This window comes from Diadema antillarum, unplaced genomic scaffold (assembly GCF_040938485.1).
Source record: "Diadema antillarum isolate AM-2024a unplaced genomic scaffold, OU_Dant_1.0 seq00001285_RagTag, whole genome shotgun sequence".
NCBI lineage: Eukaryota > Metazoa > Echinodermata > Echinoidea > Diadematoida > Diadematidae > Diadema > Diadema antillarum.
This window is the reverse complement of record NW_027272064.1, coordinates 132893-421250: the sequence shown is the minus strand read 5'-3', so window position 1 is coordinate 421250 and position 288358 is coordinate 132893. Positions and strand designations below refer to the sequence as shown.

General features: G+C 38.6%; 9 protein-coding genes across 11 annotated transcripts in view; 3 read left to right on the top strand and 6 right to left on the bottom strand.

The window, feature by feature from the left end:
* Nucleotides 1–8049: 8049 nt before the first annotated feature.
* LOC139707939 (5-aminolevulinate synthase, erythroid-specific, mitochondrial-like) lies at nt 8050–25566 on the top strand. The gene is given in 11 exon segments (XM_071619934.1): nt 8050–8476; nt 10896–11039; nt 15826–15936; nt 17061–17292; nt 17775–17959; nt 19972–20060; nt 20062–20152; nt 21290–21454; nt 22127–22266; nt 23003–23131; nt 23988–25566. Coding segments are annotated over 11 exon segments (1803 nt in total). The 5' UTR covers nt 8050–8307; the 3' UTR covers nt 24336–25566.
* A 9209-nt stretch (nt 25567–34775) lies between these two features.
* On the bottom strand, nt 34776–36602 carry LOC139707933 (mitochondrial potassium channel-like). The gene is made up of 2 exons (XM_071619928.1): nt 36281–36602; nt 34776–35582 (listed from the first exon to the last, which is right to left on the bottom strand). Exons 1-2 carry the CDS (start codon nt 36554–36556, stop codon nt 34776–34778), a joined length of 1083 nt encoding a protein of 360 aa, XP_071476029.1. The 5' UTR covers nt 36557–36602.
* A 287-nt stretch (nt 36603–36889) lies between these two features.
* LOC139707938 (copine-8-like) lies at nt 36890–82398 on the top strand. Its single transcript, XM_071619933.1, has 17 exons — nt 36890–37076; nt 40827–40867; nt 42184–42230; nt 45657–45760; nt 47844–47883; nt 49388–49464; nt 50866–50929; nt 51841–51944; nt 53327–53473; nt 64909–64975; nt 68485–68647; nt 70752–70933; nt 71889–72016; nt 73275–73377; nt 75130–75187; nt 75897–75970; nt 77166–82398. Exons 1-17 carry the CDS (start codon nt 37006–37008, stop codon nt 77367–77369), a joined length of 1674 nt encoding a protein of 557 aa, XP_071476034.1. The 5' UTR covers nt 36890–37005; the 3' UTR covers nt 77370–82398.
* Nucleotides 82399–83922: 1524 nt separating this feature from the next.
* Nucleotides 83923–88829, bottom strand: LOC139707932 (dol-P-Glc:Glc(2)Man(9)GlcNAc(2)-PP-Dol alpha-1,2-glucosyltransferase-like). The gene is made up of 3 exons (XM_071619927.1): nt 88634–88829; nt 87761–87958; nt 83923–86523 (listed from the first exon to the last, which is right to left on the bottom strand). Exons 1-3 carry the CDS (start codon nt 88796–88798, stop codon nt 85492–85494), a joined length of 1395 nt encoding a protein of 464 aa, XP_071476028.1. The 5' UTR covers nt 88799–88829; the 3' UTR covers nt 83923–85491.
* A 2088-nt stretch (nt 88830–90917) lies between these two features.
* LOC139707936 (uncharacterized) lies at nt 90918–109229 on the top strand. The gene is made up of 7 exons (XM_071619931.1): nt 90918–91394; nt 97317–97581; nt 98840–99044; nt 99701–100295; nt 105906–106146; nt 107282–107486; nt 108661–109229. Exons 2-7 carry the CDS (start codon nt 97396–97398, stop codon nt 109227–109229), a joined length of 2001 nt encoding a protein of 666 aa, XP_071476032.1. The 5' UTR covers nt 90918–91394; nt 97317–97395.
* A 30479-nt stretch (nt 109230–139708) lies between these two features.
* On the bottom strand, nt 139709–191821 carry LOC139707931 (uncharacterized). The gene is made up of 47 exons (XM_071619926.1): nt 191583–191821; nt 190836–190908; nt 190339–190449; nt 189799–189923; nt 188901–189087; nt 187609–187996; nt 186945–187057; nt 186636–186761; nt 184227–184309; nt 183451–183562; nt 182601–182746; nt 181746–182019; nt 181051–181148; nt 180009–180107; nt 178801–178938; nt 178244–178358; nt 177729–177845; nt 177010–177210; nt 175612–175809; nt 174904–175041; nt 173976–174122; nt 173025–173084; nt 171655–171903; nt 170406–170554; nt 169411–169579; nt 168657–168754; nt 168036–168239; nt 166425–166646; nt 165053–165176; nt 163132–163397; nt 162266–162355; nt 161677–161903; nt 160710–160869; nt 159552–159615; nt 158592–158816; nt 157863–158105; nt 156990–157089; nt 154801–154957; nt 154282–154382; nt 153586–153734; nt 152790–152960; nt 151685–151780; nt 150814–150927; nt 150091–150220; nt 147453–147482; nt 142757–142950; nt 139709–140985 (listed from the first exon to the last, which is right to left on the bottom strand). The coding sequence occupies exons 1-47, from the start codon at nt 191723–191725 to the stop codon at nt 140854–140856; spliced, it is 7056 nt and encodes a 2351-aa protein (XP_071476027.1). The 5' UTR covers nt 191726–191821; the 3' UTR covers nt 139709–140853.
* A 5357-nt stretch (nt 191822–197178) lies between these two features.
* On the bottom strand, nt 197179–224489 carry LOC139707930 (protein SSUH2 homolog). Of its 3 annotated transcripts, none has more exons than XM_071619923.1 (13): nt 224121–224489; nt 212251–212467; nt 210866–210982; nt 209445–209593; nt 208304–208433; nt 206964–207024; nt 205373–205497; nt 203855–203917; nt 202713–202834; nt 201660–201752; nt 200960–201062; nt 199634–199738; nt 197179–198896 (listed from the first exon to the last, which is right to left on the bottom strand). In XM_071619923.1, exons 1-13 carry the CDS (start codon nt 224150–224152, stop codon nt 198750–198752), a joined length of 1464 nt encoding a protein of 487 aa, XP_071476024.1. In that variant the 5' UTR covers nt 224153–224489; the 3' UTR covers nt 197179–198749. The 3 variants fall into 3 exon arrangements, with proteins under 3 accessions (XP_071476024.1, XP_071476026.1, XP_071476025.1); XM_071619925.1 differs by having other exon boundaries at nt 224291–224489; XM_071619924.1 differs by lacking the exon at nt 224121–224489 and adding an exon at nt 218397–218514.
* Nucleotides 224490–245548: 21059 nt separating this feature from the next.
* On the bottom strand, nt 245549–255247 carry LOC139707935 (protein SSUH2 homolog). Its single transcript, XM_071619930.1, has 11 exons — nt 254663–255247; nt 254006–254148; nt 253222–253351; nt 252582–252642; nt 251534–251658; nt 250847–250909; nt 249158–249279; nt 248377–248469; nt 247502–247604; nt 246595–246699; nt 245549–245695 (listed from the first exon to the last, which is right to left on the bottom strand). The coding sequence occupies exons 1-11, from the start codon at nt 255245–255247 to the stop codon at nt 245549–245551; spliced, it is 1677 nt and encodes a 558-aa protein (XP_071476031.1).
* A 19291-nt stretch (nt 255248–274538) lies between these two features.
* The window catches only part of LOC139707929 (protein SSUH2 homolog), a 14210-nt gene continuing 390 nt past the window's right edge, over nt 274539–288358 (bottom strand). Inside the window, exons 2-9 of the mRNA XM_071619921.1 lie at nt 287581–287641; nt 286711–286835; nt 284674–284736; nt 283745–283860; nt 281258–281350; nt 280262–280364; nt 278896–279000; nt 274539–274685 (exon numbers count right to left, since the gene is read on the bottom strand). Of these exons, the coding sequence (XP_071476022.1) occupies nt 274539–274685; nt 278896–279000; nt 280262–280364; nt 281258–281350; nt 283745–283860; nt 284674–284736; nt 286711–286835; nt 287581–287641 (813 nt within the window). The remainder of the gene's footprint in view (nt 274686–278895; nt 279001–280261; nt 280365–281257; nt 281351–283744; nt 283861–284673; nt 284737–286710; nt 286836–287580; nt 287642–288358) is intronic.

Below are 288358 nucleotides of genomic sequence, written 5' to 3'. Positions count from 1 at the left end.
TTTTAGTGCCGCAGTTGTCGGAACGAAACAAGCGAAAAAACCAGCTCACCCCATGGCCTAATAATCATGAACGTTTCTGTATATGTATTATAGATAGATAGATAGATAGATAGATAGATAGATAGATATAATGTACTACGTATGCTTTTCCTTCCGCCTGTAAATGACTAGTATGTTGTATATAATTATAGGCCTTCAAGGCCACTTGGGTAGTCGATGGTCAGTACGTACAATGCCGGAAAGGATGTTATCACCACAGTGTCCGACGTTTGTTCGTCATTCGTTCGCTCCCTCGCTCTCTTGTTTGTTCGTTTATAGCTGTTTGTTTGTTTGTTTGTTTGTTTGTTTGTTTGTTTGTTTGTTTGTTTGTTTTTTGTCTGTTACCAACTTTGTGCAAAATCATTCTGAATGAATTTGTACGAAATTTTTCGGGCGGATAGGAAAATTATCATTTTTAAGTGGCTAGCGGAATCATCGTCTGGGTTGCTTGTGTAGGACACTTTTGTACCGTAGCATTGCATCACTCGCACGGCATTCATATAGTTAGGGGCAATGAGGTACCTTTATAATGCAGCGGAGATCTTACTTCTCTTGACATAAACACATGAGTTAACCTGCAATTCCCACATCATCATTTTAAAGGTTAACATTCATTGATAGCGCGAAATCAGACGAAGAGGTAGGAGGTTCAACCTTTCCATCAAAATCGGACCTCATCTCTGTATATTAAGAAAGTACTGCCAAATTTTAAAGTTTGCTGTCTGGTGTGTTATACAATATAAGTGAGATTCGTAGCAACCATATTTTATACTCAAATTGGCAGCGGTGATCACATCACAAAGCTCTCATTGACACCCCCCCCCCCTCCTTCCCCGAATAGAAAATAATATCGTCACTAATTTTCATGATTTTTAAGAGAAATCGATGAGAATGAGATGTAGGCCTCTAACTTTTACAGTACAATATCAATCTTGTAATATACAATGCAGCGATTACTGGTAACAGGGAAAAGAGTTTGCCAGCAGTTTCTGAACCATTGACCAAAAACAAGATTTTCATCATCATGTTTTGTGTTCAAACTACTTCTGTGACTTAAGGAGTTCTTTACTTGATTACATTGTCCCATCTTCCAGTTTGTATTTTTGTGATGAAAACTTCTGAAATTTAGAATTTCGCATTTCTTCATTTTTTCATTTTAGTTGGATTTTGATGTAATTGAAAAGAGATATGAAAATAAAAAAGAATGGAGGCATCAAGGATCTATATAGGCTTACCTCCTTGGTATAGCTGCTATTTGTACACTGCTTCGTGAATTGTGACACTGTAAATTCTGGAACAACTTGAACGTATACAGTACATGTTTTGTTTTTGTTTTTTCCAAGCTTTTCTTTTTTTTCTTTTTTTTTTTGGATTAGGTATTTGATAGGAGGGGGAAAACGTTTAAGCAGACAGTTTCGGGAATCAGTAGCAAGGTTTACCTCAGAATTTAGTCAGATTTCGTCAACCCCCAAATCAGTAGACATGAGGGTGGAGAGAGAGGGAGGGAGAGAGAGAGAGAGAGATGCATGATGATACGGTCCAGGATACTAGTAATGGACCAGCGAGTATTACACTGATTACACGGGTTAGATAGAACTGGGACAATTTTGACGTAGTTTATTAGTCTTTGATAGAGAGTCCGTTGCTATATTTAGGTCTAGTGTCAGTGAAATCTGTTTTGTATTTGAGTTTGGGTGATATCTACTACTGTTTCTGCTCGACCTTTTGGGCTAAGGTAAACGTATATGCGTATATGCATACACATACTTGTACAGTGAATTCACTGACATTGAAATGAAAATTATGAAACTCATTTTTGGAAACTTCAGACTACTAATACTACTAGAGTACTAACGAAGTTAGTACTGTACTACTAGTAGTTCACAGCCCAATGACGTCATTGGCAAAGTTTTATAACTCTTGAGAGCACCTTTATATCACATACAAGTAGGACGAGAGTGTACGTTACGTGTTATGTGGGATACGATACGAACGCGTACGGCGCACGTACATGATTGAGTAGCATGCTCGTCTTTACGTTTTACTTTGGAAGTGCGTCTACTAGGCCTTACGCACTCACAGATAGAGGAATGCGTAGTCGCGATAGCAGCACCGCGCCGCGTCCAACATACGTCAGTGCAACTGCTACACATTGCAGATACACGTACATTGTATGTACACACACACACGATCCGCCAGAAAACTGCGTACAAGTTGTATAACGAACCATCAAGGCAATCGCAAGCAACGAGGTCATCAGGTCATGAATTTGGTTCGTGAAATGCGACATATTACACTCTAAACCTGCCATTTGCGAATGATCTGCAATGGGAAGATAACAGCATTTTTTTATCACTGAGCCATGATTACATTCGTCGTTCTCAGGGAAGGACACGAAGAACACTAATTCATGTAAAAACTGATGAGAGATTGAATGCACAGCACAAGTGGAACCAGTCTCTGGCACTACAGTACAGCTGCAGTTAGGTGAGTTTAATTCATGGACATTTTGCTGTTAAATTTGATATGATTGTACATTGTAGAATGTATAATAACGTTCTGAGAGTCTATTTAACTGAAAGAAGTTCTACCACTGGCACTGCTCTGCATTACATTAAGTTCTTTAATATTATATAGAGCTAGGCCTAGATTTACCGTAACTGGCGTAAGTTACCGGTCCATACTACCTAGACCGACTGTAACACGCAGCCGGCAGCCGCTGTCGATGTCGTGAAGCGACAGGCTAGACCGACTGTAGATCTAGGGCCTGCGCCTACTGACTGACTTTGTACCGACAATTTCTGATCATGATTTGACTGATAGCGAAAGACCATGAAGACCGGTCTGTATCTGTCGGGTCGGGGGGGGGGGGGGGGGGGGGGTTAAGCAGTGGAAATTGACCGAAGGCAAAAAAAGAAAAGAAAAAAAGATTGGTCTGTATCTGGTTGTCGAGGACTTGTTTAACAGAGACGGCGTCTGGTGTCACGAAGTCCCCATCATCCTACAATTTTACAGAAGAGAGCGGATTAAAAAGAGTAAAAAAATGATAAACGAAAAGACAGTATAAGGGTAAATTACAGTATACTGGCAGCCAATCACGGAGAGCGCAAATCGCTCTGAAAAGAGCGTAATTACGCTTGCTGATAGCAACCATCTGAAATATTAATCCAATCTGCAATACGGTCCGTGATTCGGCTGTCGACGATTACATTTGTTTATGTGTGTTTTCTTTGGTCTGTGCGGTATTTGGTCTGTATTCATACGTGGTTTTCGGGGGTTTCGGGGGTGTCCCCCGATACCGATAGCAATAATTAGATCCTGACGATGCTAGTCTAGACTAGCCATTAGAATTTACTCGAATTTACGATGTACAACTGTATACTCACATTTTAGGAGTCGAGGATAGTCCATATCCTAGAAATCGATAGCAATTTACACGTAGGTGCGACAAGAAAATTGCTGGTGCTAGCTTACAGTAGCTGCTTACGCACTGTGTTGGTGCGCTTGACAGCCCACCATGTTGACTCTATGCAGTCATACAATAACAGTACCCTACACATAACAGCTTATGATGCGTACGTGTGCAGTGGTAGCGCATATTGAGTCTGCAGAACGCGCGCATGTTTGCTAGTACAGTGTACAATATGTATAGCAGTTGAGTGCGCACATGTCTCTTGACAATACCCTGTACGCATATACATGTACGCGCTGCCTTGCCAAACTAGTGTGTAGTGTGATTGATCGTGAATGACTTGTGTCGAAAAGAGTGAAAGGAAGAAGAGCTGCTAGCTGTGATGACGTCATCACATTTAAAATAGTTCTGTCAAAATCGGCTCAATTTTCTTTATCGACGATTAACTCGAGTTATCTTGATTTAGAGCAGTTTTCTGTTGAAACCACTCAATTTTCATAAAAATTGTGTGGTCAACCTACTTTTTGACGGCTGTTCCGTTTCTGGCCTTTTGGGGGGCCCCAGACGATGGGAAAGACAAATTTCAGCCCTTCGGGCTGAAATTCATCTCTAAGGGAGAGCCGCCAGAGGTGGGGCCTTTGGCCCCGCCTCCACCGGCTCTTATACTCTTGTACGCACCAATGATATGACGCAAAACCGGTATTCTGTAATTTCCCCCAGTATAACGTTAAAGAGTCCTCCGAACACACACTTGACACAGACAGCGACAGATTTTTCTGTCTAGAAACTACTGTAACATAACAGGTTACTTGCAGGACAGTGGAAAGTGCCCCCTAACGTTACTGAGTATAAAGGGCCTTGAGTTGCTTTCCCGCCCCTGCTGCCACACAATCGCTGTAAAAACGCATAACGTATTGTTAGACGTCTAACTTAGTTCTACTACAATTGTACGTACAGTACTAACTACTAGGGCTGTACCAGGAAGGTCCAAAACACAAAATGAACATGTCAATTGCATTGAGAATATTCTTGACATCATTTTGTCACCTCAGATTCAGAAAGCCAGACTAGCGCACAACTTCCATCATTCAAATGTGGTAGATTAGTCTACATTGTATATTTTGAATTCTGCAATGATGAAGTCCGATGGTCAGGAATTGCGCTATAGAACATGTAGAAGAAAGTGGCATTTTATTTATTTATTTTTTTTGTTCCATGGACTTTGCATGAGTATATTTTTGGTGGAACATACAAATTTTCATTAGTTTTGTAGAACTTTGTGGTTTTCACTATGATGGCGAGGCCTCGTTTGTCTGACGCTGTGCTGCCGGCTGGCGCACGGTCGGGTTACTAACTTATTTAGAATGAATAGAAAGCACGTAACAAATTACATGTATTTGAATATCTACACTGCATTACCTATACAGAAAGCACATTCATAATTGTGTAGAGATCAGCAGATTTTATCTTGAAAGAAGGGCAACTGATAATTATGAAAGTAAAATATGAAGCACTATTCAGCAGATTGTGTGAATGAGGGTGGCAATGACAAGACAACAGTACATTTTCAATGGCGATCGTCATTGTTTGCAAAGCGATGAATGAACGATGCTCTGAGAGGACACGAAAAAGACAGCAAGTATATAATATTTTGTTAAGTGCGCTTGTAACAATTTTAAGCCGGATAGCAGTATTCGCGCCCCTGGCGAGGTGCGGGCCCCTCACTATACATGTAGAATCTAGTCTGAGCCATTTTTACTTCTCAAGTTTCACATTTTCCCTGCAGTGGGAGGTGGACAAGACACCCCCCCCCCCCCTTGGTCGCTTTGCTCCCTCACCTGAATTTAGCCCCTTTCTCATATCAAAATGGTGGCATTTTAAATATGACATGGTACACTGTAAGTGAGACTCCGTTTACAGTGCGAGGCTCGGCCCAGCCCACCTTCATTTCAGTGTAAACGCGCAAAAGGCCAAATGCGAGGCCAAAATTGGCCTCGCATTTGGCCAAGCTCTGGAGGTGGTCTCGGCCACGGCCGAGCCACGGCCGAGCCCGGCCTTTTCTCAGTGTAAACGCAAACTGGGCCAAATGCACAGCCAATTTTAGTCTGGCTTCCAAACCCTCTGCCCGTACTATTTCGCTATTCGGGATATCAACTCCCTCCATGTCGAAAACTAGTAAAGTTTAAGGTGGTATTGTCCTGCAAAGGATTTTTTCCTTCGGCAAAGACCTTTGCCCGAACGGCTACTTCGTCGCCACGGAATTTAGTTGGCAAAGAGTCTGAAAGCCAGACAATACCAAATTGCGTTTGTTTACAAGCAGAGCGCCACTACGACAAAATATTGAAGGGTTTGAATCAAAAGTGCGGCCGAGCCCGGCAGTGTAAACGGACAAAATTGCAGGGCTCGGCCTCGCAATTGAGGTTGGGCTCGGCCGCGGCTCGGTCCAGCCCCACACTGTAAACGGGGTCTACAGTTTATAGGTCTACATGTGGACTATGTATAATTGTCATCCAGCCATGTGCAGTGACAAGTTCTTCTGATCAAGTCACAGTTACTGTATACGCTATATATTTCGCGGGGGTTTTATTTTCGCGAATTTCGCGAGTCGGGAGCTATTCGCGAAATTAACAACACGCAAAAATATTACCTTCCAAAATGAATCCCTTGCCTTGATGATACGAACATTTCAGTACTAGAATACCATGTCACGGCTTACCGAACAGACCATACTGGCTAAGCTTGTTTACGCACGTCCACGTCTACTTACGAATACTGTAGAGAGCCAATCCATTATCGCAAGGGGACCACTCGTCAGAAATCTAGCGCGATGGACTTAACCACTTCAAAAATGTTGAATTCTACATGTAACTTACTAGTTCGCAGAGTTTGGCAAGTCTTTTTCATGCAGTGTATAACTAGTATCATTCTTATATGCTAGTAAGTTGAAAATTCACACTTTCTTTGCCACTTCATATTTTCTCTGGTCCCCCAATCGCGAATTTAACCACTCGCGAAAATGTGTGACATCGGCAATTCGCGAAAATTTATGTACACGAAAATTATAGCGTATACAGTATACATCTAGCTTTTTGTATTACGATACTGTAAATATACTGTAATTTCAAATTTACTAAAGTGTAAAAAGATGATTAATGAATTGTGTCTGGTGATATCAAATGGCATAGTGTACAGTATGAGGAAGTTACAGTGAAAACTGGACATACAATACCGAATATAACATTATGTATACTTACATGTACAGTACACTGTACATATTATACCGTATTCTCTATTACTGTAGATGTACATTAAAATGTGTGCAGCTTTTGTGCAATTAGATGAGGAAAGCTTTGCCCTAGGTCAAATTCAGGTACATGTATGTGACAGAAATTTTAAAAGGCGGAAGCAGGTGTCCTTGTTTGCTACCAATGCTATTACAAATGTACAATGATGTAGTGAGGTGACCTACAGGTGTACAACACAGAGGCTTTAATAGTTATTAAGTACAAGCAACTATCCCTTCATTGCAAGGTCAAGTCTGTTCCGGCAGATGTTTTGTTGGTGTGAACTCAATGATTTATTGTGAAAAAAAGCGAAGTCATGGACTCGCTGGCTCTACAGCATGGCCTTTTTTTTTTTTCTGTAGATGTCTCTCTCTCTTTCTCTCTTTGCCTTGTAACCCAGTGCTTCTAAACAGTCAATGAAAACGCAAAGGGCACTTCCTGACCTGATTTATTTTTTCTTTCACTAGAGTACAAAATTCAAGAGTACAGGATACTAGGCCTACAAATTGTACATGAAGGCAAGCAGGTGTGAATGAAATTTCAGTTTTCATGGTGAAGAAAATGAATTGTGCTATGCCTGTTACTATCTGTGCCAGGATCATTGATTCTCACATGTCCAGAATATGGTAGATTGCTCCATGTCATAATGAAACATAAATGTATAGAAGGAACATACAGTACACACTAGTGTAGCTTCTTTTTTTGCGTGTGTAAAAAATTGTTCCCTGTACAGCCACTACGTGTACAGTGTACTTTTGTACATTTACCATCAAAGCTGTAGGCCTGCAACTACATTTTGATTATTTAGCAGTTCTGAAGCAAACATTCTGCAAGATATTTGACTGCATTTAGAAGTCTGCCAAAATACTGTTATTTTTTTTTTTCAGGTAAAGAGTTCAGAATGCAGACAAACAAGGAAATAGCAGCAGTATGCCCATTTGGGCTTACCCATGCAGAACTTCCTCTTTGTCAGACAGTCTCAATAGGAATGCATGGCCTTTGTAGGCTTTGTGAATCTGAGTAACAAACATCCTGGATTATTGAAAAAGGCCAATGCTAAACTGATCTATTGTGTATGTAGTAAATTAAAAGTCCTTCCCACTTTGTGACGATGCATTTTTAGAGCCTGCTATCAGGGCTGCAAGTCACTGGACATACAAATTTTGTATGTTGTACATGTACAGGTTGTAACCCATACTTCTCTGACCATGGTAAAAAAAAAACAGTGTTTACAGTAGGCCTTACATGTATTGTAAACAGACCAGCAAAAACAGCTCAAATAGCACTGTGTTTAAATGATGATTTTCACAATATTTTATTCTCATGGAGTTCTTTCTATCCTACTCTGTTTGCAGGAATTTTTGATGTCTGCATGCCGAAAATACATTTGTAACACTGCCATCTCAGAACCACTGAACACAGCAGCCTTCTCAGGACCAAGACGTCATTCCTGTATCAGCATCATCACCCTCTCAACATTGCCACTCTTCCAACCTCTTGCCAAAGCGAGTGAGCTCTCTGTAAAGCCCTCTGCAACCCCCCCCCCTTCCCTCACTACTCTGACCAACAACGATGGCACACATTGCCCGACTCAGATGCCCCTTCCTGACGCACCTCCCCACGGGGTACGCCAAGCGTGCCGGCACCGCGCTCTTCTCCTACGCCGAGAAGTGTCCGGTCATGACTCAGCTGCTGTCTCGACACGCATCCACCAACCAGCAGGACTCGGAGAGCAGCAAAGGTAAGGAGGCCAAGAACTAGATGGTATTTTCAAGTGTTTCCTCTTGTAAATGCAGGCATCTATTAAAAGTGTCTAAAACAGGATAAGCATGAGGTTCTGCATGTTTGCACATGTGTACAGTGTATGTACATGTTAGGGGAAACATGAAAGTTCACATACAATGTACATGTACCAGGTACAGTGACAAATTGGATATCTGTATAAGAAAAAAAAAGTTTTCAAGTGATTTACACCAGGCACTCCACTGCAGACTTGTCTTTCATTCAGCTCAAACAGTTTTAAGTTTATGGACAAATTCTTAGTGGGTTTCTCAATCTTTGCTTTGGGCCAATATATTATAGTCTTTCTTGTGTCATAATCAGCAATGACAGAGTTTCCTCTTTTCTCTTTGTTTGATTAGGGATTATTTCCAAGTTTAACTCACTGAGAATACAAATGTAGTTCCAAAGTTATCTGGAATGATTAGATGCAGATGTTGTACACAGAAATAGCACAGCCAGGAAGAATGTACATTGTAGACTGATTTTGAGCTCAGTTTAAATACCAATGCCTTTCATCTTATCACTTACGTGTAGATATGTACAAATGCACACCAGGCAAATTACGTCACGCTGAAAAGCCTTTTCGTTGATACCCCAACTACTTTGGAATGTTTGCTCAAGATTCACATTTAGATACTTTTTTGTAGGTCACAAGTGTGCATTAGGGAGGATTGACCACAAAGTATAAAACTGAATAGGGGAATATTTGGTGCTTCTTTACGTGCATGTCAATAGCTATGGCAATTTGTCAATCAGTTGCCATAAATGGTAGGAGAGTTCATGAGGAAGTTCTACTTTTTGTTCTTCTCTCACTCCACATGGACTGTTAATAGTTGGTTTAAAAAAATGCTGAAACATCGTGAGAAAATCTTTTCACACTTGTATGAAAGATAACATTGATTTTTTTTTCAACACTAACTGAGGAAATGAGGTTGCACCTGTTTGCAAGTGAACTTGGGAGGTACAGTAGAAATCTGCCACAGGGAAACTACAGTAGACTTCCTCACAAAGATCAATAGTCATTCAGTCTCACACAGGACCACAGGGTGTGATGAATCAAGGCGTAGCCACCTGATTGGCCATTGGATTTGGGTGCCTCTGTACCAGGAAGCAAGTGCTGTGAAAATTGTCAATTCATTGTGTGATATTCAACGTTCTGTGCTTTGATGCCAGAAACACCCATTTTCCCAGAGACATAATGGCAAGCCATTGTGCATCAATTGTACAATGCACAAAATGTTTGGGGGTTTTTTTCTGTTTGCATAGTTGTACAAACATAAAATTTGCAGGTCTTTTTTTTTTTTTTTAGTGAGAGAGAGAGAGAGTTACAATTGTACACAAGAGTAGCAATAAAAATTTCGAAAGAGAGGCACTACACTGTATGTGCGTGAACAAATTTGCATTGTATTGTATACAGCAAGGCACTCTGCATAATAAAACAGTAGTTCTTAATGTTATAATAGCTTCTCCTTTCTGATGTTTGAAAAGAATAGATAACTGATTTATATTTCTGAGTTTCTCAAGGGGGTGATTTTTATGTCAACAACCACATGTAGAGTTAAGAGTCCTGCTAAAGTATCTACAACTGTACATGTATGATGTATTGATCACTGAAACCAAGTGTACAATGTATTATGATATGCACAAGCTTTATGTTGTAAAGTGTGTCATGTATATTTACGGTGTACACAATACCAGGCACATACAACATTTGATTGTCCCAAATGCAGTAAAAGTTTTCATTTGATCGTAAATTGTGCTACTGTGTCTGCATGTTTTGCATGTTTGGTGATACTTATCACACTTTTTACTATAGCAGTGTCACATACAATGTATACACAGGTACATGTACATGTACATTATGTGTGTTGTACACTTCTGTACACCATGTGTAATATCCCATTTCTCAAACACTTGTCAGGTTGCGTACAATTATACAATATGGCATCAAGGATCCTGTATTGTATGCAATTGCACATGTACAATTGTACAAATGATACATACAACTCACTGTACTTGCACAGCAAAATCTGTACTTTTGTTACATACATGTAAACACAGGGGAAAAAAATCATATTTCAAAGATGTATACTATCAAATACAGTATATCAAATGTACCAGTTACTTTTTCCCCACATTGAAAGTAAAGAGTATGATATCATAAAGTGCTGCGGAAATATTCAGTTCCCATACACGTAGATTGTGTCTAACTCTGCATGTACATGTAATACAAGTACAGTATTTGAACAAAGAGATGTACTGTATGCAAAAGTCAAAGTCCAGGAGGCATATGATATCAGGTGATGTGCACATGAGAAACTCACATTTACCGAGTACTGTTACATGTATTTCTATTCTTGTCAATGTAATTTGCATAGATGAAGGGGAGAAGCCAGCAGCAGCATCTGTTAGGAAGTGCCCCTTCCTAGCCCAGATGGAAAGCATGAAGAAGTTCTCTCCCGTCGTTGACACCGATATCATCAATGCGCGCTCTGAGTCTCCTCCCAAAGATCTCAGGAATGGTAAGCTCCTATGTACGTCTTGCAGAGAGAGTTGATTGTGATGTACAGAAATCATTTAAGCCCCTTTTCAAAGAAAGAATGCTAGAATTAAGGGGGGGGGGAACAAATCAATCATGTTTTGAAATGTTGATTTTTTTATATGATGTTACATTGAATTCATTGTAGATAGTAGAAGTTCTGGTATATCAGTGTGGAAATTATCAATGAGTCAGATTTTAGGAGGTCAGTACAAAAGCATTCAAAGAAGATATAAGGGTGCATTGCTCCTTGACCCTGCCAGGAACAGGTGTACATTGAAGACAGAGACCCCCTCCCAACCCCCAACCCCCAACCCCCCCCCCCCCACCTTAGCCTTTTCGAAAATACAAAAAGAGTACTCTGCAACCCTGGCTACATTTGTATATCAATAGGCCTACATAATAACATTGACAATGGGAGGACTTTTCAGGTGTTGTGATTATGCAGCCACTATTAAAGGGAAGGTAAACCCAAAGAGCAGTGTGGATTGAGTGAAAGCAGCAACATTACTAGAACACATCAGTGAAAGTTTGAGGAAAATCGGACAATCGATGCAAAAGTTATGAATTTTTAAAGTTTTGATGTTGGAACGGCTGGATGAGGAGACTACTAGAGGATATGACGTATGAGTGGACAACAATACAAAGAAAATATAAAGGAAATTCAACAAAAATTCACTTTTCTAGAATTATGAAAGAGCAATGGACCAACCACTTTCAGAAACCAGAGGGAATAATTGCTACCCTTAACATATGTCAAATCAAGTGGATGGAATTTGTAATTTTCATGAAAAATTGATTTTTGTAGAATTTTCTTTATATTTTCTTGGTATTGTTGTCCACTCATACGTCATAACCTCTAGTAGTCTCCTCATCCAGCGGTTCCAACATCAAAACTTTAAAAATTCATAACTTTTGCATCGATTGTCCGATTTTCTTCAAACTTTCACTGACGTGTTCTACTATTGTTGCTGCTTTCACTCAATCCACATTGCTCTGGGGTTTATCTTCCCTTTAAGGTGTGCAGGCCCTGCCAAATATTAGTGTTTGCTGTGATGTACATATACAAAGTATAGACCCCACAGTCCTTTTCTAATTTCTTCCATGTCCCCCACGTTATGAAGACATACAAATTGTAGTGTATGCCTCGGATGGAAAATAAGGCCAGGGTACAGTAGATATGATGAAGCCATGACATCATCGCTGTATTCTTCATCTTACTAAATAGGGTCATGTGTGTGCTCTACACATGTACAATGTATGCATTCCTGTGGGTGTGTGTGTCCTCTAAAATGATTGGCAAATACTATAAAGAACACCATGTACACCGACAAATATTTGCAGTGTATGTAGATCAGGATTTACAATAATTTCTTTTACTGTTGTTAGTACATTCCCTGTAAGTACATATTTGCCTGGTTTGAAGTACAGCTGTAGAAGGTTTGTGCCAAAATTTATTAAAGCTGCTGATGATAAAGGTTCCCTGCACTGTACGATACAGTCTGCAATGTCTGTAGGATAATGAAATTGCCTCGCACTGATTTCCATACCAGGGTCACTTATCAGGTTATCATTAGGCACATGAGCAAATCATCCAACACTCAATAACGTTGATAAGGAGGGAAAAGGTTTCTCACCTCAATCGGATCATTGGCTGAGGGACTGCATTATACACTAACTCTGAACTGATAAGGCAAGAAAGGTTTCTCACCATGTCATTTGCGGATCTTTACATTGGAACTAGAACTTCGATCATCCCCTGTTGAGGTTTAAATTGCTGAATAAACATGTCATTTACAATGTATGTGTGAATTGCAATACACTGTACAGTGCAGTCTGCAATGTACAATTTTGTACATGTAGCTGTAGACTAAACAAACCTCACACCAATTTCCATGGTGGGGCGACTGTTCAGGTTATCATCGGGCACATGAGCAAACGTTCTGACACTTTATAACTTTGACAAGGGTAGAAAAGATTATGATCTGCATACATACACTTATTGTTTCCAAAATTTCAATTCAGCGGGCTGTTTTGACATGGGGGAAGGGGGGCAGGTGCAATGTGCACAGAAATGGCATGTTTATTCTGTGATTTTAAAGCTTGACGCAGGATGCTGAAAGTTCTATTAATTTGCAATGTAATCAACAAATGACGGGGAGAGAAACTCTCTTTTTTTTCCCATCAGTTTAGAGTTATGCAGTCCCACAGTTGATAATCCTCTTGAGGTGGAAAATCTGCTATTCAGGAATTCCCACACAGCTTCTATGAATGGAAAGTACTTGAAGTGGATGCTGTTAGCAATTTTCAATCTGTTAACAAATTGTTCAAAGCCCTAACTTTCAAATTTGTAACCCATTGAGGACAAAGTGATTTTGCTACAGCACGCATTTCCCATAGACCCCTGCCCGAGTATACTTGGGACTCATCCTCAACGGGTTAAAAATTGTGAAAACGAAAAGGAATGCCATCTGTAAGCCGTAAGGTGCTTGCTACTTGAGCTGGTCATTTTCATTGTGAAAAAAAAAAACACCACCATATTACTGTACGCAGGTGTACACATCCCAAATTTAACCCTATTACACTGTGTACACAATATGTTCAAATGTTCTATTATACAGTGTACACATGTGCAGGTACTCTACCCATACACGTAATATCAAGAGTGTAACATTTATTGATATCATGTTGTATGAATATTCCACATAATTGCAGTTCTGCAGTATTACAGTATAATGCATTAGATTGTGAGTAGACATGCATGGAATATTACAGCATACAGATTACAATACACTGCATGTACACAGTAGTCAATTTTATGTACCTGGTACAGTATCCAAGTATAACACATAATGTAGTAAGGTGGAAATGCTTGGAGTGATGCGCCATGACCAACATGGTGCTATAAACTCCTACCGTGGTACCTGGTACTATAAATACAAGGCTGTTCGTACATGTACCTGGTACAACATGAATATTCTATGATATTATTACTAAATGTCCTAGGGAAGACTTTGCACCTCCCACACGCTGTATTTTCCTGAGAATTGTCGGTCATGTGCAAATAGCAGGTACTCATGTTACCAGACGCAGGTGCTTCTCTCTGACCCTGCAGTGTCAAATCATCCCCTGTGACCTTTTCCGCAATTTGTGTGCACAGTGTCAACTTCTAATGGTTGACAGTGTATGGCTTGCCATCCCAGTAATGAGTCCCAGTGCTCTCCTTTGGCCTTTAAAGGGATGGTATTATACAGAGTACATTAGTTGAGGTGATGATTCAGCTTTTAACATTTTGCGAGATATTTAAAAAACACTGTATGAAATTTTTGAAAAGAGCATACAATGCTATCATAAAAGGGAATTGAAAGTTTATTTGATGAAAATCGGTTTTGAAATGACACGGGATATCCAAAGACAAGGTAAAAAGGATCCTAATAAAAGTCATGGCCTGTCACATTTTATTTGGATATCTCAGCCTTATCAAGACCAATTTTCATCAAATAAACTGAATTCCTCTAAGAATTACACGTTCTTTCGTACATGTATGTACAATGTATTTCATAAGAGGTTGTCATCTCTCAAACACACTCACACACACACACACTCACACACACATACACACATAAAGTTGGAAACCTGCAGCCCCATCTAAAGCAAAACAGTACCATCCCTTTAAACAGACTCATTCTTGTGATTTAGAGTGTGGGTACAATAGTGGCAGGTTAGAGCTGTTCTACTTCAGTAACCTTGTTTGTGTAGTGTAGTCAAAGCAAGACAGGCTAAAAGCAAAACATACATGTAGTTTATACATTGTAGTTCTGCAACATAACTCTGAATGCTCGGCTTATTCACATACATTTAGCTGTTATTAAAATACACACTTGAGGGTACATGTATGCACATACACATTACATTATGAGACATTCTAATTATTTGCCTTGAATTAAATGTACCGTATGCATGGTACAAACCATTATGGCATTAATGGATGAGTTAATTACCATCAATCTTGTGACCAGTTTCCTGGCAATTATACTTCATATCAGAAATGACTGGAATCCAAAACCAGGTTGGGGTTACACTATACATGTAGGCCTATGTGTACATGTAGTACACTGCATCACAGTCATTATGTCAGTAATGGCTTCTTCACACAATATTTTCTTCATAAACATGTACATCATCTAGTGCCAAGTGGTACTTCCTTGGTAAACAGTGAAGGCCCATATTGACAATTATGTACATGCTTCTTTATAAATGTACATGCAGTGCTTTTTCCTTCAGCAAGCGTGGATCAATGACAGACATACACGATGTATGTACCTGATAAATGAAAAATGACCATGTGAATTACGTGCATTTAGTTTTTCTAAAAGGAGAACGGTGCTGTAGAATGTGCTGTTTCTCTTTTTATACAGTGTGGTAACTAGAGGAAATGATGCCAAGTGTCATACTTTTCCCTGTGAAGTCCATGGAGCCATTCAAGGATATTGTCATCCCAATACAATAATACGGAAGTGAGAAAAGAAAGGAAAATATGAAAGGCCACACGTTGTTGTTTTGGTCCACAGATTTCTCTTTCCTTTTGAATTTGTTATTTTGTCTCTCTCTTTTTCTTTTTCTTATGGGGGGGGGGGGGGTGAAAAGAGCCACAGGCTTGTAATGCTGCAGCCCCCATTACCCCTCCACCTTTAATTTGTCTTTCTTCAGTAAGGCAAGTTGATGTAAAAATGCTTATCTCTGCATAATATTTCATTTTTGGTGCACAGGCGTGGAAGAAGTGACAGCCTGCGTTAGCGATGCAGTGTTTGTCTCTCCAAAACAACAACCCCAGCCGGAGCCCAAGCCTAAGCCACTCAATAAAGAAGACTTTGTCACAGGTAGGGTGTATGTTGACAGGTGCATTGAAAGTAGAATTTATGTACTGTACAGTTGAATCATTTTGGGGACTAATGTCTGAGATTTATGATTACTGTCAAGCATTAAATCGGTGGGAATTTACCTAAAGCCCTCACTCAACCATATATTGGAAGTATTGAGGGTCAACCTCTTTGAGGTCATCTTGCTCTTGTAATGCACAGCGCACAGAGCATTACTGGATGAGATTAAGCATGTGAATAGACCTAAACTTCAACGCGTCTTTTCTCAGCTACAGTTTCCAAGAGGGTGTGCTTCCTACATGTATTTATTATTTAGATAGGCTCGGAGAGTCCATTTAGATTTAGTTTTAAGTCATTTAAAAGATTACAGTCTTTTTTTTTTTCAGAACCTGCTCATATATGTTATTGAGAATCATGTTTGGCGGTGTCAGTGGTTATTGTTATGTGATGCAGGGTCACATAATTACAAAGATTATATCCATAGCATGATATTTCTTGTGCTATCAATTGCACTTCTAGTAAAGATAGGCCATTGTTTTTGCATTTTCTCTTGTCATTATTGATTTGTTTGATCTGTTGAGTCCAATTAATATCAGGTGCAGTCCTACAAGTAAGGTGCATGCTTGCTTTCGTAATTCTTGCATCAGTTGGTGGAGTATGCACAATTTTCAGAAAATGTGGATGCAAATGTTGTTTGTACTTCTGCAGACCTAAAAAAGTAGGCGTCCACGGTTGACAAGCAGTCATAATAAATCATTTTAGGTTTACACTTGATAATGAGAATGAATTACTGCAGAATGCAAGTGATACTAGCAGTCAAGTGGAGGGCATTTCATCATGTGATTGTCGAGTGATTTTCACTACAGATTGGCTCTAGTGTGATCAAATGCAAGGATTTCAGTGGCTTCGAACAGTTGTCAGTGACTGATAAATTTCACGAAATACTGCCAAGATGTCAGATGGTGAGATTGTATGGAGTATGGATTGTCTCTTTAACCTTTTCATTGTCCATTTCAGTGGACAATGTACACAAGGCTATGAAGTTTTTTGTGCCAGTCGGCACTCAAAGCATGCAAAGGGTTAAAGGTGACATTGCATTTTCACGATGTACTTTGTGTCCACAGAGAAGGGACAATTCAACTACACCAAGTGCTTCAAGAGCCTTGTCAATGCCAAGAAGCAGGACCACACCTACCGCGTCTTCAAGCGCGTCAACCGCGAGGCGGAGAGCTTCCCCTATGCCTACGATTACTCCGGGGAGCGCTTCCTCCACAACGATGGTCACCACGTGGCTGTGTGGTGTAGCAACGACTACCTGGGCATGAGTCGGCACCCGAAAGTGAAGCAGGCCGTGGCGTAAGTTTCTTGTATTTGTTTATCCAGGTTTGCTGAGGATGACCTAAAAGTCTGGCTCAGTGATGACTTGTGCATCTTATTGTTGCATACAAGAAGCTCTTGCCAGAAAGGCTGATTCTGACAGTGTTGTTTAATTTCTTTTTATTATAGATGATATGTGGCAAGACATGATGGTTCATTTGACTCTTTTTTATAACAGTTTAAATATAGATGAATGCTGTTGTTCATCACAAAACGTAAGATGAATAACAGTCTGTTAATCTAGAGTACATGGACGACTATACAAATTTACATGTGGACAAGTTGGCATGCACTGTAATGCATAATGATGAGCTAGGACCGTTAAAAAACTATGAATTTATCAACACTTTATAGAGTCAGTGGAAAAATAACTGCCAGCAGATACTTAACTGAAGTGTAAGAATGCAAAATGTGTATAAGCTCTTAATGGATTGTCATGCCATTGATTTCTGTCCATGCAGGGACACGATGGAAAAACACGGAACAGGCGCTGGTGGCACCCGGAACATCTCGGGAAACACCACATTCCATGAGAACCTGGAGGCACGTCTGGCTAAACTCCACAATAAAGACTCCGGTCTTGTCTTCACCTCCTGCTATGTGGCTAATGACTCAACTCTCTTCACCCTTGCCAAGTCTTTGCCAGGTTAGTTATTTTTCTTTCTTTCTTTCTTTTTTTAAAGTCCAATTTGAATAATTTGTGTGCATTATGATTATTATATTTCCTTCTAGGCAGGCAATGAGCGAGGAAGCAATTTTATTAGTTGCACTGAATGATGGCAGAAATTATTGTTTGTTTCCTTACAAAGGTAGTTTCATATTTAAGGAGTACAGCTAGTATCAACAGTATAATTTTATAATTCTTTGAGGATTGCAGTTGACTTCCCTTGAGAGTGTGCTGATAAAATGTGATATTTTCTCGAGAATTTGCCACATCATGGCCAAGCACTTGGCATAGTAAGTGCTCTTCACTGAAATGAATAATAGAGGAACATTATTCCCTAAAATGCTGTTACACAATGTATGTGTTTACACATTCTCAAAGTCTTTACTGGTACATTCATGATAGATATCATGAGTTAAAGGAATGAAAATTGGCCTGTCATATTATCAGTATTCAATATTAGACCAGTCTGCCAAAATGAACAAATGCAAGTGCATAACAAGGGATACTGCAAGTTCTCACACAGACTGCAATTACTGCTAACACAATGTATTACCTCATATTCCTCCCAGTGCGAAAGAATTTCTCATCTATCACCACCCCCAGGTCAAATGTCTAGCTGGCAATAACTCTCCAGTTGCTGTTTGTGGCTTTTCCCTTTCTTTCTTCTCAACGCCCCCCCCCCCTCCTTTCTCTCTTTTGTTTTTCATCCCTCTGTCTTTTTATTACTTTGATTTATGGTTTCTCTAGATAAGAATTTCTCTTAAACATTCCTAGACACGATTCAGTTTATGTGCCTTGGCTATGTGTCCATGTTTCTCCCTCTCACAGTGTAATGGGTACAAGTGACATACGACCTGACCTGTCACGACTTCTAAACAATTCTTCCTTGGCACTCTATCATGTTTAGCTTGTTTATTTTGAGTGTGTGAGCTGTATTGAACTAGTTTTATGGAAAGGATAGCCCTAGCCCCCCCCCCCCCCCCCCAAGAAAAAGAAAAAGAAGACAAACAAATGAAAAACACACAACTAGGGGTGAAAGGTGATGGTATAGTGAGGAGCTGCTGGGTAAAAAGAATAACAAATAAAAGAACATTCAAAATAATAATGAAGTGTATTAGATCTCTTACACTCTACACAATACATTGCAGTTTTACCAAAGCCTTATAAAGGATAAGGCCACACAATATGTGGTCAAGAAATTATGAGTTTATCTCAAGTGTCATATACGGAGTTTAAAATTACGAGGAGATGTGATTTCATAGCATAGGAGTGAAACTGCACAGATGGAAATGTCATCCTCATTAAAGTAAACGAAACAGTGAATTCATATTTATAATGTCTATGTGGTAATTGTCCTTGATAAGATGCAAAGACTCATAACAAGCCATTGAAATTGAATGCGACTGTTTATAGGTAATATTGAACTTCTTAATGACCTTGTTAATCATTTATCTGTGATGGCGGTCGTTAAACTGTTCAGTCAAGTCTTAATTTGCCTCTATGCCATCCCATTCTCTGGCAAATGATTAATAATAATAAGGCTCTTTAAATCTCACCTACCCCCTCCCCCTTATACCTGTGGTTTATTCTTCCGTCTCATAATTCTTAGACATAGTCTAAAACTCACATGAAATTGCCTGAGTGCCACCTTTGTTTGAGTATGTTCTGCCTTTTGCATTGCTTAATGGTGCTAGTATGGTTAACAGGAGGAAATGATGTATTGCTTGCAATTTCCTGTGATATGATAATCTGTTTCAGTTCTTACGACATGCAGTTCTCTTGAAATGTTCGATGATTAGAAGTCCAAAATATTTGATAACTTTAGTTTCATACTTGGTTGCAACTTGCCCAGGGCAACTGATTGTCACTGTGAGGCAAGTAAAATGAATGGGCACTTGCTAGCTCCAGTAATAATCATTTTCATTGCGTACTTGAATTTCGTCGATAACCCTTTTATTTTTTGCATTGTCTTGTTCTGCTGGCCTCTTCAGGTTGTGAGATCTACTCGGACGAGGGGAATCATGCCTCCATGATCCAAGGTATACGAAACAGTCGCGTGCCCAAGTTTATATTTCGGCATCAACGACCCCGCGCACCTAGAGGAGCTCTTGAGCAAGTCGGACCCAACTGCACCCAAGATAGTTGCCTTTGAGACCGTCCATTCTATGACAGGTGAGCAAGTATTCATGTGTGTTAGATGACTTGATGTTAAGGGACCAGCAAATTTTGCGGGCTGTGGAATATGCACCTTATTGAAATGCATTTCTCTCATTCACTAATGTATGCATAGTTAAGGACATTTTGTTTTTGAATGACCTAGCGACACGCTGTTCCATCAATCTGTAATTGAATAATTTCAATACTTGGAATCCACTTTGCTACTGTTTCAGCTAAGCATCTGGCAAGCTTAACCAGTGATTTAATGTGTGCAAACACTTTGTCTTTATAAACTGGTCAATTGAGTTTTAATACTGCACTGAGATTTTTGTTGGAAAAAAAGAAAAGAAATGTGCAATCAGTGGCATGTTTGGGGTGTATAATGAAAGCATAGAAATGAAACTGAATTACTGCATTGTTGTTGCTATGATTGCTATATTTTGAATTTTTGCCCATGGGAACTAGATATGGCTGTCTCTTAAAATTTACACAAAGTACAGTACTCTCCGCATAATCGGGTAGGCTCGGGCAGAGCGTTTCTTACCCGATTTAGCGGAGTACCCGATTAACAGAAGAACACGTCTCATTCACAATTGACACACACAGTGTGTATGTACATGCATTGTACACTGCACCAAACACCTACACTGTATGCTTAACACTCGTGCTTGCACGGGCACATTATACATACCTTGCACTTACTCAGCCACGAGCAATAATTTACACTCTTTTTATCACTCCCCAAATGGTCCATCTTCTTTGCAAATTAAGCAGAGAAGGCGATCAGCCGTGTAAAATTTGACATTCATGATTTCTTAAAGTGTTATATCTGCTATAAAATGTGGGTAGAAAGTAGATAACAATGAAATTTTTTACCCATTTCTGCAAAGAGGCAACCCGATTATTAGGTAATTTTAATGTTCATTGGAACTGATTTTGACATTACTACCCAATTAAACGGAGTACCCGTTTTAAGCGATACCCGATTACACGGAGAGTACTGTACTGGAACTCGTTGGCACCAGTGTTGGCTTCAAAATTACAAGAGCAGCAGGAAGAAACATATTATACTGTGAAATTGGCATTTATATGATGTAATCCGGTTCTCAGTAACCCTCTCTTCCTCTCCCTTGACCTACTGTCACTCTGCAGGAGCTATATGTCCCCTCAAGGAGCTGTGCGATGTTGCCCACAAGTATGGCGCCATCACCTTCGTGGATGAAGTCCATGCAGTGGGCCTGTATGGTCGCCACGGCGCCGGTGTCGGGGAACGCGATGGCTGCATGGATGACATCGATATCATATCCGGGACCCTGGGTAAGACTATGATTTTGCACTAAAGTTTGAAAGGTCCAGTGAAGATAGCCACATATAGCCTAGTACAATAGTTTGCGTTGTGTCTCCTACATGCAGATTTTATAGGTAACGTATGTGCATGAAATATGCTTCCTTCAGATGCACATATTGCATTTCACTACTGTCTTACCATCTACCAATTAAAAAAAAAAATAGTGGTGACGGGAACAGTGATTCAAATATGATCAGAAAATGCATCACATCTGAGATATAAAAAGTTTTACACATCATGGTTGTGTCAAAGATATGCACATAGCTAGCTATTTGTTCTATCAATTAAATTTTCAGTTTGCCTTACAGCAATTCATTGGGTATCAAAATCATGTCTTTGATTTGTCTGTAACTTTAGTATTTAAAAAAAAAAATCGTAAGAAATGTAGGTGCTGCAATGAAAGAGGAAAAAATGGATTTGTCTTCTAGAAACCCAGCTTTTGATTATGTATGATTGCAATCGTGCATTTAAATCGGCTAATACACTTTGGGATCACACAAGAGCACATCAAAAAAAAAGAAAAGATGCAAGCGCATTCACACCTGCAGAAGATTGCAAACTTTTAAAGGAGAAAAAAAACACACCTTTCTGTCATGAGATTAATTGTTAACGCAAATACTATTTTCTTCTTGATATGACAGGCAAGGCTTATGGCATGATAGGAGGCTACATTGCCGGGGATAGAGACCTTGTGGACATGGTGCGCAGCTATGCCGCAGGATTTATATTTACGACCTCCCTGCCACCCATGGTCTTGGCTGGAGCTCTTGCATCCATTGACGTAAGTTTATCTTTTCAGTGCCTTTTTCTCTGGCTCAGATTATGCAAATACTGAATATTTCATATGAGCTTTATTTTCCCGAATTTAAACAACTCGCCAAAATATCACCCTCTGGGTGCTAAATAGGAGAGCAGTGTACATATATGCAACATTGGCAGGCACTGGTTGCACTCAGATGTCCAGCTGACATTTGTATGTGCACACTACATGTCTGTATTCTAAGTACACACAAGCAGTATGATATTCGCATTCTGCATCGCGAATTCAACCACCTGCTAAATTTTCATACAACTCCAGATGCGCAAAATGTTATGCCCACAAAATATTTGGCATCTGCAGTAGTTACAGATGTATTGAATACTCTGCTGTCAGTTGGAAAGTCATGTTTTTTTTCTCTGTGCAAAAAGCAATGAGGGTGATTGTCAAAGGCTTGTATAGGATATTTGATGTATTAAAACAAGAATTCACATCCCACACACTCTTTGGCTTATACATTGATGCCAAGAAGCACTTGTGAGATAGACGTCTCAATGGCCTCGCAGGATAAGGCCTTCCCAAATGAAAAGTCATTTGATTGATCTTGACTTGACTAATAAAAGGAGCCATTTGCAAAAATCACTAGCGTACCCACCTTCATTTCTTGCACACAAATGCCGATGATCCAGTTAAACACTCACTGAAGGATTCACCCCTCCTCCATTTGACTATCTCTTTGTCCCTTCCTGTCCTGTTCCAGGTTCTTGCCAGCAAGGAAGGCATGGATCTGCGTCAGCGACACCAGGACATGGTGTCCCTGCTGCGAGGAAAGCTGATAGCTGCCGGACTGCCAGTCGTTCACTGCCCAAGCCACATCATACCTATACATGTGAGCATCAAAAGTTTCTCTTAATCTTTAATGTCACTATATTCTTCCTCATATTTTGTTTCTTTGTTTTCTCTGCCTTCTCACCATGGATGTAGGGAAATGATTTGCAATTGCTGCTTTTCGTAATCTCTTTTCTCTTTTTGTTTTTCTTGCCTTCCTTTATTTGTTTTCTTTTGGCCCTTTCTCTTCTGGTTATGCTATTCTTTCTCCATTTCTTTTTTCTTCATCAAATTTCGTTCCCCTCATATATAGCCATGATTTGACAGCACAAGTACCAATATAGCATGAATGATATTTCAGAAGTACTTTTGTTGTCTGTCAAGTTGTTGTATGAGCACTGAAAAACCAGGACATTTGGGGCATGAAAAATTTTGTGAATTAGATTCGACAGCCTTTTTCGCAGCTTGAAACTTGTTGCAGGCATCCTTTGCATCGTGTAGAGAAAAACTTCTTTGTGCTTTTGATTCTCACAAATCTTCACTTTTCGCAAAATTTGTGAAAGTTTCATGCACGAAAAAATTTCTCGTTTTACAGTTTGTATCAGCCAGATGTAATGATCGTCTAATCCAGTGTGAGAGAGCTGTGCCTCTTCATGACCTTTGGAGGGCCATCATCGATATCCTATTTTTTGTATGACAGTAAAGAAGTCTTGATCATGAAGAGCCACTTCTTTCTTTCAAGCTGCATCCTATGATATGTGCAGTTTTTTCTTACAGTGGCTGCAGTCAGTGGTGTTCAGAGCAGACTATGAGAACTTAGATAAAGGGAGGCTTGAAAATATTTCCACCATTCCCAGCTTATGTCCCTCTGTCCCATCTACTCTTCATTATGATTTTTGCTTCCCCATCCCGTGCAGGTGGGTAATCCCCAAGCCAACACCCGTGTAGCCAACTCACTCTTGGAGGACCATCACATCTACGTCCAGGCCATCAACCCTCCGACTGTACCGGCTGGGGAGGAGAAGCTGCGCGTTGCCCCGACCCCGTTCCACACCCCGGAGATGATGGACAAGTTTGTGGCCTCGCTGTCCCAGGTGTGGGCAGAGAGTGGGCTTCGCTTCAACCAGCCTGTCTGCCCCAAGGAGTGCGAGTTCTGCAAGAACCCGCAGAAGTTTGAGGAGCTGTCCGCACGCGAGCGCTCCCTTGCAAAGCAGCTGAGCTGTGGCCTGCGCCTTAACCAGGGGTTGACATGTATGAAAGCTTGAGGCCATGGGGGGCAAGGTACAGTTGAGTGGGCAGGAGTGGTGTAAAGGAGGTGTTCATCAGCATGGTCTTGCACAACAGTCGTATGAATACTTGGAACGTATGCCCTCACAGATACTTAAAGAAGTTTGTTTGAAAGCTGAAGAAATGAAGAGATTATAAAGAATAGTTTGTTGCTAGGAATCCGTAAGTACGTTTCGCATGCAAACCCAGGCATTGCCTGCTCGCGTTACCTGAATCTTATTCCTTTCCCTTCATCTCATCAGCTTTCAACTCTCTGTGGGTATATGTTGCCATGTAATCACTAGCATTTCCTTTTATCTGTCGGGGTAAGTGATGAATATCTTGTCATGTGCCTGTGATAAGGACCCATGTGCACACATAATGGGTCTGTGATCTCTTGTGTTGTAGACACTTGACAGCCCTTTACACCATAAAAACACTCAACTGTACCATGTGTGAGAGAGGAAGGAGTACCTCCGAAGGTCACTGAAAGAAAGCCAGTTCTAGAATCATGCTCTATGAGTTAATCATAAACTATCCCTTATAAAACAGTAGGGAGAACATCTATCTTTTCAAAAGTTCCTTTTCGTCTCCTCTCTTTTATTATGCTCTAAGTTTTCCTACAATGGCATCAGAATTTAATGTTCATAATGAATTGTTTTGGAGGGAAAATGAGATGATTTAGGCATTTATCAAGAGGCATTCTTTTTTCAGACAGGTGGCTACAATGCATGAATATCTGTATTATTTCATACATTTTACTGTCCTAAAGGCTTTCATTAACCATCATCTTGACATGAAATTGAAAATGATTTGATGAAATTCATCTCTGCATCAATCATAGATATACTTACAAGATGACTACAAATCTTTTATATGATATTTTATATGATATTTAGCTTCTTTACGTGCCAGCCTGTCCCGTCTTTTAGTTTTGGCAAGAACGCCAGTCACATTTGCTGTTTTTGGAAGTCTATTACTATGCATTTGTTTTCCTCCCTCTTTCAAAATTGAAAATGTGTCTGAAATGTTGACTGTAAAGATGAAAATCAGGCCAAACTGGGCCAAAGAAAACACCTCATGGATCACATCTATTTGCGTATTTTAAGGTTCTGAGCGTGATTCTAGAACGGAACGGTCTTTTGAAAATGATGATTTGAAAAAGAAGATAATGGATAAAACAAACAAAACAAACATTGAAAAAAAAAATCCCATCTAAGAAAAGAAATAGAATCAGTTTATGTATTTCTTTTAAAGAGATTTAATAGTACTTAAGAATGTGAAAGATTTTATTGAAGCAGTTTACTGCAATGTTGACATCTCTTTTGTATATCATGAAGTGACGAGGCAGAGAAGTCTGTCATTGAATTGACTGGTACTACCCATGGATGATTGCTGAGCTTCAAAGTTTATCACCAGCAAGAAGCATTTCACATTTGTTGCTCTTCATATTGATACAGCAATTATCATCAAGAAATTCAACCAGCGTTGCTTGCCATTTAGTAACAGTCAAGCATGCAACTTTTGTACCTGTATTGTTTGGTAGCATTGGTGTTGAGATGTTGCAAAAAAAAAAGTTCCTAGTAGCTGGCTGAATTGTTACGCAGTATGATTTTAATTGCTCATGGATTAATATGCAATAGGGGTTTCATGGTTTTTGTGAATGGTGATTGACTGGTTCATGTTAAGTTTAACGCAGTATGATTTTAATTACTCATGGATTAATATTCAACAAATGTTTTATGGTTTTTGTTAGTGGTAATTGACTAGTTCGTGTTCAGTTTGACTTTAAAATGAAAAGATTGATTTAAGATTCTGAGTGAAAGTATAGTTGAGTAACTGACTAATTCAATTACCTGATAGATATATAGCATCATTTCCAATAAAGTGATAATGTAAGTCTTTTGTGTCTGTTTGCAATTTCTGTAGGCATAACTGTAATTTTTGTTAATTAAGAAATTTTAAAAAAAAGAATGAAGCAAACTTGGAAGTCTCTTGTCTTTGTCACCTTTTCCATGATAGGGGTTTTTATGTTATAGGCAGTATTAAAGTGTTGTGTTATTGATGGGCAGCTGTCAAGGTCTGACACATCTAACATGCTCTTGCATATTAGCGATATTCAATGTGTCTGTCTACATATGCGAGTAGGGAATGTATGGTTTTATTTACGCAAAGATATTCCTGTAGTGCTGCGTCTATCATTTTCATTTGTGTTGGTGTAAGCCTTCATTTGAAAACAACAGTTTTCAATCAGCACAAAGTCGGTGATGGCCTGTCATTTTTATGTTTCTAACATTTTTCTCCCTTAAATGATGTATTTGTCAAATGAAACAATGTTATTGTTAGATTTAAGACTAGAGTTCGGAAATAATTTGTGTATTGGTTAATGAAGTCCATGTATATGTTTATGTGTAGAACAAAAGAAGATGTAGTTTATAATTCCATGGCTAACTGTTGAATAAGAAAGGCTCGCAGATATATTGTAAGCTTTACTGCAGCCTAAACATTTTCTGCAGGAATTACTGGTATTGCTCTCAGAAATTGAAGAAGAAGCATTCTAATAAGTTAACACCAACAAATATCTGCTTATGCTATCACTGCATTGATTCCAAATACTTCTTTGCATTTCATCTGTTAGCTTCATTCTGTCATTATATCGATGTGAGCGTGCAGGAGTTTTGCAGTATTTGCAGATGCATATATGCTACACAGTTTGCCCATTTTTATGCATCAAGCATCATCCATTCAATATGCACACCTGAAAGCAGCTTGTACACACAAATGGGAAAGGGGGACCTTGGTACATGAATATTGTACTTGGTCTCATAAACTAAATGATGATGCATCCATTTGTTAACCGTTGTTCGTATCTAGAAGTCATTGATGTACTATCCATTGTAGGATGCGACTGTCAACACAAGATCTGCTGGCAACTATTAACCTCACTCTGTTGCTGTGATGATATATCAACAGAAATAGATATTTATTTTATTCAGAAAGAGAAACATATTATATGAAATACAGATTAATAGAATTAATGGAAACTATGCATGGCATCCATTTGTTCTCCTTTCTTTGGTAATTGTATGTATGTTGTGCTTCTTATGAAAAGTGAAGATGGTGTGATTCTAGTAGTTTCTGTGATGATTATTTTCATAGTTTAGGTCAAATTTCATGAGATATTCAGCCATAAAATTACATACAACTTATTGTAATATTTTGTACACACCAACACACACACATGCATGTGAATGGAGAAGTGAACTCTATGCCAACCACTGTGAAGGGATTTACCAGATTACCCTGAAACTTGACATATTCCTGGAGCACAGTCTATTCATTATTATGTCAAGCTACTGTAAAACAAGGAATTTTTGCGTGCACTTCAATTTCGCGAATTTCGCGAGCGCCAAGATTCGCGAAATTCCATGTTTGCATTATATGCATTGAACGCCAGTGGCACTTCGCGAAAATTTCATGCCACGAAAAAGGCTGTCGGCTCCAATTCGCGAAAAATTCATGCCGCGAATATTTCATGTTTTACAGTATCAATTCATACCACTGCTAGCAGTTTAGAGGTGTTACTGAAAGATGTTGATGTGCATTGATTGTGTGTCATGTGCAGAAAATAGGAGCAAATATTGATAGAGCAGCAGAACATCAGTCATATAAACACATTAAAAAGCAAATTGTCTCTTTATTTTGTGCTCCATAACTTCAAATTTAGATAAAATGAATACTCGTTTCAAAACTTACCAAAACTGAATATCAAAATTCTTGACCCCATATACATCTCTTCGGTTATTTTACTTCAAGTTTGACCCGTATGACTGTTTGGGAGTAATGTGATGCTAGATAGCATATGATTGTGCACACACACACACACATACACATACACACATACAGATGCACATCCACACTTAAACCACATGAAGATGAGGAGGAAGTGCTCATGAAAACATGGTATGTAGATCCCCCCCCCCCCCCCATTGACTTAGGAATAAGCGTGATTTCAAAGGTGAACTTCATCTTGTCAGAACACTTTCAAACAGAAAACGTGCCTTTGTCATATCATATCTAGTGTTCTGAAATCTGACTACACGCAAAACACTTCCTAAAGTTGTAGGGAGGCTGTCTTAAAGTGCAGTACAATATTAATCAATAGGACAATGTGATGAACATAAAATGTAATTGCATGAGAGTAGAACATGTCTTGTACACTCATGGGCAGAATATTTGTATTGTTCTCCCACGTAAGAATTTCTCTGTATCACTTTAGCAGAAAATTACTCAAAAATTAATGACAGTGAAACCAAACAAATCATATGTTTGGTGCAAACAACTACCAAAAAAAAGGTATCTGCAGGGCTAACAACCAGATGAGTAGTATTCTCTGCAAATTACAGAACTGTGCTTCAAGAAAGTCACTTGATACAATCGGGTAGTGCACATGCACAACATTAGTGGTGTGCTAGTAGTAAGGCACAAATGGGCTCAGCAGAGCTTTCAGAATAAGCTGGAAATAGCGCTCTTTGGGAAACCTTGACAGCCACATTGAGATGTTGGCTTTCATTCATTTGGAATAAATGTATACAAACTTCAGAAATTAAAATGCCATGGAATATGCACACACTTCAGAAATTGAAGTGCTATGGAATATACACAAACTTCAGAAATTGTAATGCTCCAAACAAGGATATTATACAGTCCACTGACTTCATCTCAAAACCTCTCCCTTACAGCATTTCAAACCCTTCAGATAGAATCTTCTGGAGGCCTATGTTTCCTTTCCCTTTGGACACCATCTATATCCAGCAGCACCACAGATACCTTTATAAAAGTAAAATGAATTGTGTTGACAAATATCATACACGACTGAACACATGAACTTTAAAGACAACAATGACAAGTTGCATTTTTTCCAAGTTTGAGCATTATCATGAACATCAAGTATCTCACTGAAATGGATGAGATCCATCAATTAAAGCATTTGGCCAAATAAACAGGCCAGCCTGCAGTGACTGAAGGTTTGTGTTTACAGTTTTCTCTTACTTTTTATGGTTCACAACCTTCAACATGGCCATTTGTCGGATAACCTGATCACATTTTCAAAAGCCATCCCAAACAGTCCTTTTTTCTCTCTTCAACACTTACCTTGCAGCGACAGAACATGTCTTGAATTTATGGGAGAGCCCAGGTTATCTAACAGGTGGCCATGTTGAAGGTTATGGACCATAAAAGGAAAGAGCAAACCCTCAACACAAACCTACAGTCATGCAGGGTGGCCTGTTTATTTGACCACTGTCATTGACAGATCTCATCTATACCTGTTAAACACTCATTGTTCCTTTATGATAAAACTCAGACTTGGAAAAAGTGCAACTTGTCATTGTTGCTTTTATCAAAGTAATGTGCTCAGTCATGCATGGTATTTGTCAGCACAATTAGGTATCAATGGAAAGAGGAAGAGTTCCCCTTTCCTCACAACCAACATTGCATTCTTCATAGTTGGCATTTATGAAACAGCAGCCCTCTAAAGTTGGATTACCTTTTTTTTTTCTTTCTTTCTTTTTTTTGTGGTAAATACTGTACAGTGGACTCCCATTATAACGAAGTCCTCTGGACCAGCAGTTTCCTTGAATTTCATTATATCGAAATTTTGTTTTAACCAAACAAATAAACTGTTCTCTCAATTCTGCTGTAGTCACTGAGCTTCTGCTTTGTGGCACAGCCTTAAATCAAAACAACTTCATGTTAGCAGAATATTTTGCTGTAAAATCATACCATTACTATTCAACCAATTTGGCATATTCCACTCACAAAAGAGCACATGGTCAGTGTTGAAAACAATGAGTCTGATACATTACCATCACCATGCCTCATGCACTTAAATAAAATGAACACACAATGGGCAGCATAAATTGCAATTTGATCAAAAACACAAGTTTGTGTCTTTATTATCCCGTTGAGGACGGGCTGATTTTGCTACAACACACATTTCCCATAGACTGCCAGAGTATCATATACTCGGGACTAGTCTTCAACGGGTTAAAGAAGTACATGCACCATGTACAACAGCCATGAATGGGCCATAATTTCACCCTGAATCACAGTCGGGATTAATCTGTAGTACTTCTAGTCCATCTGCCTGTTCACATGTTACAGTATTTGGTTGCCAACAGCTTGTTGCCAACAAATACTGGTAAAGATCAAATACTAGTAAAGATGTGATTAGTACATTCAGAACTAAAATATCCAGCATGAGGGCACACATATTCAGCTTTCTTTGGACTACATACCATAGGGGTGCGTTCGAGCGCTCTATATACAGTTGTAAAGCGTACCGTACCGTACTGTGCAAGATTTAAAGCGTTCAAGCGCTCTATTGAGGAAGTGTACCTCATGGGCTATTTTTAGAAGAGGTCAAACATTTTGTAGCAAAAGGGTCATTCACGTGGCGCACTTGAACTACTTACAGCTGTCCCAAACAAAGAGATTGATGTCTTTGCATTGTGACGTATGCGCATGATACGCGCATGCTTTATAGCGAATTTTTGGTACTCTTTTGGTACGCTTTTGGAGCACATGGGGAAGTGGTCCACTTTGGCTCGGTACAGTACAGACAGTAAACTTTATGAGCATTCAAGCACTCCTCTGGTGCGGTTACGGTATGGTACAGTTCACTTTAGGAGAACGCTCGAACACACCCACAGATGAAGGTTTGAATTGACAGGCTTAAACTCATTACTACCACATATAACCAAAAACAGAGCATCTCCTCGAGGACATCATGCAATAATGCACTTTCATTTATGAAAAAGTTTGCCAAATGTTGCATCCACATGATTGTGCCAGAGCACAACTGCTGCAGAGAAAGATTTCAGCCATTATGATTTTGTTATCAATTTCATGAGAGCTGTCATTATAAGGCAAAATTTTTCAGGCAGCAGGGGGTGTGGAATGGATGAAATGTTACTTATGAAAAGCCATCTATTTTAGAATACTCAGTGTTGTACAAAAGTACAACAACTTGTCAGATCAAAGCTTATGTCCAGTCCATTAATCTGAATCACTGTTTAGATTTTTCAAAATTAACTGTAGTATGTTAAAAACATTGATTAACATTCACATAGAGTTGTTATTGTACTGGCCTGAAAAGTTTCCATCATTTCAAGGACCATGTTCCATTCAATAAAAAAGAAAAAGAAAAAAGACAATGTAGGAACATGAAAATTACTATGGCAACAGGCGGAGTTCCTGGAGAACTCATCGGCTGTTGCTGCAGTAGTTTGTAACGATTATATACAGAGAAGCACTGTTGCGACAAGCTTGCTTGCAACGAGGTACCACTTTTAACGAGGTGAATTCAGCAGTCACAATTTTCAACTCCTGTATTTAGCTTGTCGCATTATCATGATTACAACTGCACCAATTACAACAAAGGAAAATCAGTGGTCGCGATGACCTAGTTATAACCAGTTTTCCCTGTATCTCACCAAGAATGTGTTGTGAGTCCTTGTCACTGGCCTTAGACAGTCCACCAACGTATCACATGCTCTGTCACAGTCCATATACAATGCAGTAGTTCATTGGCATACATTGAATTCTCCAGGATATGCACTGTTGTCTAATAGTGTGCTTTGCTGGAACTTGCCTGGAAGACTATTAGCATGTTTGAAAGTAAGAATGCTATTTTGTGGGTCACTCAGTGTAACAAAAATACATTGCAAATACTGTTGAGATTTAACAAAATCCATACTAGACTATCAAAGCAAGTAGCATTACTTGTCCTACATCATGATGGAAAGAAAGTCATATCATGCTAGTTGAGACAAGATTGTCCATGATAAGAATATGAACCCACACCTTCCATAGTCATACTAATTTGACCCTAACTAGCAGTAATTTGTACATCTGAAAGTTGACAATTCGAGCTCATATAAGCATACAATTTCTTTTTTCAGGTCCATAATGTATTGTGCAATTAGTGGCATGAAGAAAACACATGGAAAATGTCAGAATGGTAAAGACAGAAAATCATAAACAGAAATACAATAGCATGGGATTTCACCATATTTGCAAGAGAGAATGAAAATTACATGATCAGCAAAATTAAAAGCAAAATATTTTCAGCACTAGCAGGTCTGCATTTCAACACAATAATCATGAAACAGATAAAAATAAGACTTTATTTGCCTGAAACAATATGAAGAAATAACAAATATGTACTGTGCATAGTAAAATATCAAAAAAAGATAAATAACACTTCTGAAGTGGAAAATAATTTATTGTGGTACAGTGAAATTTGCATATATATGCTACATATAATTTGCTAAAAAATTGTGTCTATGACAAAGACCAGTAAAGTGAATACATAAGGTCTACCTTATGAACAGAGAAACATGTATGAATATATTGCATATCATACTGACTTAGTATAACAACCATATCACATACTTGTAGTTAGCAGATGTCCAAACAACAAAATCATATAAATGCGAACTAACACAAACTCACCTTCATTATCAAAGAAGAGAGCTAGAATAACTGAGATACATGTATGTAGAAAAACAGAAAAGGGGGGGGGGGGAGAGACCTGGGTACCATTGTAATGACATTCACGTCCAATCAAAAGACTAAAAAATTCAGCATCATTTCCTGTAGTCATCTATCTGACCCTTTTGCACTGTATGTACACAAATTCATCTAATTTGAAAGCATGTATCTGATGCATTACTAAACTTCAAGTAATCAGAAGGCATCAAGACAGACAACACCCTGACCCATGGGCAGCTAAATACAAGTTTGTAATGCCACAAACAATTTGCCATAATGGAATAAACAACAGACTTCCATGCATCTATGTATCACTCTGTGTCTACCATCAATTTCAAGTAGATTGCCTACAAGTAACAGCTCAAAGGGATCGTATAATTTTGGTTGAGACCTAATTTCAAGTTTCTAACATTTCTAGGTGAGATAATGAGAAACCTCTTATGAAATATCAAAGAGCATGTAATTCCATGAGGAATTCAACGTTTATTTGATGGAAAGTGGTTTTGAAATGGCTGAGATTCGTATCCAAAACAGAGCGATTCAATAAAGTGTGGAATCCACATTTCATTATGATCACTTTGCTTTACTTTGTTTTTGGATGTTTCAGTCATTCCAAACCTGATTTTCATCAAATAAACTTTGAATTCCTCGTAAAATGGTATGCTCGGTACTATTTCAAAAGTGTTTTCTTGGTATCTCACAAAAAGAGCCCAATTCTCATCTCCACCAATACTGTACTATCCCTTTAATGACTCACACATTTTACGAAGAGCTTGATCCTGGACACAGCATACTCCCACACCACGTCAGAATTTGTTAGTAACTTCCTGCTTTAATACGAAACACTTATAAATGTGCAGTATTTTATAATGCTAACCTGCTGATTTAAGATCTCATAGGACTGTTTCAAGCGACAACACTTCTCCTTATGGTACTTATCCATGCACAATTTTATTGAAATTCTGAACTTTGAATATCTTTTTTCCCCACAAAACAAGAAATATGTCAATACAACATAGTACATTGCAGCTATGTGCTTGACATCTCTGACACACTGACCAGGTCCCTCTTGTGGGAGAACTGTGAAGCTCTTGTAAAAAAGTGATTAAAAGGGAGATTGGCCGAGGGTTTGTCAATCCCAGCTTATCCAAGCTTATCCCTTAGATCCCTATTGGCATGCACTTCATTTGTATCTCTCCCCTAAAATCCAGAAGAGTGAATGGGTATTTCCATAGAGAAAAAAAAAGTTCACAAGTCTTGTGATTTCATGATTGTGAAAATGCTGTTTTCATCAGTTTTGATCTGAATTTCATTGAACATCAACACCAGGAAAACATAAGAAATCCTCATAAAAATACAATGAGCACTGGGACAAAAGATTCCATACAAAACTAGCAAAATATTCAGGCACACATACAATACAGAAACTTAATATTAAAAAAAAAAATGCTATGCATTTTGATCAGCCCAAAGAGCTCTTTGGTTAGCCAAATACTCTCACAATAAAGAGCTTTTGCCTGTGCATTACAGCAGTCACATAATAATAAGATGCATATATCTTTTCATTCTCGAAAATAAATGCATTTGTTTTGTCACAAATATATCCTTGATATTTCATCCTTTTGATTGAATACAGTAAAGCAATCACACATTTTAGAAATATGTTAATTCAGAGTCTACAAGTACTTTCATATTACTGTATGAATGGTTCATAATACATTAATTTAAAGAACTTTTCATTTCTGATGAGAACTTGTCCAAAAAGAGATACAAATCCTCTTTCTTCCACATGCAATGCAGTCTACCAAAATTACTACAGATCTATTGAAGTGAAGATGCCTCAGTAGCGGAGGAAAAGTAGAAGTGGCAAGATTTATTTGTTATCATTTAAATATACTGTAAAGAATAGGTAGTGTCAGGGCGAAAGCACCATAGATGAAAACCACCGTGGACAGCGTGCTCATCTTCATCTCCCACTCCAGCTTTTGTTCTGTGTCGCTTAGCAACTCCTCCAGGGTGCCGGTATCGGCTGTCATCCCAACATCCGACATCCGCCGCAGACCCCGGACCTGATCAGCCAGCCTGCTGTTCCTTTCACTGATGAGCTTCTCAATGGCCGCAAGTTGTTGCCCCAACACCTCATCATTCTTCTTCAGCGTATCATTTAAGACATTCTTGAGATTCTTATGGCGGGAGGCCTCCTCCTCCTCTTGTCCAAGCGACTTCTTTAACTGCTGCAGAATGGCAGCCAGTTCTTTGCGGCTGCTCTCTGACCCAAAGTCCCCTGTACTGAGTTCTGTGACCATCATCCGCAATTCACGCATGCGCCTGTGATTGGCAATGCTGGACCCAGCGATCCCTATGAGCGTGCCCACAATGGAGCCAATGATGGACCAGTACTTTGTGCGCTCTTCCTGCGCTCGCTGCTTTTCGTGGCTCTCGCGGACCACGGCTGATAACTGCGAGAATGTCTCCCTCTCCTTGGCCTCCACCGTGGAGAACCATTCCTTGAGGCGGGTCTCATTCTGCAGCATGCGGTGCTCCTCTGTGGCCAACTCCAGAAACTTGGGGTCATCTCGTGGAGTGCGGTCGAGCTTGCCACGGATTGTGTGCAACTCTGCCTGGAGTCCATTCACTTGTTTGCTTGCTTCTGCAACATTTCGCCGAGCTTCAAGAAACAGTTGTTCCACCTAGCACATTGAACAAAGAAAAAAACTGCACATCAACTTGACAATTGTTAGAGATTTTTTCAAACTGAATCCCCCCCCCCCCCAAAAAAAAGTGATATTAGATATGTGAGGATTAAAAATGATATACATCTTGAGCTTTACTTTCCATCTAAACTTCAAATAACTTATACTTATTATATATTTATGCTTTGTGTGATGATAAAAATAAGCAAGTAGAGAAATGCAAAGTTAATTTACCTTGCCACCATGCCGTAATTGTTATGTTATGATAACAAATTTATGTACCGGTACTACCAAGGTGGTAGTAAATTTGCAATAGATCTACAATCGATCAGAATACTAGAATAGGTAGGAATATTTATGAAAATTTACTGACCATTCGAGTCGAATAAAATTTTACAAGTTTACCCTTTGATTCCCAATGCAAATGTACTGAATTCTATAACAGTTAGTAGTGCGAATTCAATTTAAAAATGACCCATTTCATTTTTGTCTTCTTTCCTTATTTATTCTCTAACTGTTTTAAGTGTTAGACTCTAAATCATCAAACTCAAAGAAAGGGCAGGGCTGCCTATTTGCAGCGTGACTTGAGCTGAGAGCAGTTATCTGCGCATTCCTGCAATATTTGGAATTCGTTCATGCATTTGTTTCGTAGTAGATGCACTCAACAATAGCACTAAACGCTCTTGATGTTTTACCTCTGCGACTCGATTTTGGGCAGACTTGACCTCGCTAATGCCGATGAATTGCTCGTATGCCTTCATAAGGCCTTCAGCTCGGCCGTAAGTTCCGGCGTGCATTCGACGATCGGTCCGGTGAAGACAGCTGATCCTGATCAGCCCGGCACCCATGCATCCTCCATCCCTGCTACGTGGTGAGAAGCATGGAATTAGCCTAATGAATGTCAGTCTTTTGTTATACAATCGTCGGGACATTTTTGCTTCTTTTGTTTCTCGGCCTGTGAAAATTAGCATGGGCAAATGTAGTAATAATTACACTAAATGACATCGACTTCGTACAGGTAAGGTTACAGGCTCAGGTCACCAACGCACGAAGTCACAGACGTCATCATCGGCATGGATCGTCGTCTCCGACGATTTTGCTCCGGAATAAAAGACATCCTGATTGGAGAGAAATCGTCACCAGTGGATATTTTGTTCAATTAGAGCCCTTGTAATGAAAAGTGGGCGCGGCCAGCGCAATCTCGTGCACATCTATCTAGCAGTAGGTCCTACACACATCATTTACGTACGCATCATACATATTGCAACACTCAAGTTGTTTACACCATTGATTGGCAGACAAGGCAGATGAGTTTTGTGGTGACTGCGCCCTAAAGTAACATCTGATTATGCTATAACCATCAGCTACAGTTGCGACATCTGTTTCACCGAATTGAGAATAATAACTAACTGCCAGCAAAATGTCTAATACTTTCCAGCCAGGCACTGCGGCAGTGGCAGCAACGCAAGTGGAAATTTCGATTTCATGCAGGTAAAACACGTCGAGTGCAGTCCCATTAGCTTAAATTCGTGTTATGTAGTGAATATATTTAAATTAATACAATCAATACTCTATAGTCTACTAGACTAAATGTCAATACTCAATACTATAGTAATAAAATTCAATATAAGATCTCGAGCTAGGACCTCTAGATCTAATTTATGTTATGTATATTTATTATCATTTCCTGGCCTGTCTGTGCTATGTCAGTTCGGGAAACCCACTCACAAGGGGGGCCCCTCCTTATAAGTAACCCGTCCCCCTTATAAGTAACCCCGTCCCCCTTATAAGTAACCCCCGGGGCACCCCTTATAAGGAGTCTCCACGCTTTTTTGCAATGCAACGCGAAAATGAAAGGACTGCGGCAATTCGCTTGATTATGTCCATAAAGCTTCACAAGTTTCCTAGTTACTCACGAAATTTGAGCAAAATCGGTTCGAGGCATCATATCTAAAATCATGGATTTAAATGCGATGTCAAACGACCCATGCGAATGCTGAAATGCGCGGCAATGCTTGAATGCAGACGTGGCGACTGAGTACGTACTCAACGTGCGTGTGCGTGATGAAAGATCTTACAGTACGCCACATGGTTGCTCTAACGCCCTTCCCTGCTGCCTGTGCGGCGCGGCGTCATCGAGCACGAGTTGTGCATTGATTGGCACACAACTGGAACGCAACGAGTGGTAAACTTCCGTGCTTCAATCATGATTTTAAATAAATGAATTTTGCGTGATATATTAAGCAGGGTATCACTAGTCTAATTAAACCTATTGCGGAGGGCATATTTCCGCTGCGGCCTTGGCGGAATTATTCTGTAAAATAATGATTAAAAAAACACAAAATCTTATCTCGATTCATCAGTCTGTTAGTGTTTATTTCGTCTACACAGTCTACCAGACGCCGTGCGAAGTGTGTGTAGCTACCGATTTACAGGCAGCCACTACATGGACACACACACACACACACTAGCGCAAGCCTCACCCGCATGGTTGGTTTGCGCGATCAGCTAGCTCCGCAGAAGCGCCATGAGTGAGGCGGGCTTTTAGTGACCTTATCACTTGTCAAACGGTGTTCCATACAGCAAGAGAAGCTCGCCAGCTGCTCAGTGCGGAATGGTTTATGGGATATCACCTTAGCACACGGTGAATGAGGTACCGATAATATAGGGCCGTAAAGTGCACAATTGCCAATTAAGGATAGGTGCCTAGACTCTATTAAATTTGAATTTAAGGGCAAGTCCAAGATAACACGCGCGTTACGTATGGGACATTCAGAGACTTTTATGACCTGAAAAATAGTGTTAATGGCTTTTGACCATATTAAACTTTATCATGGTGATTGATATCTAGGAGAAGTATGATCATGCAAAAAATGGAGAAAAATGACTTTCACATTTATATTCTAGAAGAGAAAATATGTGCCGTTACGTATGGGACCAGAAAATTTTTGTTTTTTTGAACATTTTTTTCAACCTTAAAACTCTCTGAAAGTATTTCATTCTACAACTTGTAACTCACTGTGATGAAAGTCACAACACTCAAGATTATCACAGGTAAGTTTCGTGTCATGAGGTAAAAAGTTCTAATTACAGGTTCTAATTAAAGACAGACATGACGTGTTACGTATGGGACAGTTACGTATGGGACAGTTTGTCCCCCATTCATTTAGTGTGTGAAGAACCATGTTTATGGGTATTTTGCATAATTATTGAAGTAAAATCAGTTGAAACTACTCAAATACTGATCCAGATTGTCAAGGAAACAATATTTCCCAAATATTCACCATCCTAATCATATTCAATCATATTTTTATATTTTTATGACCAACCTGAGTATGCCTGCCCCTTGTCCCCCATTCGTTTAGTGTGTGGAGAGACATGTTTATGGGTATTTTGCAAAATAATTTTGCAAAATACCCATAAACAAATTTTTGCATAATTATTGAAATGGAATCAGTTGACACTACTCAAATACTGATCCAGATTGACAAGGGAACAATATTCCCCAAATATTTACCATCATAATCATATTTAATCATATTCTATATTTTTATGACCAACCTGAGTATGTATGCCCTATTTTTATCAGGATAGTTACTACTGAAAACTTGAATAGTTGAAGGTGTTTACTTCCATTGATGAAGGGCAGTTTGCCATTTCGTTTCAATAAAAAACAACTTGACACAAGAAATATTAATCTTTATAAATAAGCAATACCTGCTGCGTGGAACCCCAGTGATCGAGTAGATTACCCATGAATTTTGTCGTGGCTATTATTGAAACCTGAATAAGGACAATTTGTGTATCACTTGCAATAAAAAAAAAATCATTTTACTTTATATTCTGTTTAAATATTTATATCACAACCATTTCAACTTGGATCTCCATCACTAAACTTTGAATTCCTCTAGTCTTAGGATTGTATGCTCTTTAGTAATTCATATAATTAGTTTCCAATCATCTCATTAAATGTTGAAAACTGAATCCCCATTTCCACAAAAAATTATACCATCCCTTTAATGCTGATTTTTCATTGTGTATTTTGCCATTTTCCCCTCCCCCTTTCTGAAAATTGTTCAGTCAAGTACATGTATTGTTTAAAGTGTCTATAACTCAAAAAGTAGCTACAATGTTGGGATGCTTTCTTCAGGATGATTGACCATTTGTGTACTGAGAGACCTTCCCAGCTAGCTACATGCATTCACATGCATTATGTATGAGGATGTCCCATACGTAACGCATTTGTCCCATACGTAACATTATTTCAATGCCTAATAAAAAATATTCCTTTTACTGTTTTTTCTTTTTTCTATGGTATTTAATTTCTCTAAACAATAAATTAGAACTTTCCAAAAGGGCATTAATATAACCTTAGCAATTTCAGAAAAAACCTAAAAAAATGACCTCAATTTGTTACGTATGGGACATGTCATGATAGGACACGAGCTAATTTGCATAATCATTTGCATAATCCCTAAATTTTCATACCAAGTTAAACTATTTGATGAACTTCTTATGTCCACATATTAATCAAATATCATTTGCTTTCCTTTGAATTAATATGAATTTTTATAAATGTCCCATACGTAACGCTGTGTTTCACATTTATGCAAATGAAGCCCTTGAAATTTGCATAAATTTACGTAATATAATTTTTTCCTCCATGGAAATCAAAACTTCAACTCATAAGCTTCAAAATGATACCAAACATGTCAATATTGAGCAAAGATGAAATTTTGCCTTCTGAGGGGACCTTATCTTGGACTTGCCCTTAAATTTACTTAACTTTATCCAAGTGATGTAAATTATTACTTTTGCATTGTCATTTTGTCGTTAACGTTTAAACGATTTGTTCAGCTTATGATTAATGGCTCATGACCTTGTGAATTTTGAAAGAGAAATTTCTGGGTTTTTTGTTTGTTTGTTTGTTTGTTTGTTTGTTTGTTTGTTTGTTTGTTTGTTTTTAACAAAGAAGAACAACCACAATTAACATCATTGAAGATTTGATTATATTAATATTTATGTAAGATGTCCATATTAAAACATGACAAATCTTGTTTCTGCTATTACAGAGCAAATACTAAGTATTAGAAACCTGTATTGTTTCTGCTATTGTGTTTTGCTAATAACCTTTGTACAAATATACCGGTATTGTATTATCAAGTGTCAGTAGCACAAGATTAAGAAGGGCTACCGAGAAATCAACTGAATGGTTTATGTTACTTTGTTTTCCACTCACAGGAACCTTAAGGATAAGGATGTACTATCAAAGTCAGATCCATGTAAGTCTCATCTTACTCTGCCTAATGCAGCATACTATGTACAATGAATGTACCTTTTCTGAATACCGTACCTGAATGATGTGACATAATGAATTATAATAATTGTCCAGAGTTATAGAAACTACAGTGTACCAGTGGTTACAGTGACTACTGTAAAAGTGGTTTCTTTCGCGTACAGAAACTTTCGCGGTTTCCATCGGTGCGGACTTTTTCGCGTGTGTTTAAATTCGCGGTCGGTAATTATGGCGTTGTACGACCGACGAGTTCAAAACATTTTAGCGTGATGTTAAATTCGCGGTTCAACCTCAAAGCGCGAAAAGCGCGAAAATAAAACCACCGCGAAAGAAACCACTTATACAGTAATTGTGTCTAATCTGAAACAGTTACATCTTGTATTTTAAAAAGTCTGTGTCTGTTGGTTGTTATCTTTTAGTGCATACAATGTGTATGTAGTACAATGATATTTAATTATTTATTAAACTTGCCAAACAATGATAATTGAATTTGAAATCTTTCAGTTTTCATGACCCCATGCTCTACAATGAAATGTAATTTGTCTCACGTTATTTCAGAAAGCAAAAAACAAAAGCTATATCGGAAATAATGCTGTTTAAAGGGACATGCCAGAGATACCCAGTTTCAGTATAAAAAGAACAGATGTGATGTTAAGATTCAGTCAAGTGTAATGAGAGATTACTGATAAATTGTAAACACAATCAATCAATTTTACAGCATAGTATGCATCATGTAGAAACCAACATAAGTGTATTTTCCAATTGCAAAACAGTTTAAATTTGTATCAAACTCACGCTTTTTGCACAATCAGTTCTTAATACACTGTCTGTGTAGGTAGATCACTTTATTAGTTTTCTCATTGATTTATGTGATTTTATCCAGGTATCATGGTCATGGATCACATCGTTATTGTGACAAATTATAGATTTCCCCTTAAAAGAGTACATGGTCATATTTACAGTGTAGATTCATCAGAGCCCAGACACTAGGATGCTAATATTGTAAAAGCTATCTTGCTCTTCATCTTCTTTCGTGGCCAGATAGTGTTTAGTTTGAGCTGGCATTGAATTCTTCTAGAATTCTCCTTCAAGGGGTAAGGATAAATCATAGAGCCTAACAGTCTTATTGTTTATAAATACTTTTTCTAGTCACATGTGTTTAATGTAGAATGTGATAAGTAGAATTTGTCTTATGCCGATATTCTTGTTCTCATGCTGTTTTTCTTTTCTTCATTTCATGGACAACTTTCATGTTTGTACTGATCATTTCAAGTTTTCCTTATTTCTTTCTTTTTTCTTAAGTATGTGTAATATACACAACAACACTGGGATCCAAACAGTATCATGAGGTGAGCACCCATGTAGTCAGTGGGAACTTTTAGTTTGCACCTTTTTTTTCTTTCTAAAGTAATGTCATATTGGAACAAAAAGAAATACCATTCTTTTCTTTGACACTGAATAATATTAAATGTCAGAGAAGCTTGGAGTGAAATTATGCCATATTCCTATCATCTGTGAACATGAGATGCAAGTCATCATGTACATGTATGAGGCCGCATGTTTTTATCAGATATCAAGGCAAAAATATTTGGACAGATTTATTGCACCATAAAGTGAAGACTCTGTAAAGAAATCTTACATTTTCTGTTTATGTGTATACATACAGTACATGTGCATATTTTTTTGTTGTTTCTTTTTCTAATGGCTCACAATTCTCTTCCCCCTGGCAGTGTCTTTGTTTGTTTGTTTGTTTGTTTGTTTGTTTGTTTGTTTTTAATGATCTTGGCAAAATAAAAGTCATGGATGTGCAGTAGATGAAAAGTGACGAAATGCAGTGACAATTGTTCTTGATAGATGGTGTAGATAAAACCTGGGAGCATTCTTTTCATTATAAATAGTGAGGATTCCTAGCTTGCTGTTTGCTTGGTTAACTCAGGGAAGTGGGAAGAGAACCTCTCACTTTGGCTTGATACATACCAATGAGTATTTTGAAATCAGAGCAATACATTGAATTCATACTTTGTTTTTGTTTTTCAAGAAATGTGACAATGGCCCTTAGCCCTAGTTACAAGTCATCTGCTTGTTGCTTGTAGTAAAATTGGTGTAAAATGATTTGATTTAAAAGGTTTAGAATCTCCTTTCTTGAACATTTGTCAGAACTACTATGGAGCTGAGCCAAGTCTATCTTGTGTCGACCTTTAAAAAAAAAAATGAAACAGTCAAATTATACATGCAACCAGCACTTCATCTATATTACATCACACTTTTTGCTTGAAGCGCCTTTGCCTGGTCATTAGCAAAATGTCACTGTACATTGTTTTTGTATGCTGCAGCTATGTCAAATTATGCAAATGCTAGTGGTTAATTAGATCTACGTATGTGCATGATGGGTACTCGTAAAAGTTTGATGATGCACTGTGTGTAAAACGGAAGGCAATGAAGTGTGCAAATGTTATTTTCAAATCAACAAATTTATTCAGTAATGGTGAATTCATCACAAACTGGTATCCAGATACCCCATCATTCATTTGCTTTTCACTATAATTATCATAGTGCAATGCAATGGCATAGGTTTACAAGCTCCTAGATCATTCACACACGTGTGACTCATACATCCACTTCTTATGCGTGTGTACTCAAACACATGTACAATGTATGCAGTGCTTAATTGGCAATGCAGAGCTCAAGACTGAAACCAAAACCCGTAGAGAAATGTGGATTGAGTGAGAGTAGCAACATTAGTAGAGCACATTAGTGAAAATTTGAGGAAAATTGGACAATCGATGCAAAAGTTATGAATGTTAACAGTTTTGGTGTTGGAGCCACTGGATAAGGAGACTATTTGAGTTTATGACATCCTCACTGGACATCATGCGTGGACAACAATATGAAGGAAATATAAAGAAAATTCAACATGCTTTCACTTTTCTAGCGTAATGAAAAAGCACTTAATTAACTGCTTTTGCAAAGCAGGGGGAATAATTAAGTATCCATAACATTATGTCAGTATCAAGTTGACGAAATGTGTAATTTTCATGAAAATTAAATTTTTGTGGAATTTTCCTTATATTTTCTTTATATTGTTGTCCACAAATGATGTCATGAACTCTAGTAGTCTCCTTATCCAGTCATTACAACACCAAAACTTTAAAGTTAATGACTTTTGCATCGAGTGTCCAATTTTCCTCAAACTTTCATTGATTATGTTCTACTAATGCTGCTGCTTTCACTCAATCCACATTGCTGTTTGGGTTTTGGTTTCCTTTAATCAATGTACAAAACCTCTATATTATGTTCATGGTACACAAAACTAATTGATACAAAATCATTGCATGTTTTTTTCTTCATCCAAATTTGAAAAAGAAATGGATTTTCTTCAGAAAAAGATGAAAATTGATGTGACCTCAAAACAGAGAATTGTATCTATATATCCATATGAATACCTATACAGTTAAACTCGCCTAAGTCGACGTCGCATATGTCGAATAATCGCGCAAGTCGAAGATTTTAAAAAGTCCCGATTTTTCCCTATTGACTTACGTGTATTAATTCACTCACAAGTCGAATTTTTTAAGTCGAATACTCGCCTAAGTCGATGAAATTCCAAGAACACTTTCACGGAAAAACCATTGAATTCACTGTGCCTAAGTCGAATAAGATTTTATTGTGTAATAAATCACTGTCAAAATCACGAGACGCCAGTTTTTGTTTGTGCAGTATATACAAAAAGAAACTTTGCGTTAATAAACATTACATTTCATTAACGCAAGCGGTTTCACCTGAATCGTTATTACCGCAAAGTAACGATCGGGAAAATTATCGTTTGTAGTAACGATGAGTAACGATCCCAAGCGCAAATTAACGATGTTTCGTTGACATTAACGATAGGTAACGCAAGAACTCACGCGAGATTTTGGTTTCCGTTAACCAGACCTGGTGAAAGGACGACGTAGCCCCTGCCGAGTGTAGCGATCTATGCCTTATATACTTAGCGGAGTCTTTTCGCGAATCGAATCACGATTTCGCGAATGGTTAATATGCGACCGGGGTCACCAAAAACGCACGCCGGGCCACCAAAAAAAAAAGCCGGATGTTTGCCTTCAGTTTTGGAAATGAACAGCGGTAACAATCGGCTCCATAAGGTGCTAGAATAAATGTCAGATGTTTGCTCTTAATTTTGGAAATGAATAAAGGTAATATTCAATGTGGATAAAGTGTCTTGCTGAAGGGCAAATATCGGGCACACCGCTCCAGCTCTCGGCTCCAGAGTAGACAACATACATGTACACTATACATGTGTACGTGTGGTGTAACTGTAAGTCGATTTTTTTCGACTTACGCACAAGTCGAAACTCGCCTAAGTCAATGTGTTTTGCTCAGTCCCGAGAAGATCGACTTATGCGAGTTTAACTGTATAAAAAAGTTTCAGCAATTCTTACAGTGGCATTTTTATGATAGCATTATTGTTTCAAAATATGAATAATTTCTTGTCATATTTTTCCCTTTGAATAGAGAGGGTTAGTGCTCTGAATTAATTGTAATAATGGTCATCCAACATAGTTGCCCCAGGGAGTCAGGTACATACATGTATCTGGTTGGCTGTTTGATTTGTTTGTTTGTTTGTTTTTTGGTTTTTTTTTCTTCTTTTTTGTTGGGTGTTTTTATTTTTTTGGTTGGTTGGTTGTTGTTTTGTGTGTGTGTGTGTGTGATCTCACAGTACTGTCAATCTTGATATTTTGAGGGATAAATGCACATTTTCCTGATCTCTTTCCCAGTACCAAAGAACAGAGAGGATCGAAAACTCCCTCAACCCAGACTTTGTCACCAAGGTCAACCTCACCTATCTCTTTGAGGAGTGCCAGAGGCTGAAATTTGAATTGTAAGTAACTTCCCTCATTTAGGTCCACCTGACTTCACAAGTTCTCAGGGCTCGACACTAACATTCTTCTGTAGTAGCCCGTTCAGGCCACAAAAATCTTTGGATTTGACATTTTGGTGGCCCAAAAAAGAAATGTAGTTGCTGAAATGAAAGGAATTGTGAGATTTCATCTGATGTTTTAGCTACTTAATTGGGTCGCCAAAAGATAACCTTTTTCGAAATTTGATGGACTGACATCAATTTTTAGTTGCCCCAGGCTACCAGGCCAATGCCGATGTCAAGCCCTGGATCTGTTCTTATCTGTTTCCCAAATTGGTTACAATATGTTGATAGATATAAATCCTGTTGTTAATTCCTGTGAAATGTTTGATGTAGCTACATTATAGTTCCCTAAAATATACCCCCCACCCCCCCCCCCCCCTCCCTTAAAAATGTCACACCTGCCTTAGGGATTCTCTGAAATGCAATAATCAGTAACCTACTCTAATGTTATGAGTGAAAGCCCATATTTTATTTTTCACTTAAAGTTACTTCATTTGATATTTATCAACCCCTGGCCAGCTCTATTTCGGAGCCACTCCCAGTATTTAGGAAAAATAGAGTGACATTATATGGTTTCTCTGTTGATTTTAAATAGCCTAGCAGCTGCTGATACCTGCATTATGGACAACATGTAGCTTTCACTATATGGCATCCATATGACCCAAACTGACCTCACACCAGCATTACATACATGATGTAGGTTATCTCTCTTGGGTAGCCCATGTTAGCAGGCCCTCCCAACTGCCCCTCCCCTTGTGAATGTTACACATGCATATCACAAGAAGTTTGTACAGCTTGACTTGATTTGAGTGCAAGCTACACTACCAACAGGATGTACCGGTAGCAGTAAAAGGAACAGAATGTGAAAGATTTTGAGCAGGTTTATTTTCTCAGATAAGGTATCTTATGGTCTTTTTTGATGAATTACTGTAAAACCATAAACATTCGGGGCTTGAAACGCTGGAATCGCTGACCATGATGGTGTATAGCTTTATACTGGCATTCAATGCATTGTGTAGCAGACAAAGACTTTCATAGTTTAACAGTAATGAGATATTAATAAAATTGTGAATTTAACTGCACTGCATTGTGAATAATCTCACATGGAATGTGTGATGTATTAGGTTGGCAAAGTGTCATTACGTCAGGTCTGCAAACACAACCATTACTATGTGAAACCTTAAATTACTTGGTAATGACAGAGCTGCTTCCTTCCTGAGGGAAGCACAACTGATTTCTGCTTACCTTAATCACCAGTCAGCTTTGACAATTGCCTGTGGGCCAGCATTCTTGGTTTCTCACCCTATCTAATCATAAAATAATATGTTTACTGTATAAGCTCTTATTTTTGCATACAGTTATTTTAGTTAGTATCAAAGGAGGCCACAGACAATTTCGTGAGATGTTGTTTTCACGAACTGACACCGACGTTATCGCGAGTGCACTATTACCCTGGTTCACGCCAACATTTTACGTGTTGTTAAATTCGCGATCAAAAAGTGATTTGCGAAATTTGTGACTTAAAATTAAACCCTCACAAAAATAACAGCTTATTATATACCGTACTTATAGATTGCAAACTGAAGTGAAGCATCTACAAATATCATGTTTAATCAGATTCTGTTGAATTCCTTATATGCAATACAGACGAGTTCCATTCTCATTTGATATATTATTATTTTGTGCCTTTAATGTACAAAATAGCATTCATGTGCTCAACATGTGTGCCTGCCCCTTGATTTATGACTAAGTAAGCACCCAATGGGCTCATTTCATGTTTTAAGGGTGTTTTAGTTTGCAGTCTGTCACCCTATCATAATACAGTATCAGGCATAATCTTGTCTCATTATGAGAGAGACACACAATGTAACATCATGCATTCTAATCAACCCAGGAGTGACAGTGTGGAACTGCCGAATTGGGGAACTGGGTTTGATCCAATTCCCTGCGCTGAACAAGTGTGACTCACTCTGCTTCTTTATCTGCTGCTTGTTATCTGTACTTTTCTTTCTGCCTGTCTCTCTGTTTCCCCACTGTACAGATATGACATAGACTCAGCAAAGAGCCAGCTTGATGTACATGTAAGAGTCAACTTCCTTCTTGTTAATCCGGCAGTTTTAATTCTCCTGTATAGTAGAGGAAGAGGGGGAAGGGGGGGGGGGGGGGGGGGGGAGAGATGCTATCTAATGACAAATGTTTACAGGGATTCTGAAACCATTTTGAGCTATCATAAAATGAGGGCCAAATAGCCCTGTATTTAAACCAAGGATGTCCAATTTAGTCACACATCTCCCTCAGGCATGGTTTCGACCATGTAGTGTTGTGATACATGTACATTATTAGTGTGTTTTAATTGTACAGTATAGATGTAGCAAGCAGAGGAGAGAAAAAGACATGATTATCATAATCAGTGTGATCCGACATTGCACTGTGGGTTATTGGTTGTAAAGACTGTTGTTATGTTAGATTCATACATTCATACCGGTATTTCACACACTCTTTATTTACAGTCTACCAGTACCATGGTACTTTCCTTTAAATGCCTGGCAAGAACATGCTGTAGTTGAATGTAATTGTGTTGTGTTCATGTGTGTGTGTGACAATCTTGTTGATGTACTTCTGTTCATCACCCAAAGAGTTTAAAGCAAAGTTTTGAACAAATGGTGATGTTGTACATTTGTAGCTTCCACAGAGATGTAAAGGATTATGCACAGATTGTTAAATCCATGCATAGGCCTGATATATAAAGGAGACAGAAGGTGACTTACAGATGAAGCACAAATGATGTCAAATGAGCCAATTTATTTCACAATTCAGTTATCTCATAAAATGTTCTTCTCTTGATTTTGTTCCTTGTTGGTCTTAGTACTAAGCATCCTAAATTGTTTAAAGGAAAATTACCATTTGATGCATTCAGTTTAACAATGGAAGCTGTGAAACAAAACAAGAAAAAGAAATGCATCACTATGACCAAATCAAGTAGATATCAAAGAAGTTATGGCTGTTTGAACACCGGAAGTATAGCGTCATGGCAGTTTGATGGGTATCCCCCAAATTGCTGTGTTGATCATGTGACTTTGACATCACATGGTGTCGATGGTTTACTGATGGAACAATTCTTGCATGCGAAATGGAAAGAGCAGGACAGGAATTGGCAAGATAATTGAACCGATTTTTACACATGTTGCTCAATTAGCATGTTAAATTTCAAGAAGATAGGATTTAAGAGTACAGTGCCTTTAATTTTTACTGCTGGTTTTCACTCAGCTGCATTATACCTGCATAATTTGTTCATTTGTGTGTATCTCACACTTGAATACACATTGCTTTTCTGCATAGCTCAGATACTTCTGTACATTTCACTTTCATTCACAAGATCAAATAGGAATAGAGAACTCAGATTTAGAAAGTTATAAAGAGTAATTTTGGGGGAGTAAATCCTCATTGAAGCAGCATGATCTGCAGTCACATGTGTTGTTACATTGTACTTATATCATGAGACAATGACTGATTATGCCAAGAGGTAAATATCTGATGTGTAGTATGTGTGTTGTATTTTTACTCACTTCACATAAAATGTTGCAGGATTTTCTGGGTAAGCTTGAGACAACACTAGGGGCCATTCTGGGTTCCTCCAACAACAGACTGGAAAAGCCTCTGACGTAAGTGTTCCCTTGTTCATCCACTTTGAGGACGGGAAGATTTTGCTGCAACACGCAGTTCCCATAGACCCCTGCCTGAGTATACTCGGGACTCGTCCTCCACAGGTTAAGGTTGAATTTAATATTAAAGTGAAGTGAAATCGGACGTACAGAATACAGTACAGTGTATCTGCCCATATTGGAAGTGGCAATCATGTCACCTTACAACTGTCCCATTTGTCTGTGCACAAATGAATTTAAGCATTATGGTTTTGGTCTGGTGAAATTATTTAGCAGCTGCAACCCCTTTCCTTTGCTCCTAGAAAATATCATTGCTAGTTTATTGCAAAAGTACAAGAATTTGATGCAAAGGAAACATCTTATTCCCTTTGATTTCATGTTCAACAAAAAGAGGGTTCTGTTACAGGGTGATTTGAGTAGGGTTATAACATCACCTCTTCCAGTATGCACAATAACAGTTGCTATAAATAATATCACTGTTTTCTGAAAACATGTGAACTGTAGAAAAATTTTTGATGTATAGGTCACATTTTTGGTAAAATCCTTCTTTATACCCAATGTTCACAACTGACATTGCATGTTAATTAGTAGCTAAATAGCAATGTATCATGGAAAGCTTGATTAGGGATTTCTGTCCATCTGCAGCCATGCAAAAACACATCTATTTTACATCTGCCTCTGTTGGTGTGCCATAATCCATTCAGTGTGAGGACAGAGCACTGTTCAGAATTTTAGTGCAAGCAAATAATATCCAGTTATGCATGTTCAAGAATAAACACAGGCAAATGTGTTCTGCATTATGGAGTCCATACAAATTTTAGTGCATGCAAATGATATCCAAACACATGTTCAAGGATGCAAATAGACACAATGTCATGTGTTCTGCTTTGTGTGCAGATGGTACGGTACTGGTCATGTATTGTTAAAGAAGAGCTGTGGACAGTTCTCGTGAATAGATGATTTGGGTAATCGCATTGCCATTACAGTATGTGTGTCCCTTTTGCAACCCTGAAAATAAGTTTCCTTTTGTAAGCTGGTATTATGTGGAGGTAGGTAATGTAGACCTTTCCTCAGAATAGTAAAAGTGGAAAATTCTTCATGATGAAGGGAAAATAAATACTACAGATTTCCAGTAAATTTATTTGGGCCTCCCCCCCCCCCCCCAAAAAAAAAAAAAAAAAAGAAAATGAAAACAAAATAAATCTGTTATTCTCGGTACAAAAGGGGAATCTACTCTCCATTGATGTGGGATTACTTTTTTTTTCTAATAATTCCTAGCTGTATTTCAGTAGGACTTTATGCATGATGTTTGGAGATGTTATTCGTCAACCATGCGCAATTTTGTGACATTTGCGAAAGGGAAATAGAACCTCATGAAGTGTCTGGTGTGTATTTTCATAGGGATCATCATGGTAAACCATGTGGGACCATCATCCTACGAGCTGAAGAAGTTAGTGACTGCAAGGTGAGATCCAGAAATGGGATGCGTTTGAGATTCATTGCCCAGAATTCAGATCGGTAGTTTAAATTTAGATCATGTATTCCACACGTTTTGACTTCATAAGTGAGTGCAACATATTGTGTACATTAAACAGACATCCAGTAAAAACAGTGTGTAATGCTGTGCTGCCAAATGAAAGTGAAAGGTGTTCCTATTGCAAGCTTGGTCTTAGGCCATGGCCTGAATATAGAAAAAAAATGTATACATTCAATTTAAACTACCTTGTGAGAATTTGGGCCATAACATTCAGGAACAATGTACATGTAGACATATATTTAGATTGAATAATGATGAGAAATGTAAGGAATGTGTCAATTTCTCTGCTCTTTAGGGTTAGCAGCATACCACAACCATGTGAGCATGAATGCGACAGAAATGATGTATACATTCAATTTAAACTACCTTGTGAGAATTTGGGCCATAACATTCAGGAACAATGTACATGTAGACATATATTTAGATTGAATAATGATGAGAAATGTAAGGAATGTGTCAATTTCTCTGCTCTTTAGGGTTAGCAGCATACCACAACCATGTGAGCATGAATGTGACAGAAATGATAATGAGTGAATGCCTTTTCTTTTAATGTACAGTATGTTTTCACACTCCATACAGTTGTACATTTACTTTCATTTTTACCTCAATTTATTAAACTGAAGTGGCAGGTGGCCTTGTTTACAGGATTTCCAGTGGTCTTGGCTGATTTTTAGATGGAACTTTTTCTTTCATGTATTCATGAAGATATTTTCTTGTAAAGGATCTAGTGATATTAAAAAAAAAAATAAATGTAGAAGAACTTTTGCTTTATGATTAGATGTACAGGTACACTGTAAGATATGTGTTGTATAATATGATTCATGGTTCTTCCTTCATAGGATGAGGCAACCCTACATTTTCGTGGCAGGAAACTTGACAAAAAGGATTTCCTTGGAAAGTCAGACCCATACCTTGTTTTCCACCGGTGCAATGAAGACAACTCGTGAGTTTGTTGTTTCTTTTCACCCTTACTACAAAATTTTAATCACTAAATACTGACAAATTCAACAAAGTTTGGGTCCATCCCCCTGCCATCCATTCAATACAACCAGCAGTTTGGCATGATCACAATTGTTATCACAAGAAAATTCGATGGTCCCCTTACAGCTTGTGACTAGAACTCTCTGGAAAAGGCAAAAGCAAGCAATATCTAGGGGTTTGGTGTCCCATTAACACAATGAGTCCCCCAAATCACAATTCTGTAATTTTATGCTGTATCTTTTTACTGTACTTGTAATTGTCATGTTAATTGATAGTATTTCAAAGGATAGAATAAACACATTTGCTTTCTTGCAAACCCTATTTTACTCATATATCTTTTTTTAAAATAATAATATCACTTGCAGAGTTATCAAGAGTCTCTAAACCACTTAATTATCTGGAAACACATTAGAAGATATTTTCTCTCAAATTGGCACATTGTTGTTTTCTTAATTTGTGCAGATGAATTTCTTTGAATTTTGTTTCCTTTTTCAAAGTTATAGTTGCCAATGTAATGAGAACAAGATGACAATTTCTGCAGCAAAACCACTCCAGGAATATTTAGGTTAATGCCGACTATTTTATGACTTCAGGTTTCTCAATTCTCAGTTGACATAAATCACACATATTATTTTGATTGGTTGCAATGTTGCAGCCCATCCAGGGTTTGTTGGATAAATTCTTTAATATTCAGACACAAGAATGATTCCTACTTTGTGCTTATCATGAGTGAAAGTTAGTGAAAAATAGGAATAGATCACTTGAAGGGGATCGAGGGTTGGGTAAAAGAGAGTTTGAGATGTAACAGTAAAACTTGATTAGAAAAAGGATATTCCAATGTACTAACATAGTTTTCAAAAGGAAAAAGTGGTGTCTTCCTGCAACATTTTGTGCACTTTGTATCCAATATCAGCATGTGACATACTGTAACAAAGGATAATATTGTGCGAATAATTTTTCGCACTCAGGCAGGTAAGAAGAGTTTTGCATTTATTTAATTCTGTGGAATCACAATATCAACTACTGGAACATATGGCAAGTGCATATATTCATGTGCTTTTATTTTTGCGCCAGTTTCTGGTTGCATGAAATGCACGAAAAATTTGAACATCGTAAAAGTTTCCACTTTAACAGCAACAAATTATGATATCACATGATGTAATGTTTTGTTCTGCAAACTGGCAATGCAGTTAATGCACATTCAGAGTCTGTACCAAATGTAGAGAGATTTCACAAATTTGAACAAGAAGTTCCCTATCGTATCATAGTTTGTCCAAGATGATGCCTTCCAACAATCACAGACCAGTGGTATACTTTCCTCTCCCACGACTCGTCTGTAAACAGATTTACGATATGTCACAAGACAGAAGTGATAAAGAACACGCTGGATCCCGTGTGGCGGCCATTCAAGCTCTTGGTGCGGACCTTGTGCAACGGGGACTTGGACAGGACCATCAAGGTGGAGTGCTTCGATTGGGACAGTGATGGCGGGTGAGTCCAACCACGCCCTCGTGTAGTACCAAGTATTGGACTCCCTTTTAACTCTTTATGTGCCATGGTGTATCAAAAACCCTCTTTGTGCCACATTATTCTGAGACAGCAACGTAGTCATGCTTTCAGAAAAAAACTTTGTTTTTCAAATCTATGTAACTTTGTTTTATAGATTTTTTGTTACCCTTGACATTTAATGAGCAAAGTTGTGGAGAAAATGCCAAGCTTTGCTTCAATGTAAGTTGTGTGATGAGTCTATGATTGATTTTCTTTCAAATGATCTGTAGCGACATTATTGTAGATGCATGACTTTTGCACGCAAAACAGGGACAGAAATTTAGAATTTGTAAACCCGGTAGGGAGCACTGCTTGATATTCCATCACCACATAAATTGCAAGCTACCTGTGACAGGTATGGAATCACGAGAAACTCTCTTTCATTGCACAATTGCGTTTGGCAATTTATTGATTTGTTTGGGCGGGTTTGTGCATTTCAGCGAAATATGCCAACTTGGCACGCCTTTGACTGAGTCGGGCGTGCAAACGTGGCACATAAAGAGTTAAAGGCACAGTTTAACATCATCATGGCTCAATTTTAAAAACTTGTAGGACTTTGCTGACAGAGTTCTATAATTGCATTTAAGTGAATGAAAAATCCTTCAAGCACACAAACAATGTTATGCTGTCACTATCAAGATGTTAGATGAAATAGAATCTTGCTATTAAACCAGTTTCTAAAGCAGTTTGTGGGAATGATGATAGTTGTAAACCTTATCACTCACTGCACATATTTTCGTGTGATTTTTTTAAAGAATTGAGTGACCATTTTTAACAATTCAAACCATATCAAAGACACTGGTAGCATGTAAGTCCATGCAGCATTATAGATTTATTAAGCTGGAAACATTGTTGAACAATTTCCATAGATATCATTTGAACTCTAGGACCATCTGTGGCATTTTCACAGCAATAACAAGAAAGATGAGATGTTCAAATGACTGTATTATATGGCATTTGTTTGCTGGCTTTGAGGTTGGATAAATTTCAGTTTTAATATCTCAAAAGAGAAAAGAGGGAAAACACTGTGCTGTTTATACAGCTGTAGAGTTTATGTGATAATTAGTATTTCCTGGATAATATAGTTTCTTTTTTTGCATATTTTTTTTTGTTTCCATTTCAAAGCATACATGTAATAACATTTACAAAATTCAAATCTATTTGTCATAAATGGTGTGTAAAACATGCCCATAATTGTCCAAATGAATTATCCCACATTTTTTTTTCTTCCTCAATCTGAATTTTAGATTTCAGTATAATTAACAATAAAAGCTGTATTTTGTTGCGTAACCATTTGTCCTTCTAATAGTGCATGTTTATTGTTTTGCATTACAATTATCATAGTGCTGGTAATGCAGTTTGTAGCCTTGTTTCAAAGCCCTCATGCTGTATCAAAGTAGTCAGATGGTTAGTGGGTGAGGAGAGCTGAAGCCAAGGGCATCCTCACTAGGACATTTTAATACTGATCTGCAATAATCAAATGTAATCATTAATCATGAGCTGGTAAAAATCCTAATGTGAGCACTTCTCTTACTGATTGAGTCATGTAGTCATTTCAATCAATAGAATTGCAAGGTTCACCTATTGGCCGTCAGTGTGAAATGTGTTGCATGTTGAGCATTATATTGTGGAACAAAGCTCTGCTGATTGCTCGTGATTATTTACCACCAGTTAGATGCTGGCAGTAAAATTGTTCAGATACCACCTTGACACTTGCACATACTTGGATTTTGTGCATTGGCGTGCTGTGACCATTTAGTGCCGGTGCAGCAAACATTCGCAGCAACATGCTAGAGAATGCTGGCCAATGCAGTCAATATATGAAATGCTTGACAAAGTTTTCAACATATGTTCAAATTTTTTGCACAACTGTTATTTTGGGGCAACTTTCGTGAACCCTTTGTGAGCTATGCGGAATCCTTCGTGAACTATGTCATTCTAGCATGTGTCATATGTGGGGATGTATGGAAGTTGATGGACCAGTTAAAACAAGACTTGTGACCAACAAAGAGACAGAAAAAAAAGTAGCCACTGCAGGTATCATGTCATGGAGTGAATACCTCTGTGTGAATAATCATTGACACGTCAATATGTGTCCTGAAGATTACACATTTTGCAAACTATTCATGAATTTCACATGACCAAAATTGGACCTCTGCCACTATGTAAATAGTACAAACTGGCTCGCCATTCTGCCGGGCAGCACGGAAACCAAATTTGTGCAAGTGTCTGGACGTAATATTGCATGAGTTACAAAATTTGGAGGGGTCTCCAAAGGCCCTGTCACTGGGACTTGCATCTTGCTAGTGGCTTGACTCTGTCCTGCATGAAGACACTCTGCTTGCTTCTCCTACAATTAGAAGGCCTTTGGTAAAGCTTGCACAGTTTGTGACTGCATGTGTGTGCATGTGCCTGTGAATGTAATTCTTTCTTCTTCTTTTTTCAAAAAAGGAAAAAAAAATCCCCTTTCTTGTTTCCTGCTGAGCTTTCCTGGCTGCCTTGAAAGACCTGTTCATTAACATTTTTCATGAATTAACTTTTGTGGCTACTAGGTAAAATTTTATCTCTTAACCCATCAAGACTCAAAAACCATGGGTGGTGTTCTGAGGTGTTATCTAACTTCGAGGTTAACTTTGTAATCGAATCGGGATATTAACTGCACCTTACTAATGTACTTACGGAATACAGTAGTGTGTGATTAAGTCCTCTAAATACCTAAAACTGTAAACAGTTACACATGAATGTTGTCTAGAGTTAGATTCTCTTTCACATGAAAAGCTACATCTGTATGTACAATGTATAGAATGCATGGACTTTGTCCTGCAATGGGAAATTTTCACTCTTATTTAAGCGTTAAAAAAAAAAGACAACACACACCCAAGATTATGAGGCTTCCGTTTCTAGGGACATGATAAATGGGGATTCACCATAAGATAGAGGAAAATGAAGAATGTTCCATTATGCAAATCCTCTGTCTATGAGTCTGGTGGATAAGAGACAAGCTTGACAGATAGGGGGATTTGTTTGCAAGCTAGAAGATGTAATATTGTCTTTGTAGGGCTCAACCACAAATCAGAATATGACACTTTCTTGCTGATCTTTTTATTTCCCCAACTGATATTTTGCTCTGGTAAAGGCGGGTATTGTTTAAGAAAATTCCATTTCCTGTGAGGCTGTGGTGGTTCAGAGTGGGGACACAATATATAGTAAGACTTATATTTATAAGTTTGTATCAAGGCATGGAAAATGGTGCAACAATGTGCTTTCCAAGTCTGTCAAAATTCAGGGAAACTGAGGCTAATGTCAGGCTTTTAAGCTGTTTCAAATAGCAAGAATATTGCACCATAGAGGTACTTCCCACATACCTGATGCCTCCATATAAAGTAGTGCCATATCCAGGTGCGACACTGTTGTGGTTGGGTGGCTATTAAGATACAGTGTAATTGACCCTGAATCTCAAAGTACCATACCACGCCATGTGAGCATGTTCATGCTGATTTGAATTCAAAACCTGCAAATAGGTCAATATCACACAAGCAGAATGTTTGACAGTTCATCAATTTCAAACATAGAATAATACAGCTTGAAATGTTAAGTTTCACACTATATTTTCAGTGAAAACCATATGTATGCAATTAAGAGGTAAAAATATAATCGCATAATAATTTTCCATTTGATTTGTACTCATATTACAAAAATCATGTTTTTGTTGATTATATAGCAACTATATCCCTTTTCCACTTAAAGTCATTGTTGGTAACTTATACTGCACCTGTACAGTGATTTTATACAGCTCATTTGTATTGACATGATATCAACAAAGGGAATTTTGTGGAAGATTCATGTACGGGCCACTTGGACATTGCTATACTACAATTGTAGGTTTGCACATGTTCGCCACTAATGCCACTATATGTGAAACCATAACTGTCTTATTTTAGGTCCAGTTATAATAAAACCTTTGTTATTCAGTTTCTCAGATTTCAACTTGATTTATCAAAGCCAACTTAAGCATTGTGTCTAATATTCAATCGTAGGTTTCCCAGTTCTAGTCTGTAGGCAGCAGAAGTACTGTATACGCCATTATTTTGCGAGTATAAATTTTTGCGAATCAGGACTTCCCAACCATTTCATGAGTGGTTAAATTCGCAGTCGTGGAGTGCAGTAGGGCAAGTCCAAGATAAGGTCCCCTCAGAAGGCAGAATTTCATCTTTGCTCAATATTGACATGCTTGGTATCATTTTGAAGCTTATGAGTTGAAGTTTTGATTTCCGTGGAAGAAAAAATGATATTATGTAAATTTATGCAAATTTCAAGGGCTTCATTTACATAAATGTGAAACACAGTGTTACGTATGGGACATTTATAAAAATTCATATTAATTCAAAGGAAAGCAAATGATATTTGATTAATATGTGGACATAAGAAGTTCATCACATAGTTTAACTTGGTATGACAATTTAGGGATTATGCAAATAATTATGCAAATTAGCTCGTGTCCTATCATGAGATGTCCCATACGTAACAAAATGAGGTCATTTTTTTAGGTTTTCTCTGAAATTGCTAAGGTTATTTTAATGCCCTTTTGGAAAGTTCTAATTTATTGTTTAGAGAAATTAAATACCAGAGAAAAAAGAAAAAAAAGTAAAAGAAATATTTTTTATTAGGCATTGAAATAATGCTACGTATGGGACAAATGCGTTACGTATGGGACATCCTCATACATATTGCATGTGAATGCATGTAGCTAGCTGGGAAGGTCTTTCAGTACACAAATGGTCAATCATCCTGAAGAAAGCATCCCAACATTGTAGCTACTTTTGAGTTAGACACTTGAAACAATACATGTACTTGACTGAACAATTTTCAGAAAGGGGGAGGGGGAAATGGCATAATACACAATGAAAAATCAGCATCAAAGGGATGGTATAGTTTTTTGTAGAAATGAGGATTCAGTTTTCAACATTTAAAGAGATGATTGGAAACCAATTATTGAATTACTTAAAGACACCCAGTCGCGAGGATACATGGACATATTTCAGCCGCAGGCGGCAGCACGTAAACTCGCTTCCGAAGTTGCTACGAAGCGAAATGTGTGTGTGCGCAAGACATCCCTAAAGCAATGTATCGCGCTATAGTATCTCGATTGCTCGCGATCGCTTGCTGAGCGCGGGACGCGTTTTTTTTTTAAGACGGCACAGATTGGGGCATGGCGCGTGTTAAACCTATGGGAAAAACGTTGGGTTAGGGTTTTTGGTTATGGTTAGGGTTAGGGTTAGGGTTAGGGTTGGGGTTAGGGTTAGGGTTAGGGTTAGGGTTTGATGGTTAGGGTTAGGATTAGGATTAGGGTTAGGTTTTGGGATAGGGTCCCCGATAAATTTTTAGTTTCCCCAATCTGTGCCGTCTAAAAAAAACACACGCGCGGGACAGTACGTTTTGTGTAAATGTGAGTGATGTTCGCATGAGCTAGTAGCTAGCTGCGTATACTTCGTACGACTACGCATTCTCTTCATCGCATCGTCGATCGTCGTCACTCGTCAACTATACTGTAATCATCAGATCAGATCAGATTAGTGAGTGCAGACCACATTATAATAGATAGGGTGGCCATCATGGACGATGACACATCGTCATGGGTAGCGGATATTACCGCCGAGTTGTCTATTCTGAACGCGGACGATTGGGTCGGAGACCCTGCCTGTATCATGTACTTGCCCTGGCGTGTGTACATAAATTCAGGACGGGGAAGCGACTGTGCCCATGCAGGGCCAACGGCCAACGGCCACAGTTGCACTGCACATTTATGCAGTATTTTTGCACTCTTCATTGTTTTACTAACTAATATGAAGAAGGTGAGCGTTGTATCACCTGCCTGGAATATACTATATGTAAGAAGCAATGCCGAAACCCTTTCATTTGACTAGGTAAACTCACAGTTATAGTTCTGTCAGCTTAGCCTGGAGTGAATAATCTTTAAAAAAAAGACACACACACACACAAAGTGAACATTAAAACTCATAGATATTAAAGTACATGACAAATAAGATGTAATGCCTTCTTGAGACAGGAGCATAAAGAAATTATTGTCTATCTCCCTCTTACACAAACAAACAGAACACTATTGTCTCAACAATAGTGTGAAGGATAACCATTATAAATAAACCTATCACAGGTATCAGTATTTGAGGTTATGTGTGAAAAATGCCCTACAAATTAATGAAAATCGCGGACAGTAGACCTTTGTCCATAGTCAACTCAGTGTAACATCGCAAAGCCATTGTAATGGGTTAGCTTTCTACCAAACACTGATTAAAATACCAATCAGAGGCGTACCTTTGATCAACAAATAAGGGATGTGCCACGGATACCAATTAATCGTACTTGATGAAGCTCATACCTGTACATATTAGCATGATACAAACTGATAGGTTCATATTGCCCCTTGACCTATGACCAATATCTGTATTAGAATTAAAACAATGGATTCTTATGAACTGTTGTTCATCAACAACTTCCACACCAATCAACATCCCTATTAGACACTCCTATATGAAGATGTGAAGGTAAATAAAACTGTAACTTTCACGTACAAGGGTATTGTACGTACACTACTGTAACTCTGTAGTTACTACCACTGACCTGACACTGTCGGTGTAACCAAACTTTAACGAATTTCAACTGTAAAGGATCATTTTTTTTTTCTTCAGAATTTACATTTCAACATACTTGTAGAAATTCACATGAAAAGATGTACACTTCACTGGATCACTTGAATTTGGTTTCAAATTATTGGACCAAATGCATTGGAAGTTTGACTATAAATGCAACATAGATGCCTGAAACTTTTGCCAAGCTTATGAAAATTACAATCTTTATCAAAATTCCTTAACCAAACTTAAAATGTAGGGCCCCTAAATATGATGAAAGAGGAGACTTTGCTATACAGTTAAATCAATGGGGACAAACAGTATTTGAATCGCAGACATGAAATCTGGCTATGCAAATTTAACCTGGATTGTTGACGCTAGCTGCTCAGGAAAGTGACCTCTCTGTATCTATCTAGATTCTACATTTGCACATGAAATACTTTAAATTCTCAATACTGTGATGACAAAAAACTTACCACTACTTGCGATTCCCTGACTAATGACATTTGCTGCCTACTCGTGCTGGGTCAGTTTTTAAGAAGCGATAAACTGACCCAGCAAATGTCATTTCGATTACGGCGTTATCATAATTTGACATAAATGAGAACTTAGAGAAGTTTTTCGCGGAATTATGCGTAGAAAAATAGGCCTACTTGTCGATGAAACGCAAAGGCCCTAGCAGTTAAAGATAGATTAGAAAAAGTCATTCCACTTCAATCATTGATTCATGTAATAGACTTCTAACGTTACTTACACATCATCTGGATCTGGATTCCTTGAAGTTGTTGACTTGGTCAGCTGGGGTTGCTTGATTGGCGTAAGCCGTGGCATTACAATTCCACCGTGCATGCCGTAATACGAATTTGCACATTCTAAATTCCTGCAAAACTGTTCATGCAACTCCAGCAAGTGGAAAGCAAATTTTTCATCGGCACGCTGACGCTGAAGCTTCCCCCTCTGCCACTGGTCTCTTACTTGTCCTAAGCAGGGAGGTGAGAGGAAACCTCCCTGTCCTAAGCATGCTAAGAACACGTCTCTCTGCGTTCTCCACTCGTCGATAGCGTCAAACAAGTAGATACGTTTTACTCGAGTTGGACGGCTGTTTTGATCTCCATTGTGAGGTTTCATTACTAAACCAAAGCCAAGGCTAATCCGAAACAGTACACGCATACCACACACATTATTGATATTGACATACCGGTATCGACGACTTTATACCAACTTTGTTATGTTCCGATCCGGCCCAACATACTGTAACACAGCTGACGCAGCAGACAATTGCCAATGAGATCAAAACAACCCGCCATATGACCATGAGCATTGCAACTTGCTATACATGAAGTTTAGAGTTTTAATATTTCTTCATCAAAGCATATTTATAAATACCAAATATTAAACAAAGTAATATATGAATGATTTAAAATATTGTTATATAATATTTTCAGACATTTTAAAATATTATTGCTTGGATTGCTGAAATTGGCACCATAGTGCAAATAAACAGAGACTGCAGCCAGATACGTACGTACGTACACCACACAGCTCTACTGTTGTGTCGCGACGGGGACCCGTAGGAGAGATTTTCATGCACATGGCTGTTGTGCGGTTTTGTGCGTGCACCCATTCGGCCCCATTCGGTAGGTATTCGGGCGTCCATGTTGAAATTACAGTGGACGGCTCGCACGGCTCTCGTGCCCCATCTGGTTTTCGCTGGTGCGCTGCGTAGCGTCGTGTTCGGCATTCGGTACGTACGGGGGTACAATAACGGGAGGAGCAGCTTGTCGTGCTTTTCTACTGAGCTGCGAATCGCCTGCGACGACCGATTGCCTTTAAAAGCTTAAAATCCTAAGACTAGAGGAATTCAAAGTTTATGTGATGGAGATCCAATTTGAAATGGTTGTGATATAGTATAGAAAAAAAAAGTAAAATGATTTTTTTTTTAAATTGCAAGTGATACACAAATTTTCCGTATTCAGTTTTCAGTAGTAGCCACACAACAAACTTCATGGGTATACATATACTGAGGTGTGACTCGAATCAATGACCTGACTGCTAGACAGACATCATATATCCACTCGATCACTGGGGTTCCACGCAGCAGGTATTGCTTATTCATTAAACTAATAATATCTCTTGTGTCAAGTTGTTTTTTATTGAAACTAAATGGCAAACTGCCCTTCATCAATGGAAGTACAGTAAACACTTTAAACTATTCAATTAAACTATCCTGATAAAAATAGGGCATACATACTCAGGTTGGTCATAAAAAATATAGAATATGATTGAATGTGATTATGATGGTAAATATCTGGGGAATATTGTTCCCTTGTCAATCTGGATCAGTATTTAAGTAATTTCAACTGATTCCACCTCAATAATTATGCAAAAATTTGTTTATGGGTATTTTGCAAAATTGTTTTGCAAAATACCCATAAACATGGTTCTTCACACACTAAACGAATGGGGGACAAAGGGCATGCATACCCAGGTTGGTCATAAAAATATAAAAATATGATTGAATGTAATTATGATGGTGAATATTTGGGGAATATTGTTTCCTTGACAATTTGAATCAGTATTTGAGTAGTTTCTACTGATTTTACTTCAATAATTATGCAAAATACCCATAAACATGGTTCTTCACACACTAAATGAATGGGGGACAAACTGTCCCATACGTAACTGTCCCATACGTAACACGTCATGTCTGTCTTTAATTATACCCCCGCCAAACGAAGTTTGAAGGGGGTATATAGGAATCAGCGGACGGTCGGTCGGGCGGTCGGGCGGTCGGTCGGGCGGTCGGTCGGGCGGTCGGGCGGTCGGTCGGGCGGTCGGTCCGTTGCAAATCTTGCGTCGCGAACTACTTCCTCAGTTTTCAACCGATTCCCATAAAACTTGGCACAGATGTGTGCCTTGGGTTGTAGATGTGCAAGACATATTTTTTGACAGTACCCAAAAGTACGTTGCCATGGTAACGGCATATTATGGGCAAAAATGGGTACAAATCTTGCGTCGCGAACTCCTCCCACAGTTTTTGATCAATTTTTATGAAATTAGGTACAGATGTTCATCTGAATATGTTAATGTGCAAGACACATATTTCCGCAGTGGCAAAAAGTGCGTTGCCATGGTAACGGCATGTTATTGGTAAAATATAGGGCAAAATGCTTCATGGCAAAACTGCTTCATCAGTGTTCTTCCAATTCTCATGGAATTCATATTGAATGTTTGTCTTAGGATATAGGTCAGCATGACACATTTCTTGACAGTGACAAAAAGTATGTTGCCATGGTAACAGCTCACATATTATGAGCCAAAATGATGGAAAATTTTGTGTTGCAAACTACTTCCTCAGTTTTTGCCCAATTTCCATGAAACTTGGTACAGATGTGTGCCTTTGGTTGTAGATGTGCAAGATGCATTTTTCGACAGTACCCGAAAGTACGTTGCCATGGTAACGGCATATTAATGGCAGAAGATCAAGGAAAGATCTTGCGGATTTAACTACTTCCTCAGTTTTTTGACCAAAGCTTATGAAATGTTGTTTTGACCAAAGCTTATAAAATGTTGTTTGGTGGGGGTATAACCAGTCGCTGTAGCGACATTTCTAGTTAGAACCTGTAATTAGAGCTTTTTGCCTAATGACATGAAACTTACATGTGATAATCTTGAGTGTTGTGACTTTCATCACAGTGAGTTACAAGTTGTAGAATGATATACTTTCAGAGAGTTTTGAGGTTGAAAAAAATGTTCAAAAAAACAAAATTTTTCTGGTCCCATACGTAACAGCACATATTTTCTCTTCTAGAATATAATTGTCAAGGTCGTTTTTCTCAATTTTTTACATGATTATACTTCTTCTAGATATCAATCACCATGATGAAGTTCAATATGATCAAAGGCCATTAACACTATTTTTCAGGTCATAAAAGTCTCTGAATGTCCCATACGTAACGTGCGCGTTATCTTGGACTTGCCCAGTACTGAACAGAGAAATGTATTGTATTATGTGCACATGACATTCATATCGGGATCAGAGTCAATATTTTCTTGTGTCTTGAAATTTGCGAATCAAAAATAGCACCTAACTCGCAAAATTCATGAAAATAAAAACCTTGCCAAGTATTCTGCGTATAGAGTACATCATCTACATTACCTAGTTCTTCAGAGGGGACTGAAATCTTTTGGTGCCATGGCTGCATACTTATTAACCCTTTGAAGACTATTCCTGAGTATAATCAGGCAGGTGTCTATGGGAAATTCATGTTATAGAAAAATTAGCCCATCCTCAATGGGTTATAAACCATTGACCGTATACGTCATATATTTCACAAGTGTGACATTTTGCAAGTTAGGACTCAGACATTTCACGAGTGGTTGAATTCACGATCGAAAACCACAATGAAAGAACAAGGAGTAAGTATTGGATCCTTTCTTAGGAGAATTTAAGGAGAATTGTTAATTTCTCAAATATCAGTCAACTCACAAAATTTTCAAAGAGAAAAATGATGTGAAATATGTCACGTATGCATTTCTTGCTTCTTTCAAGGTCATGTGTTTGAAATCCCAATTCAACTCAAAACTGCATAGATTCCCTGCTGTGATGTTGGTTGCATGCTGTATGTCTTTAGTGCATAGTGCTTGCTTGGTGGTAACAGTCAGTTTCACTTCTGGCCCCCTTTTTTTTTTCTTTTTTGTTTATTCGTGGGCACACTTTTCTCATAGTAGCCACGATTTTATTGGAGAGGCGACGACGAACATGAGGCAGCTGAGTGAGGGGCGGGCAAACTTTGAGGTAAGTTGATATTAATGTGGACAAATTTGAATGTTTGCTCACTAAAATCTTGATGAAAATGTAGGATGACATTGTACAGCACCAAATGTTGCCAATTTCTGCCTCATAGCAATAGCCCGCACTCCACATATGTGTGTTGTTGTGTTGGTAAACTTTATACCCGATTAGGGGCATGCTAACTTGGACTCGGGGACAACTCGGTCTCGCTTTGACGGCGGAGTCGAGTTGTACCTCTGAATTGTACAGATGTACTGTTGGAGCGCTTCACGTTCTGGCTGGTTGCAGTTAGGGGCCAAGTTGATACAACGCGCACATCAAAGAGATTCTAGAAGAGAACCTCTTTGGCGCGCATACAAAATGAACGTAAATATGTCAATCACAAACTGCATGTAAATCGTCTGAAATACATAGGGCCGAGTTGTCCCCAAGTCCAAGCTAGCCTGGATCCTCCATGGAATAAAAGTCGGTATACCGACTTTTATTATTCTATACCCTACTTGTAATCTAAAAATACTCCAAAACTACTCATCATCCTGGCAAATCACTTCAGCCAGGTAAGTTTTGAATAGACCCCTACGATATATTGCAAGCAAATATGAAATGGTGCTAGACAAGTTCTCAAACCCTTACCAGAACTATGCTGTACCTTTGATTTTGCGAATCTTGGCTCTCACAAAATTTGCAAAATTAAAATGTATGCGAACATTTCTGGTTTTACAGTATTTACATTTATTTTACATACCAGAATATGTGATAGCCTGTACCATAAAAATTATGTGTTGAGGTCTTATACTCTTTTGCTTTCAATTGAATTATTTATGTCGTTTAGCCCTTTAAATCTGCAAGGAAAAGTGCTCATGGTTTCTTTTTTTTTTTTTAACCAGATTAACCAAAGTCCATTGTGTAAAGAAACTCTAGACTGCTGGATTGATTTTATAGACACCAAATCTCAACCTTGCTCACTATCACTCCTGGATGACAAAATCATAGTCTCTTTTATGTTTGTTCCCCCTCACAATAATTGTTTGAAGAAAGTTATAGTACACCATCTTTGCTTGTAAGTGATTTCTTTGCCTTATCTGTATTGGGACTTTGGACAGTGTGTACCATGATGTTGGGTTTTCTGCACCAATCAGCCCTCAAATAAGTCAAAGGGTTAAGATATGTGACCCTGCATCGCAAACCCGACAAAAAGTCGCCAAACATGAATTTTCAGTCAAGGGCAGATTCTGAAAGAGAAAACTTTAAACTTTAAAATGGTTTGTAACTCAATTTAAATAGACTCTCTTATTCTATTCAAATATTGGAAGAAAGCACATACACCTTTGTATTCTGGAAAAGTGTGCACTGAGAAAAGAGGGTCTGAAGTAAATGGTCTAGTCATTATCAAGCTGTGCTAGCTGTGCAATGAATGGGACAAAAGCAGGATGTGAAACACCACAGCAACAATGAAGAGATTGTCAGATTAAGCTGAAATTGAGCATGCTCTATCAAATTGTGCCATCTTAGACTGATACCAACTTTCAAAGCAGTAACATCCTCATCTTTTCAAATTTGATAAGAATTGCAAGTAAAGAGCATGTAAAAAGGATCATTTAAGAAATGAAAGGTGACTCTGAGACATATATCTAATAACACTATTCTACCCACAAAAAAAAAAAGTGTTCCAGAAAATCTGTTGAAAAAACAATTTCCAATTTGTTTTATGATCCCATACTTTACAATAATATAGAATGATTGCTCGTTAGAAAATATGAAAAATGTGAGATTGACTGGGTTGACCCATTTCACCTGTTTTGAGTCCTCACGTAAAATCAGGGAGTGCAACTTATTGTTGGTTTTGTGATGCATAGTCACATTTACACCCCTCTATCTTCAAGTACTTCAGTCCTCTTCATTCGACTAGTGTCTCACAAGTCTACAGTCACAAGTTTGAAAAGTTCGCTGTTAATATTGTTGAATAGATCTTAAACAATTTGGACTACTTATGGGCCAAATTCTCAAACATGGTTTTCATTTTGATAGACCACCGTAAGAGCATTTACAAAACGGCAGACTAAAAAGAAGCTGTGGTCTAAAACACAGACTATTAAAAAGTGAACTGATGGCAGCCAAAACCCACAAAAGTTGAACTGACTTGCGTCTAACCAGAGGATGTTGCAAGATTGCAGCAAATTATTCAGACAATGATAATCATACTAACAGTAAACCCATGGGTAAAACTGAACACAGCACTGAAGCATGTTAGCGTATCAAAACATATTTAATTCATGGTGCAATAGATGGCTACAGCCACTGCAGTGACCATGAAGTCTGTTTTAATTCTCTCTTTTCACAATCAGTAAAAGACCAGGAAGCACAGGCTTAAAGGGGAAAGACTACCCTATAAAGAAAATAAGTTTGACCAAATTCGGATGAAAAATAAGAAAATTGTGAAATTTGGAAGGTGTGACCAATCAAGCAGAAATTGACTGCTTTGTAATGTTGCATATGAATTTACCTTCTGTTTTTATTGTGCATGAAATGTTTCAAAGCCTCTCTTTTTTGTTTCTTATTGATGATAGATTTCTTCTTTTTTCAAACAGAGTTTGCATAGAAAAATATTCAGAGTGACTGTATTTGGGTGCATGCTACAATTGGAAATTTATGAAATGAAAATATTTTATAGTACAGAGCAAATAGGGGTGAGCTCATGTGTGACATCATAATATTGTCAATTTGTGTTTGATTTGCTGCATTGTGAAATGATTATAAACCCTTAAGTGTTGATCAGAATTTGCTCAAATTTTCACTGTCCTGTTTGTTTATTTTTGTGCTTCTATTCACACAAGCAAATTTTCAGGACGAACTTCCCCTTAATAATGGTTCCATCAGTTTTGTTTGCTTCAATGTATATGTGTGTACAATACAAAAGAAAAAGACAGCATTATGCTTTCCTATTTTGCCACAAGTTACAATATGTATTAAGTTCTACACTGCCTGACCTTTCTTTTTTTTTTTTCTTCTTCTTTTTTTTTTTTGGGGGGGGGGGGGGGCGGCTATTAAAACGAGGCAGTGGGGGAAACATTTCCTGGCAAGATTTGCTTGTCTTGGACCTGACATAACATTGCTCAGATGATACAGGGGGGCAGTACTGCTTGGAAGACCATGTTTGACTTAGGCGCAATGGACAGTCAATTGCTGGCAATCCAGAATGCGTCCGGCATGCACGCATTCTCTACTTCATTTCCGGATGCAGGCATTCTGCCTGCATTGAGAATGCCCTACTGTTAATCCCCTCAGTCTTGTGAATGGAGGTATAATATACTGTACTAGTATGAATGGATCCAGCCTCTTTGATGGCTAAGAGAGGCACCTCAGGGAAAGATTTCTTGACAAGATTTGCATGTTTTGTAACTGGCGCAAAATTTCAGGGACAGTCCTGTTAGGAAGATCATGCTTACAAATTTGGAAGAGTGAATGGGTCCAGTCTTGACTGAGCATTCCCCGCCTGTTGCTTCATCCCACAGCTCATTAACCCCAAGAAGAAGGCCAAGAAAAAGAGTTACAAGAATTCAGGAACCATCGAGCTGCTCAACTGTGTCATCCAGAAAAAGCACAGCTTCCTTGATTTTATCACCGGCGGCATGCAGCTGAACTTTACAGTAGCTGTTGACTTCACAGCTTCAAATGGTAAGCAGGAAAGATCTGTGATCAGTATTCTGAGACTTTTATCACTTAATAGATGAATAGAAAAGAAATGCATCCATTCTTGTTTTATACTCTTGTTTGTACAAATATGTGTGCATCACACTGTTTAACAACTTACAGGTTGTTTGGGGACACCACCCTTAACTTTCATGGAGAGCATCTCTGTAAAATTATGAATATTACGTGAAAATATGTCACAGAACAGGCAAGCTGTAGACAAATCATATCACAACAGTACTGGTTCATTGAATATTCAAGATGGTACTTGTTCATAAACATTGTAATACATGTACTAGGTGTTACAAAAAACATTTCCCACTTTCGATCCTTAATCGTTCAAAAACTATATATCAGATAAGAATGACATTGATATGAGCAATAGCTGAATAGTTTACAATTTTGTTGGAGGTAATTTAAAATTGATAGCATACTGTAAATCAGTTTCATTAAATTCAAGATTTATTTTTAAGTTAGGTTTCAGATTTTGCTCTGTTTTCCACCCTCTGTACAAATTTTAATTTTGCACAGGGGTCAATTGGTGTGTATGGGAGTGTGTGGTTAAAACCCTGACAATGGTCCTGAACAATGGCCAGGATTGGAATGCTCTATTACATATTCATGAGAAATTCCACTATCACAGCTAGTCTTCATTCATCCTGAAATGTAGTGTATACATGCAAGCACCTGAAAACATGTGCGTATCTTTTTTCATGTCTATTGTTCAGGGTCATTGTAAGCACACACTCACATACACATCATTGGTTCTTGTGTAAAGTTCAATTTTGTACAGAGGGTTCAAATTTAACCAAAATCTGGAACCTAACTTTAAAATTTATCATGGATTTAATTAAATTGATTCATGCTGTCATATTCAAATCACCTCCAACTAAACTGTACACTATTCAGCTATTACTCATATCAATGACTGTGTTATCTGATGTACAGTTTTTGAACTATTAAGGATCAAAAGTGGGAAATGTATTTTGTAACACCTATTGTTATGCAATATATTGTCCTACATATCGTCGCTGGGGTGACAAGACCTTGTATTTGACATTTTTGTGAAAGTTACGTTTTTAGATTAATGGTCAAATAATGGGTTAAGTGATGTCCAGGCCAAATCCCACCTGTCTTACTCCAAAAGTGAAGCCACCATGGCATGTCAAATGAAAGGCTATCCCATTCGCTATAGTGCTTTGGCTGCCATTGTTTTTGGCTCTCCTGAAAATTTGACATTTTTTAGATACGAGGTCTTGTCACCCCAGCGACGATATTAATGTTGGTAACTCTTCTTTTTCCAGTAGTGGTACATTGTCAGGTTAGGGTTAGCCATGTTTAAACTACCTGTACATCACTAAACATTATATGTGACCCTGCACCTCAAAACAAACAAAACGTCGCCAGACATGAATTTTTAGTTAAGACCATATTCTGAAAGAGCAGACTTTAAGCTTTAAAATGATGTATAACTCAAATCAAATGGACTCTCCTAACCTATCTAAATATTGGAAAGAAAGCACAAACTCAGGAAAAGTGTGAACTGAGAAAAGAGGCTCTGAAGTACAGTGTCTATTCAAGCGCTTAATCTTTACCAAACCGTGCTGGCTGTGCGATGAAAGGGACAAAAAACAGGAAGTAAACCACCAGAGTAACAACAATGAAGGGATTATCAGATTAAATTGAAATTAAGCATGCCTCATTAACACATTCTGTCCATAATTAATGCCAACTTTCAAAGCAGTAGCACTATCCTTTCAAAAGTTATTAGAGTTGAAAGTGAAGAGTGTGGACAAGGTTTTTCAGAAATGAAAAAGGGATTCTAAAGACACACCAAATCACACTATTCTACCAAAAATGTTTGAGATAAACTGCTAAAAAAACACACTTTCCTGCCGGTTTTATGATACCAAATTTTAGCATAATGTAAAAGAAGACCCACTCTTTCAGAAAATATGAAAAAGTCAAGTTCGGCTAGGTTGACCCATTTCACTTATTTTCAGTCCTCACGCAAAATCAGTGTGTGCGACTTTATGTTCGTTTTGAGGTGCACGGTCACATATTCATTAATTACACTCTGTGCTTTCAGGAAATCCTGGTCACACCAACTCGCTCCACTACATCAATCCCTACGCACCCAACCATTACGAGCAGGCCATCACAGCGGTCGGTGAGATCATCCAGGACTACGACTCTGACAAGCTCTTCCCCGTACTCGGCTTTGGGGCCAAAATCCCGCCAGCTGGACAGGTCTCTCACGAATTCCCGGTGGTACGTCCTCCCATCACTGAGAATGCTGCTGTTCATAGTTTATTGGCTCAGAAAATTTGTTGTTATTTTTTATTGTGCCATGAATGCATGATGATTGTCTTGGGGACATTATAATGTTCTTCTGTAAGATTAACATTACAAGTTGCCCCTTACGTCTTGTTTTCGAGAATTGTGATCCAGTCTTCAAAGGATATTGATGAAGTAAAAGGGAGGGGATTTTGCCTTGTGTTACATGTTGATTTGTGAGTCCAGATTTTGTGAGAGAAGGACACTGTAATTAACAAATATGTCGCCCCAACATAGCATGAAAAGGAACAAAGACATGGTCATAGTGCGAGTGTTTGCAGCATGACTACACTAAGGATCTTCTAAAAACTATTCTTCAAGATCGAAGAAAATGTACCACAGTATAAACTCCAAGTTAGACATAGCATGGATCTGCTTCCCTTTCAGCGTGTTTTTGACTATGTACATGTATGTAGGTATAGATAGAAAGAAAGAAAGAAAGAAAAAAGAAAGAAAGAAAGAAAGAAAGATAGATAGATAGATAGATAGATAGATAGATAGATAGATAGATAGATAGATAGATAGATGATAGATAGATAGATAGATAGATAGATAGATAGATAGATAGATAGATAGGTAGGTAGGTAGGTAGATAGGTAGATAGATAGATAGATAGATAGATAGATAGATAGATAGGTAGGTAGGTAGGTAGGTAGATAGGTAGATAGATAGATAGATAGATAGATGATAGATAGATAGATAGGTAGGTAGGTAGGTAGGTAGGTAGGTAGGTAGGTAGGTAGATAGATAGATAGATAGATAGATAGATAGATAGATAGAAAGAAAGTGAGAGAGATAGAGATAGTTAGATATAGAGATAAATATATATCTATTTACCTGATAGTATACTCCCCCATATGTTTTAATTTTGTGTTATTGATACTTTCAGAACTTCAATGCTCAGAATCCATTTTGCCTTGGGCTTACTGGAATCCTCCAAGCCTATAAGGCCTGCATCGCACAGGTCCAGCTCTACGGCCCCACCAACTTCTCACCAGTCATCAACCATGTGGCCAGGTGAGCGGTTCTCTTGGGAAGGCATCCATGCTGCTTCTCAGAAACATTCACGGCATGTGACTTTTAAGAATTGAAGCAGACAGAATTTTTCGCAGCGTGAAACTTTCTTGAATTGCCACTGGAATTAATGCATTGTGTAGAGAAACACTTTCACTTGTGTTTCACTTTTGCAAATCTTAGCTCCTTGCAAAATACACATACATTTTTATGAACACAAACATTTCTGGTTTTACAGTGGATATTAAGTCATGTCCAACTGAGGTTAAAGGGATGGTACAGTATTGGTGGAGATAAGAATTGGGCTTTTAACTTTTTGCGAGATACCAAGAAAATACTTATGATATATTACAGAACATACCATTTTAAGAGGAATTCAAAGTTTATTTGATGAAAATTGGGTTTGGAGTGACCGAAACATCCAAAAACAAAGTAAAACAAAGCGACAGTAATAAAGTGTGGGTCCCACACTTTATTAGAATCACTCTTTTTGAATATCTCAGCCATTTCAAAACCAATTTTCATCAAATAAACGTTGAATTCCTCATAGAATTACATGCTCTTTCATATTTCATAAGAGTTTTTCATTATCTCACCAAAAAATGTTAAAACCTGAAATTAGGTCTCAACCAAAACAATACGATCCCTTTAACGCCCTAAGCTGCCCTTTAAAGGTGGTAGCACTTCTGTTGCATGCCATTCAAATCTCCACCAAAGTTGGTCAGAAACTGCATGTGGTGTCAAGACAAGCTCACTCTAAATTTTGTGCCAGATTAGCAGCGCTTATCATTGCAGAGAGAAATGTGAAGATTCTGTGAATTCCTGTTTTTGCCTTGACATGTTGATAACTACATGTACACGTGTATTTGCTGTACGATGACGAGAGCCTGTTTGACAAGTTAATGTCAGAGTGAAGATATACAAACGTGGCCCTCTGTGTATTGACCTTCTGCCATATCAAAGTCACACATGTACATCTCAGACCAATTCACCTGATATGTCTGTCAACCCAAGAGATGTAGGTGCATTTTTTTTGGTGTGTGTGGGGAGGGGGGGGGGGGGGGGGGGTGGAGGGGGAGGGGGAGGGGAACACACTGAAAACTAGACAAGGGCTCAGGGATAAAGCCAACCATGACCATATCTGTTGATTGAGCCTGTGTGATGATACTGCTCAGTGCTACAATTGTACGTACTAGATATCAACATCGACTGTCATAAATGATACCACAATCAAATCACATATGCTTGCCTTGTCTCCCAGGTTTGCTCAGCAGTACCCGGACGGCTCCAACTACTTTGTCCTTCTGATCATCACAGACGGCGTCATTTCAGACATGGAGATGACCAAGATGGCCGTCATCAATGTGAGTAGGATGTGAAAATATTTATCATCGACCAGCCTCGACTGTATATCCGGAAAACTTAAATACCTGGACAAATTGACAACTAGACAGTCTTTTGGATAGTCTTTTGGCTACATGTATGCTATACAGACCTAACACACTGGTTATAATCTGTGCGTTTCTTGTCAGAGAAACATTCTGTAAACCAAGTTTAAAACGATTCAATTTGATAGTTTGTGTTTCTTTCCCATGTAGTGAATATTGCAGCACAGTGCTTATAGACACATATAATACAAACACAATAGCATGGACAGGTGGAATTATACTAAAATGAATGAGGATGAGACCTGAGTATACTTCGGGCAAGTGTCTCTGGGAAATGCGTGTTGTAGCAAAATTATCCCATCCGCAAGGGGTCAATGTGTTTTGTTTGCCAATTGGCACACATGCTGGAGTACCATCCTTACAGATTGGCATAGATGCTTTGAAACTAGTTGCCATTGAATAGAGATTACCTAATCCCTCGAATTTCTACCTTGTCACCATGGCTTTCCTGGTAGGCTGATGCCCATTGCTACACCAAGATTAGATGGATTATGGAAGGTTAATGAAAAGTCTTGGCAAGTTAGCCTTACAGGAACCAGTTATACCCAGTTCCCAAAATGTACAGGAGAGTGTCTGCTTTCATGACGTACTGTATATTCATGTTCCCACTTATTTGTATTTATACCGAGTTGAAAAATAACTTTTATCAAAAGATAGAGTTTGTGCTGTCAATATTTGTTCTTTTTCTGTCTTGAAATTTCATACATGTATTTGTGCATTACTTTTTCCAGTGTAGCAGTGTTCTTGTTTTGTTACAAAACTTGTATGAAGATGGCATAGCAATCAAGGCTGAGCTCACTAGATTTTCACTTTCTGTATCCTCGTTCAGGGTGCCCTTATAGTGTATAACAAAATATTTTGCAAGCCAAGCTCACGCCCCTTTTATATCTCACATCCAAACTATATTTTTCATAGTTCATTGGCACATGCCGTTGACCATGGAAATGAATAAATGTATCGCTTGACTGCTTTTGAACAAGTGGATTACCATCCTGTCCATTCTTTGTCAATGGGTGAAAAGAACGTCATTTGGGGCATTGAAGGTTCTCGGAGAATTACTGAAGGAACAGGTTAAGCTATTAATGTGCTAGTTCATGTTAAGGATTAAACAAAGGTTTTTAGCACTGCCGGCGCCACGTTTTCAAAAGTGGGGGCCCACATCTGGGTTTCATGAGCTAACAAGCTAAAAAAAAAAAGCCTTCAGCGCAACTTCTGGTGCCACTTCATGTTTCTTCAGCTGACAAGCAAAAAAAAAAAAAAAAAAAAATCTTCACTGCAAACACAAAGCCTTACCATGCTCACATTTCAAGGTTTCTATCTATTTCTAGTGCCTCTTACGCACTTCCGGGGTAAAAAAGTGGGGGGCCCAAAGTGGTGACACCTTATGTATTCCTTTGTATAGTGCACCTCCCCCCCACCATTCCACGAGCCATGTACAGTGTATAGCTGTGTTTGACATTAGACTCTTGTTCATTGTCCCACATTCATGCATGGGCATTGCATGATTCATTGTCCTGTAACTGTAATAAAGTTAAAGAGATTGTAATGTCATGTTTTTGTTTTGTACGTTAGCGTTTTTGTGCAGAGGTAAAAAGGTATATATTGTGCAGGAGGACACTTTTGGTACATTTTTTTATATGATTCCTCATCCATTTTCATCTTTTCTAGGCGAGCAAACTGCCCATGTCCATCATCATAGTCGGTGTAGGACCTGCTGAGTTTGATGGTGAGTGTGCCTCCCTTTTTACCCCAACTGCATGGCGGATGTGACATGAGACCACATCATGCATACACTCTGGCACATTTAGTCAAACCTCCGAAATAAACTAGAATTGTTCCCCTAAATCATGAAATTCAAAGGACCCATAATTTGATTGTTTTTGTTTGTTGTTGTTGGGTTTATTTGTTTTTTGTTTTTTGTTTTTTGTTTTTGTTTTTTTTAGGTGGGCCAGAAAAGCTACAAGACCTGTTTGTGCAAATGCAGCAGCTAGTTGTTTTGATATGTTAATGGAGCCTTAGACCAATTATGTGCATAACCAAAGTTGTATTCATTTGTTTTATATGGAAAAGAATACATACATCAGTAAGATTGATCACAAATATATTTTTTACCGTTTACAGCATATACAGAAAATGAAACTTACTATTTTGGTTATCAATTGATCTTATAGACAATTTCAAGATTGGATCCTCTTGGAGAGAGAGAGAGAGAGAGAGCAAGCAAAAAATAATAAGAATAAATGAATAGAAAGGAGTAAAAAAACATTCAGTTATTCATCAAGTGATTCATATGGTTGTATTGTGCAACTCTGCCACCTGAAATGTCACATCTCATCTTCTTTTTACAAAACTGAACAGAGTAATTGCATCTGCTGTGTTCAGTCAAAAGTTGCATGTCTAAAACATATCTGTTTCTCCTTAATTCCCCTGTGTAGCTATGGAAGAGTTGGATGCAGATAAGCAGGCACTGTCGTATAGAGGCAGCGTGGCACAGAGAGATATTGTACAGGTGAGTAAGGCTTATGCAGAGATGCCGAGCATTACTTTTGTACGGTGCTACAGTGGGATCCCATTATAATGAACATGGTTAAAACATTAATCTTGTTTCGAAGAAGTGAAAATTCAGGTTCCAAACTTATCTTAATGTGCTTTATTTGTCCAGCTATAATGAAATTCTGGTATAATAAAAGGAAACTGCAGGTCTTGAGGATTTTGTTATGATGGAAGTCACCTGCACTTTGTCTGTTTTTAGCCAAAACTACTGTTGGTTTCATGGAAAATGATTTTTTTCCCCCAAATTTTATTAGGACACACAGAAAAGGGAAAAACACTTTTTTTTTACCAAAGATGTGCCTTTTCTTCCTCATCTAACATTATACAGATAAAGTGATGAGTACCAGTAAAGAATTTAAGTAAAGAAGTGCTAAGCATTGCCTAGCAATATGTGCTAAAGGAGATTTCTTCCTTTCATTCTGGGCACACCTAAAATACTTGAAGGAAGCCCTATGTTACTTTGATATCAATATGCATCATTTTGATTTGTGTCTTTAGACTGTCTTTACCATACTGAGATAACATTTTCTGTGCATTTTCTGTACCCATGTTTGTTAAATGTTTTCCTTGTTTTGAGGTGTGAGTCACATGAGAAATGAATGTCAATAAACAGATTAATTATATATGCATCTGGAACTTTGCATGTGTACAGGTATTGCTGACCAACTAGCAAGAGAAATATGCATGATTTCAGTGAAATATTTCGTCTTGTGTTAATGAGATATCTGAATATCTCACATACATGTAACATTTTTACTGTACGTGAACTGTACAGTTACAAATTACAAATCCTACTGACATCAGTAAACTTCAAGACAATAATGTTTGACAAGGGGAAGAACTATCACATTATTTTAGTGGAAAATGCTGAGAAAATATTGTGTTTTAAAGTATCCCATTAATGTTCCTGACATATATATTCTAAGCATATTATTGTAAGGCATTTCCTCTTACTCCTTCCCCATGCCTGACTGTGTGTTCTATTCATGAAAGGTGTCGACTGTTAAGATCAGACAAATTGGCAGTAGTACATGAATGAAAATATTTGGAAAATGCAGCTATGTTTTAATAGTTGTCGGATCAATGCCCCCCTCCCTGCCCCCTTGAGAGCATTCTAAGTGTCAAATCAACTCTTCTACACCGTCCTCCAGTTTGTTCCATTCCGGGAATACATCACCTCGTCGGGCGGTAACACGGACATGAGCCAGGCAAGGCTTGCTAAGGACGTGCTAGCTGAAGTACCAGGTCAGGTGACTGGCTTCATGGAGAGCAAAGGGATTTCGCCCAGTACTAGCCCCGCCCCTCACCAGTCACTCAACACGGCCCTACCTTCAGCCCCACCACCTGCCGTGTAGAGCAGTCTCCAAAATCTGCCTGTGTTTTACACATTCGTGTTAACCAAAAACACAATGCTGATAGTACTATTCATGTATGAAATAATGTCTTTGTGTGTGTGTATTTTTTTTTTATAATGGCTTATACAATATGTGAATATCATCAGATATATTTAAGCACAGTAAGTCTGTTCTAAAACTCTCAGTATCAAAAACAACAAAAGAAAATAACAGAAAACTTTGACTGCTGCCCTGATTTGTAGTGAGCGTCTCACTTCACCGAGACTTAGACAGTTTTTTTCCTTTACTACATTCATCATACTGTACCTACCACAGCACTGACAAGAATGATCACAGTTTTATTTTGTAGCTTGTTTTCTAGTTGTCGCCATGCAGGTGTTAGTATGGTAAACTGCAATTGTGAATATTGTGTGTTATTCAGTGAGCCCCGTGAAAGCTATCACAGACATTCTTATATTATAGACCATTTTTATTAAAATAAAGTATTAGAATAAAGTGCAAAGCATTTTCTCCACTGTATCTTTGTACTAGAAGATGCTTTCCACTGATTTTTGTTTTTGTTTTTGTTAATTTTATTTTGGTAAATTTTCCTTGAAAAGAAAGAGACCATGTTAACTTATGTTGTATGTGACAATTTCTTGTCATTGTTTTGATATTTTACTGTTAATTCCATTGAAATACCATGTGCCTACCTCTCTTCAGCATTTCCAGAGATGCACTTCTGTAAAATGCCACTGCCTCCATAAAATAGATGGACAGATACTGTTGTGGAACCAAAAACTAAAAAAGAAATAAAAATGAAATGGTGCAGCTCTATGTATGTATATAATGTAATGTGATCATAGTGGATGAACATAACTGTTAAGATATTTGGCTTCAAGAGACAAGGTTTAGTGTTTATCAGAGATTTTCAGTCACTCTTCTTCTCCTTACAAAATTTTATGTCAGTTTTGGAATAGTTTTAGAAATCTTCCAGAGAATGCCATATGCATCACTGTTAATCATTGATTTGTAATTCTTATAATAGTGGCATGAATATACTTCATCCCTCCCCTCCGCCCTCACACACACACACACACACACGCACACACACTAGATACGTTGTAGATATATAGATGAATTTAAACATGACTTTCATAGTGATAAGTCTTTGCAGTGGTCATATTTTTGTTTACTCTTTCATACTACTAAGGAATATCAACATTTTGCAGTCAATCTACACATGTTCTATGCTTACGGAGTAAAGTTTGTGCACAGTCTTCATAGCTGTAATAAGTTTTTATGTCATTAATGAACATATTCATCACAGTACTGTACTAACTCTCATATTGTGTCAGAATGGCTGACATTGCCACATGGGTGCCTATCAGAGCCTGATGTGATGTCTGCAACAAATTTGCTCTTTAACCTGTTGAGGACAGACTGAATATGCTGCAACACGCATTTCCCATAGAATATAGTGAGTATGAGTATATATGACTATACTTGAGACTCATCCTCAACAGGTTAAACATTTCTCTCCTTTTACTATTTATTTTTTTCTGTCATAGTATACAAATAATGACTGCTATGAGGGGCACAGTTAAAATTGTGGGCTCAAGGTGATGTGAAAACCTTAACTATGCCCGAAGCGAAGCTGAGGGCATGGTTATGGTTTTCACATCACCGAGGGCCTACATAATTTTAACTGTGCCCCGAATATCAAGCAGTCATTATTTGTTTTATATACCGAAAATATAGATTCTGAAATATAGATACCGAAAATATAGATTCTAGTCTCTTTTACAGCACTCGTAATCAACGCTGATCGACAGCGCTGCGGTCGTATCGTGGGTGCGTACATTGAGTGATTATCTATGTGTACGTCCGTACCGTGTAACGTTACGGGATTGCGACCGTCTCCAAACCTATTTACAGAGCACAGTGACCGCTAGTCTCTTTTACAGCACGCTGATCGAATGCGCGGCGGTCGTATCATTGGTGTGTACATATGAGCGATCTATGTGTACGGGGTCGCGACTGTCTCCAAATCTATTTACTAACTGTGCCCCGGCCCCGGTCACAGTAACTCAAAAATGGGGCACAGCTATTTTCATGACTCCCATTTTAACCAATCAGATGAGAGGATTCTAGAAATGAGGTATATAATGTATCATACATCCTGTCCTCAAAAAAAAAAAAACAATAACAGTTTGTTTTCTGACACTACATTAGGTGATACTTCTTTGATACTTGTGTAACTTGTCAGGTGTGTTTTGAGTGGATGATTGTTATTTGATATAGATATTTCTATGATATAATATTGGATATGGAATGATAATCAATGTAAAGTTTGGAGACTCACAAATTTACATTTTACTCTGTTATAACAAGTTATGATCAAATCTCTGTGAAGACTTGTCAGTGTACTACTATCATGAGTCAAGATATCAGTGTATTAACGTAATGTCAATAAATAAGAATATTTATATACATGACTGAGAATATCAGGATTTATGATATTGAGTTATGATAATAATTGTAAAAATGTTAAGCATTATGTATGTGGATTGTATGGACACCAGTTATTATGTAAATGAAGTTTACATTGTACTGGATGTTGTCTTCTTGTATCAAAGAGCGTATGACCTGGTTTCAGCAAGCCCTCGAAGTTGTCAGATGTACCTCAAATAATCATGGAAACATTAATTGCACACACACGGTGTACCAAGTTGCTTCCTTTTTAATGACTTTTCCATCCCATGAATGATAGCCAGTATTTAGGCTCAGAGGAGGGTTTATATATAGTGTTAATTTGTACCTACAGGTGAAAATATTATTCTCACATGAAATTCCGTGTGTGATACAGGAAAAACCCCATTATGATAAGCTCATTTACAATGTGGTACTGCTTTTAAAGACTTAAATTGGGTGGTTTCGATTTTCTACTACTGTTTTTGTTGCTTGTCTCTTTCTTGGTATGTTTGCAATGATATACCGGTCATACATAAAGAGGTATTTGGTGGTTCCAGCAACCTCTTTATAATGGGGTATTCCCTGTGCCTAGTTTTGCTAGGGCACTTGATGGTGCTTGTCCACATGGAACAAATTGTTTAACACCAGCAAGTGCCTGTTTGGTGTTTGGTTTAGTTATGGAGCACTGCTTTGGTTCTGATCACACATACCTTCACAGTTTTTACATCTGTAGGCATTTCCAAAGTGTAGTTACAATTTCCACTCAAAATTTGCTTCAGACCAGTACTTGAATGACTTGACTGGTAATCCTTTCTGAGAGGTGTATATGTTTAAGTATGCCTGTCCCTTGAATGGGAAATGTGGCAACAATCCAGAGAAATTGTCACCATAGTATAATCACTGAATGGGCTTTCTTGATTCAGTCTAAAGGAAAAGGCATATAGCTTAAGATAACACTTTACAGTCATATGTGTTATATGCAAAATAATTCAGAGTAACACTACATATTATTATCACGGAGTATATCAGGTAGGGCAATTGATGCAAGTTCTTGGCATGAAGAGATGTGACAGCAAGTTTCAGTGGTACTAAATTGTCAAGCAAATCTATAATTGCATTGGGATGTCAGGAAGGCACTGTTGTGGCAGAAATATTGTGTGGTACAAAAGCCACTAATACATTTTTACTTAATGCTGAGATTGAGATGTAAAGTGCATATAATTTTGGTTTGTTTTGCTTTTACCTAAGAAAGATGTCATTTTAAAGGTATCACTGTCTTAGGTAAGTGACCTCAGTTGGATACTGTAATTGTTCTGTAAAGCTTTACAACACCATTTTCCAATCTGCCTTGCCAAAATATATTGGTACTCATATTTTGTATCGTATATGATATGCCATTGTGGTACTATATTGCCAAGCATAATATACCTCCTTCAGTATGTTACCCTTTAAGCTGTAATGACACATGTCCTGTGTTATGTATGTCTTTGAAAAGTAGATGTTGTGCTGTTATTATAGGAGCAAAGTTGGAACTTTGAACTCTTTATAATAAGGGGGGGGGGGGAATGTCTTCTTAACTAATAACATGACAGCTGTGAGAGGGCAAGTACTGATGATCAAGTCCTTTGAATCCTACATCCAGAAAGCTGGAAGAGTTTGCAAAGATCTCAAATGAAGACTTGGTTATGTTGATTAGAGGGGAAACTCACATAACAGGGTATGGAGTTAGAAACCTTGAGGATATTATTCCTTGATAGAATGGAAGTTTCGAATGTGAGCATAAAATCCCACGTTTGTTCAATTTGTCGTGGTTTAATTTGATCATGAATTAGATTTACAATGTATAGAGTGGAAGCTATTGTTTGTTGTGTTCAGAGAGAAGCTGCACATAATTGAGATGAATTTGATGGCCAGTTGACCTTGTTATGAGGTTCCCATTTAAAATGATATGCATGTATTTTCAAACTTCATCTGGTGACATGATGTTAGAATACCTAGAAGTTTACATATACCTTCAACCACTTTATGAATGCAGGTTGAATGAGCATTGTAGTAGAATATAGACAAGTATTTATCATGACGCAAACAATTTTTTTTTCTTTTTCCACTAATAAGTATTTATCATGCTACACAAATAGTGCAGTAGAATCATAGTCATTTAACGATATTGAGCTTTTAAAAAAACAAAAAATCTAAAAACAAAAAAAAATCCCCAACCGAGCATCCCAGAAAAATGGTATTTTTAAAACAGATGGTTAGCATACTTGACAACTATTGTAAATTCTATCATGTACATGTATATCCTTTTGCCTTTACTTTTCTATGCTTAGGGCTTTCACTGTGTAACAAACATTCAAACATGTTAAAATAAGCTGTTAGGGCTATAAAGTGTAGAATTACTATCACTACACATGAACTTTCATTTAACTTTTCATTACAGGTTCTGTGGGTTTTTGCGTTATTTTTCTACGACAGATTCACTTTTTTACTCAATATTATTTTGTGTAACAGTAATGCAATGTATTTATGATGCAAATGTAGCAATTTAAAAATACGCTGAAAACACTAGACCGGTGTGTGTGTGTATTAAAAAGTAAGTAAACCTAATTGTGAATGTCTCTCATTAGATGAATCCATTGCTTGCCTTTTTTGTGTTTGTGTTTCCTATTTTTAATGAAAAGAGAATCAAATCTTACTTGTAGTGGCTTTGTAGCATTGTGTCACTTACCCTCATAGTAATGTGTATTGGGCAGGAAAACAAGTCGGGAAACCATATTTGACTTTAAGTCATTTTCAAATTAGTAATGATTATGCATTGGTCTCTACTCATCAACTAATAATCATTGATCGAGTCAATTTTTTAGAGATCTTTGAAAAGGTGTTTGTATACAATCTACATCTACAAGTAGAGGGTAACCTTGACAGGACTTTTGACTGCTCAAATACTTTTCAGATTTACGGACTTCAGCAAAGTTATAGCATAAGAAAAAAATGTGATAGAGGACACTACATAATGATGATGATAATGGTAACAGTGATGGTGGTGGTATGAAGAACAAGAAGATGGAAAGAATAGTATTATCAATAATTCTGTCATTATGATCATTATCACAATCCTTGTCCTCATTGTACACAAAATGTTAAAGGTCCAGTTTACCTTTGGGAGCAGTGAGTTCAAAAATGTTCAAAATACAGTGTATCACATTTGATGCATATGTGTAGGTCTGTTGTATCACTAAACATCCTACCATATAGAATTTTCGCAATTAAGCCTAAAATATAAGGAGATATCAGTGTTTTTCTCAATAAACCGTAACTGTAGACAGTTTAGTCTGGAAACATTTTATTGTAACTATTGTTCACATTTTGTGTATTTAACAACACTTGACATCGATCATACGGATTCAAATTTTTACAGTGGTTGTTCCTATCCCTAACTCACATTTTAGAACTATTTTAAAGCACTAATGCTGGGTTTTTGTTTCATCTGCAAATGGTAAATTATGCCTTTAACATACTAGTACCCAACAGAACACACACATAACTATCTATTAAACCTCTTGTGGCCTCTGGTGAGCCAAAATCAGCCCTTGCCAATATGCAAAACTACTCCAAGTATTGTTGCTCAAGCTTGTGTGGCATTGATCAAGTTTGGCTTTTATGGCTTGGGTTGGATTTGGGGTTGTAGAATACAAGTATGTATACATGTTGTAGTCAATCCCAGCATGAAACCCAAATCCTGCGAATCGAGACAGAGGAGTCCCGTTCCAACAAGGTCAGATAAACAAGAATCTGATCCCAACACGAATATGACATGCACGCATACATTTCTCCGTTCAGTACTGTACATGTACTCCACAATAACAAAAAATCAAACACTAAAAAAAGTTGTTGGGAAGTCCAGATTTGCCACAAAAAAAAAAAAGTACAGCTGCTAAATACACAATGTATACAGTATTTACACAGTGTACATTTCAACAACAAAAAAAGTTCAAACCCTCTCTCACACCAGACAATCTTTCATTTCACCCCAGACATATGGGTACAGCAATAAGCAAGAAGTACTCAGCATGAGGACATAGTTTAATATTTACTCCTTTTTATTTGGTGAATTATGATCATGTTCATTTTTTTTTTTTTTTTGGTAAGTCATGATTTACATGAAACAATCAAGTCCCAACAGATCTGTTCTCTACATTGGATTTTTTTTCTAAAAATTGTTTTAAAACTGATATGCAGAAAGCACAATTCAGTCCACTCTCATCATGACTTGACTGGGAGACTGCTTTTTGATAGTTAGAAATAAGACTAATGGTTTCTTGTCTAGATGTGAGGAAATGATTTTACTACACAATCATTTTTCTCTATCGTCTGTATAAAAAAAAAAGGAAGGGCAAGAATAAAAATGGAATGTAAACTTCATTTAACCTTTTGAGTCTTTAGATATTTTGTCACTGTGACATGCTCAGCTCAAAATGCTTTGCATCATATTGTGGTACATGAACTGTACGAACACAATTATCGCTATTACACTTGTATGTCTTGTTTAAGGAAGGCATGTGAGGCAATCATAAGCAACGACTGACATCAAACAACACAGAAACTTTACCAATGTGTCACTGTGCTGCATACTTCCTGCTCTTTTGACTCACTGCATCTCATATATTTCTTAGTGGAGCGAGCACAATTTTAAAACATAAAACCGCGTAGTACGTGGAAGTGTAAGTATATGACATATAACGAGTGGATCGCCTTATTAGAATGGGAAGAAACATACTCCTTGATTTAACCCTGTTGCAGTGAAAAATGCAAGACTAACGTGTGCAAAAGACATTGGAATTGTGAGATGCTAGATATTACAGGGTCAAGTATACATAACGATCAATTCACTCCACAAACAAACAGACAGACTACATAACAAATCTTCAATGGTAGGAAAACAGAAACCAAAGCCAAAATATGAATGTGGATTGAGTGAAAGCAGTAATGTCAGTAGATACATCAGTGAAAGTTTGAGGAAAAAAGAACAATTGATTACAAAATTATGAATTTCCAAAGTTTTGGTGCCGTCATTTTTGGATAAGATGACTACTGTTCTACATTTTTCAAGAAAAGTGCACATGTATTCCATTTACTTCTTCTTGACATGTTATGGCAATTTTTATTTGAATGTTAACAACATAGCCAGAATTTCCTGTAATTTGGACATCATCCAGCAATGACTGCAGTGAAAATCTATTACAGTCTTTTAATTGATTGCCTGATTTTCCTCCAACTTTTACAATGTGTTCTGCTAATACTGCTTTTATCCAATCCTCATAAATGGGTTTTGGTTTCCTTTAAACATTACACATCTTGTAGTACATGATACGGTCTAGTAAAGACAAATTGCACGCATTGATTTTTCTGACAGACATGAAAACAGGTCTCATTGCAATCAAAGCCTTATTTTTTGTAGCATTTCTAGCTGCCTGCAAGTGTCACTGCTACGTAATCCATCCCATAATATGTTTTCATACACTTTCAATTCTGAAAATCTCTAAAATTGAGAATCCATAACATAGATTCAGCAAATATTTATGTTCCACCTTTTCCCTACACAACCTTTGGAAGGATTTGTAGTCACACAGTACATAAACTGCAAGTAAGGATCGAATAATCTTTTAAATCACCACAAAAATCTCTGTTCATCCGGATTGTTTGGCCAATAAAACGGTTTATGCAGGAAAAGATACAATGTTCCCATGTTAACAACACTGTACAATACAAATTCCAAGACAATCTGGAAGTAGGACTGGATATTTGTGTTGATTCTGAACAGCAGGTAGGGAATGATGAAATAGCGGAACTCGAGAAGCTGTTGGGGCATGGTGGCTGCAAGGAGGCAAACAAAATAGACAAGCTGCCACAGCTCACCTTTGTGAGACAAAGAATCACGGATTGTCCAGCCGGCAAAGAGGTAGCCCGGGATGAGGGCAAATTTGACATACTCATGTCGCATGAAGACGCGATGCCAAATGTAGAAGACAATGTGTCGGTTGTCTGCAAGAAGGAATGGATGCACGAACGTAAAACGGTGGATGAAGACAACCATCATCCCAACAATGACAATGTACGTCAAGGGATGCTGAAAGAGACTTTTGACGAAGCGGACAAGTTTGCCGATGGACACGGTGAAAGGAAAGGCCAGGCCCGCTGTGAAGGCAGCAAAGTAAAACAGCTGCGGGGCATTGAAAGCCGCTTGATGGTTGTCTCGATCTCCAACCACAATCCCTTTGTTGACAAACACAAATACCATGAATCCAAGGGTAACAAGAGCATACGGCCAGAGTTGCGCGGCGGCTTTGAAGATGTTGGTCAGTGAGCTGATGAACTCTACTCCCCGGCTCACTGAAGATGTTATGGCCCCCAAGACTGTCTCACTTGTCTGTGGCTTGTGCTTTGCTGTTAGATCAATCAGCCTTGCCAATGTGATGCCCGCCATGAAGATTACCCAGACGACATTGGTCTGGCGGAAGATGATGGCATCAGCTGCAAGGATGCTGGCCATAAGATGGTTACCACGGAGACAGAAGAGGTGTGCCAGCAGGATGAAAAAGGTGGAGCCAACATCAGTGTAGTACAGGAACACAAAGAAGTAGAGCAGAGGGAACGATGCAAGAGACACCGACGTCAGGATTATCTTTATCTCTTCAGTCTTCTGTGAGAGACATACATTAAAAAAAGATAAGACATAGTGAATGTGCTAAATTAAGCATAGGTAATGTTCGCAGTCCTCAATGACTCTGATTGTAATTTGTGCTTAAATCTGAGGACATAAGGCATCCACATTGTATTTCCATTACTTCTTTAAACAACACACAGAGCCTTGCAATACATGTACCTGCAGACATTAGGGTGAATTACAGCTGTAGTATTGGCTCAGTTTAACAAATATCTTTTAGCATAGAGTAAGAAAAACAAACAAACGACATTTCCAAAATTATATGTACTACATGTACTTTTAAATTCATATGCATTTGTACCTAGCAAATATAGTACCTACATTGTATAAAACTTCACTGCTTATGCACAAGACATGACTAAATCATGGCTGGCGGAACTGTGGGGGCCATGGGGGCTCGGGCCCCCACACTTTATGTGCACCATACAAAGGAATACATAAGGTGTCATCACTTTGGGCCCCCACACTTTTTTTAACCCATAAGTACATTGTAAGTGGCACTGAATAGAAATACATTGTAGATAGAGATCTTGAAGTGTGAGCACATTAAAGTTATGTTTTTCCACTTAAGAAGACCTTTCTTTTTTTTTTTTTTTTTTTTTTTGCTTGTCAGCTGAAGAAACCCGGAAATGGAAGGGGAGAGATAAGCTGAGGACCTCTTCTTCTTTTTTTTTTTTTTTTTTTTTTTTTTCTTTTTTTGCTTGTCAGCTGAAGAAACCATTTTGGAAGGGGAGAGATGAGCTGAGGACCTTTTTTTTGTTTCCTTTTTTTTTTTTTTTTTGCTTGTTAGCTCATGAAACCCGGAAGTGGGCCCCCACACTTTTGAAAACGCTCCACCAGCCCTGTAAATACCAGGTAGATGGAGGGGGTTCGAAAAAAGGGGGGAGATGTATGTATATTGTGACAGCTTCAAATCATTGGAACCAATAAATATCCAAATTAGAATAATGCCAAAAGTCATATTAAGGTATTAAGCTGTGTGCTTTACATTAAAAGAAAATGTACATTTATTATGTGACAGAAGATAAAAGAACAGGCCAATACAGTAAAGAGAATAATTCAAGTTTTCTGATAGCTTGTCTACCCCCTCCTCGCCTCCCACCCCCTTCTATCCCCTTACCACAATCTTCATCCCTTCTCACAGATCAGGTGTTGGAAAGAGAAATCAGAAAGTATGTTGTAAATGTAATCTTGGTGAATTTTGAATTCTCACAGTATTAGGACAGTGGATGACACAGAGGGTATGGTAGATGATGAAGAGGCATCCCACAGCAAAGAGAATGTTGATGGAGCGGAGAGTGGTCACTGAGCACATGTCGACAAGGTCAGCCTCCAGTAGAAGGGCAAGTGGCTTGAGCAGTCCGACAGAAGACAGGTAAAGTCCAGGTAGAGTTGTTATCTTAGGGTTCCACTGTAACAGACAAAAAGCAAAGCATTTGTAAGCATCACTTTTGTGTCAAGTCAAATATGTATCATTCACCAGCACTTTGAGAATCTCATTATATAATATAATATTATAGGGTCAATGAACTTTGGAGTTTAAGCTGCACATTTTAGGTTATCATATGCGCACTAAAGTGCATGCTCTAGTTTCTGCTGGGGCGAGGCGGGCAGCCGGGGCAGCTATACACAGCCGAGGGTTTATGATGTAAGAAAAACATCTAGGCCTATATTGGGAACTCAGGCGATTTTTCAGCATGCATGCATATGGATGGAAATCATCGATCTCCATGGAGGAGCAATATCATTGGTGGAAAAGTAGCTGCTTGGCAGAGCCAGAGGACTGCGCTCTTAGAGTGCTTTTCTACTTCTATCTAGTTTCTACTACTGTGATGATTCTGACAGAAGAAACTTAATTATGCAATGGAAAATAAAAATGTTGTGGTCATACAAAACAGCAATCTTTTATAAAAGTCAGTACCACGTCGTACTAAAATCTACATCAAGTCTTTATTTCACTGCCCTCCTCCATCGCCTATCGAGTACTCTAACCATCAGGTTTATAATATAAACATTAAACAGTGATAAATTCACTAGGATTCTCAACCACGCGAAATACAATACGAGGGACTATCATAAAGTATACCTCGGTGAAAGATCCGTTGCAGTACAACTGGGCTTGTGGAATGTGGAATATTTCGTCCATATATGGTGAGGGCTGCGTCTTATCAACCTCCATGAATATCATCAATGTGACAGCAACATGAACAGAGGCGACGAAGAACACAAACACATCACTGAATTGTGCCATTTTGTATGTTGGCTGAACACACCTTCACAACTTCACCGTCAACGTGTACAATCGAATGGATCGATCATCCAACCACAGATCACCCAACCGCGATCAACAGTAAACCCATAGTCTTTACCCTCTTCGCGTTCATCAATATTTTCTAAATTAATGTGTAGAATATTACTCAAATTTCTAATTCTCAATGTAACAACATCGTCATTTCAGTTTACATTGTATGACCTTAACTTGACTCTCTTTAAAAGTTGCTAATGTCCTCAGTTTCATTTTACAAGTGGTTCAATTTCCGAAATAATTCCACACTTTATACTGTAATGTGTCCTTTGGGATTAGAAAATTACGCAATAGCCTTAACACACGTGGGGACCTGAGAATGCGTACATTGATTCGAGCGGCCATGAACACTGGACTGTACTCAGGTCGCGTGGAACACTGTACTTCATATTCATCAAGGCCTCTTCCAGCTGAAGTACGCATGTAGCCTACTACTGCGGGATTTCGTATATGCCAACCCAACGTGGGCGTAAGTAGAACCAATTGAAGGTGTGTAGCATGGTATCTAGCGAGATGACAACATTTTAGGCGTGCATTTCTATATAATAGAGCCATCACAATAAGCATTAGCCTATAGGATATTTGACCCGGATCTACCACCCGGTATGGCATATAAATCATCTCTTTGCCGTCATATTCTCTCCATCAACCAGGCACATCATCTGTAACCTTGTGCAGCCATCCGGTTTCAACAACCAGGGAGGTGAGACAAAACTGAACGCCGTATGATACTCCATCACCTCTCACCCGGCATTATACTACCCTTTGACAGCATTGATCCCGCGGTAAATTATATTTCCATGTGTTCGTTGTTGGCTAGTGATAGGAACATGATGTAATTTGTTATGTCGATTTCGTTTTGTTTGTTTTTTCTTCTTTTTCTATTTATATTTATGCCCATGTGTTTGTGCATCATGATCGGCAGTGGGATATGGACGAATTTAAATGTGATTCAAAACTTATGACTTCAACTTGGATTGTCGCCTGTGATAAGCTATAGGTTCGTCGGGTTTCTATAGACCCTACTTTTTCATTAAATATTCTGCTGATTATCAGGTCGTGCATGGAAGATGTGAAACTAGGTGTATGGCGGAGAACCTTACTAACTTTACACACTTTTCTACTTCACACAGCTGTTTGGCAAATAATATATATATATATATATATATATATATATATATATATATCAGAAGGATTCGCCAAGACATTGTTCCAACAGAAGGATGTGGGGAGGGGGATCAAAAGCAGTTGGCCCTGACACCCCACACGGTCCCACACCTATACATCGCGTAATAAAAACATTCCTGCGGGCCCGCCGCTGATATCTATTTTGAGGAAAGAATATAGGCCTATACATACGAGCCTATATTTCATTTGATACAGCCATCATCACGAGAAAACCACCGAACTTAAAAAAAAAGATAAGTAAAGCAAATCAGGTACGCTAGTGACTATTGATAAAATTGATAGTTCCGATATATTCGTTAATGTCACTTACCTGATTGTTTCTGCAACTTTATGAATGAGGCCTAATTGTTACCATTGTTTCGCAGAAAATACGAAGCATAGTTGAAATCAACTGTTTTGATATTTACGCCATCTATATTTTATGGTTTTCATATATCAACCAAAATGTATTCGTTGTTCACCGAATCAGGTCAATTTTGCTCTGCCTCTAAATCTAAGCATGGGGGCCAAAATTGACAGTGCACGACCTCTTCGATAGGCATAACAAGGTTAAATTCTACAATTAAAAAGAATAATAACCACAATGCAAGTTCAGAATGTCAATTAAACAAAATAAAACGGGTGTACTGTTGCCGAACAATGCATCTCCCTGTGGCCTGAATAGAGGAGCGTGAAAACAGGAAATACGAGGAAACCTTTCGTTTGCATTCCAGGACATGGATTTGATATTCCTACACTGTGATCGCATGAGGAGATCGCTACAATGGGTCGAGATATGATGTTTTGTAAATCCCTTTGTTCACGTCGCTGTAGATAACCTGAAGCATCACAAAGTTCGATTTCAGGTACACTATTGCAAGCCCGCCAGGGTTTGGTATTACAAGTATAGGCTTCGTGTTTCTATGAGGTATGACTCCGCATATATTTGCTAAGCATACTTGGGCGGTCAATTTGTTCTACTAGCTGTATAGCATCGTACTTCGTGCTGAGAAGATGTATTAGTCCTGGTTCCTGCAGATACAAGAGCCCGGTGGGACGACACGGATGAGTCAAATCTGCATTGACTGGGTTTTTATTTGTACGTGGAATACGTTATCTAAGCTTCTGGGAGGGCTCTTTACGAATTATCTTCTTTCGTCGCGAGGACTACAGCACGCCATAAGAAAATCTACCGAGAACGGAGATAAAGTCTGTGTAGATACGCAAAAACAAAGTTGAGTAACATTCTTCTCAAATAGACTGTTACATAGACATTTCCACTGTGTAATCGTATGTAAGTCTAACGGCATAAAGGTATCACGAGGTCCAGGATACGATTCCAAGAGCTCAGAGGTTATATACTCCTAAACAAGAGGTGAGCATATTTCCTTAACTATATTAGCTTGTCCTAACCTGGTGGGTGGCAGATCTTTGGAATTCGTGCATGTCAAGAACAGCGTACGGCACATTGTATACTATTAGTATTAATATTTTGTAGAAGATAGCCGCACATGTGACACTGTACGTAGTCAAAGCAGTAATTTCATATCGGTTCATCAAATGCTCATATTTCGCAATCGACTGGTTGTTGATGCTGATATTGATTTTTGCTACTTTATTTGTATCTTGGTTGTTTGTCAGACGAGTGTAAAAAAAAAATAATAATAAAAAGTTAGTCTCGTTCCCGTAAACCAAGATTTATCTTAGCCTATTTATTACCATTCTTTCCTTGACCTCGTTGAATTATTCATCTCACAATATCATGTCATTTTTTCCCTTCAATTTGTAGTCAGAGGATGATAAAAAGCAGTTTAAAGGCTTGATGGACATAATGTTTTACGCCAGTGTAGATAAAAGCGAGTTCTATAGGCCTACGACATCCAACAGAGTTAGTTTCCCTTTATCATCTCAGTCAAGTCATCATTCTTTTTTACATAAGTCCTCCTAAGTATGTCCCTGTCTGTGTTCTAAATATAACGATGTGTTTTTCTCTTTCTCCTGCATTCTTACCAACATAACTACGTATAAAAAATGTTTTGCATTACATTCAATCCAGCTTGTATTTTATCACTTATTTTACATTAGGGTCAATCCACGTCAAATCAACCAATGGTGTTAACCCAACCCCCTTCAATTTTCTTTAAACTCGCACCAAATGTGCCCCCAAGTGTCTGACGGAAGATTCTAAAATATTTTGCCCCAAGGTCAAACGGTTGCTAAGATATGGCCTCCCATAGCAACCAATGCGTGGCCAAACAACCGAGTTTAAATAAAATTTGCTATTTTTGATTGACTGCTGCAGTCAAGTTATATAAGATACATTGCTCATTTTCTGTAAACTTGAAGAACTTTATGATGCTAACATGCACAATATGTTACGGCACGGATCTGACATTCGGTTAGTGCGCAAGAGGTCACCGAAAATGGCGTTAAGCGTCAACGTTAATGTTTTTGGGTGCATGTTTGGAAGCTGATAACTTCAAAATTCAATTATCTTAGAACCCAATATTATGCATATATAGAGACTCTCACTTGCTCTACACACCTACCAAAAATCGGCCAAAAAGTATGCTCCGTTTTCTTGAAGAGCGCCCTCAAAGTTGGCTTTTTTCAAAAAGTTGCCAAGTTCAAGGTCACAAATCACCACTCGTCCCATCGAGGAGTGACACCAATTTTTGTGTATTGATAGACAGTTACCTATATTTTCATGGGTTATCAAAAAACTTTTGTAACCGGAATGTTTAATAGCTTTTTTATGCATTCGAAAATAGTCGTAAACACCCAAAAATCGACGTAAATTGACATATAGGGTTTTCAGCATATTTCAAATGGTGATAAATCAGAGATGAAGTGCCAAGACACAATGGTATCTTCTGTGATGATAGTCTGTAACTAGTACCAAAAGGACATACATCACAAATTGTTTTGTCTTATTGGCAATGACCTTGAGAGCAGCTGAAAATCACAAAAAAACAGTAAATTGCTCAATTTTCCGTGACCATAATGGTGCTAAAGTGTGTTTACATCAATTTTTAGTTGTGTGCCATTTCAGTACTCATGGTGACTTTAAGCTGAAAACTGCTAATCATGTTTCATTTCTATTCTATTTCAAGCTACAAATAATATTTGAAGTCATCTCCAGATATTTTGACCTTGACATTGTTCTGAACACAGCTGTAAATTCCTTAATATTAGCATTATTCCCAACACACAAGTGATTTACAACTTTGCACACCATTTCAAACTTGAATTTCTCTCAGACAGACTGCCTGATCATATTTATATTTACAGTACTGGTAGTCTGTAATGAGCATTTAGAGGATGTAGTATCAACTTATTTGTCTCAAATGACATTGACCTTGAAAATACAGCTGAAAATCATAAAAATCAATAATCGTTCAAAATATTTTGCAATACACATTATTAGAGCCTGGTGTTTACAGTGACTCTGAATTGTGTATGATTTTTATATTGATGATGAGTTACAGCTGATAATTGCAAATTATTTCTTCCTTTTGTTCCATTTTGAGCCAAAAATAATATCAAAAATCATATGACCTTGACATTATTCTAAAAACTGTCATAAATGCCTTTGAGCATAAGAATATATTCACAACACCTTAAGATACTGCTCTACAACATTATTTCGAAATTGATTTTCTCATCGACAGAATGCCTAGTGTATGAAATTCAGAACCAGAAATTCGAAGTCAGTGACATTATTAGGATGGAAGTAGTCTTGAAATTTGTTCTTTTGATCATTCTATTTTTATGGCTAAAATGTTAATGGTGATTATGCATCCATTTTCTATAGGCATACAACTTGGATAAATTGGACACTACTGTAAGTGTGTGCACTGAGCATTATAAATCCTCAAAGTACCCATTACAGACTACCTTTATGCAAATATCAACATGACTAGGCATTCTGTCTATGAGAAAATCAATTTTGAAATGTGCTGTAGTGCTCAATGTGTGGTGAATATGCTCATTTTGAGGCATTATGGCTATTCTAAAATAAGGTCAAGGTCAAATGATATGTACATATGACTTCTGATATTATTTGCAGCTCAAGTGGAACAAAAGGGAAAATAATTAGCAGTTATAGGCTGTAACACATCATTGATATATAACAATTACACACAATTCAAAATCGCTGTAAACACCATTTTTAATTAAAGTGTGTATTGCAAATTTGAACGAATATTGATTTTATGATTTTAAGCTGTATTTTCAAGGTCAATGTCTTTGAGACAAATAAGTTGATACTACATCCTCTAAATGCTCATTACAGACTACCAGTACTGTAAATATAAATATGATCAGGCAGTCTGTCTGAGAGAAATTCAAGTTTGAAATGGTGTGCAAAGTTGTAAATCACTTGTGTGTTGGGAATAATGCTAATATTAAGGAATTTACAGCTGTGTTCAGAACAATGTCAAGGTCAAAATATCTGGAGACGACTTCAAATATTATTTGTAGCTTGAAATAGAATAGAAATGGAACATGATTAGCAGTTTTCAGCTTAAAGTCACCATGAGTACTGAAATGACACACAACTAAAAATTGATGTAAACACACTTTAGCACCATTATGGTCACGGAAAATTGAGCAATTTACTGTTTTTTGTGATTTTCAGCTGCATTTTCAAGGTCATTGCCAATAAGACAAAACAATTTGTTATGTATGTCCTTTTGGTACTAGTTACAGACTATCATCACAGAAGATACCATTGTGTCTTGGCACTTCATCTCTGATTTATCACCATTTGAAATATGCTGAAAACCCTATATGTCAATTTACGTCGATTTTTGGGTGTTTACGACCATTTTCAAATGCATAAAAAAGCTGTTAAACATTCCGGTTACAAAAGTTTTTTGGTAACCCATGAAAATATAGGTAAATGTCTATCAATACACAAAAATTGGTGTCACTCCTCGATGGGACGAGTGGTGATTTGTGACCTTGAACTTGGCAACTTTTTGAAAAAAGCCAACTTTGAGGGCGCTCTTCAAGAAAACGGAGCACTACTTTTTGGCCGAATTTTGGTAGGTGTGTAGAGCAAGTGAGAGTCTCTATATATGCATAATATTGGGTTCTAAGCTAATTGAATTTTGAAGTTATCAGCTTCCAAACATGCACCCAAAAACATTAACGTTGACGCTTAACGCCATTTTCGGTGACCTCTTGCGCAATAACCGAATGTCAGATTCGTGCCGTAACATATTGTGCATGTTAGTATCATGATGTTCTTCAAGTTTACAGAAAATGAGCAATGTATCTCATCTAACTTGGCTGCAGCAGTCAATCAAAAATAGCAAATTTTATTTAAACTCGGTTATTTGGCCACGCATTGGTTGCTATGGGAGGCCGTATCTTAGCAACCGTTTGACCTTGGGGCAAAATATTGTAGAATCTTCCGTCAGACACTTGGGGGCACATTTGGTGCGAGTTTAAAGAAAATTGAAGGGGGTCGGGTTACAAATTGTCTGAAAATTGGTTGATTTGACGTGGATTGACCCATTATGAAATCTAGATTGCTTGCGTCCACGATGGCACATGCTGATAGTTCCCTCTTTTTTTCTCCCTTTTTTTTTCTCTTTTTTTTCCTCTTTTTTTTTCTTTTCTCTCTTTTTCTCTTCCCAATCATCTTGATGTCAGTTGACATCGGTTCGTTTATTGTGTTTTATATTGATGTTTTGTGTATTTTCTGAGGGTCCCATATCGTACAAGCTTTGCTTCTTAGTGGGACCCTCCACTTCCATCCTCATCCTTAGTTGACTAAATTGTATTATACGCTTTTTGTATTTAACAAAGATGTAATCGCATCTACTTCTCATTTTCATAATTGTTTTATGTACCTTTTCAAATTTTGTTCTGTATTACAAATATCCCGTGCATATGCAATGTACATAATTTCTTTGTTCATTTTGATGGAGGTGAAAATAAAGTTGAATCTTGAATCTACGTGTGTCTTATATTTGTAAGTATATGCATGTTAACTTACATTACACATCTGTGTGAAATACTAACGACAGTATTTTAAACAGATGGGCCTTTGTTGTTGTTGTTGTTGTTGTAGTTGTTGTTGTTGTTGTTGTTGTTGTTGTTGTTGTTGTTGTTGTGTTGATATGTTTTGACAAAATGATATGCGCTGGGGGGAGCTCCACGTCCTATCATATCGACCTCTGAGCTCTGCATTCATGTATGGTCACTGATGGGTCACCTCGATTTAAATGAGCTAAGCGCATGCTCATCTACAAGGTTATTAGATTTTTGTGGAAATGCAGTGCTTAATGCCACTATTGTAATTCCCGAAAGCTTCAAGCTCATCGACTAATGATATTGTGCGATTGAGGGACAAACCCTAACCTTGCCTGATTCATGACCTATAATAGCAAGGGCTTGTGACCCCGCTTGTGACAATGGAAACTATACAAGCTTAGAGCTTTGCAATCGTAGCTGTAATCAAAATTACGAGTTCGTGGGGGTTTTTTTAAGCAGAAAGGGGAATTGTACGATGTAAGTGTGCGTTTACTGTGAAACTGTGCACGGTACCGTGTCATGTACAGGTAGGTTCCTATGTTCGTATGTGTTTTGTTCGTGTTTCGTTTCACTTGTTTTCAGAAATGTGTTCGAGAAGTGTTATATAGGGTGGGTATAGGTATCTATATAGCACAATGAATAAATTTGATCTAAGTTAACTGTTTGTAGAAGTTACAGCAATCTCAACTTTCAATTATATTACATGTAAAATAGTAGTAGCCACTACAGCCGATCAACTGTTGAGGGATTTTTATAATGGCCTTTGTAAACTGACGTAAGGAGGGTCGATCTTCCCATCTGATTTCAAATGGGAAAGGATCGGGAAAGACGTAACATCAATAACAAGCTCAAGCACGTCTACAAGAAGCCCCCGTTGTAATCTTCATAATGTTATTATTTACTTCATAGCTTTGGCAAATCACAAGAGGACGAGATAAAAATGGATCGAGTGCAGTTCCATGCCTCGATCTTGACCCCCATCGTGCAATCGTCGATCGTGTCTGCCCGTATTGGAATTGCAGTTTGATTACAAGAGTCAACAGATAATGTGTTACGAATAGTTATAGTCACATTTAATTCAAAGTCCAAAAATGTTCATACTGCTTCGTTTGTTTTTTTTTTTCCTTTAACGTTTTACCATTCACGCCCACGCAACAACCATGACAACAAATTGAAAAAAAAAATCTCAAAACTCTTGCCGTTTTCATAACAAGTCATTTTAAGTCGTTTATCCTTTGAATGACCACTGCAGGTAAACATCGCAATCAGTGGCAATACTTTCGACGAAACAGACCATCAACATCCACTTTAAGGTGTGTCCATTGGTCACCATGGTAACCCGTGTCGCAAAATGTCTCTGGCTTCTCCTGGCTCTGTCTTCAATCCTCAGCGGCGCTTTGGCTCAGCACGTCGCCCTGACTCTTGGCGTGGAGACGGAAGTGTACGAAGTGCCTTGCAACCAGTACAAGTATTTCACAGTGGAAGCCACCGAGCCCTGTGAAGATCTACGTGTAAGAGTAAGTGAAATAACCAAAATATGACTCGACATATTTTACTCCAGCTTAATTCTGATGTAAATACATGTATAGCCATTGCCGGTCATCCGCTGCTGTTAGATGTTTGTTCTGTAAATTACCTTTTTTTTTCAAAATAAAGTATACAATTCTTTTATTAAGTTAATAGTCATCACGTAAGTGCGAAAACATTTAAGTATGGCAAGTCCCCTCTGGAGATGAAGATCGTCGAACTTTTCAAGTTGTTGCAGAAAAACGTGACTTTACACAGCTACGGTTAGAGTCAACACTCTCGGTGCGTTATGTTGATCATCCCTTATTGTCATCTCAGAAAGGTCCATCGTGATTTCTATTTGACTTCTATTCGAGTGTACTTCTATGTCATGCTTCACCCCCAGTCGACAAACTCTGTCTGTTCTTTGAGCCCGATTTTCCGATCGCTGTCCTCGTTTACAAACATGTTTTTGTTCAATGTGTCAGTCGCATCAATTGTGTCTCAAGCGTCATGCAGATATTTATATCAAGTATAATCCATTAGAGATAAGGGAAAACATAGCTCACAGACGCTCCGTGGAAAACAAATATTTTAGGCAAACGACATGAAAGGAATTGATTAATTCAAATAAGTCCCTCTCTTGTGGGACAATGTGTCTGAAAGCGAGAGAAAAGATAACCTTTCTTAACCCAGAAACTTTTTTTTACTTTTCTTCCATTTTCAATGTTATCATTCGTGTTATTATTCTATACAATAATTCCAAACATTTATGTAGAATTACGATGATAAATATATCTATATAGTAATAATCACGATTATACTTTGATAAACTTATGAAGCGATGACTGTAATCGGGAGTCTTTATCAGTTCAAACATTAACTTCAAGCATTTGAGATATAAGGTGGAAACAAACTTCGTTGTATGTTTCCTTTTCTCTGTCTATGATGAAACAATGCGTGTTAATCCCCATCTTCATTTGCCCTTGTCTTTCAATAGACATATCCCCCTTCTTATTATTTTGGCTTCGTTTCTCTAGATGAACCCAAATACTTAAGATAGATATTTCCTACTAGTATACATGATAGTTTTTTGCCTTAATTTTTCTTGGGACCTGAAGAATAAGCTCTACAATCAAAGGGTCCACCACCATCAATCGCAAGATTCCAGTTTATGTTGTGTTTTCTAGTATTTGATGCTGCTGATTGGTAGAGAAAGATTTTACTCATTTGACCGGGTGATACACTCGCACCCGTTGTCCTCCTCAGGTGAACCACGTGGCCGGCGAGCCCGACCTTTACATCTCGCGTGGGCCCCAGGAGACGCCCGTGTTCACCAGCCTGGCTTGGTCCTCCTACGCTTGGGGTTCCGAGTCACTGACCATCTCCAGCTGGGATCCCGAGTACCAGCTCGGCACCTACTACATCGGGGTCCTGTCCTATTGTGGCTCTGACGTGGGAACCGGAAGCACTCGTAAGCGAGCAGGGGATATACATCCAAATGTTTGTTTTGTATTTAATGATATTAATGATAATGATGATAACAATAATTGCATTCATATGGCGCTCTATACGGGTGTTTCTAAGGGCGCTGGTGGTGTTTGTATAAGAAAACTAGTACACACAATAATTTAAGGACAATTAATGCAAAACCAAAATAACAGTACCGAAATATGTATATTCATATATATGGTATATATATACAAATACATATACAGTGTATGACTGTCCAAAATGTCATGTAACTGTGTCAGCATAGAATAAGCAGTATATAGCACAATTACGATAGTACGAGAGGACTTAAGATGATAGGAAAAGCACCTCACGGATAATAACCTCATCTAACAACGATGAAAAAGATAACAAAAAGATAAAATATTCGACTTCTTTGTCCATTACATCAAACTCTTGACACACTTGCCATATCAGTATAGGTCTACACGGTGACTTTAGATTGCTCTCGAGAGTGGTTGGCCGTGCTTTTTCTTTTTTCTTTTCTTTTTGCTGCATATTCGTATAGGCCTATTTCTTTTTGATGAGCAACAAGCAAACTTGCCCATCCAGCATTGATGAGGGAATATCCCTATAACACTCGATTTATGTAGTTTTTTTTTTCTCCTTTCCACTCAGCTGCCCAGTTCTCCGTGATCGCAGAGCACGTCCAATCAGTGCATCCACACGACGAGATTCCGATCGACGGGTCTGTAGCAGGCAACATTAAGGCCGATGGTTACCAGTACTACCGTTTCTGTCTTCCCTCCAGTTGCGTCAATGTCAACGTCGGTCTCACCAACTGCCTGGATCCAAGCACGTGCCCGACGTCCTATTCGTACCCAGAGCTGCTCGTCTCTCGCTCCATTCAGCAGCCCACAATCAACAGCCACGCGTGGAAGTTGGCGTCTATCGAAGTGCGCAGCGTGGCGCTGCAACACGATGACCCCGACTTTTACCCGGGCCACTATTTCGTCGGTGTCTACGGGTGGTGCACGCCCGACCCACTCTGCTCCGACTTTACGACGTGCGGACCATGTTCGTACGCCAACAACACCGAGTACGTTCTCTCGCTGAACGTCGAGGAGGTGACGGAAGGCTGCACACCGAAGGCCCCGCTGGAGCTGTGTACGGGGGCGGCGGTCGCCATGGCTCCCCTGTCTATCACAGTTCTCACCCTTTCCTTCCTCATCGCCGCGTTCGTCTCAGACGAGTTCTCGGCGTTCCTTTGCTAGTAGATGCAGGACGAACTCCACATCAAGAATTGCACTCAGAGTTCTCAGAACATGTTCCGTGGCATGTCAGCAACTCACTGTGAAGTGGCGACAAGATAAGGACATTCTTGTAGAGACTTTTAGCTAATGAAAACCAAGCAAAGAAAGTTCTGACAAAATGGACGTAAATTATGAAGTTGACATTAGATTTCTGCTCTGACACCAGATTGGTAAGTTTGGCATGTCACTTGTGCTGGGATTACTTGGCAATTGCGACAAGTATTTGGTAGCCTATTATTCATCGTAGGCCTACAATTATTATTATTTTTTTTTACAAAAATCGTTCGCTTGAAAATATCTGATCTATGTAGCTACGTATGTACAAGAACATTACGCAATACACATCATGTACCAGAGTAATAAAGAACAGACAGACTCATTTTCGAGAATAAGTTGTGCAAAAGAGAGAGAGAGAGAGAGGACAATTTGAAAATGCATTGCCACAAACTGTAATGTCAAAGAAAGGTCGTCCGAACTCCCGCCGATTCAGATAGTTTGTAATAGATGGTATTAAGAGTTTCATCACCTATCATAAACCACAGTCAACTGACAATAATCTATGAATATAGCAGTATGAATTGTGGGAAATGAGTCTAAAAAGGGGTAATCGATTTATTCTAGAGGACCATTGAAGACCCGAATTATTTCAGCTCTGCCAATAGCTATCTATATATGCCGATTGTTGAATTTATGGTTACAATGGTAACGCTACATATGTGTTTGACGTGACAGTTTCCTTAGACGTAAAGGCTCTTTCCCCCATTTGATGTCTACTATTGCAAGGTATTCGTTTTAGAGTAGAAAAGCTCCAAACACGTTACGAAGTGTACATAGAGTGTTCTTACTGACGAATGATATATCTCAATGTAATGTTAATTGAATCAACTTGTATTTGAGTAATGATTGTAACATGTTTGAAATGCCTCGCATTTATAATAGTATCAGACAAGATAACTGCAAGTGAAATTTACAAAATGGGCAAATTGCAATTCAGACTGTTTTCATTTCGACATTGGCTGCGTTTATGAACTTTCCCCTGTTTAAACGACTTTCAAAACCCTTTAGAAACGGCTTCCAAAATAGTTGTGTTTATCAACTCTTCGCGAACACGATAACTGGCCTGTCACTGCACAGCTGCATTGCGCAATTCGACCCGAGGAGAAGAGGTCAAAAAGGCGTGCATTGTTCGTAACTGCAGTACAATACTACAAAGAAGTTTCAAAACAGCTTTGCGTTTATCAACTTCAAAAGGCTTTTACAATCAGGTTTCTGAAAACCTGTTTAGGAAACCTGTTTCGAAAGCCACAAAATTGCGGCTTTCGGAAAGGCTTTCGGAAAGGGCTTTCCAAAACAGCTTTGCGTTAATCAAATCGTAAAAATTTCTTGAAAGCTGTTTGGAAAACCTGTTTCTGCCGAGAAAAAGGGTTGATAAAGGCACCTATTGTTATTTTCATTTTCATCACCTGAAGGAGATGTGAAGATATTGACATACGTAGTGTTTAATGTACTTTGATATACATTACCAGGAACGAAACGGGATTGCAATTCTTAAAATCATAGAATCACTCAACCAACTGCGATATTGATATTTGTGGTAGTTAACTTTAGTAGGTTTCTCATCCCCGCGGCAAATGCGAATCAAGTGACAACGAAAAGTGTGTGTATTCAGCGTATTCGTGTTCGAGTTTAGTTGTACAATGTATACATGTATCATTTCTTTCATCTTGCTTGTATATTTGGTGTAACATAGAGCCGCACTTCTCAACCTTTTTTTTTTCAAACCGCGACCTACTTTGCCTCCTACGTACTGTCTCGTGGCCCAGATGGATCAAAATTAATATGAACCCTTTTTATTTTATTTTTGCCCGACATCGCTGCCCACCGGTTGAAAAGCACGGAAATAGAGTATATACGCAAATCATCAATGCAAACACACATCATATCAGCTTCTTATGGAAGTGCACCATGCAGGAGTGATATACTGTATACCAGGAACGTTTATAGGGCATATATATATATATATATATATATATACTAGTATATATATATATATACTAGTATATATATATATATATATATATATATATATATATACTAGTATATATATAAATCTTATACTAGTATATATATATATATATATATCGTCTGAGATTTCTATCTTTGGCTATATAACTTATATCCAAAGCGGAGGGCTTGCAAAGTGTATGAAATATTTGGCGACAAAAATGACAACGTGGGGAATTGCTCGAACGTAAAACGGCATTCAAACTCATAGAAAATAACCAGCAAAGCTACTGTAACGCAAGATTTTATGTGGAGTTACTTCCCCAGAATCCCCGGGGTCCCTACCATTGCCCCCCCCCCCCCATACACACACATTATAGTGTAGGATAAAATGAAATAAAAATCTTCAAACTCTGCAAAAGGACAAAGAATAGACTTCGAAACTAAACTTGTTTATCTTGAGCGAAAAGTTTGTTGACACGAGAGGTCAGTTCTTACATAAGTTTCAGTCTTTAAAGTCTCACACATTAAAGTAATTGCATGCTGTGGTTTACCTTTGTTCTTGTTCTTTTATCTTTCTCGAATTTTGCGCCAGTGATAAGTAGGTATGTGAGCTTTCTTTGAATCCATGTGAGTAATAGGGTCTGTAAATGCCATGGTAGAATATTGTGTGACACTGAGCAATAATCTACCCTCGTTGATCTTTCGTGAAAAGATAAGATGCAATAGTCTCATTTCTACGGCAATGTTCTTTCCTGGATTGCTTGTCTTGCTTCCAATAAATGATAATTCTTATCCTGCATGTATCGATGCTGCTCTCTAGGCAGTTTGCTCACTTTCTTAACCTTAATTGTCAGTAATTAAAACGCCCATCCTAGCCTGCGTGCCAAGTTTTTGATTTGGGTTTTGTTCTGGATGTGTATGTGTGAGTGTGTGTGTGTGTGTGTGTGTGTGTGTGTGCGGGCGCGTGCGTGCGTGCGTCTTTAATTGTGTTTAGGTAAAGCCGATATACTATGACAGTTTCTTATTGAACGTTATTATTTGGTTGAGTTAAAGGATATAGAATGGAGGGGTGTTTTCTCGAGCTCACAAAGCAGTTCAAATAGAAGTAAGTGTGTGAATGCCTTGATAACTTTGACGAAATTTGTAATATTTCGGTCAAGAGTAATAAATATCCCATCCTAGAAGGAAAAGATACAGTAATTGTTTTGGATTCTCTGGAGGAGGAAAAGAAATTTGCGATAAGAGCAGGCAAGTTTGGGTTTTACTTGCAAAAATGGGAACATTTGGAGATTTGGAGAGATGGGTTAGTTCTATAGTCTATCCCCGTGGTTGGTAGGGATAGATGTACAGATTGATGGTGTAAACAATGTACTACAGTATTTTTTTTTTATTGTTTTAAATCTTTTTCCCCTCGTCGGACGTACGATGAGTTTTGGTTTTTGGTGTAAGTCTAGGAATGTTGTGCCAGGTTGATGGAAAGACCTTGTCGAAGGAAAAATCTGTTGACATGATCGAGGCATGCCGACACGCTGTTCATGCGCGAAGGAAAACAAAAGTGAGATAATTCTGAACAATAGTCTGTGCATCCCAGCAAGACGACCACATATGCATAATTAATATGGGGGTTATGCTTGTGCGTTTTCCTTATCCCAATTTTTTTATACTGAATTCCCATTTTGCGTTACAATCAGACATAATAGTAAGGGCGTGTCTTTGATTGCACCACATCATTAGAACAAGTGACAGCTAGACAAGTCGTCGCTTACAGTCTTCTCTCCATGTGCATGCCTTGTACGGCATCGGTTATTCGTCGTTTGACACTTGGAATAGTCCTCTACCTTTCCGGTTCCCAAGAACTCGCTGGTATGTTTTCTTATATTGTGCATCTTTCTCATTTCACCATAACTGTAAGGCCATTTTTTTTTGTCGTATGGCAATGAAGGTGCTGCCTAACTCTTTACAGTCTCGTTCGCCATAAATGGCCCCCGCGCTGTCAACCGTCAACTGGATGTGTACTAGTTGTATATAAATTTTATGAACGTTCAGGTTTTCATGCGCGTCATGTACAAAGCACATATCGTTACAAGTCAAAGGTTTTTCATCCTGTCAGTTAGAAATGAATACTTAGATGAACACATGCATATAAGACGTTTTATATAGACATGAAAGTCGTGTGTAATTATGTCCACTTTATTGTTGACATCATAGTCAGCCAATGATCGGCATCTTGTATTCAAAATTACTTTAAAAAGCCATAGAAGTACCTATCTACTCTTTTCCTTTTCAAGAGAAGATTACCTATTATCTCCACACTACTCGAGTTTATTGATCATTATATCAGAGGAATATCTTCAGGTCTATATACGTATATATATATATATATATATATATATATATATATATACATATGTATATATAAATTCATTAGGAAGAGAAATGTAATGCATGCATATTATATATTTTTAATCTTCTAGCAGAGAATCATTAAGCTTAGAATGACTGACAGTTTCCAGGGCAAGGTGTTATGAGAGTTGTCAGCCTTGACTCAGTCATCAGCCTCTGACAATTACCATAGTAACAGTCGGTGAACAGGGCGTCTGATCTTAGCCAATCAAAACCAATTATTTTACAGAAATTGTCAGACACTGACAACTTGTCGGGGCTGACAACTTTCATGAAACGATGCACAGGAGGCTATTACAGTGTGCACAGGGTGTACAAAGAACACAGCGTGGGTCATGGTTTGTCAGTGTTCCTCACTTGTGCCTTGTTTGCTCCATTATAATATGTCAACCTGCCGGAATCAACACCAACACTGATAATAATGGCAATGATAACAAAAGTTGTATTTATTTTGCAGTGCCATACTATCACACACCGCACTCTCTTCCAGCCGTACAGTTGAAATTAATCAAGCACAAGTTCCAGGTCACGAGAATGTATTTTTGTTTACTCTGTTACGCGTTTCATTTTCTTTAGTTTCTTTTGTTTTCTTTTTAAGTGATTTAACCAAGCGCAAGAAGAAAAATGTCAGCCTACACGAGCACTGTTGTAATTATCCGTAGGTGCAAGGTCATGTGAATTTGAGCATGGACGTGACAACCATGAATAATGAAAAGTCAATCTCAATTTGTAAGAGGTTTGTGCTCGTTGGTATTGTTGTTGTTGTTAATGTTGTAGCCCTTGTTGCCTTATAGGCAGATTCACCTCCCCCTCTTTTTTTTGGGGGGGGGGGGGGACTGACGCGGGCAAGACTGTGAACAAAAGCAATCAAAACCAAATCAAAGTTAAGCAACTCAAGTATTACAAAATAAATACAACGAAACTTAGGCATAGGCACAACAAAACACATTTGTGTGTGTGGAGGGGTGGCATGTACTTATTTAGGCGAAGATGATTTATTATGCATCCTGACCATGCATAACACGCCCTTCTCTTGTCACAACCAGTTGAGCAATGTTGAAGGTGTGAACCCAGGAGAAAACACGAAAGCCTTTTTATACTAAAAAAATACTGTATTGTCTACCCCCTTCTTCTTTTTTTTTTCTTTTGGCACCTCTAAGTTTTGCCAAGCCTGCAGTCTTCATTCCTCCAGTCCAACGATCGATTACCATGTCCAGACGCGCCATCGACATCCACATCGCCCTGGTGGCTCTTTTGATGCTAGCCAACGTCATTAAAGGCGAAGGCGAACACATCGAGTTAACCCTCGGGACAACGTCGGCCGAACACTCGGTGCCTTGTGAAGAGTACCTGTACTTCAAAGTTGAGGCCACCCAAGTATGCAGGGACCTTCGTATAACGGTCAGTGCTTTTGTTCTTTTTATTTCTTTCTTCTCGCGTGGCTGTTGTCGCTGATGATACCGATGATTTTGTTATGCTGATGTAAATTGTCGGTTTCGCTAAGTCTTGAAACCAGTCAATTCTAGCTACTGCTGTTTCCCAGCAGATTTGTGTGGCATTTTCCAATGCAGTAAACAGGTCTGAAATGCATACGGATAGCAAAGGGCCTATGTATCTTTCTCACCCTCCCCCCCCCCCCCTCTCTCTCTCTCTCTCTCTCACCCTCCCTTTTATCTATATGTCTATCTTTCTGTCTATAATATACACTATTTTCTTTCTTCCTTTCTTTATTTCTCTCTTTCTATCTATTTATCCATCTATCTTTCGTTGGTTTTGAGCCAATAAGCAGACTCGTATCCAACCGTCGCCTTGTGCTTCATTAGAAAGCTTTTAGATTTTCGCGAAGCGGACATTAAGAGAAAAAAAGAACGAAAAATAAAACAAAAACTCTTTTGAACACGCGCAAATTTGCTCATTCGCGCTGTCGGTTCCGAGCTATTCTTGCGTCCGCTCAAATTCACACCGCATGGAGCTACTTGATGCAATGGTCCTATCGGGGCGCCATCTCACTTTGTATAAGCTGCGTCCTTGCGTAATCTAAAGCTGACTGTACTTTGCAACACGGCGCAGGGAGAGGGGAGGACGGCCAACGCAATCATCGTCGTCTTAAAAATCGAAAGCTTCCTATTAATTTCGAACCTATGCAACCAGCGGTGTCTGCTATTCAGTGGCAATGCATGACATTGCTGACAGTCTGAATAGCTCGTGTCTCTTCTCCCCCCCCCCCCCCCTGTTAACCACGGACTATCAATAATGAGGTCTTTTGATTCGAATCCCGCGGCAGCAGTGACTGTACCCCTCGACAAGGCACTTATTTATCCTCACTGCTTACCCCTTTTTTTTTTGGTCTCTTGTTTACAAGCATTCATTACCTCCCTAACAGACTGCCTAAAACAACTCACAATGCTATTTATGCAACTATATGGGTACAATAAGCAAAATAGATTTATGCAGACCTATTACTTCTCAGAGGTCGTTAATTATCAGATTATGTCTATGGCTGACTGTATGGCATTATTGGTTCGCCCCTAATCAGATGACGCCAGTGCAGGGTGAGGCAGACATCTACGTTTCCAAGGCGCCCGAAGAGTTCCCTACCTCTGACAGCCTGGGCTGGATATCCTACGAATGGGGAGTGGAGGCACTGACCATCAACAGCTGGGACCCAGAGTATCAGATCGGCAGCTACTACATCGGTATATATGGGTACTGCTCCAACGATACTGGCGTCGACGTTGCTCGTAAGTGAGATCGGTGACACATCTGTCAATTAGCAAATAACCGAAGGGGGGAATGATAATTACTACATTATGTGCTTGAAACTGCAGTACGTTGATGATTTCTAAGTATTACGACAAAAATTTAAAGCATCTTATCGAGTCGCCCATCATGAATTTCCTTTAGATTTAACTTGGAAATTACAATCTCACTATTGACAACGTAACGGCCCCAACCCCCCCCCCCCCACATACACACAAACACACTCAAATCGCCCGAGTTCTCGACACTCATGCACTCTGCGTCACAACGGCTTCCGTCATCTACCATTATACACGTAACTGTCATTTTACACACGCACGCACACGCACACAAACACACACACACTCTCTCACAAACATAACCAAGCCTTCTTTACCTGCTTTTTCACAGAGATAAGGAATGTTATGCAGAGTTTATACACTTTTATATCCATACACACTAGGTTCTACTCTTTTGAAAAGAACATTAACATGTTAACTCTTAATTCGTTTAACCAAGATTACTGTTACAAGAGATGGGCAGCTTCCTTCACTATTGTAAATTCTTTGCTTTGCTTTTACTCATCGCGATAGGATATAGATTTTAAACCGAGAAGTTCCTGTGTAGAGCGTTAGTCCACATATTCAACAAAAATGATGCGATAAACATAGATCTAACCATTAACTGAGCTCATCTACGGAAGATGTAGAGTTTGTACTTTCGTTAATGTGACCGATTCCCCGTTATATATTTGTATCTATGGCCATGCTATACTTGACTTACTTGACTTAATTGCATAGGACAGTGTGTCCCTTTGCTCTCCTACGAGTGATCCTTCTCCAGTTTGGTCTTCCCTGGGCTTGATGTTCAGCCTCTTTTAGGGGAATGCCCAAGTCTCTTTCAATTTGGTCTCTCCAGCGGGCAGGAGGGCGTCCTGGTGGTCTTTTCCTGAGAAAGTTATTCTTGAAGGCTTGAAATGGGATGCTATATGGCATGCTATACTATATCATGTAAAATAAAATAAAAACGAAAGGCGTAACATTGCCGTTTTTTTTTTCTCATTTAAACATCAATTGATTATTTTGTTACCTTAAGTAGGCCTATATACCAAATACATGTTAAATCAATTGATGCATATAATAATTTACCTATCTGTGCTCCTTTTTTTTTTCTCAGCTGTTCGAGTAACCGTCCTTGCCGAACACGTAAATAGCAACCCACCTCATGACTTCCTCGCCGTCGGGGATTCAGTATCTGGCCGAGTGGATGCCATGGGTTACTCCTACTACAGCTTTTGCTTGCCGTCTCGCTGCGTGCAACTGATGTTGACTCTGGAGAACTGCGATGACCCCGACGAGTGCCCCAACTCTTACGCCTACCCAGACCTCATCGTGTCGCGCACCGAGCAGTCGCCAATCATCCACAGCTACTCATGGAAACTGGCCGAGTCGGAAGGAAAGACGATCGTCTTGGATCCAGACGTGGATTCGTTCTGCGCGGGCTACTACTTCGTGGCCGTGTACGGGTACTGCGTACCGGACAACCTATGCATCAACAAGGCGTCGTGTGGCCCGTGCTCGTACGCAGGCAACCACTCCTACACGGTGTCCTTGGAGACGCTGGCCACCACGGCCATTGCAGAAACCTGCGATGAAGACGCGCCTTGTAAGGGTGTACGGTATCTCTCCTCCATGCTGCTACTGATGGCCGCTGGGCTGTCAGCCCTCTTTTTCGAGCTGATCTGATATTGTGTCTTTTTGATTAGGTGTTTCTCATTAATTTTCCTGACGCAGTGGAACCTCGTTATAAAGAGGTCGGATATAACAAAATAATCTTAAAACACTTTCTAGTTTCTAACTCTTTACATTTCTTTTTTTTTTTTTTTTTTGAGCTCTGGTGTAGTGCGAAACCTTACAGTTAGGCCCTAAAGCCAGATAGCAAGGTAAATTTTGTATTTTTAGGTCTACGTTATAACGAAGATTCCATGTACTATCAAACATGCTTCCAGTTTACACGTATATAGTTTTCTGTATGACACTTTTGTATGATATATCTAACCTATATTTTTTTTTAGTATGTCAGCAGGATGTGGATGAAATTTCATTTATCATTTATCTTTCAATTGAATGGCAGTTTAGTTTGTGAGGATATTATAATTTCATTCTTTTTAAAATATAGGCATATATGGTTGTTATATTAAGTAAGATTTACTTATTCTATCGTGATATTGATAGAGAAATGGTAAGAAAGAGGTAGGATGAAAACCTGTCTTGTTAAAAGAAGCAGAAAATTGGTAGTAGGTCATGTGAGAGATGGTAACCAATATTCTGTATTACTAGCAAGAAGAATATCACCAAAATGGTTGGTCGATTCTAGTTCATGTCTTCTATAAGCTGTGATTTTTCAGTCCCAAGTTTCTTTTCAAGTGTATTTTTAGGTCACCGACCCTCTTACTAAAAAAAAAAATCTCTCATCTCACTCCGATTTAAGTGCTTATTCACGTCGATGTATAAAGAACATGCAACTGATGTATGTATTGTATTCTTGACAAATCTCACAGAAACGAATAAAGTCATGTTGAAAATCATTTTCAGCATAACCACATCAAATATTAACAAATACTAGTACTGCCTTTTCATTGCGATAAAACCAGGTCATTCATGAATCCACTCCCTACCTACTTTTTTTTTTTGCATTTTGTTTTGTGTAAATCCTACCAAACATCATTTTTTGTTAATTTGTTATGAAATGATTTCTTCATGTTATCAACCCTCATTATGTATATTAATTGAAAAAAAAAAACACTAGGTAGGAAAATCAAAGGAAAAAAAGGAAAAGAAATAGTCTGCACTCCATGCAACGGTACAAGCAGAACTGCATAATAATTATCCCGTAGTTGTGCTTGTGTGTCCTTTTTCTCAAATGTTACTTAATTCACATTTCGCTTAACATAAAATGATGATAATGGTTGTGCTTCCGATATTGTAGTTTAGAAAAAGTTATAGAAATAAATTGATATTGAAAGTTGAGAAATTGAATTGCACTAATCTTTCCTCTCTTTTCTTTGCGTATACTCCCATCGCCATATCTATAGTCAATGGTTTTCAGTATTACACCAGGATTTTGTTGCCACTGCAATGTGCTAGTGTAGTGCCTGGTTCCATGCATGGAATGTTGTTTTTGTTGATGTTGAGAATTCTTTTGTTTTTTTGCTGTCTTCGACAATGAGGATGTTTTATTCGTGTACTGGTGTAGATTTTCAGCTATCATTAAAAGAAAGAAACAGGGTCAAGACGAAAAGGAATATATGACTGACGCATCAAAATATCTGGGTATTATTACCATCGCCGGGTCTAGAAGCCAGTAAATATTCTAGCTTCTGCTTTTAGCCAGCAGAATAGTGTCACGTTATGTTACGCAACGAGGATGTTAGATTTCCAAGCTGGTATGGGTCTTGCAGTGACAGTATATACGTACATCATGTTCGTACTGTGCTACATGAAATGTTTTCAACAGCCCTCTTCTCATGCCATGGAGTCACGCGTGTATCTTCCAGGTCCCATAGTCCTTCAGTTCATGAAGTATAAGAGGAGACTTCAAGCCTATAAAGTCCAAGCTATTTAGACCTTTCCCAGGCCCAAGAGGGGGGGGGGTTATGTCTTTGTTATATGATGTATCACTGTCATAATTGACACGTAAACCTAGAGCAACTCGAACTCTCTACAGGATCCCACTTTTGAAATTTCTCAAGGTCATATATTGGGTGTATTCACCACGATATTAATGAATAAATAGAAAATATGTTAAAATCATGTTTCCTGTGATGAAATATCTTTATCATTAGACCAATCACTTTCATATTGGTCACAAAAGGAGAGCAATTCAAACTCCACTACATTGTATTTGTTTAGGTTGAAATTTTGTCAGGTTTACCACATGGGGGCGTTATTTACTGCGTAGCAAAGTTATACGAGTACATGACTGTGTATGAGACCTACGATGCATTGTTTGGGATAGGGGCATTTGTAGGTATCAATTTCCTTAACACTGGAAATCTTGAATTTGTAGATTGATAATACGATATACAAATGATCTTTGCAAAATACTGTCTTATCAATTAACCTATTTCTAATCCATCTATTGTTCTGATGCCTTTTTGTCACATGAAAAAACATGGAAATAATGAAAAGACCATTTCAGGATCACTCGCTAGCATAATTACTTTATATTTTGTTCTTGAGCAAATTACTGCCAAGGAAACGCATATTGTGAGCTGAAATTGGAACTAAAAAACACGCAAAATCCGACTGACATGGTTCTAAGTTTACGGCAACTAGTGATATTAAACAAAATTAGATTATGATGCAAAATATTAGCAATAAACTTGCAGGGCAAGTCACCAAATTGGTTGAAATTAAGTTGAGGATGAATGGCAATTTTTTTTAACATTAAGAAAAACAGTTTTATTCATTATTGTTTTAATAACCATCAACCAATGTCCATGCGACTATTCAAATATTACTCAGGAACTTTGTTTAATTGACTTTGTCACCTCCCTGCCTTGTGTTATATTCTTGTATAAAGTTAAAGAAGGAATGCAGAAGTAAATCAAACCAATCACATCAAATGAAAATATGGTAGGGACACATTGCCTTCACCCCCCCCCCCCACCTCCTTGGGCTGTATACAAGTCACACTCGTATGACCGAGTGACATATTAGTTACGTTCAGACGACAAATGAGCTCTTGCCCTCTAATTTCGACGTGCGTCCACCGACGAAGCTTAACCTCGAGGTTAAACTCCTGCCCCTTTGAGTGCATTGATTTTTGTGTCTACGGTGCGTAACTACGAGTGGGGACCCCCGCGGCTCGTGGTTAGAGTGCTAACCCTAAGATATCTCGTGGCTCTAGCAGCGAGCTAACCTCGAGGTTAGCTAACTACGAGTGCGTCTACACAGTCCTAACTACAAGCTTAACCTCGAGGTTAAGGCTTGTCGTCTGTATATAATTATACACCTGTCGCTATCAATATCAATATCAATATCAATATCAATATCAATATCAATATCAATATCAATATCAATATCAACATCAATATCAATATCATAGCGATACAGTTTATAAACGCCACGCCTATTTTTGGAAACCTCCGATGACGAGCCAATCAGCAGAATCGCATACTCAACACACGTCTTATGCTTCATTAATTCCGAACTCACGCAGCGAGTGACGTCTCCTACTAAAATGAAATAAAACTGTTGTGTATCAGATTGAACAGCCCATGTCACATTTTTCTCCCCCCCCCCCCTCCTCATTCTCTCCTCTCTCTCCCTCTCTCTTTCTGAATATATGTGTGTGTGTGTGTCTATCTATCTATCTTCTATCAATCTATCAGTTCTATCTATCTATCTATCTATCTGCCCATCTGCTATTCTATATACGGAGTGTGCTGTTGTGTGGATTAGAACATAGATGTCGTACGGTCCCTGGATAGAGTCACCTGACAGGGATCGTGCCACTAGGCAAGGCTCGCATGCGCGCGACTCGCCTCACTATAGTTGCCCAGACTTTTTGCGATGGCTTCTGTACAAAAGTACTAGTAAGCTTAATTGCTTGACTACGAATAATCGTCACAGTTGAATATAGGACAATACATGGTAACAATAGTAAAAGATTAATTGACCATTTAATTAATAGACTTATACCGAGACTTTAAGTATAAAAACGTCCATAGGGGGGATGTACGTCTGAAAACGAGGTATCTTATGGGGAATTTGTTCCAGAGGGGAAATTTTTGAATTCCCTTAAGGTTTTGATAATGTTTTTCAAAGTCTTATCATTGATCTTGGGCCTCGGGACTACTAGGGCACATATGGCATAGTGTGCATAGATTGATGACTGTACCATCAATATGATTTAGGGGAGATTGGCAGGGATGCAAAAAAAAAATGCGTGTACATATATGGACGTGCATAAAAACAAAACAGGTCACTGGGGGAATTTAGGTATATCTACTTTTTTTCTGAAAAAAAAAATTTCTCATTAACATAGAGAATTTAGTGGTATAAGATCCATTTTGTGCTCTTCTCAGTTCAATTCTGCATTGAGCCAATATTAATACATAATTTTTCAAAAAGGGCAATATTTGCCTTTTTTCTGAATATTTTCATGCTTTTTATCAAAATTCCCCCCAAACTATCATTTAATCCGCATTTCCCCTTATGGCTGGAAATAGCATTATATATATATATATATATATATATATATATATATATATATATTATGTAGAGCTCGACACTAACGGTGACCCGGTGGCCCGGGGCCACCAAAAACGCAAGTCGGGCCACCCAAATTTCAGAAATGAAGATTTTGGTAGCCCCATCGGGCCACCAAAAAAAAAATGAATGTTTGCCTTTACTTTTAGAAATGGACAGCGGCAACCATCGGCTCCGTACGATGATAAAATAAAATGTCTGATGTTTTATTTTATGTTCGAATGTAAATAACAACAACAATTAGCTCCGGAAGATGCTATTGAATAATATTAATGTCAGATAATTGCTTTGACGTTCGGAAATGAATAACAATAATATTCAACTCCGTACAATGATTAAATAAATGTCGGATGTTTGCTTTTACTTTCGAAAGATAATAGCAATAACAATCGGCTCCGAAAGATGCTAAAATGAATGTCAGATGATTGTTTTTACGTATGGAAGTGAATAGCAGTAATATTCTGCTCCATACGATGCTAAAATAAATGTCGGATATTTGCTATTACATTTCGAAATGAATAACAATAACATTCAGCTGCGTTTGATGATAACGGGCCGAAATCGAAATGGGGTTGTACAAAGAGAAGTTATGACGAGACCTACATGAAAGCAAGCTTGTTTGGCTGTAAGCCCAGAGTAACTAATTTTTTTTTTTTGAAAAAGAAACAGAGAACGCATAAAAGTTTAGACCCGAGGCGATTTGATAGTACCAAATCATAGCGGGATATAGAAGCGGGGTATGCCTATTATGTAATCAAAATCTGTTGTTGTTGATTTAAAGAAAGAAAAGAGAGAGAGAGAAAATGGGGCCCTATACAAATAATATAATCAAAATCTATCACAAGGTTATATTCAGCAAAACACAACAAGTGACATGTACAGCTATGATTGTATCGAGCCATTGGTGCCAGGCGGCAAATCTGTGTAGAAAATGAGAGAGAGAGAGAGAGAGAGAGAGACGGGAAGAGACGAGGTACGCATGGAGAGTACGGAACTGGTGACCCTGACGGCAAGGCGCAATCTGCAGCAGCGCGTTGAAAAGAATGTTTGAACGGATAATAACATATACCACAATATCACATAGTAAGACATTGCAAATTTATTCAGCATGATGATAAAATAAAATGTCGGATGTTTGCTTTTAGGTTCGAAAGTAAATAGTAATAACATTCAGTTCCGGAAGATGCTAAAATGATTTTCGTAATGATCCCTTTGATGTTCGGAAATGAATACGAATAATATTCAACTCCGTACGATGATTAAATAAGATAAATGTCGGATGTTTGCTTTTACTTTCGAAAGAAAATAGCAATAACATTCAGCTCCGGAAGATGCTAAAATAAATGTCAGATGATTGTTTTTACGTATGGAAGTGAATAGTAGTAATATTCTGCTCCATACGATGCTAAAATAATTATATGATATTGGATGGCCTTGAGATTAATACAAGGAAATATTGGACGAGCTATGCACAAATATTGGACGAGTCGAAGACGAGTCCAATATTTTGCTTAGCGAGTCCAATATTTCCTTGTATTAATCGAAAATAGGACATTCAATATCATCATTATTATCCTACAGAGGATTTTAGCAAAGAATGTTTTCACTTAGTCCTACCCTTTCTGTCTCCGACTCCGAGTGCTGTTCCTACTGTGTAGTGATCCTGACATGGGGTATGGTACATGTACACTCTTCAGTGCAAGTTAATCCACTTCAGTCTCTGATAAAACAGTGATCTATCATCCAAGGTAGCCGTCATGTTACTGTTAGACCGATATCTAGCTAATTTAGACCAGAATTAGATGTATTTGTATCCGAGATCTCAGAAACAATTCACGTCGCATCTACCGTAGATCGTGAAAGATCGAATTAGGCTACTACTACCACAACTAGTCCTACTGTGCTGTATATAACGTACTTGTACACACGTACGTAAATGTACAGTAACTGTAATATGCATATCGCGCATGCAAATGCAAGCGCAGCGGCGGCGGCCGGCTACATTATATCGCGCGCGTGCTATCTAGCAGTAGCGCTGAGCATGCAGAGCTGCAGATCAATCGTCGCCTTGCGCCTGCATGCACAAAAAAAAAAAAAAAAATGCAACTTGTTTTCATCAAACCTAAATTTAACTTCCTGTTATGAAAGTGATATTTTGAAAAATTGTGTGAAAAACAATTTCAACTAATTGACATATGAAATTTGTTTGTATAAACACAGAATTTTAGAAGAAACGATATTCTAGTTAATTCATGATTGACCAATCACAGACGTTTTTACTTCATATTTCAGGTCATCTCGTATATATCTCAACCAATCACGGTGCAGTTTATAAAAAACTTTGGGGAATCCCCTCTTGCCCTCCAATATTTTAAATATTGGTCGCCTCGGCCAAAATTATTGGTCGAGTACAACAAACTTTCTAAGTGGGTCGGAGGTTATGAGGTGCGTCGACAAAATAACACTTGTATTTGGGCTCTAAAAATCCTCTGTATGGATAATAATGTCGGATATTTGCTATTACATTTCGAAATGAATAACAGTAACATTCAGCTGCGTTTGATGATAACGGGACGAATACAGATTCCTTAATCCGACAATAAAGTTCGTTAATCTGATTCTCATTAATCCGAAAACGAAATAAGGTTCGTCATTCCGAAGACTCGTTAGTATGCACTGTCTTTCCACCTTCGGATTAATGAACCTTATTTCAATTTAGGATCAACGAAGCTTCGAAATAACAATACATTTTAAGTCATTTTCAGAATAACGAACCTTTGGAATCACGAATCTTTGGAATAACGCAACAAAATAATGTTCCGATTAACGGACTTTTTTTTTCATTTTCGGATTAACGAACCTCTAGGTACTTAGAGCTTTGGTGTTTTGGAATAACAAACCTTATATCATTTTGGGATTAACGAACCTTCGGAATAACAAACCTTATTTCATTTTTGGATCAACGAACCTTCGGAATAAAGAACATTGGGCACTCTCCAACTACTCTGCATCTTCACTGATGAAGCGAAATCGCCTATACACCATGTTAAGTTACTGATCCCGCGTTACTGTTAACACAACGCGGAATGACACAGGACGTCCAATTTCTGGCATTCCTACCTTATTCTTTCATACTTCAGTAATCCTTCGTACCTTCATTCGAAATTCAAGTTCTGTTACTCAAAACACAAGCATACGTTATACAATCACAAAACATTCATATTATGCGTCTTTCGTGAAGTAATTGCAATCAGAATGATTGTCAAACTCTGCGGCCAAGTGTACGAACAGTTTTCTCTGTAATGAGGTTTTCACACTGGGCTTGCGTATAGAGTTGCGTAGAGAGAAAACCCGTAATTATTGTCACGCTCCAGTTATCACTCGAAAAAAAAAAAGACAATAATCTTATTGATTGTCACGCCCCCTTGGGTGACTTCAACTACTTTGCATCTCACCAGTCCCCGCTATTCCCTGCTTGTTGCCTAACATACAGGTATTTCTCCACATTTATGGAAGTATAGGGGCATGATCTGCAAGGACAATCAATAACAAGAACTCCCACACTCTTCATTTTGGCAAAGTATGCCACCAATAAAAATAGAGGTATTAGCCTCCTTTGATAGCCTTGTAACCGCTTTGGCTATTGTTCCTAATGGAGTCCTATGAGCACGCATTGATTCAGCGATTATGCCTATTTAAAGGCATAGAACAGTATTGGTGGAAATCAGAATTGGGCTTTTAGGTTTTGCGACATACCAAGGCAACATTTATGAAGTAGTACAGAGCATACAATTTTTAAGAGGAATTCACAGTTTATTTGATGAAAATCGGGTTTGGAATTACTGACACATCTAAGCACAAAGTAAAACAAAGCGATCGTAATAAAGTGTGGGCCCCACACTTTATTAGAATCGCTCTGTTTTGGATATCTTGGCCATTTGATGTATGCCGCCACGTTCTTAAAAGTCGAAGGAAAATATCAAATGTAAAATAATGCAAAAAACATACTCTGTCTGTTTGTTCATGTGCTTTTGTTATTTCACCGTTTAATGCATTCAAATTTGACATGATGATGAAGGATGATAGGCGGTGTCGTTGACCGAGCCGCATCATTAGAACCGGTGCCAACAAGACGTTCGATGAAAGAACTACGAAAAAAAAATAATACAGTGTAATGCAAAACAAAGAGTCTCTCTTTAAGCAAGACACGGACAGCTACTAAGTATCTATGAGTTTGAGCTTTTGTGTTTCTTCAATCTTCATCTTTCCGTCACTCAATTCTTAATTCGTTTAAGGCGGTGCCTTTTGTTTCGCAAGGGGTCATCAGAAACATTGCCAACAAGACGCTCGACGAAATACATTACAGAGAAAAACAAACAAACAAAACAATATAGTCTCTCTCTATAGGCATTTCTTAATATCTGTGGGCTTAAGCTTTCCTTTACTGAATTTGCATTCCATCGAGGATGTTATAAAGGGTGTGTCCTTCAGTGCACCAAGTCATTGCATCCAGTAACAGCAGGACGAATCCATCAGCCACCACACCAGCAGTCTCCCCTCCGTGTTCATGTTTGTGCGGTATTGGCCACAGACAGGCAAAATAGACCCCGAGCTGTCGGCTATTCAGCAGCTTACTGGTATGGTTTCTTGTCGTTGTTGCTCTTGTTGTTATTCTTGTTGTTCATTTCCTTTTATTCTTATTTTAACATTTGTGACCTAGAACATTTTTGTTCATAATGAAAATGCTACCTGATTGTTGTGCAGTTTAGTCTCGGTGGCCATAGATTCCCCCGCTTCTCACTTTCAGCCGGATGTACAGCTGTATTTGAATCTTTTGGTTGTCCGCTGACTATTTCGTTTATGTTTGAATGAGTATTCGTACAAGCCCCACAGATGCCGATATAAATAAAGCCTAAGGTTCATAAAGTCTCATTGACATTATTATGTAAGATTATAATATTATATTAATGTATATGTCAACTGCTTCTGCGATATTAATCACGATATCCCCTAATAGGTGAATAATTTGTTGATCCCTCTAATGGAGAATATTATTATTTTGCCACCCCTAGGTTTTACCAAGATTGTATTCAAATCACCTCCTCCAGAACAAAGAGTATCATGTTCGGACGCGAAGTCGACATCCGTATCGTCCTGGTGTCTCTTTTGGCGTTCGCCAAAGTCGTCACAGGGGAACACGTCGAGTTAAACCTGGGAACAGCGTCGGCCGATTACACGGTGCCTTGTGAAGACTACGTGTACTTTAATGATGAAGCCACCAAAGTTTGCGTGGACCTCCATATAACGGTCAGTACTTTTGTTGTTCTTTTTTGCCGTCTCGCGTTGTTGTTGTTGTTGCTGCTGTTTGCTATTGAACATGAAGTTGTTGATGATGATCATAGGAACACTGTTGCTGTTGTTGTTGTTGCTGTTGTTGTTGTTGTTTTCGACATTGTGGATGTTTTTGTTGTTGTCTTCGACATTGAGTATTTTCTGGTTGTTGTGCAGCTGTAGATTTGGTAGTTTCGGAAGGTCTTGGAAGTAGCGAATTCCAGCTACTGGTTTGTTCAATTCAATTCCAGTTCAATTTTTATTTCGTTTTTCGACAAAAACGTATAGACATCACTACATTTCTTGGTAAAATGAGAAGAGTGTACAACGATTGTGGAACATTACGATAATTATTGTCATGAAAACTCAAGTGATCAAAGGGAAGTAGGCCTGTACGAAACAATGCGCAAAATTCGAGAAATGAGGGACCCATTATCAGACAAAGCTTGTAGGATGTTGGCTCCTCAGGACAAGAACATTAAAGCACAGGAAAATGTCTTGAAGCCCACTGAAATGACAGAGCAAGAAAAACAGACACTATAAGTACACACTAGTAAACATATAACGGGACTGATTAGGAGTAACACCAAAGATCCTATACACTACATGGAGTGTGTAGGATCTTTAGTAACACTACTTAAGGAGACTTAACTACGGAACAAGGCAAGATGAGACATACTTACAAAATAGTAAGAGAATAGAGAAGAACGTTCAACAGAGACGGCGATCTCGTCTGTAGTACAATAGTATATCGTGATGCAAGCGCGAAAGTATACTAATCTTATATGAGTGTATTAGTACAATATAGGAACAAAATATGCGTAACAACCTATAGGTCCTAAAGCAGGTTCTCTGACAGATTATTACACAATATAACAGCTGGCTAATTCAATTCTGTAGAATAATAAGATTGTGATAGAGAAAAATCCAGTCTCCTTTCGAACGACTAAGGGGCATTTTAAATATCAAGATTCAAGGATTTCCAATGATTCTGGCCAGTATAAGGAAATGTGTTCTTAATTATAAAATCGTTCGAAGAAGAGGTAAATAATATTCATTGGAATGTCGGGTTGGATGTTCGTGAAATACCGTAGCTGATTTTTCTAGAAACATAGAATGGAAGATAGAATGTCCTAACCTAAATTGTCCTAACTTTAAAGGGGAAATCGAGTCCAAATATAAGTTAGTCTGATAAAAAGAGTAAAATCTTACGAGTTCAACGGTAAAAAAAAAAGTTAACCTTATTTTGCCGTCTGCCCGATGGTTTCTGTTTTTTTGTAACCATATTTCGGGGGTGATGAATCCGAGTCTGGGTGATGCAACTTTTACATCCTTCGGGGTTTTGAGATATTCAAGATGGCTGCCAAAATGACCACCAAAACCGGAAATTTCTATGTATTTCCAACTAAATCGTGAAAATTGAAAACAATTGGTGATTTCACCCCATTTCGAGGATGCTGAATCTGATCCGAATGATGCAACTCTTGCATGAAGGTCCTGAGACATCCAAAAGATTAATTTCCATGTATTTCCTTATAAACCAGTCCAGGAATTCCATAAGGGGGGGGGGGGGCTTTGTACAAAATTAAAGGAGCTCGCTCCCCTTTTAATCCTTTTGTTTTAACAGCAACAAAAAAAAAAGATAAAAGGGCCCGTGCTCGGATCCGCCGCTGTAAATGGTAAAAAATTGAAAACAATTATTGGTTCTACCCCATCTCGAGGGTGCTGAATCCAAACTTGCATGATGCAAATTTGAATCCTTGAGGCTTTGAGAATATGCAAGATCACTGTCAAATAGCCATCGAACGGATATTCAAATGTATCTCATTTTGAATGGTAAAAAAAAAATGAAAACACTATAGTTTGATGGTTTTAACCTTTTTCTTTGGGAGCTCGAGCATAATCTGTCTGATGCAACACTTGCATTTTGCAGGGTTTTGAGATATTCAAAATATTTGCCAAAATGGAAAAATGTAAACACCACCATAAGTATTTCCTTCATCATAGAGTTACTTCTAATGGTATAATTGACAGTCTTACCCTATTTCGAGGGTGAATCCGAGGGGCAACCCGAATCTGGTGGATGCAACTCTTGTATATGCTTGAGGGCGAAGGTTAGGTTTAGTAGGGCTATTTTGTCGATTCAGCCAAATTGGTATAATGGCCGCCACGATAGTTTTTTTAAAGCAGCACAAAATCTTCACAAATTCCGAGTTTGGCTTTCATGAGAAGCATAATGAGAAGCATAATACGCTTTGAGAAGCATAATACGCTTTCATGAGAAGCATAATACGCTTTGTTAGCTTTCATTATAAAATAGCACATGCTTTAGACGACGCTTCCCATACTATAGGTGTTTTTCTCGACTTCTCGAAAGCGTTTGATACGATAGACCATGATATTTTGCTTTATAAGTTAAGCCATTACGGCATTCGTGGGACAGCTCAAGATTGGTTTAAAGACTACCTTACTAATAGAAAGCAATATGTTTATGTAAATGGATATAAGTCTCTCTTGAAAACAACTTCTTGTGGTGTCCCTCAGGGTTCCCTACTTGGCCCGTTATTATTTATCTTGTACATAAACGACCTCCAAAATTCGTCCCAGATTCTTTCTTTCATATGCTTTGCTGATGACACAAATTTATTTCTTTCACATCGTAACTCAAACATGCTTATACATATGTTAAACAATGAACTGAAACTTGTTCAGTCCTGGATCCACGCAAATAAGTTGTCACTAAATATTGATAAGACGCATTATATGCTGTTCAGCAATTCTCTGAACTCTGTTTCTGATTATGTTAAGATTAATGGTATCAATTTAAACCAGGTAGATAGTATCAAGTTTCTGGGACTTTACATTGATAGTGATCTATCCTGGAAAACCCATATTAACTATTAAGTAAAATTTTGTCCAGAAACATTGGAATTTTAAATAAGCTGAAATATAATTTCCCCATACATATATTACAAATTATATATTCAACAATGATTTCCCCTTACCTCAACTATTGAATTCTAGCATGGGGTAATTCGTCCAAATTTTTGCTTGATTCGCTTTTCCTTCTTCAAAAACGCGCCATCAGAATTATCAATAACGCCGGATATTTATCTCATACAAATGAATTTTTTCACAAGAATAAAATTTTGAAATTGATTGATTTGTTTGATTACAATCTAGGTATTTTCATGTATAAATACTCCACGAATGATCTTCCTGATGTTTTTCTTCACATGTTGAAAAGAAACTACTCAGTTCACAATTATCCCACCCGCCAACGGGACGCTTATCACCTTCCACGTACTCGCACAATTTTCGCGATGAAAACAATCATGTATGCGGGACCGAAATACTGGAACGACCTCCCCCCTGAACTCAAAGGTTGTTTATCACTATCATCCTTCAAATGCAAATTAAGACAGTATTTATTGAATAATTACGCTACATCAGCTCATTGAAATTCTGTTTTGTGCTGTCCTGGACTATCCCGTTATACTGTACTCCAGGGTTGTTGTCATGTTAAACCAGACTTTAAGAGCCCAGCTGTTTGCGCCCTTAAATTCTATCACCGTGTTTATGTATATTTTTCCTTCTTTAAAGATAGCTGGGATGAGGAAACAGCTGGTATTTCACATTCTCACTGCATTGCAACTGGTTGTTGAATGTCTTTTTTTTTCCTGGATTTGCAGGTGCATGTGTTCCCTTCTTAATACACGCAATGTACACATTTCTAATACCGTCTAGACGGTATCATTAAAGTCATATTGTATTGCCAGAACGACAATGGTTCATCCGCCTATATACAGCATGTGGCTTTTCCGACCCCTAACCTGCACTAGAGAAGAATTTGCTATATAACTGTATATTTGTACTTTTTTATTTTGTTTTTCTCTTATGTTCCGGTCATTGTCGTACCCGTGCTCCCCTTCTCAATCTTAAACTCGTTTTTAACCGGGACCTACGCTCAACAAGCTCGCTTTTAAGTAGGTTCCTTCATATTTCTTCAGCATTCATTCACAGATTCCAAACTTAACAGATCGACCACTATTATGTTTTACATATTTGCAATATTCTATGTATGTCATGTATTTCATTTAATATTGTTATATTTGATGTAACTTTTTCATCGAGAAATATGAAAATAAATTGAAATTGAAATTGAAATAATACCACTAGTGCTCTTTTTGCGTCTCTTTCAAGTGACTCACGCAATTGATGATCACTCTTATTTAACTTTTATTTTTTGTACTTTTCCAAGGCCTTCGACAAATTTATTAATGATATTTTACTCCACAAGTTATCACATTAAGGATTACGTTGGAGGCATTGAATAGGTTCAAGAGTTATGTCGTTAATAGACAGTTTGATACGATTAATTAGATGATAACCCATTAATTTGAGTATTCAAAATCGGTTCCCGGAGAAGTCTGTTAGGGCCGTTATTATTTGTGTCAAAATTTATATCAATGATTTTTTTCAGGTATCTGAAGTACTTTTCTTCATACATTTGCCGATGATGCCAATGTATTTTTTTAAACTCATAATGACTGAGTTGGCTCATTAGCTCAGTAGCGCGTCAGGCGCACGATCCTAAGAATCCCGGTTCCATATCCGGGTCCCATTGAACAATGTTGTGTGTAACCATACCGTCCCCTAAGAGGCAAAACACTCCGTCCCTCGGATAGGACATAAAATGGAGGTCCCGTGTGTGAGAGATTCACACAACTCATGAACGTACAAAATCCCACTGTATTTATTCATCGCAAAGAGCAGTGTGTTTAACCCGGTGAAGTGGTGTCGTCTTACATCCAACTGGAACCTATGGATAGCCCATATTCAGCTGTAATAGCTGGTATTGCAGCTGAATATGGGCTATCCAGCCATGTTCTTAGATGAATGAAACAAATAAATATTCATATTCTTGTTCAAAAAGTTAATAGCGAACTGAAAAAAGTAAAGTTAGACACAGAGGTAAAGATGTTATCGTTTTAATGGTCAACAAACGACATGCATAGTTTTTATTATTGGCACTCTAAGTACAAATATAGTCTTGGATAATTATCTTTTATAGAATAGTATTATATTTGAAATACTTTGGTGTCGTTGTAGATGATAAACTTTCCGTAATCGTCCATCATTCTGGCTGACTGTATAAGTTACTTATAATCTTTTGTCAGGTTAACCCGTTCATCGCCAATAAGCAATGGTCTTTCATGAAGCCATGAAAATCTTTATGAGCATATTTACATCCAATAGCAAAACGTGTATTAAACACCAAAAATAATAAATTCATAATGCCTATTTTGCTTTGCGTCCATGACGAGATGACGCCAGTGCAGAGTGAGGCGGACATCTACGTATCCAAAGCGCCCGAAGAGTTCCCTACCTTTTCCAGCCTGGGCTGGATATCCTACGAATGGGGCTTGGAGGCACTGACCATCAACAGCTGGGACCCAGAGTATCAGATCGGCAGCTACTACACCGGCATCTATGGATATTGCTCCAACCGTACTGGGTCTGACGTCACCCGTAAGTGAGAAGGTCGACTCGTCCGTTGATTAGTAAATAACTGAGGGTAAAAAATCAGTTCATCGTATGATTGTATATGCTTTAACTTACAATAATATATTGATGATTTTTATTTCGTCATCAAATCTGGCTTAACGTAATTAGATGGACATGGAGTTAACTGATATATCTAATAATTCAATGCTCCTGGACGGAAAACGTACAACTTGTTATTGCCTTTGTCAACGTGACCGTAACCATTTTAATTCTCCTTCAACAGGGTCTCAGCAGCCGACCGAGTGGGCCCAATGGAATTCTCCAACATCAGAGTCTCAGCAACTGACAGAGTGGGCTCAATGGAAAGCTGCTACAACAGATGCTCAGCAACTGACTGAGTGGGCCCAATGGAAAATTCCTACTGCAGGGGCTCAGCGAATGAAAGAATGGGCCCAATGGAAAACTCCTACTGCGGAGGATCAGCAACTGACTGAGTGGGCCCAATGGAAAACTCCTGCAGCGGCTCGTCAGCAATTAACAGAGTGGGCCCAATGGAAATCTCCTAATGCAGGGGCTCAGCAACTGACAGAGTGGGCTCAATGGAAAGCTCCTACAACAGATGCTCAGCAACTGACTGAGTGGGCCCAATGGAAAATTCCTACTGCAGGGGCTCAGCGAATGAAAGAATGGGCCCAATGGAAAACTCCTACTGCGGAGGATCAGCAACTGACTGAGTGGGCCCAATGGAAAACTCCTGCAGCGGCTCGTCAGCAATTAACAGAGTGGGCCCAATGGAAATCTCCTAATGCAGGGGCTCAGCAACTGACAGAGTGGGCTCAATGGAAAGCTCCTACAACAGATGCTCAGCAACTGACTGAGTGGGCCCAATGGAAAATTCCTACTGCAGGGTCTCAGCAAGTGAAAAAGTGGGCCCAATGGAAAACTCCTACTGCAGGGGATCAGCAACAGACTGAGTGGGCCCAATGGAAAACTCCTGCAACGGCTCGTCAGCAATTAACAGAGTGGGCCCAATGGAAACCTCCCACAGCAGGGCCTCAGCAACTGACTGAGTGGGCAAAATGGAATTTTCCAACAACAGGGTCTCAGAAACCGACAGACTGGGTTCAATGGAAAAACCGTAGAACAAGGGTTCAGCAACTTATCCAATGGGGCCATTTTGATTCTCCTTCAACAGGGTCTCAGCAGCCGACTGAGTGGGCCCAATGGAAAACTCCTGCAGCGGCTCATCAGCAATTAACCGAGTGGGCCCAATGGAAATCTCCTACTGCAGGGGCTCAGCAACTGACAGAGTGGGCTCAATGGAAAGCTCCTACAACAGAAGCTCAGCAACTGACTGAGTGGGGCCAATGGAAAATTCCTACTGCAGGGTCTCAGCAAGTGAAAGAGTGGGCCCAATGGAAAACTCCTACTGCGGGGGATCAGCAACTGACTGAGTGGGGCCAATGGAAAATTCCTACTGCAGGGTCTCAGCAAGTGAAAGAGTGGGCCCAATGGAAAACTCCTGCTGCAGGGGATCAGCAACAGACTGAGTGGGCCCAATGGAAAACTCCTGCAACGGCTCGTCAGCAATTAACCGAGTGGGCCCAATGGAAATCTCCTACGGCAGGGGCTCAGCAACTGACAGAGTGGGCTCAATGGAAAGCTCCTACAACAGATGCTCAGCAAATGACTGAGTGGGCCCAATGGAAACCTCCCACAGCAGGGCCTCAGCAACTGACTGAGTGGGCAAAATGGAATTTTCCAACAACAGGGTCTCAGAAACCGACAGACTGGGTTCAATGGAAAAACCGTAGAACAAGGGTTCAGCAACTTATCCAATGGGGCCATTTTGATTCTCCTTCAACAGGGTCTCAGCAGCCGACTGAGTGGGCCCAATGGAAAACTCCTGCAGCGGCTCATCAGCAATTAACCGAGTGGGCCCAATGGAAATCTCCTACTGCAGGGGCTCAGCAACTGACAGAGTGGGCTCAATGGAAAGCTCCTACAACAGATGCTCAGCAACTGACTGAGTGGGGCCAATGGAAAATTCCTACTGCAGGGTCTCAGCAAGTGAAAGAGTGGGCCCAATGGAAAACTCCTACTGCGGGGGATCAGCAACTGACTGAGTGGGCCCAATGGAATTCTCCAACATCAGAGTCTCAGGAACTGACAGAGTGGGCTCAATGGGATTCTCCTACAACAGATGCTCAGCAACTGACTGAGTGGGCCCAATGGAAAACTCCTACAGCAGGGGCTCAGCAACTTACCGAGTGGACCCAATGGAAAACTCCTGCAACAGACGCTCAGCAACTTACTGAGTGGGCCCAATGGAAAACTCCTGCACCGGCTCGTCAGCAATTAACCGAGCAGGCCCAATGGAAATCTCCTACTGCAGGGGCTCAGCAACTGACAGAGTGGGCTCAATGGAAAGCTCCTACAACAGATGCTCAGCAACTGACTGAGTGGGCCCAATGGAAAACTCCTACTGCAGAGGATCAGCAAGTGAAAGAGTGGGCCGAATGGAAAACTCCTGCAGCGGCTCATCAGCAATTAACCGAGTGGGCCCAATGGAAATCTCCTACGGCAGGGGCTCAGCAACTGACAGAGTGGGCTCAATGGAAAGCTCCTACAACAGATGCTCAGCAACTGACTGAGTGGGCCCAATGGAAAACTCCTACTGCAGAGGATCAGCAACTGACTGAGTGGGCCGAATGGAAAACTCCTGCAGCGGCTCATCAGCAATTAACCGAGTGGGCCCAATGGAAATCTCCTACGGCAGGGGCTCAGCAACTGACAGAGTGGGCTCAATGGAAAGCTCCTACAACAGATGCTCAGCAAATGACTGAGTGGGCCCAATGGAAAACTCCTACTGCAGGGGATCAGCAACTTACTGAGTGGGCCCAATGGAATTCTCCAACATCAGAGTCTCAGCAACTGACAGAGTGGGCTCAATGGAAAGCTGCTACAACAGATGCTCAGCAACTGACTGAGTGGGCCCAATGGAAAATTCCTACAGCAGGGGCTCAGCAACTTGCCGAGTGGACCCAATGGAAATCTCCTACAACAGACGCTCAGCAACTTAATGAGTGGGCCCAATGGAAAACTCCTGCAGCGGCTCGTCAGCAATTAACAGAGTGGGCCCAATGGAAATCTCCTACTGCAGGGGCTCAGCAACTGACAGAGTGGGCTCAATTGAAAGCTCCTACAACAGATGCTCAGCAACTGACTGAGTGGGCCCAATGGAAAATTCCTACTGCAGGGTCTCAGCAAGTGAAAGAGTGGGCCCAATGGAAAACTCCTACTGCAGGGGATCAGCAACTGACTGAGTGGGCCCAATGGAAAACTCCTGCCACGGCTCATCAGCAATTAACCGAGTGGGCCCAATGGAAATCTCCTACTGCAAGGGCTCAGGAACTGACAGAGTGGGCTCAATGGAAAGCTCCTACAACAGATGCTCAGCAACTGACTGAGTGGGCAAAATGGAATTTTCCAACAACAGGGTCTCAGAAACCGACAGACTGGGTTCAATGGAAAAACCGTAGAACAAGGGTTCAGCAACTTATCCAATGGGGCCATTTTAATTCTCCTTCAACAGGGTCTCAGCAGCCGATCGAGTGGGCCCAATGGAATTCTCCAACATCAGAGTCTCAGCAACTGACAGAGTGGGCTCAATGGAAAGCTCCTACAACAGATGCTCAGCAACTGACTGAGTGGGCCCAATGGAAAACTCCTACAGCAGGGCCTCAGCAACTGACTGAGTGGACCCAATGGAAATCTACAACAGACGCTCAGCAACTTACAGAGTGGGCCCAATGGAAAGCTCCTACTGCAGGGGCTCAGGAACTGACAGAGTGGGCTCAATGGAAAACTCCTACAGCAGGGGCTCAGCAACTTACTGAGTGGGCCCAATGGAAATCTCCTCAAACAGATGCTGAGCAACTGACTGAGTGGGCCAAATGGAAAACTCCTACAGCAAGGGCTCAACAACTGACAGAGTGGGCCCAATGGAAAACTCCTCACACAGGGGCTCAACAAATTACTGGGTGGACACAATGGACAAACCCCGAAACAGAGGCTCAGCAAATGACCGAATGGGCTCAATGGAAATCTCCTACTGCAGGGGCTCAGCAACTGACCGAATGGGCTCAATGGAATTCACCTGCCACAGAGGCTCATCAACTGACCGAGTGGGCCCAATGGAATTCTCCAACATCAGAGTCTCAGCAACTGACAGAGTGGGCTCAATGGAAAGCTGCTACAACAGATGCTCAGCAACTGACTGAGTGGGCCCAATGGAAAACTCCTACAGCAGGGCCTCAGCAACTGACTGAGTGGACCCAATGGAAATCTACAACAGACGCTCAGCAACTTACAGAGTGGGCCTAATGGAAAGCTCCTACTGCAGGGGCTCAGGAACTGACAGAGTGGGCTCAATGGAAAACTCCTACAGCAGGGGCTCAGCAACTTACTGAGTGGGCCCAATGGAAATCTCCTCAAACAGATGCTGAGCAACTGACTGAGTGGGCCAAATGGAAAACTCCTACAGCAAGGGCTCAACAACTGACAGAGTGGGCCCAATGGAAAACTCCTCACACAGAGGCTCAACAAATTACTGGGTGGACACAATGGACAAACCCCGAAACAGAGGCTCAGCAAATGACCGAATGGGCTCAATGGAAATCTCCTACTGCAGGGGCTCAGCAACTGACCGAATGGGCTCAATGGAATTCACCTACCACAGAGGCTCATCAACTGACCGAGTGGGGCCAATGGAATTCTACAACAGGGTCTCAGCATTTGACAGAGTGGGTTCAGTGGAAATCTCCTGCAGGGAATCAGCAACTGACCAAAGGAGCTCAGCAACTGACACAGTTGACTCAATGGAGTACTGCTTTGATCATAACATGGGCCAGGCTACTGAGTGGGCCCAATGGAAAACTCCCACAGGGACTCAGCAACTGATTGAGTGGGCCCAATGGCATACTCGTACCACAGGGCTCAGCAATTGACCTATTGCATTGTCTGGAGTACTCCTACCACAAGCAGTTTACTTTCAAATTTCGTTTCATTCATGTCAATTTACATAAGTGATATAACAAAAAAGAATGACTATATATCCAACTTGGTTGCACAACGAAATGCTGCGGACATAATTTTCTATTCAATTCAGTTCAATTCATACTTTATTTCACTTTTCGAAAAGAACATAAACATTTCACTTTTTTTGGTAACAGAGAATAAGGTTGCATAGTCAAAACAAAGTAAATTGAGAAAAATATAATCGAGGAACCTTGGGATAAGAAATACGTTGTAATGAAAATTGACTGAAGTGATAAAGATGATATAATACGTAAGACATCGAAAAATGGAGGGACCCACTAAGAAGACAATGCTTGTAGAATGTGGGCCCCTCATCAAGAACAGAATGTCAATAGAAATTGAACTGATGCAAAAAAGGGAAGAAAGACTGGGAATAAAGTCAAAAAGAAAAAAGTCTGGAAGCCCACTAAGAAGATAGAGTATCAAACAGACACACATACTCAGGCGAGTAAACATAAAACGTGACTGGGACGACGAAACTGATAAAGGGGGACTCATATAGACAAAACAGAACGAGACAAGACTAACATAACAGGAAGACAATACAACGGACAGAAAAACAAAACAGATCCAGTGATCCTCGACAGAGTTCATTGAAAAAAAAAAACTATGGGATGCGTGAAAAGGATACGATTATACGGAACGAAAAGTATAGAGAAATAGATGCAGCAATAATATCGATGAAATCAAATCTACTCTGTAGGTGTCTCAGGACAAGAGGGACGAGAAAATACGTGACAGTATATCACTTGTAATCCAAGTTCTTCGAAAAGGAATTGAAATAAGCCAACAGCTAATTTAATTCTGTGGGATCATGAGATTGCAATAAAGAAAACTTTGTTTGTTTGTTTTTGTTTGATAGATACTTTATTTTCTGCAAATCAATATACATAAGTTACATAATCATGAAAATGCAGGAAATATAGAAAGTAAATTGAACGCAAAGTCGTTTGACTTGCATAAACCACGATACATACAAGTACATAATCATGAACATGTAGGATATATGTAAAATAAATTTAACATAGTGTTTTGACTTGCATAAACAACGATATGAAAGAAATTTGATATACAGTATGCATGTCTATGCAGCAGTGATAAGAATAACATTTATTCATTCATTCGTTAAGAAACGATTATGCAGAGGGCCGCCATTATAAGCATTGCTTGAAAAGATGGCCGGCCCGAGGAAAAGATAAGGACGTACTAAATTCGTAACAATATAAATTCTGCCGCGAAGGTAGCAGGGGAAAATAAACTCTGGTGTAGTTATGTGATGGTGGTGGTGGTGAATGTGTGTGCAGGTGCTTGTGTGCAGGTGCTCTTCTTTTAAATGAATATATAGAGGGGGCATTTTTCATATCATTATTCAGAGAATTCCAGTAAGTTGGGCCTGTGTAAATAAGTGTATTCTTAGCAAACATCGTTCGTAAAAGAGGTAAATGAAATTCATTGGAGCGTCGAGTGGGATACTCATGGAATGATTGATTTCTTTGAAACATAGAAGCAAAAATGGACGGGAGTGAGTTGTTGCTGTACATGTACATCAATTTAGGAGTGAGTTATTGCTGTACATGTACAATTAATATGGCAGTTAGTCTGTGAAAATTGAATTTTAGTAAAAATGCTTGAGAAATACGGTAGAAACCAGCTTGAAGGCAAGCTTGTTAAGCAAAGGCCCTAATAGAAACCGACGGTGAAAATCACGATTAGAGGCATGGATATAACTTGGGACAAAACTAGAGAGAACGAAAAAAAAAAGGGGGGGCAATTTTCGGGGATCTAGCAAATTCTTCTCAAATGCAGTCTAGGATAACACTGAATAAACCAAATACTGCCGGTTATGCATTGATGTAAGCAAAATAAAACTGCTGTTAACCACGCCCCCAAGTCTTCAGAGTAGGAAGGGGAAGAAAATGAGGACCACCCAAACCTCAAGTCTCAAAATTTGTTCTTGTTTAACTCTACTCTAGAATCGGACCAACAGAGCTACGATATTGTCTGCTATGTGATGTTGTATGCACAAGTACATTGATGATTGTAACTAATTAGGTTTGCTTATGACGGATACAGGGGTACCGTACATGGAGCGAGGGGGGGGGGGGGCAAATTGGTGCCGAATTTTTACATTTTCAGCTTCTTTTTAAAGATCCTTCGAGAGATTTTCACCAGACTTGGTGGGTAACATCCCTAATTTAATTTCAATCAATTTTCTTCAAATGGGCATCACGCCCACACTGGCCACAAATCCCCAATCTTAATGAATACAAAATATATGTATATGTATTTGTATATAGGCCTACTAATATTCGTCTAGAACCTGAGGTCATAGTATATTGATGACTGTAGTTTCAAGTCTGATCATGGCAGATCCAGGGGTGCCCCCACCACCGGGGGCCCTGTGAGAACTAACTCGGGGCCCAGTTTTCACATTTTCATCTTCTTGAAAACACACGGTCAAGTTTTGGCAAAACTTGGCAGGTATACATACAGTATATATATATATATATATATATATGCCTCCGTCACTTGCGAGGCCCTTAGGGGGCCAGATCCCTTAAATTGATAATCTTAAAAAGCTTTCTTCTGTAAAACCACAAATCAAACAGCTAAAATTATATTTTAGTAACAGACCATCTGTGAGTGCACTTTTGCACATTTTATGCCAAAATTGAATGTTTTACATTTCATTGCATCATGTTTGTATATTTCATGGCTCCATAAGAAGCCCCGAGGAGTGTCCTAACTCCTACACCTATCCCAACCTTTTGTCCGAGCAAGGAAAGGGTGTTGGAGGGGGCATCTTCCAATTTTGCATTTCAGAACTGAAATTCAGCGATCTGCAGGCGCTTTACTTTTGGCAAAACATTTAGAACTTTTTTATCCTAAAGGTCAGTTAATAAAATATTCAAGAGAATATAAATGACTTAATCGCGGTTTCTGTCACATCTTGTTCCTCATGTGCATGGTTCATCACTGTGTACTAGGTCTGCATGTGGAGTTGGATGGGGTGGTTGAGAGGGGATGCCCCTCTCGCACTATGGACCTTTTACATTTTTTGGAATTGAAAAAAAAAAACGATCTCATGCATACTTTTTTTGTGGAATATTGGGAAAATTGTCAATTACCAAAGTGTATCATGTTCATGGAGGGAGGCTGAGCAAGGGGAGGGGTGTGTAGGTGTGATGAGGGGTGGGAGAGGTATCCCCCCTTCCCATTCAATGGAGCTTTTGCATTTTCAAAATTGAAATTCAACAATCTGTCGCACACTTTTGGTGGAATATTTTTGGAATTTTGGATTATACTGTATATAGTAGTAACTGAGCGGAGGAAGACCAGGAATGCGAAGGATGTAAGAGGGGGTAATCCTCCTCTTACACAGGAAATTAAGCTATGGTATTTTCAGACTTGAAATTCAACGATCTGATGCAAATTTTGTGTGAAATATTTGGCCAATTTTCTGTCAAAAAGGAAAGAAAATGTTCAATATCTCGGGGATAATGAGGGAGGGCAAATGATGTCCATCACCAATCAGTCAGATATAACAAAACCCTCTTAAAACATTGTGATTGTGTACCCTGATGTAGCGAAAACAAAATTATTATTCTTAGGTTTTCTTTTATAGCAAGGATCCCTTGTCATATGATTTCATTTACATGTAACTCTTAAAAGCCAGTCTTATTATGCATGCCTCCTCATCTTGTTATACGCTCACACACAAATATTGAATTATCAGCTTTAACATTTACAGCATAGCAGTAGGATGTAGGGGAAATAAAGGTTTTAAATATGTTTTTTTTTTTCGTTTTTATACATTGAAAGGTAGTAGGCCTATAGTTTGTGGAGATATGGTTGTAGTGATATTGACACTTCTATAAATACTATAATCAAGTAAGAAGTACAGTAAATCAAGAGATTGGCATGGAGTCTGATGGAGATAGAGATGGTTCTCCTATATATGATGAAAACATGTCTTGTTCAATGTAGTAGAACTTTGGCAGCATGCCACATGTGATATGGTATGCCCATCAGTTTTTCTCTTCAATATTCTTTAACAATGGTAACGGATTAATAAACAAACTCTGTCGTTTCTATATCAAGAATGCAAAGACTGTCATGTTTTCTGAGCTGCGAATGAAGTCCAGATTTTTTTTTAATATATTTTCGTTGAGATCACCATCTGTTTCAAAATAAGAGAGAAATGTCATATAAATCTCTTTAAATCTCTATATCTCTCTGTCTCAATATGATTACAAACACGCACACACACATATATAGAGGTGTGTGTGTGTGTGTGTGTGTGTGTGTGTGAACAGGTTGATAGAGAGACAGATATATTTACATACAGTGCACTCCCGTTATAACGAAATGCTCGGGACCGTCAGTTTTCTCTCGTTGTAACAAAATTTTGTTATAATCAACCGAACAAATACAATATACAACTAACACAAGGAAGCTACGCATATAAATTACCGTATATCATATTCTGTTTGTTGAATACTCATCATACATTAGAAAGCTATGTGAAATGGGATGGTACCTTTTTAATTTCGTTTATATATTACCTTTAAAAGAGAGCATAAAGTTGTTGTATTGTCACACATTTATAGAAAATGATGGTTTAGGATTCGGTTACAGTTTGCTATTACAAGATACGTTTCTTACTGCAATTTGTTACTCCGAAGGCTCCTTATTCCGAAGTTTCGCTATTCCCGGGATTCGGAAGGTTTGCTCATTTGAAGCCTCGCTCTTTCGAAGATTCGTTATTCCAAACGTTCATGATTAAGATAGAAATACATTGTTCACTTTCCGAAGGCTTGTTGATCGGAAAATGAAAATTTCATTTCCATACTAACGGACATTCAAAGTGTATCAGAATCTGTGTGTTTTGTAAAAAAAGAACTTTTGGAACAAGTAAAACGAATAGGTAGGCCTATCTAATTTCAGATTATTGTATTACAATAACGCAAGCTCCCCTCTGAAACTGTCCGTGACATACGGAGCGAACACACAGTGATGTGAAGCATTCGTCCATGCAGAGACGCTATAAATGCTTGTTCTGCTACGTATTTTCGAGAGCGATCCGCATTTCGTTATAACGGAACACATTTCTTTTGTTTTTCTTTGTCAGTAGCGCTCGAAAAAGACTTTGTTGTGTTCGTTATAAGCGAATTTTGTACCATAGACTTTGATGGCGATAATTTTGGAACCAAAAGTTTTATTTCATTGTAACGAAATTTCTTTATAACCGTGTTCGTTGTAACGGGAGTGCACTGTACATACTGTACATTTTTTTTTTTGGACACATTATATACAGTATGTCCCCCCCAAAAAAATTGCAATGGGGCCTTCCGCAATGATATCTTTAAAAATAGTCAATCAATCTAAATACAAATTCAGGGTATGAAACTATAACTCATTGCCCACATCTTACAGAAAACCCCATTCGATTTACTTCAGCGGTCAAAGAGAAATGCGGAATTTTGTAGAGGATGTCGGGAATCTCTTCTGTCCAAATTCTGTCTATTATTCACACACAAGAGCATTGAATTGCTAAAATTGGAAGAATCAGACTCATGACATGCTTTACAACAATCCACATTTCTCTGTGACCGCTTAACCAAATTGAATGGGGTTTTCTGCAAAATAGAGCTAAGATGTTACATTTTAAGACTCTGAAGTAGCACTTAGACAGGTTGATCATATTAGGTGTTATCAATGCGAAAATCCGGTGGTAATTTTTTGGGCGACTTACTGCAGTATGTCCCAAAAAAATTACAATCAGATTTTCGCATTGATAATGCCCAATATGATTATTTTTTTAAATGCTACTTCAGGGTCTTAAAATATAACATTTTAGCTCTATTTTGCAGAAATCCCCATTCGATTTGGTTAAGCGGTCACAGAGAAATGTGGATTGTTGTAAAGCATGTCAAGAATCGGATTCTTCCGAGTTTAGCATTTCGATGATCTTGTGTGTGAATAATAGACAGAACTTGGGACAGAAGAGATTCCCGACATCCTCTACAAAATTCCGTATTTCTCTTTGACAACTGAAGCAAATCGAGTGGGGTTTTCTGTAAGATATGGGCAATGAGTTATAGTTTCATATCCTAAATTTGTATTTGGATTGATTCACTATTTTTAAAGATATCATTGCGGAGGGCCCCGTTGTAATTTTTGTTGGGACATACTGTATATATATATATATATATATATATATATATATATATCAGGGCTCGACACTAACGGTGGCCCGGGGCAACCAAAAAAGCAAGTCAAACCAAAATTTCAGAAATGAAGAATTTGGTGGCCTGATCGGGCCACCAAAAAGGTCGGATGTTTGCCTTTGGGCCACCGAAAATAAAAGTTAGTGTGGAGCCCTGTATATATATATATATATATATATATATATATATATATATATATATATTACATATGTATACATATATACTGGATTGCAGACACATGACGAAGAACCATATGCTCCCAAGTCTTTTCTTCATTTACCCTGCTACTAGGCATTTATTTGATAAATAAATCAAGTTCATGTTGATTCGACATTGATCTCAGTACAACACTTTGTTGGATTAGGCCATGTCCACCGGAATGATACAGCAATGTTAATTTATTCTATAATAATTTATCTTTTTTTTTAAATTAATGTTTATGATTGCTAGGCACAATAGGCACATTGGAATCAATTTGTTCATCCAGTGGAAAAAAAAAAGTTTATCAACAATTTTCGGCAAAATACAGTATGTGACATACTGCAAGTACCGTCAAATCATCCTCTCCCCCCCCCCCCCCCCCCCCCCCCCCCAAAAAAAAATAGTAACATAAAAATAAAAAAAAACACAACACACACACATTAATCCATAAAAAAATCATATTGAACATGGCAAAAAGTTTAAGGCTTAATCTTAAGCCATAGCAAATGTCGTATACAAACTCCAAATTTGTATTCTAAAGCTAGCAGTCATCAGTTTACAAGTATTATGTTTGCACTTCTCATCACACTCCTCCCTTCAAGGTGGAACAGCACATATTGAATGATTCTTCTCAAAGCACACAAACTATATATCAAGTATCACTATATATGTATATACATATAACTAGTACTAGCACTAATACTACTTTTATGGCAATAGCCTACCACAGTCTATCAACATTTTCTGGATCTCTGAAGATCTTATGACACAAAATGCCTTCTTGGTAAAAAAAAAAAAAAAAAAAAAAAATACAGATATATACAACTTAAGATACCATGGCACTGTTGAATGTAAAGTGATGGGACTGTTATGTTAGTTGTCATTGTTTCTGTATAGCTGTATATTATGATGGTATGTGAAAAGGTTCACACTGTGCCATGCAGCATGGGACAATGTTTGGATGATACGTGAAGGCAGTGAAGGAGAAAGAGACTGCTGCAAATGCCACCAAAAAAAATGTAATAAAGAATAAATAAAAAACAAAATTAACAGAAAATAAAATAAAAATAAATAAAATAAAATGAAATAAGTGAATACATTTTTTTTTTAACTAAATATTGGGCTACCTGCAGAATCTACAGAGAACAACCATAGTGTATAAAATAAAATGAAATTAAATTGAGTTAAATTAAATTGAAAAAAAATATACAATACAAATGAAATTTAATTGAATTAAGACAGTAAATGAAAATATTCTAATCAATTTCTTTTTCCATTGAAAAACTAAATATTGGGCTACCTGCAGAATCTAGGAGGAGCAACTGCTGTGCAGATCATGACTTTGTGATTTTGATATGTTGTACTACATATCACAAAAAGTGTTGATTTTTGCATTCTGAAAACTGTTCTACACACAGCACACAGACTCAAATTACTATCTTTACATTAATATCCAATATTTTCACTTATTTTGATCAAAATTTGACAATTCACTGACAAACCTGAGAAACACCTGCAATGATATAATTTTGATTATAAAAAAACACTTACCAATCTATGAAAGCAAATCAAATAGCAGCCCCACATTTTGTAAGAAGTAGTAAGACAATTTGGATGGACTTACAAAGGAATACATATTTTGATCAATAAATACAATCAAGTAATAGTACCATTTTATAGATTTGATCAAATAGTAAATTAGTTATTTAGAAATAGTATCTTTCCTATTACAGAACATAAGTATTTCTTTGCTTGTTGATATTTGGTAAAAAATAATATGTTCTCTTCTTTTGGAAATGGATCACATGTCTAATTATGATATATATATATATACAGCTTGAGTATTCACAACATAATTCTGAACCACAGAGCAACAAGAATTGCTCTATATGTATGTATATATATATATATATATATATATATATATATATATATATAAACTTACCTTACATTTCATCATATATAGCATACATAATGTTTAACTTGTCTACTATTGTTAGTACTTGTAACTGGTTCAGTACCTACCATGTTTCCACAATAGGACCATTGACATGGTATACAATGTTAACGTGTTGTTTCTGTTATCAATAAAGGCATGATCACAACAAATACACATTGACAACTGAAGCTTCCAAAACAGAAATGGAAGCACATAAACATAGAAAAAGTATGCCATAAGCTATATAGACAGTGCATTTTGACAAGTCAAATATTCTCATGTGACACTTTCTCGGTACTGGCAACAAATAATGGCTCTCAAAATCTCCATTTATCCACTCTACATTTCAAAAGTCTGAGTATTTCTACGTGATAATCTTTTCTCCCTCCACCACCACCCCCCCCCCCCCCCCCCCATTCAAAACCAGACACTTGCTTGCCATTTTATGCACAAATTACAATCACTTGATCTGTAACAGCTAAATTTGCCAAAGTTGCATTCACACACATACTAAAGTGGGATTTATTTCAAATGTACCTTGTGTAACACAGTATCAACTAAGAGATGGATGATATTGATTGTTAATATTGATATCTTTACGCTTTTTCCCATAAATGATGATGATGGGCCCCTCTGAAATCCTGCATGAACTATCCATCAATCTGTAGCACGTTTTGCACCATTTTTTACACTACAATTTCTCTATGTCGGCCAGAGAGTGGATACAGACACAAAAAGTAGAGTACTTCTGCACTAATCACGATTCACTACATCCAGAATTTCAAATGACTACACACAATACAAAGAAAAAATATCAATATGCATGATTTCTTTGATTTGCACATGCAAATCAAGAATATTTTTTTCCTATATACATATTCATACATGATATTTACACAATGTATCTGAAAGACTGAAGGAATTACAAGAATGCAAGAACACAAGAAAAAATTCCTTGATCACTCACATCATGCAAAACATATCTAAAGGTAAACTTCAATCATGACCTATCATTGTTAAGAAGTAACAAACAAGTATACACTAACTCTCTTACTCTTCTGCTCACTCATTTACCTGTGCATTGGTAATCCAGGAATAAACATGTTGCAATATGGATGCATTTTATGTGTATCCATGCCAATGAACTATTCTGGAGGTGAAATCATACATTGGAGCTACAAGATTATGCATAAAAACCAAGCCTTCTCTTTTCTAATGTAACTTAGCAACAAAAAAAAACAAAAAACAAAAAAAAAAAATATATATATATATATATATATATATATATATATCACATACTGGTACAAGTTTCCACTCTTGCAGTATGTATATCTTGAGTTAACTTTCTCACTCATCTATTAAATTTCAACTATCTCTCATTCTTGATTGCTTGGTGAAATCTCAAAGCTCAACATTGACTGTTCGATTATCACAAAACACTGCAGCATTTGCCCGGGAAAGCTAATATTTTTCTTTATTACCATGTCCTTCATAAAACTGTACAAACCAAACATAAAGAAGTATACACGGTATGATTATTAAAAAAAAAGACAAATGTGACTTCTACATAAGCTTGCAGAGATACAAAATCAAGGAATGTCAGCAGAAATTTGGTGTAATTCTTATTTTTCAGATAATGTCAAGTGACAATTAGAAGAGCATTAAGTTGCCACTAAGCCCATAGTGTTCAAGACAACTTAACACCCTTCTCATTCTCAGGAGACAAAGTGTAAATGTGGCTAGCTGCACCTCTCCTGATTACACAGATATGCCCCACTAAGCCAGACTTCCGTTGCAAGGGATGCTGGTGCATAAAATTACAACAATGTGCCAAATAAACCTTGGCCTGTCTCCAAAGGTTCCCTTTTCTTTTCTTTTCTTTTCTGAGGACAACACATCTACAGACACTAGATCATTCAACAGAAATGAACTACCCTAGGAATACAATGCAATGGCAAAGGGACCAAATTTACCACAAGCCACTTTTCAATGGGCTGACAAGCTAGAGCAGACATTGCAAATAATGCCCTCCTCTGCACACGAAAGATATAATGGTTCATTTCTAAAATCCGATGAACTGTGACAGTGATTCTGGGTAGTGTCTCGCTGATTTTAGATCTCATGAAAAAGCTACAAGAAAAATAAAAATATAAAGGACCCAATCTTTCACTGATCCCTGTTCATGGAATGATTTTTTAATGAAAGTCTAAATCTTGTTCCTTGACCACTGCAAATAACAAGACTTGTGTTCTGATAGTAGATTTCCAGCATGTAGCTGTGACAAGATCAAGAATGACTCAACGTAACCTGTTACCTCAATTATTGCACTTTACATGCTTGTCAAGCCATCTCAGTATAGAACACAGCCGAGTAAAACAGACACTCTATTAAGCTGTCATATAAGACACCAAAATTTGCTCATATTGTGTTCACACTGCCATAAGTTACCTAGGGCTGCTTGAATAGATATGGCATCTCTCTACTGTATGCGCCATATATTTCATGACGTTTTTATTTTCGTGATTTTGCGAGTCAGGTGCTATTCGCGAATTTAAAAACATGTAACAATATCAACTCTGATCCCGACACGAACATGATGTACAAGCATACATTTCTCCATTCACTAATGTACTCCATGATCGCAAATTTAACCACTTGTGAAATTGTTGCAAAGCACGATTCCTGATAAATTAGACTTGCTAAATATATATGGTGTATACAGTAACTTACTCTCTGAACAAGCCAGCACGTTGTGACAACACTGTTTGTTTCAGCTGTGATGTGTTCACACTTTGTACTTGGTGACCTGGCCATTCTGCTGCTCCATGGCTTGTAGCTGCATGATTGTCTCGTGGTGATCGGGCTCCAGGTCTGTGAGAAGCTGCTCCGCAATGCGATTCCTCAGCCTGGTTCCAACCTGGTATTCAAGAAGAACATGGGGGGAAAAAAATCATAGTTATATCAAGTTGTATTAGATCAAAGAACATGACTGACTTCAGGCAATCGATCAGCCCAAAATTTAAGCCACACTGAATAAAATTTAATAATGGAGAAGTAATGAGCACAGACTGTCACTTTGTTCGATAACAACCTACAGACACCCCAAGATAGCTGCCCTTTTCACATGAAAATGGCATTATTTGCACACACACAAATCACTGCTTTGCTTTGTGCACAATTGAGACAAGCACATAGTATGTTATTCAAGGCACTACAACTGCTAATTTGTATTTCCCCAATGTGTGTTGTGCTAGAAACCCATGATATGCAACTGGCCATCATTGTCTTATAAAATGTTAAATATCTGTCATATTCTTACTTAACCATAGCCCCTATTTCACTGCAAGAAACAGAATGCAAATCCCCTCTGGGGATATCACTCTCTTCTTTGTGCATTATTCATACTGCAGCCCAGTTATTATATACTGACTACTGGGCAGTTGCTTGTTACTTTTTTTTTTTCAATCAAAGCAAAATGGAACAAGATTTCACGATTTTACTCTACCCCCTGGAAATGTAAACTGGCACTGCACAAGTTCAGTGCAGTTTGCATACATGTATATGTTAAAATGGCAGGACTGTGGATTTAGGATGCCAAACAAAGCAAAAGAAAAGCATATGAAGTACTATGTACTTTAAAAGCATGAAACCATTGCAGAAATACATATAAATAATTCATGCAGCATAATGATATGACACCAACAACAGCACTTTCTACAAATTCATTGTTGTGTGACGATATGCAATCCAAGCTATGCACGCTACAACAATAGCAAACATGTGACAATGACTAACTTGTTGTACATGATTATGCATTCACAGTGTACTGTTGTATCTGAACAGGCGGTAATCATCACTTGGCATATTTGCCTGACCAACACAGATAAATCACCAGATAAAATTTTCAAGACATTTCAAAGTTTAATCAAATTCCTTATCAGGCTAGGCTTCACTGAGAGGAGCTCAAGTATTTGATTTAACCTATAGACCAACCCAAAGCTGATTACATTTGAACAATGAGAATGAAGATAAAAGTATAACATCATTTGTGATACCTGGGCAAGAACTGTAAATAAAGAGACAATAGGACATTCTTTCACATAACAGACAGGTTCACATGACACTCCTAATCTCAAAGATTAGCCAAGAGTTCTAAACTTTGATGAAAAGCGCATACATGTAGTTACATTCAAAGTTAGCGATTTTACAGATCAGACAATGATACCAACCACAAGATTTCTCAGAGTCTACGCTTTATCCGAGATCCACAGGGAGCCCCCACTCACAGTTTAGCATCATGCCCATGTGATAATCACAAACTCTTAAGTTGGTATGACTTCTCCGTGAACCCTATTCTGTGAACCCTGTTCAACCTTAGTTTCCAGGTCAACCTCATGTCTATGCACCTTTTTTGCTTCTGTAGTTTAATCATTGTGTGGGTCGTTCCTCTAAAGTCAAATCTTTGATATCAGGTGTTATGTGGGCAATATGCACCTGAGTTTAAAAGCACAAACTATTTATCAAAGTTTAAACTTTGATGATAGGAGTTGTGTGAACCTAACTCACGTCACTCATTCAATGCATTTGTATCTCCAGCAAACATAAAAGGTGTCAACATAATTAACGTCACTCATAAGATACTGCAGTTTTATCTCCAGCAAATATTTGTTTGACTTAACGTGGCTCACTGTCTTGGGTCTTTGGGTCATGCGGTCCCGCTCATTGTTGGGTTGGTGGGGCCAAGGGTCGGGGGTTAATGACCTCTGGAAGTAGTTTGGTGGGAATTGGGTCGATGCAGATGGGGCGGGCGTGGCACTGTTCCTGCTCTTGCTAAGGTGGCGCTCGTTGGCCACTGCACTGTTGCTGGACTTGGTGCGCATGGCTGTGAGCATGGGGGATGGAGAAAACGGTCAAACGTTTAAAAAAAAAACAGTCATTCAAACTGAGCACTTCTGAGATCAAAACATCTTCATGATTAAAAAAAATAAAGGAAAAGATGGGGATGACGTAATTTCTAACTCAAATGCCATTCCACTATGCTTTCATGCTAACATTAAAATATCTAACAGCACATTCTTTCTAGGTTCAAGATGACAGCACAAACATGAATCCTGTACACATAAATACACACTATGATTGTTTTCCGCACAAAGATGTAAGTTTAAAACTGACATGTATCAACAGTTCTTTGTAATGATGTTCTACATGTCAATTAGACCTTAGCTGATGTAGCAATTGTACTCATGGAGCACGCTCACAAATTTTGCCTCACTGTATCATTTTCTTCCAAAATTCCACAGGTAAAGTTCTTGGCTAATAGGACATATGAACTTGGAATAGAACATTTAAAAAAATGGTGTAATTTTTCCTCTGATAGCTCCAGGCACATCCCAGCTACCTTATTTCAATGACATAATTCTGAATTTCATTCACAACTTCAAAAGGGTGGTGGGGGTGCAAGATAATAAAGGATCTCAATCAAGAGAGGGAAAACAACAGTTATGTGACTTCCACTGATACCCTGCAAATGGCATCTTAGCTCCTTCTAACTTCTTTTATTTCTTTGAGTCAATCAATTTCAGTTCGCGTAAAAGGACTATTCCATTCTCAAATGAGAAAGGGTACTACACGTTTATTACTATCACAAGAAAATATGCTATTTGAATTATTCTACAATCTCTCAAAGTCAACAGATTTGACCCTATATTTTTTATTCAACAAATTGCCATTGATTTCAAATTTCTTCTCACATGTTTTGTTGGTTTTCTAAAGCTTTAATTGCTTCCAAGTGCCTGAGTTGAAATTCAACCTTGAAATGTTTGCTAGTGCTTTAACAGCATTACAATCACAAGCTCTGAATTATTACATTCATTGTGGAAATCCACAGGAATTAGTGATTAATAGTTTTCTAATTAAAACTAATATGTATTTATCCAAGCATCTCTCTCTCTCTCTCTCCCTCTACCAATGTATTCATCTTCCTATTCATCTATCTGTCTATCTCTCTACCTATTTCCTGTATCTACATGTACCTATACAGTAAGACCATAAACATTCCCAGCATGAGACTTTTGCAAATTGCCACTGGCATTCAATGCATTGTGTACAGACAAAACTTTATGTGCATTTCATTTTGGGGAATCCTTGCTCCACGCAACATTCGCAAAAGTTTCATGCATGTGACAATTTCTGGTTTTAGATAGACATAAGAATGATAACTATAGATACCAGGGATTGTGGTGGCAATGATGATAAGTAATGTTATTGTTGTTGGTGTTCTATTATGTTTATCATCATCATTATTGCAATTGTTACTCTCACAACTGTCAGCTGCACTATTTCTACTATTTTTCTTCCACATCAGTGACGTGGCAATGGATGCATAAATTATGGAATTGGTACTTATCACTACTACCCTGCTGCAGCTAATTCTTGCCTTTATATCTGAGTTCCAATGGAATTCACATCTTTCTCTTTTGTAAATGTCAACAACAAACTTTCAAAGTTGCTTGGACAAAATCTTCAAGCAAAAATATACGTAAAAAGAGAGGAGGCAAACAGATTACAAGTTCAAATGATTGAGGTGTATCAATTACAACCCACCTCTGAAAAAAAAAAATGAATAAATAAATGCAGTCATTCTATCAAGTTGAAAGAAAACACATCATCCTTTCAGAGTGTGAATCTTTGGGTATATATGCACAGACATTTCAGTGCACTACATTTCATCACAAATGCAGCTGGAATGTGACTTGATTAGATTTAAGGCTGGTTACACTACAGTGTACATGAAATGTAAAAGCTACAATGTACTACGAGTTTATGAGCAAATTTGTGGTGCATTTCTATACTACATGTGCAAATAGCTATGACAATAACAAGTGAGCGATACATAAAACACACATCTTATGATAAACTATGACCGCTGCCCCTGGTTCCACATGAAGACACACACACAAGCTGGCATGATACTCCCACACGAAATGGTGATAATACCTCATGTACAACTGAACAAACATAAGCTGCTGACAATATCACATTCAGCCAATCAAGGCCATGTGGTGATTTTGCTGCAGAAATTTTCATCTCGTCTCAATTAGATTAACAGCTCTGACAATTCCATTGAGTATGATATTATGGAGAAAGATCATAATATGGCCCTGGTTGAACTTATTACATCTGCACAAAATCAGGAAAAAGAGTTAGAATCATTGATATTAATCTGCTGAAATGTGTTGCTGATCTAAGGACCAATGCAAGCACATACAAGCTTTGAAAATTCTGTCTTTGAAAAATAATGTTCAGGACCAAAACAGGGCTTTAACGAAAAGATAATGGTTTCTTCTTCTTTTCTACATTAAAAGCAATGAATGATAAACATACAATGTGTAATTATAGTAACAAAAAGATTCAGCATCAAACCATTAAAAAAAAAAAAGTGGTTTCTTGGACTGAATATTGTATGTTCACTGAATTGAGACTGATAACAATTACAATGTCTAATGAGTAGAGCATGTCCCCCACTGAAATCTTTCTACTCTCCCCCCCCCCCCCCCACCCATAGGATAATCAAGATGTCGAAGATATATATCTTCGAGTCATGACAATTAATTGAGGTTTTCTATGCAACATTTTCCCTTGCAAACTAAGCTACTCTAGACAGATAAGCAGTGATTATAAGAATGATTATGGTATCTGACTATTGAAAAACACACCAACATGAAAGGACTGAACATTCGCTAACAAGAACATTACACAACTGCATGATCTTAACTCATTATACACAGCATAGTCAATGCAAACATGATCTACACTATGGCATAGAATCAACTCACCAAAGAATGAAAAAATGGCCACTATAAATCCCTAAAACTCTGACAAAATTCATGACACCAACATTTATCGAAGACAATGAAGCAAATTAGAAGGAAAATGGCTTGGCGACTGAGTTATAAGCAACTCCTTGGAAAAAGCAATTTATATAAGAGAGACATTTGGTTTGCTTTACAAATAAAACAGAAATGGCTTAGGGAAATTCAGGTCTCATACTAAAGACTCGTGTTTAAAAGCCCTCTTCAGGCTTTTGTCTAAATGCCAAGCACATAAAGTAAAAACACATGTGGTTAACATCTGGCAGTAATGCCTGCATAACTACTAGAAGAACCATTATCTAGTCTCATAAACAACATGATCTATCTATGGTCTGGGATAATAAATGATATATTTATAGTTTTCAATATAGTGGACATCACTTACTGGACATATACTGTCATAACAATATCAAATCAAATGGGACACATGCAATGACACTTGAATGATCAGAGCAATTGTTGAATATGAACATATTATATAGAAAAGATTGGTAGCCATGCCAAGAGTTTCTATGTAGCAATGTAGGCTTAAATGCCAGACCTTAACCATACATGTCTTAACTTTTGATACAGGTCTGATATTTAGATAAATGCCTGGAGATGCACTATCCTTGGTTGGACTTCTTCAACTGTAGCTTACTTTTGTTTGCCAAGCAGCAGAAACAATTTTTTTTTTGGTCTTTTTACCCTAACTATGAGAAATTGATGAAATTAAGTACAATTTTATTCTTCTTTTATTTTATTTTTTGTAGATATCCAGCTACACTGCCCACTGTTATACAAACCCCAGCAAGGTATGAGCAGCAAGCATTATATACAAGCACATATACAAGGCTCCTGAAACCTGCAGAGTGATGTGAAAAGTTCATGCTATACCAAAAAAGGTGGGCAAAGCTGATCGTCGTGTTACATACGCACTTCAGAATACATTATCACCCTGAATTACATGCACCACAAACTGCAGTGGACACAAGTATACACATATGTGCATATGTGTGTACGTAGTAGTGAATTCCTTGCGAGACCTTGAGTATCTGAAACAAAAGCATGTACCCCCCAAAGACACAAAGCCAGAGGTAATGGTAATTTCAACCACAGTTAGTGGTAATCATTGCATAGTGTAGGTTTCGATAAGCTCATTTGTGCTTACAAACTGAAAATTCAGCAAAGTGAGTGTTACCTCCCGTTAAATATTGATGGAAGGTGCTACAATTATGTCTTTTCTTTGAGGGTACAAAACAAAACCATCACTTGTACCATCTGAGAGTAGCAATGGTCATAAGATTTTTTTTTTTTTCACAAAGCATTCCATATATATGTTCACTTTAAATTGTCCCCAGAGGAGAAAACTGCAGCTAGAAATGTGACTGTGATATCATTGCAAGGCTGAACACAGGCAACCACAACACAGAGACAAGTGACAATGGATTAGTGTGCAAGTGAAAAGACGCAAGCTCCGATGGGGAAGGGGGAGGGGGATGGTCAAGGAAAAGGTCATAGGTCAGCTACTTACGTGGCAATCGATTGACACCTGTGAAGAAACCTGAGCATAGCCAACGAAAAGAACAATCATGCACATACAGGGGGATAAAGGATATAGGTAATACATGTATAAGATAGTTCATGCAATGGGGATGGGGGGGGGGGGGGTTGGAAGAAGGGTTTTGAGAGGAGATAAAGAAGCTGTTCACTTAATTCAACGAGGGTGATTCCATTTCAGTCGTGTTTTTGGTAGCATTTCATCCAGTGGCAAGGCAAATTTCTGGACATAAAATCATTTAATTATTCTTGAAACTTTCACCAAATTTTCATTTGAAGTTGAAATGAAATATTGAATTGGTACGTCTAAAATTCAGCTCAATGTCCTTTCCAATTTAATAGATCAATGAAAGTAGGCCATAACAAACCTTTTTCATTGTTGTTGTTTTTTTTGTTTTGTTTTTTTAATAAAAGATATGACCAATCTGTGAGATCAATGCTACGTTTCAACCATGAAAGCAAACATTGAACCATATGACATACTGATACCTCCCTCATACTGTAGTGAGTCATTTATATGAAATACCCCAAGTCCATATCTTGGTCAAAAAGATCCCTAAATTTTTGCACAGAAGGACCACTAACTTTGATGTTCAAAGTCACAAATAACAGTGACAAAATAATGTTGTACTTGTATTTGAGATTAACGTCTTGACAAATAAAGATTTAATTGCATGGTTTGGGCTTTGTCTTTGACATTGTCTAAATCTTCACATGTGTGACTTTTCACTTTTGCAGCCAAAGAAAAAAAGAAAGCGTGGAATCACCCAAGCTGAAATCAAATGGTAAGAGTGAGACTGTCCTGAAGCCGACGGGAGTCTGTGCCGCTTAAGACTGGTTCACAGTTTTAGAAGGTTTGGCAGAATATATCTTCGCATATGAGAATAAATACAATGGAGATATTGAAAGCCAGTTCACTAATGCATGACGCACATAAATATTGCTTGACGCCTTTGTCGGTAATACAATCATTACAAAATATATATGCAAATTACAATAGCTGCAATCAGGTCAACATATCGGGCACTCGGCACCAAACGTTTGAAGCGATATATACTTTTGAATAAACTTACTTGCATGCAAAGTCTTTTGTGAGTTTATCAGAATGTCAGAGGTGAAAAATATGTGGAATATAAGGTTGATCATGGAGAGTATAGAGCAAATGAATGAATTTTCATCACAAGTTTTCCACAATGAATCACAACATAGTTCACAAAACTTCAAAAACTACTTCCTAGCTGCTTGTCAGTTGCAACACAGTACATGTCACTACTTTCTAATTTCTATTAATCTCTCCAGCTGGTTGCTCACCAGTTTCTGTTCAGAATGGTCATTCACAGCCACGCACATCATAACATCAATTTTAATAGTCAATTCAGAGCATTTCAGCAAACCTCATTGATCAAGTTGTTGCTTCTGTTAGACAAATTGATTGTATGTAGGTTTCTGGCAAACCTATCACTACATCTAATTTTTCTACAATTGACATTTAAAAGAAGATTTCACCCCCCAAAATGGAAGGAAAAAATATCCTCACAGCAAGACCCTTCAACCTTAAACCAAACATCTGTAAGATCAACCCAAGTGAGAGTGTAATACCTACAAAAACAAGTTTATTTCTGTCCCTGCAGTCACTTCCAACAACAAAAACACCACACAAGTGTTATTTATTTCTTTTAACCGAGATTCAAACATGTGTGGATTAAAGTGTAACTGATATCAGGTATGTTTCACGGCATATTCCCACTTTGTTTGTTGAATAAGCTTATTATTTCCTACTCTTCCCACCAAAAATCACCACAGGTTGTGATTACGGTGAAAACTCACTCTAACAATGCTCACATGATATTTGGAGACATTACGTAATATTGAGACCATTCTGAGTGATGAATTCCATCTTTTTTTATTTAATTTCATGCAAGGTTTTTAGGTTGTTGTTGTTTTTTCAGAGTGAAAGAATTTAAATGAACTATCCACCAAAGAATAAAGAATGAGAAAAAAGGAAAAGGAAAGAGAGAAACCTTACAAGAATTTCACAATGTTCCAAGTGCACTGTCAGTCAAACAAGTTTCCCAAACAATCACCCTATCAAAAGAGAATTCATTTAACCACCGAAAGTGAATTGACAGACAGCTAAAATCCCTCAAATAGTGTGCAACTTTCATACCCCTTACCCAAATTGGTTATAAATCCTTCTTTCCATCCCATACGCAAACACAAACTGTATATTAGATTTGCACAGCAAACATTCATAAGTAAACAGGTTCAATTCATACAAGATATTGAAGGGGATGAATTTAATGCACATCAAATATTTCATTCATCTAAAAAAATGCTTTTTCATGCATGCATTCTCATTTCATGACTCCATTGAAAGAGGAGAACTACAATCATCGGTATTGCATATGTAATCTGCTCTACATTCTCAGAGGAAATATTAAAGTTGCATGAACTTGAAGATTTTAATGAAAAAATATGAGTGCAATTCTTTTGACAGCATATACTTGTATTTGGCCAATGAACATGGATCAATATAGGTTGTTACTAACTCTTTTTCATTCACACAGCATTGAACAGATGGGGATAGTCAAGAAGGTGCACACAACACTCACTCATGGAAGTGAAGGGGCGAGACATGCTGGAGACGGCATACTCGTAGTCATAGACTTGTGTCTGTAACTCATCCACCCTCTGGAAAGCATCCAGTTTCATGTTGCGCTCGTGGTGCAGGCGAGATTTGACCTAAGGAGATGCAGAGATTCAGTATCAATGACATTTTGCTTTTTGATTTGTTTTCATCCTGGGCTTGGGACAATTCCATTCTATTCAATACAATTTATTCAAATCAATAAAACCTACAAAATAATGACACAATAAGGTGCATTAGAAACTCGATACTATGAATGAATGAAAGGTTTGGGACCCCCCACAGTTGTATTAGAGTAACATGGGCAATGAATACGTAGTATATGCTGTATAGATCTGTCATCTTTGATAACATCGCTGCACCAGAGTTTTTTTCCAACTTTATCACCACAATACAGAGATCCAAGGACATCTACTGGTTTGATGCAATTCTTAGTGCACTCTTTAAAAAATTAAAAAGTTGCTAGATAGCATCTCCTTAATCTGGGTGTTGGAGTACATCACATAGTTATTGCCTTTAGTATGTGTGTGTGTGTGTGTGTGTGTGTGTGTGTGTGTGTGTGTGTGTGTGTGTGTTGTTCTTGTTGTTGTTGTTGTTTGTTTGTTTGTTTTTCCAGTGAGCTGTTTGAGAGGGGACAGAAGGGTCCAGTTATTGGCCCAGGGTCTGAATACAGCCAGTGAGTGGGTACCTGGGTGACCTCCTTGCGAGTCTTCTCCTGGGTGGTGTTATAGAGACGGCTGGTCTTCTCAAGGTCTTCCTCCATCACCTCCAGCTTGGCTGCCTTCTCCTCAATCTCATCCATCTAGGATTGGAGAGTAGGGCAAGAAGGTTGTAAAGTCACTTGAGAAAAAGTTCTCACAATGTATTCAGCAGTTTGATTTTCATTTACAGCATATTCAACTTAAAAAGGCATTATTCTTTCATAATTGTGTCATCTATCTAGCAGTGACAGAGGTTATTAAGTCAGTACATATACTCCTGAAAGGAAGTATTGTGTATTTAGCTGACTGGGTCAGTGTCTCACAAATATAGTATGTGCCATTAATTGTAGTTACATGTAGTTGATTTAATTTTTGTCTAACAACCCATTGATACACAAAGTTGGGCACAGGAGCGCTCCTAGGGGATATTTCGTTCAGCGTTTTGTCAAATATTTTCTCTGACAGACTATTTTAAGCTACTGAAATCTTTGTTTTGGCTTGGCTGAGAGCAAATATGTCCAAAAAAACCCCCCCAAAAAATCTGACAAAATGCTAGATGAAATGCCCTCCGAGGCACTTCAACATATGCCCCTTTGAGTTTGCTCATATAAAGAGTCATCCAACATCGAGACTACATAAGAAGTGGCTGAAAGGCCAACTGTCATGGCGACCTTGGCGTAGGCGGCAACTTCTAACATATAAACTTTATACACAGAGTGTGTCAAATAAGACTTCCAGATCGAGCGCTTTAAAGCTTAATGACCATATATAGAGTTTAGAGCACTTTAGGGGTGCTCCTGAACAAAGCCTTGAGTGGGGCAGATAACTCATATACCCTGATTTGATCAGTTCTCTTACCAGTCGGTCCAGGGTGGCAGCTCTTGCCAGCTCCATCTGCCTCTGGTTCCTCGCATCCTGCTCCTCCTTGTGCTTCCGCTCCTTCTTGATCCTCAGCTGCACAAACACACACACAAATAAACATCAGTTAATACCTGGCACTTTTTCAGTGCATAATCATTACTCACAGTGTAGTAAGTTTCAAAGAAAGAAATATCTGGCAATACTACATCAATAAAAGCATGCAGACAAACACACAACAGAGGTGCAGTAAACAGTAATCAAGTAAACATTCATATTAAAGCAAAAAGACAGAGAGAAGCATAAACAAGAAGATCAAGAAATATACACATAATATACACATGCATATACCTGTACAGTAACACAGAGACATTCAAACCCGTTCATAAACAGATGTGCACACTAGCAACCAACAAAGACATAAAAGAATGTCATGATTGTGGCATCTGTTTATTGTTTCAATTCATGTTGTTGCATGGTGAAGTTTACACCAAAGAACATAATATGGATTTTGATTTTGTAACAGACAATCTATGTTCCCTCCCTTACGAGATGGACAAGGAAACCCAGAGTAATTCCAAGAGCAGTAAGATCGCCAAATATCAATGGAGGGAAATTCGTAAGACGGTGAAGAAGTAATTTCATGCTAATTCTGCGTCTATCGAAGATATGCCCTCTGGGGCCCATGGTTCATTCTTGCGTCTCTCTCTGTTAAACAGCTAAGTATCTTAGCCCAAACTGATTAAATGACTTTTTATCTCTTCTCTTCCTTCTCTTACTAGTCTCATTGCCAACAAGGAGCTTCGTATCATGAAAGTCCTCACATCTTAACAGCCATTTGGTGTAGATGCTCAATGATATGTATTAGGATTGTCCTCGGTAAGACTTTAGATTGAATGAGACCCATTCATTCACAGTTAATTCTGTATGGTTTCATGCCACTTAATTGTACATTCCGTAATTGTTCACACTTTACAATATCATATTCAAATTGAATTTGATATTACAGTCAGGAAAAGTTTTTGTGTCTAAATCTGGTTACCAAGCATATTTTGAGAAAGACTAAACATAACTTGAACTGACATGGATTTTTTAAAAGACTAACCTCTTTGTCCAGCTGCTTCTTGGTTGTCTCACGCTCCTTCTCTGAGGTGGAGAGTGCCTTGCGCAGTGCCAACACCTGCTGGCGGAGGAGAATAACTTCCTCGTTAGCTGACATCTTGATCTCCAGGTAGTCCCGCTTGCATCGGTCCAGGTCGTGTTGCAATTGACCCACCTGCATGGAAGAGATGGTGCACATGATGGGGAGGTGAAGAAAGAGATGATATGAAATAACAATAACAAAATCATGGATGACGATAACATTACTACAGGTAATTGTGTTGCTTCTCATGATTCTACTGCTACCACTACAGTAACTACTACTACTACAACAACTACTACTACTACTACTACTGCTACTATTACTACTACTACTACTACTACTACTACTACTACTACTACTACTACTACTACTACTACTAATAATAATAATAATAATAATAATAATAATAATAACAATAATAATAATAATAATATTATTATTATTATTATTATAATCATAATTACAATATCAATATCAATACTGATATTGAACATAATTAGAATATTGACTTAAGTGTATGATAGAACAATAAAAAAATATTAAATGAAAAAGAAAAAGAAGAGCAGGTACAAAAACAAAGAGATGATAGAGAAGAAGAAACTTTGGAAGGGTAAAATAAAGATTTATAATGTTACAATATAGATAAGTCACAACTCTAGTTGAGTCAGACCAGAGATTAAAGTGCAGTAACAATAAGAACATTCACAGAAAACTAAATGCATGTTACGTCATGAGAAATATTCCCCCTCTGGCTCACCAATGCGTTGTACTGTTCCCTAATCTTGGTGATCTTCCATCCTCCAAAGCTCTTCATCTTTACCAGCCGGCGGGTCAGAGCATTGTTCTCCTTTCTCAGCTCATGGAGCTCAGTGGCACGCTTCAGATTTAGCTGCAGCCCCTCATCAGCTGCAGGTGTAAAGGTCAATGGTTAGTGAAGCTCCGTCATGAAAACTTTTTTCGTCCATGTTCATATTAAAAGAAAAATGAAGTGTTTTCATTTTTCCATCAGGGTCTTTACTAATAAACATTGGCAGCATGGTATCCCTATATACTCCATCGTGACAAAACTAAGTCCATATGTGTCTGACTGGTTGTCATTATGCCATAGCAACAGTACATTGTAAAACACAGTATTTTTAGTGCAGTACACATGATACTGAAAGTGTCAGTGCATGTATCATTTACTATCTTCCCTAGGATTTCTATAATTTTGACTTCAGGCACACATTCTCACAATGTAATCACATCAACACTGACATCCACATGATTACCATTCAAACAAAGTCTACAGTCGGCAAAATCATTTGCATACCTTGCAAATCAATACCACAATCTATGCTCAAATGATTACAATGTTGATTATATCTAGATCAAATGGAACATATCACATGGATTCTTGGATGATAGAACATTCTAGAATGATAGAACATTCTAGAATGCCCGTACTACTTACATCCAGACCCAGCAGTCTTCTTCTTGAATGCAGACATGGCGATGACACTCTCCTGTCGCACCTGGCTGACAATGTCTGAGGCTTCTTTGTGGAGACGCAAGCTGGCAAGAAGAGGGAAGATTATCTGATATCCACTGCTTCAAAAACTATCCACTTTTTAAGTGGTAATGTCCTACTTCTAATGGAGATAATCACATATCATTATACTCACAGTTCAAAAATCAACCCTGTTAAAGCTCAAAACATAGCACAGTAATTATAAACTGTTCTGGCTATTTTGCTTTTCCGTTTTATCTTATTCATTTGTTTGTTTGTTTGTTGTTTTTTTTTTTGGTCTTTAACACGTTGAATAAATTGAATCATTATGGCAATAATTTCAACAAAACAGCTACAAAAGTGTATTTTGCTTGATTGTATCCATGAGCATACTACTTTCTTTTTTGTTGCATTACTCTAAATGCAAATACAAATGGATATATTACTTTTCAAACCCAATTCTTTCTTTTCCGGAAAACTTACCCGAAGTCATCAAATTTCTGCTTGAGAGCGAAAGCACTGTCAAACAAATTCTGCACGAGGGCGTCATACTCTTCCTTGACCTGCCTCCGAACATCAGCCTCCTTGGTCAGAGCCTGCTGGTTCATCTCAGACAGCTTGGCTCGCAGGGCTGTGATCTCTGCACCAGGGAGTAAGAGGGTTAACCATTGAGGATTAGTTGATTTTGGTATAACATGCATACCTCATAGACAACGGTCTGAACATGGTACACTCTGGGCTAGCACACAGGTTAAAGGGATGCTCTCATCAACAACTCCGCACACTGAATATTAACAGAGACTCCAACCCCAAGCACCTTCTGATCTGGAGATTCTCCCGCCCGAAACCCCTAGCAAACGGGAGACTCCAAGTTGATGTGTGCGAAGCGCGAAGTTCCTAGTGTTCTATTATATGTTCTCTGGTGTTATCTAAGGCTTATTTTTTTCAACATACGATAGCAATAAGTAAGAAATCCTTTCCACCGGGAGACACAGAGCCAGGGCGGGAGAAATCAAATCTCCAGCGGGAGAACGGGAGATTTTGCAAAAATAGGTTTTCGGCGGGAGATCTCCCGTCGAAAACGGGAGAGTTGGAGTCTCTGTATTAACAGCAATATACACCTAACTGATATCAATGAATTGGACAGACTAGCCATGAAAATTTTCATTGAAGTCTTTCATATCAAATTGAAAAGTATCCAACTAGACTGAAGCTTACCTACACCAAATTATAAAGTTCAACATCCCTTTGTTTCTGAATTATAGTATGTCATCTTTGTCTTCGTTTGTTTAGCATTATACATGCATATTGTACATGAGGATATGTATTGCCCTAGGATATCACTGTATGCTGGGACAGTCAACCTCTTCCACTCTCTTCAATAACATAACAACTGGTACTGGTATGCAATCACAGTACATAAACATGGAGTGTGAGAACACAGCCGGCCAAAGTCTTGCGTAGCTTCTGTGTGAATGAATGCGTACACGTCCTAATTGCTGCATCCACTGCTGTACTCAATAATCATGACTTTCACTGTTCCAAAAAAAAACTAGATATATCGCTACGGCTACCGATATGCTTCCGCCATAATGCATGGTTCTCCTAATAGGTCTATAGTACAATGTCTTGACAATGTGTGATGACAGTTTCACACAATTGGCAAAATATTAAAATGACAGGTTTGACACAAATGTGCTGAATGTTCACTTTCCTAGAACTAGGTTCAATTGGATGAATGATTAAAATGTCAGAGTGCAGGTATTTGGGGAACTGATGATTTTTACTTGACTTTTGACCCTTTTATAAGTTTATGCATTGAGTAATTTTCAAGGTATTGAGAAAAAGTATAATTTCAGTATCAAATGGGAAAACAGCATTATCTAAACCTGGCCTTTGACCTTTGACCTCACAGTTCCAAAGAGAATCACTGTTAGGTTGAACATGCATAAATATATAAGTTTCATGATGATACCTTGAGTTACTTTCGAGATATGGAGGAAAAAGTGCAATTTAGCACTTTCACTTGACCTTTTACCTTTTGACCTTTTGGCAAGAAACTTCCCCAAAAATATATATTGGGTAATACATGCCATACATCAAGTTAAAAAAAAAAAACCTTCAGGCATATTGCATTTTAAGGAAAGTAGTGAATTTTGAGGAGTTGACCTTGACCTTTGACCCCCTGACCTTTGACCCATGACCCCCAACTTCCCTAAATAATCACTGCCCATCGGTACAAGCATATATACTAAGTTCCATGAAGATACCTTGAACCATTTGCGAGATATGGAGAAAAACATGAAATTTCAATTTTTTTCACAAAATAAGCTGTGACCTTTGACCTTTGACCCTGTGACCCTAAAATCCACATAAAGTATTATCCCCCAAGGATATACCCTCATACCAAGTTTGATGTAAAACCACCACACGGTTCTTGAGATATCGACAAAAACAAAACGGGACGTACGGACGTACGGACGGACGGACGACCCGAAAACATAATGCCTCCGGCCACTTCGTTGCAGAGGCATAAAAATTGCAGGGAAGCACTGATTAGTGAAAAATTAGATTCACTAAATGAATGGCATATTCAGTACATGGCGATTTATTGCCTTGGTCAACGGCTGATCGCCTGTATTTTTCGAAAGCTCGTTTGCGGTGACCCTTACCTAGTAGAAGGTCATGGCTTCTGTCTGCAAGCTGGCACTGTATGTCCACCACTGCAGCCGTGCAGATGTCATCATAGGCTTGCTGTAGGTACTTGATTTCCTGGTGATGGAAGCAAGATGAACAAATATAGTGACTAGAGTACATAGATTTGACATCAGGAAATAAAGTACTTCTGGAAAAGTCATCCTAACATATAATTTACTTTAGAATTTGTCAAACAGATATAACAGTTGCAAAAATACTAATCATTTTCACTGCTGTCTATTGACATGAGAAATTCTACATGGCAGCAATTCACAATGTTTTGTCTGTTTATGTTAGTTTAGTTTTGTTCCTTAATTCTGCTACAGCATAAGGTATTACTTTTATAGACTATCACAGCAACAAGACTGACAAATGTCAAATGAAATATATGCATTGAGTTTATCATCAACCTTTTTCTCTGGAGGCCCATTCAGGCCACAAAAATCTTTAAATCTGAAATGTATTTGGAGTCTTTTCTTTTTCATTTTAGTACTGTTTCACACTGTACTGTTCATCATCTTTTAGTTTTAAAGCCTGTCAATGTTTAGGCAGGCCTCGACACAAACTTTTTTATCTGGTGGTCAGTTGGGCCACTGGAACATTTGAATTTGAAATTTTGGTGGCCTAAAAAAGAAATGTAGTGCCCCAAAATAAAAGAAAACATAACAACCCATTTTGAATTTCATGAGCCAGATCGGGCCACCCAAAGATAGCCTCGAAGGAAGTTTGGAGGCCCAATATCAATTTTCAGTGGCCCCGGACCAATGCCGGACTACTCTCAAACCCTGGTAACACTTCTTAGTATTCAAGAGACAGCTAAACCATTGAGCGTCTGACATTCAGGATACCTGTTCTCTCTGGTAAAGCAGCTGGTGGTTCTGTCGCAGCAGGTTCTCATAGTACATGGAGTAGTTCTCATAGTTTCCCTTCTCTCTCCCCATGACGGCATTGGCCAGCCCCGTGAGGGCGCTGTTCAGCTGCTCCGAGGTGAAGATGACGCGGTCCCCGTCCCGCTCCGCCATGTTGTGCAGCGTGCGGGAGAAGTCCTCGGCGATGTGGGGTTTGGGGATCATCAGCCGCTCGTTAATTACCTAGACATCAAACAGGAAATGACATGCAGTTCAGATTAAGCTCATTACAAACGACTTTCTTGATCACATATCTGATTCCAATATGAACATTCAGCGCTTTATAAAACAATACAAAATTATCTTTCTACAATGGGTTATTATCAAGACGACAATCTCTAGCTAGCAAAGTCCGATTAAATTAAAAAAACATAATCTCACAAGTACTATTCATTAAACCACTTTGATAACAATAAGTTTAATTCAGTACACCAAAATCAGGAGTTTCATAATTCTGGCATTCTAGCAAAGAGTTTACTCTTGATTCAAATTTTTAAGGAAAAGTCGGAAAGACCTGCAAACTGGTTAAAATATCACACAGACGGTGGCAGGTAACCTTCTCTGTATACAATGTACTAAGTGACATCAGGCTCTGCATTAATGAAAAGCCGTATGGATGGGAGAGTAATCAAACCCATAGTAGACGATCATTCCAAAATTCAAACTCACGGGTCTCTTCCAGAGGTCAGTGGGCAGGTTTCCCTCGTCCCTGGCCCTCTCGGCCACCACGAGGGCGTGCTCCCGGGCCACCTTGCGCTGGAGCTCGTGGATCATGTGGTGCTCCAGGTTGTCCAGTAGCTTGACCAGCTGCTTGGCTCGTAGCTCCATCTCGGACACTCCCTTGGGGGCCACGATGGGCTGGGAGTCAGCCACTATCCCCTCGTACAGGTCCCCCTGGTGATACACATGAACATATAACAATGCACTTTTGACTTGCAGTTTGTATACAACAATGAATTGCCAGTGAAAAGGTGGTAACCTTCTTGAACAGAGCATTATTGTGTCTGCATCAAGTGCACTAGATCTCACATCCACAATGGGCCTTACAAAAGGTCCCTGGGCATCCTCCAGTAGAGTGAAAAGAATCTTTGTGAGAATGAATGCACTGTACGTTTTCTGTGACAATGTGCTTCTCACAAGGACAGTGTAAACACTATCATATTTGAATATGCAGTGATATTCTAGTTTTCTTTTATAAATTCATGCCATGTAATTCAGCCATTATGTTCTCCCCAACAGTCATTACACAGTGTGATCATGACAGCTAAGATGGAAAGTTTGCAATTACACTAACTGTAGCTTCATATGGAGAAGACTGATTAGATGAGGTCATTTGAACTAACCAATACACCTGAACACAAACTTTTCTGTTCTGAGTCTGAAGGTAAATCTTGATAACCTTTTATTACACACAAAAAAGTTAGTGCTACTCTGTTTCAATTCCACACACAAAAATGCTTACTCCTATGGGTAGCACGGAAAACGCATGCACAGAAAAGGAGTCAAGCTCTATGTACTAGCATCTAACCTGTCCATGCAAACAACAGTAAATGACTTTCATATAAATGCATTATTCCAGTGTTGGTTGGCATTCGCAAAAAAGATTTCATCTCTGTTTGTTCCACTCACCTGACCATATCGCCTGGCGATGCTCTTCACCACTGGGTAGAGTATTTCCTGCTTGTATGTTTGACTGATCAAAAAGAAAGGAAGAGAGTGTTAGAGTCCCACAAAAGTGCTGTAACTTCTACAAAGTCCTCAACAAAAAACCTCCTGCATTGTAATTCACAGTACTTTTGGCATGAAATTTAAACAATAGCATGTTTTAAAGCCATATATGGATTATGAGGTATCAGGGGCCACGGAACTAGGGGGCAGGGGGGAGGGAGAATTATTTTTAGATTGGTTGTAATCGGGGGGGGGGGGGGGGTAGCCTTTGTACTCTCTGTATAGGTCTTAATGCACTAACAACAAATGACCCCAATAAAATGTTGAATGACATATCACTTCTGCTACTAATACAAAACAATTGGATAACTGAATATGTTATAGGCACAGCACCTTGCACAGTGGCTTGCCTTCCGTTTACACTTCTGTTGGCTACTTGCCTTCCTTCAAGTTCAATGCTACATGAGGAGGTCCAAATCATATACAAAGTCTATATTGGAGTTGGCTCATTTTAGCATTGTGCAAATTGCTTTTAGAGTTGACTTTCACATCAAGATATACAGTTCAACCTCGATTATCCGGCCTCCTTTTATCCGGAAATCTCTATTATCCAAACGTGTTCACGCAGTGAAGGACCTTTTTTTTTCATCAAAAAATTGAGAAAAAACAGTGACCTTAAAATCAATTAAAATTTTTACAAAACTCACACGATTTACCTACAATATTCCCGACAGAACTAACATAAATTCACACCACATTGTCATCGTAAAAGTAAGCAGTCATGATCTATCGGGACTACAATTTTGCGCAGGCTAGCATAGATTACACCACTGTTGCGGGGTACACTACCTGCCTAGCTGCCAGTGCACTGGGACGGCAGCTTGGACGTCAGCTATATATATTAACATTGTGTTTCCCACATCCGGCCAATTCGCGTTAATATCCAGATAAGCGCCAGTCCCAACATTGCCGGATAATCGAGGTCGAACTGTAATACATTACATCTGATCTATCAATGATCAAATGTTTAACCCCAAACCCACCAAATATATTCACATATTCTTTCATATCTACATTTAAATTCACAAAGAGCCAGATGTTTATCACTATTAAACTCACCAAAACTTCTTGTAGAGGGCTGGGGTGTTGACATCTTCGATTGCAAGCTTGCGTCGACCCCATTCCACTTTGAAAACCTCCAGCCGTTTCCATAGCAACAGAAAATCCTTCAGGAGGGAGTAGGCCTTCACAGGTTCCTTGGTTCTAGACAGGGCCTTCCCTGTCATTGAAACCACTGGTCAAACAGAATAGAGAACAAGGAAATAATACCTCCAAACTGCCAAATGTGCAGAGCGACATGAAAACAAATAACTTTGTTACTGTAAAACCAAAAATATTTACAGCATGAAATTTTTGCAAATTGCCACTGGTATTCAATACATACAGTGTAGACAAGAACTTTTGCATGCATTTCAATTCTGCAAATCTTGGCTCCTCACGATATTTGCAAAACTTTCATACACACAAAAATTTCTGGTTTTACAGTATTTCCTAGGAGTTTTCATCCACAAATTTTACAAGTAAGAAAAATAAGCTTGTTTGTGGTCAATTCAAGGTTTGATTGAGCCAAAAAGATGAAATATCTGAAAAACATTGGTGGTGAATAACAGCTGGAGTCTTTTTTTTTTCAATTTCAAAGCTCTGCCAAAGTCTCCTCTTTAGAAATAGCCTGTCTGAAACTGTACATCAAAATCATCCTGGATTGTTGTATACACAAGCTTTGATCATAATGCATTTCAAGACACAACTCTGACTACATGGTGGTGAAATTCACAGGATATGCTTGCTTCACATTCACAACAGTAAAACAATGAGTTCAACTGTTATCTGTGACTTGTAATACCCGGTAGATCATATACCATTGCAACTTCAAGCTGTTTTACTTATCTGTGAATCTATGAAAAATACATATCATGCACAGCATGCTGCAAAGTTGGAGCATAAATGTATTGATAAGAAATAGCATTAGAAAGAAGCCCTCAGTAGCACTGTATGAAACGGAGTCAGATCCAGCTGTGGACCTCACCTTCCTTGGTCTCCTGGATGGAGACATCGCTGGCACTGGCCGGCCGAGAGTGACTGGAGCTCTTGCCGCTGGCCGCACTGCGGGGTCGGGACGAAGCCTTCCCACTCGCAGCATCCTCGTTTCCATCCTCCTCATCGTCTGGCGCCATGACGATGTCCTGCTGGCCACTAAGGAGCACATCCTCCATGAGAAGGGACACACCCAAGATCTCTCCATTGGCTACATGTCTGGAAGCAACCAATCAAAGGGAGAATCAATGATGTCAATGCACTTTGTGTGCCAAATAAGGGCATCAACCATCAAGTTTTTTTGTCTAGGCAAAAATAGGCAACAAAAAAAATCAAAAATCTAGGCAACAATCTGCAATGGACTGCTAGGTGATGATATTTCTCCCTAATATACTACTGAATGATTTTTATGTGGGACTGTATCACTGTTCACACCAGTGAAAAGGTTTGTCAAACTGGCACAAAGGTCAACATATGGGATATAATATAAAAATGGAATTCCAGCAGATGATCTACATAACTTCTGGCCAAGTGCACACAGGCATTTGTAGGGTTCATGCCAACAAGTCTGGCTCCCTCACCTGTCCACATCCTTGAGACCCGAGAGACAAAGCTGCATGTTGTGTTCAATCTGCTGCCACTGCCAGAACCTCAGGGCAAAGGGACCTCTCCTGGTGATTGAAGTAAGAGGGAAACAAAATGCATAAATGCTCCAAATTCTCACTTTGATGTTCCCTTTTTTAAATCTTGATAGACCTGGCATTGCATTTGTCCGTAAAAGTGTTTGTCTCTTTTTTTCATGGATATCCCGAGGGTGTGCATCACAGCTAAACTTGTTTTAGAAGTAAAGGTACTAAATGTCAATCTCAATATTTGATACATCTTCTTAATAAGGTGACTACTTTGGTAAGTACCTTCAAAATACTACTAATACATATCACTCTTGGTTACTTCCATAATTTTGTTTCTTCTTTTGTTTTCCAATATTCTAATAATCTGTACCAGATCATAAACAGAGATTTTGCTTGATCCTTGAATTTCTCCTCGTAACTAATGATGATTTGTATTTGTCGCAGGAGTATCACTGTGTGCTGATACTTTCTTATGATTTATGCTGGAGTAAGATAACAGATCAAATAGTTGAAAGCATAGCCCTGTCTAGCCAGACACAAAATGACTGATGTTGGATGCAAAAGGTCAGTAAAGCACATCAAGCATCCCATGAAAATAGCTGTAACCACTGAAAATACCAATTACTGATAGAAACATGAAAAATAGTCTTTTGAATGTCTTATCTAAATAAGAATATAATGGTGTATCTTCCAAAGGACAAAAAAATGCCACAGGACTAAAAAAAAATTGCAATAATGGAGGGATAGATAATCATGTATTTTGCATGAGGGACTCTCTATATATCAGTAAGTAGAGGACTTAAATGATGATGTACCTCCCAAGGAAAGTGCGGTGTGGGAAGAGTTCCTGTGCCTTGAAGTCCCGGGGCTGTAGAGGCTCAGGGGTGGGCAGGTAGGCATTGTAGAGGGAGGCCCGCTGCACGTTGCTCAGGGATGGCAGGGCATGCGACATGTTGGCTGTCACACTGCGGTATCCCCCCACGTTCTTCGTCGACAGGAGCGTGTCGCGGAGTGTGTAGCGTACAGAGGAGTCAAATTCCAGGAACAAGACATCACGCCTTAGACTCAGGAAATCTGCAACCTACATAAATGTAGCAGTAATATGAAAAAACTAGAAATGTCGCTAAGGCGACTGGTATGCCTCCGCCATAATGCATGATTCTCCAAATAGGTCTGTAGTACATGTGGACAATGTGTGATTACATTTTCACAAAATTGGCAAAATATTAAAATGACAAGTTTGTCACAAATGTGTTGAATGTTCACCTTCCTTGACCTAGGTTTGATTCGATGAATAGGAGAGCATGTATTTGGGGATTTAAGGACTTTAACTTGACTTTGCCCATTCATAAGTTTATGCATTGAGTAATTTTCAAGGTATGGAGAAAAAGTGCAATTTCTGTATTGAAAAGTACATTGTTACCATTTTCATCTGGCCTTTGACCCTAAAATTCATAGGATAATCACTGTCAGGCAGAACATGCATGAATATGTAGAAAGTTTCAAGATAACTTGAGATAACTGAGATATGGAGGAAAAAGTTAGTTCAGCACTTTCCCTTGATCTTTGACCTTTTGACCTTTGAGGCAAAAAAAAAAGAAAACGAAAAAAAAAGTTTCCAGAGAATCTCTATTAGGTTATACATGCATACACCAAGTGTAAAAAAAAATAATAATCCTGCTGGCATTGCATAAATATGAGGGAAATAGTAAAATGTTAAAGTGTTGCCCTTGACCTTTGACCCCTGACCTTTGACCTCATGAACCCTAAATTCTCTAGATAATCACTGCCAGTCAGTACATGTATATACTACGTTCCATGAAGATACCTGGAACAATTTCCAAGTTACGGAGAAAAAAAGTGAAGTTTTAATATTGTTACTTGACCTTTTGACCTTTGACCTTTGACCTCACGACCCAAAACTCTCACCAGAGAATTTTAATTGGGTAATACATGTATACACTAAGTTTACAGAAAATATCTTCAGGCATTGCATAGATATGGTGGAAATAGTGAAATTTTACGTATTTGACCTTGACCTTTTGACCTTTGACCTTGAGCATGTGCACTCAAAAGTTGATAGGCACAACTTCACCCCCTAATACACATACATGCCAAGTTTCATTAGGATACCTCAAAAGGTTTTTTAGTTACACTGTCCACAAAATTCATTACGGACGGAAGGACGGACGGACAGAAAGACGGACGGACGGACAGACGGACGGACGGACGGACAACCCGAAAACATAATGCCTCCGGCACCACTTCGTGGCGGAGGCATAAAAATGTAACAATGCCTTAGTCTCATAACCTCATAGCAAGAAAGTTTTACATTGTCATTGCATGATATGAAATGCACATCACAAAAGCTTAGAATCTTAGGGATGGGAGCAATAATGCTGTGATTGGTCAACATACTGCAAAAGTGGATATTTTCGCGCGACTAATTTTTCGCGCTTGGCCGGGTAAGAAGAGTTCCGCGTGTTTTTAATTTCACGGAATCAGGATATCACTCACAGGAACATATGGCAAGCAAAAATATTCGCGTGCTTTTATTTTCGCGCTAGTTTCTGGTTGCGCGAAATGCGCGAAAATTTCCACTTTTACAGTATGTGAGACCACATTTAACTTCTGCAAGAGAGAATTACAAAGCGTGCCACAGACCACCATTATCATGTATAATCTGTGAACAAGAGTCAATGACTTTTCTTGACCTCTGTTGAACTTAAAACTGACCTGTTCGGGGTTGAGGGGGTCGTCCATGTTGTTGAGCTGTCTCTGAATCTCTCGTAGCTCGGAGCAGATGCCCTCTGTCCCACCCCAGTCTGCTGTGATCACTTCTTTCCTCTGGGAGCCCAGTCTGAAGACACACAGAGACAGACAGACAGACAGACAGAGACAAACAGACAGACAGACAGGGACAGACAGGCAGACAGACGGACGAAAAGAGAGAGATGGATAGAAGATTATATCCAACGGACACATGCATTCAATCTCTACTATAAAATTGCGATATGGATCCTAATCGAATGCTTGGCTGAGAGCTATCATATGACCAGACTTTCATTTTGCCTACAGACCCAACTTTAATTCTAATGACCACCCATTGAGATGGGTCTCTTATAGAGAAAGCCAACTTCCTAAACCAATTGACATGATGAACTATCCTCATAAGTATTTTGCAATGCACAATTGCCTTTAATCTACAAACAAAGCACACACAAAAGCACGGTAGGATTATTCTCCAGACGTTCATACGATACAATATTAGACATTAGATCTGCATCCTTTCTGCAAAATTCTGTATGACAGTAAGACACAAGTTAATTTATAGCAAATTGCAACATTTAGGTAATATCAGTACAGTAAGAAGTACACTTCTTTACCAAATGAACAGCACACGCAACCATGCTTTCTTGAGGCAGAAGATCTAACTGTCCATGCAGCTATACAATGCCCACATGTTTTATGCAATATCATAAAAAATGCCAGTAACTAACAGCATGCAGAAAAAAAAAACCAAAAATGTCTTTGTTTATCACCAAATTTACTAAAATCCGAATTAAACTGAATTGAATTGAATTGAATTAAAATGATTGAATTGAACTGAATTAACTGAATTGAAATGAATTGAATTGAACTGAATTGAATTGAACTGAATTGAATTGAATTGAATTGAATTGAATTGAATTGAATTGAATTGAATTGAACTGAACTGAATTGAATTGAATTGAATTGAATTGAATTGAATTGAATTGAACTGGACTGGACTGGACTGGACTGAATTGAAATGAACTGAAATGAATTAAAATGAATTGAATTGAATTGAATTGAATTGAATTGAATTGAATTGAACTGAATTGAATTGAATTGAACTGAATTTAATCCACTGTTTAATAGTAAGACTAAAATGGCAAAAGAGAGCATCTAGAACCCTAAAGCTTCCAGCTGAGGGCATGGACCCTAGGCCAAACACACAAAAGACTTTGTCCATATAGATTCATGAACAATAATAAGAGCTTTTTCCTCGCAGCAGAGCCTGCAGGCTGAAATTTCACAGTGTGAACAACCCTGGCCTTGAATCAGAAACGAAAAGATGAACACAAACCTTGCTTGGGAGCTACCAAGCTTAGAATGCGCACACAGATACTGGAGAATGTCGTGCAGGGCTGAGATGATGCGCAGCGAGGTGGAGAGCACCCTCACACAGGCTTCGTCGTCCAGGGTCTTGAACATGGCCAGGGCCTCAGTGTGGTGGGGCAGGAACCAGAGGTTGAGGAGGGTGGAGCCGTCCGGGGACAGGAGGCGCCTTGGGCGTTTCTTCAGCTCCCTGCATGGTGTATGGGTGAACGTGAGGGGAGCAAATTTGAGCCGTGGGTGATCAGTGCAAATAAGCAGCAGTTACATGTTAAAAATGTGGTTACAGTAAAACACAATATTTTCACGACATGAAATTTTTGCGAATTGGAGCCGACGGCCATTTTCACAGCATGAAATTTTCGCGAGCTGCCTCTAACATTTAAAGGGAAGCAGTCCTGAGATTTTCACTGTACTGATAATTAAGAAGAGTAAAAAATATAACCTTTCACCAATTTATACGCGTGGACATCAAAAATTGTCTCCGTACGCGATTTTTAAAAAATAATTCCTGCAAGCGATCGTGTAAGAGCCTGCCAAAAGGTGCAACGTCATTGATGCCCTACTGTCAAGTTGACAGCCTGCCTCAGAAAATCAATTTAAGTGTTCAAAATGATCATATCTGATTTTTTCATAAAATGTGACAATATGTGGTTTTATTATTTCAAACAAAATATTTCAAGCCTACTAATATATACAATTAATATAAAAATAAATAGTAAACATGTATTTATAAATAACTAGGGATGACGAGCAGAACACCGCTGGAAAGAGTTGTGCATCGATGACGTATGACTCTCCGCCAAGACTTGCTCATTTGCAGATTCACACTTTTTTAACCGAAATGTATGAGCTTATTTGGTGATTTGAAAGTTTGTTTTTGATGAAAGTAGTTCATTGGAGGTACCAACAACAACATATTTTTTTAAATTTCGTGAGGACTGCGTCCCTTTAATGCATATAGTGCAGCCAAGAACTTTTATGTGCATTTTAATTTTGCAAATCTTGGCTCTCGCGAAATTCACAAAATTAAAATGCACGTGAACATTCCTCGTTTTACAGAAGTGGTCTTGATTGCATCCATATCTACTTCAAAGTTCAAGTTCAAATAGCCAGCATACAGAAAATTTACCACAAAGTTGTCATCATTTCTTAATAAAGACAGCTGAACACAAGCAACAGCTCAGTGAAAATTTGATCAAATTTACACAAATTCAAAAGTTCAGAAAATCAAAATATCATTTCATTAAGTTTTATGATGTCCTAAAAGCATTAAAAGAGCTGCGTATTTTGTATGTCAAAAGCTAAAAACATCTATGTATGCAATCACATCTGTCAATACATTTTTAGTTTTGATTGTTAAGACTTTTGGTTTTTTTTTAACCATATTAAAAAGATATTCCACACAGTCAATCAAATAAGCTGCCAATATGATGGAACTGACTGAACTATGCTATTCAGCGAGTCAAATGCTCCAGGAATCGCTTACAATTCACAGCACATATTGACATCTTTCTGTACATCCCAAAAAATTGCATCTGGGGTATTTTTCTATACAAATCAGGTGACATGAACTCCTCACCTAGGATTGGTTTCAAGCCCCTTGACATCATCGTTGGGTGTCTTCTTCTCATTGGGCAGGCCACAGACGAAGTGGGCACTCTTGACTGACTTGAATTCCTCCAGGAGGGCACTGATGCTGTTGAGGTAGGCGACGATCTGACCCCGCAGGGAGTACTGAGACACACGACGCATGAACCGCTGACAGAACTTGACTATCAGCTCCCTGGATGATTACAGATGGAACATTAGAATTGTCAGAGTTATGACAGCAGTAAGTACAAATGTAAACATCAGAGATGACACACATCACTGCTCACATTTAAATATTTATTTTAAATGCATATTCTTGAAATTAAGGCAATTTCTGATTTACTTGGGCAGAAAATTTCTTATTCAATTTTTTTTGTTTTGCACTAAATGTACAAGACACAATCTCTTATCTCATATGTCTACTACAAATTAGGTCGATGTGGAGGTAGAATACTTCAGCATTATCTTTCTATCTTGTGTTTAAAGACCACAATATTTCAAATGAAAATGATAAACAGTTATTGAATCTGTGTGTCTAACCTTTAAAGATAACAAAACTGTGGAGGATTTGAATGTGAGAGGGCCAAGACACACAGAAGGACTTCCATACCTCTTGAGTTTTTCCACTTCATCTGGGTTCTTCATGATGGTTCCCATGCTTGCTTTCTTAGTCAGGAAATCATTCAACATCACATCCCTCGATGGAGTCTATCCGTGACAAAATGTGAAAAAGGAAATGAGAAATTATATCACCACTAGTAAAATATGGCTTTACTTAGCACTAATTACATAGCTTTGGTTACACCTCTGACATTAAAAAAGAAAAAAAAAATAATGCTCGTGACTTGGAATGATTGATCCACACACCCTTCCCCTCTGCATTAATACATCTTTTAAATCACTTTCAGACAGAGACATTCCAGCCTCCAATAGACATGAAGAAACATTACAGAATCAATAACTACTTCTTCTTTTTCTAATTCTTGGGGCTGATATCACAATACTGTTGTGCAGTAGTCCATGATTGCCAATAATTCTTGCAATAGTCTTTTGAAACATCACAATTTCATAACTGTTTTCAATAAAACTTTCCGTCTAACAAAACAGGAAAAACTTGAAACTATCAACTCATATCATTCCTCTTTAATCACACCTTGTCTGCAATGATTATCTCTCATTCTGCTTCTCTTGACCTATCACGTCATTGTAGACAGTTTTGACTGCATTACAGATTGAGTTCAGGTAAGTGCATCAGTTAAAACCATTGTGCAGTAAAGGAGAAAGAGTTTCAATGTTACACTTCTTCCACCAGCATCGTACAACTATAAGTCTTTGTGCAGGTTCACTGCCCCTGATGGTCCTACCTTCTCAAGCTGGAGAGAGACGAAAGCCTCTTGTGACCTCTTGTGCCGCTCCATGTTTGTGATAAGCTTAGCGGCAAATAGCACGGACTGCGTCGAGACGGCTGTTGCACTGGACTTGCGCCTATCCTGGTGGCGGGGAGACTTCGTGGGCTCCACCGGAGACTTGCTCCTCTCGCTGATTTAAGAGAGAATTCACAAATTTTACAGCTAACTCCTTGACACTCCATGGACAGATATTTTTGTCCACATACATCAGATGTTGTGACAAAATAACATGAGCAAGACTGATGTGATATGCATGTCTTATAACATTCATATACATTATACACTATTGAAGGATAAAAGAAGATAAGCATATCCACACGAGAACTACTTCTTGGACAGCGGAAGTCTTCATTTTATTTCTTTTGTATGTTGTTTTGATTTATGTGCCTATACACTCCCACCACACACACACACACACACACACACACACACACATACAACACACATACACATCAAATGTCAATGAACAGATGTTCAGATCCATACTGACATGATTTTTTGACAAAATCACAAAGTAATCAATCTAAATCAAAATACAAAGTATTCAATGGTGTACTTTGGGAACATTGTTCATTGAAACTTGAGCACAGAGTAAACACTACTAAACCTCCAAACAGGTGTGTTGGGTTTTTTTTTCTTTTACAAGGGTCAGAAGATAGTTGTGACAACCCTAAAAAATGATAAATGGAGAATACATCTTGGTCTATGCTGACAGCAACAAACAACAAAATAAGGACAATTTTGAATTGAAGTATCATGTATCATGTCAACAGAAATCTACAGGAAAAACTTGCTAGGTTACTCATGCCTCTGCATGGTCTTCATAGCATTACAGAATGAATCTAAAGAATGCTCTCGACTGGCATATCACTCAAGCTATATTGGCGATAACGATCAACAGACTGTGCAGTGAACCCCTCTCATGCTCGATGCTTTAAAACGTCATTTACCTCGGTCTGGCCGTGTCATTTTCGGTATCGTTCTCCTTGAAGTAGGAGCAGACACTGCCCTGCTGCACGGCCGCCATCAGCGCATTCTTGTGGACCACCTGGGCCATCAGGATGACCCTCAGGTTCTCCTGACCGTTGGCCTTCAAAAGCTGTCATTGGTGAGACAAGGGGTGGACGTGATTACATATCAAGTGTGAATTGTTGCTAATAGGATCCATTCTCATCAAACTTGGCTTCATTGCCAAAAATAATATTAAACATCAAGTATTGACCACAGTCAAACCTGCCTAATAGCAGTCACCTGTATATAGCGGCAACCTGCTGTATACGGCCACTAAAAATTTCTCCGCAAGAGAAAAGCCATGTTTAAGACCCCATCTATAGCAGCCACCTGTCTATAACAGCTACTTTTTTTACTCACTTGGGTGGCCACTGTAGACAGGTTTGACTGTACCTTCACCAGAAGGAATATTCTGCCGCCTTAAGTAACCCGTCACCACTGGAATTAAATAGACTCTTCTCAGAGCCGAGAGTGTCAGACTAAATTTCCATGAAAACCTTGACAATGTGTTGCATGGAACAAAAAGTCCACCCCATCAGAATGAATAAAACCCCAACCACAGCCTGAGAATTCATCTCTTGGGCCCCATTTAAAAAAGAGTTGCAGCTGTGATATTGTCTCTTGCTGCAAAGCCAAGTAAGTGTCATCATGGTAATGACATAAATTCTGCATCCTGATCAGCTGATGTAATAAAAAGTAGCTATTATAGCAAAAAATTGCCATCATAACATTTTTACCTCCGCCAAAGAGGCTATGATTTTTGTCGGCATTGGTTTGATTGTCTGTCTATCTGTCTGTTTGTTTGTTTGAAAAATAACTTCAAAGTTATAAATGGATTCAGATGCGATTGTCAGGAAAAGTTAATAATGACACAAGAGACAGATGATTTGGTTCTGACAGTGATCTGGATCACAGACTGGATCCAGGAATATTTTTTTATTTGTTTTTTTTTTTTTAATTCATTGGGAAATACGACCAACAAACGTGGGAATTCAAGCTGTGCATATTTGAGGTGCGCATGCACTCAAGGGGCAGGAATCTAAGGTGGTGAGATAAGAAAGGATTCTTTACAATTGGGAAATAAAGGCCATATATAGCATATGGACGTTATGGGCGAAAATGAGCTACTTGGCGGAGGTCTGCGCTCTCCGACTGCTTTTCTAATTAATGAAATAAGACCCTGCTAACCTTGAGACAGCCATCCTTGCTGCGGAAGCTGAACATGCCCACATGCTTCTCATCCAGCTCCTGGATGGCCAGGAAGAGGTGGGCTGGGGTGTAGCGGTCAAGGTTGGCGTCATCCTCCTGCAAAGCCGTCATGAATAGGGGTGGCGGCTGGTCAGCGTCTGGCTTGTGGGTGGCAAACTCAAACTGGACGCAGCGCATGAACATGTGGAACTCCTCAAAGCCCATCTCGGACGCCTGCTCCCGGTATAGCTGCGTACAGGTGAGGAGTTGGAATATGGTGTTAAATTTGATTCAGTAAATTACCCCTTTTGTTTCCTTCGTTCTGTGTCCCTAGCCCCTCCCAGGCAGTGCATGTCATGTTGTTTGTAGTCCAGTATGTGTCTGTATGTCCTTTATGTTTGTCATTTTGCCTCTGATGAAGATTCTGCTAGGATCAAAAGCTAAGGCCCCTCTTGACTCCATTTGCTCCACTGGCTCTCTACTATTGGATAAGCAGTTTTCAGCACCCTTTTTTTTTGACAGTAAAAAATATCAATGCCAAATTACACTGGCTGGCTAACACTTTTGGAGAAGACTACCCTTTATACTCTACGCATAAGGGAATGTTGTACCTGTGCTGTGTACGTCTAATATTACAAGTAATTTGATAGAGTGAAATTCATAACTTAATCTTATGCATCAAAATGACAAATTCATCTACCTGTATGAGTTCAGTTTTGATGCAAATTGTCTTTGTTGCCCTTTTTTGGTTGTGCTTTGCATGCACACTACACTACCACTTGTACCTTAGTCATTCATTGGAATGAAACCTTTCTCTCCCCACATATTCTTATGTTGCTTTGGGCATAGATTCAGTGCACAAATTCAGTTTATGAACTCATCTATAGTTGAGCTTTAAAGCTCAACTGCATGCCAGGACCGAGTCTCAGACATCCTCATCTAATATCCTTCAGTACAAGTTTGCCACCTGGCTTGTCAATGATGCAAATAGTGAGTGCAAATGAATTATTTACAATCAACCAATAACAGTTGGTCATGGCAGTAATATCTATTGTTTTCAGATCAATTAAATCTAATTACTTTGATACTTATGGACAGACAGGAGAAGAATCACAACTGTTTGATTATGTAGTAGTGGCATTAAGTGAAAAAAGTTAGGTGTTGAGAAAGAAAAAATTGACAGCAAATTCATGCATAGTTTAATATTTGTCCTTGCACTTCACTTACAAGGTATTAGTGCTAAGTTGTCATCTCTCTCCCAAATCTTCTATCTCTTCTCCAAGTCTCACCCCCTCCTCCCCCATCCAAAAGAAAACAAAACATGATCAGAAATTTGAGGCGCTTAGAATTAAAGCCAAGTGATGAGTTACCTCAGAGAGGACCTCTGTGTCACAGGCCACCTCCAGAAGACGATGCCGTAGGCTAACAACCTGAAAGCAAAACAAACACACTTCCATGATTAGTGCTGTGTTTGGGATGCATACATCAGTATTTCTACCTACATACATCATTTATCTATCTTGCACCCACACATAATCGCATCCATCACAGCAAGCTGTCAAGATTAAGACCACAAGCAAGAAGGGGGATCTATAAGTGATGGCAGGGGTCACTTTTAGTGTTATCAAAGGTCCTACTTCCACACCCCAACTGGGTTTCAAAGTCAAATCATTGACCCAGTTACAAGGGCAAATCTTCAATATCAGAATTATGATTTCCATAAGTTCATACATCCCTTGAATATTACACAAATTTTTATATATTCATCAGAGTTTAGTTTATTTGCTACATGATATAGTTTTGTGTGTCACTCAAATGATGTGCATGAGCAAAGGTAATCTACCTCTGTTAAACCTCTGTAATTTTACAAAATTATAGGTGAGATACTTTTCATTTTAACTCATGTCACACTTCACTAATTCACTACTTTATACAAACAAAAACAGATATATTCACATTCTACAAAAGATAAAATATCTACATCAAGTGTACAAAAGGCATTATGACCAGCAAAAAAAATAAAGCAAAAATATACAAACAAAGCAAAACCAGCAGGGGGGATGGCAGCATTATATCAATTTATCTTGCTTCATCGTTGCTACAATTATTCTATAAGGTTCTGCAAAGATGCCAGACACTCAGTTGACACAGGAAACACAACTGTATTTTGTGTTGTGTTTGCCTGTGTGTTTTTAGTATTATTATTATTATCATTATCACTATTTACCTACATAAAGAACAATGCAGCGTGAACATGTAACATCATCTGTCATATGAATTTCACATGGCTCCATGCAGAAACTTGTGGTAATATGACTGACCTCCATGAGATTAAGCCAGATCTTGAGATTGTCAGCCTGCTTTTCCTTGGCCGTCCGCCTGCCAGCCGCTGCCTCTTGGGCAGCCATCCTGGTGGCTCCTAGCTCCCCAACCAACAAGGGGTCCTCAATAAACAGATCGGAGAATAACTGGAGAAGGAAAGGATGGTTACATTTAGACAATCAGATAATATACGTGTATCACCTTTTCAATTTTTTTTTTCTTGGTTTATGCTTGCATATTTATGCACTATTTTAATCTCTCGGGGGTTGTAATCAGGCTTTGCACTGAACTGAACTGCCCTCTGAGCTGTTATTATCACAACTATTATCACGTCTTCTACAACAGTGCTGAAAACACTTCTATTTCATTAAGTATATGATTAATCGATAACTTCATTCTTACAGAAAGTAGTTTCTTCTCTTTTATTTCTTTTCTTTTTCTCTTTGTGCAGTGTGAGGAATTTTTTGTGCCCTTTGAGCACTCAGACAGAATGGTAAGGGGCATTACAAATACCGTCTATATTTACCTGTATAACAATATAAACCTAGTTATTGAGTACTAAGACTTTTTACAAAATGTTCTGTAACCATTGAGTGTGACTCTGTTCTGTCCAAAAATTTGAGCAGCTCATCTCCAATCTCATTCTTCATCATCATTCCATCTCAACTGGGGGATTATGTACACTAAATATGATAAAGTGCCTAAGTAGAGAGCAAGATAATCCCACAACATTCGACAGACTATTTGGAAGAAGAGGATGCATAGAGCATCAAGAAGCAAAATGATTAGAATGGATCATAGTGACAGCTATGTATTCATTCAAGATGGGAAAAGAAGACTGACAACACAATGGTTGACAAGATGTCACTGTTCACTGTCACTTTCTGTACGCCTGTTGTTCTGACACTGTCAAATAATTGAACTCACATCTCTCTGAACCTGTCCACTGAAGCTATGTCCCATGGGTGTGAGGTTGTCCCACTCTCTCTGCACCACCTCCCACAACCTCTTCTCCATAGCGATGGCTGTGGTAACGGAGGGCGGGTTGTGGTAGAAATACAGCTCCTGCAAGAGTGCATGGAAAATGCCAACAGGGCAGATGGTTTCATGGGCAACATAAGAAAGCAAGAAGTTATACATCTAACACTAGGAGTATCACTACTTTATATGGGGCAAGAATTCATTAGACGGCAATGCTCAATGAGACAAAAGGGATAAAATAAGATGCCACTAAATCTTACAAAAGTTGAGTGGCTAAAACATAAGCACAGGATGAATACAGTTCATATTCAAGATGAACCAAATGATAATCTATTAATTTCTAACTCTCCTACATAGGAGCTGATGTTTGGTGTTGTACTTAGTGTCACCAGTACCTTTCACTATAGGTTTTAATTTTTGCGAATTTCACGAATCACAGTTGGATCGTGAATTTAACAATATTTGAAACTGTCGCCATGCCCGAGGAAAACAGTGCAATTGAGAGAGCTTAGGTGTCAATTTGCAAAAGCAACATATCACAAAAATGTTTGTGATATCCTAATTCGTCGAAATATCTGTACGCGAAAATAACAGCTTATTAAGTGTATGTTTTTGGGCATGTGTATTATACTGATAAAGGGTACTGGGGCTTACATCGTATGCATAGCGCACAGCTTGCGGGATGCGGCTGATGAGCGCCAGGGACGGGTGGAACTCCAGGAGGAAGACGTGCTTGAGGGCGGGGCGGCTGAGGTTGATGGCGATGGGCTGCTTCTGAATGATGGCATGGGGCAAGCCAAACTGGTTGCCCTCCCTGGTCACTCTCTTAATGTACTCCCTTTGGTCATCAATCTGTGATAGGTCAAAGCAGACCATGATGGGGAGATACTCACTTGGTCATTTTACAGGTCATCTAAAGGTATAATATAGGTCTCAGAAGTGCTCAAAATTCATCTTCCACCATTTGGAATTTGCTCGCAAAACATTGAAGGGGGCTACAAGAAATTTGCCAGGCTGACAAGATTTACCAAGATATTGAATTGTTTTGGAGTCTTTTGAAATTATAAGGAGAAAATGATTTTGTATGTAGTGCATGACTTTTATTCCTGAAGCACTTTCCCTGTTCAGCAGTGGGTTGGTAGAATGTTACTATTACGCAATAGTAGCATTGTACCCTAGCAGCTAACAAGATTTGTATGCGCTTCACTCTTGTGCGATGGATATTGCTATGGCCTGATATACTGTAATCAATGTAATCGACCATAAAACATCATGTAGCAGCCATGTTTGGGTATGCTCTGAGATTGCTAAAACTTTCAGTGTACCTTTTGGGGTAATATTTTGCATTTTCATCATTACCACACAGAAATTTTGTGATCACTATGTTTATTTCACACATTTATTATGCATATGTCACTATTTAGGAATAACATTCCAGAGTTACTGCAGGCATATGATAACTATGTTTTGCTTTTCACATCTCGTAAATCGCAACTATTCTCCACTAGATTGTCTTCCTTTACTGTGTCTGGTATTTCCTAAACATGTAAGAAAGAAGGGGTCTTGTCTTCTCTGTGTAGTGTTTGACAATACCCATAATCTTGAGTATTCAGGAATATATGGAAGGTGCAGTCCAGACTTTGCTCTGTATTTGGCCACAAATAATATATTGACCTTTCAATCAAATTCATGCACACCATTATTTCCAGAAAACTCTGGTCTTCTTCACATTGGCACAGCCACAGTAGAAATAAGGATGGTGGCAAAATGAGCACTCTTAATATCCTATGTACCAGGAATATGAAAAGATCAATATATATCTGGTACACATATATTTCTCTTTTTTCTGATTATGGTTTCTTACATGATGATAAAACTTCTAGATATAAACCATGCAAAAAAACATCAACACTTGGTGACCATGGGATATGTTAAAATATACATGTACACTATACGACACTAAACGTAAGATCATCAGGCTTGAACCTGTAAATCTACACTTTGCCACTGGGTTGTTATGCAGTAATAGGAAAACATAACATCATTCCTCACCTGTTTATCAGACACAGACTTGACAATGCTGCAGTGGAGCTTGAGGCAGCGAGACTCCATGCGATACGTCTGCACAAAGTACTTGGCCTGGAAGTCGAAGCGAGGGCGCCGGCCCATGACATTGGCCATCTCCTGGGCTAGGAGGCGCTTTTCGTGCATGTCAAACACATTGTGATAGGCCTCCAAGTAGACATCAAGCAGCTGAACCGATGAACAGGAGAACATATAATACTGACTTACATATATGCACACTTATGGGTATACTTGGTAGGAATGTGTGGCAAGGATAAATACATTATACTTAGATGTAATCACATGATATTCCCTGCTGGAGCACTACACAAACTCCACATGTTAAAGGAAAATTATGACAAGGCATATACAGGATATGCCAAAAGCCAAGGTATTTGTGAGTTAATGGTACAGACTTTACATAGTGATCATTAGATGAGTTATTTCTTTAGAAATAATCAGCAGATTCTATTCATGTATCACTGTGCTGCTTCCAAGACATACAACTCATTCAGAGGCATTTCCATGTTTCAATTCAAATTGCTATTTACATTTGACTGACAAGCAACAGATTTAATTTAAATCACTGGTAACTTTTGGCTTCTGCACTTTTGTATGAATAGTTGAATATACAGAGCAGCAAGGGAAAATGGAAAATTGACTAGAAAACAAAAAATATTGAAAAGTTTAAATGTTACAATCCTTACCTGTCTCTTGTTCTCCAAGAACTCTGCCTCATTCGTCCACAGGTCCAGCAAGATAGCGAATCGGTCAACGAGGGAGTGACCAAAGCTGGGAATGTCCACATCATCACTTGATTGCTTCTGCAAAAGATATAATAAATGGTATGGAAGGTCAGCCACTCATTGAATAAACTGTAGAACCCGGTTTTCAACTTCTACCACACAATGAATTCATTGGCACTGCACTCTTTTAATCATGGCAAACTTGAAAAGGCCTTAGAAAGAGTCATTGTAATCAGTAGTCTATGATGTTTGCAACAGGAAGGATGGTTTAAGGTTACATGATACGGAACTGGTACAGAAAATAGAGACTGAATCCAGTTAGGGAATGTATGTTACACAAGATAAGAAAATAACTCTCTATGATAGTCGGTTCAATTGTCGAACTTTGACTAACTTATATTCATATTATCCAATCCAACACCTAGATGAGACACTACATTTACTTGATGTGTAATTTGGCTATCTTAATTGTTTACCTGTCTTCTCGATGAACTGATTTGAGATATTCCTCCCTGGCCATGGCGCGTTCTGTTCTCTCGATCCTTCTCCAAGTAGTGGGTTGCAATTAGGAGGAGATCTTTTTCCAGTTCACTGAACACAACAAAGGAAACAGTGAGGCAGTTTTTTTAAAAATTCATATAAAAGACCCTAGAAATATATACATTTTTTTAATAGGTCATTTATTTTCATTTAGAATAGCTAACTAACAATAAATAGAAGATTTTTTTCTACAACAGACATTAGTATGGGAAATATATTTGTCACCATAGTATACAGAATTGATATGAAAAAGGAAAGCTAAGTGTGGATGAGGTAGTCAAAAGAACTAGCTTGAAATAAACTTCAAAAGACATCAACAAAAAACAATGCACTGACAGTGGCATATGACATGAATAAGAATGATTATGATTACACTGGTGTTGATGAAAATGACATCACTCCCATTCAAGCCATTCATATGCACAAGAAATTAGTATTTATTGCAAAAGGTTCAGTCATGTCTGGCAATGCCAGACAATAAGACTAGACTCACTCAAAGTCACGCTTGGCGCTGTCATAGACAACAAAGTAGCCTCTCTGATCCTGCACATGCACCCGTCCTTCATCGATGGTGTAGAAATCGTCATGGTTCTCGATGTCAGAAAACTCCATGAACTCGGCTTCTGAGAGTCTGGTTGAAGAAAACAAGTCGATGTGCGAATTCAAGCACAAAACAATCTTCCTTGTGGCAAAGCACCTTAAAGTTTGTTTTTTCTTTTTTTTTTCCTGCATCCTCTATAGAAATGCGTTTACAGGACAAATGTATCCCTTCATTAGTGTATCTACACACACACACACAATGCTGCTGGGCAATACAGCCCACTCCATGGGGTGCCCTCAAAAAGAAAAGACAAACACACAAACAAAGTTCTTGCAAGATGTTGTTAATATTAAGCATGGAGACATGTTATCATTCTGTTCATTAAAAAACAATGTCAGTAGTTATCGCAAAGCATCAATATATTAAAAGCCAACAAATGCATGACTGCACGAATGTAATTGTAAAAGGCATTTTACCTCTGAGTCAATTCCTAGTCATTCACCTACATTGTACTGTTCATCTATCTAGAAATGATAGAGGGCAAATAACTTAGCATAGACATTTTCTCTTGTTCTCAGAAAATGTCTGCTAGCATAAATCTCTTGTGTATTCCTGTTGAACTTTGTTTGAAAAGAAGAAATTGGTAGGCAACATTGAGCTTATTAATATCATCAGTGCATTTACAAAACAGTGATAAAAGATATGACAAGCTGGAAAGTAAAACAACATTTGTGACCCTGCACCTCAAAACAAACAAATAGTCGCCAGACATGAATTTTTAGTTAAGACCATAATCTGAAAGAGCAGACTTGAAGCTTTAAAATGATGTATAACTCAAATCAAATGGACTCTCCTAACCTATCTGAATATTGGAAAGAAAGCACAAACTCAGGAAAAGTGTGAACTGAGAAAAGAGGCTCTGAATTACAGTGTCTATTCAAGCGCTTAATCTTTACTAAACCGTGCTGGCTGTGCGATGAATGGGACAAAAAACAGGAAGTAAACCACCAGAATAACGACCACATTTTGAAAAATCTGGCAGCAATGCAATGATATAACATGCGGTCAAAATTTTAGTGTACATTTGAAGATTAAAAAAAAAAATGATGCAGTGTTTGCTTAGCTGAGCATCTTTCTTCATGAGATGGATGCACTCTTACTTGAACTCTGCGGGTGTGTTGTGGAGGTAACCATGGCTACCAAGTCCTCCTCCTCCTCCAACTCCTGCCTCTGGGGTGCCCTGTCTGTGGTTCTGGTGGCTGCAGCCATAACAGAAAGACTCATGAATTTAGACATGGCCAGTGAAACATTTAGAGTTTAGAGTTTTCTCTAAATCCTCACGAGATGCAATTCTCTAATACACAACTTGTTCAATGGCAACACAGAATTCACATCTTTCAATGAAACACTCAGACTGATTGATTGTTGATAGTAGAGGAAAGTGAGCTACAATGGGCAGGGCACTAGAGTATTCCTCCATTCAAAAACACTTGACAAAACACAAGCAAAGTTGGGTCCTAGCACATTGGTTGTCTTTTATAAGTATTGCATGCACAGATTTCTATGGCGTAAGTGGGGTTAACAATGTAGTACATTTAAAGGCCAGGTTAGGGAACAAATTGGGATAACTTCCTATTGCACTAGAGCTACAGTTGTACATGAAACCTGCATGGGTCGTGGCATGTCTCATTTTAAGGCTCTTTATCATCTGCTGCATTTTTGTAAGGTTTTTTCTTCTTCTTCTTTTTTTTTTCTTTTTTGATGACGATGATGATGATTGAGGTTAGGTCATGAACATATGGTATCTCTGCACTACTTTTTTTCCCCCACATATCAACTTGCCTGTGGTATCTAAACAGACTTCTTGCCTTCAAATATCTAAAGCCAAGATACACAAGCATGCTTGTGAGAGACATGAACTACTAATTGCTTATGATTACTTCTTGACAGCGTACCCACAAACTGCAATAGCACAAAAAAAAGTACATGAACACACTAGTACACAACTACAATTGAAAGCAGATGTCTAGTACATCATTCTCATCACTGGTTGATACGTCTGCTAGCTTATATACACACAGTGTGTCGTCCCAAGAGTCCTTTTTTATCACTTTCTGCACTGAGAGCCTGTTAATGTGATACACAAATGGTATGTGTTGCCAAAGTGTTTGGCTCTCACCACACCAGCAGCAAAATACTCACCTGAATCGTTTCTGCTGGTCACCTTCGAGTGACAGTCCCTCATCATTGATTGTCAGAGTCCGTTCTATCGACCGGAAGTAGTTGAGCACACTCAGGCACTGCAGTGTAAAAGGGAAACAAAGATCATTATTATCTTACTAGAAGTATGTTAGGTGGAGCAATAGTAGCAGGAGTAATTGCAGTGTAGTAGTAGTAGTAGTAGTAGTAGTAGTAGTAGTAACAGAAGAAAAAGTAGGAGCAGCAGCAGTCGTAAAGTGGTAGTTGATGGTTGAAAGAGCTACAGTGGTTATAGTAGGCACAGTAGTCAGGGAAGTAGAAGTATTGAAATGGAAGTATGATGTCAAGTACCAAATTTCCATGCAGGTAAACCTAAACTCCACAAGAAAAGCACCAGTGAGGTATAAACATCTATAAGATGCCAAAAGGACATTGAGATGCAATAATCTGCACAAACCAGGTTTGAATATCATACCATGTTCATCCAGAGTAGGTAGACAGGCAAAACCGTCATTAATATCAGAAAAGATTTTGCTTGTGAGTTTAATCTTTGTCTTTCAATAACTGATGAGTAAACGTTAAAGGACTATCATGGCATCAATGGCTTGAATGTCTTGTCTCAGAATTGTCTTTCATGGGGATAATGGGGGAAATCTCCTTATAAGCTGTGAAGGATTTTTCCCTTTGCTGCTACTGACCGTCCTCTGCAGGTCCCTGATCCTGAGGTGGCGGAGGTAGAGGTAAGAGAGGTAGCCACCCTGCACCATGGTGGGGTCTTGCTGGCTGCTGGAGTCGTCCTCCAACCCTAGACGCTGCAGGGCGTCGGCAAACGTGAACTCCGCCTCCTCCCCCTTCTTCTTGCGGCGGCGAGAGGTGGCGCTGCCGGCCCGCGAGGATCCCGCCCCGTAGCTCATGGTGTCCACGTCCTTCTCGTCGAACTCTGTGACGGCCAAGTCGTCTTCTTGCCCGATACTTGGGAGAGAAATTTGGGGAGGGAGTTTCAGACTAATCCATGCTTTCCTTAGCATGAGCATTACTGAAAAGATGTCTTGGAAAATCTTATTTAGTTAGGCCTTTATGTATCACACACTAAAACATCAAATGTTTTTGGTGTATCATCAATAATAGCCTCCTTGTATTGTACAGAAAAAAAATAAGTCTAGAATTATAAATGGCCGAGAGTGAAGATGTGTGTGATATTTATATTTCACACATGTATCTAATATAATAGCATTTTTATTCAACAACGCCCAAGGCAAGTATTAGCATATCAAGAATATGTGTTAGTAAGCAGCACAACATTTAATTTTTACATCACTTTTGACATTTTGCAATATCTATCATTGTGGTTGATCCTTACATATGCATCAAAGTCGTATTCCAGATAAGCATTTCACCACAATATGAGTATGTATATGATCATTAACGCTTAGTATAGTTTGGCAAACTTTCTTCCATAATTGGATAGATATTTAGCAGAAGAGACATTCACATTGCTTCAATGCTCCATTCAATACAAAACTGTAAAACATATCACTGGGCTTGAAACTCACGATTCAAAAAGCTCAGGATTGCAGTAGATCTTTCTCCAAATGGCATTTGTCTTGTACGCCGTCCTGTGCGACGTTACTGAGGCAGTCTGGGTAGTGGGTGGATCCCTCACTGATATTGCATGGGCCCTGAGGGACTCCATCACTTTCTATGAACAATATATTGTACATATACAATGCGTCATTAACACATAATCATTGAGACATTACTTGCATTTAAATGATCTATACATTTGTCTTTAGCAATCTTAAACAATCCATGTGTAATGATATTTTGATTAACCTGGTGCCCTATTTGTGTAACAATTTCAATAGTTACAAACAGCACCTAAAGATTACTGGTGTTTTGTTTCATTTTTTTTTTCGTAAGCTCACAAATCACACGAACTTCCAGACTGCAAGTACAAAAATTCCCAAGAATAAAAACTGAATCATCTCAACATAGTTAAGTCCTTGAGAAGATTTAGATGAACTTCATCCAATGATCATGATTTTACCTCATCGATTGGGGTAACTGCTGACTTTGACCACATCCTTTGACACTTGGTCTTATTACCTGGTACGTTCATACTCGTATCCCAAATAGCTTACAAGAATGGCCAATCAAAACTTATTTCTGCATGAAGTTATTGTCAGTGTAAGGAAAGTATAAATAGGGTCATTGTGAAATAATAGTGAAATCTACTCATGTGACACTGATTTCCAGCTTCTTAACGTCTATGTCAAATTCAAACAGACAAATAGTCCCGCTACAGCACTACCCTGCCCTCAAACTTGCAAAAGATTGAAAAAAATACAAAAAAGAAAGAAGAAGAAGAAGGAGGAGGAGGAGTCAACGACAACGATGACATACCAGAGAATCTGTGACAGAGAGGAAGCGGGACTGGGCCCGGAGGAGCTCATCGATGCTGTTCCTTTGTCTCAGCTTCATCATCATCTTCTCCTGCATGGGATCCTTGTCAGGTCTGGTGATAAAAACAGAATATCAGCATTTTAAAAGCCTACTCACTTACATTTCAAACTTTTCATTGAACGTTTAAATAGCTGTGCTGTGATTGGCTGGTGACAAAGTACAGATATCTCAGTGTGAAGCATACTTGATCTGCCACCACATCAGAGTATTCAAAGCTAACATGCAACCAATTGTTTAAATATCAAAGTAAAATTCTCCAGACTGAACTATTAAATGATAAACAGTTACTCGTATCTTATTACAGAAACAGAACAGAAAATAGAGCAACCATGTGTCAAAAAAGTTTTGAGAAAACTGGGTTTTAAGCTTACGTGTAGTTAAGTGAGCATTTGTAAGAATAATTGGTCAATTCAATCACCATAGTGACCTGCTTCATGATTTTTTTTTTTTACCACATATTTTGAGACTTTGAGAATTTGACAAGAAGTTGTGAAGATATCAAACTTTTGATTTTGCAACAGACCTCAAGTTCATATGTGCTTCATCCAGATCATCTGACTTTGCACATTCTAAAATCAGAGCACAATGGTAACAGGACTAATATTTCAAAATTTTCATTTTGATACAAAATGTGAATTATGACCTAACAAGGAATCAGATCTACAATTGTACCTTACCAGATATATAATCTATTAAATGTGGAAGTCTCAGGTTACCTAAGTTTGATGTATGGCAGCCAGTTGGTTTCCTTCAGCAATGCATGGGATGAGGTGTCTGCCCCCCAAGACTCATTCCCAGTCTGTTTGAGAAACAGAATGCAAACAAAGATCAAAGTTTTAAACATTGAACATTTGTGAAACATTGATGGCAAAGAAAACTACTATTGGCTATCAGAATATCGCTGCCAGCTCACATCAAATTGCAAAGTGCATCTGCAGAAAATATTTCATTTAAAACAGTGAAACTGTCACAAGAGACTTCTTGTTTGGGACTTGAAATGAGCACTTTTGAAGTAGTATTTAACTAGAAATATCACTTAAGGTGATTAATACCCCCGCCCCGTGACGACAGTCTTACCCAAGGAATGATCTTTCCTTGATCTTCTGCCATTTAAATGCCGTTACCATGGCAACGCAGCTTCCGACACGTCTGAAAAATATGTCTTGCACATCTTCCCACCAAGACTATTGTGTGTGCCACATTTCATAAGCTTTTGTCAAAAACTGAGGAAGTAGTTCAATCCACAAGATCTTTCCTTGATCTTCCACCATTAATATGCCGTTACCATGGCAACGCAGCTTCCGACATGTCCAAAAAATATGTCTTGCACATCTTCCCACCAAGACCAATGTGTGTGCCACATTTCATGAGCTTCAGTCGAATACAGAGGAAGTAGTTAAATCCGCAAGATCTTTCCTTGATCTTCTGCCATTTATATGCCGTTACCATGGCAACGCAGCTTCCGACACGTCCGAAAAATATGTCTTCCACATCTTCCAACCAAGATCAAGGTGTGTGCCACATTTCATAAGCTTTGGTCAAAAAACTGAGGAAGTAGTTAAATCCGCAAGATCTTTCCTTGATCTTCTGCCATTAATATGCCGTTACCATGGCAACGTACTTTCGGGTACTGTCAAAAAATGCGTCTTGCACATCTACAACCAAAGGCACACATCTGTACCAAGTTTCATGGAAATTGGGCAAAAACTGAGGAAGTAGTTTGCAACACAAAATTTTCCATCATTTTGGCTCATAATATGTGAGCTGTTACCATGGCAACATACTTTTTGTCACTGTCAAGAATTGTGTCATGCTGACCTATATCCTAAGACAAATATTCAATATGAATTCCATGAGAATTGTAAGAACACTGATGAAGCAGTTTTGCTATGAAGCATTTTGCCCTATATTTTACCAATAACATGCCGTTACCATGGCAACGCACTTTTTGCCACTGCGGAAATATGTGTCTTGCACATTAACATATTCAGATGAACATCTGTACCTAATTTCATAAAAATTGATCAAAAACTGTGGGAGGAGTTCGCGACGCAAGATTTGTATCCATTTTTGCCCATAATATGCCGTTACCATGGCAACGTACTTTTGGGTACTGTCAAAAAATACGTCTTGCACATCTACAACCCAAGGCACACATCTGTGCCAAGTTTTATGGGAATCGGTTGAAAACTGAGGAAGTAGTTCGCGACGCAAGATTTGCAACGGACCGACCGCCCGACCGCCCGACCGACCGCCCGACCGTCCGCTGATTCCTATATACCCCCTTCAAACTTCGTTTGGCGGGGGTATAATCATAGTCATGGTAGTAGTACACAAGTAGTCATCATCTGCATCAGTACCATCGTAGTAGTCATAGTTCTACAGCATAAGACTTCAGATTTGAAATCTTAGGTCTGAAATGGTCTTTGTTTAAAGGGGATGGCTAGTAACTGATCAGCGGGAATCAGTGGGAATGCTGGGGGATGATTGTTCCAATTCTTGTGGGATTCATTTAAGAGTACATTATATATCTATTGTTGTGTGAACATTATTTGCTTCCGAACGGTCTCATATTCAAGTAATGTGCAGTTTAATGCCCCGTCACTGTACAGGCATGCTAACCTGGAAACATTAGATTGCACATTACTTGAATATGAGACCATTCTGAAGCAAATAATTTTCACACAACAATAGATATATAATGTACTCTTAAATGAATCCCACAAGGATTGGAACAATCATCCCCCAGCATTCCCACTGATCAGTTACTAGCCATCCCCTTTAAATGTTATCTTTTGATATAATCATCACTTTTCACAAAATGAGGAGTCTGCCAAATGAAGTTTGAGTGACTTGCTTTGTTGTCAACATTACTGTATTCCTACTTTTTGTCAGATAATGTTGTGCTAAGCTAAGTTTGATTCTATTATGATCTGCTGTGCTGCATACAACGTATATGTGATACGCTATATTCCTTCTATGTTTTGTTACATATTTTTCCCCTCCTTGTTGCTGACAGGTAATAAAGCTGTCCTGAATGGATAACACTTAACATACAATGTAGATTGATACCTATAATGTAAACAGAGCTTAACCTCAATAGCATATAGAAATGGCTTCCTCACCTCTAACTTATCATAGGTGGGGAATGTCTTCTGCTGTTCTTGCCGGGAGAAATGCGTCTTGAATTTTCTGGATGCTATGGACACCAGTTCCATCTCATCTGAAGCACTGTCAATGTCGTCCAAATTCTGACAAAAAAGAAACGAAAAGAAAGTCAAGACAATGAAGTTATGGACACTATAAGAGACAGGCCCATAGAATAGAATGCACTTACAACTGACTTGAAAAATGCACTTTCGGACACACTTACTCCTAAAGTGGAAATTTTCATGCAAATTCTCTTTTAAAGGGAGCAGCACAAACATTCTTACCATATGCACTGAATAACACGACATGAGGAACTCAAGGAGAGGCTTCAACTCTTGGAGTCCGAGGACATGACATGGGATACCCAAGGTGGAATTGTTGGATGCTGGACCCCCACCTACGCATGCAAAGAGAAGAAAAGAAGAGCAAAGATTAACCCTCCAATACCACACAGACACACACACACACACACACATACTAGGCTATTCAGCCACACAGGACAAAGGCTAACATTGTGGAGGCCACTTTTGTGGCAGAGTGTTCTCTGAGACTTTTACACTGAAATTCAGTTGGTAATATCTATCCAATAAGAATATTTGAATACAAGTATACGAGAGACTGAACGATTTCACATTTTAACTCTAATACTAATTTATGAATGCATGCCTTTCTTATTATTATGTAAATGTTGAGATTAGTGTCTTCAAATACCAGATTACACAGAAAATGGAGAACATGAAACACACTGTTTTCATGTGGAAGCAATCCATTGCAATTAGAAAGTAAAAAATGTAGATATGGACAAGACAATCACTTAATCAAAAATAATTCTCTATCATTTTTTACCCTTAGTTTGTCTTTAAAAGTCTATCTACAACATCAAACAGCTGTTTTCACAGAAACCAAGCACTTCTATTGCGACCAGGTTGCTACGAATAAGTACCATACCTGCAGCAGCAGCAGCTGCGATGCCATGTGGTGTGTGTGATATGGTGTTCGTGCTCATGACATTGGCCGATGAGGAGAGCAGGGACCCACCCACGTCTGCTCCATCGTGGTTCCCACTCTTGACGTCAGCAGTCTCCGGAACACTCTCCAGCATCGACACACGACCTGGGGAGGGCGCTACGGGAACCTCCCCGGTCGACAGGCGGCCCTCAAACACGGACCACTTGCCCGGAAGCTTGATGGTGTTGGGGGTCTTGGCGCCGAGGCCCAGTCCCCGACTCCGGTGGTCCCTACTGTGGCGGCGCTCCACAGTGACCTGGCCCTCGGGCTGGTCCAGCTCATCGGGAGAGATGTCGTGCTTGTGGGCAACTGCTATCCACTCAAGAGTCTGTTTGATTGCAATTATGAAAAAGGTATTCACTTGTAGGTAAGTAACAGAGTCTTGCAGCATTCGTTTATTCTCATAATTGACCACAGTAAAACACTGCGATACTTTTGTGATATACCTTTTATGCCAGCTGCCTGAAATGTTTACACACTATTGATAATTTTGTAAGTTCTCGATGACTGACAAAAATAAAACTTCTAGGGAAGCATAATATAGGACATTTTATCAGGCACAAACTCTCAGAGTATGATCGATTACTCACACAATTTATGAAACTTAAAAGAGAAACAAATGATGATGTTCTAATGTAAGTGTAAAGAAGCAGTTTTGATTCCAGCATGTTGGAGGCAGCCAATTGGAAAAAGTGTCCATGAGTACCACAATATGACTTCCTGACACTGCATAGCTCATCTTTAAGGGAGAAAAAAATTCCATTTTAAATACAGTCAACCTTGCCTCAGTGAAATCTATTTGGACTGAAGAAATAGCTTTGACTGTGGGAAATTTGACTTGTGAGGGATTAAAATCAATAGAATATAAAGAGGAGACTTGTACAGACCTCAACTTAGGTGATTATTTGACTTATGCGAGGTCGACTTGAGCAAGAATGACTGTACAAGTGAAACTACCATTATTACTAGGACTATACACACTGTTTCTAATATCACTTCTGCTGTTATTTCTGGGCAATGTTAATATCATAAACACTATCACATCCTCCAGTAACTCACTGTGACTTACATAAATTATATAATACCACTACTACTATTTCTGCTACAACTGCTACTAAACATCCTCCATTTCCATGGTAGCAATTGACACTCCCACCAATTCTTGTAACTGTGAAACTAATGCCTACAAATGTACCTATGACTATGACTTATTAACAGTTACAAATAATCACCTTCAAAAAGGAGTGTATGAGTTTGACAGAGTGGCAGTGGGTGACCAGCCACCGGGTGTATATCTGCATGTCCTCCAAAGTGACCGTGGTTTCAGCCACAAGGGGTTTCCCCATCACCAAAGCATCGTGGGCTGCAGAGAGCCGCTTGGCCCTGGCAATGGCATCGCTGTACTCAGACATGATTACCCTGTGAGTTGAGAAATACAATGTATGCGTAAAGAAAGAAAATATCCCCACGGTAAACAGTGAATGGTGCAAAGAACACTACAAAATGATGCACAAAAACATGTACAGTCTATGAAAGTCAGGATTCTCTTTGTGTGGAAATGACAAATCAGTAGTCCATAGACTTTCTCTGAGCACTTAATCCACATGTCAGTGTTAGATTGGCATTCTGACATTCACAATTTTCTTTTTTCTTCTTACCTCACCTGCCCTCACTTTGTTTACAATGGAATTTGATAACAATGTGAAACAAATGCAAATGCATGCCATGTTTTCGTACTCTGGTGGTTTCCACGAATCATCTTGCATTTCATGCTGTATTTTATTGCTTCTTTATATTAGTATTGAGCCATAATCTGGATAAATTGTTCACTACTACAGAGCAGATTTTAAAAACATAACTGCAGAGCCAGAGGTCAAGAAAGGCAGTGGAAGTGGTACCTCAAAGTCAACATCAACAATCCAGTTCTACATTTGGAGGATAAAGGACACAACTGATTATGAGTGTACCATGGTACATGTATGCCAAACAGTTTCTATCCTTGTATCACTTCTGCGCAGCCTCAAGTTAATTGTGACATGCTAAGGTATACTTCAGTCATGCAGTATGTGATCCTGAAAAATAAAAAGGCTTGAAAAAACCGCAGGTCACCTTTGGCAGTCATATTCTTACCCCAGTTTGTTCTGGTAGTGTGGGTAGAGTGCTTCCAATGTACTGGTGTGCTCACAGAATCTTTTCCACCTTAACATGTGCATGTGTTTGCACTGGACCAGTTGCTGAATCCGATCGCAGAAAAACTGCATTGAAAAAGATTGTGTCGAAGAAAAGGAGACAGAGGGTAACTGTCAATTACAACTAGCTCTATGAAAAATAAACATTTTATTGATAAGCATTGATTTAGTTCACTTTCCATTATGGGTGTTTACATTCTCAGATATTTGGACAATATTGCAATCTCAAACAACCATATCACATAAAGACTTCAAAATGGGGTGGAGATTCAAGTGACATGGAATATGATTTAATCTTCACCTTCATGTTTGGATAAACTTGCATCCATTCCATTAATCAATTATAAGAGTGCATCCAATAATACTGTAATGTTGTTACTAAGAACAATAGATTGCAGTGAGACAAGTCTCATGGAAAACAAGAAGACCCAACTGGCGTTTACAGAAGGTAGTTAAATACCTTGCTTGCCACAAATCATACCTGATGGAGTAAGAGTGGAAGACTCTCCTTGGTATACTCTTTCTTCTGGCAGTTCTGCATTTCTTCACGCATCACTTCCGCCTGCATCACCAAGGGTTGTGCCTCACTCACCTGAATAGAAAAATCAGAAAACACCTCCATAGGCTAAACACATGACATTTGTCCACTGTAAAGAATGTAATAGATAAGATGTAACGACTAAAAAAAATACATCTACTACTAATAAAACTGAGGAGGTTGAGAACTTTAAGAGATTGTCACCAGGTGGTTGAATGCACAGCAAGTTCAAAATTTTCAATCAATTGACCAAAACTTTCACATACACACTTATATTAGAATATTTTCAAATCATACAAATAGAATATGATGTTGACTGCGGAATCCCACTATTTTTCCCTGTTGTTATCTTTTCACATGACAGAAAAAAAGGGGTGATATCTCATCTCACAGCATTGCTACAGGAGAAGAAAACTGTACATATATTTCATGATGCCTACCTCCATGGCTCTTTTGATGATCTGTTCTCTTTGTTTCCTGAAGTGGTCCACACTCTTCGGCAGTGGAACAGAGCTAAGGACGAAGAGAGATAACACTGTAGAATCGGGCCAATGAAAAGTCCTGTGTCTCATCTGAAAACCAGCTCACTGGTTTAACCACTAAACAACATCACTGAAATACAGGTAGGCAAACTAGAACTGCATCCATGTACACATTGAATGAAAATAGAACTTTTCAGTGAAATAAGGAGTGACACAAAAGTGACATTTAAAAAGTTACAATGCCAGAAAAGAAATTTAAAATATTATCACACGTGTACCTCATGTTGTCTAGGCCAAGTGACTGTGACAGTGTTTGTCTAGACCTCACATCATATTTTGCAATTGAAATATCAAGAACTTGATCTTTTTTTTTCTTTTCTTGTAGGATAGAGACCCTACTAGGTATTTTCCACTTTTTATAAACCATGGTCAATGATTAAAAACACAGCCAAGAAATTTCCACCTCTCTCCTAGCATAAAACAGTTTTTAAAAGAAGATGGGAATGATTGAAGGCATATGTTATCCAACACTGCACACTGGCACTGGTCCCACAGTCCCTGACCAGTAAAAATCACTGTCGGACCCGTAACTTTTAAGGAATTGACCAGTAAAAAATGGAAACACTAAGTACCTATTGGTCCAACAGACAAGTTGGACCAGGAGGGAAAAAAAATGGATTACTGTTCAGTCCTGTGTTATCTCACCTGGCCACCTTGGGCGTTTTGCCCAGCATTTCATTCTCCTCGATGTCATTCTTGAGATCCTGAAGCTCTTTGGCCAGCTCCTCCTCCAGATTTTTGATCTTTTCTGATGCCCCCACCTGGTACAGCTCAGCTGACGAAGACATGTTTAATCCTTTTGCTGTAGTTGTTCAAACCTCAAATTAACCACCTTTGATCTACTTCATTTTCTTGGAAGACATTGCTCAGATCTGCTCCTGTCCTAACCTGTTAAAGGCAGACACAATAAGAAGGGATATCTGCAAAAATCTTGTCCAGTATTTTGACAGGAAGTGAGATCAATCTGGAACAATGTTGAATCATTGCACATCATTGCAAATCACGTTAGCAAAATATCATTGACTTTTTCTATTTTGCAATAAAGTAAAATTAGCTTAAATGGAAACATATGGAATGTTAGAGATTGTCAATCTAATATGACCAAATTACTAGTTGTTGATGATGATAATGATGAACTATAGCATTTGTATGGCACCATATATCTGCTATAAACATTCTGTGATAGTTCCTGATAGATTTTTCTTACATTAGATAAGGCTGGACTTGTTCAAAAATGACTGCACCACGAGCATTTGTAATGCTGCTAGAACAGTGCATAGTTCTACTCATTTGACTCGTTGCTGTGCACTACACTGTAGGACCCTATGATATGGGTCATTTCATGAATGTTTCAGAATCGATACACGCAGCTCATAAATATCCATATACCAGATTGATTAGAAGAAATACTTGATATAATGAAGTTCAGAACTGTAGACTCTAAACCCAACATTAAATGATACACTGAAAGTAGAGAAGAGTGAAACAGACATCACCACAGACTTCACAAAACTTTAAGTTGTATAGTAAGTCTGCTACTCATCGGCCACTTATTTTTAGATCAACCACCCTCGCACAATGGATTTCTCATGTCAGGGAGTAATTTTCAAACTCGAATCTCATTAGCGAATTCAGCTGATGAACAATATTTCAAATGGTATCACGTACACTTCTATGGAAGAAAACTGCTACACAACTCTATGCTCTAACCCTAATCCTAAACTGAGTAAACTCTAATCCTTATCCCAAAGCCACCTAAACTTTAATATTCACGTTACTTACACATGAATGCACAGGATAGCAGGAGGTACATATGGAAGTCTTGCCGAAACCTAGCCCAACTAAGGCTTAGGGAAATTTGTAATTTCCAGGAGCAATCTGTAGACTGTGAATAAACTTAACTTTAAGACCATAACTAAAAGTGGAGTTTTAGCCAAAATTTCTTCCTCCTGAGTCCTGTAGTAGTCTAGTGAAAGTGTCGTGAGCTGAGTGAGCTATAGAGTAAAATATCCCGTTTGCGGCAGTTTAAGCATTGTTAAGGGTTTTTCCAACTTGTAAACAAATCAGGCAAATCATTTTCAACCATTTCATATATCATAGACAAGATTTAATATTCATTAACGCAATTGTTTTCATAAAAGAAATTTACCATTGACCAACGCAGTTTTCATGATTTACCAGGGCAAAACCTGGCACAATCTTCGCCGATAAGGGCGATAGGCGACGTAGTATTTCTGCTTGCGGCACGATGTACAATCCCTATGCAATACGCGCGTGCTCTGCGATCTCTAGCTGAATACTTCACATGTCTCGCGAACATTGCGTAAGCGCCAATTCCCATTGCAAAAGCATGTGAAAATAGCGGGCGAACATGCAATGGCCGCAAACGAGATCACAATTCTGGCAGTGTTGTTGATGTCTTTCTCGTGTTTTTCTGAATTTTTTCGATGGTAACATCCACTTTCCGAACAAAAATGGCGGCCCACATCAGCTCGCGAAAGTTCTATTTTATGTGAGGATATGTTTTCAAAATCTATGAGCATCGCCATCGGGAAAACAACAAAAAAATCAAGTTTCTTGGACCATTATTTCTTCATTGTTATGTTTTGAAAGAAGTACTGAAAATTTTATTTTGGATGCGATATGTTGTCATTTAGGTGAGAAAATTTCACTTTCGTCAGAGATCGTGCCCCTTTTATCGGTTGTTTTTGTTGATTGCTAGTGTGTTAGTATACAGCTGTATGTGTAACAGTTAGTGTGCATGTAACAGTGCAATGTGCTGTGTTTAGCGGTATATTACCGTGTATGTTGTACCTGCTGCGAACGGCTGCACACTGCCGCAGTTACTCTACTATGATACAAGTCTTGTAAGACGTCTAGAATATAGTAAATTAATTGTGAGTACGGAATTCAAAACCACGAAAAAAAAAAAAGCGTCCGGTGATACGATCTACTCTTCTACCTGATGAATCCAGTGACAGTGTCAGTGAATGTTATTGTTATATTTTAGAGTCTATAAAATTTGGTTGAGCGTACGTGCGTGAGCGGCGTCCGTGAGCGGCGTCATGTCACGCACAAGCTACTACATAGTCCCATTAACCTACTTTTACGTTAGTATTATCAAACTGCAGTTATTCAGCAAAATAAATGCGGGACAAACCAGTCTACAGCTTTTTGCCACAAGTAGCCGAGAGCAGGATAGATTCTGCAACTTACCTACATTCCAGGGAGGTTTGATAGAACATTTTATGTTTGACTTTTATAGAACTATTATTCTTCCGGCCGGCGGTGGTTTGCAACCAAGGTAAAGGGAATGCTTGTGTTGATATCGTTGCTGGATATACGATAAAAGAGTTGAATCGATCACGTAGGACGCAACTTGTAATTGAACTGAGCATGCGTAGAAAGGGGTAGCAACCAGCCAAGTACAGATTACTTTACAAATATTTTATTTATGTTTCCATTTCTTTTGTAAAATCAATATGTAGCATAAAATGAAATAATTCAATGATATAAAAATTTACATTTTTATTTTTTGAAGTAAAATAAATTGCTTATAACGAAAATAAAATTACTTAATTTACCATTATATTGAACGAGTCTGCCCTAAAAATAAAAGCAACCGAGCAAGGAGTGAGATTTTACATTAAAAAAGAAAACAAACAAAAAACGGGTGTTCACGGCGGTGGAGAGGCTTTCCTTGACAGAATAAAGAATATAAGTTCACTTTTCAGAGTCGAATCCTTTTGTCAACAATTCTCCAACAGTGCGGATTTTAGGCTAGATTTCATTTCATTTTTTTTTTTCTATTTACCCAAGTTTCCACAATCAACAGATCAATGAATATTTACGTTGTTTATATATATACAAACTTTAAATATATCATGATGCAAAATGGATTTAAACCCGTCTTAGAGTACATCACATACGTATTAGTTTACAAAAGTTTAATTTTAAGCTTACGTTTGAAGGTAAAATATCCAGATGTTCACTGTATTTCAGTATTTACAGAAAATTATTGAGCTTTGGGATATTATAAATAAAAGTATTTTGCAATACTCGAAGTCTAGTTTTTGATATATGGAACATGGCGGAAGTCTGCTGGTTGAATATTTATGTATTCCTTTATTTTTCTTAAATACACTCTAAAACTTTGGATAAATCACGATTATTCAATTTACCCATCAAAACTGCTAAGTTCATTAAATACAAATCATCCCTTTCAAAAACATTGCTATATATATATATATATATATATATATATATATATATGTCGCAGAGAAGCAGATCATTATGTGGCCATAAATACTGCCATAAATACATTTTAAAACTTTTTTTAAAGTAAATATTTTGTCAATATTAATCCTGGCTGAGCTCCCCTAGGCAAGTATTCCATAATTCAGATATGGTAATACCATAGTTGAATATAACATTAAAAGTAACTTTGATTTAAAAAAATGATCTCATATGAAAATTACCCTGAATATCTTTGAATAAGTTTATTCAAATAAATAAGATGAGGTCATCACTGAAAATTTGTTGAATGTACTTTTAAGACCAAGTTTCGCTATAATCGTGTTCGTTAAAAATGAGGTGCGATGAATAACAATATGATTACGCATTGTCTGTGATCAAAGTGGTTAAAATAAAACATCCCTATCACATCCATGCAAGCATGAAAGCACACATCCCAACCTCTCTTTCTCTTGGTCTCTTTCTACACATACATGCATAAATACACACACACATACATACATACATACATATATATATATATATATATACATATGTGACCCATTATCATGTTACCACACAAAAGACATCAAAGCCATAAAAACACACACGCAAAATATTCCGATTTGGCTAATAAGACACTCCATAGTTATAATTCAACTGCTGAAGACACATACATGTATATGAATAACAAGGAGATAAATGTTAAGACACTATAATAGTGGAAGGATTGTCTACATAATTGTCATGAACTCATCGATCACTGCCTAAAATCAACCCTCACATGAAGTCACCATGGTCACTTGTGCCATACTTCTTTTTACAGTCTGTCTGCTCGTTTCACACCATCTTTAAAGAGAAATTTCACACTACAAATATTGACTAGCTTCCAACACAGTAAGCTTTAAAAAAAAGAAGAAGAAAAACAAACCGCAATCATTTTATATTTCACTCAAGATTCAAATTTGGAGAAACTGACAACCACGTTCTATGTGAGTAATATTTTATTGTACATCCAAGCTAAGTGTATATTTGCTGTATATTCTCATTGAGAAATATGAAAATAAAATTGAAAATTGAAATATCACCTCATCTAATATGCATGAGACACTAACCAATATCACTGTTCTGTTGAAAAAAAAAAGTTTATAACTCCATAATTCCTGTATGTTTGTCCAAATTGATTGAAAAAAAAAATCACCATCATCATATTTGCTTGATGATTTATCTGAAAGTCAACTTAAACATGAAGTGGACTCTAACTTTCTTCAAGGTTTGCAGACATTCAAATGATAATTATCTCCAGATTTATTTCCAAATCTGGACTGATCTGTTAGGTTATCTAATTCAATTGTATTTCTTTCTTCATCTTCTTCTTCTTCTTTTATTAAAAGGGGGTATGACCATGGTCATTGTTCTTTACAACTCACAGACAACACATCTTTCAGTGGTAGTTGATGGTATGTCTACATAAATGTTGCAGCATTATCTAAATGGAAATATTAATACAAATTTGTCTGCTTTCTTTGTTTCATTTCTTTTTTTTTAAAGTCATGTGTCAAAATAAAAAAAAAAATCTAGTGAAAGAAATACAGGGAATGCCAGTACGTTTACAGTTTGTGAAGCTTGTCACAAAAACTGGAACATGATTTTAAGCTACAAAAATTATACACTCTCTGTGAAAAAATAGACATATATCACTTTTAACATTTGATGCATTGGAAAATTAAAGGTAAGCACACACATCTCTTGCATTGATCATTAGGTTATGATAATTCACATTTAAGGCATTTCAAAATATTGTACAATATATACACAACAGGCAAACTTGTGAAACTTTGGATATGAATACGCCTGCATAAATTGCAAGTAACTCTGTGGCTTTGCCACAAAGTACTTTTAAAAGATCGATACCCAGAGTTAAATAGCAAATTGTCAGAGGCGATTACGATATTCACCTCACAATGATATCATAAAAATTATGTGATTTTTTTTGTCAACAAATGAGCAACTAAAAAACCTTTTCCTCTTAACCAAAATTACTGCAAGGTTATCAAATTATTAGCAGTTTGGCAGTGAAGGAGATATGAGCTAGGTCTTATTCAACAAAACTTTGGCATGAGTTAATCTTGAAGTTTACTCTAACTTGAAAATGGTTTGGAATTGCATCATAAAGAAATCTGATGTGTATACATCCTCACACACATTTTGACAATGAATGGTAACAAGTACATTCATGTCACACTACACTTCTTTTATGGTAATTCACATAACCCTTGACAACACTGGACAGCTAGGCAAACATTACATAGAAAACATGTGGATTTCGCAATATTAGGCACCCTCTTCATCAAGAGCTTTAAAGGCCTTTGTTTAGTGGAGTATATAATTTCATTTCTCAGGCAAATTACTCTCATATGAAAAAAAAAACCCCTCAGATCGCACGAACACATAGGGATATACACTATGCGTTATGCACTATTTAAGCATTGTCGATTATATGTATTATTATCATCATTATCTTTAAATATAGTACAGTGAGACGCACAAATATGCAACACATATATATGTGCTCAGCATGATTAGTACTTTGCAACAGCCACATGCACTGCATAGTCATATAAATGACATTACTACATAAATGTCTGCATGTTTTTTCTCAGTATAATTTGCTTGACATATACAGTACATGTATAATTTATGTGATCCTATTGTTTTCACGAGAAATCATGTCACAACTTCTCCAGGGAATGTTTGGCTATTGACAAGGAAAGACCAACCTGCTCTGAGATTACACCTGCTATTGAACTGTAGCATTATATCATGGCAATATAGCTAAATATTGGGTGATATTCTACTTTTGACAACTACAATGTAACAAGTGTGTAGAAATGAGGAGAACTTTTCAAGCTTTTAGATGTGCACGAGGCAAGGAAATCCATCACTTCTTTTAAGATTCTCTGTCATTCAACATTATTCTGGTATACAATATACACCATGCTGATCACAACTTACTTTCTTAAAATCATTCCCCCATAGTGTAGAAACACATATTTTTCTCCATTAAATGACATTTCACAGGATCATTATTCAGGCAATAGACTAGCTTGTTTAAAATGTTTACACTTTCAAAAACAAATTGAATGATGCTTCACAAGGAGAATAAAAGAGAATTCTTCCAAACAAATACATCTAGCAAGTGTTTTGTAGTACATACATTTTGGCACACAAATGATATTACATTTAAAGGACAAACATCATTCCAATGACCGAAAGAAAATATATGCATATTAGACACTTTGTCAGGAATCATACGTACATACATACATACATACATACAAGACATGTACTACATATTACATAATATTCAGGCATTCATTTAAAAAAATAAACATGTACTCATCTAAAAGATTTTTTACTTATTTCAGATGTTATCAATAAAAACCTGCCATATTTTTTTCCTTTGCAACTTTGCAAAAGGACCTAGAGTCAGGAAGAATAAAATCAATGTCAGAGATTTACGAGGTCATTGGTTTTCGTCGTCATTGATGCAATGACTCTTGAGTTGGACACCTCCATCTACAGAATGGTACATCCACAGCAGCACTGCATGGGGTACTCTGGAGCATAAACCTTGTGCTCAAAGCCATAGACGAAGAACATAAACTGCTTGTCACCATAAGTAGACTTCACCTCCGTCACTGGAATAATTCTGACTTGGTGGCGCTGTTGGGAGGAAAAAGTATTTGTAGCATGAGCGGAATTACCAAAAAAAAATTGTAAATAGACAAGATTATTCTTAGAAAATAGCAGGTACAAAATATACAAAAACTAACAAATACTGGGACAAAAATATCAGAATGTCATTGACTTTGGATGTTAAGTTACAAATGGTGACAACATAATGTACTCACTAAATATGCTTTTGTCACATTTGGCATAGACTTCATCAGAGTCTGTAGTTCATGTAAACATTTCATCAGAACTGAAATAATTCAAATAATCAATAATTTTCCTGAAGGGTAGTATGAGGAATGGGACCCTGTGAAATTTGCCATTTAAAACTGATCGAAGTATAAACAAGAGAAGTGTGGCTGACAGCTGATAGCAGCAGTGCCAACAAAATCATTGCCACAAAAATCACCAAGTGGAAAACATGACAACATTTGTAAGTGACAGGAGTTTGCAATTCGTATTTGTAGTGTGAATGGAAAACACAATCACTGCAAGTTTGAATGTTTTAATATTTCTCAAAAAGAATGGGCCTCATTTTAATGTACAGGTATATTTGTGGGTAATATCTTGTACAAACATATCCAGCTCTCAAATCCATATAATTGCAGATCACAAGCAGATCACACTTGGCTACAAATGATAAATGCAAAACAGATGTATGATGCCAGTGTGTCAAGCTTCTGGATCAAACCACAAGATATGTTGGATGTTTGTTTTTCCAGTCTCACCTGCTGTAAGATGCGTTCGAGCTGAAAGGCTGTGGAGTGTTGCTGGACCAGGGTGTTGGATGCTTGGTTGATGGACTGGTCTGGGAAATGATTGACCGGAAAGACCTGCATCGGAAAAGGACGAGGGTCAAAGTTGTGACACTCAAGCAGGATCTGATCAATTCGGCATCTCTTCAAGCTGCTATCATGTATTCAGGACTCTTTCATGTGTCTCCATTCCTGTTACTGACTAGAATTGTGGAGTCACAATGACCTTGACCCTTACCCTCCCCTTTTGTTCTCTTTGTTCTGTGTCCCTAGCCCGTCCCTGACTGTTCTCGTTGTGTGAAGTCCTTATTTGTGATTGCTTTCCCTGCCTGTTTGTCTTTATGCCTCTGACGAAGATTCTGCTAGGATCGAAAGCTCAGGCCCCTTTAGACTCCATTTTACTCAACTGGCTCGCCACTATTGGATAAGCAGTTTTCGGCAGCCTTTTTTGGTGACTACAATTGTGTTACATACCTCTTCAAGGACTCTCAAGTTTCAGTCTAATCACACTATTACTCTATAGCTCACACATAAAATTTGTACACAAACAAAAAACAAACATGTATAGGCTTGTTGAGTAGCATCAATGTTTATAAATTTTTCACAGCACTGATGGTCTAGCTCTGCATTTCTCAACCTTTTTATTCCCAGGCCCACTTTAACTCCTACAAAATTTTACTAGGCCCAGCTAAATCAAACAAAAATCTTTTTAGTTGCTTTTTTGGCCAGCATCACAGCCCATCTGCAAGAGCTTTGTGGCGTACCAGTTGAAAAGCACGGGTCTAGATGAAAAAATGATCCAAAAGTTGTACACTTTTATGTCCTTGCGCCCACATTACCAAGAATTAAAATATTTCAAATGATGGAGTGGACAAATTTTATAGTCCACAAAGACACTACTGAAATAACTACCAATACGGAAAAAAGGGTTATTTTCTCTCTGCTTTGTTATATGTTGGTATATCCTTCTTCTCTTTCTCTCTCTCATTCTCTCTCTTTCCCCTGGTAATATCATATAAAACTTCACATTTGACAGTATTATTAAAATTTAAATGAAGGAAAGCTAATGCATAGAAACCTTTATTTCTCATTGGCACTCACTGTACCCTTAAACTTTTTCAAGCCATGAAATCATTGGTGTATCTTCTTGGTGTTTTTTGTTTTTGTTTTTGTTTTTGTTTTTGGTTTTTTTGGGGGTTTTTTTGGGGGGGGTGTGAAATTATCTTTTTTTTTTTTTTTTTTTTCCCCTAAATGAAGGGAGATTGTATATAACTGAGAAATTTGTGACGGCGCCCTCACCCTTGGCTGCTCCTCCTTGAAGGCAACCTGTCCGGTCACGTCACGAATGAGCTCGTCAGGGAGGGCAGTACGCTCCACAATACTGTCATTCATATGATTGGTCCTGCAACACCAAATAAGAAAGAAAACAGGGGTTTGCTTATTTAAGGTACCAGAAGGCCTCTTCTGTAAGTTTCTTGAATCACAAACAGATAAAGATTTGCACCTTGAACTTCTGCATCAAACATCCATCAGATTCATCTCATGCAAATGGTAACCTGCTTGATATGCACTTACTTTGCCCTTTGACCCCTCCCGGAGCACTAAGACAAGCTGGCATCTGAAAACCCTGAGCATCCAAGGATAGGCATGTCATTGATATGAACATCATTAAAGTTGGGTGGCACATCACAATTTGCTGTTTCTCTCTTTGTATTCTTCAAAAGGAATGTGATAGTTTGAATGTTGACATTTGCACAATTAGATTGTTCATGCACATGTCTTTCATTCTCCCTTTCTCTTACTAACTGAAAATGATGATAAGAAAACTACTAATTACTCAAGTCTCCATTGACGCAGTACAACTGCGTTGATGACCTACCCATACAAATTAATTCAATAGCAATGAAAGTGAACTGAGATTTTGATTTATTGAGGAGCAATTGATACGTCTAACCAAAACAAGCTAAGTTTACACGGGAGAAAGCACAAACAGGCTTACCAGTCCACGGTGAGCTGAATGTAGAACTTGAGGTTGGCGCGCCCACTACAGGTGGTGCATGTGATTTGCCCATGTCCATGGCAGGTGAAGCATCTAGATACCAGAAGACAATACCAGGTAAGTCAGATATGTAAATCAAATCAGATAACAATGCAAGACTGGCAAACAGGTAAATAAAATTATTTGCTGTCAATGCGCATCGGAGTGGAATATGTCTGCTGCGAAATCATTGTATCAACATTAGAAAAACATATGAACCATGCAGTATGTCGCGGACCTGTTACAGATCGAGTGAACTAGAAAAGCAATCAGAGAGTGCAGACCTCTACCAAGCAGCTCATTTCCATCCATTCACGCAACCTGATAATCGCCCAATTTACCAATTATAAAGAACCCTTGTGTTTACGTACCTCATCAGCTTCTTGTATGCTGCGCAGCACCTCGAGCAGAGCACGCGCTTTAGTGTGCATACGCAAACCTCAAATATGCGCAGCTTGATTGACCCTATCTGCCAAAAGATAAAAAGTCCTTTAAAAAGTCATTAAAAAAATTCCCTGATCACCACTAAAATTTAAGCATCTGTTCCTTGTGCCATTATCAAGTTTGAAGTATCAAGTATCAAGTTTAATCCATATCCATTCACAACTTTTTGAGTTAATTTGAAAACAGACAAACAAACAAGAACATAACCTCCTCGGAGGAGGAAATAATGATTGTGGCGTTGGTTTACATGATAAGGTAGATAACATTCGCATTGATCACTATTTGGTTAGTTGGAGGGTTTTCTTCTGCATGATCAACTTACTCCCTTTAATCTATATCACTGTCCTTATTTTCTTTCACTTGGAATGACCAACTCACTTGCACCATTCACCACTGTTATCACTATATTTTTCCTCTTTCTCCACTGATCGATTAAGTTTTGCAGGGCTCTAAGCAGACAACATTAAGGTTTTTAACACACCATCTTCATTAAAAATCATCTATGCCCTGTGTCCCCTATGAATTTAACAACAATCACAAATTATATCTAGCTGACAATGTCACTCCTACCTTCTGCGTCCCATTCCATGGCAGCTGTGGCAAGTCTCCCAGTGTGAGTGGTGGCGGTGCTCCTCATGGTTGTAGTGGGTGACCTGGCGACGTCCGTGGCCATGACACATGTGGCAGCGAGTCTGTCGATATGTCAGAGGTCAAATGTCATATGTCAAACAATGGAGGAAAGAGTATAGAGAAAGAGACACTGCAAGACTTAATATCTTAAATGCAGGATATGTGACCATGCACCACAAAACCTACAAAAAGTAGGCAGACATGGATTTTTAGTTAAGGAAAAATTCTAAAAGAGCAGACTCTAAGCTTTAAAATGATGTATAACTCAAGTCAAATGGACTTTCCTTACCTATCTAAATATTGAAAAAGAAAACATAATGATTTATGACCTTTTAACTTCATAAAAAAAAATTGCCACTGGCAACATTCTTGTTACTAGTGCTGACATGAAGAAGACTATTTAATAGATATACAATAATGAAAATGTAGCTTGATGTATGGGCTAGTGTTTGCAAGTGTCAGTATGATGTATAGGCTTATGCAAATAAAAAAAAAATATATTGACCAGAGCCAGAAACATAAATTTCTAAAGTATAAAATGTATTGACAATATAAGGATCACCCCAAAAAAAAGAGTTTAGATGCTCTACAACCAAATTAAAGAATAGCAGATGAGGAAAAAGGGCTCCAATAAGAGAACTGTTAAATCTACTTTATGAAATACTAGCAATGAATGAAAATAATGATAAAAAGATACGAAGAATTTGAAAACAAAAACATATCACTTTCAATATTTTTTTCAAGTTTTACCTCAAGGTAATCTTCTAATAGAGAAGAATTGTATCTTTTTGATGATATTGCACTCATTACATAACAAGAAAACTTTTTGAAGATGGCATCAAAATCATAACTTATATTTCAATTATTTTCTCTGTTTTCAGCAGCAGCTTAATTCTCAGGTTGATAGAAATGGATGTATTTGATTTGTGCATTATGCACTGCACTCTACATATATTTATCAAATCACAAAAACCTGTTGTTTTTTTTTAATTTAACTTCACGAGATAAAGCACTTTGTCCCTGGCTTACTAGAAATCTCCTTTCACATCTCCACACTCGTAACTACTATCCGAGTGACTTACCCTGCCTCGGCCCATGCAGTGGTGACACCGGCGAAATCCTATGGCGTAGCAATCATGGCATGGCTGTTGAGCAACACAAACACATATGCACAAAAATCACATGTAATATCACTCATCAAAAGAAGCAGTTGGTTTTGTAAGAGTTCCACTGTATACCAAAGGAAGTTCAAGTTCAAGTTCAAGTTCAAGTTTATTTAACCAATTCATTAAACATTTGACATTTTACAAAAGGATACAGCATTAAGAATAATGAATGGTTTGGGACCCCAAAAGAGGCAGAGCTTGTAAAAAAGGGGTCCCGGATAAACATATAACACAAAACATACTAAAGTTTTAAACATATTAACAAGAAGTATAATAGTAACATATTTACATAGGACAGATGCAACACAAACACACACACACACATTCAATCACACAAACATGTGTCACAAAAACGCTCATGCACATATATGTAGTTCACATGAAATTGCAGAAAGATACTTTCTATTTTACTACACTTTTAAATTCAGCTTCCCTGATCAATTCTTGTTTTACAAATTTCCCTCAAGATAGATGCGACATGTACGTTTAAAGTTGGATAGTGTTGAGGCTGACCTAATTCTCAATGGCAAATTATTCCATTCTCTAATACAAACATACACAAATGAATTTTGGGCAGTTTGAGTTCTTACAAAGGGTTGATGAATGAGATTACTTTTACGCGTATTATAAGCATGAACAGTAGAATTTAACACAAACGCATCCTTCATGAAAGATTTCGGATCACCTTGTGTCTTAAACATAAAAATCAAGCAACTCAAGATAACTAATTTTTCAAATGGCAAAATATGATTGAGCTATATCATCTTGTCATGACATAAAGTTGAAGAGTAAGTGTACCCAAGTTATGAATGCTACCAGCCACAGAATTATAAGAAATTCTCTACAGGCAAGGCTCCATTGTTTGATTTATCTGTTTGATTTATCAATTTGATTTATCAATTTGGGCACATTGGCTACAATAAGTTGAAAGATGAAGCATGCTCAGCGTACAATGCTCATTCCGTCTCACACATTTCTCTTCCTTATTTTGAAAAAGAAAACACTGACCCATCAGAAAATGACCTTTTAACAGGTTCATGCCATGCAGGCCCCACCAAGAAAAAGGTCAACATATTGACCGATTCTGTGACGCGCTATGTGTATTTTTGGCATGGGCGCAGCCATAGTGGGTGTATCAGCCGACCCCCCCTCCGCACTCCCCCACCCCTCTCCCTACATTAGCACGCGCGCAGAATGAAAAACTGCTTTAGCCAATGGGCGTCTCGTACTGAGTGCGCGAATGCTTGCTTAGTGCGCGAACCTTTGTTACAAGTGCGTGATAAACATGTTGCCCCGGGGTGGGGGAGAGCAGGGGGGGTCGCTGATACACCCACTATGGCTGCGCCCTGTGCCGTAAAATGTCTGCTGCCCTCAACGAACCCGAATCGGTCAATAAAAACACTGGGAGATAGCTGTGTTGGCCTTTACACTCACCTTCACAGACGCTGTATGGGGCACTTCTAGTTTGGCTTTGCCGTTCTGGAACATGGCTGGGATGTTGACCATAATGCTCCACGGCTGGGGAGCTGGGCCATTATGGGGTCCATCAATGATCTGACCTGTGAAACAGAGAAGTAGTGCAATGATAATTGGTAATTAGCTTCAACTATGCATAGCCCATGATGTTCTATTTGCTTGTGTGTGTGGAAGTAGCAAGCTCTTATGAACTCTGAGATTTATTCAGCAAGTTTGTATTTCCCTAAAAGACAGCAGCTATTTTGTAATGGTTCTGGTACTTGTATAATTAACAAGATTTCACACACCTAACAGTCTATGAATCATACTTCCCTAAAGAATTCCTTTGCAGAATAAAATTAGATGTTCTTTTGATGAATAACAGTGACAAAATAAACAACATAAAACTGATTTATCTTTTCTGTGTGAAAATATAGTATCATTCTGACAAAAGGCTAGGAATACATTATGTTACCACCAGATCTGTTAACAAGTATATCAGTGGAAAAACTAGAAATGTCGCTACAGCGACTGGTTATACCCCCGCCAAACAACATTTCATAAGCTTTGGTCAAAACAACATTTCATAAGCTTTGGTCAAAAAACTGAGGAAGTAGTTAAATCCGCAAGATCTTTCCTTGATCTTCTGCCATTAATATGCCATTACCATGGCAACGTACTTTCAGGTACTGTCGAAAAATGTGTCTTGCACATCTACAACCAAAGGCACACATCTGTACCAAGTTTCATGGAAATTGGGCAAAAACTGAGGAAGTAGTTTGCAACACAAAATTTTCCATCATTTTGGCTCATAATATGTGAGCTGTTACCATGGCAACATACTTTTTGTCACTGTCAAGAAATGTGTCATGCTGACCTATATCCTAAGACAAACATTCAATATGAATTCCATGAGAATTGGAAGAACACTGATGAAGCAGTTTTGCCATGAAGCATTTTGCCCTATATTTTACCAATAACATGCCGTTACCATGGCAACGCACTTTTTGCCACTGCAGAAATATGTGTCTTGCACATTAACATATTCAGATGAACATCTGTACCTAATTTCATAAAAATTGATCAAAATCTGTGGGAGGAGTTCGCGACGCAAGATTTGTACCCATTTGTACCCATAATATGCCGTTACCATGGCAACATACTTTTGGGTACTGTCAAAAAATACCTCTTGCACATCTACAACCCAAGGCACACATCTGTGCCAAGTTTTACGGGAATCGGTTGAAAACTGAGGAAGTAGTTCGCGACGCAAGATTTGCAACGGACCGACCGCCCGACCGCCCGACCGCCCGACCGCCCGACCGCCCGACCGCCCGCCCGACCGCCCGACCGCCCGCCCGACCGACCGCCCGCCCGACCGTCCGCTGATTCCTATATACCCCCTTCAAACTTCGTTTGGCGGGGGTATAAAAAAGAGGGACAATAAGTTGTAGTTAAATACTTGCAACACTTATCATAGTTATTCCTGGATTCGTCAGTATGAAACATATCGCTAAAGTATAATGCCCATGCAGAATATCTCTCTTCTTTTTAATCCAGATTTTCTCACCTGTAAATGGCTCATGTTTCCATTTTGTAGTCCTCTTCTCTGTGAAAGTCTCAAGGGTATACTGCATGATGGTTTGCAGAAAGAAAGAAAAAAACAAAATCATAGTTCATTGACCTCATCATAAGTACAGAACTAGGGAATGGAAGGCACAAGAAATGTAACCTAAAGGGATAGAAATTATATTTTTCATTTGACATCAGCAATCTATAAGTTTGCATCAAAGACAATGTGATAGAATCTGAAATTTGTTCACTACCTCTATGAGCTTAATATAAGTCAGCAAATTGAAAAAAAAAGTTATTACTAATTTGAAAAAAAAACCTGCAACACTTTCAATAGCTGTTGAACACAGATTCAAAATTTTTTTTCTGATCAATATCTAACTGCAACTTCACTAAAAATATGGACCAAACATGACACAAATCCACGGAAGTCATTTGCAATTTCTTTACTTGTCTTCATTTTTTGCTTTCTTACATTGACATTTGTCAAGTAAATGACTGATTAATTGTTGTGTGGAATATATCAATTGCAATGATAAAGATCAAATTGTTTGAAAATCCTTCACAATTAACTGATCACATGTGCCTTTACTTATAAGCGTCTTCTTGCTAAGAGTATGACAATGCTTTTATCATATACTTCCTGGGTGTATTTATTTGTGTTTGCTGATCACACAAGGATGTTCTACTTTGTTATCTCCGACTGCCTCCATTGACGTCAATAGATAGCCAGTCTAAAATAGATATGTTCAAGATATGACAAAGCTAACACACACACACACACACACACACACACACACACACACACAAAGTCAAATGACCAAAATTGAAAAAAAGGTACTGGTATGTACCAAGCTGATAATCTATTGAAGAGCAGAAAAAGTAAATCCTCCAGCATCATAACTTGATATGTATCTGGCTTGATATGCATTAAAGCATTCCAAATATTCCACATATGTCAGGATAGGTGCATGATAAATGTACACATCCAACAAATGTGAAAATGCACATTTTGTAGGAGACTTTCCTTTTCACAAGTAAGACACAGAAATCATTCTGCACTATTGATAGCAATACCTAATACACATCTCTACAGATTGGTAAATGAATGAAACGGTTCGCACAACAGTGCAGCCTCTGAAAATTATCACTTTTCAAAACTATCAATCATCTGAAAGTAAACTATTCCATACCACTTCGTATACAGGCACTACATCAGAAACTAATTGGAGGCATTCATGGGAAAAAATGTACATTTTGCGTACCTAATACACACATTCATGATTTGCTAGATTAGCTACACAGGTCTGGAGACACATAGATGTATGAAGAACTCACATGAAATGCTGCAGAATGGTCGAGATCATTGACCTTCATCTCAGTTGCTGCTTTCTTCCCACGGCAGCAATTTTCGGCCACGTAGCCGAGCAGCGCCTCACGGGCTTCATCATCAGTCAGTGTGGGTGCTCTTCAAACACAAAATCATCACGAAATAGTAAAATTATTTTGATTTTTTTTCTCCTCTGATTTCCTTCTCTATGAGAGTATAATTCATCAGTGGATTCTGCACTTCTTCTGTCTTTATAACTGAACAGATGTTTACTGGTACCAAAGTTGTTTTGAAACATACCAAGTTGTCAGAATTATCCAACACTTCATTTGAAGTCTAGCTATCTTGCATGAGAGGAGAAGCCTACAAAATTCGATAAAAACAAATTACAAAAGTGAAAGCAAATTCTTTTCTTGGCTAGTACAAAAATATGACAAGAAAGTTAAAAAAAAAATGTTCTGTAAATAGGCATCATTTTCATTGCTACCTAGAATACTAATGCCTTCCAAATGCATACGTGTCTGTAATTGAGTTACTTTAACAACATGATGCAAACATCAAAAACCTAAGAGAAGAATAAGAATATCTGTAGTCTGGGCCCGGTTTTATGAAGAGTTATAATTGATCATATAGTTGATTTCTATCATAAGTCTACAGCAGCCTGTGTAACGGTAACAAAAATTTCTAATTGATTATATCTTTTGATAAAAATGGGGCCCTGGTCTCATACATATCTCATCTGCATGATATACCATACCCTGTATTTCATGGGTATCAAATCTTGTGAATTGGGACTTGGTTGACAATTTTGTAAGGGACTGAATATCATAACTGTGAATAGCAACAAACTTGGAAGTAAGAGTGATAAATTCTCTTTAAGAGGCACATGACATGTCAACAATTTCTTATCTAGCAGATAATTTTGCAGGAGGCACAGGAGGCATTTTGGCATGCTGTCAATCCTTCACATTTACAAAACACTGCAAAAATCATGGTAAATACAGTACTTTATGCATTACAGAGCAAGTTGCAAGCAGAGGACAGTATTGGGCAGTTGTCTTGGTCTAATATTTGGATCTTCGCATAAATGTCAATCATGTCTGCAATTTTTGTAAGAAAACATATGTATTTTTGCTTAGTGCTGCTTACTGGTTAACTGCTTCACGTGTGGGCTGAACAGCCTCACTGTAAGAGGGTGGGGGAGGGGGAGGCAGGGGGGCATCCATCATGTTGTAGCCAGACACCTGATCCATCTTGTCAGCTGGTGGGGCAGTTGGTTCAGGAGGCCCACTGCTTGCCTACATTAAGGCAAATACAAACAGATACCCCTTCAAACTGAGAATCACAAAGTGCCTAACACATAACCAATTACTTGTCTTACACCCTGTCATGTTACATTGTTATACAACATCTGTTTTGACTTTGAGCAGAAAGACTTAGCAGGTGCTTGCTTCAATCTTCAAGCATTCATACCAGGCATTCTTGCAAGCAACATATTTCATATCTAGAGAGACCTATTTCACAGAGAATGGTGTTTTGGAAAGTAATATCATTGAGCACTTGAAGATTTAAGAGTGCACTACATGGTGCAGTACTGAGCAAGGTTGTCCTTCAAGTTGGGTTATACAAGATCTTATGCAAATACTGTTGAATTACAGACAACATCAATGTAACATATTTGGGTTTACCATCTGGGAATTATATATTACGCATGACATCGACTAAAATTTAATGGAATTTGTCTAATTATATTCTTTTCTGTATCTAAAATGCAATTGGCTATTCAATATTATTGTTAATGCCTAAAGTCATTGCAGTCTTCATATTTTTTCTCCTCGTAGGTTTGCAAAAAGTGTAAAACTAGAGAAGAGTATATCAATTTTCATTAAAACATATGAAGGTAAGTTTAGGATCCCCTAAATAGAACCCACCTTCATGAGATAATGTGTCACTATTGTAAAGAGGAAATCATTCTTCTTTTTTTTTTTGCATTTTGAGCAACATGAAACTAGTATGAAAATAAAGGTGTACAAATTTCAGGCTTATCATACATTTTTTTTTCAATTCTTTAATGACTTCAAGATAGATTTATCATAGGAGTATAACTGCTATGTTTGAAGTACTTGCATAATTGTCATCATCTACAAAATTAAAAACACACTGAATTCATCTTCCCTGACTGAGCACAACAATTTATTTGGGAGAAAATATTTCCATTCAACAGTAAGTTAATCATTTCATCAAGTTTTTAGTTTCTCTCTGGACACTCCTATTATACACTGCTGAAACTATTTTGGGCAAGGGTTTCAATAGCATCTGTCAGACATGAACTGGCCAGGGCCCCGTTGCTAGAAACTTTGCGTTTAAACGCAACTTGCAACTGATTGTCACTAGCCAATCAAAATCATTGTTGCATGCATGTCTTCTTAATAGGGCAGACCCTGAGCCAATCAGAATGGTTGCTTCAAAATTAGTAATTATTTGCAATTGATTGCAACTTTCTTGCAACAGGGCCCAGGTGCTACAAACGCAAGGAACGACATCGATCAAATAATCACTATGTGACATACCGCATTTGGGTCAAACTCTATGTCATCGTCTGGCACCTCACCCTTGAAAGATGGTGAGTCAACACCCTGAGCATCCCCAGGGGGTGGACCCTGGGGTGGTGGGTAGCCTCCTCCTCCCTGTGTAATAGCACAAAGATATAACTATATACATGCAAATATACAATAATAATAATAATAATAATAATAAAATACATATTATACATGTATAATGTAAAAGTGGTTTCTTTCGTGTACAGAAACTTTCGCGGTTTCCATCGGTGCCGATTTTTTCGCGTGTTTAAATTCGCGGTCGGCAATGATAGCATTGTAACAAACGACGAGTTCAAAACATTTTCGCGTGATGTTAAATTCGCGATTCAACCTCAAAGCACGAAAAGCGCAAAAATAAAACCACCGCGAAAGAAACCACTTTGACAGTATATATATATATATATATATATATAAATATATATATATTGATTGATTGATTGATTGATTGATTGACTGATTGATTGATTAAAGACTAATAGTTACTTCACCATGTACAGGACAGGTTGACTGAATGAATTCTCTCAAATATCTATTTTGCTCATGTAGACTGGCAAAAAAATGAAATATCGTTTATGTAATAAAAGCAAACAAACAAAATGGCACTTGCTAAAAATCAATACATCAGGAGGCATCAAAAGAGGCAGAAATATATAAGACTAGCAAAAATCACATTTTGAGGAGTCTTACATAAGTAACATAAGACTTTTGTCCTATGTACAAGTCTTTCATAATTATTTAGAGTGCAAATATAGTAAGACAACTCCTGATAATCACATCAAATCCACATATCCTTCCTGGTATTGTGTCTCATTTCAATCAAAGTTTCCTTAAGCTATAGTAATAGCGACTATTTCATCTGTTTATTCAAATTGAGAAAAAAAAACCAACTTCCTCACAGGGTAAACTTTCCTTTCTGTTTACTCCAACTTCCTATCAAAATCAAAGACTTACAAACTTGATACAAACTGGATTTGTCTATACAGATCTTCACAGAGGCAGATCAGAGCAGGGTGTAATAGCATAGGTTTATTTATAGGATTTGCATAATCAGTCATTTTGAACATATATATTCAGCTAGTTTCTCTAGAAAACAGATACATCAAATTTCAAGGGGACTTCAAGCAGCTGTCTTGAAACAAAATGCATGGTACTATACAGATTTTACACACCATTTAGCATACTAATATAAAATGATTGCTTGGGTCTGTCATTTTCTATGCAGCCACAGAACAAACAATTCTTTCGTCATCATAATGAAGAAGGCATTTAAGCATACTCTGCTCATTATTTTCAGCATCACATCAGACATCGTCACAAGAATTTTAACCAACACAAATTTCTTTCCAAAGGTTTACCTGCGGTGGGGCTTGCTGCTGATAGCCACCTTGGGCAGGTGGATAACCACCTTGGGCAGGTGGATAACCCCCTTGGGCCGGTGGATAACCCCCCTGGGCTGGTGGTGGGTATCCCCCCTGGGGTGTTGCTGGAGGGTAGCCTTGTCCCTGCTGGGGAGGGTAGCCAGGCTGCTGGGGTGGATAGCCCTGTGCTTGACTGTACATCTTGTTCTGTTGCCTGTACCAAGAAAACACACATACATAAACACAAATGAAATTTTACAAATTATACATGTCACGAAGCTCTGTATAATCTGTGGATCTCAGTGAAGTACTTTGACATAGCAAGAGTGAGAACTCCCTTTTAAATTCAGCAAAATTTGGGCAAATTCATGTCATGATATCACTTGAAAACACCTGAACATGATAAGTTATTCAGATGCAAAGAAGTAATATCATTCTATTGATTTGTGGTTTGCACTGTGTCTTTCCACTCCTTGCCAAGACACTAACATGTCATGATAATCTCACTGGCTGCAATCTCACTGCTAGTCTGTCTGTTGAATTGAAATGGGCATGTTGAATTCCAATTTCTAGTTATAAATCTGCAACATAAAAGTGGTTGGTTGTGATCTGTGTACTTGCCATGCACAAGTTCAAAAAGGGACAATAAATCACACTGCTTGTAAAAAAAAAAAAAAAAATGCTTTCCCCAGATGCAGTTTAGCTCTCGTTCTATTTCTGTGCATCCCTTTTCAAATGAAGTGAGAGTATCTCTAAGTGGTTGTCAAATGAGCTCAAGTAGGCTCTTGTTAACAAGTGAAGTGCCACAAATAACAGTATGCTGGGGAAGGGCACAAAGAGACAGAAAAGAAAAATATCCAAATGAATGCATTACTAGTATATTTGATTGCCCAAGCTCAAAACCCACAAAAAGTTACAGATCAGGAATCTCTGTAAAGGACCAATACCAAGTTGCCAGACTCAAATTTTTAAAGTTTGTCTTACCTGGGACACTGATCTCTTCTCTACCCACTGTCACTGGCAGCTTAAAACACAATTGAAATCAAGATATCAGCAGTTTTTCTGGACAACAATCTTCGGACAGGCACTGCTTTCACTGTGGTGTATATTGATACTTCTGGACAGCACACCCGAGTCACTACAATCTTATATATTTCACACAAAAATTTCATTCTCCTCCCTCACCCTTATCTGATAGCTGACAAGGAAATCCTGGTTGCAGGCACACTTACTCTTTTACAAACTTCCTGCCGTATTTCACTGATCCACTCACATCAGTAAGCATAAAGGGGGAACCAGAAGTTGTCTCTCTTTAAAAAAAAATGGACATTTCCTGCTCTTACATCATTCACTGAAGGTGAAATGACTTATCACCAAGCACATTACCATTTCACTTTCTGGTATGGTGCAACACGTTTCATTTCCTGGACTTCAGTTTGACTTTCATATTTTTGCAGTAAATTGATTTTCACATTACTTTTGGCTATCGCAAATTCTATCAAGACATCTTCACAATTTTCTATGCACATTTTTGAATGGTGTGAATCATGGGCTATGTCAGTGATGCCTCCCTGGTATGTAACAGTTTGCATGTGTGTGTGTGTGTGTGAGTGTGTGTGTGTTTGCCTGTGACCAAGGTGTATTCATGCAGGCCTTACATTCTAGTGGACTGGGAAGCATTATCAATTTTCATGCAAGAAAATGTTAAATCAAATTATTTCTTTTCTGTGAATTGGATGATAGTATACAAGTACTATAAAGCAATTGTACCACCACCTGTTCAACGTTAATTTGTTCAGTTTGCAGTGGCGGATCCGGGGGGGGGGGGGGGGGGGGGGGGGGGGGGGGGGGGGGGGGGGGGGGGGGGGGGGCTGGTGCACCCCCCTCTAGTTGTTAAAACAAAAGAAATTTTTAAAAATAGTAGCACCAGAAATATTATTTGCACCCCCCCCCCCCTTACAGAATACCTGGATCCGCCCCCGAGTTTGTACAACCAAAGTGCCTCAAAATTAGTAATCATTTTGAGGCACTTTGGTTGCACAAACTCAGTGGCAATTAGCCATTCATACCATGGTATAATTACAACAACAAAAAAATTATCATAGAGCTGTATGAGATGTGATTATGATTACAATTACTAGTTATAGGTACAACATCAATATCAAATTCTTCTTGAGCTTGGTTGCTCTGCTCGGCTGTACCTTCCCCTGCTGGGCTGCTGTATCACCCATGCCCTGCCTGTAGTAGCGAGTCACCCCTCTTGTGACTGTTGTCTTCAATGAACCCTTTTCTCTGGCTGTCCTGGGTTCACATAAATTCTGCAATTCTCATTAATTTGTGTTTGTACTGGCATTCATAACACATTTTACAATGCCATAACTGAAATTATTAAACTTACAGGAATACAAAGCGCATGCAACTTTCAGTGGTTAAGTACCTACAACAGTTATTGGTGTTTCAACTCCAATCTTCTCGTGAGTGATTTTCTCTGCACAATCTGTCCCAGCCAAAATGCAACAATCCCAAATCACAGCTATTCTAACACTCTGCTACACTCAACTTCCCAATTTGAAGTGACGAAGCTTGATTCCGAGTGTTCAGCATCCAGTAATATGCGACATTTGAATTTTACGTCTCAACATCTCATATTTATACAATCATCATACCATAGGTTCCATGTAAAGTCAGATGGAGTGACTTCTGGGAAAGTTTTACAAAAGATCTCACCCTATGCTATTTCCTCATTGGCTGGCATTTCTGCCTGTCAAAGTGTTCTCAACCATTTAACTTGAGATGACGTCAAACCTCTGCTTGACGTCATACAACTTCCTATAATACGGAACCCATGCAATATCAATGAAATGGCCTTGTCTTGACCAAACTGTAAGCCTGTACCACAGGACTTAATTGCTAATGACGTCAACATTCCAGATAGTATCTGTCTGTTATCTATCAATCAATCTATCTGACTATCATTGCTGGACTCCAAACTCTATTTCCTATAGCATATATGTCTATCACCTTTCCATCAATTTTTCTTTCACTTACATCAGTCTATCTACTGAGTTCATTGGTTCATTTGTAAGTTTTTTCCTCTGTCATTCACTTTGCCCATCTAAAAGTCTGTTTTCAGGACTGTCCGTCTTATGTGAATGCATGATTACAATAACCAATATCTTCATGCACATGGCAGAATAAAACCATTATGCGCATTCCTACACCCTAGCGACATTCTGCCATGTGCAGGGAAGCACGCATTAACGACAATCTGCCATGCACACAACAATATTTGATAACCTTCTGTTCCTGTCTCTCTGTTTGTCTACCATATGATGTAGTTCACTCTCTCTCCTTCAGATCCATCGATGATCCAGTAATATATCTCATACCATACATGTTGACTGCTTTGAGTTAATTAAGGAGGTAAACTCCTTCCTTTTTTGCCCAATAAAATGCTACATAGACAATTTGAGGAACCAACAGTAAATTATAACTATTTAGCTGATCAAGGGCATATTTATCAAAGGCTTGTTTTTGACTGGTTGCGGCTCAAACTTTAGCACTGTATCAGCATGTCCTTGAGCCAAATGTGCTTTGATGAAACAGATTATGGTTCTGATTATGTGTGAAAAATAACATGTAAAACTGTATTTTGATTATTTTTGTTGCTATGCAGGGTTCCTGCAGAATCACTTCAAATGATTACTGGGTGAGCACTGTATCGACATGTCCTGGAGGCACAACATTCAGTGATTTCTGGTACACGTACATGTAATAAAAATATAATAAATTCTGAAGTAAGAGAACAGTCTGCATAAATTTAGCAAACCAATCTAAATGATATATTATTCCACAGACATATCAAAGACAACTGTTCAAATACACCCAATGCATTGTCAATGTAGCAGGGCACAATCATGTATTTGACATGGATGTGGCATATAATAAGAGACTGTGGCTGTTCTGTGATATGCACACATCTGTCTTGAAACACAAACATGAGAAATCACAAGCATAAATGCATGGTCTAGACAGACTACTAGGTCTAAATACAGAGATGACAATAAAAGCAACCCAACATTTGGCTGCACAAGTAAAATCCGAAATCATGAAACATGAACAGATTTCACTATTTTTCCATAGACACCTATCCAAGTATACTCTGGACTAGTTATTAAGATACTACCAACAGCTTTTGAATATTTTTATCTGCTCCGAATTGCTCCACACTATTTATAAAAAGTACTTCAAATCCACACACCAGAAAGAATCTTCCTTTCAGCAAAGACTTATTGTTATTCAAAACACATACATTGTTATTAGAGCAAAATTTTGCAGATGTGTGATCTAATGAGCAGTTGCATCCAAGTTCTATCTACCTTATCATGGATCAATCTACCTCATAATTTTAAGAAAAATTGCCAACATCAGTATTGATTCAAATCTGCCTTGATAATGCATTTTTATAGTAAATAGTGAAACATGAAACTCTGTACTATTGCAATTGTAGAATTACACTGTAGTGTTTCATTTCGTTGATCTCATTTGGACAAACATTTATGTATACAATATGTGTTATGCCGCAGAAAACATTGTTAAAATCATTACTTCACCTCCTGGAGATCCATCAGATATTTACATGGAATATGTTGTGATGTGGACATTTTCACAAATATCTGATCAAACTGACAAAAAGATTTAATAACATTCAAATATTTGTTAAGATCATACACCAAAGTGGATATAAGTGAAGAGTTTGTTCACAAAAACCGATAAGTCCATTTTTGTAGATTTTGAAGTAAGGTCTCTAAGGTCATAAACTACAAAATAATACCTTTTAAATGATATATTGGTCATTAGGTACATTTTTGAAGTTATGGTCGAAAGAAGCAAACATTTTCTTATTATTCTCTTTATCTTACTTGACCTTTAATCGCAAATATCTCCATTTGGCAAATATGGACTTATCGATTTTTGCAAACAAAGTCTTCAAGTAGAGAAATACTTCTAATTTTTTTTTTAGAAATTACAAATTTGAAGTAAAATTATCTGAAATTGGCTAAGTATCCACTTTTACAGTACGGTATGCATGTAATTCATTCACAATATTAACATCAAAACCTCTCTGCAGTGATAGACCCTAGTGCACGGGGGAGGGGCAGGGGGATGGGGTAGACTCTTAGATCTGAACTCATCCCTCTCCCATACGCCCTCCCCCCCCCCCCCATAATCAGATTTAAATGATAAATGTTCCTAAGCCCCTGCCAGGTAATACTTATTTCTTAAGTACTCCTTTGCTGAGGATCTCTATCACAAATTTCAACCACTCAAAAAATTGGCCAACAATTATTTCAGTCGCAATTCTTAATATACAGTTCTAAGGGATTCTATGGTGTGAGATATGTATATATAGTGCAGTGTACATGTACTGATGGAGCACAATGCTCCGAACATTACATGCCGGTACATAGATTTAACATCCTCATCATCATCATCATCATCATCATCATCATCAGTATACAGAGGAAGTTGGTGTTGGGGATCCCGACAAAACATCAACACTTTCCTTTATAGTAATTAATGTGTGTCTACTTCACCATACAGTTTTCTTGAGTCACTTTACATTTACCCTCCTATCCTATCTTTACCGATGATCCACACTTTCAAGGGTTGAAAGCATATTGTACGTGCTCTTCAAATTCTAATACTCTATTGGATGTCTGCCTGCCCAGATCATTATCATGCTAAGTATGTGCTTGTGTTACAGGACACAAATATATAATATCAACTGAATTATTATTTGCAAACATGCAATCATATTCTAATTCACAAAAAAAAAAGGTCAATTACTTTCAGCTAGAGAAACAAGATTGCTATCTATTTAGAGCTGGAGCAGATTCTTCTACGAGATTTCAAAAGAGTAAAATCAAAAATAAATGTGAGGACATAATTGACAGCTCTCAAATCAAACTGTCAATTCAACAGAGCGAAGGTGAATGTGAATGATACCCACCCACCCGATACCACTAAAGGCACTACCAGTAAATTTAGTATTCATTCTCTCGAGCTCGACTCGAGCCACTCGTCACTACTTCACTGACTGAGGAATTTAAAAAACAAATACTGAAAGGAAACCAACCAACCTTCTATGGCTTTTGAGAGGATAAGATCCTGCTTCAGTCAGTCAGTGCAGTGTAGCATAACAAACTAGACCATTGATTGACAATCAATGGACAGAAAGCAGCTTTTATGATCAACGTGTACACACGCAGCTCCAACCACACATCTATTCACTGGTCCAGTGTGGTATATGGGGGTTTGGGGTAGTTTGCAGGCACAAACCCTTGTTGGTCGTAAAGGAGTCTGCATCAAGACTACTATATGCACCACTTCGGCACTGTCCCATAGGCCCTGTGTTGTAGCTTCTCCCAACAAGGCCTTGTTGGGAGAGGCTGCAGTGTAGTGGTGCGTGTATTAGTCTCGGCACATGCAGACTCCTATACGACCAACAAGGGTTTGTGCCTGCAAACTAGGTTTGGGGTGTGGATCGGAGCATGTAAATAAGGATCTATGCTGGGGACCAGGATTTGCACACGGTCCCAAGATGTTTATATTCCTAGTCTTTGTTTCCAGACGCTTGCGTCACAGCTCTTCTTCAAAATTAAATGACTTACATTACTTTCATATTTATTCAGATGTGTACACATTCCTAAAGCAAATTTTGAGGCATGGAAGTACAGATATTAGGTTCTGAGCTTTCTACTGGGTTCTGAGTGGGGCGGTTGTTACCCAGAGATTGATTGTGTCCTTACGGGTCTGAAATGAATAGTTACATATACTATACATTGGCTACCTGCTGGGAGTACGATAGTCTGACATTATAGACACATTATGACCTTCTTCACCATTTCAAATCGCTACAAAGTCACAAAAAAGGGTTTCAAATGAGGGTTTAGTACAGGTGGGCGGTGAGAGAGAAATTTTGCAAAAATGGAGCATTTTGCAGCAGATAGTGAGGAAGCACAGTGAGGATAGTACACATTTGGTTAAAAATATCCCATGGTGTTGAAAAAAATTCACCTTCATAAGGATTGAGAGAATGCAGCAATATTAGTAGAACACATCATTAAAAGTTTTTTTTTCATAATTCATTTATTATCTTTTTTCCATTTTCATCAGAAATATATAAGTATTTTACAAAGTTTGCATGCAAAAAGTACATCATAATGTACAGTAAAAGAAATAAAAGAAATGTATAAGTTTGCAGATATAAAAAGTAGGCCTATACTCCTATCACAGTACCTTTCATTAAATTTCCTTTGTAGTAAGAGATATTTGAAAAGGAATACATTTATCCTTTGGATGTCACTGATTTTTTCAGTGAAGGAATTCACACCAGGTCCTGATAAAGACCAATGTTCACATCCTCACTTGTGAAGTAATAACATCAAAACCAGGTCATTTAATTTACATACAAATCCATGAAGGTGGCCATAATCATTGACAAGTTTTATAATTCCATAGCTTTCTGAATATTACCTTGTCCAGCTTTAAAGACTGTAGTTTTTGTTTGACCAATATTTTTTTCTACTGTAATCAAATACATCAATGAACAAAGAAAAGAATTTCCCTTTTAAAGTTACATTCAGTCTTTCAAATACCAGGTTTCCCCAAGTCGGCCAAAAAAATCTCCCCCTCATTCTCTTTATTTCTCTCTTTTTTTCACACATGCACATAGACATACACACATGTGTGTGGGTATGTGGGTATATATATAATATAATTTGCAATATGATATACATGTATTTTATATAATGTTATATATACATATACATATGTATATATATACACACATATATGTATGTATATATATACATATATATATATATATATATATATATATAAGTATATATATATTTATATATGAAAAAGAAAGGAGAAATCGGTGCATAGCCTTGACATCATTATTCCTCTTACTGTTCCTCCTTTTCGGAAAAGCGCAAGAGTTGAAAAATTGATCTCCGCCGGGACTCGAACCCGGGTCTTTGGCATGGAGACGTCATAGCGGTTCAGGCAGACCCAAGCTCGAATACCCAACAGACCCAACCTTTCAACCTTTTATGCGCATGTTCCTTTTGGGCAGAGAGTTGTGACTAACGGACCAGCCGCGTACTTCAGCTGGATCTTCTAATGAGATTCACGTACCGCGGTAAATTGGGATAATGTTTTGCGAAAGAAATCACCGCTACAACAGCTTTTTGGTTTCTCCTGAATTAATTTTGCATATTGTGAGATATGAGAAAGAAAGGAGAAATCGGTGCGTAGCTTTGACATCATTATTCCTCTTACTGTTCCTCCTTTTCGGAAAAGCGCAAGAGTTGAAAAATTGGTCTCTGCCTGGACTCGAACCCGGGTCTTTGGCACGGAACGCCTCTAAAACCGCTCGGCCACGGAGACGTCATAGCGATTCAGGCCAGACCCAAGCTCGAATATATATTACATGCATACATGAATAACATCCTTACTTGTATTCTCTCTTCAATACTTTGAGTATTCTTTGTGTTGGAGGGGGAGGACATTGTTTAATCATGGAGGTACAGCTCCATCACATGGTTTAATATTGGAAGAGGTTGCGTATCAATTACCACTTGATGACATATTTGCTTTGTTGAGTTTGTGTACACACCACTACATCAGAAATATTTTTAGAAATTACATGTTGATATGAAGTTGTGCAGGTAAGCGCCACAATAGAATTCTCTCTTTCATGGCATCTAGAGCAATTTATTCATAAACAAACACACATACTGTAATACATGTATGCATACATACATACATACTAATGTCATACAGATATAAAATATTCTATCTGCTATAATCCTTTCACTTCCGCTGTTCTGAATGATCATCCATTTCCATAAAGCCCTCTTTGGTTTTTATGAGAACACACAAAATACTAATGCGTCAATGTATCAGTCTTACTTAAGAGTTAATATAGTGAGAGAACTTGTAAAAAGCTGTATTGCTGCTATTTTAGTGTAAAAGATCAATGTGATAAATCTTGGACTCTGCTATCTATGACATCATAAATGCTGTATCAAAAGCTTGTTGATCTGTTTTATGGTTCAATTGACTATCCAAAGATATCTGCTCAGTAATAAAGTGTTCAAAAGGAAAACTCATATTTTACAGTGTAATCTTCTCACAGACTGGAATGATCCTGCAAACATTGTATTTGCCAGAGCAGGATAATAGTCATAAAGTCCAAAAACATGTTCGTCAATTGAGACCCATGACGTCTGACAGAGAGCCATATCCTTGGATGATCGTTTAAGATCACTGAACAAACATGATCTCCCACAAAGAACAAACTTTTGTCAACCTGGGCCATCTGCAATCTTTACTATTAGTATGGCTCTCTTTACCACAAACTGCAAAACTGGTATTGAAGTGAAAAATCAATGACATTGTAAAGTTTACTGTATGAAGTATAAAGTCAAATTAAATAAATTAAACCTCAAAATTTCATTAATATGCTGTATTAGTTAAAATCTTTAAAACTTGACAAAAGGAAAACATATATCATGCAGAGTATTGAAGTTTAGGTGTTTTTCAAAGTAAAAAATGGTGACCAGACATGTACTTATGCATGAACAATATAAAGCTGATGATATCATCACCCCCCCCCCCCAGCTTCCTATTGCTTCCACGCTTTGATAAACTGTAAGTCACTAAATTTGTTAAATCTCACATTTTGATATGAATTCAAGATGGGACTACTGTCCTTCATATCAAATGATTTCAAAAATTTGTCATAACTTGGTTAAGATGACTTGAAGAGAGAAGATGTCAGTGTGCAACCATAGAAATGATTTGAAAGATCAGTTTTGTGTAATATTAAATTATCCAAACCAAGAGCGGATTGTGTGATTGGGGTTATAACATCATGACCTCACTGAGTTTACATGTTGGGTTGTGATTGATATCATCATTGTTTCAACCACATAATTTCATATAATGTTATAAATTTTTGTTTTCTTTCATATCCCTTATCAATGAAACTTCAGTTCCATGCAGTTTGCTTGACTTTACTTTCCATTTATCAAAGTCATCTTTAACAGAGTGGAGTGTTATTCATTTATGTATTTATTCATTTATTTTTAGTATTCATACATGGCACTAATATCATTGGACATTCACTGGCTAACCTGTTTCAAGAACAAAAATCGGTTTTTGGGAAAAGATCAGGCATCCCTGCAGATATCTGAATGAGCTCATCTGATCTGTGGTTATAACCCCTTGAATACCACACCAATGTTTTGAGTTTGGAGGGAGAATTCATATCAAAAGGTGATGATGATAATGAGAAGGATGGAGGATGTGCTTCACCATTAATTTCCTTCACATACTGTCACATTCACTAGTCTTATCAGACATTTTTATTCTTTTAAAAGACAAATAAAAGTTATGTCACAGTCACATTGCTTGGTACATATACCCTTAATTTGTTTTCTTGTGCAAACTGTCACACTCACAGAACAAAATGTGAAGGAGGTCAGTGATTTCTTTTATAATTCTATTAAGAGACTATGATAAATATTTCATTATCACACCTACTTATAAGGGAAATGGAAGCCATTTAATTCTTCTGTTGGTTTGTACTTATTCAACATAACAGGGCCTACAAATCTTTTTTGTTTTTTTTTTGGGGGGAGTCAAACCTTTGGCATCAACTACAGGTTAATTGAGGGATTTCAGAGCTACCAAGTCTCACGCATTCTGCGTGAGACTCAAGCATTTAGGGGCAATCTCACGATCTCATGCATGACACCCATTTTTCTCACGCATCGGGCCAAGTCTGCAACTTGGGCCTATGATAATGAGTATAGCTCAAAAGATTAAGGTGATAGTTGCAAATGAAGGTATATTTCCCTTTTGTCTTTCAAAATAAGTAAAAAATAGTCACTTAAGTATGCACCTAATCGCATCATTAAGAGCTAAAAATTGAAAAAGCTCCCTACCGTGGGAGGCCAAAGGGGGGAAAAACCCCTCCCACACCCTCACTCGCGCGCACATTCGCATGCCGAAATGCCGAGTCATGAAAATCTCACTCATAAAATTTTTTTGAACTTGGCATCCCTGGATTTGTGAAGTGTTGATTATCATTATCTCATCTAATTTGCATGATGTAAAACCGAAAATTTTTGCATGCATCAAATTTTCGCAATTTTGCAGGGAGCCACGATTCGCAAAATCAAAATGCACACATAAATTCTAGTCTGCACTAACCGCAGCAGCGACCCCATACGGACAAATACTTAACCTAATACAGCGCCCCGCGACGGGGTCAAGTCTGCACTAGCTATGCATTGAATGTCATTGGCAATTTGCAAAGACTATCAATATCATGCAGCCAAACAGGGCATCAGTTCCAATTCATGAAAATTCCACACCACGAATAGTTGTGGTTTTAGAGTATCTGTGGTTTCCACTGATAATCACATTTCTTGAAATGTGTGAAACTGCAACATTCAACATTTTTCTTATTTTAGGTCTGTATATGATGTTGATTTAAATTTTTACCAGCATGCATATTTATGCAATCCGTTCTTCTGGTATTACTCTTTTTTACTTAATTAGACATTACATAATGTAGAATTTCAATTTGATAGCCTCTTTGAAGTATTGTCGAAGTTGAATTTATCAAGTGTGGTGGAAGGAGGGTATCATAGAGTATATCAAATTAATATACTCTAAGGAGGGTACACAGTCGCACCGACTACTGCAAATACCGGGCCGGGATGATCGCGGGGTTTATACAGGTCAAATCACTCGATCTTCGGATGTCTATACTCAGAATAACTTACCCACTAAGCATCGGTTGCCTCTCATCTGCCATGACCTTCGACTTATTGTCTGTCTTCCAAGTACAATAGGCCTAATTAACAGAGCTGAGATCGTCCAAAATCGATCGAGATACGATCATGCACTTTGCACAGCAGGTGGGTGGTACAGTATACTTGTACTCACTACTTACAATCTACACAACGTTCGGTGGTTTTGCGGTTGGTTTCGCCGTTTTCACACCCGGAAGTTTCGCGATAGCAACTGTAAACGTGCACGTCGCTTAGCAGGATTCACGTGAGTTACAAGGCGGTCTTGCAACATAGCATTTCTGGCCATTCATGAGAAAAGAAAGGTGCAGAGGAAAGTGCAAGGTTGAGTGTAGGGAATTAGGTTTGGTAATTGTTAAGTTGAAAGCGTGCCAAAGTTTGAGTGCAATTTTGAAATGCAAGGCAGTGCATTTCGACGCGAGTCGCAATCGCCGTCTTGTTCACGGAGTCACATGTTTACAGATCACGCCCCCTTCAATGACGTATTTAGCACAGCCCTCAACCACAGAACCCCCCCCCCCCCACACACACACACACACACACACACCAGTGGCGGATCCAGAGGGGGGCGCAACCGGCGCACGCCCCCCTTTATTTTTCGTTAAAAACAAAAGAAATAAAAAGAAAAAAATGAAATGAAACCCGGAAGTGGCACAAGAAATAATTAGTCACCCCCCGCCTTTACTGAATTCCTGGATCCGCCCCTGCACACACACACACACACTATTCGACCTGAAAGTCGCGAGCACATCGGTGGCAGAATTACACTGTATGTGAACTGAGAGAAGAGATCTAATACAAGTAATCACCTCCCTGTCTAAACCTATACTAACCTGGTATACAGGACTAATTAAGAGCCAACTTTTACCGACATTCCTTCAATATGTAAAACTTCGACAAAAGAGATGGAACAACTGAAACTATAGTTAGGCAGAGATTGAGAAAAGTAGATATAGAGAACGCCAGCACACGAAAATAGAAGAACTGCGCATTAATTCACTTTCACAATAGAAAGCAAAATACGCTCTACGAGACAGCAGAACTCCGAATGAAAACATGTAGGAAAAATACTTAGAATAAAAAAGAAAATCGAACCGACAGTCGGTTAAATAGAAGAGTGGGAATACACAGAATGCTTAAATAAAATTGTTCGATATGAATATGATAATTTGCCTTCGAAACATTAAAAAACCTGACCAAGGATATTGATGGTATGCACATGATAACTTATCAATAAACTAATGTAATGCCATCATCTCTCACGTCTCCGATTGGCTATTGATCGTCAATTCACCAAGCCAGTTTTTGTATCGTTCAATCAATAACAGCTCTCATTGGCAGTTCAGTATCACCAGTCTCAAAACTATTACAAGATGTACTTTTTCCACATAATTATACACGCGCCGATTATTATTGGTTCAAGGTATCTTAGTGTATGCGACGTTTATATAATGATACGTAATACCGTTGCGTCCAAGTTGTCCAAGTATGGCGTGCCATTGAGACCAATCTCACTGTTACGCCGCATGTGGTGTTCGTTCCATATTATGAAATATAATAATAATAATAATAATAATAATAATAATAATAATAATAATAATAATAATAACAAAATGATAATAATGTCTTATTTACCCAGGGTAACCTCTTCAGTGTTGCCACTGCTCTACCAGAGGGCCCTGCCATTATTAGTACCCCAGCGTTGCCAGGTACCCATTTATACACCTGGGTCGAGAGGGACATGGTGGGTAAAACACCTTGTCCAAGGACGTAAGCGCTGGGCGGGATTCGAACTCCGGTCCTCCGATCGGGAGTCGGGCGTCTTATCCACTATGCCACAGCACCCCCTATACTGTAAAACATGATAATATATTCGCGGCACGAAATTTTCGCGAATTGGAGCCGACGGCCTTTTTCGTGGCAAGAAATTTTCGCGAATTGCCTCTTGCGTTCAATGCATATAGTGTAGATAAGAAATTTCGCGTGCATTTCGCGAATTTCGCGAATCTTGGCGCTTGCGAAATTCGCAAAATTACAATGCACGCGAACATTTCTCGTTTTACAGCCAGTTTATATATAAAAGTGTCACAAATTTCTTTTTATTCATTACATCTTGATAAAACTTTCACTGCCTCTCTTTGACCTTTCTGTTTTCATAAGAGTCTACCAAAACATGAGCGCAGGCGCAATTATAAAACATAATTCTATATCCCGTGAAAACATCACATATTAGATTTTTTGGAATCCCTCCCTGTCCGGCCTGCAAAATTCGTACATTATAACGACCGATTTTAGTTACTGTTATACAGGGATGGCCTAGTATTGGTTCTTCTTCTTCTTCTTCTTCTTCTTCTTCTTCTTCTTCTTTGATACTGTCCAGGGCAACACCCCTGGTTGAGGTGAGGATTGATCAGCTTTCATCTTCTTATGAGAGATGCTTAGAAATCACTATTTTTAGATAAGAGCATGCAATAAAATTCAAACTATATATATATATGATAACAATCAATTTTGAAATTGATGAGATATCCAAAAACAAAGTAAAACAAAGCGATCCTTGGTGGGTCCCATCACATTTTATCGGGCTCGCTTTGTTAGGGATATCTCAGCCATTTCAAAACCAACTTTCATAAAATAGGCTTTGAAACACCTTCAGAATTGTATGATCTTTCATGTTTCATAACAGCTTTCTCTTTATCTAAAAAAAATCGTCATCAAAGAACTGTTGGAAACCTGAAGCCCATCTCAACCGAAATGTATCCCTGTAGGCCCCTGTACGTCAACCATTGATGAGTTGTAAATTGCAATTTAGTTGAACTATCCATTTCACATCAACATTGCACCGAAAGCATTGATATATACAGCTCATATTATTTGAACACAGTTACTGCACATATATTTTTAGTTTCATTCAGTCATTTACTGTTGGTAGACACTAAAAACAACCAAAATTTAAGAGTAGGCGGACACCTCATTAGCGCAACAACCGCAATAAAAAGTTGAGAGTGAAACGTTTGCAACAAGGAGACAATACATTATCGAAGAATAACAGAATGGCTCACATCCAGATTGCTATGTTGGCCTGATCATAATTGCACATAATTAATTCGTATACAGCAAAGGTGCCCAAGTCTGCCCAAGGTGACAAAAGCGGTGCCACGACATGCAAAATTTGCTCCTGCGACAATATACAGTTTTATTTCCTTCAAGGACCTATAGGATTAGTGTTAAGATGGCGATTGGGATTTAGATTAAGTTTGAGGTGAGGGTTGTGATTGAGGATAGGGTTATGTTTGTGGGTATAGGTTTTATATTTAGGGTATAGCGTGCAGATATTTCACCAGAGCGATCTTTGTTGCAAGAACCCAATAGCAGCATAATAGTCGGCAAACAGTGAACCAGTTCACATTCCATGCATGGATGAACCATCAGGCAGGTGGCTCCATACGAGAAAGAGAAGAACATCGCAGTCGAGATACCCACAGTCGGAACACACGCACAAACACACACACACACACACACACACACACACATAACACACACACACACACAAACAACCAAACAACACAGGCATGTTGCTTATTGCATGCATATAGATTTGATTTATGTTTCCACAGTAAGTTTAAAGTTTAATATACGAGAAAGGAGGGAGAGCTTGAAACACGAGTAAAGAACTATCTTATATTCAATTCTTTGCATTTATTTGTGCGGGTCAAAATGAACACACATGAACATGCTACATAGTATATACACAGTATTGAGGTTTCCTTCATAAAAAATGGAAGCACTTTCTTTCAGGATTTTCATGAATTCTTCATTCAAAAAAATATCATCCATTCAAATCTACTGACTAAGCACACGCAGCAGAGAATTGCCTTGACATAATTATGTTGTCATGTATGCAGCTGATCAAATTCTGGAATCATGTCCGAACATTTAAGCATCTGAACAAAACAGGAACAGAACAAAAACAATTAACAGAGACTATAAAGTGGGCAAACAATATTGAAAACGTGCTTACATGCATGAACAGTACGCATAAAGTCATACTCAAGCTACGCATGATCCAAAGTTTTCTCACCATGATGTCAATGCAGCTCTGCTGCAGTATCCACAACAACTCTTCTACATGTATTTCATCAAATTGCACAATATTAATATACTACATCTGACGATTAGATCATTCTGGCGGAATTTTGTTATGATTATTTACACTTTACTACAAACTCGTACAAATTACACATCTGGTATTGATAGTTCGAGAAAAAAATTACACGAAAAATAGTATCTACAGAAAATGTTTGAAACAATGTCAATAAAATACACAAATAAAACATTTGTTTATAAAAATATAAACATACCTATTGTATCATATACTATATACAGTATGTCATCAACGAATCATGATATTTCATTTTTATTATGTACATTCTAAACTGAACAAACCACACAGATTTCGTTGTTAAATAATATTAAGAGTGAGCAATGATGTAAGTAAAGGTAACTTATAGCATATCAAAGGGTAACTAACATGCGAACATACTGATGGCGTTATATGAAATTAGTTTCATAAAGGTGCTATAAGCATATTCATAGGAGGTTGAAGTCATGAGATGGTCGACCCCACTCTCCGGTACCAGAGTGACGACGAGCCCCTCAGAGGCTCTCGAGCTATATGGCTAGGAGGGGGATCGACGTCACCCTCGAGAGCTGGGAGAAGCTCTTGTATGGGAGGATAAAAGTAACCACGAATGCAGTAGTCGCAATGAAGAGAAAGGCTGAAAGAACAGATTTCTGAACATGCATCACCCGAGCCATCTTATCAAATATAGGTCAACGCAGACTTCCGATTGGGTCCATGTCATTTGAAAGATAACGATATTATAGATTTTCTAGATGACATCAAGGAGTTATGCAATCTTGTGGATAATTTGACTATTATACAAGTTTTTGCGATAGTCAGTGCATTGGGATTCCATCTAGCCTTATGAATGTGGAGGTTGTCAGCAGATATTACTCTATAACTTGAACCACGCATTCATAAAGTACAATAAGATACCATAAGAATGGGATCGGGAAAAATTGCAAAACATATGATTAGATGGGCTAATAGAGTGAGTATGGCCATCAATAAGTGCAGACTTTTCAAAAAGTGGACATTATTTCTGAAACATGCCCGTCCTGACTCTAGCAACTCTCGATAATACCAAGTTGATGCTGTACAGGGATACAGAATGGTTCGGAACATAATGTATAGAACGTGAATATCGATCAGTTCCTATCTGTATGGCTATCAGCTGCTTTACGACATGTATAACAGTTTTGATATCATTTCTTTACAAGAGATTATCAATGTACACAACCCTAGCGAAAAACACAAATTTGACAGTAACTTTGAACAAGAGTATGATAAGCGAAGACCTGTGGTTTTATGGTTTTTGCAGACATTAAAAAAGGGCTGACGCAAAAGAAAATTAGGATCATCGGGAGGAAGGAGAGTAAGGAGGTTAATAAATTCAACGACTTTACCTTCAGAAATTCGTTGGTTAGTATTCTTTTGGCATTTACACACAAATAAACTTTGATGTGCCTATCTATGTTTTTATCTGATTGTTATCTTCATTTTTTCTTCTTTTTTATATTTAGGAGAACCGTACAAGCAACACCCATATTACTGCCCGAACTACCGAGTCAACAGATAGCACCGCCACCGCTCCGAGCACCACCCTAACCGAACACTGGCTGAAAATACACCACCGCCACCGCTCCGAGCACCACCCTACCAGCAGTACTAGCTTAAGCAGGTTAACGGGCGCCTGGAGCACTATAAAATGATTTTTGTTAAAGATTGTCGTTCTTTGTAAACTATTTATTTTAATGCGAATTACATCGGAGCTGGTTACATGGGAGCTGGTTACTCAGTAAAGTTAACTCTTTGTCTGCCATGAAAAAAAAAGAAAAAAAAAGGTACTTGAAGGGTACCTCGCTTTTGCTTCTGGAGAAAACATACCAGGGTTTCATAGATTTAAGCGGAATAAATATGGGGAGTACCTCATCCCCATCGGCTACCTCATGACTATGGGAACCATTATCAGATGAGGAGGAGGAGGACGGTCTCTATTGAGGAGACTACGTCATGTAAGTAGCCTCTATCGTGTTATCTTTGATAGAAACTTTAGTTATGTTTCACAAGTTGCCGAGATCGTGGTGCGTATGTTGCATGATATATTGTCAGAATGGCATTTCGCTCCTTGTAATTATAGGTAAATTGCCAACTGATGGGTTAATCTGACCACCTGATCTAAAGCCAAGTTCATTTTAATTTTATTGTACTGTGACATTTAGCGATGCATCGAACGGTTTTGACGGGTTGTACGTTTGAGTAGAGTATACGAAGTTAGCACGGTGTCGTCAGAGTCGGAGTTTGTAAAGGCGGTACATACAGAGGAAATCTACGGGTCATGTTTGGTGCTGTAATTCATCGTATATTTAAAGCTGACGTATTAAATCTAAGGTATATATATATATATATATATATCTGCATCTCTTGTCTACGGATATCTCGAGGCAGAAGTATTTCACACTTGACACCCTTGACTAATACCTGTATACACATCACCAACTCGCTGGAACTAAACTGTCATCGCCCGCACCCCTAAACCGTCATCATCAGCAGCTCAAAAAAAAAGAAGAAATCCCTCAGTGCTCAGTATTCCCCAACCGCCGAACTAGACGAAATACGCGCAGGGTATGTCGCATTTTCCAGCGTCATCGAGGCTCACATATCGGGCTTTGAGTAATTTCGCCGTAATAAGTACGGGGATATATTGATACCTAAATGGTATCTTATGTCAATGGATACACAGCTCTGAGAAATCTATCAAACTGCTGCCCGGATGTAAGGAAATACATCAACAGGAGATTCATCTTTTTTTTTTATTTCGAATGCAGACAGGATCTCATGACAAAGTGACGCAAAGTGACCACGGGCCTGTCTTTAAACACATTCCAAAACGCGCACGTGTATGTGCGTGGCGTGTGCCTGGATGTCAAGAGAAGAGAGAGGCAGACATTCATGCATGGGGTAGCTATTCATGGGGTCAGAAGAGACTGCTGAAAATTAAAGCCATTCAGTCGACGTGATGGACACAAGAAGCCCTGCTATACTGGGTTAGCGAGGAACTCAAAGAAAAAAGGGGGGTCAAACTTGGCTCCAAGATCGTAAACAGCTACGAAATCTGGCACTACCCTCGTTAAACAAATTACAACCCCAAAACCAAAAAGGGCGGGCTCTTCAACGAATGCATCGACCTCTTCCTAAAGGCCAAATAAGAGTCGAGCCGGTGGCCTTCCGAATACCTTTCGGAGACTGGCAAAATAAATGCTAAGATCCTAGAGGCAACGTGAAATTACATCGATTCCTACGAGAAGAAAGAGGGGGCGCTGCTAGACGAAAATACAATTGAAAAGAAAGTTGGGCTGCGTGTCGTCTCCAAAATCTGCCTCAACTCTTTCTTGGGCAAACTGGGGCAGCGTAACAATTTTGACTTAACAAAAACCGAATTTTGTGAAAGTCCGGAAAGATTTTTCTCCATCCTCACTAACCCAACTGTAGAGGTCAAGACCGTTGACTTTCCTCACGAAGACCTCGCTCAAGTGCGATATGCCCGCGATGACGACTTTTTAGAAGTGCTCCCAAATACAAATGTCGTGCTGGCAGCATTCATTACTTGCCATGCAAGACTCAAACTGTATACTTACTTGGAAAAGTTGCAGAAAAACGATCTGGACACAGACAAGGCTCTATCATCTACCTCAAAAACGATGATGTAGATGATGTTCCCACTGGAAATTTCCTGGGTGACATGACGGACGAGTTGGAGAAAGATTTCGCGACTGGGAGTTATATTACTGAACTCATTGCGTTAGGTCCCAAAAACTACACCTACAAAGTTTTTTTCCAGTAAAGAGAAAGCCGAAGTTGTGGGGGCTTGTAAGGTGCGAGGAATCACTTTGAATCATAGCAATGCACAACTTGTCAACTTTGACAGTTTTAAAGAGATGATTCGGGGTGAGCGTGGCCTCACTACAGTCACAAACCCCCACAGAATCGCACGCACGAAGGACGCGGGTGTCGTGACGCGAACGGAGACCAAAATCCATCGCGTTGTCTGCGACTTTCGTGTCTTCAGAAGAGACAGGGAAGTATATAGAGAAGAAAACACATGCACCTTGAAATCCAGATGAAAAGAGAAGACATCCAACAACCAGTTGTAGTGCAATGAACATAAAAATAGCAGCTGTTACAGAGCGCCAATGTCTTTAAAGAAGGAATAATTCTGAACACTGTGGTAGAAATTAAGAGCGCAAAAGAAATAAAAAGAAAAGAATCAACGAAGGCCTAAAAAAAAAAGAAAAGAAAAACATATAAAAGACATTATAGGAACCCTTTTATGGAATATTGGCGGGAAAAGTACACATTTTTTATTCAATACGCGACTTTTCGCCAGTTGACTGCGAAGCAAACGGCACTTGAGTGTAAAGTAAACGTTGCCACCTTTTGTTCTTTACTTTCTCCCACGGACTGTAAAAAATAAATCGTATTGACAAAAGCCGAAACCCACTATTCCCCCCCCCCCCCCCCCTGGAGCATAAAGCAAAGAGTGTTCCTGGCTATATAACGAAGGAGAACATCCGCCACCGCCCCGAACACCACTCTACCAGCAGCATTGTCTGAAAATACACCATTGCCATCACTCCGAGCACCACCCTACCAGCATTACTAGCTTAAACAGGTTAGCGGACGCCTGGAGCACTATAAAATGATTTTTGTTAAAGATTGTCGTTCTTTGTAAACTATTTATTTTAATGCGAATTACATCGGAGCTGGTTACATGGGAGCTGGTTACTCAGTAAAGTTAACTCTTTGTCTGCCATGAAAAAAAAGAAAAAAAACCTGGTGTCCCCGCATTATTATGAGACACTAACGTAGTCATGCTTTGGGAAAACTTTTTGTTGTTTAAATCGATGTAACTTTTACATATATATGTTAAGTTAGGCATGTAGTGAGCATATTTGTAGGGAAAATGTCAAACTTTGTTTTCATGTAAATTGGAAGGTCAATCTGTGATTGTTTTCCTCTAAGGGGACAATCCATAGACGATTTCATCATTTCACATCATGTAGTATACAACCTGTCTTGTTTCCGTCCAATGAGATGTAAGTATCAAGGCGCTGTCACTGACAAAGTTGATTGCCTGTATTACCGTACCGGCTGTCTCATCACTGTTTCCCGCTACATATTAATCGTTCTCGCAACCAATCAGATCTCTGTACATTATATTACGTGTCACTGTCAAACTTGATTTCGTCCAAGGAGGTACAGGTATTGTGACTGCACCGTTGTCACTGACAAAGTTTTTCCATCGCAACCCGCCAGATTCGTATCTTTAACCATTTGTTCTTTCCGATGAGTATCCCGACGGGGGTGATGAACGGTCTATCGTTTATCACTCGATGATAGACATCGAGTATTTCTTCCTCTTGAATGAAATTAAGACAATGATGTTACAATCAACTACTTATCTCTTCCTTTGAGTAGACTCATAGAAAACATAACGATGTTTACCGCAGAAATGTTGTTTGTCTTGTCAGCTAGATTGGGTTCCTCTAATTCATCCATCTCCGTAAAAAAAAAATTGACAAGTTTTTGTCGTCAACGCAATGTTTCTTGACTTATCAGGCAGTTGGACATCCTCATTTGCTAATCATTTTCAGGAACTGACAACGAGATCTTGTGTTTAATATCGCGATTTATGGGTCCCGACTTGTTTCGTGTGCTACCCGTTAGATGATTACGTGTATTATACATCTCGTGTATACTATACTTTTTGTCCATTGGATGTTGTATTCCTCCTTACCGATAACATCAGCAAAACAAAACAAAGAAAAAAACAAGAAAAACATATAAAAGACGTTAAAGTAACCCTTTAATGGAATATTGGTGGGAAAAGTACGCGAAAATCGAAACCGACGCTCCCTCTGGAACGTAAAATAAAAGGTGTTAATCCTGCCAGAAAATACAGGTGTTCCTTCAAAGGAACCTCTTAAACGAATATTGAGGGGGAAGTACAAGTACACAAAAATCGAAACCAAAGGTAAAAAGAATGGACGAAGGCTTAAAAGGTGTTCGACGAACTAAAAAAGAAATGAAACGTATTGATTTTTAAAAAAAAATCGATACAGACTTTCCGTCCTGGAAGGTAAAACAAAGAGTTAATCCTGGTAGGACTACCGCCATTCCTTCAAAGGAACTCTTTAAAGGAGTATTGGTGGGAAAAGTACACATTTTTATTCGATACACAACTTTTCGTCGGTTGGGTACGAACCAAACGGCGACGTCTTTTGTTTCTTACTTTCACCTCCGTGAATTATAGATCTCTACATATACAACGATATCACGGAACGCCTATTATCGTCGGGGTTGTCTAGCCCTCCTTGCTAGGTACCGTGCGCTTCGAGACGACTGAAAATGAAAAATACATCGAATATAACGAAATCTCTACGTATACATCGCTATCACGGAACATCTATTATCTTCGGGGTCGCCTAGCCCTCCTTGCTAGGTATCGTGCGCTTCGAGACGCGTGAAAAATGAAAAATACATCGAATATAACGAAACTGAATAATACACGAAGTCCGACTAGGAGACGTACCATAGAATACCGCTACTGTAAACATAGTGGTCGATCGATAAAAGTTGGGATATGGTAATGAATGTTAAAGAAATATGAAGGAACCTAATAAAAAACAAGATTGTGAAGCGTAGGTTCCAATTAGGTTTGAGCTACAGATTGATACGCGGAGTATGGGTACAACAAATGACTGAATCGTAGAGAAAAAAAATACAGAAAAAACAAAAAAAAAACACAGAAATATACTGAGATATTACGAATTCTTCTCTCATGTAGGTCTCGAAACGTGGATCAACGTATAATATGTACGGTACAGGGTTTAATCGGTTTTAGAAAATCGTTCATTACATGTCTTCAGAGAGACAAGGAAGTATAGAAGACGAGAACGCATGCACATGGAAATTCAGATGAAAAGAGAAGACATACAACAACCAGTCGTAGTGCAATGAACATAACAGCTGTTACAACGTACCAATGTCTTTAAAGAAGGAAGAATTCTGAACATCGCGGTAGAAATTGAGAGTGCAAACAGGTGGGTTAAAGCGGTTCAAAGAACCAACGTTGAAAGCAAAGCTCGAAAAAATAAAGAAATAGAAAGAAAATACAAGAATATTCGGGGGAAAAGTACAAAAAAAATAAAGAAATATAAAGAAAAAATGAAGAAATATAAAGAAAAAATGAAGGAAGGCTTAAAGCGTGTTCGTGAAACAAGAAAACAAGGAAAGTAAACGGTAAAATAAAGAAATAGAAAGAAAAGACAGGAATATTCGGGGGAAAATAGTACAAAAAATAAAGAAATAAAAAGAAAAAACAAAGAAATAAAAAGAAAAAATGAAGGAAGGTTTAAAGCGTGTTCGAGAAACAAGAAAACAAGGAAAGTAAACGGTAAAATAAAGAAATAGAAAGAAAAGACAGGAATACATGTATTGCTGGAAAAAGTCCGCGAAAATCGAAACCGACGCTCCCCCCTGGAACGTAAAATAAAGGTATTAATCCTACCCGGAATACAACTACTCCTTCAAAGGAAGCCTTTAAAGGAGTATTGGTGGGAAAAGTATACGCAAAAATCGAAACCGACGCTACCCCTGGAACGAAAAATAAAGGGTGTCACTGGTTATATAAGGAAGGAGAACATCCGAGAGGAGCATCACCCATTTCGATTTCAACGTGTCAACAATGGAAGATTCAACGAATTCAACGAAGAAACCATCCTGTTGCAATGGAGTATCCCCATCGGAGAAGGAGGGATCCTCCCACAAAGGGTCCCCCGCGCCGGAGGGACCATCCGGCAACAAGTTAACATCGGAATCGGAGGGGGGACCTTCTAGTAAGGGGGGTCCTCCCTCGGAGGAGGGAGCATCCTCCAGCAAGAAGGGGGCATCCCCCGAGTACAAGTCTTCTTTCGCGGTACCGCCACCGACAAATTCAATCAATGACGAATTGGACGAGGTACCGGAAGGGTACCTCGCTTTTGGATCGGACGCAAATATCCCCGGGCTTGAAAAATTCTCCCGCAACAAGTATGGGGAATATCTTATACCACTATGGTACCTCATGACAATGGACACGCAGCCATTGTCGGATGAGGAGGAGGAGGAGGACGGTCTCTATTGAGGAGACAACGTCATGTAAGTACCCTCTATCGTGTTATCTTTGATAGAAACTTTAGTTAAGTTATATTTTATATGTTGTCGAGATCGTGGTGTGTATGTTGTATGATAAATTGTCAGAATGACATTTTACTCTTACAGATTAAAACTGATAATTTGGTAGAGTACACATGAGATTGTAATGCAGTCTGTTTCTAGTATCTTCTATCGTATGTATATGTATATGTACATGTGTGTATCTATGTTTTTATCTGATTGTTTTTTTTCCTTTTTTTTCATATTTAGGAGAACCGTGGAAGCAACACCACTGCCGAACTACATTGTATACCGAGTAAGCAGACAACATCATCACCGCTCCGATGCAAGCACCACCCTACCACCAGCGCTGCCCAAACTACCGGCTCGGGAGTAGACAGCACCGTCACCACCGCTAAAAATATACCATTGCCATCACTCCGAGCACCGCCCTACCAGCATTACTAGTTAAGCAGGTTAGCGGACGTTTGGTTCTTTGTAAACTACTTTTTTTAAAGAAAATATCAATTACATCGGAGTTGGTTACATCGAAATCATTGAAGGTGCTTCTTAACACCTAACTTTTCCCATATTGAATGCTTACCTAACTTAATGTGTTGAGTGTAATTCAATTACTATATGTGTTTAATGACTGGTACACATTGATCTATGTCATGTTATTCTTACTTGTGTTTTGATAATGGCTGTTCTCCCTCATTTTTCATCTCTCCTTTCCTCCTTTCTCTATACACTTAGAAACATTGTATTACGCGCATTACAAAATTAATGTAATGTGTCATGGTACATTATGTTATCGGAAATTGTTACTCAGTAAAGTTAACTCTTTCTCTACCATGAAATACAAAACAAAACAAAACAAAAAACCTGCTGTCCCCATTATTATGAGACACTCACATAGTTATGCTTTGGGAAAACATTTGTTGTTGTTTTTTTAATCTGTGTAACTTTTACAGATATATGTGAAGTTAGGTATGTAGTGAGCATGTTTGTAGGAAAAATGTCACACTTTGTTTTCATGTAAACTGAACAAGGACGATACCAAGAAATGCGGTAGTGTTCATTGCCGTGGAAACGTACATTCTGCAACGTGGAAACTGGCTTTAAATTATACCCACATCTCTTGCCTACGGATATCGCGTCCTTTAATCTGCATCTCTTGTCTCCCGATGTCTCCGGCCAGAGTTACAACACATAGTTGCATACATAATCATCATGAACAACGACCTTCTGGAACCGGCAAAGGTCATCGCCCTGATACAAGCTGTGCTTAGTCGATTATGCTACAAACAGTTTCTTGCTGATCGTGCCACGAAGGCGTCTCATTGCCATGGAAACATACATTCTGCACCTTGGAAACTGCCTTTCCCCATACCTACATCTCTTGTCTACGGATATCTCGTGTCAGAACTGGTTTCCCCTTATCTCATAGCTGTATAATCGTCATGAACAACGGGTTGACGAATCGGACAAACGTAGGTAAGTCCCATTATACCCGCTTTGCTCCATATCCGAGTCAAGAACGCGAGCACTATTTTACCGTGGCAACCGAGAAATCATTCAAACAGGCGCCATTTTCCTCTCTCGTCTCTTCTACAATAAAAAGCAGCCATTTATTCCCGCCATTATTTAAAAAACCCGCCAATTTTCGAACATTCTACCGCTTTCCCGCCAAAAATCAACCGCTATGTTGTTTGTTTACCCGTTGCTTAGTTACCAGAGACGTCCATGACCTTTCTGCGTGATCTCCTATGCAAATTAGCCCATTGTTATGCTAATAACGTTACGTCATCGCACCCATTGTTCGTGCTCACTCAAGCATTTGGGTCTGATTGGACTTCCTTATTCTCTCACGCGTCTCATGATGTGGTGGGCGCATTGTTTCAGAGCAACATAAGGCGAATAATGGCAAACTTTGAGAAAAGCGATAAGGTAGGCTTTGCCATATCATCTTCAAACTTGAAGCAAGATGTGGGCATACCAACACGAGTAGATGGACTTAAGTTGGAGCGAATCCTCGCTCTTATCGAACATATACGATGGCGATGTTTTGACTTTTCAGGAGAAAGAATAATGTTGCAGATTTTTTAAATTTACTTTTGAACATCTGATCTTTAATGTATAGCCGTAACAAAGCAAGTTTGATTTTACAAAAGGGATTAAAAAAGCAGACAGACAAGGAACGAGAGCCTTGACTATAAAACAAGAATATAAAGTTTAAAAAAAAGATGGATGAATTTTCTGAGAGGGGCGGATATGAAACGTTCTAAAAGAAACATCAGAAAGTAGTGTGGAATTATTTCACACTTGATTTCTTCACTATGCATCATCACCGAATGCTTTACAACAGGATGCTCACACTGAAGTGAAGACCAAAAATCATCAACAAGAAAGACCAAAGTTGCCGTTCCCTGCCCGGGTAATTGAGCTGGAGAAGGAATTGATGAGAGCTTTTTGAAAAGAGGAGGCAAGCACGATGCTTTCGATGCGGAAAGGCGGGACATTGGAAGAGAGAGTGCCCTGTTAGACAAGAACACGCAGGTAAGAAATTTGGTGAACAGTGTCTCTGTCAGACCCGTTAGATCGCACTAAATTCGTGTTCAACAAGAGAATCATAACGCACGATTTTAAAACTATGTCGTGTACATGGTTACTGTCAAACGAAGAAATCATTCGAGTTTCTTGCACTACTTTTTTTTGGGGGGGGGGAGGGGGGATTACATACTGTCGGTGAATTTCAGTTTGCATATTGCGATGATAAAGACTAATGTAGATTTCTTACAAGAGAATTTTATAAGGGACAGAAGTGTATATCGTATTAACCATTTTCTGAGAATATCGTTAAGTTTTATCATAATTACATATAGTTCCGGATCCTTGACAAGATTTCGCTGTGATATCCTTTTGTCGATTTTCGCAACCTTATTTTAATATAAACAATAAACGAAGAAAAATGCTGCATGCTTGTTACGTTACCCTCGTGTATTCTATGCAACTGTATAGTTTAACTCTGCATACCTCCATTTCAGTTCAAGAGTTACTGTAACGCTCTTTGGTACAACGCCTTTTTTCTTTACCAATGTGACGTATTGGAAACGAATTGGACGAATTGCACATTAATCGATAGTTATGTGAAAGTTTTTGTGTAGATATCGAATCTGTGATTGTTTTAAGCAGTTTATTTTTGTCCAATATGACAACAATCAGTTGTAACGAAATTGACGCCAACCACAATCTGTTATCATATTGGAATTTTCTATCATATATATGTATGATATGTTTTAAATGGACGAGATGTCGATACATTTTGTTAAAGTTTATTTGGCAAAACTCAATACGATGTAGTCTTATTTCGTGTGCTTTCTTCTTTGTTTGTTTGATTGATTGATTTTCCATCTGACAAGATGGTTGGATAGCCCATATTCGGCTGTATACTAGGTTGGTCTTCCCTCGGGTTCTGCTGGATGACGTGACGGAGCGACTACAACACGGACCATAGTTGCACCAAAGATAGTGCGTGACTTTCAGACAAAGAATATCTACACCACGTGTCAGAAGAACAATTACAAGGTAGTATTTACCAAGAGAGTCCACCTGGACGGTGGAAAGAATTTACCGTATGGTCATATTGACCTCCCCACGGTATGAAAAACAGTGTTTTGTACAGACAGTTCACATTTGAACATTTTTCGAAGTTGCGTCAACTTCAAGATAAGTCATGGACCAACTGACTATCGATCATTTATGTCGATCTAGAGTAACACCAACAACGAAGAGACCATCCACGTCGGACCTGTCGGAGGAGGGGGGATCCAGCAACAAAGGATGCCCAACGTCGGAGGGAAGACCCGGCGTGAAAGGATGCTCTCCGTCGGAGGGAGGACCCAGCGTGAAAGGATGCTCTCCGTCGGAGGGAGGACCCATCGTTAAAGGATGCTCCCCGTCGGAGGGAGGACCATCCACCAACAAGGGAGCATCCCCTCGGAGGGACCATCCACTAACAAGGGAGCATCCCCTCGGAGGGACCATCCACTAACAAGGGGGCATCCCCCTCGGAGGTACCATCCACTAACAAGGGGGCACCCCCGCCTACAAGCCACCATTCTCCGTGCCACCACCAACGAATAGTATAGATGACGAACTAGACGAGGTACCTGAAGGGTACCTCGCTACCTGAAGGGTACCTCGCTTTTGCTTCCGGTGAAAACATCCCGGGATTTCAAAAATTCCGGAGAAATAAGTATGAGGAGTACCTGATCCCCATCTGGTATCTAATGACGATGGATACAGAACCATTGTCAGATGAGGAGGAGGACGGTCTCTATTGACGAGACTACGTCATGTAAGTAACCTCTATCGTGTTATCTTTGATAGAAACTTTAGTTAAGTTATGTTTTACAAGTTGTCGAGATCGTGGTGCATATGTTGCATGATAAATTGTCAGAATGGCATTTTTACTCTTACTGATTTAGACTGATAATTTGGTAGCGCACACATGAGATTGTAATGCAGTCTGTTTTTAGTATCTTATATCGTATGTATATATGTATATGCACATATGCGTATCTATGTTTTTATCTGATCGTTGTCTTTGTTTTTCTTCTTTTTATATTTAGGAGAGCCGTGGAAGCAACAAGCATTACTGCCCGTTCACCGTGCACGCACCACCCTACCATCAGCGCTGCCCAAACTACCGGCTCGGGAGCAGACAGTACCGTCACCACCACTCCGAACTCCACCCTATACAAGTAGGGATATTGTCAAACTTGTTTTCACGTTAATTTAAAGACCAATCTGTGATTGTTTTCGTCTAAAGGGACAATCCATAAACAATTTCATAATTTCGCGTCCACGGACTGCCAAAATACATCGTATTGACAAAAAAAAAAAATCGAAACCCACTCTCCGCCTCAGTGGAGCGTAAAACAAAGGATGTCACGCCCGTAGATTAGGATATCTACGTATACAGCGATATCGTGGAACATCATATTGTCGGGGACAATACGATTTATTTTACTATCCACCAACAAGGGATGCTCCCCTTCGGAGGGACCATCCACTGACAGGGGATGCTCCCCATCGGAGGAGGGACCATCATGCAGCACCAAGGGAGCATCCCCACCCATCTAACCACCTTACTCAGTACCCCCGAACACCATTAGTATTGAGGAACTAGACGAGGTACCGGAAGGGTACCTCGCTTTTGCTTCCCCGGCAAAAATATCGGGATTTCAGATATTTCGTCGGAACAAGTATGGGTAGTACCTCATCCCCATATGGTATTTAATGACGATATACGCAGAACCCTGTGAAGACGACGAGGAGGACGGTCTTTATTGAGGAGAGGACAACATGCCAAAAGGCGTCATCTTTTGTTTTTTACTTTCTCCCACTGACTGCAAGGCTATGCTCGCGGACGAACAACGTGAAAAGGAGTGGCAGGTGGGCTACATTGAGAGAGAAGAAAGGGCCTTCTTTTTCAATGCGACTCTGGGCACGACTCAATGGGAAAGTCCGGTCGACGATGTGAGCGAAACAAACGGCACTCAATCCACCCCCTTGAAGGAGCAGAGGCCATTGGAGGAGGATGAGTGGGCAAAATTTTTCAAACTGCTGCCGGATATAAGAAAATACATCAACAGGGCCAAAATTTTAGCCCCCCTGCAGGAGCAACGGAACGAGATGACCGCTTTCCTGTAGGCCTACATACAAAGAGGGCAATCTAAAGTAGAAGAGCGGGGATGCAGCCGTTCCAGACGATTCCGGAGTCGAAGGCTCATCCATCAATTGAACTCGGAGAGGCTATGCTCGCGGACGAACAACGTGAAAAGGAGTGGCAGGTGGGCTACACTGAGAGAGAAGAAAGAGCCTACTTTTTCAATGCGACTCTGGGCACGACTCAATGGGAAAGTCCGGTCGACGATGTGAGCGAAACAAACGGCACTCAATCCACCCCCTTGAAGGAGCAGAGGCCATTGGAGGAGGATGAGTGGGCAAAATTTTTCAAACTGCTGCCGGATATAAGAAAATACATCAACAGGGCCAAAATTTTAGCCCCCCTGCAGGAGCAACGGAACGAGATGACCGCTTTCCTGTAGGCCTACATACAAAGAGGGCAATCTGAAGTAGAAGAGCGGGGATGCAGCCGTTCCAGACGATTCCGGAGTCGAAGGCTCATCCATCAATTGAACTCGGAGAGGCTATGCTCGCGGACGAACAACGTGAAAAGGAGTGGCAGGTGGGCTACACTGAGAGAGAAGAAAGAGCCTACTTTTTCAGTGCGACTCTGGGCACGACTCAATGGGAAAGTCCGGTCGACGATGTGAGCGAAACAAACGGCACTCAATCCACCCCCTTGAAGGAGCAGAGGCCATTGGAGGAAGATGAGTGGGCAAAATTTTTCAAACTGCTGCCGGATATAAGAAAATACATCAACAGGGCCAAAATTTTAGCCCCCCTGCAGGAGCAACGGAACGAGATGACCGCTTTCCTGTATGCCTACATACAAAGAGGGCAGTCTGAAGTAGAAGAGCGGGGATGCAGCCGTTCCAGACGATTCCGGAGTCAGAAGGCTCATCCATCAATTGAACTCGGCGAGGCTATGCTCGCGGACGAACAACGTGAAAAGGAGTGGCAGGTGGGCTACACTGAGAGAGAAGAAAGAGCCTACTTTTTCAATGCGACTCTGGGCACGACTCAATGGGAAAGTCCGGCCGACGGTGTGAGCGAAACAAACGGCGCTCAATCCACGCCCGTTCGTTTTGCATGCAAAATAGAACAATTCCAGAGGTATCTCCATGACAAAGGCTACCAAAATCGCTGTGTATGTCAATGGTGGAACGCATGGGCTCATATACAAGGGGCCGGAGAATGGCAAATTGTTGACCCTTTTCTTCCATAACGGGCATTATGACGTCATCGTCGCCATGCCCGCTCTCCTCCGTAAGAGCTATTGCTGTAGGGTTTGCTTCAAGGGGTACGATCAAGTATCGAAGCACGTCTGCCTCGATACGTGCAATTGCTGCGAAAGTAAAACAAAACTGTCGGTTAGAGAAGTGGGTACAGTGCCCTGACTGTGGCAGGTGTTTCAAGAGCGAAGGGTGTTTCGAAAATCATCAGACACCCTTGCAAACTGAAAAACAACGATCAATCTGCCAACTATTTCACAAGTGCAAGAAGTGCAACGTTTTAATCGACGTTAGAAGAGAAAAATCCGAAAAAGTGAATATTGTGAAAGTCCGGAAAGACCTGCAGAGGTAAAGACCGTTGACTTTCCTCACGAAAACCTCGCTCAAGTGCAATATGCCCGCGATGACGACTTTTAAGAAGTGCTCCCAAACACGAATATCGTACTGGTAACATTCACTACTCGCCCCGCTCGTCTCGGACTGTACACTTAAATGGAAAAACTTCAGAGAAACGTTCTCTACACGGACACTGAGCCCATCATCGACCTAAAAAAAAGATGATGTGAATGATGTTCACACGGGACATTTCCTGGGCGACATGACTGTCTTGGACGAGCTGGAAAAAGATTTCGGAGTGGGGAGTTATATCACGGAGCTTGTTGCCTTATAGGTACCCAAAACTACGGTTATAAAGTTTTTTCCATCAAAAAGAGAGCCGAAGTTGTATATATGCTTGTACGATATAAGAGGAATCACATCGAATTATCGCAACACACAACCAGTCAACTTTGGCAGTTTCAAAGAGATGATACTTGGAGAACGTAGCTTCACGACCGTCCCAAACCTACAGTTATAAAGTTTTCTCCACCAAACAGAAAGCCGAAGTTGTAGATGCTTGTAAGATGTGAGGAATCACATTGACTTATCGCAACGCACAACTACATGTAGTCAACTTGGACAGTTTCAAAGAGATGATAAGCGGAGAACGTAGCCTCACGAATGTCACAATCCCTAATAGAATCGCGCGCACGAAGGACAATGACCGTGTCCTGTAAAATTGTGTCATTCCATCGCAAAGACTTCAAACAAAGACAAACATGTTATCTGTTGGACTCCATCCATCGGTTTGGAGCTGTTTTGTTGTCAAGCAAACATTCGAACAGACGCAACAACACGTGTATTTCAGTACCAGAAATAACTTTCACACGAATTAAGCCCTCTTTTCATTCTTCTTTTCGTCTGTTGCTGTTTTCCTGTTGCTATGACGACCAATAAACACGGACTTTGTTTGTTTGCCAGTAACTTTACTTACCAGAGAGTGCGTCGACCCTCTCGTGACTTCGACTTCATAATATATGAATGTATACTAATATACCTTTACAATGCTATTTCATAACGTCATCAGTATTGTTCATATTATGTTGTTACTATGTTATTGAGGTACTTTGCGTCATCGCTCACTCTTATGCTAATGAAGTTACGAAACATATCATTGTCATGCTAATATGATTACGTCATTCACATTGATTATGCTCACTCAAGCATTTGGTACAATGGCACTTCCTTATTCTCAGCTCTGGATGAGTTTATCTTTTTTTTCTTAAAGTTGACATTCCTTAGATTTTCTTCTAATAAATATCCATATCATAGTAATGAATAATAAAATCTGACTTTTACAAACCTTTCAAAATGAAATTCAAATTCGACCCCTCTGTTATGTTTTTTGTTCCAGATGCTTACTGCACATTCCAATCATCGAACATACGACGACATCGACATCTGTGTTTTAACCTTTCTCCATTCATAACAAGTAGGGAAAATGGCGATATCAGATTATGCTCACCATTTAATCTAAGTCTTCAATACAAAGTTTACAAATAGACTGGACCCCGATTTTATCGACTTCCGATGTTGATATCTACAAGCTGCAAGAGCGAGACATATATCATCTTTTCAAATGAAATGAGTTGAATTTTGAATTGCTGGATTTTTAACTAACTTAATTTTCCCCTTTTCTGTTTGTTTCTATAAGCAGAAGTATAGACAAAGTAATTTGTAATGTTTTTTTCTTTATTTTACAGTTACTCTACTGACATACTTCTCTAGTTTTCCTCTATTTTTGTTTCGGGGAGGGGGGATCCATCAATATTGCCACCTCACAATATAGAGCACCCCCAGCAGCACTGCATGGGATACTCGGGTGCGTACACCTGCCGCTCGAACCCGTAGACGAAGAATACGAAGGACTTGTCGTTGTACTGACACTTGGCTTCCGCTACCGGAATGACGCGAACGTTATGCCGCTAGGTGACCGAAACGGAAGGGTAGGAAGAAGAACAAATATTACATAACAGAGAGGAATAACGACATCACGTGTTCCATTCCAAAAGCATCAACAGAACAGAATCAATTTATAATGCGATGAATTCCATCGTCAGTAAAAAAACAACTAAAAGGAAAAGAAAAGAAATGAAAATCTTATTTTGCAAAAAGAAAAGAAACTGAATAAAAATAAGCGGAATTACCAAGATTTTTGATAATTGCATTAAGTCACAACTAAAAATATCACATGGATGGAAGAATTTACTTCAAATATATTTAAAACAACAATAGCAAGAGAGCTTTAAGTTTACTGCCAACACGTCATGGTAGGCCTATATGCTGCAATTATTATGGAGTTCCAAAATAATATGTTCAGTGAACCCGGCTTTATGGTTGCTGGACAATTTCATAACGTTTGATGAGCTGAGAAATGATGAATTACACGCATACTAGCGCTGGTCCAAGAATTCCATTGATTGAGAGCAGCGATCATTTTCAATTGCAGATTCAGAAATGGAAACTATGGTATAAAGACAAATGGTCAGAGCGATTTCTTTGACCTAATTTTAATGGTCAAGCTCATTGTTAGTATAAGAAAAATCACTAGTGCTTTTGACAGTACACAAAAATGCACATTAACCCTGCTATGCTTCTTATCACTTGTCACAACAGACTATAAAAGTGTGATGAAATAAGCATTCATCCCCATGGAAAATGATTCTAAGCAACGTCATCTAGCCCGAATTTCTGCACACACTATTGTTGCTAACAATGCTTGCACATGGTTCTAACCTAAGCTATAACAAAAGACTTTTTAGCATCATCACTCAGTACTCTACTCATAGTTTGTGTACCGACACAGAACAATTAAGATACTCACCTGTCTGTGCAGCAGCTCGTTTCTGTAGGCTTGTTCATGACGTTTTACAATCTGGGCGGACGTGTCGTTAATTGCTCTGTCTGGAAAGTGGCTGATTGGCCAGACCTGTTATTCAAAATTTAAATTTCAATACTCTCAGAAACGCCATTTATATATTATATAGACTGCCATTATAACGAAGTCCTCGAGACCAGCAGTTTTCTAGCGTTAAACATGTATCGACATTTCGTTATAAACGGAGTGCACTGATTGGTATTACGTTCAGACGATTTAAGTTAATTGTCACTGACTGGACAGGGGTTAATAATGAGTTGATGCATTGCTTAATTGTAAAGATCATAGTTACAATGATAATAATTGTCATACACACCAGTGTGAACCGTGAGTGTGCTCACTTTAACAAATTTGGATCATCAGAGGCTTTAGTTCTCTTAACGCTGAGCAGTGAACACAATAAAATTGTCAGTGATGTATAAGGTGATTTCAGAATTCTATTTATAGGCCTTTCAATAGCATGTCAACTATAATTCAGACCTGGGGGGCATTTCATGAAGCATTTTGTCCGACAACTTGTCGGACAAAATTTGCTTTCAGCCAATCAGAAGCAAGGATTTCAGTAGCTTTTAACAGTTTGTCAGACGAAATATCCGACAAATTGCTTCATGAAATGCCCCCCTGGTCCCATATACTTGCTATTTTGGACGGCACCCTCAGTGTGCCATGTGGTATGTGTGTGTGTGTGTGTGTATGTGTGTGTGTGCGTATATATATGTGTGTGTGTGTGTGTGTGTGTGTGTTTGTGTTTATCCTTAACGTTTTCGGTTTTTTATTTGTTTTTGTTTGTCTGTTTTCTAAAGAGCCCCATTTCCGTGGCTGCTTTGGAATACGGAAGCACTGGAGGACTTACTTTCGGATGTTCCTCCTGGAAGACTGTCTGACCAGACACATTTCGGATGAGTATGTCTGGAAGGTTCGTTCGCTCTACTATGCCTTCCTCCTGGTGGTTAACCCTGAAAAGAGAATCCATTGGGAGATGTTTAAGATTGGTCAATGGTCATCATTGCTTTTATTTCTTCGTGATTTCTTAGAACCTTTGATATGACAAACATAATTCTTATTGTATCAGTGTCAGTCAGTTCAGGTGAAAGTCAGTAGCTTAAATAGTTCAACACGTAACCCCGATAAAATGGTATCAATAACCAAACTTGTGTGGTGATAAGTGTCTTTTTGACAGTAATCATCCTATTTAAACAAAAAAGAAAGTAAAAACCTGATGCCCACGATGCATAAGATGATACGTCTACATGATATGGCATTTAATTTCGACAAAACTTTGAGCTGCACTAGGAACGTGCGGTCAGAACTATTCCAGAAGGCCGATGTAGCCCACATATTGATGTAAGAATTGAATATTATTCTATACAGAAATGCATTTCTGCACAGAAGGCATAAAAATGGTAGTCCCTCTTTTGACATTCAGCAGCGTGCGTCCATCTATGCAGATTTCTATCACAATGCTTATAATGTAGGCCAACCAGTGACCCGTGTAAAAATTGTTTGTGCCATGCAGTTCCGCAAGCTCAAAACGTATACCATTCATTCCAATTGGATAAGCGTTTAGGGGTGTGACCGCTGTTCTAGTTCCTAATTGGCCAATATAGCACTTTCCGGTTAGACGAGATTGGTGAAATTCCCACGGTCACTAGTCCGTATACAAATATTCCTCACCGAACTACAAGAGTACCTGCAGCGTACAAGTTTCATATACGAAGTTATACACACCACTCAACAGTGAGCCTGATGTAGAATTTGAGCTGGGTGTTTCCGTCACAAACTCTGCAGGTAATACGGCCGTAACCGCTGCACCGAAAGCACCTGCATGACACGAGAATGAAATACATGATAGTGATAACAGTAATAATGATAATAATTATATCAATCTATAAAGTGTAGGACTTAATTATGTACAATATTATGATTCTTCTGCGATGCAAGTTCTGATTTAAAATAATACAATGGTTTTAAAAAAAAATCGTGTTTTGCGTCTGCAATTTAATGATGGCTGATACAGTTAGAGGTTTTTTTTAAATTTCTATAATATAGAATTTTACTCGATTATGTTTTTGCCTCTCGTACGATTCCTATGACTTACTTGGTTGTACCAGAATTCTATCACTTCAACAATTTTATTGACAATCGTTTGTTTTGTTTTGTTTTGTTGTTGTTGTTGTTTTTTTGTTTTTTTGTGGTGGTGGTGGTGGCCGGTGGTTGGGGTAAATCTTATAATCAACAGGTACGCAAAGATAGCGACACTTCATAGTTTTCAGTCTATACGGTTAGTTCTTCATCTCCTTTAGTTGTCATCATTGACGACTGATATCTGATCGACTTCATCTGTCAGCGTCATCGTTTTTGTTGTTGTTTTTTTATATTTTCAACATAATTAGCATCCAACTGGGCTGTGGTAGTCCATGGATCATGGCAAAAGCCTCAAGTCGGGATATGAAAGATATTAGAAGAGAGAATTGCATCTAATGCTTTTGTTTCAAACGGATTTACGTACGTTTTTCGCCCGTCGCCGCCGCAAGAGTAGCAGATTTCCCTGGTGTAGTAGTGACTTTGCGTCGACGAGTTGTATCGCCGGACATTCCGCATTCCTCTACCGCTGCAACGCCGACAACGGATCTGTGACACAGAAGAAGAGACATTCTTTGTTTGTTTGTTTGTTCATTTCCATGTGAGAAGATGGCTGGAAAATCCATATTCAGCTACGCTATAAAGCTGGTCGTCCATGGGGTCCAGTTGGATGTGAGGTGGGACCACTTCACCGGCCGGGTTAAACACATCCTACCTGCTCTTTGCGTTGAATGAATGAAGCGGGCTCTTATACGTGCATGAGTTGTGACTCTTCACGGGACCTGCATTTTATGTCCTATCCGAGGGACAGAGTGTTTTGCCTCTTGCTAGACGGGACGGTATGCTTACACACAACATTGCTCAGTCCAGACTCGGGTTCAAACCCGGGTCCTTCAGGATTGGGAGGCAGACGTACGCGCTACCGACTGAGCAAACTCAACGACAATGTAGGGAGCAACGGTATGTGAACAGATAATGATGATGAAAATACTATAGACAATCATGTAAACAGCCTGACCATGACTATTTTTCTTTAGCTCATGCAGGTTTACACAATAACGATCTCCATTCATTTCCAATCAAATTATACAAAATACATGAATTCTCTTTGGTACTATATATACTATAAACATATAAGAGGATATTTCTTTTCAAGATAACTGAGATACCGATCATCCGCTATCATGTTTCAATATAACAAATTAAATAGAAATACAGCAATGACCGAAGGAAAAATGGAAGTATAATTATTATATCTAAATAAAACATATCTCCAATCTCACCTCACTACCATCTCCTATAAACCATACCTCTTTACTATACACTATCCGACCAAATAAATAAATGAATGAATAAATGAATAAAAAATGAATAACTAAATTAATTAATTAATAAACATAAACCCCACTCCGTCTATACATAATTACCCATCCTTTCCTCCCCTACACTCTCACACAATTTTCTTTACTATTTTCACACAAAGATATCTGTGTTCGAGTGTTCTGATATAACTTGCATGCACCCAATTTCACTGGCTACCACTATAGTTTCGCGTTCCATTTGCATTATTTTCCCCGTTCTGTACCCCTTGGGTTCTTTGCAGATTGGCGTTCTGTCTCTCAAGCGCGAGCAGTGGACGAACAGCGGACGAACACTGGATGAACATTGGATTTCTTTCCGGTATAGGTCTCCGCGCGAACACTGGACGTCGAGCGGAACCGGAAATCCTAGAACGTGGTCATAAGCGCGCGCTTTGCATCACTTAGGCCTACGTACGTTGAAAAACAAACAAACAAACAAACGTGTATGTACACTTCACTGTGCAGTATGCAAGCATGCAATGTGTATGCAAGTAATGACAATAGAATCAGTGATGACAATATTAAAAATCTGTAATAATTTAATAACTAAGGTGTGATAGATATTTTTGAATAAGCTATAAAGAGGAATATCAAATACAGCGTATTATAGAATCCCCCCCATACACACAACAACACTCGCCGCGTTAATCACACTGTGCAACTATGGCCGTTTTAACAAAAAAAAACCAAGCAAACAAACAAAACAAAACTAAGAATAAACCCCCCAAAATCAATCGTCAGCATAATTTACTCACCCGCCCTCTGCCGTAGCATCGTGGGCAGCGTACGTATCCACAAGCTCGACAGTTATGACAGGGCTGTGGAGGAGAAACGTGATACTGTATTCACATCTTTAATAATTATCTTAGTCTTTGATATCTTACCTCTTTTCAATCTTAGTCACGACGAATCCCATGCAGGGAATAATTGATTGTTTGACTGATTTCATTTTTGCATTTCTTCTTCATACATAAGTATAAGTCAACTGAACAAAGTTATTAAGTAAAGTTTGAATCTTACAGTGGAAACGATAAAGCCTAAACGATTATCTGAAACGCATAACACTATTCGATGATTTGTTTTTATGATAAAAGAAATTAAATTCTTTCAAGGCTTCCTTACTTAATATATTGTTGTTGTTACTATTCTTCTGACGATGCTAGGATCAACAACTCGATGAGTAAATTATGTATAAGTCTGTTGTGTGTTTGAAGCGCCTTGGGTGTTTTTTTTTTTGTTTTTGTTTTTTGTTTTTTTTTTTAGTGCCTAACACAATATTTGACAAGAAAAATGAGTATGAGCTGCGTTTAAAGTTACAAACGAGATATCGAGACTTTATACTAACATTACGCAAGTCAGCACGTTTTGGATCAAATGATCCTGGGTGTTAAGTTTTATTTTCAGTTAGGTAACATGTACTTGCTTCTGCGTTCACCACTTACCTTCACCGACGCTGTGTGGGGTACTTCAAGTCGGTGGACGTTGTTCTGAAAGAGAGCTGGTATGTTCACGGGTATGGACCAAGGAAGAGGGGCGGGGCCATTATACGGACCGTCGATTGGCTGGCCTGCATGAAAGTGAGAGTGAATGAAAGGTTGTATACAGGCCACTATGCAAAAGCGAATACTTAACTGTATAAGGGGATGGTATTATGTGGGTTTGGTTGAGATGGGAATTTCTTATATGAAGTGTTAAATTGCATAGCAGTTCTGAGAGGAATTACAAGTTGTTGTTTTTTACGAAAATCTGTATTGACATGGCTGATATCTAAAAACAAACTCAAAGAAAGTGATTCTAAAAGGTGGACCCACGCACATTACGATCCTTTTTTTAAACTTTGTACTGGAATATCTTAGTCATCTCAAGAGCGATTTCACAAAATACACTTTTAATTCCTCGTGTTTGTTCTTTAATATTAGATATAAGTGATATTGATTTTCTCGCAAAAAGTGAAAATCTGAATCCACAATTAAACCAAACCTATGCTACCCCTTAAACATCACGCGAATTTTGGCGTTCAAATTCAAGCACGCATGCTCTCTATTGTTGCAGGATGAAGAGAGAGTAAACGAGAGAGGGACAGGGACAGGATTTATACGTAGATGATTTATCTGTTGCAATCTATGAATGTCTTCAAAGACATTGAGAAACTTCAAATACCTATAGTTGTAGAAAAAACATCAAGTAGATATATGTTGTTGGTTTTTTTAATGTGATAGATAATGATTTCAAATCAATCCTGGGAATGTCAGGTATATACAGACATTCTGTTTTCAAAAAGATTCAGATACAATTTATATGAGAAGAGTTATAGGTAGAAAGAAAGACAGACAGACAGACTGAAAGACAGACAGAAAAACAAGAAGAAAGAAAGGAATAAAGTTTTAAAAAAGGTGGGTAGACAGACATGGATGATGAAATTATACAGAGTAGCAGAGAATAATATCATGAAGAATGGTGGAGGGGGATAGAAGAGGAATGTGTGCTTACCGACGTATGGTTCATGGACCCATTTGGTGGATCGCTTTTCAGTAAATGTCTCCAAAGTGTACTGCAGAATGATAATCGAAAAATACATAGAATATATAAGCAAAAATCTTCATGATTGAACGATCGCCTAGTGAAAATGCACAAATAATCGTAAATGACGTATGATAAATATAATCGCTTTGTTTGGTTATGAATTATTTGAATCTTCCCATGCATGTCCAAGCCAGTTTGTTTGGGTTTTTTTTAATCTATAAATAAGAGAGAGAGAGCGCATGTAGGTAAGCCTATCAATATATTTTTCAACCGCAAGTAAAATACACCTGCACCCATTTCACTTCACTCAAGAAATTTTGAAGAATTTTCACTTTAGCTCAAACTCGGCTAAGAGGATCTGGGAGACTATGATTTCAACATACGAATATTTCCCGCGTATTGAGGAATGACGCCTACACAAAATGGTCACTTTGAGTTTGAAGGCTAGACATGCTTTCCTTCAAACGAGGTGCTCGTTGTCCTGAAATTTAGAATTTCTCGATTAAAACTTACCATGTTAACAACTTTGACACAAGGGACTCAATGAATTGTTCAATTTGGGCTGCTGTCTTCCGGTTATACTATAATATTATCTACATGTACTTACGTGGAAGGCCGTGGAGTGTTCGATTGTGGTGATGTTGAGTTCCTCGGCAGCCTTCTTGCCCCAGCAGCACTGCTCTGCTACAAACGAGAGTAGCGACTCGCGGGCCTCGGCGTCCGTGATTCTCGGTAGTCTGATAAAAACGAACAGTGTAATACACGTATTTAGTTTCCAAAATAATTATGAATATGGTAGCTATCATTATAGACTTCAGTAACAACAATAATGATGATAATGATAATAATAATAATAATAATAATACTAATAATAATAATAATAATAATAACAATAATATAATTATTATCATTATCATTATCATTATTATTATTGCTATAGTAATTTCAATTCTTATTGTTGTTATCATCACCATCATCATCATTCTAAATGATTATCATTATTACAAACAAATTTATCCGAGTTTGTATGCTTATGATCGTAAGAATGTTAGCAAAATTGTGAGAATACCTGACGCGTCAGCTCAGATTGCTTATCAAATGTGCAATATATGCGTCTATATTCATGAACATGAATAAATGAAAATAAGTCATATTTAGATACTGATTAACCGTTGTTTATTTTCGACAATTTGTCAATCATTTGCGATGAAAACTTAATCGTGAAGAAAATGATATCAATCTATAAATTAAAAACAATCAATAAACATCATTAAACGAAAAAAAAAAAAGATTTTGAACATACATTTTGAAGGGAACAAATACAAATTGTGTTATTGGAGTTGAGAAGCGCACACAAAAGACACGTCAAGTCGTAATGCGTTGGTTCTTACTCATCGCCCAGCTCGGGAACAGGGGGCCTGGTGGCTTCCTCGTACGTCGGCGGTGGTGGTGGGAGAAAGTCTAGTCCCATGTCATAACCTTCCACTTTATCCATTGTGTCAAGGGCAAGTTCCTTCTTCTTGGGTTCCGCTTCCTGACACACAAACAAAGTACGAACAAGGAAATCAATAATAATTAGTTTTTAAGATTAAAACTATGGCTGAATAATGCCATCAAAATATTATATGTTTCCCATGTATATAAGAGTTTCTCTCTTGTGTTTCTGGTACATTCAATTTTGTTGCTGTTTACAAAGTATTTTCCTTGGGTATCATCTTTTTTAATGATATAAGAGGGATAATTTCAACATACTGCAATAAAAATGTTGGGAACAATTTTCCGTATTGCTATTTTATCATTTCATAGCCATCTGCATCGCCTTTATCACAATTTCCATTAGCTGTTCCATGGACATGGTTAGACACTATACATTGTATATGCTAATGGTCGTTATCGCTGCTTAGGGGTTTTAATCATTACGATCAGTAATTGCTGTTTTGACAGGCATCAGTATTATGATCATCATCACTGCTATCACGAATACAAGTAGTAATAAAAGAGTATACTGCGTTGATTTGAGTCTATACAATAGGTCATCTGATTTATACCTCATCGTCGGAATCCCCAGAAACGTCTGTATCTGGAATGTCGTCCCCGTCATATTTGGTCGGTGCAGGCTTTGACGAGGGTGTAGCCGAGCCCTGGTCGGCACCCCCGGGTAGCGATGCGTTACCAGTTTGTACAGGGTTCGGTTGCGTTGGTTGCTGGGGTGGAGGCGCTTGTTGCTGAGGTGGAGGTGCTTGTTGCTGAGGCGGAGGTGCCTGTTGCTGAGGTGGAGGTGCTTGCCCCTGCTGTGGAGGAGGGTACCCCTGCTGGGGTGGTGCGTAGCCTTGTTGGGGCGGTTGGTACCCTTGTTGGGGTGGTGCATAGCCTTGTTGGGGCGGTGGGTATCCTTGCTGAGGTGGTGCGTAGCCTTGCTGGGGTTGTTGGTACCCTTGCTGAGGTGGTGCATAGCCTTGCTGGGGTTGTTGGTACCCTTGCTGAGGTGGTGCATAGCCTTGCTGGGGTTGTTGGTACCCTTGCTGGGGTGGTGCATAGCCTTGTTGGGGCGGTGGGTAGCCTTGTTGTTGCGGGGCGTAGCCTTGTTGGGGAGGAGGGTAACCTGCCGGAGGTGGAGCGTGCATTTGTGCCATTTGGGACAGTGTTGACAGGTATTATTCTGAAAGAAAGATTATTGATGCAGAGGGATGAAAGTGTGCTATGGTGAAATTGTATCAATATTTAATTGCCCCCCTGCAATATCAATGTATATATAATTGTAAGATCGTAACATTTGATCTACATTTTAACAAACATGTCGGAATGAAAAAGGACCAGAAGGATTCAAACGTGTCACCCTCACCCGTCATATACTGCTTTCTGGCTATTCCTGGTTAACCTTGGAACAAAGAGCCAGGCTCTGAAATTCCAAAATTGTTATCCTGAATATTCCATGGCGGACGTGGCTTGAATGGAAGAAAGACGTTATTAATGTAGTGGGGTGAAGATGTGACATGGCTCCTCTCTTTTTCTTTTTCAAAGGCGTTTTTTTTTTCCAAATCAGAAAATCAAGATGAAAACAAGGATTACTTTCAATGTAATGGTCAGAGACTCGAAGTGAAATGCAAAAGATGAAAAAGTATTTATTGATTTTTCTGTTTTAAGCAGATTAAAATTTCCCTTGGAATAGCCCTACATTTTATTTTCAATGAAACTGCAGATGCTGAAATTAAATTGGTCTTCTTAGCTACACTGTGCACCCCTTCCACACGGTGACTTCACAAGTATAGAAGTAAACTATCGTATGCCTTATAAGCATGGTAATTACTATATGATCATTTGGCAGCACTAAAAATGTTTCCTCTCCCTCCTACCACGCCTTTGAAACTTACCTGAAGGTAAATAAACAGAGTAGGGCCTCTAGGATTTAAAACTAGAAATGTCGCTATGGCGACTGGTATGCCTCCGCCATAATGCATGATTCTCCTAATAGGTCTATAGTTCATGTGGCCAATGTGTGATTACATTTTCACAAAATTGGAAAAATATTTAGAATTACATGTTTGTCACAAATGTGTTGAATGTTCACCTTCCTCGACCTATGTTTAATCAGGGAGGTGGAAGAGAGATGGAGTGTGCTCTTCTGAGTTTCCTTTGAAGTCATGCGTGGCCCCGACAGCGTTTTTTTCCCCCTCCCGTAATCCCATTACTCACGCTCGGCGCACTACAAGTCGTAAATCTTGTGGCGGAAATCACGACGCGAAATGCATTGTGGTCGGGGAATAAAATGGCGTCCTACGGTGTAAGACTGCAGTGGTGTAAGCAGAGATCTCTAGAGTGTATTCTGTAAAGCAGTGGTGTAAGCAGTGGTGGTGGTTCTGGCGATCGTGATTTTGACGGAGACGAGTTTGTCGAGGAGGAATTGCTTTTAGCAAATTCAAAATCACATTGACACAGCAACTTAACGAAATTTGATTTACAATTGAAACTGAAACTCAGAAAGTTAGTTGGGCCTTGGCTTGGAAATTGGAGGCCAATGCAAGGGCAAGGCTCAGGACACTGCTTAATAGCGCAGCGTTTGTCCTAGCTAGTAGACTCTAGTATTTCACAAACTAGAATCTAACCACTGTTAAACGTTAGATTCTACTAGCTCCAGAGGTGTACTCTAATACTTTTTAATTCAATTTTTTGTAACGTTAGCATGGGGTAGAGTCAAGCCGATTACCGGTATTTACCGGTGATCGAGGGAGAATGATCGAGGGAGAGCGAGGCGAAACACTGTATACTAAGCTCTGTTTTCCCCCCTAAAATATACTTACAGCATCATACATCTAGGCTTTTATAGATATCATCTTTAATTCTCTACGGAAAATTATTATAATCAAGGCTGATATGTCTAATTTAAACTTTTTAACACTCAACTAGTAACTCAAATTCACCGAAACAACGGCAACGAACGCTGTCCCGACGCCTACGCGGCGGCCCTACAACAACCCGACGAGTACGCTAAAAAGCCCCAGCTCGCTCGGGTGCAGACGAAAAAAAAAAACCGCTTCGGTCTCTATGAAGCACTACTTTTACACTCGAACTGTTTGAAAACACGCCCGAACACGCTCATGTAACTTATATCATTTTGAAGATCAAGGTCAGGCCTACCTCTCTAACTATAAAAAATTTGCGGAAATGTGCGGGATTTCTCATAATCGATACAGAAACAATATGATGACATCTCTAGCGCACAAAACTTACTGCTCAGTAACTCCGTTGTTTGTGTACCGATTTCGCTGGTTCAAACGGCAATCTCCTCAGCACAGTCTGCTGAACCAGCGAAAGGTATAGACATACCACGCTACCCAATTCTTGAGCCATAAGTTGTAGCTTTCGAAGGGGGACGTCTTTCACTGAATGTAATAGACTTCCAAAATTTTGAATATGACGTCATATTGTCGGTGCCACGCATCGCTTCAAAGCCCGATTTTTACGAGCGTGTGTTTATGGAAGGCCTGGAAAGGAGATCATGTTGCGTCACTCTAGTGCGCCGGAGGGTGATGGGTGGACCGATAAGGCCAGATTTTGACATATTTATCACAGAATGAGGGTTGGATTTCAAGACGTTAATCGGTGTAAGACCACTTGATTTTTTTCTCTGAGGGAAGCTCTCAGAGTGCCATCTCCATCTTCTTCCACCTCCCTGGTTTAATTGGATGAATAGGAGAGCATGTATTTGGGGATTTAAGAACTTAACTTGACTTTGACCCTTTCATAAGTTCATGCATTGAGTAATTTTCAAGGCATGGAGAAAAAATTTGAAATCACCTCCATAGACTACTGTGCTAGAATCATTCTCGGACCGAGAATAAATGCAATTGTCATAGAGATCTTCATAGTTAATGTGTTACTCTCATTATTTTTGCATTCTTGTTTGTTTTGTCATCCATCTGAACATAATTAGACTGGTCAGGAAGCTCAGTTTTAGAATTTTTTAAATCGATCAAACACAATGTTAATCAGTGGTTTTAACTGAAGTTTATGGGTCTAACATCTGTAATATTATCAAAAAATTTAATTTTTGTTATATCATAAGGACCCTTGTGACCTTTGACCTTTGACCCCAAAATACCAGTGAATATTTGTCTTGTCATACTCTACCCTCACACCAAGTTAAACGTTCATGTCTTATAGTATGTAAAATACTGTACCAAGTTTTTTTTTTTCACAAAATAACCTGTGACCTTTGATCTTTGACCCCGTGATCCTAAAATCCAAACAAAGTATTATCCCACCTCCCCCCCCCCCCCCGATATACCCTCATACCAAGTTTGATGTAAAACCACCACACCCGTGACCCTAAAATCCAAACAAAGTATTATCCCCCAGGATATACCCTCATACCAAGTTTGATGTAAAACCACCACACGGTTGCTGAGATATCGACAAAAACAAAACGGGACGGACGTACGGACGGACGGACGGACGTACGTACGGACGACCCGAAAACATAATGCCTCCGGCCACTTCGTTGCCGGAGGCATAAAAAAGGTAAACTAGCTAGATTTCCGCAAATAGATATTTGAGTTGTAATTTTCTTGTGAACGCTTATGGTTGTCTTCTGTGATGAGAATGTACATGTATGAAAGTATCACGCCGCCCATTTTTCCTTTTTTCCTTTGCTTTCTTTCTCTAACGATTATTTCTATTTCGTTGTACTTCTATGATGATGTTATATATATTTGCTTTCTTGAATGTTGTCACATAATTACTTTACCAATAAAGACTAAATTGTAAAAAAAAATAATAACAAATTCGAATTGTCACTGTTGTGCAAACAAAAAAAAAAGTTTTTTCTTCCCTAGGATCTTGATCTATCTTTGGATTTCACTTTACAACTGTCCATAGTGTGATAGATAAGGTATTATATCGAATTGACAGGACAACTTGGACAAAGGTAACAAATACATGGTTGAGTGGTAACGATATCTCAGCAAACAGCGTTTGGCACATGTGCATTACCAGTAACGCTGTATACACCATCATCATACTGTTTAAAATATGTAATATCCGATAATGATGTGAAGGCCTCTGTCAAGGCAATGGTAAAAGAGCATAGACAGCCAAAAATGATATTTTGACAGTCAAGTTGTACTTTTAACCCTATTCGCGTCACAAACATTGAGGACTTACAATCCTTATTATTATGATCCTACAGCGGTCTTTCCGCAGGCTTCAATATTATCTACAACAAAATAAACGATTATTAGTATGCTGTTAACAAGAGAAACAGCCTTTGAGTTTGTTCCAACTCTATATAATCTTCAACTATCACACAACAACAAAATATAAGAACTGAGTAAATTTGACTGAATCAGATCTGTTGTACAAATAAAATGTCCCGCCGGGAGTACATGTACTACGTACCCGACTTAAGTGAAGTAAGTCAAGCCGTGAAGAATAAAGGGTCTTTGAAAGTTGATGAGAAAGACTACGCGTATTAAAGAGAAAAACGGGTGCTGTCATGGCAATCACGCACGCTGCCGCGATCCCCGTGTACGTAGTCTCGAGATTTCAAGCCTGAAGTGAACGATTAGGCGCACTCGCACCTATAAGAGTTTTGTAGGGCAATCATATTAGATCCACAAGCCTGGATTCACACTGAAAATGGCAACAGTATAAAGTCACTCTCTTACTTTACAAAATGATGAAACTATCCCCTGTGAACATTGTTATCATGGGGATGTAACCGCTTTCCAAAGCTATAGTAGGCAGAGTCTCGGTGCACGCGGTGCTGTGCGGTGTCTATCAATGCACTAGTTCAGTGCGTTCACAAATGAAAGTGCACTATGAAAGTCCATAGTATTAAAGTAACCCAAATGCAAAGAGCATTCACATGATGGCTAGCTCCTTCTAAATACAGCCGTATCTTAGAAAAACTTACCAAAACGGAAGGATCGAATAAGCGGAATCGCAAGCAAATGTGAAGTTTTCACTGAGACGAATGGAAACGCTTCGTAGTTAGACAGCGTAAAAGCTAGCAAACTCGAGTACAACGTCAAAGGGATCCATTGAGTGCCTATCGTTGACTAGTAACCGCATAACAAACCCTCGCTAGAATTTTGCACACGGCACGCTCAACTACCGGCTTCGCTTAAATTAGATGATTCCAGAATCGAGGGTGATGAGCTGTTATGGAGGTCTATACAGCACTCCTATTAACCAAAAAGAGTTGTTGGCGCGAAACGATGCCCATAGAATTTCAATGTTGTTATCATTGTAGGGCTCATACAGGTATTTTGAGCTCTCTAGCCACTCAACAGAAACAGACAGGGCAGTACACATATTGCTTCGATGGAGTCTCCTGACCAACTCACTTGAAGACAGTTTAGTGGTCAGATTATTTGGCATAGGTTTGCATGCATAAATATTCATACACCCAATCATCACACGATAACAATAAAACATGCAAATATGGAAACAATTATGAAACTAAATATTCATAGGATGTAAATGAATGTTTGAGCTTGGGTGAGTTGAGCATGTTTCAAGCATTCAAAAGAGACCAATCCGTGAGGAGTGAAAAGGCGGGAAAATGTCATGTGATGAGTAGCGTGTAAGCAGGGTGCATGCGCGGATGTGTGTGTGTGGATTATGTGATGTGGGCTGATGAATTGGTGTATAGAGAGTTGGTACATGTTATGGCAGATGGGAGGATATAAGCGGCTGTAAAATGTTCAAAATAAATCCCTACATCATTATGGGGTATAGGAAGGGGGTTAATTAATCTTTGGTGAATTGCAATTCGGACGCCACCACCTCTCTGACCTAGCCGACTACGGCGTCAAATCAAGTAAGAACCTAGTCATCTGAGATTACACGGGCAGAGTCCACAACATCATTATCCGACTATGTTCCTGTAATACTGAAAATGTCAGGTCTAGATGTGTTGATAAACACATCTAGTTCATGAATTTTGTTTCGCAAACTCCTCACATTTAGAAGGCAACATGACATACCTTTGGCACGATGGTCCGGATGTGCACTATTTTGCTGTCCATCAGGACCAGGGTTGATTTCCACATCCCCAGATAAAAGCAAAGGAGGAGGAACACACAGATGCTTGAATTCAGACAGGAATGATGCCCTTATGGTCCTGACAGAACGAAGCTGGAAGGTCACACTGGAGTTTGTACACTTTGTGGCCAAAATGCCTGCCATATTGGTAAAGCATGTGCATTCAGCCCCTATTCTGTGTGCAGTATTGTAGAAGCACTGCGTGTGCATAAGCAAGGGCTGTCGAATGGCAGGTCAACACAAAGAATTAATACAAAAGCAACCAACTCGAAGAGACCCATCCTAACAGGCAGGTCACTATTGTGATGAACAATGGACTTCGCAGTTCAGTGAACTTGACTGGATAGTGTAGGCCTACAATAGAATGATGGCTTCATGCATTTACGCCGGTCAGTATAAAATGTGAACAGATCATGGACCTACTACTACAAATGGACACTCATCATTTCCTTAATCAATGCATGTCGCAATGTCACAAAAGCACCTTAAACATTTTCCCTGCTTTGATCTCATGATACCCGCCACCGTCAAGCAGGGACAAAACAGAAAGCAGCTTCGAAATATTACATGCGCACAACAACTGAAAATTTCTGCACGCTTCATTTTGTCTTTTATATCGAGGACGGTGCGCGCCAAACGAAATGCATGTGCGGTTGTGGTATAATGTTTATATATCACCGCTCAGACATTTACATTAGCGAAATATAGGCACTTTGGAAGAGAAAGCTAAGTTTTTAGCTAATTCATCATGATTTGTTATCTCATTTTCCAACGGCCTTTTCCACACATTTTTTTCCAGAGTAAAAACAGAAAGTAAGGGAAGAGGATATGTCTGTCTTTAGGCAAGGATGTGTCGAGCGAATCGGTTACTTCCAATCCAGTGAAACGAGATCAGTCATGTGTTCTGAGGTTAGTGCTGCTTCTCGTTATTGGCGTTTATTCAAAGACTTTTCAGTCTGAAAAGGCGCGTCAGCCAAATAGAACCAGAACGAGATATGAAACTCGTCACACTGAAGACGAGTTAGATGATACGCTTGGGGTCATCAGATGTCGGTCATCCGTGATCGACAAAGAAAAGAATGTAATACAGAACCTTGAAGTTCTAATGAGATACTTAGTTGAACTTTTTTGGGCCTACATTATTCAGATCACATTTGTTTTTCTGTCACACAAACTAAGTGGAAATTCTGTGCGTGTGCGACTAAGTCGATTTACGGACTTTTTGAGTACTTACAGTGCATAAACTTAGACCCCGTTTACGGTGCGGGGCTGGGCCGAGCCGCGGCCGAGCTGCAATCAAGGACAACCTCAATTGCGAGGCCGAGCCCCGCAATTTAGTCCGTTTACACTGCCGGGCTCGGCCGCGCTTTTGATTCGAACCTTTCAATATTTTGTCGTAGTGGCGCTCTACCCTTTTAAACAAACGCAATTTGGTATTGTCTGGTTTTCAGATCCTTTGCCAACTGAATTCCGTGGCGACGAAGTCGCCGTTCGGGCAAAGGCCTTTGTCGAAGGAGAAAATCCTTTGCAGGACAAAACCACCTTAAACTATACTAGTTTTCGACGTTGAAGTAGTTAATATCCTGAATAGCGAAATAGTACAGGCGAGGGTTTGGAAGCCAGACTAAAATTGGCCGCGCATTTAGCCCAGTTTGCGCTTACACTGAGAAAAAGGCCGGGCGCGACCGCGGCTCGGCCGCGGCCGAGACCACCTCCAGAGCGTGGCCTAATGCGAGGCCAATTTTGGCCCCGCATTTGGCCTTTTGCGCGTTTACACCGAACGCGGCCGAGCCTCGCACTGTAAACGGGGTCCAAGTGATCCTCGGCACGTACAAATAAAACATGACAATTAAGTGTTTATAACCATCCTGGCTTTAACAGTGGCCTTTTAAAACATGACCTTTGACCATTATTTACATAACCAATATGACTCCCTCTAATCTTGCTATCACAATGATCAGTTCAGAGAGCTCTTACAACTATATACAAGCCTGTGAGATTTACCAGCAGTAAAACCAATGAAGCCTCCGATACAAAACAGGGGATATAGAGCAAGTGAGTCTGTTTACATGAGAATGTGATTTATCCTGGACGAAAGTGATACCTCAATTAAAGAGAAAAGGGCAAAACATCACCTTTAACCATGTAACTATAGGTCTCCTCCAACTAAGAGTACACTTTGAACGTAAGCTTATACGTGAATGATAATTTATGACGATCTCACGTGATCGACACACATTCAAAGGGGACAGTTAGAAGTGGAAGGAGTGCTTAATCGTGTCATTAATTCCTAATCAATGACACCACTACTTTAGGCATATCATAATTTCTCATCTAAAATCAATGGCCTATAGGACTCATGCACCATTACTTGTATCGTGCATAAACTTTGTTTTTTAAGCTTTGAGTGAAACGTGTCATAACATAATTCTGTAATTCCATCAGCAGTGATCGATATAATAAAGAAGAAAGATATATCACCGTATTGAACGCTTAGAACCTAACGGGGGGGGGGGGGGGTATTATAGCATGATACTCGGTTCTTTACTGCCCAGATGCCAACAACACCCATCACCCACGGCTACGCATAGAGAAACAGCCATGGCGAAAATAAAACTTTGCTTTCTCGTAGGCAGAATGACACAGAACCCCGTCAAACACACTTTTATTGGCAGGGATGGGCATGAAAAAGTGTATTACTAATACTAAACAGCGTATGCATTCCATTCATGTGGCGCGAGATACCTCTATAGCAACATAAAGCCTGTCTTCAACTCCGTTGGTCGAACAATGGCAACCTGAAATTTCAAAGAGATGAGCGAGACGCTATATACACCTGGCCCAGAGTTAATTTATTCAGTTCTCATTCCTACTTTAAGTTGGGTTATGCTATTGTAATCATTCCCATCTGCAGTATAACAAAACCAAAGTGAGGGAAAAGGGGAGAGAAAAACGAGAGGTGGCAAAAGGAAAACTGCATGCACAACTGCAATCCATGTCATTGCGTGTGACAGGTGAAGCAAATGTATTAGTTGTTATAGCAGTGGTTTATGAGCATAAACTGGCAAATAGACAGACAATGTCAAATATAAAAACCATCAATTTAATGTCAGAGAAGATGGTAAACAAGATGCATTGAAACTGTAACTAAATCGCTGCTCTTCTACTCGATCACGGAACGTCTAACTCTATATTCAACAAAAAACAAATGTTAGGGGAAAGAAACAAATTTAGATATAACATTCTTAAATTAAAAACAAGAAAAAAAAATGTCCACGTCAGGATTAAAAAAAAAAACGCCGCACGAACATGCATTATATTCTAGATGGGAATACGGTCTTGATGCAAAGGTCCAATGATTGTCTCATTACTTTAAAAGCAATCTATGGTTCCCTTACCATCACCAGTACCACACCACAATGACGTCTCTAAAATCAATGGTAGCACATTTATCATTGCATCATGCATTAACTCCCTTTGCCTAAACTACCAGTGGAACGTGTCATATTATATTGCGTATTTCGATCAGTAGTGATTGACTTTAAAGAAGAAAGATGATGCAAAAAATTGAACGCTTACCACATTGCTTATAGGGCTATTCCAGTTTGGTACTGATCTGTTCTATTCTCCCAGATGCCAGCAACATAATATCACCTATGGCTAACTAGTGAAACAGCCATGACGAAAATAAACGACAGAGAACCCCGTCATAATCACTACACTTGGAAAGGTGTTGCCCGAAATTCCTCATTATGAAGCAATATCAAGTCACTTCCTTCCCTGCCTGTCTTTAACTCCGTTATTTGGTCAAACAATAACCTGGAATTCCAAAGAGATAAGCGAGACGCCATGCACCTGGACTAGAGTTAATTAATTCAGTTCCCATTCATGTTAGTTATGTAAACGAACACGTTCCTAAATATCCTGCTACAGTATAACAAGAACAAATGAAGAGAAAAGGAAAGAGAAAACGAATCGTGGCAAGCGGGACACTGTAACAAGGGGAAATTTACAACATTAAGTGTGACAAAATTATTGAAGCAAACCCAATCTCCAAACTCCAATACAAAGCAAGGGAAATAGAGCAGCCGTGTTCACGGGTTACGTACACTTGATAAAATAATACGATAAATGACATCGGAGTAAAGCTGAACTGCCGAAAAAAAAAGAGAGAAAAAAAAAGAAGAAAGAACGGATAAAAGTCCTGCGGGGGTCGAACCTCTCGCCTTCCGGTATGGCGTTATGAAGAACCAGCGCGCTAACAGATTATGCCACATTGCTGTCCTGAAGATCGAGTGCAAAACTTAAATGTAAATACTATTGTGACAGTGTCGACTTGTGATGGCGCTATTCAATTTCTCACAAGTGGCAGCGTGGATTCGATCAATATACAGTTGCAAAGAAAAATTGGGAATCGTTCCGTACAGATTGCATTCTCATTTTCAGTTTTAAATTGCAAAATTGTCAACCTGATGAGGAGATTTGAAAACATAAAATGCATGATTACTAAAGCTTATTGTCTAAACTACAACATATTTATGTTTCAGAGGAAATGGAGCAAAATCAGATGAGGTAAAGGTGCTTAAACGTTGTCAAGTCAATGCATGGTTTAAAAAAAAAAATCACCTCCCATAGACATAACACGTAAACTTGTCTGATTTTGAGTCTTTACCTTTAATCACAATTTCTAGTGTGATGACGTCATCATATTTCAAAACCATCACATGGACTTGAAAGGCAAATGTTCAAACTGCAACATATCTGAATTTGGGATAATATTGAGCTTAAACAACAGAGATACGAGCAAATGAATGTCAGAAACAGTACCTCAAAAAAATCAATTCCACTTTTTTCATCTAAAATGACGATATGATGACGTCATCGCGTTTTCCTGGCAATATTGATACCAGGAATGTTATTTACAATTCATATACTTTTGTAATATGCAATAGAAATATAGGGTCAACGGACGATTTAAAGAGCCATGGCGAAATAAACAAAGACATGTTTTTTCACTATATTTGCAGAAATTTTCTGCACGCTTCATTTTGTCTTTTATATCGAGGACGGTGCGCGCCAAACGAAATGCATGTGCGGTTGTGGTATAATGTTTATATATCACCGCTCAGACATTTACATTAGCGAAATATAGGCACTTTGGAAGAGAAAGCTAAGTTTTTAGCTAATTCATCATGATTTGTTATCTCATTTTCCAACGGCCTTTTCCACACATTTTTTTCCAGAGTAAAAACAGAAAGTAAGGGAAGAGGATATGTCTGTCTTTAGGCAAGGATGTGTCGAGCGAATCGGTTACTTCCAATCCAGTGAAACGAGATCAGTCATGTGTTCTGAGGTTAGTGCTGCTTCTCGTTATTGGCGTTTATTCAAAGACTTTTCAGTCTGAAAAGGCGCGTCAGCCAAATAGAACCAGAATTAGGGAAACAACTCTTTTGTCAGTAACGATGCGTGATTATGCAATCATCATTTCCGAGACGCCTGAATGTACTCACTTGAGATGCGCATAGTCAGGTGGCGGCGGATCTCAGGTACTTCAAAGTGGTAGGTTTCGTGTCAGCAGGTCTATGAACAGATAAATCGAGTTTCTCTGCACAAATTTTTCCTGAGAGCTGTCCAGCAGAATCCAGAAACTTTGTTTAGAAGACTGATGACGTTGCATGTAGAGATGATGATGTTCATCAATAAATGATCGAGGAATATGAGGAGTTCACCAGAGTGCTTGTGCTTGAGCTTTTGCTTTTTTTTTGTCCTGAGCAATGGTTGTGTTATAATCATGCAGGCCATTAATTTTTTTAATGTTTTGAATAAAGCAAAGAGCGAGTGTTCTTTGATTGTGGAATGACACAAGATTTTGCAAGCGGTGAAAGACGCACTATCCAGCTGCGCCTCGAAATCCTATTACAAATGTACTAGTATGACGCACTCCATCATGACCATTCAGTATTTTCTAATAACGCTGTGATCGGTGCTGCCGTGCGTATGTGTTTGTTTGTGTGTGTGTGTGTGTGTGTGTGTGTGTGTGTGTGTGTGTGTGTGCGCGCGCGCGTGTGGATATCGTTTTTGGTCAAATAAGTCATAAAATTAAGATTCACATATCTCTGTACAATGTTTTAAACTTTGTGGCATTGTGTACGATGTTGTTTGTGTTTGTACAATAATTTTGTTTTGTTTTCGTAAATGTGAATTTGTGGAAAGAAAAGGAATTCGAACAAAGAACAAAAACGAGTTTGTCTGTGTTTGTGTATGTGTGTGTGTTCATATAAAAGATTGGAACATATAGCAACGAATGAAATCGACAATTTTGGGGAAAAAAGTGTGTGTGTGTGTGTGTGTGTTTGTAATAGCATCGTAAATGGCAAAGCTATCAAGGAACACAGTGTCAATGCCATATAATTTGAAAAAGAATGGAAAGATTTATATGTTCAGATAAAGGAATTGCATCCAGGCCTTTTTATAAGGAGAGCAAAGCACCAATTCTTGGTCAACCAATTAAATATCAAGATTTTAGAGATAAGATACTAAATCAGAGCATATAAAGTAGCCAGTCTCTCTCTCTCTCTCTTTCTCTCTCTCTCTTTCATTTTCAACATTGAAGGAAACTGGAGGCAAAACACATCAAATTCTCTTTCCTCATAATTTTGAATAAAAATCTCTATTTCAGAAAATATCCTTACCTGAATACATTTCAATTTACAAATTAAAAAAACAAACATTTACATTGTAAATATATGCATACTTACATAATTTTATATATACATATGTAATGCACAAATGTAATCACAATCACATATATATACATTTTTTTTTAAACAGAAAGCACAATGACATGCACACCTGCACATGAAGTTAAATTAATCTGTTTCCAGAGCAAAAGCTCACAAGTACAACGAGGACGGAATCCTTAATGCATTTTTAAAAACATAATATACATGTAGATAGTCTTGTTACAGTTTCTTCCTGAAGTGTAAGTCCAGCATCATCTTAATTGGTTAACCAGAGAGTATTCAAATATATGCAGCTTCATACAACTCAGCCTCAAAGACACTTATACTTCTGTTTCTGTACAATATCAAAAATAACATTGAATGTTGCAATGAAAAGTGCACAGTCAAACAAACGAATAGACATAAATGTGATAAAAGGGAGTGGTTTAAGGTCTTATTTGGACCATAGAGTAGGAATTACATGCCTCCTCATAGTAACTGTCAACAGAAACTGGAGGACAAGATAGAGCCTACCTAAGAACATGTAAAAAAAAAAAATATGTGTACTTGGTTTGAGAACGTAGAAACCCACATTTTACAATACATTTCATAAATCAAAGATGAAAAACTACAGAAAGAGTGGTACATATGAAGATAAATAGACCAATATATCACACACTTTCATTTGATTTGTACATCCAACTCGGATTAAAAGAGCAACAATGCTAACTATACTTTAAAAAACTAGACTCTTAAAACTTACAGAAGCTGTATAAGATAGGATGCATGACAGTGACTTTTTGAAATCACATTTTTTCATTACTATCATTATCATTACTATTATTACTACTGGTACTACAGCAACTACTACTACAACTGTATTACTTTCATTATATCTATTGTTGTTATCATCATTATTACTGTTACTATTATTGGCATTATTATTATCATCATCACTTCATTATCATCATCACCATACCAATTATTGATATCTCTATCATTATAATTTGATTACTGATGATATAGTTTGGTCTCCAGTTTGTCAAAATTCAGTACTGTGTGAACCCAGACTCACCTAGAGCTGTATCGATAACAGAGCAGGACGTTCAACTGGCCTTGCTCCGAAAGAGATTGATATCTTTCTTCTGTGTGTACATATGTCAAAACTGCATTAGAATTCCTCCAATATCATTTGCATTTTTCATTCGAATTGAGTTGTATTGATGTGGCAAATATAGGTTATGTTGTTACATGTTATCAGTATCGTTTACATTGAAATCGTTTTCATTATTTGAACTATGTACACTGTGTTACAGGCCCTTTGAAAAACAGCTCTTTATAACTAAAAAAAATACAAGTGATGAAATGAAAGGAAATTAAATTTTTCCATTGAACTACACTTTGTCTAGGAAGGATTTAGTTATGTACACAACAACGGCGTAGCCAGGATTTCATCTTAGGGGGGGCGGTTAGTCTGCGAGGGAGCGAAGCGACCGAGCCCGAGCGAGCGGAGCGAGCGAGGGGGGGATGGTGTGGGAGGGGGGTGTCCCCCCTCCCACGGTAAGAACTTTTTGCATTTTGATGTTGTAAATGGTGCAATTTGATGCATGTTTTTGCGCGTTTTATCGACATGAAACAGTCCCACTTGTTTAAGGTAGCAGTTTATTTTGATGTCGATTATTATTGAACAATTTGCCTGTAAAATTGTATAATTTAAATACACTTCTTGTATCAATTCTTTTCACTGAATCATGAACGCGGCTGAACCCGAGCGAGCGGAGCGAGCGAGGGGGAGGGGAGGGTGTGGGAGGGGGGTGTCCCCCCTCCCACGGTGAGAACTTTTTGCATTTTGATGTTGCAAATAGTGCAATTTGATGCTTGTTTTTGCGCGTTTTATCGACGTGAAACAGTCCCACTTGTTTAAGGTAGCAGTATATTTTAGTGTAGATTATTATTGACCAATTTGCCTATAAAATGGTATCATTTAAATACGCTTCTAGTATCAATTCTTTTCACTGAATATCATGAACGCGACTGAACGCGAGCGAACGGAGCGAGCGAAGGGGGAGGGGAGGGTGTGGGAGGGGGTGTCCCCCCTCCCACGGTAAGAACTTTTTGCATTTTGATGTTGTAAATGGTTCAATTTGATGCATGTTTTTGCATGTTTTAACGAGTTGAAACAGTCCCACTTGTTTAAGGTTGCAGTATATCTTGATGTAGATTATCATTGAACAATTTGCCTGTAATATGGCATGATTTAAATACACTTCTTGTATTAATTTTTTCACGAATATCATGAACGCGACTGAACCCGAGCGAGCGGAGCGAGCGAGGGGGAGGGGAGGGTGTAGGAGGGGGGTGTCCCCCCTCCCACGGTAAGAACTTTTTGCATTTTGATGTTGTAAATGGTGCAATTTGATGCATGTTTTTGCGCGTTTTATCGACGTGAAACAGTCCCACTTGTTTAAGGTAGCAGTTTATTTTGATGTCGATCATTATTGAACAATTTGCCTGTAAAATTGTATAATTTAAATACACTTCTTGTATCAATTCTTTTCACTGAATCATGAACGCGGCTGAACCCGAGCTCGCGGAGCGAGCGAGGGGGAGGGGAGGGTGTGGGAGGGGGGTGTCCCCCCTCCCACGGTGAGAACTTTTTGCATTTTGATGTTGCAAATAGTGCAATTTGATGCTTGTTTTTGCGCGTTTTATCGACGTGAAACAGTCCCACTTGTTTAAGGTAGCAGTATATTTTAGTGTAGATTATTATTGACCAATTTGCCTATAAAATGGTATCATTTAAATACACTTCTAGTATCAATTCTTTTCACTGAATATCATGAACGCGACTGAACGCGAGCGAACGGAGCGAACGAAGGGGGAGGGGAGGGTGTGGGAGGGGGGTGTCCCCCCTCCCACGGTGAGAACTTTTTGCATTTTGATGTTGCAAATAGTGCAATTTGATGCTTGTTTTTGCGCGTTTTATCGACGTGAAACAGTCCCACTTGTTTAAGGTAGCAGTATATTTTAGTGTAGATTATTATTGACCAATTTGCCTATAAAATGGTATCATTTAAATACACTTCTAGTATCAATTCTTTTCACTGAATATCATGAACGCGACTGAACGCGAGCGAACGGAGCGAACGAAGGGGGAGGGGAGGGTGTGGGAGGGGGGTGTCCCCCCTCCCACGGTGAGAACTTTTTGCATTTTGATGTTGCAAATAGTGCAATTTGATGCTTGTTTTTGCGCGTTTTATCGACGTGAAACAGTCCCACTTGTTTAAGGTAGCAGTATATTTTAGTGTAGATTATTATTGAACAATTTGCCTATAAAATGGTATCATTCAAATACACTTCTAGTATCAATTCTTTTCACTGAATATCATGAACGCGACTGAACGCGAGCGAACGGAGCGAACGAAGGGGGAGGGGAGGGTGTGGGAGGGGGGTGTCCCCCCTCCCACGGTAAGAACTTTTTGCATTTTGATGTTGTAAATGGTTCAATTTGATGCATGTTTTTGCATGTTTTAACGAGTTGAAACAGTCCCACTTGTTTAAGGTTGCCGTATATCTTGATGTAGATTATCATTGAACAATTTGCCTGTAATATGGCATGATTTAGATACACTTCTTGTATTAATTTTTTCACTGAATATCATGAACGCGACTGAACCCGAGCGAACGGAGCGAGCGCGGGGGAGGGTGTGGGAGGGGGGTGTCCCCCTTCCCACGGTAAGAACTTTTTGCATTTTGATGTTGCAAATGGTGCAGTTTGATGCATGTTTTTGCGCGTTTTATCGACGTGAAACAGTCCCACTTGTTTAAGGTAGCAGTATATTTTGGTGTAGATTATTATTGAACAATTTGCCTATAAAATGGTATTCTTTAAATACACTTCTAGTATTAATTCTTTTCACTGAATATCATGAACGCGACTGAACCCGAGCGAGCGGAGCGAGCGAAGGGGGAGGGGAGGGTGTGGGAGGGGGTGTCCCCCCTCCCACGGTAAGAACTTTTTGCATTTTGATGTTGCAAATGGTGCAATTTGATGCATGTTTTTGCGTGTTTTAACGAGTTGAAACAGTCCCACTTGTTTAAGGTTGCAGTATATCTTGATGTAGATTATCATTGAACAATTAGCCTGTAATATGGAATGATTTAAATACACTTCTTGTATTAATTTTTTTCTCTGAATATCATGAACGCGACTGAACCCGAACGAGCGGAGCGAGCGAGGGGGGAGGGGAAGGTGTGGGAGAACTTTTTGCATTTTGATGTTGCAAATGGTGCAATTTGATGCATGTTTTTGCGTGTTTTAACGAGTTGAAACAGTCCCACTTGTTGAAGGTTGCAGTATATTTTAGTGTAGATTATTATTGAACAATATGCCTATAAAATGGTATCATTTAAATAATCTTCTTGTATTAATTCTTACACTGAATATCATGAACGCTGTCTGTTCAGCAATCAAACAGAAAAAACATGCACACGAGGGTGTAGATGATAGGGGCATATCCCCTCCCACACGAACGTGACTTTGCGTTTTCAGACCTGAAATTCAGCGATCTGGTGCAAATTTTTGGTGCAATACTTTGTCATCGAAGTGTTAAAATCACGGAATTTAGCTCTTATTCCGAATGTGCACCATCTGTGTGTATGTATAAAGTCTAGTGAGGTAGAGCTTAGGGGAAGGGGGATTTCCCCTCCCGCTCGCGGAGCTTTTGCGTTTTTAGAATTGAAATAAAGCGATCTGGGTATAGCCACAGTCTACTTCTATGCATGGCGGAAGGGGGGGGGTGGAGGGGCGGGCGAGCAGGGAGAAGGCGTGGGCGAGTGTTATCTCCACCCTTCCCTTCCGATGGAGCTTTTGCCTTTTTGAGGTTGAAATTGAGATATCTCGTATACGCATATTTGATGGAATCAACATTTGGGAAATCACAAAAAAAAAAAAACAACTGATGGGGAGGGGGAGGGGGGACTGAGGGAGGAAAGGGTCGATTAAAAGGGGAAACTCCCCTTATACATGAGGGAACCTTGAGTTTTCGGAATATAAGTGATAAGTCTTGTGCACTCAGAATTATTCATAATTTTTGTGCAAATCTAAAAAGTGTACTAAGCTAGGGAAAGAGGCACAGAGGGGGAGGGTTTGGGAGGGGGTTTCCCCCTCCCAAGCACGAGAGATTTTGCATATTTTGAATTGAAATTCAACGATCTGGTGCACAATTTGAGTGAAATATTCAAAAAAATATCTTATTTGATGAAAGGTTGCAAAGGAGACCCGCTTCATGTGCATGCATACAGTATACACGCATTTTTTTTCCGCCTCCCAAATCCCCGGTCCAAATCTTAGGGGGGGCGACCGCCCCCATCGCCCCCCCCTGGCTACGCCAGTGGTACACAATATTCAAACTGTATATAACAGTGTTGCATTTCTCATGAAAAGCAATAGGCACCAATTGACAATAGATAAGATCCATACCCTGCACAACTTTGGCACACACCTTCAATGGAGATAACCTTCAACATCACCTACATGTTTTCAGACTCAAATCCGTATGATGATTTGTCATTGCTAAGCATTACACTGCTCTTTAAAGTTTTCCATCTCCTACTTTAACAAGGAAAATTTTCACAGGATTGACATTTTATGTTTTCCTTTAAGTCCAATAACACAGAAGCAAAAGCGTACACTCAGATAAAAAGAGAGTAGACAAGATGTTCACATTTTCCTCTCTTTGTTTATTTTTGTTTTTGTTTTTCTGTTATCATGCGGTACACATGTTACAATATATCCCACATTGTACCCCATGCCCCCCCCAAAAAAAAATAATAACATGCCTTTATTTTTGTGCTATTCTACACCTAATGTAGTACGCAATATGCCAAAATGAAAATGTTCACTTTAACAGCACCTTTTATATACCTCCATTCATTGTATCAGCTCGGAACGACATTGCAATGTTTTTCTTTCATGAAAGAGTTGTAAAAAACAGAAATGACTGGAATGAAAGCGCTTGGTGCAATGTTGCAATTCAAGCAAGTACTAGCAGTGAAAATATATGCACTATTAGGGAGAAAACTGACACCAATGTTTATGGTTTAACAACATTTCATTGCAACCTATCTTCAGCAGCACAAACATTGTTGTGGAGGCAAGAGAAGTATTGTTAGGTGTCTCCATTTTCACTCCCATAACTATATAAGTGCTTTGATCATTTAAATGTTCATCCTGAAGTAAGTTTCTGTTGGAAACCTTGCATGCACATTTGGAAACATAAAAAAAAATATATAAATATAAATATAAATAGATAAAAAAATGAATATATATATATATATATATATATATATATATATATATATATATATATATCATTCACTTAATAACAGTAACAGCAAAGTTTTGTATTTGTTTTTTGTTTTTTGTTTTTTGACAAGGTTTATTTCTACTCAATATCCAGTGGGTTAAGCCACATAAATCCAGATTTATGAAAAATTTTGGGTCTTAAGTCAAAAAAAAGGAGGATTTTGTGCCACTGTGGGATGAAGAATGATGTATTTGTTGAGTACAAGTATGTCATGAGGGCTACAAACTTGGACGTTAGTTGCTCTGACATGAACCTTTACACAATTTGGATGTGAATGGGGCCAAGTAAGCCTACAATATACTACAGCCCCAACAGCACTGCATGGGATAATCCGGGGCATATACCTTGTTCTCAAAACCGTAAACAAAGTATGTAAATGACTCATCTTCATACTGGCACTGGAGTTCCACAACTGGTGTCACTCGTATTTGATGGCGCTGTGTGCAAGAACAAAAGTGCACATAGATTTTTAACTTAATCACATTCTGACAATCAAACAAACGTGGGTACATATCTGACAGGTACAGAAAGAACTGAGAAGGGTTTGCAAACTGATGTTTTTCCTTCAATTGCATCAAATTTATAATGTACTCATATATGCAAATATCTATATGTATTCAGAAAATTTGATTTTTGTATTGAGTAGGGATAAGAGGATAATAGATAAATAATTATTCCATGATTATGCAGTCTATTTAGTCCCGTTCATTAAAAAAAAATAACAATGATAATGCTGAATGGTTGTCTACGGAAAGCAGTTTATGTTCAGTACACTCCATACCTGTGCACCCCTAAATTCAGAAAAATAGAAATAACAGGAAGAAAATCATGCAAAAATAGGAATTTTCACCCTTCTCCGTTTCATTACTATTAGCACTTGTTGATAAAGACAGAAATTCAAGGTTGAATAAAGCTTCTTCTTTCCCAAAAAAGAAAAGAAAAAAGGAATGTTTCTATAGGTTGGAACAGTTGGCTGGTACAACACCCAAGAATCAAACGCCCCAACAGCCCCAAAACACCCAAAACCCTGATTGCCCCGGCAGCATAGGGACAGTCCAGATAGTAGCCCAAGTCCGGTTTCCAAACCATTAATTTTGCTAACTGTAGTCGCGCTTCCATAAAATGCCAAAGTAATTGCTAACTGTATAGTCCCTTCCATAAAATAGTCCCGCAGCTGCCTTTGCCCAGCATCCCTCAGCAAAGGCAGCCACAGGACCATCCAGCTCAACCTGCTACCTTTGTCATCGTTAGAGGGCATTAATACTCTGGGAAGCAAAGCAGGACAGGCAGCTGGTGTGGTAGTCAGACTACACAGTGGACTCCCGTTATGACGAAATCCTCAGGACCGGCAGTTTTCTTTCGTAATATTGAAATTTCGCTATAACTGAACAAACTAGAAATATCACTTAAGGTGATTAATACCCCCGCCCCGTGACGACAGTCTTACCCAAGGAATGATCTTTCCTTGATCTTCTGCCATTTATATGCAATTACCATGGCAACGCAGCTTCCGACACGTCCGAAAAATATGTCTTCCACATCTTCCCACCAAGACTATTGTGTGTGCCACATTTCATAAGCTTTTGTCAAAAACTGAGGAAGTAGTTCAATCCACAAGATCTTTCCTTGATCTTCCACCATTAATATGCCGTTACCATGGCAACGCAGCTTCCGACACGTCTAAAAAATATGTCTTGCACATCTTCCCACCAAGACCAATGTGTGTGCCACATTTCATGAGCTTCAGTCGAATACAGAGGAAGTAGTTCAATCCGCAAGATCTTTCCTTGATCTTCTGCCATTTATATGCCGTTACCATGGCAACGCAGCTTCCGACACGTCCGAAAAATATGTCTTCCACATCTTCCCACCAAGATCAAAGTGTGTGCCACATTTCATAAGCTTTGGTCAAAAAACTGAGGAAGTAGTTAAATCCGCAAGATCTTTCCTTGATCTTCTGCCATTAATATGCCATTACCATGGCAACGTACTTTCGGGTACTGTCAAAAAATGCGTCTTGCACATCTACAACCAAAGGCACACATCTGTACCAAGTTTCATGGAAATTGGGCAAAAACTGAGAAAGTAGTTTGCAACACAAAATTTTCCATCATTTTGGCTCATAATATGTGAGCTGTTACCATGGCAACATACTTTTTGTCACTGTCAAGAAATGTATCATGCTGACCTATATCCTAAGACAAACATTCAATATGAATTCCATGAGAATTGGAAGAACACTGATGAAGCAGTTTTGCCATGAAGCATTTTGCCCTATATTTTACCAATAACATGCCGTTACCATGGCAACACACTTTTTGCCACTGCGGAAATATGTGTCTTGCACATTAACATATTCAGACGAACATCTGTACCTAATTTCATAAAAATTGATCAAAAACTGTGGGAGGAGTTCGCGACGCAAGATTTGTACCCATTTTTGCCCATAATATGCTGTTACCATGGCAACGTACTTTTGGGTACTGTCAAAAAATACGTCTTGCACATCTACAACCCAAGGCACACATCTGTGCCAAGTTTTATGGGAATCGGTTGAAAACTGAGGAAGTAGTTCGCGACGCAAGACTTGCAACGGACCGACCGCCCGACCGCCCGACCGCCCGACCGCCCGACCGCCCGACCGACCGACCGACCGCCCGACCGCGACCGCCCGACCGCCCGACCGCCCGACCGCCCGACCGCCCGACCGCCCGACCGCCCGACCGCCCGACCGCCCGACCGTCCGCTGATTCCTATATACCCCCTTCAAACTTCGTTTGGCGGGGGTATAATAAACAACTAGAAATGTCGCTATGGCGACGGATGCCTCTGCCATAATGCATGATTCTCCCAATAGGTGTATAGTACAATGTCTTCACAATGTGTGATGACAGTTTCACATAACTGGCAAAATATCGAAATAACAGGTTTGTCAGAAATATCTTGAATGTTCACTTTCCACGAACTGGGTTTGCTATAATTGTCTATTAAAGAGTGCAGGTACACATATTGGGGGAATTGAAAATTTTTACTTGACTTCTGACCGACCTTATTATAAGTTTATGCATTAAGCAGAGCTACCAACTTTTGTAAAAGCCTTTCAGTACTTTGATGGCTGAAAATCAGTAATTTGCACCTTTTTTTAGTGAAAATCAGTAATCCTCAAGAGTGCAATAGAATACATCACAGACAATGATTTCTAAAATCAGTAATTTGCTTGTAACCTTCAGTATTCTTTCCCAATTTCAGTAGAAATTACTGAAAATCAGTACTAGTTGGCAGCTCTGATTAAGTATAATTTTCAAGGTATGAAGAAAGAGTGTAATTACAGTACAAAATATATCTTTTTTTTTTTCATTTAAACCTGACCTTTGACCCTTAACCTCTGACCTTTGACCTTCTGGCTGGAAATTTCCAAGAGAATCTCCATTAAGTAATACATGTACATATATTAAATTTAAAAACTAATAATGCAATCATTGCATATACTAGTATATGAGGGAAATAGTAACATTTTGAGGAGTTGACCTGGACCTTTGACCCCCTGACTATTGACCCATGACCCCTAAATTCCCTAGATAATCCCTGCCAGTCAGTACATGCATATGTACCAAGTTCCATGAAGATACAGTGAACCATTTGCGAGAAAAGTGATATTGCAACATTTTCACCTAACCTTTGACCTTTTGACCTTCGACCTTATGACATGAAACTCTCTCTGGAGAATCTTTATGCAGTAGTACATGTCTACACTAAGTTTCAAGAAAATAAATGCGGGCATTACATAGATATGGGGGAAATAGCAACATTTTTAGCATTTGACCTTGACCTTTTGACCTTTGACCTCTTGCCAATGTCACTTAAATCTACTCAACTAATTGTCCCATCATACATCATCCTTGGACCAAGTTTGGTGAAAGCTGCTTCATCCAGTTTGAGTTATCACGTAAACAGATAAATTTTAGGATTTGACCTTGATCTTTGACCTTTGACCTCTGTCCGATTTCACTGAAAAACTAATCAAGTAATTGTCCCATCATATCATCCTCCAACAAAGTTTGGTGAAATTTGCTCCATCCAGTCTTGAGTTATCGCGTAAACGGATACAATTTCATGATTTGACCTTGACCTTTGACCTTTGACCTTTAGCCGATTTCACCCAAAATCTAATCAAATCATTGCCCTATCATGCTTCATATTTGGACCAAGTTTGGTAAAATTCCAGTAAATATTACTCAAGTTATGCGTAAACGAAAGCGGACGGATGTACGTACGGACGTATGGACGTACGTACGGACGGACAGATGGACGGACAACCCGAAAACATAATGCCTCCGGCACCACTTCGTGGCGGAGGCATAATAAAAACACATACAGTGGATAATGTTGCAGCCTGAATTTTTACTTCCTCGTAACCGGAATTATAACATACACGTTTATAACGAGAGTGCACTGTAGTATGTAGTCTAGACAGTAAGTTGTATTAAAGATAAGATTTCTTTGGACTGTCCCAAGGAAGCTGGACCTAGTGTAAATTCAAGGTTAATTGAGCTTTTGGAACAGCAAGTGCTGATTAAATGCTTATTAAGCCCGAAAAATAGAGTCTCAGGTCTGCTTTGCCACCCCCATCCCACCCCCTACACTCACCTGCCGATGAAGCCTCTCCTGACTGTAGGCATGGGCATGCCGCTGGACCAACCTCCCTGAACCGCTGTTCACTTCAGCCACAGGAAAACATTTTATGGGGCACACCTGACAATTACAGGAAGAGAGAAACAGTTAATAAATTTTTAAAAATATATATTTATATTCCATGTGAGATTGTAATCTTAGCTCCTACACTTTGCACGAATTCAGTTGTCGTGGGTAGATTAATTAGGCAGTGGTCCTAATTGTTTCCCTGTCTGATGTTAAAATGCTTTTTAACCTGCTGCTGACAGACTGATTTTGCTACAACACATATTTCACAAAGACACCTGCCCATGTATTCTCGGGACTCGTCTTCAACGGGTTGATACACATATTGTGAAGTGTTTATACGTGATATTGTTTGACTTTAAACATCCAGTCCTTCAAAAGCTAGACACCAGCTACAGATATTGATTTTTTTTTCATTCACTTTTCCCAGAGATTACATCACACATGTAACACAACATTGATGCACATTATCACATTCAGAAGGCCATTGTATTTCTAGGAGTGAAGCTCAGAGGAAAGAAAATTATAGTGCTTCCTTCCTAGTACAAAGAGCAAAAGACAATTTGCAATAAAGTCAAACGAAACCACTGAAGAAGCGCTTATATAGCTCCATGCTAAAACCTATACACTAAATGGGTTGCAAGTGGAAGGCATTACAAACTCTATACTGAGACAGGTAAAGATATTTAGCAAAACCATTTTTAGATCTATATACAGATCATTTCTTGTGAGAGTCACAGTGTTCAGTAGACAATTATCATCACATATAAAAAATATTTAGAATATTATTCATACAGTGCTTTGCGAAAGACTTGGTAGCATAAACTTTAGCTATATGGCTTGCTTTCTAGACCAATTTGCACAGATGTCCTGAGACTAACCATCATTGAACAAGCATGTATAGCACACATAATCCTCTTAATTCCTGTTGTATTAACATATCTCGCATGGGACCCAACACTATAGCTGCAATAAGGTCAAGTTTTTATTTCAATGTTCTGCTATTTGTTTTGTTTTGTGCTGTTCTTAAGTGTGTGTGTGTGTGTGTGTGTGTGTGTGTGTGTGTGTGTGTGTGTGTGTGAGTTGTTTGTTTGTTGATTTTTTTTTTTTTTTTTTTTTTTTTTTGGGGGGGGGGGGGGGGGGGCAGGGGATGGGGGTTTCATCCAAATCCTTCTGATATAGTAACTAAGTGCCTAAGGACAGGTCCTCTTCCCTCCCCCCCCCCCCCCCAGAAAAAAATGGAGGGGCAGGGACTAGGAGATGTTACAATGTATATACAGTATGTACTGAGCTGTCAATTATCAAAGAGGATCACCTTGGGACTCTCCTCGTCAAAGACTGTTTTTCCTGTGACATTTCGGATGAGCTCGTCTGGTAAAGCTGTTCTTTCAACGATATAATCCTCCATATGGTTTTTCCTACATTGCAGCATTAATACAGGGATAAAAAAATGATCAAGTTCAAGTTGAATTTACTTAAAACAATAAAATATTCAAAATAATGGCATAATACAATGAAACAGTTCTGCAATACTTCAAATGAAAGGCTTAGTTGGGAACCCTAGAAAACAGAGCTTGTGGATGGGGCTCCTGCAGTATGAGTATATAACATATACCATATCCTACAGGATGGCACAATAAAACATATGTTCAATGGGTACAAGAATTTACAGAAGTACAAATAAAGCACATGCATACAAGTGCAAGAAAGAAAATTTACAGTTGATATCTTAGAAATCCAAGTTGCTGTCCGATGCTGAAATGCATTGCTGTATGAAACATTTTTCCTCAGCAAGTAACTGATATTAAGACATCATCAAGAGACATCTACATTAACATCAATTGGCATATTTCATTTTGTTGAAACATTACCATCAATAAATCAAATTATAATTTCACGATTAAGAATGTTTCCAATAGGAAAGATTTCTTAACACTCAAGTATTTCGGTTTTCCTTCGTTTCCCAGGAACATGATCAAATGAAGAAGGTAAAACATCATACTTCTCTCTCAAAAAAGAAAAAAAAAAGAAAAAAAGAATCAATACTGCTGGCAACACTATTATTATAATAGTAACAACAATAATTGCATTCACTATGATAGTTATAACAATGATGATGATGATAATCATGATCATGATCATGTTCATCATCATCATCATCACCATCATCATCACCATCATCACCATCATCACCATCATCACCATCATCACCATCATCTTCAACATTATCATTACCATTTATTACATCCATCCAGGACCAGTTATTAATTCATTGCTCTGGATTGTAAATCCATCACTTTGTAGCACTTACCACTCCACAGTGAGCCTGATGTAGCACTTCAGTTGGCCCTGCCCGATGCAGGTTCGGCACATCACCCTTCCACTTCCATCGCAAGGGGAGCATCTGCACAGTCACACGGGGGAAGTTGTTTTCAGGAGTGACATCGATCCATAATTTATAGACATTTTGAATTGGTACTCCTCCCACCCCCCCCCCCCATAGAAATGTTGCTATGGTGACTGGTATGCCTCCACCATAATGCATGGTTCTCCTAATACGTCTATAGTACAATGTCTTGACAATGCGTGATGACAGTTTCAATAACTGGCAAAATATTGAAATGACGGGTTTGTCACAAATGTGTTGAATGTTTAATTTCCTTGAATTAGGTTTGCCATACTGTCTGAGAGTGCAGGTAGGCCTACATGTATTTGGGATTAGAAGACTTTTACTTGACTCTTGACCCTTTTAAAAGTTTATGCATTCAGCAATTTTCAAGGTATGAAGAAAAAGTGTAATTTCAGTATTGAATAGAAAAACATTTTGCATCTTAACCTGGCCTTTCACCCTTGACCTTTGACCTTATGACCCTAAAATTCCAAAGAGAATCACTGTCAGGTACAACATGCATAAAAATATGTACTAAGTTTCATGATACCTTCAGTCACTTTCAATATGTGGAGGAAAAAGTGAAATATAGCACTTTCACTTGAGCGTTGACCCCGTGACCTATGACCTTTTGCGGGAAACTTCCCAGAGAATCTGCATTGGTTAATACATGTTTTAAAGAAAAATCCTGCAAGTATTGCATAAATATGAAATTTGGAGAGTTGAACTTGATCTTGGACTCCTGACCTCTGACCATGACCCCTGAATTTCCTAGATAATCCCTGCCAGTCAGTACAAATGTACATGCACATGTACCAAGTTCCGTGAAGAAACCTTGAACCATTTGCGAGATATGGAGAAAAAGTGAAATTATAACATTTTCACCTGACCTTTGACCTTTTAACCTTTGACCTCATGACCTGAAACTCTCTCTGGAGAATCTTCATTTGGTAGGACATGTATACACTAAGTTTCAAGAAAATATCTTCAGGCATTGTATAGATACACTGTATAGGGAAATAGTGAAATTTGGAGCATTTGACCTTGACCTTTAGATCTTTGGTCTCTTGCTAATTTCACTCAAAAACTACTTAATTAATTGCCCCATCACACATCATCCTTGGACCAAGTTTGGTGAAATTTACTTCATCCAGTCTTGTGTTATCGCATAAACGGATACAATTTCATGATTTGACCTTGACATTTGACCTCTAGCCGATTTCACCAAAAACCTAATCAAGTAATTGTCCCATCATACTTTATACTTGGACCAAGTTTGGTAAAATTCCACTCAATATCACTCAAGTTACGCGAGTATAAATGGGGACGGATGTGAAGATGTGAAAATGTGAAAATATTAAGATTTTTTTTCTTTTTTCAGCCAATTTGGAATGAGAAGTGGCAGCAGAAAATGTGAAGACCTTTATTTTTGTTTCATATTTTGCTTTGCTTTGTTATTTTGTGATGTTGCTTGTCATGACCTATTGTCATTGGATCATTGCCCCCCCCCCCCCCCCCCCCCTTGGCAAAAAGCTACACCCACCCCTGCCATTGTATACAATAATTTTAGCCTTCATGTATTTCAAGTGTTGAATGGCTCAGAAAGCCCTACAGCATTGTACACACTGTCTAATGTCCCTGGCACAGAAAGGGCTAAGAATTACACACCACTTTAGCCAATGTCACATTATCTTCTAAGGCTGCTAGGATTTTCTTCCGAGAGCTCAGCTGATAGCAGAGGACCCTCACTATAAAGCTAACATTGTTAATAAATATGGAACAATTTTATCCAAGGTAGATATGAAGATGTTTGGACTCATTATCTAGATTTCAGTAGTTATCAAAATGTCACTTCAGAGTACAAAAGTTTTGTTTTGTTTTTGTTTTTTGGGGTTGTTTTTTATTTGGAGGGGGTGGGTTCGACACTACATCTGCATTTACTCCAACCTAGTCATTCCAACAACCATTTCCTGAGTTTACGCAAGAACTCACAGTGAGATTTTGTAGCACAGAAGTCACATTTGTAAGAGGGCACTCAAGAAAGAATTTCTTTTTGTCATGCATTGCCTGATATAATGAAGTTCTAATTGGGTAATTTCTCTTGCTGTGTCACTACGTGTACATTCCCACTGTTTAGCACCACCCCCCCCCCCCCATGACATCTTCACTCTTAATACATTCGTCAGTATTTAACTCTGGGCAACCTTTTTATTTTGTGTCATACATTTGTAGATGGTCATAACCCTTTTATATTATTATTCGGAGACTGAGTTACGATCAAGACTAAATCAAAGGCAAACAGCTAACTGTAACTTCTATGATAGAATGTGTCATACTATTTTCCTGCATCTTCTCTGGTATCAGCAGCTCTAAGAGATGATTTTGAGTAATGTCATAATTGATACTGACCGTTTCCTGCCATCTCCACCACACGAGTAACAGATCTCATGGTCAGTGTAGCTATGGTCACCATCGTAGCGACTGACGATCCTCCAGCCATCCCCACCGCACCAGGAACACATGGTCTGTGCCAAGACGGAGCAGGGGTATCCAGTTACAACCAATGCATGCACACTGCACACACACACACTCACACACACACACACACACACACACACACACACATACACACACACACACATATTAGTAGTACAACCTGTTTTTCTGGCCACCTGTCAAGAGTGGCCTAGAGATTTAGACAGCTTCTGCACTCATTGTATGAACATCAAGCAAATGTAGCGTCAAGGAAACATGAGTATGGTGTTTTAAATTCATTCTTCCAGGATTCTTAAATCCAATGTATAGTTTGTACCTAGACAAATAAAGTTCACATAATACAGGCAATGGGTTAGAGCAATTAACAGCATTGTTCAATGATTGGTCAAGCACAAAAATTTTATCAATATTACATAACGTGGTGCACATATGGCAAGTTTTGAGTGAATTTTATAACCTTGACAGGGAATAATTTTCCTGATATCGCATAGCAATTTGCTATACATTTGGTATACTGCTATACAAAATGTAATTTGCATAGCAGTTTCATTACATAGACTTGTATACCATTTTGGTGAAAATAGAATGTTCATCAACAAAAATTGCTATTCAATTTTGAGAAGGAAAATTATTCCCTGCTTGACATAAGCTTTGCAGACTAATCTAACTATAATGTAGGGCCTATGTGTACTTGGGTACACCATACTAACATACATCCTCTCTTACAGGCTGCATAGTGTCAAGTTACTTAGGAATATCTTTGTTTGAAAATTCCAGTCGTCTATCATGGGTCTTCAGCCTTTCATTGATTCCTGCACAATGCTTTATGGGTAATAACTTACCGTTCCACGTCCAGAACATCTGACGCATTGTCGATAGCCAGAGCCCCGACAATTATGACAAGGCTGCCAATTAGAGAAAAACAGAAATGCTAAGAATTCATAATTGAAAACAGAATGATTCCTATATACCCCCATAAATACTATGTGTGGGTGGGGGTATAAAAAAACTAGAAATGTCACTACGGCGACAGGTGTATGCCTCCGCAATAATGCATGGTTCTCCTAATAGGTCTATAGTACAATGTCTTGACACTGTGTGATGACAGTTTCACACAATTGGCAAAATATTAAAATGACAGGTTTGCCACAAATGTGCTGAATGTTCACTTTCCTAGAACTAGGTTCAATTGGATGAATGATTAAAACGTCAGAGTGCAGGTATTTGGGGGAACTGATGATTTTTACTTGACTTTTGACCCTTTTATAAGTTTATGCATTGAGTAATTTTCAAGGTATTGAGAAAAAGTATAATTTCAGTATCAAATGGTAAAGTAGTATTATCTAAACCTGGCCTTTGACCTTTGACCTCACAGTTCCAAAGAGAATCACTGTTAGGTAGAACATGCATAAATATGTAAGTTTCATGATAATACCTTGAGTTACTTTTGAGATATGGAGGAAGAAGTGCAATTTAGCACTTTCACTTGACCTTTGACCTTTTGACCTTTGACCTTTTGGCAAGAAACTTCCCACAGAATATATATTGGGTTATACATGCATACATCAAGTTAAAAAAAATCCTTCAGGCATTGCATAAATATAAGGAAACGAGTGATATTTTGAGGAGTTGACCTTGAACTTTGACCCATGACCTTTGACCCATGACCCCCAACTTCCCTAGATAATCACTGCCCATTGGTACATGCATATATACTAAGTTCCATGAAGATACCTTGAACCATTTGCGAGATATGGAGAATTAAAAACATGAAATTTCAACCTTCTTTTCACAAAATAACCTGTGACCTTTGACCTTTGACCCCGTGACCCTAAAATCCAAAGTATTATCCCCCAGGATATACCCTCATGCCAAGTTTGATGCAAAACCACCTCACGGTTCTTGAGATATCGACAAAAACAAAACGGGACGGACGTACGGACGGACGGACGGACGGACGACCCGAAAACATAATGCCTCCGGCCACTTCGTTGGCGGAGGCATAAAAACTGTATTGTCCACACTTATCCCCAACATACCACAATCATTTCTGATAGAATATTCAAAGTTACATACTGATGTTCTTCAGTCTCAACATGACCACGATAAGAGTAACCAACCATATGGTAATGTTTTTAATATCCATGTCACCAGTTTGAAGAAACTGTTGATAAATTTATACTTATCGAATTGCATTAAATCAAACTACTCTCCTCTCCTCAGCAAGAGCTGAAGACAATAGCCTGGAAAAAGTTTGGGAATTTCCCTGCAATCACCTGCTTTTGTTGTTGTGTTGTCAGCTGTTTTCAGCTTTTTCATGACTTGGGAGGTGTTATTCCAGGATTCAATGTTCAATATGACCCCTATCCTTTATTCCAATTCGCAAAACAAAACAAAACAAAACAAACAACATGTCTGTGTGTCATCCCATCACACTTTTTCATAATTCATGTCATCCCTGCAGGACAGGATGACGATATAGGCCTAAAGAAAAGATTAAGAGAACTTCACAAAATTTCATCTCGTACAAAGTGTTTATTCCTTTAGCTTGTAACTGACATATTGTTCCCTCTGCTTCCTAAAAGTAGCAAGTCACTCACTCTTTCACTGTGATGGAAAAATTAAATTTTGTGGAATTGTCCTTATATTTTCTTTATATGATTCTTCTCCAATGATGTCACACATTGTTGCAGTCTTCTCATCTAGTGATGGCAGCACCAAAACCTTATAATTCATAACTTTTGAAGAGATTGTCTCATTTTTCTAAAAATGTCACTGATGTGTTCTTCTTATACTGCATTCACTTCACTCAATCCTCATGTGTATGTGGGGAAACGTCCCTTTAACACTGACATGCATTATCACCCTATCATTCTCACCTTGACAGAGGCTGTGTGAGGTACCTCAACGTGTTGAACAGCATTCCTGAACATGGTTGGCATCTCTACAGGTATGTTCCAGGGTGCAGGGGCCGGTCCATTCATTGGGCCATCAATGATTTGATCTTTAATTTACAAGCAGGACATATGACTATATAATAAAACACAGCATGGAACAACTTAATACAAGCACTATTTTTTTTTTCAGTAGGCCATTTGCCATGCCTATCATTTCATGATTCAGAACGGACAGCATGCAGTAAAATGTGGTGGGACACATCGGGGTATCCTCAGTATTATACCAGAGGCAGATATCATTAGGCCTGAAATATTCATTTTGAATTATATAAAAACAATAGAAAAAAGCCTTCCATGTTGCGATGTCAGGCATCACCATGTATTTGGTAAAATGTAAACACTTAAAACATCCTTTGACTTAATTTCTGTAGAAAAGGTCAGAAATCCAAGCTGAGTATCTTGCAGTTTTACCAACATACAAACAAGTGCATACTAGCAAAAGACATTCTCAAAACACACAAAACATACCTCTAATTTATGTGCGAGTTCACAAGGTGAATTTATGCCAATTTGTATGAATTTCTTTTTTTTTCTTTAATTTGTCATTGGTCTTTATCTTTCAAAGAACAGCACTGCTTGGAAGTTCATTAACAGAAGCATATGACATGAAAGCTATTATGACAGGTCACTAGACCAGGAAAAACAAACATACAAACAAACCATTGATTAACAAAATATAGATTTGCAAAGCTGGAAACCCCCTAAAAAGTTCAAAACAAGAAAAGAAAACAGAAATAGCGATAAAACGAGAGGGAACTTAAAAGAGTGAGACCGTCTAATTCTACAACTCACCAACATAAGGCTCATGAACCCACTTTGTGGACCTGCTTTCTGTATATGTCTCTAAAATGTACTGGAATGGAACGAATCATATGTTGAGAAAAATATATTAAGGAATTGCTTTTCAAAGACTCACTGTCTGATACTCCATAACATTGAAGAGCATACCTGTGTGTAGATACATACAGTAGTGGCAAAGAACAAGAAAGAAGCAAGCATGCTTTATTGCACAATCCCCTAGTTCTTCCCACCCACCTCCCCCATCCCCAACCCAACAGATACAAATAAAATCATCCCCCTTCCCAAGCATCAACTGGATAATTTTCATAGTTTATCATAACTTTGTCTTCCATTGATATAAAATAAACTTTAAAAGCTGATTGTTCAGGTAGAGCATCTACAGTACATTTGTATCCAGAATAGCTGATATTACTGCATTCTTACGTAAATTTATTAGCATGTGTCACGAAATCATAAATTTTGTTGACGTATCATTTTCTATAATATGACCTCTACCTGCTTACATCATCAGTCATAAATTTGTTTCTATTGATTAATGCTTCACTGTGATCACGGTACTCAAACTTTTATCATTCTCTTTTATTTTGGGTGTGAGTGGTGTTTTCAGTGATCGGCATACTCTGTAACCTGTAATCTTGGATACTGGGCACTGAAAGATAATGTCACAACAAAACAAATCACCGCACTGCCCACATGGCAATTATGCACGGTCATACAGCCACTTGCTATTCCCTCAATACAGCTATGTCTTCTTCTTTTTTTTCCCTTA

Coding starts and splice junctions, on each gene's coding strand:
- LOC139707931 (XM_071619926.1), bottom strand. CDS start 191,725: ATGTCTTCGTCAGCTGAGCTGTACCAGGTGGGGGCATCAGAAAAGATC. Junction 190,909..191,582: donor AAAACGCCCAAGGTGGCCAG/GTGAGATAACAC, acceptor CTTCGTCCTTAG/CTCTGTTCCACTGCCGAAGA. Junction 162,356..163,131: donor CACCGCACTTTCCTTGGGAG/GTACATCATCAT, acceptor TTCAATCACCAG/GAGAGGTCCCTTTGCCCTGA.
- LOC139707933 (XM_071619928.1), bottom strand. CDS start 36,556: ATGCTAATTTTCACAGGCCGAGAAACAAAAGAAGCAAAAATGTCCCGA. Junction 35,583..36,280: donor CCCAAAATCGAGTCGCAGAG/GTAAAACATCAA, acceptor TCAATGTGCTAG/GTGGAACAACTGTTTCTTGA.
- LOC139707930 (XM_071619923.1), bottom strand. CDS start 224,152: ATGGCAGATGAGAGGCAACCGATGCTTAGTGG. Junction 201,753..202,712: donor CATGGAATGGGACGCAGAAG/GTAGGAGTGACA, acceptor TCTGGTATCTAG/ATGCTTCACCTGCCATGGAC. Junction 198,897..199,633: donor TCGAACGCATCTTACAGCAG/GTGAGACTGGAA, acceptor TCCTCCCAACAG/CGCCACCAAGTCAGAATTAT.
- LOC139707935 (XM_071619930.1), bottom strand. CDS start 255,247: ATGGCACAAATGCACGCTCCACCTCCGGCAGGTTACCCTCCTCCCCAA. Junction 253,352..254,005: donor GTTCCCGAGCTGGGCGATGA/GTAAGAACCAAC, acceptor CGTTTTTATCAG/ACTACCGAGAATCACGGACG. Junction 250,910..251,533: donor CCCACACAGCGTCGGTGAAG/GTAAGTGGTGAA, acceptor TCTCCTCCACAG/CCCTGTCATAACTGTCGAGC.
- LOC139707932 (XM_071619927.1), bottom strand. CDS start 88,798: ATGGCACAATTCAGTGATGTGTTTGTGTTCTTCGTCGCCTCTGTTCAT. Junction 87,959..88,633: donor GCAACGGATCTTTCACCGAG/GTATACTTTATG, acceptor TGTCTGTTACAG/TGGAACCCTAAGATAACAAC. Junction 86,524..87,760: donor TCATCCACTGTCCTAATACT/GTGAGAATTCAA, acceptor TGTCTCTCACAG/AAGACTGAAGAGATAAAGAT.
- LOC139707936 (XM_071619931.1), top strand. CDS start 97,396: ATGGTAACCCGTGTCGCAAAATGTCTCTGGCTTCTCCTGGCTCTGTCT. Junction 100,296..105,905: donor TTCTCGGCGTTCCTTTGCTA/GTAGATGCAGGA, acceptor GGCACCTCTAAG/TTTTGCCAAGCCTGCAGTCT. Junction 107,487..108,660: donor TACTGGCGTCGACGTTGCTC/GTAAGTGAGATC, acceptor TTTTTTTCTCAG/CTGTTCGAGTAACCGTCCTT.
- LOC139707938 (XM_071619933.1), top strand. CDS start 37,006: ATGTCTAATACTTTCCAGCCAGGCACTGCGGCAGTGGCAGCAACGCAA. Junction 64,976..68,484: donor AGGGGCGGGCAAACTTTGAG/GTAAGTTGATAT, acceptor TTCATCCCACAG/CTCATTAACCCCAAGAAGAA. Junction 72,017..73,274: donor GTCATCAACCATGTGGCCAG/GTGAGCGGTTCT, acceptor CTTGTCTCCCAG/GTTTGCTCAGCAGTACCCGG.